General features: G+C 39.9%; 8 protein-coding genes across 18 annotated transcripts; 3 read left to right on the top strand and 5 right to left on the bottom strand.

The window, feature by feature from the left end:
* Positions 1 to 9,069: 9,069 nt before the first annotated feature.
* On the top strand, positions 9,070 to 17,297 carry myoz2b (myozenin 2b). Its single transcript, XM_065254800.2, has 6 exons — positions 9,070 to 9,219; positions 10,121 to 10,234; positions 11,000 to 11,166; positions 13,258 to 13,360; positions 15,138 to 15,321; positions 16,207 to 17,297. The coding sequence occupies exons 2-6, from the start codon at positions 10,150 to 10,152 to the stop codon at positions 16,430 to 16,432; spliced, it is 765 nt and encodes a 254-aa protein (XP_065110872.1). The 5' UTR covers positions 9,070 to 9,219; positions 10,121 to 10,149; the 3' UTR covers positions 16,433 to 17,297.
* Positions 17,298 to 18,995: 1,698 nt separating this feature from the next.
* On the top strand, positions 18,996 to 83,648 carry usp53b (ubiquitin specific peptidase 53b). Of its 4 annotated transcripts, none has more exons than XM_065254797.2 (18): positions 18,996 to 19,358; positions 21,783 to 22,480; positions 23,045 to 23,137; positions 25,396 to 25,530; positions 26,218 to 26,331; positions 34,984 to 35,066; positions 42,278 to 42,383; positions 45,884 to 46,030; positions 46,580 to 46,729; positions 58,009 to 58,177; positions 61,292 to 61,405; positions 61,543 to 61,641; positions 62,641 to 63,292; positions 63,369 to 63,433; positions 67,364 to 67,430; positions 68,064 to 68,872; positions 77,836 to 77,920; positions 78,063 to 78,370. In XM_065254797.2, exons 2-17 carry the CDS (start codon positions 22,304 to 22,306, stop codon positions 77,910 to 77,912), a joined length of 3,057 nt encoding a protein of 1,018 aa, XP_065110869.1. In that variant the 5' UTR covers positions 18,996 to 19,358; positions 21,783 to 22,303; the 3' UTR covers positions 77,913 to 77,920; positions 78,063 to 78,370. The 4 variants fall into 4 exon arrangements, with proteins under 4 accessions (XP_065110869.1, XP_065110868.1, XP_065110867.1 ...); XM_065254796.2 differs by lacking the exon at positions 78,063 to 78,370 and adding an exon at positions 83,121 to 83,648 and having other exon boundaries at positions 18,997 to 19,354; XM_065254795.2 differs by lacking the exon at positions 78,063 to 78,370 and adding an exon at positions 83,121 to 83,648 and having other exon boundaries at positions 18,997 to 19,358.
* A 71-nt stretch (positions 83,649 to 83,719) lies between these two features.
* On the bottom strand, positions 83,720 to 85,340 carry fabp2 (fatty acid binding protein 2, intestinal). The gene is made up of 4 exons (XM_065254799.1): positions 85,102 to 85,340; positions 84,717 to 84,889; positions 84,186 to 84,293; positions 83,720 to 84,058 (listed from the first exon to the last, which is right to left on the bottom strand). The coding sequence occupies exons 1-4, from the start codon at positions 85,166 to 85,168 to the stop codon at positions 84,008 to 84,010; spliced, it is 399 nt and encodes a 132-aa protein (XP_065110871.1). The 5' UTR covers positions 85,169 to 85,340; the 3' UTR covers positions 83,720 to 84,007.
* A 677-nt stretch (positions 85,341 to 86,017) lies between these two features.
* Positions 86,018 to 130,260, bottom strand: gucy1b1 (guanylate cyclase 1 soluble subunit beta 1). Of its 3 annotated transcripts, none has more exons than XM_073814416.1 (13): positions 130,110 to 130,260; positions 129,702 to 129,775; positions 128,753 to 128,853; positions 124,896 to 125,014; positions 120,943 to 121,140; positions 118,442 to 118,672; positions 118,197 to 118,313; positions 117,867 to 118,000; positions 116,927 to 117,124; positions 114,139 to 114,376; positions 98,607 to 98,747; positions 90,502 to 90,659; positions 86,018 to 90,266 (listed from the first exon to the last, which is right to left on the bottom strand). In XM_073814416.1, the coding sequence occupies exons 1-13, from the start codon at positions 130,110 to 130,112 to the stop codon at positions 90,149 to 90,151; spliced, it is 1,830 nt and encodes a 609-aa protein (XP_073670517.1). In that variant the 5' UTR covers positions 130,113 to 130,260; the 3' UTR covers positions 86,018 to 90,148. The 3 variants fall into 3 exon arrangements, with proteins under 3 accessions (XP_073670517.1, XP_065110865.1, XP_073670518.1); XM_065254793.1 differs by having other exon boundaries at positions 90,502 to 90,656; XM_073814417.1 differs by lacking the exon at positions 120,943 to 121,140.
* Positions 130,261 to 130,841: 581 nt separating this feature from the next.
* gucy1a1 (guanylate cyclase 1 soluble subunit alpha 1) lies at positions 130,842 to 137,887 on the bottom strand. The gene is made up of 8 exons (XM_065254792.2): positions 137,372 to 137,887; positions 137,186 to 137,244; positions 136,770 to 136,858; positions 135,988 to 136,682; positions 134,243 to 134,728; positions 133,173 to 133,316; positions 132,399 to 132,553; positions 130,842 to 131,803 (listed from the first exon to the last, which is right to left on the bottom strand). Exons 1-8 carry the CDS (start codon positions 137,597 to 137,599, stop codon positions 131,626 to 131,628), a joined length of 2,034 nt encoding a protein of 677 aa, XP_065110864.1. The 5' UTR covers positions 137,600 to 137,887; the 3' UTR covers positions 130,842 to 131,625.
* A 28,314-nt stretch (positions 137,888 to 166,201) lies between these two features.
* map9 (microtubule-associated protein 9) lies at positions 166,202 to 179,129 on the top strand. Of its 5 annotated transcripts, none has more exons than XM_065254791.2 (13): positions 166,202 to 166,449; positions 166,580 to 166,688; positions 168,017 to 168,622; positions 169,932 to 170,104; positions 170,233 to 170,329; positions 170,985 to 171,040; positions 171,174 to 171,247; positions 173,380 to 173,506; positions 173,645 to 173,734; positions 173,813 to 173,974; positions 175,672 to 175,817; positions 176,029 to 176,164; positions 176,426 to 179,129. In XM_065254791.2, exons 1-13 carry the CDS (start codon positions 166,372 to 166,374, stop codon positions 176,543 to 176,545), a joined length of 1,974 nt encoding a protein of 657 aa, XP_065110863.1. In that variant the 5' UTR covers positions 166,202 to 166,371; the 3' UTR covers positions 176,546 to 179,129. The 5 variants fall into 5 exon arrangements, with proteins under 5 accessions (XP_065110863.1, XP_065110861.1, XP_065110860.1 ...); XM_065254789.2 differs by having other exon boundaries at positions 175,669 to 175,817; XM_065254788.2 differs by having other exon boundaries at positions 168,017 to 168,628.
* A 1,099-nt stretch (positions 179,130 to 180,228) lies between these two features.
* npy2r (neuropeptide Y receptor Y2) lies at positions 180,229 to 182,714 on the bottom strand. The gene is made up of 2 exons (XM_065253968.1): positions 182,548 to 182,714; positions 180,229 to 181,423 (listed from the first exon to the last, which is right to left on the bottom strand). The coding sequence occupies exon 2, from the start codon at positions 181,390 to 181,392 to the stop codon at positions 180,265 to 180,267; it is 1,128 nt and encodes a 375-aa protein (XP_065110040.1). The 5' UTR covers positions 181,393 to 181,423; positions 182,548 to 182,714; the 3' UTR covers positions 180,229 to 180,264.
* An 8,972-nt stretch (positions 182,715 to 191,686) lies between these two features.
* lrata (lecithin retinol acyltransferase a) lies at positions 191,687 to 232,757 on the bottom strand. 2 transcript variants are annotated; one of them, XR_010527746.2, is made up of 3 exons: positions 232,221 to 232,757; positions 231,451 to 231,743; positions 191,687 to 191,698 (listed from the first exon to the last, which is right to left on the bottom strand). XR_010527746.2 is itself a non-coding variant. In XM_065254786.2 (2 exons), exons 1-2 carry the CDS (start codon positions 232,737 to 232,739, stop codon positions 231,591 to 231,593), a joined length of 672 nt encoding a protein of 223 aa, XP_065110858.1. In that variant the 5' UTR covers positions 232,740 to 232,757; the 3' UTR covers positions 230,941 to 231,590. The 2 variants fall into 2 exon arrangements, 1 of the variants encoding a protein (XP_065110858.1); XM_065254786.2 differs by lacking the exon at positions 191,687 to 191,698 and having other exon boundaries at positions 230,941 to 231,743.
* Between the last annotated feature and the right edge of the window lie 2,535 nt (positions 232,758 to 235,292).

The following is a 235,292-nucleotide window of genomic DNA, read 5'->3' as shown; positions in this document are numbered from 1 at the left end:
ACGAATTGGGAATCCCTACCAAAACGCCACTGCAGCTGAACCCTTCCAGTGTCTGTAAAAGCCCTCCGCCCTCCACGTAAGGGGCGGAACCTAAGGCGAAATGCAGAAGGCCGGTCACTACCTGTTCCTTAACCCACGATAGTGAAGCAGCGAACTGGGGAAGCGTCTAAACTGAGCGGAGCTAGAACACTGCGGAAGCCATCCCCTAAGAAGGTTGAATGGATGACATAAAATATGAAACAACCGATAGGTTGCTCATAAAAAGTCTCTGAACAAAACATAGTATGCAGAGAGATGCAGAGCAGGCTCTGCTAAGGAAAACGTGGAGGATTAGTACCCCACGGAGTATACACACAAATGAACCCCACGTAGGGGACAAATGTGGACGCCTAGCCTACACAGGTTTACAGAGAATACATCAGTGATAGGTTGACAGCGGATGCTCCGCAACACCAGCTATCAGGGCGGTGGAGGAGAGGCAAAAACAGTTTTTTAGACGTTTTTGCCCCGATGGCCTTCCATATTGGTGCAGATGTGCAGCACCAAAATAGAGGCTCCAAGCCGACACACGAGCCGACCCTCGGCATTCTTAACTAGTTAGTAGAAAGAACCCGAGTGGAAACCGGTTCGACACGAACACTATAGAATCTTGTGAACGTATTAGGTGTCGCCCAGCCTGCAGCTCTACAAATATCTGTTAGCGAGGATCCGCGAGCCAGTGCCCAAGATGATGCCACACTGCGTGTAGAGTGAGCACGTAAATTAAATGGACAAGGCACATTCTGCTTTTGATATGCAAGGGCTATAGTATCCACAATCCAATGGGACATCCTCTGCTTGGTGACAGCTTTTCCTTTCTGCTGACCACCGTAACAAACAAAGAGCTGATCTGAGGTCCTAAAACTTTGCGTCCTGTCTATATACACACGTAGTGCACGAACAGGGCATAACAAAGCCATGGCTGGGTCTGCCTCCTCCAAAGGCAGCGCTTGGAGGTTCACCACTTGATCTCTGAAAGGAGTGGTGGGAACTTTGGGCACAAAGCCGGGCCGGGGTCTCAGTGTTACGCTGGATGCAGCCGGCCCGAACTGAAGGCACGATTCGTCGACCGAAAATGCATGAATATCCCCTATCCTCTTAACAGAAGCCAAAGCAAGGAGAGTTAATGTTTTCATAGTAAGAAATTTAACACTCACACTATGCAGAGGCTCAAATGGGGCTTCCTGGAGTGATTTCAGCACCAAGGACAGGTCCCAAGGAGGAATAGAGGGAGGACGCGAAGGATTCAGTCTTCGAGCGCCTCTGAGAAATCTAATGACCAGGTCGTGCTGACCCACTGTTCTACCGTTTACGGGTGAATGGTGAGCTGATATCGCAGCGATATCGACTTTAATAGTGGATGGTGACAGCCTATTCTCCAAACGGCGCTGGAGATATAAAAGCACAACACTAATCGGGCATTCTCGGGGGTTTTCACTTTGGGAAGAACACCAGTCGACAAACAGGTTCCATTTAAGCGCGTAAGCCTGTCTCGTAGACGGCGCTCGCGCTGCAGCAATAGTGTTAGATACCTCTTGCGGTAAATCACTCAAATCCTCCGTGCCCCGTCCAGAGACCACACATGGAGGTTCCACAGGTCGGGGCGCGGGTGCCATAATGTGCCCTCTTGTTGAGAAAGAAGGTCCTTCCTCAGGGGAATCTTCCAAGGAGGGGCTGTCGCGAGGAGAGAGAGTTCTGGAAACCAACTCCTGGTTGTCCAATACGGTGCCACCAACAGCACGCTCTCCTCGTCCTCCCGGATTTTGCATAGGGTTTGCGCAATGAGGCTCACCGGAGGGAACGCGTATTTGCGCATGTTTCGCGGCCAGCTGTGTGCCAATGCATCCACGCCGAGCGAGTCGTCGGCTAGTGAATAGAACAGGCGACAATGGGTCGTCTCTGGGGAAGCAAACAGATCTATCTGCGCTTTGCCGAAACGTCTCCAAATCTGCTGAACCGCAATGGGGTGGAGTCGCCATTCGCCGGGACGCGCAGCCCGAGAGAGCGCATCCGCCTCTACATTTAGCGTGCCCGGGATGTAAATGGCACGAAGAGACCTCAAATTCTTCTGACTCCAAGTGAGGAGATGACGGGCGAGATGCGACAGGTGACGCGAGCGTAAACCGCCTTGACGATTGATGTACGCCACGGTCGCAGTGTTGTCTGTGCGAACTAATACATCTTTGCCCTGTAACTCGTTGCTGAAACGGACGAGCGCAAGATATACAGCCCACATTTCTCGGCAATTTATGTGCCAATGCAGCTGGGGTGCCGTCCAGACCCCCGAAGCCGCAAGCCCATCGTACGTGGCCCCCCACCCCGTGTCCGAAGCATCTGTGCATACTATTGCATGCCTGGAGACCTGTCTCAGAGGCACACCGGCTCGGAGAAACGCACGGTCTGACCACGGAGTGAAAGTGCGATGACACGCAGGTGTAATGATAACACGGTGAATGCCGCGCAGCCACGCTCTCCTCGGGACTCGATCGTGAAGCCAATGCTGAAGCGGTCGCATATGGAGCAGTCCGAGCGGAGTTACAGCTGCGGCTGCTGCCATATGCCCCAAAAGCTTCTGAAATTGTTTCAGCGGGACCGCGCTCTTGCTCTTGAATGTATTCAGGCAAGTCAGAATCGACTGTACACGCGCTTCTGTTAGACGAGCTGTCAAATCGATCGAGTCCAGTTCCATACCGAGAAAAGAGATTCTCTGCACGGGGCAAAGCTTGCTCTTTTCCCAGTTGACCCGAAGACCCAAACGAGCGAGGTGTTTCAGAGTTAAATCTCTGTGATCGCACAGCGTCTGACGTGTTTGAGCTATTATGAGCCAATCGTCTAAATACGCGAGAATGCGCACACCTTTCTCTCTCAGGGGTTTTAAAGCCCCCTCCACTACTTTGGTGAATACACGGGGAGACAGAGAGAGCCCGAATGGGAGGACTTTGTACTGGTATGCTCGCCCCTCGAACGCAAAGCGGAGAAACGGCCTGTGCCGGGGGAGAATCGATACGTGGAAGTACGCGTCCTTCAGGTCGATGGATGCGAACCAATCGTTTGGACGAATGCATGGAAATATGCGCTTGGGCGTCAGCATCTTGAACGGCATTCTGTGAAGTGCACGGTTCAGCGAACGCAGGTCCAGGATCGGTCGCAAGCCGCCGCTTTTCTTGGGTACAATAAAGTAAGGGCTGTAAAACCCCGACCTCATCTCGGCTGGAGGGACCGGCTCGATCGCGTCCTTCGCCAGTAGGACAGCGATCTCCGCACGGAGGACGTGCGCATCGGCAGCTCTCACCGCAGTGAAACGAACGCCGGAGAATTTGGGGGGACGCCGGGCAAATTGGATCGCGTAGCCGAGACGAATCGTGCGTAAAAGCCAACGCGACGGGCTGGGAAGCTGTTCCCACGCCCCCAGACACCGTGCGAGAGGGACTAAAGGCACGATCGGTGTACCCGCGGCGGGCGCAACGGAGGTGATCGCCGGTGTGTGCGTATTGGCCGCACCGACAACAGTGTTGTGCATGATAACACTCACCTGAGTCCGCTGCTGGGTGGGTGAGTAAGGGAGGCTCTGCTGAAGACACCTCACGCCACTCGATGCACCCTCTGGCGAAGGGGGAGGAAGACGATGGGTTATGAGCCCGTGATTGTCTTCTTTCCCCTGAGAAGTCAGAGAGCGCGATGGGGTTATGAGCCCGTGCGTTGCTCTCGTACTCCTCTGATGAGTCGGAGAACGAGGGGGGGTTATGAGCCCGCTCGTGTCTCCGGCGCTCATCTGAAGACCTAGAGATGGAAGTGGAATTCGCTCTTTTTGTGGAATTGTGGGTGCCGACTGAAAAGTCGGCGGAACAGAAAATTGAAACAAAGGATTCCCCAACCGGCCCTCCTCCGGTGGGGGGAGTGGTGCTTTCACCATCTCCCGAAGAGCGATCCCCTCCATCTCTAGGTCGCCCGTCTCAGGGCCGCTTCGATTTTCTTTTTCCACCCTTTGAAGCGGGCTGAGCGGGCGGGGCGGGCTGCTGACGACCGGTTCCTCGCTTCTTAGAAGAGCCCCGGGGAGGAACGGAGGCGGCCGCCGCAGGACGCCCTCGGCGAGGAGCAGGCTGAGGTGCCGACGTGGACGGGGCAGGCGCAGGACGCTTCCGACGTGGCATGATCTGAGCGATGGCCTCAGTCTGCTTCTTGGCCGCGGAGAATTGCTGGGCAAACTCCTCGACCGTCTCGCCGAACAGGCCGGTCTGGGAAACCGGAGCATTCAGGAGCCGGGTCTTATCAGCATCCTTCATGTCCGCCAGACACAGCCAGAGATGGCGTTCCTGGACTACCAGGGTAGACATCGCACGCCCGACGGCGCGTGCGGTGACCTTGGTCGCACGGAGCGCCAGATCCGTAGCCGCACGCAGTTCAGAGAACTCCGCCGAGTCGTGACCTCCCGCGTGCAGGTCCCTCAGAGCCTTAGCCTGGTGGACCTGCAGCAATGCCATGGCATGCAGGGCAGAGGCTGCCTCCCCACAAGCCTTGTAAGCAGCACCGGACAGCGCCGAAGACTGCTTACAGGCCCGTGAGGGGAGAGTAGGCTGGTCCCGCCAGGAGGAAGCGACACCGGCCGGACACAACTGCATCGCGACCGGCCGCTCCACTGACGGGATACCAGTGTACCCCTTGGCATCTCCACCCTCGAGAGAGGTGAGGGGTGAAGGCTGAAACGGTCGGTTCCGGGCGGAAAACGGGGTTTTCCACGACCGCGTCAGCTCTTCATGCACCTCGGGGAAGAAAGGCACCGGGGGCGAGGACTGAGAAGCCCTGGCACCCCCGAAGAACCAATCATCGAGGCGGGACGGTTCAGGTGGGGGAGGTTTAGTCCACTCCAAGCCGACCGCCTCCGCCGCCCGGGCGAGCATGGCTGCCATCTCGGGGTCGAACGCAGAAGCCGCAACCTGGCCCGAAGGCGGGAGCGGATCCGGATCGACGTCCGAGGCTGACAACCCCCCTTCCGATGTTACGGTGGACATCGCGTCGGGTGGAGGCTCGACAGAGCGCGAGGACACCGTAGAACACGGGCCGCTCGTCTCCATCGGGACCTCCGCTGGCAACGGATCAGGGCGCTGGGAGCTGCTGGACGAACCAGCAGACCGACCCAGCACCGTTATACGGAGATCATCCTTCGCAAGTCTGGTAGCTGCGCTCTTAGCAGCACCAGACTTGGAAGGCGGGCGCCGTTCCCGGAGAAACGACACCCGTCTCCGCAAATCCGCCATAGTCATGCCCTCACAGATGGAGCATGAACTATCACGCAACGCTGCCTCTGCGTGCTGGAGCCCCAGACACGAAAGACAACGCTGGTGGCCATCCCGGGGGGCGATGAACACACCGCATCCAGAAACCGAACACGGACGGAAATCCATCTTTAAAAAGACGACCCCGACCGTGACACGAATGAGTGGCTGTCTTTAAAAAGACACAAAGCTCAAACGTGCTGCTCTTTTAGGGAAATCACTCTTTTGTGCGAGCTGGTGAAACACACAGGGAGAGGCAACGCACTCACTCGAACTCAAGTCCTAAATTAAAGAGACAGAGAGAGAGAGAGAAAGGGTGGAGAAAAAACACTGCGAGCCTCCGCTGAGGTGTCTTTGCCCAACCAACTTCAGCAAGCTGAGATCTTATTTTCTTCCCTTCCAGAACAGGATCTACGAAGATCAGATAGAAAGCTTCTCGAGAGCAGATGTCTGCCGGCTTCGAAGCAATAAAAGCTAATTTGGTATTGTGCACCTGCGGCTTATATACGCACCTGGCGGGGCGGCGCCGGCATTATGCAAATACCTGCATGCCAAGTTCATTGGCGTTTTTATAGTTTCTCGAAGTAGATAGGTCACCCGCGGAGCGGTTCCCAATTCGTCGGTCACGACGTGACGTCGTAGTGACCGACTGAAAGGGAACTGTTGTTTTTTCACCATTACTTTTCTTTTTTATTAAGTTAACAAATGGATTAAAATTTATGTTAAAATGTAAATTATGCAAAACCACCCCTAGTTGTTGTGGATGAAGTGATTTATTAAAAAATCCCACCTTTTTTTTTTGCTTTCTCAAAAGAGTAAAATTTTAAAGAAATTAAACAGGCAAACTACTTAACAGAATAATTTAATTGTTGGATAATATAATATAATATAATATAATATAATATAATATAATATAATATAATATAATATAATATAAATATGCATCATGTTTTCATGATGTGAAAACTTTAATACAGTGTATAGGACTTACAAATATACAGACAGTTTACTTTAGGTACTTTAATAACTTTTTTTTAGCAAATTTTTTATTTGCTGTTTGACTTCAAATACAAAACTTTTTTAACTTGACTATTTTGCTATTTTGCTAGTTAGCGATGCTATTGTGCATATGCATTCAAAGTGTCTAAACAGAGTCAGCAGTGCTCAAGTTTGATCTGTCCTGAAATGACGTTGATACACAAAACAAAGCCAAGTTTATTTTAACAATGCATTACAATAATCTCAAAATACCTGCATCATTGTGCTCCACTGTCTTTGCATGCCGGTTTGGATAGGCAGGAAACAAAGAACGAGATAATCGCTTTCAGCGTAAATTTTAGTCAGTCAGCTGCAGAGTTTTGAATATTGTTCATATAGGCTAGGCTTCTTCGACTTCATGCGGCACTGCAAGAACCAACAGGTGGATGACATCAAAGTACTGAAAGAGCGTTTTAAGAAATTATACAAAGGAGTCTGCTTATCAATCGTTCTCACAGTACTTTAATGTCATCCACCTTAGGTTCTTGCGGCGCAACATAAAGTCAAACTCACTTTAAAACTATTGCTGTCAGTAATGATTGGTGGACTAGCGCACATGGATTTAGCGGTTATGGAGGCCCCCCTCCAAGTCTGAGGCCTACTCTGCCTATAGGTCACATGTCTGCTGTAAGTCTGCTGTAAACGACATATTCTTTTTGTTTTCACTCTGTGGTCATGCATCTCTGAGCAAATTTTTAAGTGTGCATTTAACATTTATAAAGACGTAACTCTTTTCCCGCCATCTGCAAGAGAAAACATCTGCATGAAAAAATGTGTTCCTGATGAGTTTTTATGGTTATCTGTAATACCACGATTATCCACTAGATAAATATCCACTAATTAAGCAATTTTTTTTTTATTAATTTTACACACGATTTGATAATCGTTCTGAATCTGATCTCTAACAAAAATTCTTCTCAAAAATGCAATTATTTCAGCTCTTTGCTGAAAAAACACAGATAGGATAACACGTTTTTCCCCCTGTTTTGTTTGTTTGTTTATTGTTTGCCTAAAAGCATAAATATATTTGTATGTTTTATATATATTTAGAAGGCATTTTGTGAAACTTTTGTGAAAATCACAATAAATGTTGAGGGGCAACTTTAAAAAAAAAAAGCTGGAGGAAAATGAGTTAAAGTACTTCTGGTTAATTTTGTGTAATACTGATAATTATTATTATTATTTTTAATGTGCTGTAATGTGTTTATGGGATATGAAGGAAAGCTACAAAATATGATTTTTTTTGCAGTTGATAATTTATAGTGAATTTTAAAAGGACACAGGTTGAAGGCATGAAGGGCACTCTAAAACAATTTGTTGTTTGCTCACAGACCAACACATTTGCTAAATTATATAATTAAATATAATGTTTTTGAATGATTTGTATTTTTTTATTTGTAATGATTAAAGACCTAACATTAACCTTTTCTATCTGTTTAATTTGAATAGAAAACAGCATATATTAACCAAAATTGCACAATGTTTATGTTCTTTTGTTGATGTACAAATTCTTTTTCATTTCTCTGTAGAGCTCAAATGATAGTTTTGTTCCTAGTCACTAATTCTACACTCTCAGAAATAAAGGTACAAAACTGTACCTTTTCTGTCACTGGGGCTCTACCCTAAGTTTCTGTTTGGTACATTTACAGGAATACAAAACAGAATACAATTTTGGGTAGATTGCTGTACCTTAAGGACCTACATTGTTAGAAAGAAGTAAAAATATGTACCCTTGCTGTAAGTGGATAACTGAAATGAAATCCTTAGGTGCAACCCTGTACTTTTTGAAAGGGTACAGCCCCAGCGACAGTTTTGTACCTTTATTTCTGATAGTGTATAAAAAGATCTCTGCTGTGTAAAAACACTTATATGATCCCTTATGATTATGAACACTATCATTAAATTTCATTGAGAAGAACCATCCAGAGAGTTCCTACTGTAATACTGTTTGTACAGTAACACTTAATCAAAACTAGTTTAATCAAATGTATTGTGCGAGCCTAATATTGACCAGTAATGAGAAGCTACAACTTATAAATACAAGTTAAAATAGTTTGATAAATAAATCAACAATTATATGTTGATATGTCTTATTGATCACATATTTTTTACAGTGCCAAAGAACACAGTTTTTTAATCACACAGAGTTCCATTATAGAGTACATGAATTCTTCATCAACACTGATTGTAAATCGGTAATGATAATGAATGTAATAATGTCCATAGCAGTGAAGTGCAATCCAACATCAGCTGTACATAATAATAAGTTGTGTAATCAAGCCTGCATTTCCTCTTGTGGAGGAGTGTGTTGGGGTGTGGTGTAGGAGATGTTTGGGGGTTAGCTTGCTGGCAGAAAGAAAGAAAGAGATAAAAATATTTGGAATCTAATTATTGAGACACAAAATTAGCTTGAAATAATTTATTAACCATTAAGGCAAACATCATTGGTTGTCCTAATGGAACTTTAAATGTATAAACTTGTACAGCAAATCCCATGTGATAATGTCACACACTGAGAAATTATTGTTTATTTTTTTGAAGATCACATCACATTTACTCTACACACCCACTCAAACACAGAAACTCTTACGCACTTTATCTTGCTCACTTTATTCTCATGCATGTATAACCCCACCACCGACACCACTACGTTGTTCCATACCATCATATAGCATTGTGAGAGGTTTGAGTGCTGAACACAGCTAAAATTAGCCTATTGATGTAAGCTAGCGTTCCACTAAACCCTCACACACCCCCACCCCAGAACAAGTCAAGAGCAGAGTGGGAGACAAAGACAAATCAGGCCGGATCAAACTTCCTTTTAGAAGATACAGGTAGAATAAAAAAAAAACACACAGAGCTCGAACAGGTAAGTGCAAAGCATTCCTTAAAAGACTTTAATTTGTGTGGACATGATGGAGACATGATAGTGTTAGAAGTTTGTAGACAGTTCTGTTACTGACTTATTAAATTGGATTTTTGGTGAATGTTTTTTTTGTGTGTGTATTTGTGTATTGTGGGGTTGAATACTGGTTGAAAATGTATACCTTGAATGTACTGTAAGTTGTTAGGATAAAAGCGTTAAGCCAAATGTATTAATGTAGTCTATTGTAAATGTGATGGGAAAAAATCTTCAAAAGTCAGAAACATCTCAAATGTTGATGATGCACATTTGACAGATGATTTAAAAAAAAATTTTTTATTGAACTCTGTATATGGTCATTATAGTTAATATTGTAAAATACCAAAATAACCATTGAAACCAGCCCTCTTCATAAATCAAATCAAGCTTTAGTCCATGCTACAAAAAGATAATTCAACAATGCATCTATTTAAAGTCTTTCATGTGGGCACTGGCCATGGGTTTTGTAGTTTGTTTTGTGCCAAGATCAGACTCACTAACACATTGTACACCCTGCACACAATGTTCAGTCTCATCCTCACCCAATTATTTATTTAACTTCTTGACATATGACATCTTGTCTGTATAAAGACTTGGCTTATGTAAGTATCACCTTAATGATTTAAGACCTCCAAAAATCCCTAATGGTTAAAACCTTTGCTAAAAATATTCTATTACGTAATTGTTAATCTATGCTAGTAATTATATTTAATTGTAATATTTTGTTTTAATATATTATTTTTAATATAATATTTAATAAATAATGCCAGTATAGGATCTTAGTCACTAGACATCATAAAATCTAAAGATGTCAAGATTGAAATCAACCGGAAACTGCTACTATATATTTGTCCTCCATGTATTGCAGCACAGCTTGGGATTTTCATCAAAGCCACCATGTCACAATTCAGCACTCTTTCACCACGTGAGAGGAAAATGCAGGCTGCCGCCCTTTGCCATGAGGTTCATGGCGATTCCAACGGTATAACCTTCACCTGCAAACCATTAGCCCTCCATCAAACCTGCTCTCAGATCAGCACTGAATGACTTTAAGGCAAAGAGCAAAGCTGGCAATCAGGCAGAGAAAAGACAACCTTTAGAGTGTGGTTCAGGGCCACAGCTTCATACCAGTCATAAATAAGCTTGTGTGAATGCTCTTCTGCCTGTAGCGGCAGATCACTCCGTCATTGTCACAGGCTATTTCTGCAGAGGCTAAAGTTGGGAGGACAGGGTAGGACAGCTGTGCTGCCTGAAGCTGAAAAAAGCACAGAATAAAGAAGAGCCTCTTTAAATAACACATTATTTTGTAACAACACAGTGCTTTTGCAAAACATCCGACTAACGTTAATTGAAATAAATAGATGATTGAACCATTGAAGAGCAGTTTAAGTAACATGAAATGATTTAAAGAGTATTTGAAGACACACACAACAACATTATACTTGGAATCATTTGGAAATTACATGATTTTTTTATTGTAGCTTAGCTGAATAGCAGCTGCATTCCAAAAGCAATGAACCCTAGTCTTAAGTAAAATATCAGAATCATAATTTCATTTGATTATTTATGTTGAGCATATGCTATTCCGATATACAAGAATGTCCATAATTTTTTTTTTTAAACCATAAAACAGCATTTTTTGTAACGTAAGTTTTAATGATCATGCCTTACGTACAATATGTTATAATATACTATTACTATTTTTTATTATGTTTAAATAACAACAAATGATGTGATATTAATGCAGGTGTTACTATGGATCTGGGAAAGAAACTTTCCACTCCTAAAGACATTATGCTAGAGGAACTGTCTCTCCTGTCAAACAGAGGATCACGCCTTTTTAAGATGCGACAACGGAGATCGGAGAAATACACGTTTGAAAGTATTCAGAATGAAGCCAATACTACTTTTAATGTAAGTACCTTTTTAACACATAATCGTGTTATCAAGAGAGTGAGGACATGGCTGGTTGGTTTCTAGTGGAATATCTGCTTTTGTTCGATATTTATTATGTCACAGATAAGGAGATGCAAATTAATCCAATACTAAAATAGCAATAATTATCTTGTGTAATTAAAGGGATTAGAACCTGTATAAATTCCTTACTCTGTTAAACGGAAAAGAAGATATTTTGATATACAGTAGCCACAGTTGGCGGTACCCATTGACCTCCATAGTAGGAAAAAGTAATACTATGGAAGTGAGTGGGTACCGGCTACTGTGTGCTTACCATCATTTATCAAAATCTTTTATTAATCTTCTTTTGTTTTTGACAGAATAAAGAAACTCATATAGGTTTTGAACAGCATGAGGGTGAGTAAAGGACAATAGAATTGTTTTTATTTTTGTGTAAACGATCCCTAGCCCAGATATATGATTTGGTGTCAGATTCATATAAAGTTCTTGGTTAATCTAAAGTGTTCTTATGTTTACTATGTCATGCAATTCTGTTTCACTTATTTGAACTGTTGCATGCATTTATAAGTTGGAGAAGCAAGCATGTGCTCAATTGAATGAATGGCAGCCACACATGGAAGATAGCAAATGCCACGTGCCCAGTGTCCTTCCAAATGTTCCACCGTTAGGGTCAACACTATGCTTCCCAGACAGGCTACTTCATTTATCGCTGTTCAAGTGCATATGTGTGTGTGTGTGTGTGTGTATGTATGTGTGCACATGCTTTTTGTACCACTATTTGCCAAACGGCATTTATTTAAATCAAACCATTTGACACATGTTGTAGTCTTGATCATACAGTACTACCACACATGCTACCACCAAATACTATCAAACAAAAATGCCTTTTTTCTATTAGGCATATGATTAACTGCAGAACATTTCATTTCCTTGTTGTTATATTTTAAGAAGATAAGGGGTCACACCAAAATATTAATTGGGTAACTCTTTAAATGGGACAGTTCTCTCATTCTGCATAGTCTTCTGTTTTTTTATAGCACATTAAAGATGCATTTAGTAAATACCTCTAATAAATAATACTTTTGAAAACATATTATTATTGATTGAGACAGTGCCCAAGACTTTTTACAAAGCATAAACAATTAAGCACATATAAACAAAACAAGCAAACACTGGGGTCATAGTGACCTCTGTAGGAGAAGAATATGACAGTGCAGTCACAAGTGTAATGAAGCAGCTGGTCTCTAAACAAACTTCATACATCCGAGGGAGATACAGTTGCAATTTAAAGTTTACATACACCTTGCAGAATGATGAAAATTAAGGGTTGTTTTTACACTGTCAGAAATAAAGATACAAAACTGTACCTTTTGTTTACAGAAAGTTCACAACATAGAATAATAAACCCAGTTTAAAAGAATCCATACACCTGATTCTTAATACGATGTATTACCTGGACAATCATTGACAGTTTCTTTGTTTTGTGATAGTTGTTTAAACATTTCTTGCTTGCCCTTAGCCATTAAACTGTTCACTGCTCAGAAAAATCAGCAGAAAGGTCCTGCAGAATTTTTCCTTTAAGCATCTTTTACGTATTTGAACCCTGTTTGCCAGTGACTGTATGATGTTGCGATTTATCTTTTTTACATTGAGGACTCATACGTATTACAAACATTCAGTGATGGTCAGGGAGTCAATACCATTTAAAAGTCAGGTGTATGTAAACTTTTGGACAGGGTGACCTGTGTAAAGTGTCATTTATTTAAATATCACATTTTAATAATGTTATCCAGAAGCTATAATGTTTCCCAGAAGACAAAATAATAACAATTTACACCAATTATCATTTTCAGAGGCTACAGCAACTGTCAATATACCAAGTCCCAAATGGAACATTATAAAAAGTAGTCTAATAATTTATTATTTTAAATAGATAACAACAACAACAACAACAACAACAACAACAACAACAACAACAACAACAGTGACAATATTAATTCAGCAGCATGCTCAATAACATATGCATAAAGACCCATATCCACTTTTTAAGCACACTTTTTTAAGATAACACTGTCATATGTATTGCAGAATGAAAATCAGGCCAATGCTGAAAATAAAGGCGTTGATTCAAAAACACCACCAAACACACCAGATTCCCGAAACCCAGCAAATCCTGAGGACATTGCACCTGGTAGGTCAAAATCATCTGTCTTTGCAATGCACAGTGTAGTATAATGCAAAGTTTGATACTGTGGTACCAAGACTTGTGTAAGACATGACTACAAATAAACATAGTTTGAGTTGATATCCACAAAGTGTAATAAACTTGTAACAACTAACAAGCTTGTAAGATAGTAGTTACTGCACTTCCACAACCTTGTATCTTTTGTGAGAGAGAACATGGAGATAGTGACAGCAGCCCCCTACCTTCTGCTTTCTATTTCCAGCTGAATGAATCACACTAAGTGGCTTTAAAAGGGTTACAGTATGCCCAGCTTTTTATACATTTTAATACTAAATGTAACTATATTTTAGGGCTCTATCTTACACCCGGCGCAATGCAGCGCAATGCGCGACGCAAGTGTCTTTCGCTAGTTTCCACCCTAATTTTCACGTTTAGCGCCGCGTTGTTTAAATAGCAAATGCATTTGCGCCCCCTTTTGCGCCCATGGGCGTTCTGGTCTGAAAATGAGGTGTGTTCAGGCGCATTGTTGGCGCGTTGCTATTTTGAGGCAACTAAAATAGACTACGCCATTGACCAACAAAAACCTGGTCTAAAGTCTAAAGTCAATGGCGCAATGTGTTTTATGTTATTTAAAGAGCGCATTAGTAAAATGCGCCTATAAACGGGAGGACAACGCGGGTTTGCTTATCACAAAGTAGGCTACATGAATGCGCAGCAGCACAAAAATGCTTTTAAATATGAAATATTAAAGGATTGAATGTAAAAGATTATTATTGAGTCTCTTGGACATATTTATAAATGAGGACTGATTATGAGACGTTAAGGCGCAAAGAGCTGCTTCACCAGCCTGGTAAGTAAATAAATGCTTTGCTTTGAACAAATGCGTCTGTTTTTAAATGTTTTTTTTAATGCTACCTCACGGATTTATTGTATATAATGTACCTGTGGATATGGTGAGATGAGAAACATTTGTAAGTAATGCTTAAAAAACTCTTTGCTAAAAAAAACGCTGTCCAAAGTGCTGAAACGTGAGGAGAGCCGTTTGTAATTTCTTTATCTCCTGTTTGTTACAAATAAAGTATTTTTAGAGTACAAACCTTTTCTTACATACTTGTAAATTATGTTTTGATGATATTGGATAGCCATACATTTAAAGCAATTACAAGCCTGCTTTTTACTTCCATGACTAAAAGAAAACGGGTTTTAAAGGTTTTAATAAAAAATAACAATTTCAATACAAGTGAAAAACAACACAATTATTTAACATTAATCTTAAACTGGGGATCGTCTTCCTCCGCTTAGTTTTTCAGTTTACAAAGTCCGTCATTTAAATAGGGATTAGACATAGCGCCAGCGCAACTTGCTTTTAAAGGGGATGAGAGCTGTGACTCTCATTGGTTTACTGCACGTTACGCCCAAAATACTCCCATTACAAAAGGACCTACCCTTTTCGACCATGCGCTCGGCGCAAAAACAATTTTTCCCGTCGTTAAATTAGCAAAAGTGGATTCGGACACGCCCATTTAGACGTTGCGCTGTGCGCTTTAGACAATGCGCTTAGATCGTTAAAATAGAGCCCTTAGTTTCTATTGCAATACTACATCAGTTCTGTATAGGCTATATCCAGTTTATTTTCGCTCCATTAATCTCGATTCAGGTCAATGTCATTTAATTTCTGTAGCATATACAACATAAAAAATTCTTCAAAGAAAGCTGTGCTGTATCCTGAACTTCTGATCAATAGAACATGCAGTCTAAATAGCAAAAACTGTCACTTTCCCAGGATATGGAGGGCCCTTGACAAACATTCCTCCAGAGAGGTTCAATGCTACAGCCATGCCTAAATCCTACCACTCCCCCTGGGAAGAGGCTATCATCAATGACCCCACACTGGCGGACACACTCAATCCTCACATGCCTGTGCCTGAGCCTAAAGCAGAGTCCCCTGACTACAAAAGCTTTAACAGGTATTGCAATAGTTTTGTGTGTACTAATGCTATCACACAACATGCATGAATACTGTTTCTGACATGAAAAGTTAATTGTGAAATAGATTTTTATTTTAATACAAATGTTTAAAAGATTATGTTGGTTTATTTAAGAAATGCATAGTAGAGAATGGTTCAGTAAAATGTATTAACACTACACAGCACCATCCTGAGGTAAGAAACAGTAAGTGCAATCGCAATACAGTATGTTTTCCTGCTATAACACAAATAAAATCTACTGGATTGATTTAAATGCTGAAATTCTTAGAGGCAGTTTCGCAGACAGAGCTTTAGCCTAGTCCTAGACTAACTTAAATTTTTGTGTTGTCTTGATCGAAAACAACTTGCTATGTCATGCCTTAAAATATATCAGTGCAAGTGTTGTGTCTCCAGTAGTGTGACACCAGTAATGTTTATTTATAAATTATGTTTTTAAAAATGACTTAAATATTCCAATTTAACTAAGGCCTAGTCCTGGTTTAAGCTAATGCCTGTCTGGAAAACTGCCCCTTAATGTTATAATAATTTACATAAAGTATGTACAAGGATGTTTCTTAAGTTCTTACAAAATAACAAATAAAAATTACATTTCATTTATTATAAAAACAATCGGCCCGTTTAATGTATACAAGTATGACGCAACTGTAAAAAGTTGAATCAACTTAAAAAAATACTTCAATTGGTAACACCTAAAAAATTTAGTTTTTTCAACTTACATTTTTGACTTAAAACTAATTTTTACTTAAAAAGTTGATCCAACTTTTCACTTTTTGCAGTCTATGAAAGTCGGATATTCATTGAAACGGATATTCATACAGTACAATACAAAAAAGGCATTAAAACCAATAACTTGTTTCTTCGCAGGGTGGCTACACCATTTGGTGGTTTTGATAAAGCCCCACGAGGGATCACTTTTAAACTCCCAGTGGTGGACTTAAATGTCCCGAAATATCCAGAGCTCCAAGATCCTGCAGCTAAGCGGCCGACATTCAACAGGACCGCCCAGGGGTGGATCTCTGAAGGCCTGCCTGTTATTTTACCCACTGTCTCTCTAGAGCCTTTTGAGATCCCAGAGTCTGAAGACCTGTAACACAGATGGAGCCCCTTACCGTCCCCCAAACCAAACTGCCTGATTGCAGCATAGGTTGTTGGTAGATGTTATCAATAGCCCCATATCTAATTTTTTTCTGTGTTAAGGTAACTTTGATATTGCTGGTCTTGAAAGAGCATTTTCCACATATCATTTAAGAGTGGATGTCTCAGTGGATCAGAACTAAAGGATTACACATGTAATACACAAAACATCAATGTATGAGGAAGCATTATCAGATTTCATTTTGAGTTGGGATAGCATAGTTTTATCTGAAAAAAATATCACTGCATACTATAGAATAATACACTTGATTTGCACCAAAGGAAAGAAATCTATACGCAATGTATTTTTGTGTCAGATAGATATTTCTGAGCCCTATGTTTAAAACAATTAGCATATAGAAAAATATAAGAAGGTAAATATGGTAATTTTTGAGTTCATTTGCTGATAGGTGGTTTTGGTACAGACAGCGATTTTTATGCATGGTCATACTGTGAAATATAATCACTTCAGCTAAACAAAATCACCCCTAAGGTTATATTGAGATTAAAATTTTTACTTTGTAGTAAATTCATAAATATTTAAAGTATAAAAGTAAAATGCAGCACATTTAAGAAAAAAAAGTTTGGTTTCAGTAAAAATCTATAACAATATTTATCAGGGACTAGGCAGTGAACAATGAAAGCAGCCATGTAAATATAATTATCCTGAAAAACTATTATGTATTTCTGTTTTTCTTTTTCTTTATGAAATGTATTTCTGTTTCGGCTAATGTTTATTCATGTTGTTACAAATTTTACTTGTATTGTTGTTTCAAAAAGTGATGTACATGTACCAATAAAAACCAAATTATTTAAAAAAATTATTTCAAAAAAATGTATTTACATTGTAAGAAATAAAACAATGATTATAAATAACATTTAGGATAATTTAATATATCTCTTATAAATATAACCAAGAACACACTATATAATATTAATAATAGTAATAATAATAACAACAACAACAATAATAACACTTATTATTATTATTATTAAATATGTTTACATTTTATGTAAATGCCAAATACCTATATCCATTAAGCGGAAAGAAATAAAATGCCTGTATGATACTACATAACTATGCAAAGTGTTTTTACCACAGTCTCTAGAAAGAATCTGTCTCAGTTACACTTTGAGACGAAGCACACAGACATATCCTCTGACACTGTCTCTATTTACAGAAGTCATAAGTAGCCTTGAATTTGACACTCTCTGACTTACACTTCCAGGCAGCCAGCAAACGCTTCCTTTGGTTTCTTCATTTGGGCTCTTTATTATAAGGTGCATTCTATTAGCTATTTTACTGTTAAAAACTTACTATGCAGATAATCAAAGACCCAAAAGTATTAAAATGAAAATAACACCTATGTAAATTTTAAACAAACATACTAGTAGAATGTTAAGTTCTTAATCTGTTGGGGTTTCCAGATGTGATGATATTACTTAAATTAAACTAATAAAAACCTGTTACCCTATTGAAATTGAAAACCCTACTGTAAATTCCAGTTAATTTAGTTATCTGGTTTATATCATAGCTGAGCACTGTAACTGAGCATTGTTTGATACACTTCAATTTAAAGGTGATAAAACATTCTTCTCAGTGACATAACTGTTCACATATCTGACATTAAGGCAGTTCATGCCTGCAGCATTGTTTCACCTCATTATTCACACAACAATGACCCACAAATGCTAATTATAGCCAACAAGATATAGATCAGCCAGATACATACAGCATAAGGTGAGGCAGTACATTAAATGTTAGTGCATTAAATGTTAGTGTGTTGTGCTGTTTTTCAAAACCCAGATAAAGATGGCAAACATCATCTGTCCACATCTATTACTCTTACACAGTCATAGGACAAAAAATTAATAACATTAAGATGTTGGGTATGGTCACTCTTTTGTTACTCACAATAGAGCATTATAAAATCTTGACTTGCAAAATAAGCTTTTTAACTATTCAAGCTTACATCTTATGCATGCATTCGTAAATCACATCCTGTAGGCTATATATGACTGTTCAGTTGTAGGCTACAACATCTCAGATTTGTTTATGTTCACATTAAAAATGTATATAATTGAATAAAATTCTAGGATTTATAATTTAATCTATGAACTCTCTTACATATTTTATCATCTTTAAATATATGTGTTGGCAGGTAACCCATCATTGTCCCAGTTTCGAGTAGAAATGGTGGTTCACTGTTGCATAAGTTTTTGTTGAAATCTGACGTGACATCATTCACCACGTCATGTTTGTAGTCCTTGCAAATAGTAGCTAAACTACAGTATCCTCCGGGTTTCTGTACCACCAACACTATTAAAAATCTTACAGCATCATCAATATAATAATAATATAAGAACAAACTGTGAAAAACACATCTGTTTATTGTTTATTATCTTTTATTAAATGTTTCTTATACAGCAAAGCAGCGCTGTAATACTGTACAAAATCCTAAATGTCAAATGGATTGTTCTGTAGCAGAGTCTCGTGAGGATGTGTCTGAATCCACGCCCTCCAAACACGCGCTGCTTATTCCTGCGGAATGGCAGTAAATAGTGTAGCGGTATACGAGGGGCGGAGCCTGAGCCTCTAACTCCACATCCATCACAATAATCTCTAGCTCAGGATCTGAAAGGCTAAACCAACATGTCGATGAGTGTGGAGCAGGAAGGCATTAACACGGACACAGTACTGCGGTATTATTGTTTTTAGGCCCGTAGGAGACTCTTTGATGGATTTACCGCGCTTTACTGAGCAGTGAAGGATCCCGACAGCAAGTAACTTATGCCAGACGTGCAGAATGATCATCAGCTTCTTGTGTGTATGGATAATCACGCTTATAAAAGCATCAGGATTTGATCAACAACGCGTGTAGGTAAGCTATGCTTGTTTTATAATGGCTCTACCTCAAGACCTAGTGATCTGACTAACCGGACAGCATATTTCAACATGATCATAGGCGCGTTGTAATGTCCAAAAATGCGGCATTGAGCAGGTCACCGGATGCGCATGCGTAGTAACAGGTGTAAAGGCATGCTGAGCGCATTTCTGTTTTTGTTTATCATCTCATTTTAACAAAATACATTGCAATATCACAGTGACTCCTATGTCACACCTTGCTCATGGAAGAAAACCCAACTATTTACATAAATGTAGGCTAAGTACACAGTGAAAGAATGATATCACACTCTGTGTTTCAGTGTGCGTTCACAAAGACTAAAAAAAACGACTTTTCATTGTGTCAGAAGAATCTTTATTTTTCGAAATCTATAATAATATTTTAACTACTGGAAAACCCTTATTAGATGTTTTATTTTGATTTTGTTTTCTAATATTAGCAGTAGCAAAATGTGTAATTGTAGTATGCAGTAGCAGCAATTGATGATAACTATAAACTAGTCAATTAGTTTCTTGTACTGTAATGTTTACAGCACTGATAGGATAAATGTGTGTCCCAACAATACATGTTCTTCAGAAAACACTTTTTTTCTTAGAAAATTATTTTCTTTTACAAGCTTTATGGCATGCTGTTACACGTTCTGCATTCCCAGCGATAAGGGGTAGGAAATCAGCATCATTGCTGCAGCTGCCTACAGCCCATCATCTTCATGCAGTAGCCATGGCAATGGTCCAGCATTTACAGTAATATACTGCGACACTGCGGCAACAAGTTCCATGTTTTTTCTTCACCCTGGACACAAAGGGGTCTAAATGGAGGTTTGCCGCTTAACACAGATTTCTGTGTACAATCCTCATCAGTGACACAGCTTAACCTCCTACATAAAGCTTGCTGCAATACATGCTGTCTCTGATAACTCAAGTTTAAAGATATTCTCACCACAACACTGACAGGACATATATATAAATATGTATGTTCAATTGATGAATAACTAATTATATAGCCTAATACTCATAACGCAATACAGAAGGAATGTCAAGTTGTACATATTTTATAAGTTTAGGCAAATGTGCATCACTATTGTTTAAAAATCAAGTAGCCTGTCTATTTATGTACAAATAACTTTGGCTGGGTTTTCACAAGTACTGTAGGGTCACATATAGGCTATATGAATTTTATAAAGATGCAAGATAAGTGCAAAATTTGCGCACTGATTATTAATAAAATCTATTCAACTAGACTCGAAACTAGTTGAATGGTGCAGAAATGGCATAAAGTAATGTCACAAGAGTAAATATAAAATCAAAAAGGATGATGTAAGCATAATTTTTACAACCAGCTGTCTTATCCCAGGTAACCCGTCCATTTGAGAGAAAGACAGAAAGTCCATAGAAAAGTCCATTATTACAGAAGAGAGGGAAATAATGTCTAGAGCATTGCCATTGCAAGACCATTAGATCTGATCATTGTGATTATGTGTCTTAACAATAAAATAGGTAAAAGCACCACTTATAAGACTGTGTAACATTGTGCCTGGTGTAAATGTAATAGGCAAATAGAAGTAACTGGACACTACTATTGCTGTCTGCAAGAATAAAATGTTTTTGTTTCTATATGTTTTTGTTCTGATGGTTCTGCAGGCAAAAGCTAGATATGGTGATCTGAGCTATAAACTTTCTGGATCATACCTATTGTTTTCTGCCAGTGAGGAAATATATGCCAGGGCGGCAATAAAAAAACACACTCCTTGCTGAGCTGAATTCTCTTCATGTACAGGTTCCTGGGCTGTCAAGCTGTTGTAAAAAAGCGGAAAGCTGTTTCATATCTACAGACTTGTTTGGCCTACACAAATTGCAGTAGCTCAGCAACTGGCCCTTTTCTTGTTTTCTGCTTTTGGAATAGTTTGTGGGAAGCTTAAAGGCAGAAGTATGCTCCACTTTTTATGGTCCGCGTATGTGAATGTGAAATAATTTTCAGTTTATTTTTATTTTTTTTACAGCAAAAGAGGCATAAGATGTTAGTTGGCCTCAAATCTACTAGTTCAAAAATCTACAATCTACAATAGGACTCATTCAGATTATTAGTATTTGGTTAGTTGAAGCAGTAAAAGTCCAAGCAGGTTCAACTACTATAAATCTAAAGAAATTATAAGGTATACTCTCAGGTAACCATGTGACTGTGTTAAGGTATGTAGTTTTGAAAGAACAAACATTTCCTCCTGGCCTGTAATTGTTATAATATAATCTGTTAACCTATTAAAAAATGCTCTTTATTTCTAATAGGAGGTCTTGTTATACCTAATTTATATCAAATGGCTATTGTAATCTGAAGTATCATTTAACAACATATTTTTTTTTTCAAATCTTTAACCCAATCATTCTTTCTCTCTCTTCTCTATAGGTCTTCCTTTGTTAGCCATTGTTTTACCTCAGTGCCTATCCTGCAGAGTCCTTATGGATAACCCCCTTCAGTGACTTTCCTGGAAAGGCTAAGGAGAGTAATGGATTTATTCTTCTATCTGCATCCCTATTCTTATTGCCGGTGTGCCTGGATGCAGATGAATCCACACAAACAGAGGAGGCAGAGTGTGATTATCGTCATAGTAACAGCTGGACCAATAAAGCAATGTGCTGCAACTTGTGGCTAGATGTCAAATGCTCACGTTAAATTAAAGGCCACTGCGTTGAACGATTGACTCATATCCCAATGGTGTGCCGTCAAATTCTGCCTACTGAACAATTTCCAGTGCAATATAACAGTTTCTCTCAGTTTGTATTGCCACTAGAGCACTCTGGGGTTGTCTGCGATGTCAGATACCGGGACTGCTTGGCACTAATGTTGCCCAAGACAGATACATCAACCTCAGGTTGCTTGAGTAATTGACTCCGGCTGTCTGCTGGAGAGGGTCAGGCTCCAATCTTATGGCATGGGTCAAACTGTTTAAAAAGCCTGGCGGCAGCATGGCTGGTTCTGGTGCCTATAGCGGGACTGGGCTAAGCAAGTCCTACCAGCCAGGCAGCATGATCTCTCTCGCCCTGACCAAAGGTCTTCTTAATGAGCCAGGTCAGAACAGCTGTTTTCTAAACAGTGCTGTGCAGGTAAGTGAAGTATTAAGAATACATGCAGGTGGATGTTTTATTCAAAACTTAAATATTCTATCCATGTGTCCGAAAAGACCTACTTCGCTAAAGTATGTGAAAATCAGTACAGTATGTTAAAATAAATGGGAGGCCCTCAGTATGCAAAAAGTATGCTAGAAATATCTAGTAGGTCTTCTTATGCAGAGATTTAGTTGTCTGGGGCATTTTCCTGTCCCATAAGGCCACAAGAGCTGAGAAGTCAACAAAATAGTTTTTAATAAAATAAAAATACTGGAAACCAGGCAGCTGTTTGTACACCTGCAAGAACTTTATTCCTGGTGGTCTATGTTTAAGTAAGTTAATTTAACGGCTTTTGTTAGTACATCATAGGCCAAGGAATTTGAATGTAAAGAAATACTGGTGATGTAATTTCAGAATGCACCAAGTAATTGTGGAGAATGCTAGAAATAATAATTAATTAATAATTAATTATAAAATCGGTAGTAGTATGCAGAACACAGCAGGATGGAACATGGTGTATTATGAAAGGCAGATTACAAATTAAAGACTAGTTTCTTTCAGGTTCTTTGGCAGCTTGACATCTTCAGGAGGAGCCTACGACAGCTCTCTGGCCATTTCTGCCTGGGTGATGCCTGTATTTTCTGTGCTTTAAAGGTGAATACATAAAGGCTATGTCACAACCTAGTGTAAATTGCTTCTTAGACAACATTGTTTGGCATCATTAAAAGGATAGTTCGGCCAAAAATGATATTAAACCCATGATTTACAAACCCTCAAGTCGTCCGAGATGCATATGTCAATCATTTTACAGACGAACACTTGTCAGTTATTTTAGAAAATGTCCTAAATTTTCTGTTTATAAAATGCAAGTATATGGGGTCCACCTCCTTTAAGTCCAAAAAACATGCATCCATCCTTCACAAAAGTAATCCAACCAGCTCCATGGGGTAAACAAAGGCCTTCTAAGGGTAATCCGTGTGGTTTTGACGTAGAAATATCCATATTTAAAACTTTATAAATTAAAATAACTAGCTTCCAGTAATGGCAACATCTTAGCTGCCTCCGCATTCAGGAGAGAGTATCTGCATATACTGTACACACTTTTTTAGTGACGTATGACAAATGAGGAGGGCGGAGATGGTGGCGTTACTGGATATTAAAGAAAAAAGCTTGTGAAGACCTTTTCCATTTATGCATTTGGCTGACACTTCCAAAGCAACTTACAGTGCCATTCAGTCTGTGTGTTCTCATGAGAGACCTGTAGTTATTATAAGATTATAATTTTTAATAATTAATTCAGTAAATAAAAGTATAGGCTGAAAATTGGTATAATTAAGATTAATCTTATTACATATTTCAAGATTACTGACTCTTATTATTTTACATTAAAGCCCCAATATGTAAGATTTTTGTAATAAAATATCCAAATATTCTCCCATAATTTTTAATCTTCTATTAATCTCCCACTGGCTATATTTGATATTTGCTACACTCACCTCCGGTAAAGCAGGCGACAATATAATTGTAACATATCATTTAAACGACTAATAACCACAATAAAACAAGAAGAAAACCGCTTCCCAAGGAAGGGTGGAGGATGACAAGTCGCTGCGAAACTTGCCATTGTTGCCTATCAATGAAGTAATATCCACGCTATCCTCAGTTCTCCGCTTGTAGAAACTATGGGAACAAGTGGAATAAAGTGGAAGTGGATGTTATACAATGGCTTAAAATAATGTAATCAAACGTACAGCAAATAAAAAATGTATCCGTTACTGTGTGACTAAATTCATAGCGCGTCTGTACCATCTTAATATAATGGCTGAATATTATAAAATAAACATTTAAAACCTTTGTTAAATAAAAGTGTGTAATGTGCAAGAAAACAGCATTATAAATTGTTTTGTATTAAAGGGGATATACAGTTTTATTACATTTTTTAATTTATGCAATTACTTAAAAAAGTGGATGCAAAAATGATGCACTATATTGTTAAGTAAATCCAGTGTATTATTTTTTAATGTGTATAAGGCAGCTTGTCCAGGCAGGAGACCCAGTGTCCTAAACCTTTAAAGGAGCATTTCACCAGTGGAAACATTAATTAAATTTATTACAAATGTGTCTTATTTGTAGTCGAAATGTAACATACATTTTGAATTTGGTGTCTATTTGACCGAGAAAAGGGGCGTTTGTAGTCTCACCCCCTCAACAAAGATATTGCACTTCCTTCTTTCAATGATGCAAAATGATGATTTGACCATTCAGAAACATGACTGGGGTTCTAATTATACAAAGCTTAATGGAAATGGGTGAAGTGTCCCTTTAAATGAAGTGTGTTTAACCAAGTTTGGGAGCATGATCATGTACTGTAATCCAACCAATTAGTATGAGATGTGGTCCATATAAATAGCCATCTCTAACCTCTGTCCCATGACAGTTTTGCAGCATCCCTATGCCACTTCATCGGCTGGTACCTATACCAGTCAAGGAGGGGGTGTACTCTGGGTTTGAGCCAAATTCCTAGCCGGGGCCCTTCCCTGAACGGCATGCCAAATATGCTTTCATTATCATATTTGATTACATGTTAGTGCAAAGTTGTGAACTCCAGGTTTGTATTACATGTCTGATTGGGGTGGAGCTGTTCTCTGCAGAACATAGGGTCTCCAGTAGCAGGAATGAAAACCACTGATATAAGAGGGACGCACAAAATGTGCAGTGTTTGAACTGAGAACCACTGCAGTAGACTGAGTCAGCTTACCAATGTTGGTTTTGAGACACAGCCAAACTCACTAAAATCTGAGCACTAAACATGACACATTTATTACGGTGTTTTGACTTTTTTTCTTTTTACTAGTTTTAAATTATGAGTTTGGGAGTGTGAGGCTTATGAAAGTTTTTGTTTCTTTCTGCAGAGCATTTTCTCTCAGTTCCAACAGAGTCGAGAACGAGCTCTGCCATCAGACACCCTGCGGCATGCTCTGGCAGAGACCTTTAAAGATGAGCAGCGCTTCCAGCTGGGCCTCATGGATGATGCTGCAGAGTGTTTTGTATGTTTAAAGTCATATGCATTTGGAAAGGTTAAAGTGGTTTATACATCATCACTATGGCAAAACAACACACTGAAAATGTATCAAGGTCATTGCTGACAATGACATTTACTTGTTGTGACCATTAGTCATGTGGTCGGTCAGTGATCTGTTTAGATTCATGAGCTCTGCCAAAACAATCCCATGGCAATTTGTATGTATTTTATGAGGTGGCTAATTTTCTAATAGTGGTTCATTTTATACAATTAATTTTGTACTAATTAATACGAATTAGCCAACTCGTAAAACACACTGCGTAGGAATTTCTGTGAGATCAGGTTGACTCTGTTTTAAAGTAAAAACTGCACAACATACTAAGTAACTAAGTAACACCTTTTCTGGCCTTTAATGGTTTTCCTGTCTACTTGCATGACTAGCAAATAAAAATTAAAAAAAAGTAAAAGCAATCAAACGTAATCTGAAATCTAAGTGATAATGCAATTCTGCTGTTTTACCCTGAATAATTATAGCAGTATTTTCATATTCACTTTCATCTACAAGATGAACTTCTTTTGTTGCTAATAATAATGATTATGATAAAAATAACTGTAACAACTGTCAGGTTTCTGCTAAGAATAACTACTAAGATGGCTGTCACATACAAAATCATTGATCATTGTTGTTTTTTCGGTACGTTTTGGGAAACAGGAGAACATTCTAGAAAGGATACACCTGCACCTTGTTTCTGACTCAGCCACAGAAATGTGTACTTCCAAATCTTGCATCACCCACCAGAAGTTTGCCATGACTCTCTATGAACAGGTACTTTGTCTCATGTATTTTTTTCAATGGTTTCTTTCATTGTTAATTAAACTTAGCTAGAGTTGTCACACATTTATTTATCTTCAAAGATTTGCCCAGATTTACTAGGGCAAATTAGCCTGAGAGCGCGATGGCAGAGGAAATTTCTGCAAGTGATTTTCTGACAAAGCTCACATTAAATGACACAGATGGAAAAATCTAATTTCCATAATGACCAATGCAATTTACCAATTACTGTAGGGTTTAAGACGTGCTTTTTATGCATTACACAATGACGCCACACCAGTAAGTTGATGAGCGCACATCTTAGGAAATCGTTTTGTGTAATTCATTATTCTCCTATAAATTTAGCACCTGAAAGAGAAACTCCTACAAATGCATACAGTGGTGTAAAAAATCTTTGCCCCCCTCCAGATTTCTTATGTTTTCGCATATTTGTTACACTTTAATGTTAATTTGTCAGATCACTAAACAACAGTGAACACAACATACAGTTTTTAAATGGTTTTCATTATTAAGGGAAAACAAAATTCAAAACTACATGTCCCTGTGTGAAAAAGTGTTTGCCCCCAAACCTATCAACTGGTTGGTCCACCCTTATAAGCAACAACTATAAACAAGCATTTGTGAAAACTTGCAATGAGTGTGTTACAATGCTGTGGGAGAAATTTGGATTCAGGACAGCACTTTGACTTGGCCACTCCAAAGTCTTCATTGTGTATTTCTTTAGCCATTCAGAGGTGGACTTGCTGGTGTGTTTTGGATCATCGCTTAAGCTTGAAATCATGTAAGGATATTCTCACCAAGATTACTCACATCGGTTTCTCCCAGACCACCTTAAAGTCGCCATGAAACGGAAGTAGGAAGTAGGGATTGCCCTTTTTCCCCCGTGGTGACGTATATCAGAATGAAACGGGTTCTGGAATGAAATAAGGCAGGGCTGGATTTGAATTTGTCCATCGAGATCTGATTGGATCGTTTGAAGTTGGGTCGTGTTGCTAATTGCTAATCGCTGCGATCTTCTCCCGGACCCCGCCCACCTGCCATACCATAAGACCGGAAGTGAAGAGAGATCGTTTTGAGGAGGGGAGGAGATTTGCATTTTTGATGAAAGATTAAGAGCACACACAAATTTAGTTTTTCATTTCTATTTTATTGCGACCTTAAATGTCACTTATAAACTGGATATGAAATGCTAATTTTTACATCTGGTCTTGTTTGATATCATTTGAAATGTCTCCAGGGGTGCAAACTTGTCACCTTTCTGCGAAATTCGCCGTTTTTGATCCAAAATAGGTCATTCTTGTGATTCGTCTAGATCCGATGAGTTTTTGAAAATGAAGGGTGAGGGGGGTCTGCGACAGGGTAGCAGTAAATGAAATTATGAAAATCATGTCCAGCTATTGTGGTAACGATGTCAAATTACTATCCAGTTTGGCGGGTTATGTTTTACAATTTATAGTCACCTCATTTGCTGCCGAAGTTTAAGCAGTCTGCAGATTGAGCGCACACACTTAACTCATAGTATTTTCTCATTTGAGGTTACGCGCCCTGTGCGCGTGGTCATAAAAGCTTAACATTTGTACACGCACCGCAGTTTTAAATTAAGTGATTTTAAGCTGTTGAAACGCAAACAACAGTGCTATATGCGCTATTATACTTGTTTCTGTTTGAGAGGAGCGTGCAAGCCGCGTATCCGCTTCTTATTAAGCTTGTGAGTATTTTTGCCGCTGTATTAGCCTTAAATACACATATGCCTAAAAATTCCCGGCTTTTGCAAGTGTCCTCATAAACACGACAATTTAGGGCTTAAGAGAAAGTAAACAGTTAAAAGAGAAAACGCATGTGTTAACAGTATATTAGATATGGACTTCAGTCTTAAAGTGGAAGTTACCTAATTTTACTCCTGTCTGTCACTCATGTTAATCAAATAGCATTGAGAGAAATCTCTCACTGCTCTTAACTAAATCACTTTTCTACCTTTAATAACACTTGTACGTCGAATTGTACACAAGTTTGATTCGAGTTGTTTGTTCAGGGTTCATATTCATTCTGTATTAGAGGTATGACTGAACAGAACAGAACATGAATTATTTGTTGTGTACTACTAAATAATAATAAAAATACAAATGTCTGTAACAGTTTAAAAAAAAGGTTGTATTTGTTCACATAAGTATATGCATTATGAACAAAAAATGAACATTATATTGTATATAAGCAATTATTCTTGTTAATGTCATTACAGTAATTGACGTTTGTACTTGATGTTGCATTAACTCATGCTAACAGTTTCAAATTTGATTTAAACTAAAATGCTAAAATCAAATTAAAATGCTAAAATGAATAAGATTTACAATAAATAAATAAATTACAAATTATAATATATGTATGTATGAATGCTTGTGTCTTTGTCACCTTTTTCACACCTGATGAGTTTGCAGCCCTGGTCTCAGTGCAAGTGGTACAATGGTCTCACTCCGATAACAACAGAACTCAATGAACCCCATGATGTTGTGTCTTGGGCAAAGCATCATGTATTTTCATTTACATGAGTAATTTGTAGCCAGATCTCCTACACTGTTACAGTGTATTCTCCTTTTGCCAGGTATGCTATGCTTTTTTAAGATTACATCTGTCTATTGATTTAGGCTTTGTATTTGATTTGGATTGTTAATTGTAAATCTACGACCAGGATTAAGTAGGCGTATCATCTGCCTTTTCATTTGATATGTTTGGTCTGATGAACCACTTACTTTTAATCGATAGGGTTAAGTTTGGTGTATTGTCTGCCTTTTCATTTTCCCATGGTCTGGCAAACCACTTAATTTTAACTACAGGGTTAAATCTTGGTGTATCGACTTCCCTTTATATGATGTGATGTGACATGTAGACAATTTTTTTTTGTTTGGGTCTGTAATGCCTTAAAAGCTTCCTAAAAACCTCTCTCAGATAGCTCTATTAGGGTGGGGGATTTTAAACAAGTGGTTTTGCACCTATTTGGCTCCCCCTACTGGCTTAACTTGCAATCTCATTACTGATTGGCTGACTTTGCTGCCACTCCAAAAATTTAGCCAATTATTTTAAAGTGGAGGGGCAGTTAGATGCCTGTGATGTCATAAGCATCAGTTTTTCAGATTGGGTCGTTTTCTGGCTGACATTTCTAAAAGAGAAATTTCTATGAGACTGAGATGTTTAGCATGTCTAGAACTTTTTGTATGTTTGTGAATGCGGGTAGACTACCATTATTCAACAAAGACAAGGTAAAAATGGTTTTTCATTCTCTGTCCCCTATAATGATTCATTGTGCCGCCCACCACGGTCCTGCGACGTTAGACCAGAAATGTTTTGTCTGCAAGTGTTATTTTTTTACAAAATAGAGTAACGCGAGTAACAAACAGCAATTGTAATTGTGTTACTTAATTAAAAAAAACCTTGTTACATGTTCGTTACTGCTAAAAGTAGTGAAATTATAGTACTGTCACTGTTTTTCACACAGCGCCATGTACTTTTGAATTTTGTTTTCCTTTAACCAAATTTACCCCAAATAGCTGGAAGAAATCTGAAAAAAAGACAAACCAAAGCTTGGGTCTTAGGAGGTTAATAAAAAGAACCTTTTGATAATCTGAAACGGTGAGGTTTGACAAATTTGCAATAACATAAAAAGTCTGGAGGGGGCCAACACTTTTCACACCACTGTATGCATTAAGGTTGCAAAACCACTGTGTCCATGTCTTTTCAGACACTGCGTGTCTTTAGTAAATTCTGACAGTAGTGTTTTAACGGCAAAAGAGGTGTTCCATTTCAAGGTAGCGCAACGCTTTGTCGCCGTAGGGACGCATTGGGAACGTCTTTGTGTGATTGTTGAAGCAAGATGTGTAATCTAGAACTAGAAAGTATAAAAGGACATCTGAAAAGCACAGGCCGTTTCTCAGTATGCATTCTTGTCTGTACTTGTGTGGACTTGTGAAAGATCATCAGTCGTGGCCCAAGTACTGTTCCAAATCCAAGTTCACATCAAGCCAAGTTCACATAACATCCCTGGATGTGTTCTTGATCTGCCACTTTTATCAAGGAGGTGACTTGTTTGGACTTATGACTAAGTTTTCCAGAATGAATTTCGTGTCATCAGCAATGGAGCTTAAAACCTCCACAATAATTAAAATATTACTCTTTCATAAAATGTAGTTTTAAGAGCTGTTTAGGCAAGAATATAGAAGCAGGCTTCTCTCTCTCTGTGTGTGTGTGTGTCTGTCTGTCTGTTTGTTTTTTCAATAAAGCAGGGAATAATAGCTTAAAAATTAGTCAGTCATTTAGAGTTTGTGTTCCTCCTTGTCCATGTTTCATTATGGGCAAGGATACACATTTTGTGTTGTTTGTTAGGAGAATATCACGCATAGTCAGCTCTTGAGGGATCTGACTGTAAGCACTGTGAGAGGCTGTCGCTTTGTGTGCTTCCCTCCCAGCTGGCTGTTTTTGATAAATCTGCACCTCGCGGCTCTGGTCCCGCTGCTGCTGACGCAGTGCAGGGCTTACAGTCGTGGGGTTTACAGTTGTATGTTAAGGAGTGGATTGAGACAGGTTTCACCTCATCTCTTTCCGCAATGTCCAGCACTCTCTCTTGCTTTAGAAGCCTGAGGATCTGGATGATATGAGTGTTATTGTTGTAGAAGATAATTCTCAAGCATCTTCCCTCACATACAATGATTTACTAAAGGCAGTAACTCAGGCTGAAGCCCAACTTAAAATCACAGATTAAAACACTGCCTCAGCGTTGAACTTGCCTTTTTTCCCAGACCTCTCCAGATAGCCATCCAGTTCATGGAAGCATGCCTATACTGCCCGCTTATATTCCCCTCGCTCACTTATGTATTCCAACATTGTGGAGTTTATCATGGGTATGGGGTGATACCTCAGATGAAACAAATGCTGACCAGACCCCCTTCTGCATCGTCCCTTAAGGCCCCGATGCCGTTCACAAAGCCGTGCAGGGTTACTTTGACTTTGAAGGGCAACATATTCATCAGCAGGTCAGGCTGGCGCTTACCTTTACAGTTTTGCAAGCGTTACAGGCTGACCTGTAACGGGATCTTGATGAGAGGGAAGGGTTAATCTTGATAAAATCAAAGAGTTATGTAAGACCATGTATGTCTCTCTTATAACCACCAAAGAAATGGCAAGGGCATTAGGCCATTCTATGGCTGCCCTGCTCAACACTGAGAGGCATCTGTGGCTGAATTTATCTGACATTAAGGCTACTGATATGGCTATTAGAAGCCCTGCTTTCTCCCCTGCCGAAACCCCAGCCCTCCACATCATAGAGAGCCTGGCAGATAGAGAGTCTTACTTCCCGGGCTTTCTTACAAAAGCAATGGGGAACGGGATGGCACTTTCAACCAAAACCAGATAAACAAAGGCAGATCTAAGGACTGTCCTTAATGCAGAAAGGGCTTTAGCCAAGAAAAATACCTGAGGGTCTTTGTCAAGCCCCCCTGGGGGGCTCCCGGCTTATATCGCATTATACGGTACCCATATCCTTCATTGCTCTCAGGAGGCCGCCTTGTCATCACTGCCACCAACAAGAAATAAAAACTTTCTTCTGCAATAGGGCCACCTCACAAGAGAGAGTCCGGTCTTTACAGACAATATTTCTTAGTTTCAAAAAAGACGTAGGGTTGAGTCCAATTTTAGATCTGAGACTTTTGAACCAGAATGTCAGGAAGTTCAAGATACTTACAATAAAACAGGTCATATCACAAATTAGACCGGAGGACTGGTTTGTAAAGATACAGTAGATTTGAAGGACACATATTTCCATACACCCACTGGTTCCTGCGGTTTGCTTTCAGAGGCAAAGCATAGTGATATCGCGTTCTTCCATTCTGCCTAGCTCTTTCACATCACACTTTTAAGGCTAGGCCAGTTTTACACTGTCAAACAATTTCAAAAATTGTTAGGTCTGATGGCCTTCTTAACATGAGACTGTTACAGTGGTCGCACAAAACCAAAGGGTTTTTGTCCCAGGGTCCTGTCTTGGGGGCTCAGTGTTGTTGGACCACACTAATGACAGATGCATCCCTGACAGGTTAGCAAGAGATTATGAAAGGCTGTATGGCCAAAGGTGTACAGAAAAGTCTTCATTAGCAATGTCAAATAAATTATCTAGAAATGGCATTTTCTCCCAGACCTAAAGAACCAGCATGTGTGCTTGTCCACACAGATAACACATTTGGGGATGGCTTATATAAATCATCAGGGGGGTCTGCTTTTATGTCGCTATACAAATTATAATGCCAGATAATGGGTCCATGGCAAACTGCTTTCTCTCAGGGCAGTTTATCTGCCTGGGCATTTAAATCAGGGGGTAAACATCCTGTCAAGACAGGGGCTGAGGCCCAGGGAATGGAGGTTTACCAATTTGCTACAATTCAGTTCAATACATTGTCTGCTCTGTTTTTTCTCACACATACTGTACAGCCCCATTGGGTTTGGACGGTCTGGTACAGATGTGGCCAAGCCAATGTCTATACCAGGGGTCTTCAATTAAAATAGTTGAGGTCCAGAAATTAACCCTCCTCCAAGCCAAGGTCCGGACAATTATGTACTGCACGTAAAAACATAAATTGACGGCTTTCACCAGACTAAATAAATTAGTGTAAATATTTGCTTTTATTGAACAAAATGTAATGTTATCATGTATTCTGAATAATCTCTCTTAATTCATATGGATTTTCTCTCTTAATTTGTACTGTTCCTTTAAATCTATAAAAATGTAAATAAGCTCAAATGAAATAAATGAGGTTAAACTGAGTTTAACTTAAAGATGGAAGCATAATCTTCCTAGTTAAAAAAAAAATCACATTACATTTATGTTAACTTGCATACATTAATCTGACTGAGAACTTTAGTGGGAGAAATTGCTTTGTCCTTTCCAGCTAACATTTTAAATATTATTTTCCTCACTTCATGTCTTTCTTTTCCATCTTAAAATGTTTCACGCAGCATCCATGCACTATTTCCCCATCTGTAACGGGCTTGTTATGCTTTCCTAAAATCCACTGTATTTTCAGTGAACACTCATAGGCTCGTTTTTGGGTGGAAGTGAGTGAGGACCCGTGTGGGTCGCTCATACTGGGCTTTTAGTTCATTTATTTTTCGCACCCTTCCCTCGTACTGCTGAGGGTAAGTTTCTTCAAAGTGTCAATGTTTAGTTTCGTATTGGCGTTTAATGTTACCACTTTTGACAACCGCAACAGACTCCGAGCAAATGAGAAAGAATAAATGCGTATTTTTCCACCCACCTCGAAAAAGAAGTTTTCAGCACCAACTTTCCTAATTTATGAGAATGCCATTGTTTTTCACTCTCTGCTCTCTTCACTGCACATCTGTCTGTGATTGTTTATGTCGGCGCGCAGCACTCAAACCTGGGTCGGTGTAGGACCCAAATAGCGCTACTGAGCTGCCTTTAAGTGCCTGATATAAAAAGGATTTTATAATAACGTTAAAAAGTATTTGCTTTTTTTTATTTCATTGCGTCAAAAGGATTTGCGGTCCGGATCGACGCATCTTGCGGTCCGGATTCGGGGTCCGCCATTTGGTGAACCCTGGTCTATACCTTTCCCCTGATTGTTTTGCTCCAAGGGGTTCTGAGTAGAGTGGTCTTTAGAGGTCTATCAGCAATCTTGGCTTACCATTACCCTTTAGAGATGGTTGTACTATGGGAAAGAACCCACTAATCATTCGCTTCCTTTGTGGCACTAAGAGGCTGAGGCCTTCATATCATTCCAGGGTCCCAGCTTGGGACTTGGCTGTTGTTTTGAAAGGGCTATCTTTGGCATCCTTTGAACCTATTACAATTTCTTTCTCTGAAAACAGTGTTCCTCTTAAGAGAGTAGGAGATATTCAAGCTCTTTCTGTTTCTCCCACGTGCCTAGAGTCTGGCTTTTCGGTACCCTATGTAGGGTTATGTCCCTAAAGGCTAATGTGCCTACGCCTTTTATCTTTTAAGCTGTTTGTGTTCTTCCTTTTAGTACAGTGGACTAGGAAAAGCTCAATTTGATTTGTCCAGTGTGAGCACTGGACGCTTATGTTCAAAGGACTGTTCAGTGGAGGAAAACTGAGCAGTTGTTTACTTTCTTTTTGTTAGCCAAAGAAAGGTGGCCCAGTGATCAAAACAACCTTGAGCAAAAAGATAGTTGCAGCTCTTTTTTATGATGTCTCTGGATTGCCATCTTCTAAGGCCGTCAGGGCGAATTTAACTAGGGGTATAGAGGTCTCTATGGGTTAAATGTCTGGGGTCTCAGTAGAGAATGTTGGTGATGTGGCAGGTTTGTCCTCTCCGCTTACATTTGTAAAAATTTTATGAATTAGATTTGGCATCTATTCCAGGTTCAAGGGTTCTCACGTCTAGTGCTGCTCTTTGAGACACACAGACAGGAATTTTGTTTATAGGAAGCTATGGTGTTGTGGGTATTCCATTCCCAAAGCTTCACTATGATGACACAGTGCTTTATATATTAATCTTTGTCTCTTATGTTTATTTTGACAAAGTTTTATGTTACTTATCAAAGACATTTATTACAATAAATGACCTATCACAATGTTTGGTATGTTTCTGCTTATATATTTCTCACAGTAATTTCTTTTCCTGCTTAGTTTGTTTGTCGTAGTTGTGGGGCATCATCAGACCCTCACCCCTTCACTGAGCTTGTGCACTATGTGTCCTCCACAGCCCTCTGGTGAGTGAAATCATCTAGTAATGTATATCCTGCAGATAAAGTTTATTTTAGTTTATTTATGAAATAATATGTTTATTTTTATATGGATAATGTCATATTGACCCATTTAACATAAAATGCATTCTTAGACCAATCTGAAAGCTAAAAAAGCTGCATTGAAAGTACTTTAAAGTAAATATGTAACCATGTTATGGAAGGGAATAAATCAGCCCAATTTTTTGCCTATGAGGGGTCATGTGATGAGGCATTGTGAAGACCATAAAAATGCACAGGTGTCCTACATAATCAGGTTCTAACTATCATAAGAAAGACTCTGAGACATGTCTGAAGACTGGTAATGAGAAGCAGCAGCTACTAGGTTACACAGGGACATTAAATCTGAATGTTATTCCCACCATGCCATACTAAAAAAATGCCTGCCTAAGAGAGATCATGAGCTGGATGGCCATCTATGGCCACACTGTTGCCTGTAAAAATACGTCCATCGTAATACTGCAACGGCATTTGCACAAATAATTAAGCCACAGATGCTGCTTAGTGGCAAACATATCAGTCATAAAACGGACTGTCTGCTTGGTGGCATGGAGAGCAAGATCTATATGGCCTGATGATGTTCATGCCTTCAAAATGGAAAAATGACATGGTGTTGCATGCACACTTTGAAACTCCACCTGTTGGACTCTGGTTGCTGCAGATAAGTTACAGTAGTTGTGAGCAGAGTTTCCTTATTGTGAAACACTTACAATGAGCACAGTCAACCCCATTGAGAGCTCAACTAGAATTCTATGCTCGCAAACAAGTAAGATTTTACATGTTCTCTCTTAGGAAGCGTGGACGCAGTGGCATACAGTACATATTTTTTATTCCTTGCTTGCCAAACAGTATGACAAACGTTTTTCACAAACAGACCTGTGGTTCCCTTTCAGTCGGTCACTACGACGTCACGTCGAGACCGACGAATTGGGAACTCGCTTAGAGAGACCAATCTGCTCCGAATACTACTAAAACGCCAATGAACTTGGCATTGAGGTATTTGCATAATGCTGGTGCCGCCCCGCCAGGTGCGTATATAAGCCCCAGCTGCAGAATACAAAATTAGCTTTTTATCGCTACGAAAGCGGCGGTATCTGCAACTGAGAAGCTACTCTACTCTGTTGGGATCGATTGCTGAAGTTGATTGGACTGGCAGTACCACAGCGGACGCTCGCAGTATTCCACGGCTCTGCATCTTTTTTGTTTTCAGTTTAGTGTGTGCGTTGCCTCTCCCTGTGCGCATCATCAACTGAGCATCTGAGTGAATTTCCCTAAAAGAGTAATACGGAGAGCTTTGTGCCTTGTTAAAGGCAGCCACTCTCTCGTATATTTGGAGATCAGCGTCCTTTCAGGATTGCTTTTCGTCCTTGCGATCTTGGGTGCGGAAAGTACATTGGTCCGAAGGACGGTCACAAGCGTTGTCTCTCATGTTTGGGCATCGAGCATGCGGAGGCAGCGTTTGCTGAGGGTAAGTGTTCTCACTGCGAGAGCATGTCCCTTGTGGATTTGCGGAGATGGTTGTCTTTGCTCCAGGAAAAGCGCAACCCTCTTCCTGCGAGTGTCGAGCGTTGCAACGGTGCGGCTGTGAGCCTCTCAAAGGATGACCTCCGCATCACTGTGCTGAACCGGCCGGGAGATTCGTCCTCCGGCTCTCAGCCTCCTCGTCCACAGCCAGCAGAGGTTCCAATGGAGACTGCAGCGTTGTGTTCTACGATGTCTGTAGAATCTGTTATGCCTCCCTCCGGGTCCACAGCCTCCGCAACATCCGAGGGTGGGCCCCCTCCCTCTGAAGTGGATCCCGAGGTCCTTCCTCCCTCTGGTCGGGTTGCGATGCCGGAGTGCGATCCGGAGATGGTGGCCGTGTTATCTCGAGCGGCGGAGACCGTAGGGTTAGAGTGGGTTAACCCCCCTCAGCCCGAACCGTCTCGTCTGGATGATTGGTTCTTCAGAGCTGCCCAGGCTTCACAGCCCTCTCCTCCAGTGCCTTTCTTCCCCGAGGTGCACAAGGAGCTGACGAGAACTTGGAAGTCGCCGTTTTCAACCAGATTGCGGCCGTTTCAGCCCTCTCACCTCCCTCACCAGCGGAGCCGCTAAGGGTTACACGGGGATCCCTCCGGTGGAGCGAGGAGTCGCGATGCAGCTGTGTCCGGCCACCGCTGCCTCTTGGAAGGACCGCCCAACCCTCCCCTCCCGTGCTTGCAGACAGTCGTCCGGTTTAACGGGCGCTGCCCACCAGGCATGCAGAGAGGCGGCTTCAGCCCTGCACGCAATGGCGTTGCTGCAGGTTCATCAAGCGAAGGCCTTTAGGGATCTTCACGAGGGAGGACACGATTCGCCTGTCCTCTCGGGGGTCCAGGCTGCCACTGATCTGGCATTCCGCGCAACGAAGGTGACAGCGCAGGCGATTGGTCGTGCCATGTCCACGCTGGTGGTCCAAGAACGCCACCTATGGCTGTGTCTAGCGGATATGTCGGATGCGGATAAGAACAAGTTCTTAGATGCTCCAGTGTCCCAGACCGGTCTCTTCGGCGAGTCGGTAGAGTCCTTCGCCCAGCAGTTCTCCGCCGCCCAGAAGCAGACGGAAGCGATCGCCCAGATCATGCCCCGGCGCAAGCAACCTGCATCTCGCCCCCCAGCGCCGGCCGGCCCGTCTGCTCCTCGCCGTGGGCGCCCTGCAGCGGCTGCCTCCACCCCCCCAGGACGTCATCCAGGCCACGGAGGGGGAACAGCCGTCGACAGCCCGCCCCGCCTGCACCACCCGCTTCCCGTGGCAAACGGAGGTTGAAGCAACCCTGAGATGGACGACCTGGATTTGGATGGGATCACTCTTCGGGAGACGGTAAACGCACCGCTCCCTCCCCCGGAGGAGGGCCGGGTGGAGAATCTTTGGTTTCGTTTTGTTTCTGTTCCGCCGGCTTTTCAGCCAGCACCCACAAAACCGCAAAAAGAGTGCATTCCTATTCCTTCTCCAGGTCTCCAGAGGATAGAGAGAGACGTGAGCGGGCATTCACATGCTCATCCTCCCTCTCTTCTATCGCCAGTGGGTGTTTCTCGGAGTCTGCGCTCTCCGCTGAGGAGACCAGACGACCCTCACCGGAGTCTGCTCTCTCCACTCAGGAGACCAGACGACCATCACCCTCAGCGGGCTCAGGTCAGTGTCACACACACACACTGTAGATGTTTGCGCTCTCACAGCACACGCACCGGCAGTCTCACCTGTTCCGCTTCGCTGCCCCACCGCTGGAACACCGGTAGTGCCGTTAATTCCTCTTGTGCGGTCTCTGGGTGCTTGGCTTCAGCTTCCCAGCCCTTCTCGTTGGGTTTTACGCACGGTCCGCCTCGGTTATGAAATACAATTCAACTGGAACACACCCAAATTCGCGGGCGTTCGTTTCACCACGGTGAAAGCATCCGTTGCACATGTACTGCGTGCAGAAGTCGATGTCCTGCTGGCGAAGGACCAGATCGAGCCGGGATGAGGTCAGGGTTTTACAGCCCGTATTTCATTGTACCGAAGAAAGAAATATTTCAATCGATTCGCCCCCAAGATTGGTTGGCAGCAATAGACCTGAAAGACGCGTACTTTCATGTGTCCATTCTCACTCGTCACAGGCCGTTTCTCCGCTTTGCGTTCGAGGGGCGGGCATATCAGTACAAAGTTTTACCTTTCGGACTGTCTCTCTCTCCCTGTGTGTTCACAAAAGTAATGGAGGCGGCGTTAAAGCCCCTGAGAGAGAGCGGCGTTCGCATTCTAGCTTACATCGACGATTGGCTTATAATAACGAATTCTCGGCAGACGCTTTGCGAGCACAGAGATTTAACGCTTCGGCATCTCCCCCGTTTGGGTCTTCGAGTCAACTGGGAGAAGAGCGAACTCTGCCCCATGCAGAGGATCTCTTTTCTTGGTATGGAACTGGACTCCATCGATTTATCGGCGCGTTTAACAGAAGCGCGCGTCCAGTCAATTCTGACTTGCCTCGGTTCATGTCGAGGGAAGAATGCGGTCTCGCTGAAACAATTCAAAAGCTCATGGGGCATATGGCAGCAGCCGCGGCTGTGACACCGCTCGGGCTGCTCCATATGAGACCGTTTCAGCGTTGGCTTCATGATCGAGTCCCGAGGAGAGCGTGGCGCACCGGCATCCACCGTGTAACAATTACACCTGCGTGTCGCCTAACATTCCCCCCGTGGTCAGACCCCGCGTTTCTCAGGGCCGGTGTGCCCATGAGACAGGTCTCTCGGCATGCTGTTGTCCACACGGATGTGTCCGACACGGGCTGGGGTGCCACGTAAGACGGGCTTGCAGCTTCATGGGTGTGGACAGCACCCTAGCTGCACTGGCACATCAATTGCCACGAGTTGTGGGATGTATATCTGGGACTTTTACGCTTCGCTATGGAGCTGCAAGAGAAGGATGTACTAGTTCTCACCGACAACACTGCGACTGTTTCGTATATAACAACCGTCAAGACGGTTTGTGCTCTCGTCACCTGTCGCATCTTGCTCGTCATCTCCTCGTTTGGAGTCAGAAGCATCTGAGGTCCCTTCATGCCATTTACATCCCGGGATCGCTCAATACAGCGGCAGACGCGATTTCCCGAGCTGTGCGCCCCGGCAAATGGCGACTCCACCCCCAGACGGTTCAGCTGATTTGGAAGAAGTTAGGTCGTGTGCAGATAGATCTGTTTGCGTCGCTGGACCATACCACTGTCGCCTATTCTATTCACTAACCGAGGGCAGCTTCGGCGTGGATGCGTTGGCACACAGCTGGCCGCGGGGGATGTGCAAATACGCATTCCCTCCAGTGAGCTTAATTGCACAGACGCTGTGCAAGGTCAGGCAGAACGAGGACACGCCTTACTGGACGACCAGGAATTGGTTTACAGAACTGATGCTCCTCTCGACAGCCCCTCCCTGGCGGATTCCCCTGAGGAAGGACCTTCTTTCTCAAGGAGGGGGCACGTTATGGCACCCGCGCCCCGACCTGTGGGATCTCCATGTGTGGTCGCTGAGCACGGTAGGGTGAGGTGATTTATCGCAAGCGGTCTCTAATACCATCTCTGCAGCGCGAGCGCCGCCCACTAGACGGGCTTATGCGCTTAAATGGAACCTGTTCGTCACCTGGTGCTCTTCGCAACGCAAGGACCCCCGAGAATGCCCCATTAATATCATGCTTTCATATCTTCAAAACCGTTTGGAGCCTAGGCTGTCACCCTCCACCATTAAAGTTGATATCGCTGCTATATCTGCTCATCACTCGCTTATCAACGGCAGATGGGTCGCAAGCATGACTTAGTTATTAGGTTTTTAAGAGGCGCTCGAAGGCTGAACCCTTCGCGCCCTCCCTCTATTCCTCCTTGGGACCTGTCCATGGTGCTGAAAGCCCTGCAGGGACCCCCGTTCGAGCCTTTGCAGTCTGCGAGTCTTAAGTTTTTGTCAATGAAAGCTCTGACCCTGCTAGCATTGGCCTCCGTGAAGAGAGTAGGGGACCTACATGCATTCTCTGTTGACGATTCGTGCCTTCAGTTTGGTCCTGCTGTCTCGAGCGTAACACTTAGACCTAGGCCAGGCTACGTCCCCAAAGTTCCCACCACTCCTTTCAGACATCAGGGGGTGAGCTTGCAAGCGCTGCCCCCGGAGGAGGCAGACCCAACCATGGCTTTGTTGTGCCCCGTACGCGCACAGCGACTTTACGTGGATTGCACGCAAAGCCTCAGGACCTCAGACCAACTCTTTGTCTGTTATGGTGGTCAGCAGAAAGGGAAAGCTGTCACTAAGCAGAGGATGTCTCATTGGATAGTTGATACTATCGCCCTGGCTTATAATCTGCAGGGTATTCCTTGCCCACTTAATTTGAGAGCACACTCCACTAGGAGTGTTGCCTCATCTTGGGCTCTCGCTCATGGTTCCTCACTAACAGACATCTGCAGAGCTGCTGGTTGGGCGACACCTAATACGTTCATTAGATTTTACAGTGTTTGTATCGAGCCTGTCTCCTCTCGTGTTCTTTCCTCATCAGGAGGAGCACGGAGAGCAGACTCGCAAGTCGGCTTGCAGCCTCCGACTGATGCTTCACAATAGTGTCAGTATGGAAGGCCATCAGAACAAAAATGCGTAATGGTTTGAATTGTTCTTCCTCCGCTGCCTTGGCAGCCTATGTTGCGGAGCATTGGCTGTCAGCCTCTCACTAGCTGTATCCTCACGAACCTATGTGTCTGGCTTGGGCTCCACATTGCGTCCCTTAAGCGGGGTTCCCTTGTGAGTATTTTCCGTGGGGTTAATCTTACCAGCCCACGTTTCCCTCAGCAGAGCACTGCTTTGCTTACACAGCCACGGCTGTCCCTTATCAACTAAGTTTGTCTTTCGCCCACCATTAGCACTTAAGAGGGGCGGTGGCTTTCGAAGCGTTCCTATCCCGCTCAGATAGAGCGCTTCCCAGTCGCTGGCACTACTGTGGGGTTAAAGGAACATCTAGGGCCCGGCCTTCTGCCTTATCCTATTTCTCCATCTCCTTAAGTGGAATCAGAGGGCTTTTTGCAGACACTGGAAGACGTGACGTCGTAGTGACCGACTGAAAGGGAATGTCTCGGTTACGTATGTAACCCTCGTTCCCTGAAGGAGGGAACGGAGACGTCACGTCCCGTCGCCACAGGTGCTGCTCCCTGCTGTTTACGGCCGGTCACTTTCTTCCGGCTTTCTCAGCGAAAAAGAAGCTAATTTCGTATTCTGCAGCTGCGGCTTATATACGCACCAGGCGGGGCAGCGCCAGCATTATGCAAATACCTCAATGCCAAATTCATTGCCGTTTTAGTAGTATTCAAAGCAGATTGGTCTCTCTAAGCGAGTTCCCAATTCGTCGGTCACGACGTGACGTCTCCGTTCCCTCCTTCATGAAACGAGGGTTATATCCTTAATCGAGACGTTTTCTCAAGACAAAGAAGCTGGTGATGCCGGTGCCATTTTATGGTCTTCATGATGTGCCCTGTCACGTGATCTGTTGTCGACCAATAATTTGGCATGACTTCACACATGCTTCAGACACCGACTTTCCCAAGAAGCATAAACACCAAGATGCAGTGCTGACTTCCCTTGGAAACAACATTGTTTGAATTAAGGAATTAAAGTTTAAGTTAATACACATTAATGGCTTCCCTATGTGTGTTTTGCTTTTTTGTCAGTCAACAAGTCGAGCGTGTCCTGGAGAAGACAGACAGACTACGCTCAGATATGTTTGGTGAACTGCTGCAGGCAGCCAACACTATTGGGGATCTCCGTAACTGCCCTGTAGGTGGATCACATAATTTTCCAATCAGCAAATAAGGGGTGGGGAAACATAATATAAGAGCAAATTAAAATTACAAGCATATGAAAATAGAAAAGATCAAATTACAAACAAAGTAAGGTCTAACACTTATTTAGTTACAGAAATACAATCAAATGAATGATACCACTGTCTTTATGCTATAAATTAAAAATAATTAATGTTTCTAAAGCTACAGATGTGATTTTGCTTTTGTCTTCTGTTGTAATTAACCTAATGACACAAACGTAATCACATTTTTTGAGGGTACTGTCACTTTAAGACCGGATAAGCACGGATCCATATACTAACACACATCTAATTTCTTCAATAACTGACTTTTTTATGAGAATACTTGCAGAGACTCTGGTATTTCGAGATAATTTTGTGCGTAAGCATTATGTCAGAGGGATGCTGCGGTTGCGTGCTTTAAAGGTATTGCGGAGGATTTTCTTTTCCGGGTGGATCATCAAGATTATTGGTCCTCCTGTTATCAATTGCATTTTTTAAAAAGTGGAAAAGGCAGTTCTTTTCTAAAATTAGAGAAAATCCTCCGCTACACCTTTAAGCGCGTGGGTTTCACAGGAAGTGGGTTTTTCTAGCTACACGACAAAATTGAGAAAAGTTCCGACTTTCAGGAGCAACTACCAGTGGGAGTAAAGCAGCGAAGTTCACGTCGTCCGCTTCTCGTCAGTTACTGAGAGACAACCAGAATTAGGAATGCCTCCTAACCACCTTATTAAAAGAGATGGGCGAAACACAGTAACAGATAGTGTGCACACATCATACGAGTGGTAGTCCGGCTAGTCCCAGCTGTCCTATTTCATGACTTTCTTTCTTTAAAATCCATTGAAAGTTAGCTTACTTTTTAAAAGGGCTTGACAGCGCTGGCAGGAACCTCTTCCTGTCATAAAGGTCACTCTGTGCCCCCTCTTACACCGTATCCTAACTAGACACGATGCTTGTCGCATCGCATCTGGTTAGGACAAAAACATTTTATTGCATGTAATTGCACAGTGGCTCATGTAAGCACATCATCATGGCTACTCTTCACCTCATCACTTGAGAGCTTGGCTATTGTGCAGTGGAGCTTGACTCTTGTGCAGTGTAGGGGGATTCATTATCCTTCTCAATTTAGGTGGATGGAATACAGTGGGACTAGATATGCAATATTTTATGTGGACACAAACCTATTTCTTTGTGAGGAATTGATTCCAGGAGTGAAAACACCTTTGTCAAGCCAGCCTCCATTATTCTAGCTGCAAAATGTACACAGTTGCACTCACTGTAAACTACTGTAGATGCATAGAAATATACCTTAAAAAAAGCCAATGTAATTGTTTTCTTTTTTCTTTATTTATTCTTCATGCCATTCCAGAATCAATGGAATTAACGTCAGTTAATCCATACACAGGTTGGGGGAGAAGCAATTTGGTGTTTCCAATTCACCTAACCTGCATGTTTTTGGGCTGTGGGAGGTAACCGGAGTAAACCCACGCCGAAACAGGGAGAACATGCAAACTCTGCACAGAACCTAGCTGAGGGTCGAACCGGGGACCTTCTTGCTGTGAGCTCACAGTGCTACCCACTGTGTGTCCCCCAAAATTGCATGGGCAATTGCTGGAAAATTACAGCTGTGGTGACATCCATGATAAATAAGGCTTCATAGAGTTATTTGATAAATTGTTGCCCAATCATGACCTGGCCATTGAGGCTATGATCACAGCGTAGCCTGACATGCACCTCACCAAAATTTTAACAGTGTGTCAATCCTACGTGGACTGCAAGCGCTGTGATTAGTCCACTAAAATCCCTCCCGTCAGGTAAAAAAGAAAGAGGGAGTGATTCGATCCAAGAACTACAGTAGGTCCAGTGGTTCTGGGAATCATACTATATCAAAGAAACAGACAAAACAGTATAAACAACCATGGACATGGTTTGCAACCTTACAAACAATAACCAACTAGAAACAACAAAAAGTTTTTCACTAGGAAATTGGAGATTCTATTTGCTTATTGTTCTAAAGTTTAGGTTATCCCCTAAAACAGCGGATCTCAATTCTGGTCCCAGATATGCAGCAGACATGGTCATTGCACATTATACTCCTGTTTATATAACAGAGCTAGTACACACATTAACAGTAGCTAACACAGTAAATCTCGTAAGAAAGCTAGAGTAGCATTGCTTCTTGCAAAGAGCTGCCAATTATCCCTGCATCTGAACATGCAAACAAAGATAACAAAGATAATGACAAACCAAACCAACCCATTTAGGCAAGCATACTTAGATTACTTGCATAACAGCTTGAACCCTTTAAAATTTTGTAGATCCCTCCACCTTTCAAATCCCGGTCCGATATTGATCCTAGGTTTATTATGGGCACGGTCACTTTCTATCTTTCTTTCCTTCTTTTCCTTGGTTGTTTTCTTTTCCTTGGTTTTTCTCCTAGCTCTGGTTGTATACAGAGGAATCGGAAGTTTGAATGGTCTCTCTGCCATAATGCTGCATTCAATCCAACACACCTACAGTATGAACTTCAGGCGGATACATGTGATATTGCAACGCACGCAGGGGGAGGGGGATCTGTGGCGTGTGCAAGAACTGTGATTGACAGGCAGGTTTTACACAGCCCTGTGCTGATTGAACCAGATGAACCGGGAGCGGTGGATTTTTGCCAAACAAATAACAGGCTCTAGGTGGAGGTAGAAACGTAGGTTTTTTCTTAAACAGTCTAATTTTTGTTGTTCTGTCGAGCTGTTGAGCATAGTGTCGGTTTCGGTAAATATGATGGGTTAGAATGTTATGACTCTTACACATACACATCAAAGCACATACCTTATATCACCAAAAGGCTTTTCACACTGCGCTAAACCCTTAACCCCTTAACCCAAATTTGAATGGAAAATCCGCAAGGAACTGGTAGGAAAGCAATTTTTTTGTAGGCGAGTTTCTGCCCAATTTTGATTGCAATTTTGCTTCATTCACTCAAAATTTTTTTGATATATTTGCTGTAAATAATGAAAGAAATATCTTTAATGGATCATGATCTTTGCATAATATACTAATGATTTTTGGCGTACCAAAAAATCACTGATGCAAAATTTAGAGACAAACGGTTATTAAAAATGTCAGTGCTATTTTAATTCAGTCAGTTTGACATCATTTTATCCAATCATGACGGTTGACAATGCAAATATGCTAATAAAAACGTTAACCCAGGGTTTAGAAATGCACAGGGTGAAAACTCAGCTTATAAATACCCAGGGTTAAGTATGAACAGCGTGAAACATGAAACAGATAACCCAGGATTCTGTTAACCTGGGGTCTAGAATAACCCGGGGTTCACTTTTTCCAGTGTGAAATTGTGTCTTCTTTCTCTGAGATATCTCGACACTATTGTTCTCTGCTGTTGATTTACTGAATTATTTTAATGTTGCACATTTATTTTTGAATTTAATTTAGTTTGTGTTCTTGCGTTTTGCAGAGTAACTGTGGGCAGAGTATAAAAATCCGTCGTGTGTTGATGAACTGTCCAGAGATCGTTACTATTGGCTTTGTATGGGACGCTGAACAGTCTGACCTCACTGAAGACGTCATTCGCTCTCTGGGCCCAAACCTCAATCTCTCGGGGGTGAGCTTTGAATGTTTTTTTTCTCTAAGTAGTTAATATTATTCAATATTAATTTTGATTATATTCCATGCAAGAAGATCATTATAGTGTATTACTGCAATAAATTATACTGTAGGTCTGTTCAAAAAGGTAAAATGCCTTATAGTCTTCTGTCTGCAGTACAATGGCTAAATTACATTTAAAAAGAATTATAGAAATTAAGTATTATTGTCATTTTTTTTCAGTTTCTAGCATGACATATGTTTTTCATGCCTTCTATTATTCTTTGAACCATTATTAATTCCTGGCCATATGAGTACTGCAGGCCAAAATTACATAATGTCTAGGTCAGTATATTAGAAGAGCGCTATTACTTAATTGTGTATATCAGTTTAAGACATCACGACATAAATTTTGTATTGTGATTTTGAGAATAAACAATTACATATTGGACAATGTCTATTGTTGCCTACATTGTCTTTTATAATGCACAATGCTTTAAAATGTCTTCTATTTTCCTCATCCTACATGTTTTTTGTTAGTTTGAGTTTTCTCTCTCTCTCTCCTCAGCTGTTCTATAAAGTAACTGATGAAAATGCAAAAAAAAGAGATCTCAACCTGGTGGGAATGATCTGTTACTCTAGTCGACATTACCTAGCATTTGCTTATCACAGCAAGTCTTCCAAATGGATCTTTTTTGATGATGCAACCGTCAAAGAGGTATTTAACATTCTTTATGCAAGAAATTTCTTTTGAAGTAGGATTTTTTAAAATGTATGATGGATTGTAATGTAATGTTTTTGTGATATGATGCAATTTTTAATTTAGATTTAAAAGACATTTGTCAATTAAGTTGGATTTGGACTCTTAGCAAAGGTGGTATATACACTCTTAAAAAATGCTGGGTTCCTTTTAACCAATCTTTAGGTCAAAAAAGGATAAGTCCAGCTGTTGGTTAAATTAAACATGAAAATGTTTATATTTGACCCAGCATAGGTTAAATTACAACCCTATGGGTTGTTTTTTCCCCTTTTTTGACCTAAATTCTGAGTTAGAAATATCCCAGCATTTTTTTGAGTGTTTTTTATTCTGAAGTGTGGGAAGTGGTTTTCATTCTAAACACTTTTCATTTTCATTCATTTGAAAACTACAAGACGTTAGGTGGGTGACTAAACTGTATCTCAGACATTGACAGCAAGATTATTCCAGAGTTTAAAGGGATACTTCACCGATTTAGCATTCAGCTTTGTATCTGTAGAAACCCGGCAGTATTACTGAATGACCATGTTTCCCTCCATCATTTCCCCCTGAGAGGAGAGATATCTGCATTTTGGTTCTGCAAAAAAGTCCTCCGATGATGCAAAAATGGACTAGGTGCACAAGATGGCGTCTATTAACTTCGGGATTTGAGTGTACGCATCAGTACTTCCGGTCTAAGTGTTTACGCACTGCAAATGACAGCATCTAGCTTACCTTGTTGAGTTCTAACTTGCTTTCAAACGGAAAAACGGAGCATTACATTGTTTTCTTCTCATTCGTCACGTTATAATAACACAGAGATAAGTTTTCACTCCTGTAAATACTGCGGTATGGGCTCAGTGTTAAATCAAGATCCGTAGGGACAGCTTCAACCCTACGAAAATCCCTCGTATGTGCGTGTGACTTCGTAGTGACTGCTAAGGGGTTTAGGAGATCTATAAAAGAAGCTATACCGGTTCCCTTACACTGGACTTGACTATTATACTTTATAATACTTTATAATTTATGTATTTCTTATATTTCCATGTAAATACATTAGGACTGTTTCTAATTGTAAACGTTTCTTGTAATGAACTTCCAATGAAAGTATTTCTAAAATGTTTTCATGTAAATACTTTAGAATGAATGTTTCTATTTGCAATAGTTTTTGTAAATACTTTATAATTAATGTTCTATAATTTTGTTAGACATTTACTTACCAGAATTGATTAATTAAACAGTATTTTGTTGACATCTTTTACATTATTAAAAAGGTAATTATTTTCAAACAACTGTGTACACTTATATAAACCCTTTAAACCCCATTCTCCACAACTTATGAGATGGACAGTTACACGTTACCACTAAGGAAAGTTTAGGATTGCTGTTGCTTTATACACCTGACTCACAGCATGATAGCATTAAGAGAGCCACACATAGGAGCACATTAAAAGTAATATATTTATTTTAATACTTAACTGTATCATTATTACAATATAAAGAATCAATGTTATATGTACAGTGGATTTTAAATAGGAAATAATGTAGTGCATATTATTCAAATTAAATCCCATAAGTGATGCGAACCCTCTTCAAACATTAATTCATGTAAAAATAAAAATAATCTCCCTTATAGTTTTAGCCATGTAGATGCATTGTATGGGAATACCCTCCTCTGTAAAAACACCAAAAATCACACCACTACATCCCTATAAGAAGTAGCTGGCATCCTGGCTCTTTCTGTGAGTCTGCTTTAATTTCAGCATTGCACTCTGTATTTTCAAGTAGCTACAGTCATTAAATTGGGACATTTAATTTCCAGCAGTCCGAAGGGTGGGCTCTCAGCTGGGTCAAACACAACATAGTGGTTGCGGAGTGCTCTTTCAGCCACACAGAACAGTCTGCCACTGAAATGTCAACTGGTGAGGAGTCGTCAAAGACAATCTACACATTAAAACAAAATATACAGTATGTTATTTCACATACAGAATCAGGGCACAAATTCAATACAACACAGAAAATGACAAAGCTGAGAGCAGGCTGGTCAGGTAAGTTATGAAAATAGGCTTAACCATGTCAGGTTATCAAATGCATAACACTATACACAATACTGTAATCTAAGGACATCCCAATAGATCACCTGTCTCAATTTACTCACTTTCATATAGAGTTTTATAAAAACAGTGAAAGTTTAAAGCATAAGATAGGTACAGGGTACAAAATCAGTACTTAAATATTACTTGCCAATGAACCTTTAAGATAACTGACCGTTCACGGTTTATAATTAACATACAGTAAAAAAACACAAGCCGTCAAAACCAGTTTCTGTGGTTTCCATGAAAGCTTGGTGTATGTTAAGATCCTATTCTTCATTTTGCAACACAGGCATATCAAAAACACAAATAATAAACCTGATTGAGGCTTTGAGCTGATAAACACTTCTAATTTTTTACTCCCACTCCAGGCCAGGGTCGTGAGGGTTCTCCCCCTTTAGCATTGTAGCCCTGACGCTCCCTCCCTGATGAATCTTTGGTTTGAAACTGTGAGGTTTGGACATCATTAATGTTATTAATACAGTTAACTGTACATCGTTAAAACCATCAAATAACCTGTCAAGTTTTCAAAGTCAGTAGTCATTTACTAACTGTTAGAGCGAGCTAGCCAGTCAGTCAGCTAATGTTATAACTTACCTTCATAGTTGTCGATGTAACTTGATATATACACCTTGAACAACTTTTTCCTTTTGCTCATCGGAGCTGAGCATGCTGGTGTACTAGCCGATGGACATCGGTGATTGTTACTTTGATAGATCTTGCAGACATTGTGTTTATAACAGCGCCATGATTCATATCTTCCTCTATTCATATCGCGAAACCGGAAGCTTACACGCGTACACTCAAGAAAGCGGAAATAGAAAAACGTCATCCCGTGCAACTAGTCCATCGTCATATTACATCATCGGAGGACTTTTTTGCAGAACCAAAATGCAGATATCTCTCCTCTCAGGGGGAAATGAGGGAGGGAAACATGGTCATTCAGTAATACTGCCGGGTTTCTACAGATACAAAGCTGAATGCTAAATCGGTGAAGTATCCCTTTAAGTGTCATATCTTTAAGTGTTTATTTAAGTGCCGAAATTGAGAAAACTGTGTGCCTAAAAATTAAGTGATGTGTACTGATAACTTTGAGTAAAAATCGGCTTGTTTTCAAATGTCACAAACATGTAACCAATCACATCAACACAGTTGAACATGTGGCCAGTAGTACGAGTCATAGATATTATGTGTGGATGTTGCCGAAAACAAATGAAGAGTTTGGTTCCAAACCGAGATAACTCAGTTTTTAACACTTTTGTCAAAACATGTTTATTTTTATTTTATCATGTTTTTATTGTGTTTTATTGTGCTACTTAACTGTATTTTTTAGTTATGAAGGCTTAAACCAAAACAAACCAACTGCAGTTTAATTGATATTAATTGGAATGCATGGCTGTTGGCTTAAGCCTATTTTTTTCATCCATAGTTCCGTTTGTGTTGCATTACATTTCCCTTTCTTCCTCCCTATGTCAGGAAATGGGGTAACACAAAACACGAACCCAGATGCGGACGTAACAACAAAAGGAATTTATTAAATACACGGGGAAAAACAGGAAAAAACAAAACCCACGAGGGGGCAAAACAAGACACGGGAAACACAGCACTAAACTGACACTAAACGTAACAAACTAACAATAAACTCTTCAAAACATAAACAGATCAAGACTAGATATAATACAAAAACTCACAGGAACCGACAGGGCATGAGACAAGATGTGTGACAAGACAAACGTGCAACGAACATCAAACACAAGGACAATAAATAGGGACAAAGTAAATTACATACACCTGGAAAATAAGGAGTCTGGGTGGACCTCGGGTGAGTTCTGGATCGGTCATGGCCGAAAGCGGCAAAACCTGGCTGGGGTGGCGGTGACTGCCCACACGGCTGGGGTAGCGCTGGCTGCGCACACGGCTGGGGTGGTGCTGGCTGCGCACACGGCTGGGGTGGTGCTGGCTGCGCACACTGCTGGGGCTGCGCTGGCGTCTGCGTCGACGCCTCTGGGCGCTGCGGCATCTGCGTCGACGCCTTTTGGCGCTGCGGCGTCAGCGTCGACGCCTCTGGGCGCTGCGGCGTCTGCGTCGACGCCTCTGGGCGCTGCGGCGGCTGCGTCGACGCCTCTGGGAGCTGCGGCCGCTGCGTCGACGCCTCTGGGCGCTGCGGCGGCTGCGTCGACGCCTCTGGGCGCTGCGGCGGCTGCGTCGACGCCTCTGGCTGGTCAATCGGTCCCCTCCCCTTCTTCCTCCTCCGAGACCGTGGGGCAGAGAGAGGATGAGGTGAAACCAGCTCAGAATCGCCGAGAGTCAATCTTCCCATGACCAGACCCTCCGGAGCACCCCGAAGAGGAGCGGGATGAGAAACCTCGGTAGGAGCTTTGAACTCACGGTTCATGATAAGCTCCACTGAGTCCGGGAAGTTCATTGGTCCGACGAGCCATTGCTCGGACTCAGTAAGAGGCTCATCCAAGCAGTTGAAAAAGATGAATTTAAGTTCAGTCTCATTAAATCCGGTGCCCTTCGCTGCTTTCAAAAAGTCCATAGCGAAATCCTTAACTGGATCTTCCTTCTGGCGCATGCCCAACAAGACATGACGGCACGCCATGATACTGTCCATCGTCCGCTGGGTTCTGTTTTGGCACGTTCGTTCTGTCAGGAAATGGGGTAGCACAAAACACGAACCCAGATGCGGACGTAACAACAAAAGGAATTTATTAAATACACGGGGAAAAACAGGAAAAAACAAAACCCACGAGGGGGCAAAACAAGACACGGGAAACACAGCACTAAACTGACACTAAACGTAACAAACTAACAATAAACTCTTCAAAACATAAACAGATCAAGACTAGATATAATACAAAAACTCACAGGAACCGACAGGGCATGAGACAAGATGTGTGACAAGACGAACGTGCAACGAACAGCAAACACAAGGACAATAAATAGGGACAAAGTAAATTACATACACCTGGAAAATAATCACGCGTAAGGGATCGGGGAAAAAGTGACGAGACCCGGGAAATGCGTGGTCAGAATAAACCAATACTACAACCACACATTTCCCACATAGAATATATGTACTGTCAGAACCCTGCCATACTAAACTAGATCTAAATACCAACAGGATCCGGCAGGATTCTGACACCCTATATGGTATCACCATTGGAAGCTGTGACTTGACGTGAACTAACCTAGCACCTCCTTCCTGTACTTCTGGGTGACAGCTCTTTTCTTTGGCAAACAGTCCAAAGTCCCAACTAGATTCATTGATCGCATATTAAGAATGATATGATTTGACGTGAGGTACAGATGAGCGATTTGAATCCGATCAGATGTTCCATTTTCCTCAGCATCCTGGATAGCGCGGCTCATGGTTCTTAGCTATGAAACACACCACGGGAGTGCGCTTTGGAAGGAAAAGCTGTAAAATATATACCCCGAAATATATTGATATTGAATTATTGTCCAGCCCTATATGAAACATAAATACGCAATAGACAAAAAACATTTAACACAAAGGGGGGAGATAGAGAGAGACAAAGTGAGAGCAATGAAAGTTACATCAGCTGAGCATCATCTTCATAAACCAAGATTGATCTTATGATAAAGGGGCATGCTTAAATGACTTAAATATTCTATTGTATATAGAATTACAGATACTTGCTTGTGTGTGGTGCAAAGCATGGTCCGAGTGTATTTAAAAGTCTTAGGATTTTTGAAAGTAGAGGTTGGTTTGCTGATCTTGGAGAATCTCAAGACAGTCCAGTTTGCAGCCTTTCCATTTTGGAAGAGCAGACATTTGTTCAAGTTTGTCTGTGTGCTAATCAAGAGTTCAAGTCTCTGTAGGAAGTTGACCTGAGGTGTTCAGATATGAGTTGATAGTTGCTGTTTCCTGAAAATCAATTATTGCCATGCAAACAAAGGAGAGGCCTGGGGCACTGTCAGATGCGTCACCCCTCCACCAAAGGGAGGGCGCTGAAGAGCCCATTGTATGCGCAGCAGGGAAGAGAGGAAGATGGAGAAGGGAAGAAAACATGTCCAAGGTGTAACCCTTTTTGAAAACTCCTGAAGGCCCATAAACTGTAAAAAAAAAGATGGATGACGCCCGTTCGCTCTCTTCCATTGGTGAAAAGTGAAGCCGCCTGTGTCCTGATACGGCGTTGACATCTTGGGTCTTGAGTCTGCACAGTAGCAATTTCAGGACCAGTCATGCGCAGTAGTGAGCAGAAAGTAAAGCCGCGAAATCAAGGCCCCGCCCTCGCTCTCGCAGAATGCGCATATCACAGCTGTCAATCATGACATGACACCACAGGTTTTATACCATTAAATAACTAAATAACTAAAAACAAAACTTATTTTCAAAACAAACACTTGAATTTACATCAGCGTAATAAAAACTACAGTAAATGACAGAAACCAGCTTCGGAAAAAAGATAATTGAAGTGTAATTGTTTAGTTGGTCTCAAGTCCCATTGAATAACATGGGGAGGCGGGGTTTAAGACCTATACTGGGACCAGTCACTGGGGGGCGATCGCAATGTTTTGACTTCAATTTTCAGGGCTTGTGCGGCAAGCTTGGTCACGCCTTATGAGTTTACACTGACCAATGGTCTTATTGTGTAGGTTAGGGTCTCCTTGGTGTGGGTCCTTGATGATGTGTTGGTCACACCTCTTGTATGTTTAATGAGCACATTGTGTTCGTGTAACATTTTAATCCAAGTTATAGAAAGTAGACTTAGTATGTAATTGCTTTATAATGCACATCATCAAAGAGGAAATTAAAAAAGAATCACATACTTAACTTGATGGGGGGTTAAACTAGTCCTAGACTAAAATAAATGTAAGAGCTGTCCAAATTGAAAACATCTTGCACTGATATATCTTAACATACATCAGTGCCCTTTGTTTTGCCTGACAATGCACAAAAGGAATGTTTTTAGTAAGGCATGTTTGTTAAAACTAGTTAAATTTCCTTATTAAACTAAGGCCTAGTACTGGCTTAAACTTATCCCTGTCCAGGATACCACCCCAATAGGTTTGAGGTAAATGTATGATTCATATGAGACAATTTGTGGCAAATTCAGAAATATGAGAGGAGACAGCTTGGACACAGACTCACACCAGAACGGGTATGTGTGGGAAACACTACTGCTAACCTTTTGTTAAGTCATGATGAACACGATCAGCCGTCTTCTCTGTCAGTAAAATCTGTGACTGTTGAAGTTTACGCGAAAAAGAAAGTACATGAAGTAACGCAGAGTTAAAATACTTCTCACTGTTATGTGAGAGAGGCCCGCTGCACGCAACATGAGAGGGAAGGGGGCGAGCACTGTTGAGGCGCTGCACACAACAAGAGAGGGAGGAGGGAGGCGCGCTGAGCGCTTGCTTCAATTAATTAAGACGTTTTAAAACGTAAAATTAAAATGTAAATGGGAATCATGAAAAATCTATTTGTGGCGGCCAGTGTTGATTCTGTGGCGGCCCGCCACAGATAAATCAATGTATGGGAAACACTGCTAGACAGCCTGAAGCCAGGGGTGTTCTGTTTACTTTAAAAGGGAAATTTAGTTATGATATTGTAATGCAACATTAAATCTGATCCAACAGTCATGGCCTTAGCCAGATGTTACAAACGTATGTCAGCGGGGCGGGCTGGTGCATGTTTGCACTACATTGTGATTTTGCAAGCATATCAGGCCGTTTTACTGAGTGAAATAGCCGAGGGAGAACCATTAGACCGGAAGCTGCTGTCTGTTATAAATCATTTCCAAGAGGCTAAGAAAAGAGCTGCTTCTTTTAAAAGATTCTTTCCTCTATGTAGTTTCTCCCAGGGGACGGCTGTTGGAGGGCAGCCCTCATCTGCACCCATTATAACATATAGGTAACATAGGGTTGACTGATTTATCGGCCAGGCGGATAATTTGTTAGATTTTTGGCATATTTAAAAAAATCAACATTGGTCGATTTTACTGCAAATTAGGCATATTAATAGACAGAAGCATCTGCGGGCACCTAAGCATTGTTGTACAACTCGTGACGCCGTTCTATGCTGCAAGCAGATCTCTTCCTGATGCTGCGTGTGACACTTGCCTTGTTCACAAACAAATTTAGTAAACGATGGCGGGATCGCGCAAATTAAAAGCAGCTAGGACAAAAAGCCCAGTTGTGCTTGTGATTCTGGTAGCCCCATTTTGGCCGACCTTGGGAGATTCCGCTCAGGAGGGATCTTCTAGCCCAGGCTGGGGGTGCAATATTTTACCCCCAACCAGAAATGTGGACATTTTGGGTTTAAGACCAGGGTCTCCCTAGTAAGGTTGTGCATACCATTTTGATCTCTCAAGTTTTATCCACCAGGACACTTCATACATTAAAATGGAGGGTTTTCATTCTTTGGTGTAGTGATGCCCAGTTGCTTCAGTTCTGAAGTTTTTAGGTCTTGCACCCTCTACTTTAAATGTTTACATTGCAGAAATTTCAGCCTTTCATGTACTACTATCTGCACCCTCTGGTTTTACATTTCCTGTATGGCGCTTTAAGGATGAGGCCTTCATCTAAGTCCAGAGTCCCGTCCTGGGACTTGGCAGTAGTTTTAAAAGGGCTTTTATTAGCTTTTATCGAAGGTATCCCTTTCAAACCTTTACAGTCAGCTTTGGACAAACATGTTTTCCCTAAGCTGAGGAGGGTAGGTGATTTACAGGCGTTTTCTATGTCCCTATCTTGTTTGAAGTTTGCTCCTGGGAATATCCAGGGAAAATGTGGGTGCCAGCTAAAAAGCTGAACAAAAAGAAAATGGAACCAAAGATTCTCCACCCAGCCCTCCTCCTGGGGACAGAGTTGTGCGGTCACCATCTCCCTGAAAGCAGTTTTTGCCATCTCCAGGTCATCCATTTAAGGGCCGCTTACCCTTGCGTTTTCTGGACTGGACGGGGCGTCCTGCTTGCAATTGATTCTACGACGCCTCTTTGATAGAGGTTGCTGCTGGGACGGCGCAGAAACTGGGACGGCTGCCGGTGGATGTCCTTGGCGAAAAGAAGACTAAGACCCTGCTGTCGACGAAGGCGATTTTGCCTAGCTTCTCCTGCTTTAAAACCGGCTTTACCGATAAGTACGCATTAGAATGTCAGGTAATTTTTTTGCACAACCCTAACTCTTTCACCGCCAGCGTTTTTAAAAAAAGTTGCCAGCCAGCGCCAGCGTTTTTCATGATTTTCACCAAAGTTTAATGTCTTCCAAAAAATTTTCTTCTTCAAATATATAAACATACAATATACCAAATGAAAGAACAGACCCTCTGCTTTCAAACAAACAAAAAAAAAAAACTTTCATCCTACCTTCAGTAGTTCTTTTGTAATCAGCTTTTGAATATGGGTAGGTTTTTGCAAAAACACCACATTTTGAGCAAAAAGCTGAGATAATTCAATTTTTGTGACGGACTTTTCATAGAGATCCCATTCAGAGCGATCTTTAAAACAGACACGGACATGCAGCCGCTTACCATAGGGCAATACTTCCGGGTTTAAAAAGTTGCGGAAAGTTGCCACCTAGTGGATAATAGCGGTATTGCGGAAAGACGGAAAAACTCGTCATTGGCGGGGAAGCGTTTTCTCTTGATTGTCGAGATATCTCGTCAATGGCGGGGAAAGAGCTAACAGACAGGTGGTAGCTGCAGGTCGACGCCGAGGCAGGATGTGATTTACCTGTATTGCCTCAGTCTGCGTCTGGGCAGCGTAAAATGCTGGGCAAGGCTCTTGACCTCATCGCTGAAGAACCCTTACGAAAATTAACCATGGTTTTACTACAGTTAAAACTAAAAAAACATGGTAACTGTAGTTAAACCATGGTAACCACAAAAAATATTGTTAATGGTTAGTGTACTAAAAATATTAATCCATACACCCAAAAAAACCATGGTTACTACAATTTTACCACAATAAAACCATGGTTAATTTTCGTATGGGAACCCACTCTAGGATGTGAGAGCCTTTAAGAAGTGAGTTTTATCTGCATCCTTCATATCTGCCAGGCACAGTCAGAGATGGCGTTCCTGGACCACTAGCATGGACATTGCACGCCCGACAGTCTGTGCGGTGACCTTGGTTGCACGGAGCGCCAGGTCAGTGGCCAAACGCAGTTCTTGAAGGGCTGCCGGATTGTGACCATTCTTGTGCAGGTCTTTCAGAGCCTTAGCCTGATGAACCTGCAGCAAGCCATTGCATGCAGGGCTGAGGCCGCCTCCCCACAGGCTTGATAGGCACTGTAGAGTGGATAAGTGCTTACAAGCCCGTGAGGGCAGGGGCGGCTTATCCATCCAGGAGGCAGCGGTGGCTGGACACATTTGAAATTTGGATAATGAAGCACACAGGAGTAGAAAGCACCACACACTCTGGAAATAAAAGAGGCAAGCGGAATCCACTGCAGCGCGATAACGCCAACTATTCATACAGACGCTCTCTCTCAAAACATCTGCTTCTGTCTTCAGCAGTTGACTACAAAGCGAAAAGCTAATGATGCAATTCCTGCTGGAATTTATACCCACCTGGTGAGGTGGTGTAAGCAGTTGCAAATACTGCATGCAAACATTCATTGGCTCTTTTACATACAATCAAAGCTGATTGGTCTCTCTAAAGGACTTTCCTAATTTGTCGGTCACAATGTGACATCATATCGACTGAAAGGGAACATATGTTATGGTACAGTTGAAGTCAAATTTAATTGCTGGTCATACATATGTTGTTTATTTTTGATTGTGGTATGCATTATTAGTAATGATGCAAAGTCGGCAACACCAAAGCTCCAAAAATATCAAAAATGTTTATTAATTAAAAACAGTGCTAGGCATCAGGTAACGTTTCGAGCACGCAGGCTCTTCATCAGACGATGCATTATTAGAAATATATTTATTCCCTATTTAAGTAGATAGGACTTTGGTCTTGCAGAACTGAAATAACTGCCTTGAGGCGTTGCAAACAAAGCCGCCAAATGTCATGACTTCCCTAAAGGGCTTTGACTATGGTTAGGCGGTCTTTTATCTCACCTATAAATATCTACAATCAGGCCAATCTCAACAGACTTCTCTGCAGGTGCATCATTAATGTGTTTAAGGTGTTTTTCAATTAGATATTTTTAAACTCTTGTTTTACTGACATTTTTGTTTCCAATATTTAGATTGGCTCCAAGTGGAAAGATGTGGCATCTAAATGTATCCGGGGACACTTCCAGCCGCTTCTCTTGTTCTATGCCAATCCAGATGGTACTGCAGTGTCTAATGAGGATGCCCCTAGACAGACCACCATGTGGTCCCGATATAACGTTTCTCTAAATGGGAGAGGGACAGGTAAGACTGCTTTATAAAACAGTAACTTTGTTTTAAATTATTTAAAGACCACCTTTCAACAGGAGGTGAAAGTTGTGTAAATTATGCGCATGATATTCAATTTGTGTCTCAGATTTTGAGCACAATTCCCATTTGTATGGTGCGCATTCTAGGTGGATGAGTTGATTTCTGCATGGTTTTCTGAACTCTGCAGTGGACAGGGATTATCACTCTCTCTCTCTCTCTCTCTCTCTCTCTCTCTCTCTCTCTCTCTCTCTCTCTCTCTCTCTCTTCTAATCCTTTCATTCTGGCCTCTGCATTGCTCTGTTATCTCCCATCCCCTCCGAGAACGTCCCTGCAATCTCTCGTCCACTCACTTTTCTCTTACTGATGTTCTTAATGGATGTTATGCCTAGGCTGTCATACTCACAAACCCCTATTGGAATGGGTAAACATTCTTATTTATCCTTAAATATCTGTAAGTAGTTTTTCATTTATCCTTTCTTTATACTACCAGTTATTTTCATTTTATTTTATGTTATATAAATATATAAAGTGTAACAGACAGCCACATATGTGAATGTTTCTGTTGCTTTGCCATTACCTCATACATTTGTATGCACAGTGGGATGCAGCACAGGACCGTTTTTGAATTGGCAACTAATGCAGCTGTACAGTAAAGTTTCATTTGAACTGTTAAAAAATATGTCCATAACTTTCATGCTCTGCTGGGCTTATGAGTATCTTTTGTATACTGTGAAACGTTCTAATGTGTTATTTGGATTTGTTCCTCTTGTGCTTTTGGAAGGATGTTTATTGTGGGATTTGTGCTAGCTTGCTCTTCTAGTCTCTGCTGAGCCATGTGCTTTAGACTGAGCTGGCAACATTTCTGCTGAGCAGAACACCAATGCGGTGTCTGTAGTGATAGAGCACTCACAGTGCCAGAAGTTTATCAAACTTTTCACTGCCTGCAAATGCCAGCCTTCAGTGCAGCATAGCCTTTTAAAGTAGCCTTTGGAAAAAGCATTTGGCTGCAGTGCATTAGAGACTTTGATTTAAATTGTAATAAAATAAGTGTATTTATTATTTTTGCCGGTTTAAAATAATTTTATTTCAGTGGTTAGTGTTATAAGTTTGAATCTCAGTCTGGATCATTTTTTTTTCTTCATTTTCCTCCATTTCCTTCAGTGTCCACATACCAATAAAACATAAAGAACAAAAAAAATGGCAGGAAAATCATTAAGAAATAGTTAATCATTTAAAAATTGCTTTGGCATTGGTTTGTTCTCAAGGTTAGTAATTTTTTATTTTCTTGCTGATCATTGTTGAGATCATTTTGGGTACAGCTAGTGGTAGATTCGTTTTGCTCTTCATCTACAGGGTTTGCAGTAATCCATGAGCTTGTTTTGCCCTCTGCAAACATCTGGAGCGGCTTATAGAGTGTCCTATATAAGTATGTTATGAGCAAGTGTGTCCTTTCTCTCTCCCAACAGAAGTCTGCGGGCACTGCAGAGATGCAATGTACTGTAGTTTAGGGGGTCATTTCTACCCAAAGCTGTTTGTTTAGTTTCATATTGCAGTGGCTTTTATGATTACTTAACACAATGTCCCCTGGACGCAATACTAAATTTATTTGCAATGGTCAGCAATACACCAGAACAGCAGGGCTGTCAGGTTGGATAGCACAGCATAGCTTAAGATAGGATAGGAAAGCATAGTACTGTATACTTTAAGATAGGATATAGTCTACTCAGGACATAATTAGAAAATAAACTGCTTTGCAAATTATTACATCATTCCACATTGTCTGAAACTGGTACACATCCCAAAAGACAGGAGGACTTTAAACAATTCAAGTTTTTATTGTTGTTTACATGTCTGTGTGGTGTTTTTAATATGTTTTAAGGTAAAACATTTGCAAATGTATCATTCAACACGAATGCTGAGTATTTTCTCCACAAACTTGCAGTTTTTCCAAAGAAATCGACCCTGTTTCTGTAACCTATCACGTCAACACAGAATAAGTCATTAAAGAATGGTATTATGTATAACGAAACAATATTGACAAAGAGATCTTGAATACATTGTTAACTTACTAATATTGCTGGCAAAATTGCTTAAATTTACCCCCATTGAAATTTGAAAACAAAAATCATAAATATGCTTACTTTAAAATATAATGATATAATTTTTTGATCCCCGTAAACACAATGTAATTTTTGTACTATAAAATTGTATACTATGGTTCAGCTTACACTTGTTCTATACTTGTTTCTTCAATATTAAAAGCAACTTAGATATTGAAAAACTAAACAAACAAACACAGTTGAACAATGTGACTAGGTAGTTCGAGCCATAGATATGTATAAATGCTGCATAGACTCAGAACAGAAAATGCTCCAAATACGCAACTGATGTATGTATTGTAAAACCGCTACATGCCTGGAACTGCCAAATGGGGCATATGTATATATATCTATGGTCCGAACTAGTGCAATTTAGTGGAGGCGGGGACTACTATGCGGGAATGCATATTCATGGTTCTGCATATACTTAATGAGGCAAGGGTGTAGATTCAAACTTGAAGAAATTATCAGAGAAAGAAATATTATACATGCTATTTTGGTGCCAAAGATGTTTGAAGTACTAAAATTACCGACCACAGGGGAACATTGAATGTTGTGTCTTTTATTCTGTAAAGCACAAAAGACGTTTGGCAGAATATTCATGCTGTGATCACTTTCTAAAGCACAGCAGCCTTTGGTTTGCATATGTATCATCTCCTTATTTTTTATGAGAAAGGGGCTGAAGCAACATGGGAATATGTGAAAGATGACAAAATCTTTTAATGTCATTTTTGGAAAATATCTAGTTTTACTCAGCATATAGAGATTTAATGCTTATGCTTAGATAACGCATTTCCTGTCAGAACTCTTAACAATAAAATGAATGGGAGTACACACTGCATTTAGAAAACTGTAAAGATTGAATGAACTTTAGATTGCTTTTAATATAAGTGTCAGTATCATAATTAATTTTGAAGTTTTGCAATGCCTTTTGTCCGTAAAGTATTTATCTGAAAAAAGCAACTTTGAGTTAAGTTGTAACTGTGATTTCTCTCTCTTTTTGGGACAGACACTCAGCTGTCAGGCTCAAGGAAACTAGACAGTGTGAGAGATGTGAGTGCCGGTTCTCAACGAACAAATCAGGGACCCCACAAAACAACAATGCAGTCTTCAACCAATCGGTGTAAGTCATTGTCATCGATGCATGCCTACACATTTTATGCTTCTATTTAATGAGGCACTACAAAGTTTGAAAAGAATTGCATTAGAAAGTACTTTCCAGTAGTGATCACACCAATGTCCTTCTTTTGAATATCCCAGTTAAAGTGCTTCCAGAAAGTCCCAGGGAATTTTCTCACAGAGGACAGAGGAGAGAGAGTGAAAGAAGCTACAGAAGGTCAGATTCCCTCCAACACAAAGGTACATTTATTCAAATACATATTTCAGTATAAACATTTGGGAACCTGGATCAAAAAATAATTCTCCGTCTAAAGCTAATGCCCATGTTTATGTATGCTAATTAGGGTAAATATACAGTACAGGTTCGTTTTCATGGGGGGCACACGTCATAAAGTGAGAAACAGACTGAACAACTAAAACCCATAAAGAAAAAGTTTCTTTTTACATTATTGACTTATACATTAAGCTACGTTTAGCATTTTTTCTAATGGCTTTATAAAATGAAAACACGTGAAATTTAACGCATTGTGCATGCTTGTAGGCTTGCCTATACATAGTATAAATTATTAATAAAATTTATACTTAATTTGGTTTTCTAATATTACCGTTGTAATGTGTTAAGCTACGTGCAGGCACAGTGGGAAAACATCTAGTTTAACAAATAGCTACTCAACTAACAAGCAAAACTGCCAGAGATTCCCTCAAATGAAGCAATTTGGCCATCAAATTTTGTGCATGAATCGTGGACTGAACTAGCTGGGGGCATTTTCCTCTTACAGACGTAGCTTCTAAGGGCAAGTTACATACAGGAAAAAAGTCTAGAGTACTGGCCAATCTCCAGAATATCAGCAAACCATATGTGCTCTTACACTGCAGCAAGCATATAAGCATATATATCAAAATACTTACTGCAGCATTTATATAATTTTGTGTTAATGCAATAAAACAGTACATATACATTATATTATATTCTCCTTGTGGTTTAAAAGAGTTGTATAAGCTAGGCTAGATACCACAAGATTTAATTAAATTGTGTGCATAATATACTGTACAATGAAATAAGTTTGGTTTAGTGCATCTGGAATGGGTACCCAAAATAGATTTTAAAATATTGTAATATTTTATAATAATAATAAAAAATGCATTTCATTGTTGACATAGGGGTCCTGACATGATATGTCTGTACAGGAATTATTTTATAGCCTTTTTGTAAATGTAGAATTGTTTTGTTTTTATAAGATATAATCTATCCTCGATCATCATCTCCGCCTGAGAATGGCCCGAGATCTCATTCTGACCAGAGGCAGAGAACTCTCCCCTCACGAGCCTCTCGGTCTGAGCACTCTGCAACACATCCTCGTGGATCACCCCAGGAGTCTCGCTCAAACCACGGAATGGCAACCAGCAGCAGCCGTCACAACGACTCATCTCTCGGCCATCGCGGGTCCATGAATGTCCCTGAGCAAGGCAAATCAAAGTCCTCGTGGAGACCAGTCCGAGAAGTCCTTAATGTAGACAGCGTGCTGAGTGAACTAGAACGACGTCAGCAGCAGCAGCAGCGTGGAAGTCCTCGATGCGGACGTCGCTTTGGTCAAGAGAGAGGATTGATGAAGGAGAAACAGAAAGGTTTGATGACTATCTATGAAGATGACTCACGGCTAGAGACGGAAAGTCAAAGCTCCCAGGAGTCTCAGCGACAGATGATGGTGGCGGGGCCAAAAGGCGGAGCTAATGTAGCACAGCAGAGCGATAACTGGATGATCCAGAGGACAGAGTCAGGGTACGAGAGCAGCGATAGGTTAAGCAGTGGCTCCACTAATCCTGACTCACCAGGTGTGGAGAACTTCACAGGCAAAGAGCTTAGAACCAATCAAGATGCACAGCACCTCAGGTAAGGGTAATGTTTCACGTTAAAATAATATGCAGATATTCGGTATGACTTAAATAGGTCATGTCGGTTTTCTCAGGGATCAAGGCCATAATAATCAAGGAGACTCAAAAAAGGAGGCAGTGCGTTCTCCACTGTACCACAGTGAGTATAACATATAGAAACACCCTTTACCCCTAGCATGCTGTGAAATCTTTCCTCGTCATTGAATATTTATCTCTATGTCAATTAATAGAAAACATTTGCTTAAAAAAGTGTTCCTGATTAAATTTTATGTTAATCTGCAATACCGGAGTATCCACTAGACTGCACTTATGAAAAAACTGAAGCTAAAATGTTAATTACTAATTTTAAACTCTGTGTATGTTTTGATAATCGTTCTGAGTCTGATCTCTAACAAAATTCCTAGAAAAAAAATGCAATTATTTCAGCTTTTGCAAACAAAAGCGAACCGTCTCCGCATTGGATAAGAACACGCTATCTTATAAATAGTATTGAGACACTGATTGTTTTGATGTACTACAGTGAATTGCCACGTCACAGCCCGTGACGTTTACATGATATGGAGTTAAACACGGAAGACAAAAAATTACAAAAAAGCTAATGTTAAAATTAACAGATACTAACATTGTCTTCTATGATGTGCAACACAACTAACTTTGTTAATATCTATAAAAAAAGTGTTGGTTAGTGTTTCATGACGCTTTAAAGAAAATATATCGCCTGGTAGTGAACTTTGAGCTTTATAATTTTGCAGGTATTATTTATGCTATTACAGCAACATTACGCACTAACTAAAGTTTGAAAAATGGGATCGTGACCTTTAAATCCTTGTTCCTGTGTGACACAGCTCAAATACTACAATACAATATAAATACACACAGAACAAAGTGCCAGATCAGGAGTGTCAAAATAATTTAATTTATCAACTCTTTTATTACACTGCATAATTAAATACGACTGGTTTTGGTAGTAACTCAATCATACCTAGCTTTGAAAGTAGAAGCCCATGAGATAAAAGTTTTTTTTCAAAGTTTTTAAGAGTACAAAGATTATTCAAAAAGTAAATGTGGTAACAAAAATGCAGACATGTAGCATGCGCTCAGATTTCTTTGTGATCCCTTTATTCTTTAGGAAATAAAATTGAGATTAATTTTCATGTTCTGAAAAAAAACCTAATTATTTTATTGCTATTATAAATTTGAAAGCGGCCATGGTCTGGGACAATTAAAATGTGTGGGATTGATTCCCGGAGAATGCTTTGGCTTGATAAAATGTGTATTTTAAATGCAATGTAATTGATTAAAGTGCCTGCCAAATGCAGAATTGTAAAGCATAATTTCCTATTTTTCAAATTATATTCTCAACATTAAATTATTTATATTGTTATAGGTTGCATATTATAAAAGATTTTGGCTCTTTTATGCTCTTTATTTCTTTACTTTCCTGTTTTTCATACAAAAACAGATAAAAAAACTTTCATGCTTTAAGATGGAAATATCAGTTAGTGTACAGTGGCTTGTACACACAGGGGTGCCGTAGGTTCATCTTCATGCAAAACTATACTAGATAATTCCCAGCGAAAAGAGTGCAGCAAAGCTATTAGTCATCTGAGGAAGTTCCAAAAAGGCTTACAGTACTCATCTACAGGTTTTTTATGTATCCTTTGTGTGATTTAATTCAACCATAATTCTCACTAATTCTACAGCACATGGTAGCCCAGGAATCCCTCAGTTTTTCTCTCTACTTCACCTAAGCTATAAAAAGGAAGTGGCTTGAATTTTGAACACTTTACAAAAATTATGTATTTAAGCAATATCGCTCGAGTAGGAGTGTTACATTGCTCTATATCATCACGGCTGTGATTAGGCCAGAGGCACGAGGCCGCAGGCAATCACAGCCGTGATGATATAGAGCTGTATCACACGACTCCGAGAGCTTGTAGCTAATGAAATTTAGATGAAAATTAGCTTGTAGCTAATTATGGTATGGCCGAGTACCATGCACTGTCCCTGTCAAATAAACAAATAAATAAATAAATAAATAGATATTGCTTTTAAACAACAGTTCGACGGCACAGGTTCAAAAAAAGAAAACTAGAAAACAACAACAGAGTTATTTTAAAAGCCTCTTTGTTTGGGAACTACTTTTTTCATGAATTTGAAGGCCAGAATGACAGACAACACTTTCGGCTGATTTGAATGTCATAATAACTCCATAGATGGAATAGCCGTCTCTTAGTATTACCGTTTCTTGGTCACAAAGTGTAGTTTTAAGATTAGTTCAGTCGAGAATATTTATGTATAATATTAAATTCTGCAGTTGATTAGTAAAGATAGCGCCTATTTGAACATTTGCTTAGAAAGATTTGGTACGTGAGAACCAGACGCATCAGCGGACATCAGTGTTTGCCCACCCCGCACATCATTGCCATATCTGGGCTACATCTCTGAATGAGATTTCCTGGCTCTGATGTAGGCCTATCTGTGTTCAAAAATGAGATTAAACCCATTGTATTTGGTGTCATGAAACTATTACTTGTTTACTTTGTTTTGGCACAAGGTAAAAGTTAATAAAACTATATTTAAACAGTGTACAGCATAAATGGGTACACCCCCTTTGAAAATTAAGATTTTTCTCCATTTGTTAGTAAATATGAGACCAATTTGCTTTCTTTTTTATAAAACAGTTTTATTAAACATTTATGTTTCTTAACATAATAGTAAAAGTCACTTACCATCTTAAGGATATGAAAAATAACACATTTAAATCAAATGAGGTGATGCAAAAATAATAAATTTATAAAACTGGTGTGTAAAAATACAGCAAATTGGTCTCATATTTACTAACAAATGTAGAAAAATCTTAATTTTCAAAGGGGGTGTACTCATTTATGCTGTGCACTGTATACTATTTATTTTCCATTTAATCTTAATGCGGTACAAGCACTCTCTTTATTACTGGACTTTGTTCTTGTCAGTACTACATATAACAGTATTTTTACACAAAACAGTTTTTTTTATAAGTCAGAAATATGTTTCTGTTTCGTTGTATCTCACAACGTGTTTTAATAATCACGTCACACAAAAAAAAAATTATTAAGTGTCCCAATGTTAAAGCTGCAGTGCTTACCTGGAGTTTCAAACAGTGTGTTTGCATTCTTTTAACGGGAGGAGAGACGCGTAAACAGATCTTCAACAGGATAATCACTTCCGATTGGGATTCACGAGCTAGTAAAATTTTTAGACACGGAGAGTGTTTAAAAACAGCGTGTGTGTCCGTGCTCTGTTAGCAGCTTTTCCAGTCTGAGATGACAAATGGCTCCTAAAGAAGCCCCAATCACTAATACTAAGTAGGTGGCAGCTGAATGATACAAGCGGTGAAGCGGTTAATTTTATGTTATCAGTAGAATATCGCATGCCTGACAGGGATCTCTTAGCCAATCAGATTCGAGAAACAGAAAGAACTGTTGTATAATATAAAAGAACATGGGAATGGAGCAGTAGGTTACATACAATGTACAGTACTGTTGTAGTGTAGTTGCACTACGGTTGCGTTGCATTCGGAAAATCAAACCTGTGATATATCTGTATTTCAAATCTGCATTTAGCATTCACAAACCATCTTGATTTTCCCAGAAGGCCTGAAATTTAAAGCTCTGACTTGTAAATAAAAACCAGTAAGAAAGCACACTGTTGAAAAGAGAGAAAATAACAAGAGGCTAAAATCCAAAAAACATTATCAGTTGTGAAATGTATTCCATAGGCTTACTAAAGCCTAAATTTTACACTTAGCAGGGCATGTCATGTCCTGTGACTTTATCCCCACATAGAGCTCAGCAGGTTGGCAGGAAAGAGATGAATAGTCTTGTCTATTTATAAATAATTGAGTAGGATGTGTCCTAGTGAGTGTGTCTGTGCCCGCTGTGATCAGCAGAGAGGGATTCTGGCAGCTCTGTTTCTTTGACATTACACACCTAAGACACTGTTTAGGCTTTACTGTCAGTTTTGTTATCATATCAATCCCAGAAAATACTTTTTTCTATATATTTCAATATTTTTTTGTCTCTTTTAGGCAAACATTTGGTTAAAATTCAGGGACAGAACTCAGAACATCTCATAAAAGGCAGCCCAAGTTCAAGGTATTTCTTGACTTTATCTTTACCTAGCAAATATGCTAAATGTACAAGTTATTATTTGAAAAGCATTAATTGGTTTTATATTCCAGATTCGGTTGTTTTAATCCATTGTGGGGTCAGTTATAGACAGATGTATTCCTGGTTGGAAATTTTAGAGCAGCTTACATCGCTTACATAGCATGCCACAAATGTACAGTACTTTAAAGTGTTAGTTCACCCAAAAATGAACATTCTGTCATTCTTTACTCACTTTCATGTTGTTCTTAACGTGTATAAGTTTTTTATACTGTTAAACACAAAAGAAGATATTTTAATAAGCGATGGTAAGCACACAGTTGATGGTACTGTACCCATTAACTTCCATAGTAGGAATAACAAATACAATGGAGGTCGACTATCCCAAATACCATGATGAACTATCCCTTTATGCTCTGTTGACATACTTTTGTGCCATGCTTTTGATTGACATTAAAAATAATTTTGACACACTGTAAAGTATACTTTAGATTGTTTAAACAGAAAACTGGAGAAATGATATACAGTGTAGGAAAACAGCAAACATCTACCAATATACAGTATACTTTATAACAAAATAAGTCAAAATCTACAGTAAATAAGAACATCACTGTTTTACAGAAGGAAGGTTAGATGTTCGTCCTGTGGCTGCAGGAAAGGTGGCACTGCAGAGAAGGACCCATCAATGACTGAACCTCAAGCAGAGCAACAGGAAGTTACCATGCGATGGCATCATAACCCAGAAAGCCCCCTACTGCACCGCTTGGGCAAGATCAGTAGTCCTGAATGCAACAGTTCTGATGAACTCACAAACCCTCTTTCAGAGCCAGAAGACAGCGCTTATCGTTCCAGCACTAGTGAGGTGGCTCCACTTGAATCACCAAGCCTGAATCGCTCCAGTTACCTGCAGCCAAGGGAAGAGTCAGCCATACGTTCATCGATACCAACTCACTCAAAACACGCACAACGACCGATTGAGATTAAGACTCCACCCTTTCGTCCCAGAACGTTACAGGAGATGTCACAGACCGGTTCAAGGACATCCGGTCGTAGCGTTGCTGCATCTCACTCCAGCTCGCTACACAGAAGAGTGGAAGTCAATTGCACGTGCCCAAGCTCATCCGACGTGAGTTCAAAATCAGGTTCTGACCAGGAGAGAGGAGAGCAGGTGTCCAGTGAACCTGATGAAAGATCTTGTGGTTGGGAAAAGCCTTCTCCCTCAGTCTCCCCAGGATCTGGAGTAGCACTGACCACTTATTTCTCTGTGGATAATTGTATGACAGACACATACAGACTGAAGTATCACCACCAGAGGCCGCTGGTTCTTTCTTTGCCTGAGCTGAGAGTACCTGCTAGAGATGGAAGAGACTTGGTGCATTTAAATCGCACAGAGAGCCATTCTGAGCGTGCCAAAAATAAGCCTGACTCTGGTATGTTAAAGCTTAATAGATCTGTTAATTTATTCTTGGTTGTTTGTGACCCTGCCTGTGCAGATCAGGGCTTTGAACCAGAATTTTTTCCCAATTGGTTCGTTCCGAACAGAAACAGTATTTTAACGTTTCCGGTTTTCGGTTCAACCCTAAAATTGACGTTCCTGAACCGGTTAGAACAAAAAAATAAAGTTCCCGAACCGGTTAATAACGTTCCATAACAGCGGTTATTTATTTGTATATATATAGTGGTTATATATTATAGCAGAATAAAAAACGTGTGTTAATAGGTTCTCATTATGAATTAAGCAGGTATGAAGATAATTTCAAAATTTTTACAACGCAATGTAAACTTTTTATTAAACATAACAAGAGCATTCATCTTGTAAACGGATTTGAAATGATGATGTGCTGAGTGATGACTGTCGCGTCACATAGAGTCATCTGCTTAACTCAGCAGTAAGTTTTATTTAATCTCAAATATCAAATGGTTCGTGCTCTCTATCATCAAAAACAATCACAGCAAACAGCACGTGCAGGGTTAATGTACTTGTCAATGCCGCTCACAAACGCGCGAGGCTATGTATGTGTGCTTGTCAATGACGGTTACTGGTCACAAACACGCTCAAGCGTGGAGTATGTGTGCTTGTCAATCACGGGCAATAAATAAGTAGGCTGATCATTAGGACATTAAACTTATATTATTAGTCTACATAATTTTACTTAACTCTCTATCTTGTCATCAAACATTAAAAAAAGGCTATGTAAGCGGCATAACTGTAATTCTGACATGCCTACATTTGTTGAGTGCACTTAAACACGCGCGCACACACAGACGGAGGACGAATTCCAAATGGCGCTTCGGGAAGAAGATGCAGCTTAAACAGTCACTCCACATAAAGTGAAAATTACGTTGTTTTTCAGTGCTTTATTCACCAAATGTATTATACACAGTAGTGACACAGTAGCGCAACTCTCTCTCAAGTTTATACATCAAGAGTTCTGATCTTTAAAGGGCGGAGTTGGACCGGACACATTCAACCGCATGTTCGTACAGAAAATTGCTCACTTTAGCATCTTTTGCGGTTAAATTGTTTAAAATCACTTAAGTGTTAACATTTGCAAGCCTTTGAAACACTTGCAAATGATCAACTTTCACCCTATTTAAATTTGCGTATTAATCAGCGAATCGCATACGAGCCGAACCGTGGGTCATGATCTATATGGATCACGTATCAACTGTGATCCGTTACACCACTAATTAGTAAAAAACAAACATCTTGAGATACTTGGTAGCCTCCAATATTTACCTCTTATGATTGAGCATTAAAGCTTGAGTAGGCTTCTTGCTGGTGGCAAGCTTCTCATTTCTCCGATGAGTCAACGAAGCCCGGAAGTGAACTTCATCGAGTATTGCACATAAATCTTGTCAAAGGATGAAAAAATAACGGTATTAACCGTTTACCATTATTTTAAATAAACGTTTCTGTTCCGGAACATATATTTTTTGAAAGTTTCTGGTTTCGTTTCTGTTCCTTGCAAAACATCAAAAGTTTCTGGTTTTCGTTTTCGTTCCGTGAACCAGTTCAAAGCCTTGGTGCAGATCCAGCTAAAGTCATGTTTTGTGATTTACTGTTTTCTATATAAAATCATTCATATTATATAGACAAATATAAAGAACAAGTATAACCCTGATATATTGACTGAGTAACGCCAATGTCGAAATCAATGACTTATATCAAATTTTCATGCTCCTAATCCCATAATTATATTATGAGACTTTAGGGAGGATTTCACAAGCAGGGTCACATTTAGGCTTATGTATTTTATACAATTAAGGTCTGCTAAGCAACTGGGACAGATTTGCTCAATTTATAGTTTGTGTTGACATTATAATGATAACTATATTGGCATCCACACCACCGGACAATAACAATAACTTTGCTAATTTGCTCTCGATGCGAGCATGCATACACACATATAAACACTTACATATACATGTATACTATTGGATGTTTAACAAATACCTATAAAATATGTGTGCATACTAATGTGAAATTTATACCAATACATCTTAAGTTAGTAATGCATACATATACATTTGGGAATAACTTGCATATACATGTAAACTTGATATATGCCTACACAAATAAACACTTGCATATAAACTTGATGCATGCACATATAAAAACTCGCACATAAATATAAACTCTGTCCATGCATAAACACCCATTAAACACTCGCATATACAAATAAACTTGATGCACGCATGCACATATAAACTCTCACACTTAAATATAAACTTGATGCACGCATACACATAAAAACACTTGCGCATACGTATAAACTCTGTCCGTGCATAAACACCCATTAAACACCTGCATATACATATAAACTTTCAGTTTAAAAGGAAGTTGTTTCAGTATAAACTGAAGGCATTTCAGTATAACAGAAGGCTTTTTAGTATTAAAGGTGACATAGAATGATTGAACGGGGTATTTATCCTTATTCTGTGATGTGACATGTAGACAAAAATTTTTTTGTTTGGGTCTGTAATGCCTTAGAAGCTTCCTAAAAACCTCTCTCAGATAGCTCTATTAGGGTGGGGGATTTTAAACAAGTGGTTTTGCACCTATTTGGCTCCCCCTACTGGCTTAACTTGCAATCTCATTACTGATTGGCTGACTTTGCTGCCACTCAAAAAAAGTAGCCAATTATTTTAAAGTGGAGGGGCAGTGAGATGCCTGTGATGTCATAAGCATCAGTTTTTCAGATTGGGCCGTTTTCTGGCTGACATTTCTAAAAGAGGAATTTCTATGAGACTGAGATGTTTAGCATGTCTAGAACTTTTCGTATGTTCATGAATGCTGGTAGACTACCATTATTCAACAAATACAAGGTAAAAATGGTTTTTCATTCTCTGTCCCCTTTAAGGAAGTCTCAATCAAGGGAATGAGCTAAGGTGACCACAGCTTCCATGGAGCAAGCGGTGCATCGCACTTGCAGTAAATAACAAAACACGTGAACTTTTATCCGAAAGCAGCACTGATTTAAATATTTGAAAATAAAGTCCATTACCCGACCTGCACTCGCAAATTGTGCTGTTATTAGAAACCTTTAAGTGTTTCCAGACAGAGCATGGATTTTTTAAAAAAGCAGCTGCCAGCGTATATGGAATCGAGTCAAAACGTTCTTGGCTTTTAGACCCGAAGTCTGCCTGTGCCATTCTAGCCTGGAATGTTAATATTATTCCACCCGTTCCATCAAATATTACCGGCTCACTTGCTGCATACCTGCCATGGAGTAAGGCCGTATAAAATAAATCCCTGAAATAAATCTGCATCATACTTGCATTCTTATTGCACATAAGGGCTGTGGCTTTTTTAATAACAAAGATGATACTTTAAACAAACTAAGTAAACCTATTTATTTATTGGCAAATGCAGAACAACGAGGAGCAACCAGATCAAAAGGTAGGCTACCCTCCTTTCTCCCTCATGATTACGAGCGAGTTGGCCAGATAGGTGGTATGGATTTTTTATATAGGCATACTCCATGGCAGAGTCCTGCACGCCGACGGGCGGGTACCCACGGGTATCCAGCGGGTAAGCCAATAAAATTTAATCTAATTGTCACGCTGGAGACAGGGAGCAGACTGAAGGTAGGTTAAACAGAGCTTAGCTGGATGAGTCTCTCTTGCAGATGACAGTGGACGGGTTCTTGGATGGAGCAGGCGAATGATGTGGAAATTCAGACGGCAAGCAGCGGATCTCCACAGGTAAGTCGAAGGTGAGTCCATTACTGACGAGACCAGATGATGAGTAAATGGGAGTGTGAGGGTTTTAAAGGGACATGGTGATGAGGCACAGGTGACGAAGATTAATACTCAGGGGAGAGTAGATGAGTGGGAGGAGTGAATAATGAAGTGGATGGTGATGGGATCCTGACAGTACCCCCTCCTCCTGAGGCGGCTGTTGACGACTATGAAGAAGGGTGAATATGGCGGTGAGGTCTACCTGGAAGTCTGGGAGCAGGGCGATCTGGATGGTTTGTATGGAACTGAGTGAGGAGAGTGGGGGTCCAAGATGTCCTGACAGGGTACCCAAAATGTTTCTAAGGGCCATAGTCTTCCCAGTCAATTAGGTACTCTAAACAAGGTCCTCGCTGCCGTGAGTCCATAATGTTACGGACTCGGTAGACGGGAATGGGAAGAGGAGGCACAACCTCAGTGTCAGAATCTGTGGGAACAGGAGTGACAGGATCAGTGAAGGGTTTTAAGAGTGAAACATGAAATGATGGTGAGATTCTGTACTGTGGAGATAAGTTAAGCCTGTAGGTGACTTTGTTCAACTGGTTCTGCACGGTTAAGGGACCAATGTAATGAGGATTCAGCTTACGGCAGGGTTGGCGGAGGCGGATGTCCCGAGTGGAAAGCCAAACCTTTTGGCCAGGTTAGTACTGGGGTGGATCAGAGCAATGACGGTTAGCTTGGTCTTCGTGCCTCCGTGGCCTTCATGCCTCAGCACCACCTGTTGGAGATGTATGTAAGCCTAATCCCAAACCCCCTTGCTCTGATGAAACCAGTCGTCGACAGCTGGAACAGAGGTACAGTTTACACCCCTTGGAGAACTGGTCTACGACAACAAACGTTGTGGTATGGGAAGAGGTACAAGTTTTCCCATGGGTAGTCTTCTAGGGGTATTGGTTATGCTGACTGAGGAGTAAGAGGGTACGCCTGCTACCTGGATGTCTAGAGCCTGGAGTGTGCAGAGTCCAGGTGTTTAATACGTAGGTGTTCGGGTACAAAGATGAGATTCTTGGGACTCCTGGCGGAGCGGGATGAAGAAGGTTTTCCTGGGTGATCTGCTCGTCCGAGATCCCAAATGATCGGGCTGATGAACATGGCTGGAAGGAGAATAGGTTTAGGTAGGAGGTCTTCTGAAGATGAATTATGGAAACCAGAGAGGGTATCAGCTTTTAGGTTCTTGCTTCCTGGTCAGTAGGTTACAGTGAAATTGAAGCAAGTGTAGAAAAGTTCCCAACAGGCCTGGTGCAGGTTTAATCTCTTAACCTCACAAAAAGGTATTCCAGATTGCGATGGCCGGTAATAACTTCAAATGGATGATTGGCTCCCTCCAGCCAATGCCTCCACTTCTCTTGTGCAAGCTTGATGGCGAAAAGTTCCAGATTACCTATATCATAGTTCCGCTCTGCCGGGGACAACTTTTTGGAAAAGGCGGCACATGGATGAAGTCTGGGAGGGTTTCCCTGCCGCTGGGAAAGTACCGATCCGGCATCAGTGGAGGAGGCTTCGACTTCAACGATGAAAGGGAGATTTGGATTAGGATGGATTAGAACTGGTGCGGACTGGAAGGCTTCTTTGAGGTGATCAAAGGCTTCGATGTCTTCAAAGGTCAATGACAGAGATTTAGGTCGATCCTATAAGAATGAGGTTAGCGGCGCACTAATAAAACTGTAATTATTGATGAACCTTCGATAGAAATTGGCAAATCCAAGGAATCACTGGAGATCCTTTACAGAAGTGGGTAGTGGCCAGTTACGAATGGTTTCCACCTTCCTCTGGTCCGTCTTTACTCCATGTTGTTTAATTATGTAGCCAAGAAAGTGTACCTTGGGGGTGTGAACTTGCACTTTTCAAACTTCAAGTATAGATGGTGTTTTCTCAGCTTTTCCAGGACAAGGGGGATGTGACGTTGATGTTCTGAGAGAGAAGTGAAGTAAAGAAAATGTCGTCTATATAAACTATCACAAACATGTTGAGGTATTCCCAAAAGACTTAATTCATGTACCCCTGGAAGACGGGCGGTTAGTTGGAGAGTCCAAAGGGCATGACCCGGTGTTCATAATGACCCAAGGTTTTACAAACACAGTCTTCCACTTGTCACCTCGATGAATGCGGATCAAGTTGTAGGCACTGCACAGGTCAAGCTTTGAGAAGATACAAGCCCCAACGCAACTGTTCCAGAGCGACCAGGAACAGAGAAAGGGGGTAACTAAACTTCACAGTTTGGGAGTTAAGGTGTCTATAATCGATGCATGGCCTCAACCCTCCGTCCTTCTTGGCCACGAAGAAGAAGCTGGAAGCAGCAGGGGAAGTAAAAGGTCGAATTAACTGTTGCTGAAGGGCCTCCTCCACATACTCCTCCATGGCCTTCTGTTTCAGGATGGACAGGGGGTAAACACAACCCTTAGGTAGGGTGGCTCCAGGTAGCAGGTCGATGGCGCAGTCTCATGGCCGGTGTGGTGGTAGTTATGTAGCCAACTGTTTGCTAAACACATCCTGGAATGCCTTCTATTCAACAAATATTTGGTAGTGGTAGTGGATCCAATGGGGAGTTTTGGAAAATGAAGGACAGAGAGATAGAGACTTCTGAATGGGAAGTAAACAGGACTGGAAACAGCTAATAACAACTAATAACCTCACCGGTTCGCCAGTTGATGGTTGGTTGATTTTGAGCCATCCAAGGGTGTCCCAGGATGAGGTCTGCAGTGGATTCCTCCAGCACCATGAATGAGACGTCCTCAACGTGCAAAAATCCAATACGGAGGGTTAATGTGGGGGTGAAGTAGCGAATTCGACCCCAGCAGTTTTAACTGGATGGTTTGAACTCTGATGTATTGGTGGTAACTTTGTTTGTGGGTATTTAATATTTGTAGAAGTTGCGTGGAGATGAAGTTCCCAGCTGATACGGTGTCGATGAGGGCTTTCGCTGAAATACAAACACGGGAGGTATATAGATGCACTGTAGTACGATTTAAAAATTCTACATGAGAGAGAATCTGAACAGAACTTCCGGCATGAAGGTTGAATTGAGCAATCTGCGATAATATGTTTGTCACCCCCACAGTACAAGCAGAGTTTCAGTCGAATACGACGATGACGTTCTGAGGAGGATATGTGAGTAGAATCAACTTGCATAGGTTCAGGTGCTAGAGGAACCATAGAGGTGGTCGATGGCGGAGGAAGAGCAGCGGTGGTGACATCATCACAGGCGGATAGACGTTGAGAGACACAAATGGTTTTCTGGATGAGGTTTTCAAGACCCATGGTGTCATCATAGACTACTATGAGTTGACAGACATTAGGGTTGAGACCATGACGAAAGGCTGTGATCAGGGAGGTCTTATTCCAGCCACTAGATGCTGCCAGAGTACGGAAGTGTAGTGCATAGTTACTCACAGAGAGTTTCCTTGACGTAGATTGAAGAGTTGGTTGTGAATGGAGAGATCTGCTACAGTTTGGCCGAAGACTTCCTTGAAGTGCTGAATGAAACTAGACAGAGATTTTAATACCGGGGAATCCGAGTTCCTGCAGGGGCATGGGCCTAGCAGTGGCAGCTGACAAAGCCACAGGATTTTGCAGAAGTAGTAGTTGGCAAGCAGAGTGAAGGATTTCTTCGGTCATGGTGGGTGGATTTATCTGTGATGAGGGTAAGAATAAGTGGTGAACCACCTGTACTGTGAATGGACCTCAAGCCAGACTTTGCCCAGGCTCAGTGGGGGTTTGCATTTCTTTGGTCTGATCATCTGTTACGCTGGAGACAGGGAGCAGACTGAAGGTAGGTTTAACAACTTATTAGTTGAAACACTGAAGCAGGTGGATATCAGGTGAGTATATTGTTATAGAGTTTCTGGTTAACACTTAGCTGGACGAATAACAGAGAGTAATCATGCTGATGACGGTTGAAGGGTTCTTGGACGGAGGTGGTAGATGATATGGGAATTCAGACGGCAAGCAGCGGATCTCAGCAGGTAAGTAGAAGGTGAGTAGTACCGGTGAGTCTGTGTGTCCATTACTGACGAGACCAGACGATGAGTGAATGGGAGTGTGAGGTTTTTAAAGGGGCATGGTGATGAGGCACAAGTGACGAAGATTAATACTCAGGGGAGAGTGAACGAGTGGGAGGAGTGAATGATGATGTGGATGGTGATGGGATCCTGACAGCTGTGGGTGGAATAATATTAACATGGCATTTGCAGTGCAGGTTAGGGTAGAATGGCACATGCGGACTTTGGGTATAAAAGCCAAGACTGTGTTGACTTTCTGATTCTGTACATGGCAGCTGCTTTTTTAAATGGTCCTGTCCTTGTTTGTGTTAATGATCTGTCTGGAAACAGATAAGGTTTCTAATAACAGCACAATATGCGAGTGTGGGTTGGGTCCTGGTCTTTATTTTCAAATAGTTAAAGTAGTGCTGCTTACGTATAAAAGTTCAGGTGTATTGTTATTTACTTCAAGTTACGTTACATCAAATATTAGCTGTGCACAGCTTGCTCCATGGTTGCTGTGGTCACTTAAGCTCCTCCCCTCCATTGAGACTTTTATACTGAAATGCCTTCCGTTTATATTGAAATGCCTTTTGTTTATACTAAAAACAACTTCCTTTTAAACTGAAAGTTTATATATATGTGCGAGTGTTTAATGGGTGTTTATGCAAGGAGAGAGTTAATATGTATGTGCAAGTGTTTAATATGTGTATGTGTGCTTCAAGTTTATATATATATGTTTGAGTGTTTAATAGGTGTTTATGCATGGACAGAGTTTATATGTATGTATGCAAGTGTTTAAATGTGTATGCGTGCTTCAAATTTATATGTATATGCAAGTGTTTATATGTGTATGTGTGCAGTTTACATGTATATGCATGTATATGCAAGTTATTCACAAATGTATATGTATGCATTACTAACTTGTTAGATGTATTGTTATAAATTTCCCAGTAGTATACCAACATATTTTTATAGGTATTTTCTTAAACATCCAATAGTATACATGTATATGCGAGTGTTTATAAGTATTTGTGTATGCATGCTTTTATATATGTATTCATAAGTGAAGTATGATTTACTAGCCGCATGGCCCGTCATAGTGGCAGATAATATACTGTAAGTTGTGCATAAAAAGTATATACTGAGTAAATAAGCTAAACTTACCTTTACAGGCAATAGCAACAATAAGCCTGCTGCTAAATGGCACCCTGTCGCTTCAAAGGGACTGGATGAACATGGATATTTGTGAAGGTTATGGTAAGTTATCTGGTTTATACTTAATATCTAAATAGTCTAAATATAAACATACAAACAAAAAACAACAAAAAAATGAACTGTGATACGTGATGATTTACTATCTAACTGTATAGTAAGTTATACATAAAACCTTTATCTACAGTACTACGCAAAAGTCAGACCATGGGTGGAGTAGTTGCACAGGGGGCTGTGATGGACCCCGTGATGAATGAGCCCTTTCATCTTTGCACAAGCCAGCGACCCTTAAAAAATAATTGGGATAACTGATGAAATGTCAAACTATGCTTCTTGTACAATATAGAGTAGTTCTTTATCTGTTTTAAGTTTATAGCAGTCTCTTAGATGATAAAACATGTTGAGGAGAGACATTTACAACATTGATGAACATTTCATAGTTCATAAAAAGGTGCTTTGACCTTTAGCCTAGTAATAAAAGATTAAATAAAAGGTGTTGCCTGTCGTATTATCTACTTTTAGTAGCTCAGTTAGAACACACATACACACCAGCTCTCCGGGTATCAACATGTGGTTTTTATTTATCTCTCCCAACTATGCCCCCTAGTGCCCCAACAGTACAGGAAGTTCACAGTGCATTAAACATTATGCAGTTTCACCACATAGATTATTCCACATCTCCCTTTTTAACAAAGAAGAAAACAATCATTGCATTGACATCTTACTGTTAGCAACATATACTCGGGGTACGATTCAACAATGAATTGAAAACAGTATCTTGTACATATATATAACATTTCCTGCAAACAAAATATTTCAGGTTACCAACACTGTAAACACATGTAACACATAAATCTACAGTTATCTTTGTAGTAAATGTAACCATTCTGAAAAACTGTGAACACTGTATAAAACTCTATAAACCCAGAATAACTATAAATTTAGCCTTTTAGGTTTTATGACTGGCCTCCCAGATCTGGTTTTCATTACTGATCCTTTTGAACAAACAGGAGATGTGTTAGGTGTAAGCGCTGTTTGTGGCACAGCATTGTTCTCAGTCACCTGTGAATCAATCAGGGTGTCACAATCACCCTTCTTTACATCCATAGGAATGAGGAGATGACGGTTTCTACGAATTGTTGCATGGGGAACATCCACTTGGTAAGACCGTGGTGTATGATGTTTTTCCACCACAGTTCCAGACACCTTTTGGTCTGTGACCCACACCTGCTCACCTGGCGAGAGGTTGCTTAGATCATGTACACGATGGCGTTTATTGAAATGTCTCATGTCTGTACATCTTTTTTCTCTCTCTCTACCACTAATAGTGACACTATCAGGCGTCTCAGGGTCCAGCAACTTTGGAAGGATTGGCACTGTAGTGCGAAGACGGCGTCCCATGAGCATCTGAGCTGGGCTGTACCCATTCTGAAGAGGAGTTGATCTGTATGACAACAATGCAAGATAAGGATCTTGTGCTTTTTTAAGGAGGTTCTTTACCGTCTGTACAGCACGCTCCGCCTCTCCATTGCTGCGCGGATGCTTTGGACTGCTGGTGACGTGTTTGAATCCATAGCTTGTTGCAAAATCAGAAAAGGTACTGGATGAGAACTGTGGACCATTATCGCTAATTAAGGTTTCTGGGATGCCGTGGCGTGCGAAGATAGATTTCAGGTGTGTGGTGATGTCTGCAGAGCTGGTAAGTGAAAGATTTGCCACCTCAACATACCGTGAATAATAGTCCACAACTAAAAGATATGTTTTCCCTTTCAGGACAAACAGATCCGTTCCTAACTTTTGCCAGGGCCTCTCAGGTAGGTTTGTTGGAATCAATGGCTCGGTATGGTTGATGCGCTCTTTGATACAAGCATGACATTTCAGAACTAGCTCATTTAATTGCTGACTCAGTCCTGGCCACCACACACTTTGACGCGCACGTTCCCTGCATTTAGCTACACCTTGGTGCCCTTCATGCAACCTAGCGAGGACATCGTTTCTCATTACAGAAGGAATAACAAGTCTGGTACCTTTCAAAAGAAGGCCGTCGTGTACTGACAGGTAAGCTCGTTCAGACCAATAGAGTTTTTCAGGTCCTGTACACCGACTACTCTCAGGCCACCCATCTTGACACATTCTCATAACATTTGAGCACACGCTGTCGGTTTTAAGGTGTTCTCTTAGGTTGTCTAGGAATGACTGACTGGCGGGTAAGTGTTCTACGATGTTGTCCACGTAGATGTTTGTGCTTTCCATAAGCTCCTCATTAGTGTTGTCTTTGCTAGCAGGCAGCGGAGCGCGTGACAACACATCTGCAGTCCAGAGGCTCTTTCCTGGAACATGAGAGATTTTGTATGAGTAACGCATCAGTCTCATGCGAAAACGTTGGATACGGGGAGGTAAAATGTCCAGTTCTTGGGCCCCTAAGAGACTCAACAGGGGTTTATGATCTGTTTCCATCTCAAAATATTGTCCAATCAAAAAGTCACGAAATCTCTCACATGCCCAGGTCAGCCCCAGGGCTTCTTTTTCTACCTGTGCATATCTTTGCTCAACAGGAGTAAGGGACCGTGATGCATAGGCGACGGGTCTCCAATCATTGTTTTCCTGTTGCAGCAGGACAGCACCCAATCCGTACGATGATGCGTCCGCGGAAACTTTGATTGGCTTGTTTGCATCATACAAGGCCAGCACTGGTGTAGATGTCAAGTTTTCTTTTAGCTCTCTGAAAGCTGTGGCCTGAGCTTCCCCCCAGACCCAACAGTTTCTTTTCGACAGGAGATCCCTGAGAGGTTTGTCTTTTTCCGCTAGGTGTGGGATGAATTTTCCCAGCTGATTTACCATACCTAAGAAACTCCTTAGCTCGGTGACAGTAGTTGGCTCTGGCATTTCTTGGACCGCTGCTGTCTTAGCTGGGTCGGGCTGTACCCCAAAGTCCGAAATAATGTGTCCGAGAAACTTGACTTTCTTTTGTGACAGGGAACATTTGTCTACATTGAGGGTAATACCAGCCTGTTCCATCTTCTGAAGCACAGCATGAAGGCGCGTGTCGTGCTCTTCCTGAGAGCGCCCCCACACTAGTATGTCATCCATATGGCAGACCACCCCATCTAGGCCCTCAGTGACTTCGGTAACCATGCGATTTTGGAAGTGTTCCGGCGCTGATGCGATACCGAAGGGTAGACGGTTGAAGAAGTACCGTCCAAACGGGGTGATGAAGGTCGTTAGCTTAGCCGACTCTTCAGCTAGAGGGATTTGCCAAAACCCCATATTAGCATCAAGCTTGCTAAAAAGTCTAGCTCCTGCCAGTAGTCCGAGGGTCTGTTCCACGGATGGTAGAATGAATTTTTCCCTTTGCACTGATTCATTGAGCTTTGTTAAATCAACACAGATTCTCGGGTCTCCAGACTTTTTCGGCACAACAACAATGCCTGCACACCACTGTGTGGGTTCTTCCACCCTACTTATAACCCCCATCTTCTCCATGCGTTGCAGTTCATTTTTAACTTTCGGCATGAGCGGTAGAGGAATGCGTCGTGGTGTTTTAAGGGAGAATGGTACTGCTCCCGGGCTCAGTTTAATGGTGTATGGCCGCTGTAACATGCCAAGGCCACTGCACAGTTTTGGATAATTATTGTGCAGCGTATCCATACTTAGGCCATCAACACGCGTAACAAGACCCAGCTTGGTTATAGCTGGCCTTCCTAGTAGTGGCGAGTGTAAGCTCTTAACAACATACACTTCCTCTAATGTATGCTTTTCACCTTTCTGAAGGCGTATGTTGGATACCCCAACGACGCTGAGAGGTGCACATCCAGGTCCCAGCAGAGGTTTTGTCACTTTCAGAAGAGCTGGTTTCTTGCCATCTTTAAATATTCTGTGAAAAATATGGTCAGGCATAACAGTGACATCGGCACCTGTGTCAATTTTGAACTGTATTTCACAGTCTTTAATTATTATATCCACTAGCCAGGGATCCCCCTCAGCCATCACAGTGCCTAAAAATATGTCATCGTCTTTCTCTTGAATCTCATTTACCTTTCTGGATGAAGCACACACTTTTTGATAATGCCCCTTTTTCCCACAGGCGTGACAAAACACTGAATTTGCAGGGCAGTGTGTTTTTGGATGAGATGGGCTTTTCCCACACTTGTGACATCTTGACTGAGACTGTTTATATTTCTCATTTGCGCCGTGGTAACTCTTTACTTTCTGCCTGCTTTGAAATGTCTTGTTTTTGTTTATGACTCTATCTACAGAGCCCGATGCTTTGCTAGTAACACATTCACCACGCAGGTTACTTTGCTGCTGCTTCACAGCTTCGCTCTGTCTTGCCATATCAATCGCTTTTTCCAGCGTTAGATCCTTATCTAACTGCATCCGTTCAGACAGACGTATATCATTTAAACCAACGACTAACCTGTCTCTGATGAGCTCGTCGTGTAATGGCCCATATTTGCAGTGCTCAGCCAAAGAGTAAAGTGCAGTCACGAAAGTGTCAACAGGTTCATTTTCACCCTGTTTCCGCATGTTAAAACGTGCTCTTTCGTAGATCACATTTTTCTTGACGACGAAAAACGCGTGAAAACCCTCCTTCACAGCGTCGTAACTCTGCATGTTTTCGGCCGTCAAGTTAAGCCCTTTTAAGATGTCGTCCGCTTCATCGCCCATGCAGTACATTAGTGTGTTTATCTGGTTGTCTTGCGAAGAAGTGTGAAGATTACTGGCCTGACGGAAACGTTCGAATCGTCGAATCCATCTTTCCCATTCCTGGGGTTTGGAGAAGTTAAATGGCTCCGGTGGCTGGATGCTAAACGTAGCACACGGGCCCGGCGCGGGCGGCTCTCTGCCCCCGGCAGCTGCATCACCTGGAGCGCGTCGTTCTCTTGCCGCTTGATCCATGCTTGCGACCTGACGACACTAATAAACTTCACCTGCCCGAAGCAAACTTCTTCCGCAAACTACCTAGAAGATCCCACTTCTGACACCATGTCGTATTATCTACTTTTAGTAGCTCAGTTAGAACACACATACACACCAGCTCTCCGGGTATCAACATGTGGTTTTTATTTATCTCTCCCAACTATGCCCCCTAGTGCCCCAACAGTACAGGAAGTTCACAGTGCATTAAACATTATGCAGTTTCACCACATAGATTATTCCACATTGCCAAATGTCTGACTGGTACTATTAATTAAAATGCACAAGGAATAGCCTACATACAGTATAACAAGTCTTTTTTTATTAGGTCCTGATAAACCAGTGAGAAGTAATCCAGAGGAACTGCCAAAGAAGTTGACTAAATAGAGATTGTTTTTCAAATGTGATTACAATGTAATTGTGGAGACAGTGCCGGCAATGTAAGGCAGACTTGTCCATTTGTACCCTCTACCTGTAAATTGTGACGCTCGAGACTCTTAAAAGAGCCATCCACTGGAGGGCAGTATGCACTTTGGCTTGAAACAGTATGTGCTTGTAATCATGAATGACCATTTTATGCTTAATATTGAATTTATTAAATATCTTTTACTAAATTATGACAGGTAATATTTAAAAAAAGTTCTAGTCTTAAAGACTAAGTCCTAAAGACAAGCATAGTAATTGTGTCTATGGCTTTAATTTCACTGCAAATGGACCTTTGTAAATACTCCCTAGAGGTTGTTTGTGGAGTGCCTTCCTGCAATTTTTCATGCTAAATATTGACATGATGATTCAAAATAAATAAGAGTGTAAAATGATACCCACTATATATTTTTGGAGATGTCTATGCATTTATTTTTATTCTTTGTTTAATAAACTTCAAATGTTTCAGCATTGATGTGATTTATTTATGAGAGTGATGCGCTGTCATGATGCATTTCTTTTTATTATTTATTTAATCCAGAATATGAGCATGAACTCAACATGCAGCATATAACTGAAAACAGAGTTCACAAAAGGACGTAAAAATGGTTTTGAATATCAAAACTTAGTGCAAACGAGACATGATTTTCATGCACACACCTTTTTTTATCTTACTTTGTAAACATTAAACATTAGGCTGCCAGTTCCAGCAAAATACTCATAGTTAACACTAAACAGTTTTGAATCGTCCAACTACAGTTGATTTTGTGTTGTGTATACGCTCATGACGTTTTAAGCCCTTTTGAAAATCCTCTTGGCATCAACACCTTCATAGTTATATGTCTGTGGAAGAATAAAACAATTTGGCATCAGTAGATCTAATATTGTTTTCCTTGTACTCTTTTGCACTCTGTGCTAGTATAGCTAGTATGTTAACATAATGTTTATACAGTAGGTAGCAAGATTTTACCTGTACAAGTTCATCACCAATAATCTTCCTGGTTGTTGTTAGCACATTTCCGTTGTCTTTGCGAGTAAAGGTTCCCTTCAGCATGTCACCATCTATGACCCAGGATCCCTTAGATCAAAATGTCAGAGATCAAGTTCATTTTGAATTAAGCAGCAGTAATGAGAGCAAACACTAGTTGGTCAGTTAGTGACTGTTTGCTTAGGAGGTTTGTGTAGTGTTTGCTTATGGTGGGACAAGAGGGTGTTGTAAGTTACAACAAGTGTGAACTTTCAATGGCTCCCTCCAATATGAATAGTACAATTATAGATTTCACTAAAAATACCAAAATATCCTTATTATTTATGGATGCAAAGATTATGTATGATGTACAATAAATAAACTTTTAATTTCTCAGTTTAGACAAGTTTAGACAAAACAAAATAGATTACAATATAGTGGTAATGTTATTCTCATGCATAACTACAAATGTTCTCGATATTCTCTCTGTGAGAAGAGAATAAAAATGCCTGATTTTTTATCAAATATGCTTACAGTGAGCTCAGTGCCATCTGCCAGAGAATATTCAAAGGGGACGCCAAGGGTGAAGTCTATTTCCACTGTGCGAAAAGTGCTAACTTCCTTCACATGGAACTTATCACCGGTTTGCTCCAGGGTGATCTTCAGGTTGTCATGAGCAGCCAGTTTCCTCTTTACCATGTTAATGCCTGTTGACACATGCACACCTTATAAAAATGTCTTTCTCTTGTATGGTTATATTTGTCATATATAAAAACTGACCACTATACATTACATTAAACAGTATTACAGTATATACCTGCGTACAAGCAAAAATCATGCACAACTGCAGGTATCTGCTGAATTTGACTTTGCTCTATTTGATAATATTTAAATTATTATTCTCCCGAATGGCTCTTACCCATCTGTTCCATAAACTTCTCATAGTTCTCACTGCGGTCCACTTTCCAGGTACCGTTGTAGGCCATGATGATGTATTTGCTGTGATCCTGAAGATGGTCCAACTTTACCCCTCGCCAGCCTTTTTATACAGACAAAAGACGTTCTTATCTGATGTTATCTATACGCTGATGTGGCCGAGTAAAGCTCACAGAGTATAAATCTCACCCTCCCTCCAGGCTATCCATCACACCTCCCAGCATGCATCGCTGTTTCAGTTATTCTGAAACGAGTAGAGGCTTCAAGTCATTCCAGTGGAACAAGCACTCGCTTGTGTTGGGTTGTCAAATATATTTACGTCACTGGTGGCTCTGTTGTTTCGCACACAAAGTCCTGCTTTTGTTAGAACTGTTTGCTGTTTAACTGTGCAGGGTGTGCCTATATGAAATGGTTTATGTGGAAAGGACTGCTGTGACACTATAAACAAAGTAAATATTTAATTAGTGATTTAGAAATATAAGAGATATATATATATAATTTAATCTTTTAAATGTTGTATACATACTGTAAGTTTTAGAAAACTCTTCTGATTGATTACAGTTGAATTACTTTGCAAATCTGCTTTAAATTCTGTCTCAGATATTACTAATGATCAAGCGCTGTGAGAACAGCTGGGATATGCTGTGTAGTACTGAAAAAGTGCCCTTGATAAGTCCTGTCAAAGGTCAAATGCAATGCATTGAAGAAGCTCTATTTTTAAGCACTGGAGGCACTGGTAGAAGGGATATCAATGTCTGTGTATCATGACTTCATTTGTAGCCTTGAATCTAAAATATTGATAATCTCTGATAATGGTGCATTTCATCATAGCCTCAACCTTAATCTCTTAACGGCTCAATAAAATAAGACCTTTGATCAAAGATAAGAAAAAAATCAAAGAAGTGAAAATCGTTTTATTGTATGTTAAATGGTTTATAAATGCACTTTCACATGATGATTTAACAAATTATAATGTTGACCAACAGAGGCCTTAAGTGAACATCTTATTGATTCGTAGTAGAGAAACAATTTAACAGAATCTGTTAGCATGATTTATTGTTGACAAAGTCAATGATGTTTATGTAATTAACATTGTAAACTGGTGACATGATTTGTACTTGACTTGAAACTTGATTTACTGGCATACATTGCACTGAAGCACCTGCAGTTGTAGGTTTGTATGCAATGTATTTGTCACACCTGACAATAGTTTCCCAGACATCCCTTGAACAAAATGTTAATTAATGTTAGTCTTTAAATCCAGTTATGTTTACAGGCTTAGGTAAAGGTGGGGTTTAGTGGTTGGATTAGGACATACAGGTGCATCTTGAAAAAAGTCCAAGATGCACCTGAATGTTTGAAAAAGATCATTTACTTCATTAATTCAAGTACTTTAGGTCTTTTTTTCTTTTAATTGTGATGATTTTGGCTCACATTTAACAAAAACCGACCAAACAAATATCAACAAATAAGAATATTTTATAAGACCAATAAAAAGTAATCTCCACATTTCGGCGTGGCATGGAGGCGATGTGGTACTGCTGAGTTACTATGGAAGCCCAGGTTTCTATCAGTGGCCTTTAGCTCATTTGAATTTTTTGGTATTGTTTCTCATTTCCCTCTTGATAATACCCCATAGATTCTCTATGGGGTTCAGGTTTGGTGAGTTTGCTGGCCAGTCAAGCACACCAAAACTATGGTCATTAAACCAACTTTTGGTGTTTTTGGTAGTGTGGGTAGGTGACAATCCTGCTGGAAAATGAAATCAGCATCTATAAAAAGCTGGTTAGCAGAAGGTAGCAAGTGCTCAAATTTTCTTGGTAAATGGGTACAGTGACTTTCAGTTTCAAAAAACACCATGGACCAATACCAGCAGATGACATTGCACCCCAAATCATCACAGACTGTGGAAACTTAAGACTGGACTTCAAGCAACTTGGCCTATGAGCTTCTCAGCCCTTCCTCGAGACTCTAGGACATTGGTTTCCAAATGAAATACAAAACTTGCTCTCATCTGAAAAGAGGACTTTGGACTACTGGGCAGCAGTCCAGTTCTTTTTCTCCTTAGCCCTAAGACGCCTCTGACAACTGTTGCCAAATTCCTTGACACGTGTGGTTCCTCGAAGTTCCTCGTGAAGTTCACCCAAATTCTTGAATCAATTTTGATTGACAAGCCTCTCAAGGCTGCAGTTCTCTCAGTTGGTTGTGCATCTTTTTCTTCCACACTTTTTTCCTACTCAACATTTTGTTAACATACTTGGATACAGCACTCTGCTTTTTTTTGGCAATGAATGTTTGTGGCTGATTTTACTTGTGAAGGGGGTCAATAAATGTCTTCTGGACAACTGTCAGATCAGCAGTCTTCCCCATGATTGTTTAACCTAGTGAATCAAACCGAGGAGGCTTAGGAAACCTAGATGAAGGTGTTTAGCTGATTGTCCTGTTAACATATTCTAATTTGTTGAATTAGTGAATTGGTGGGTTTTTGTTAAATGTGAGCCAATATCATCACAATTAAAAAAAAGAAGTACTTCAGTCTGTGTGCATTGAATTTATTTATTACACGAGTTCCACAATTTCAGCTGAATTACTGAAATAAATGGAACTTTTCCACAATATTCTAATTTATAGAGATGGACCTGTATATCACTAGCCTGATATTAAAACAATGGACGTCTCTGAGATGTCCTCATTAATGTAGAGAACAAACGTGTGTATTGTGAGTCTGTGTACAGTAGACACTAAATGCTTGCAGGGCATTGCGACAAATTTATTGTTCTTATTGTAATTAATGAAGATACCAGCATGTATGTAAATAACTGCTGACCTTAGTTAACATTTTCTAGTAAATGGGTAGGACAGTGAGGGGATTGTGCCAGCATGTCCAGAAGGTAATGTTTAACTACACAAAAGACACAAGTAAATGATAATTTGTCAGATGATTGTTGAAAGTCTAATTGAAAACAGTGATGTCATAATGTTTCACGTTAGGCTTAGCTTGGTGTGTGAAACTTTGTTGTTCAGAATGATTTATTGGAGCCACAAGAAAATGTAAGAATTAGCAAACTGAACCATGACTGTTTTAGTTTAGATGTAACTGTAACTTTATCTAGATAGACTAATGAGAAGAGCTCTGTAGAGAATACAATAGTTTAAAATACTAATAAAAAATAGCAGCAAGACAACATTATTGAGCAGGTACAATGCTTATTTTCAGTACAACAAAACACAGCACAATTTTCTTGGGGTGTAAATAAAACCTTAATGTTATCGGCAGAGTTCCTATAAATAGATTTCTCTGAAATTCAATGAATACTCCCAGACCAATTAATTACAGCCACTTTTTAAAAATCAAATACTCACTTATTTAGAAACATTTAGAATATATTGACTCAATTGCTTATAGTAATATAGAATAACATTATTGTAAGAATATACACGTGTGTGTACTGTTAAATAAAATAACTTGCTATGTACAAGTATGACAAATTCTCTAGTTTTTACACTCTAAGAGTGTACACTCTGAAAAAAAAATGGTGCTAAATAGCACTAAAAGCTCGTAATCATATCATAAATCAACCATTTTTAGTGCTATACAGCACCTATAAAGCAACTATCAAAAACCATACAGGGGTGATATAGCAACACTATAGCACCAGATATGGTTCTACAGTAGGGTTCAAAAGGTTTCTACACAGGTGCTACACAGGTACTACATAAGTGCCATACTTAAAATTGTTCCCCTATGATTACGAGCCAATGAACCACTTTTAGTGCTATTTGTTTTTAGAGTGTAAGTATAACTGCAATGCATTTTTATGTATAGCTTACACATTTTCCTTAGAAACATAAAAAATAAGGTTGGAAAATTGTACAGTCTAAAATTGTAGGGTTATTTTTTAATCCAGACGTTGGGTTAAATTAAAATTAACCCAGAAAATTATTAGGTCAAAATTTGACCCAACAATGGGTTAAAACAACCCAGCATAGGTTAAATTACAACCAATGGGCTCGTCTCTTTTTGACCCAACGTTGGGTTGAAAATAACCCAACATTTTCAGAGTGTAGATGGTCTTGTGAATTCAATAATACTTCAACTTTAAAGTCGCCATGAAATTTAAAAGAAAAACTGTAATTTGTTTTGGAATATTGTGGTATTTTCACAAATTATTTATCTGTGACCATTATTTTTTAAAAATTCATATGCCCTATAATCTTTAATCAAAAACTCAAATCTCCTCCCCTCCTCAAAACAATCTCTCTCTTTACTTCAGGTCATATGATATGACAGGTGGACAGTGGAAAAGGCGGAAAAGATTGCAGGAATTAGCAATTAACAACACGACCCAACTACAAACGATCCAATCAGTTCTCGATGGACTGCCTTATTTGATTTCAGAAGCAGCTTCACTCAGATATACGTCACCATGGGGAAAATAAGACAATGGTCACTTCTGTTTCATGGCGACTTTAAAAAGCTTGAATAAATGCATAACAATATTATAATACACAGTATAATACAGTAACAAAGTGTGTTGTGTCTCTACTGAATGTCAGAATTATGTGCACAGTAAAACTGTATCCTTGAAAAGTGGTGGTGCTCATAATATTAAATATAATTAAAATGAAAATGACTTTTTCCCTCAGTGACACAATAATAAAATGTTTCCTGAATTTGCCAGTGACCTGAATAATGTCAAATGCTCTATGTTCTGTCTTAATTCAATAGTTGGTAATAGTTTGTAGTTTCAAAATAGATCTAATGGATGGACATTTCTATACCTCAATGTAAAATGCATACAGTCTGTATTACTTTTCCTTTGTTTCATTATCTGTGAATTAGATATAATTGGCACTTCAACTGCAGGGGTCACTGAAGAACATTCTTAACTGTGTCTTTTCATTTGACCCCTTGGTTGGAAATAATAAAATGATCTTAAATAAAAAACATATTCACAGATTTTAGAATCAACATATGAATCTGCGAAATGAATGTAAATGGCACTGTTGTGGCACCACTTTAAGACTCTTCAAGTCTTACGTGAAAGAAACCACACTTTCATTGGCTCTTTCTTTCCCTTCATGGTCACAGGTCCTCTGTACTCCAAATGAAACTGAGTATCTGCATTTTCCACTGACTGCAAACACCTGTGACATAAACAACAGAATAACAACATTCAATTTATATATATTTTTTAAATGAATAATAAATGAATAATAACTGTAAAATTAACTGTTCATAATCTTATACTGAAATAACCATTTGATAACCTCGCTTCGATAACAGTAACAAAATAGTAATTCTATATTGCATATTTCATAAGCAAAAATACATATAATGCATTTTAAGGTTACGTTATTCAGATTTAACTGACTCTCTTACCTGTATGTGTACTCCGACACATTTATCTTTCCTTTCTCTCCTGTGGTCTCTGTACGACTTGTGAGGTTGACCGTATTTCCAAATAAGCAGTAGCGGGGCATTCTTTGACCTATAACCCCTGTGACCACCTCTCCTGTATGGATTCCAATGGTGATCTGCTTAAAAAATGGCATACATAATTTAAACAAAATGACACATACATTATAGACAATTGTCATAGTTACAGTTGCTGCTCCTTCCACCAACCACATGAGGGCACCGTTGCCAGAGTTCCGACATTCAGGTACTCTATCACCTGTTGCTTACAGTACTTGCTGTCTGTAATCTCTTCTAAATTTAAATCAGGGGATTATATTGGCTTAATTGTGATGAACTAAACACAGAATATTTCAGTATGGAGAGAAAAGAAACATGACTTTCCATTCTCTTTCTCACAGGAAGTGCACTTTATTAACTATATATACGGTAATGTCCAGAATCCCACTCCCAGTCGGACAGACCTGGGGCCACCCCCAATTCTACCCTTGTGTCAAGCACCTCTTAAAGTGTCCATGCACACCATGTTGGTTTTGCAGGCATTCTTATGGATGAAAGTGGGGGATTTACCCCAAAGCAAGATAAATAGGTAGATACCAAATCTAAAGGCTAATTGTCCCTTTGTTAGCATCATTCTGAACGGGCTCCGTTTTTGATTTCCATGTCCTGATAAAGTGACATATGGTCTGGTTGGCAACTATAGCTGTTCTGGAGGCCTCCTGGCCTCTTCAGTTGCACAGTTATACTGTTGTCAACAGGTTTTAAAGTGCCCGTATGATAGATTTTTTTTAATTATCTTTAATCCAGTGTGTAATGTAGGTGTTAAGTGAATGTAAACAGTCTGCAAAGTTGTAAAGCTGAAAGTGCACAGTAAATAAAGTTATTGTCTCCCCAAAAAAAAGAGTCGTCTGAGCTTAAATGATTCGTTCAAAGTTCAAATCCCGTTTCCGTAAAGTTTCTACGTCACGACTTGCAATGCCCACCTATGCTCTACTACGTAGTCTACAAAAAAAACATGAACTGTGTGGGTAACATCATGTCGAGAAGACGCTGTGCTCATGAATTCGGTTAATTCTGTAAAGAATCAGCAGTTAAAATTCCTCTTTGGTAGAATACCATGAAAGATGAGTCAGTGCCTAGTTTATTTGGTCAGATTGTTCCTTTTGAACCACAACCTGTAAGTATGATTAATAATCACAGCTTAATGTAGTTTTGTATGTTGTGTTGTTAGGGTGGCCATTCGTGCCAGTTCCGCCGGACACGTCCCGAACATGTTTTCGGGTGGTTCTCCGGAAGTCCAGTTGGTCGACTGCATACGTCATCAAGGTTAAATATTTCGGGTTCAATTTCAGAAAAGCAACCGTTACATTTCAAGGTAAGAATGAAATTACAATGATTGTATGTCTTAAAAGAAAAATCTTAATTTTCTAATGTATTTTAACTGAAATGTGACAACATCGATGACGTATTCAGTCGAGCAACACAACTTCCAGAGAACGCACCTAAAAACATTTTCGGGACGTGTCCGGCGGAACTGGCAAGAATGGCCACCCTATGTGTTGTGTACACTCAAGCTAACCGGCTAACTCAGCCTCAAGATGAGCGGAAAAACTTAAAAGTTTTGATAATCTGCTTTCGGACAGCTGCTGTCTACAAATGTTTTAATATAGAATGTCCAGCATTCTTATTACTTGGAGTCTTGATAAAGGATGGAGCAATATGTCGTATTACAAACTGCAATGCTTTATCAGTACTCTGTGTCCGTTCGGCTAACACATATAAGATTATTGTTTGGGTGTTTAGTAGCAATTTGTGGGCCCGGTTAGTCAATGCAAGCGTAGAACAGCTTTTTCTTTTTAAAGCTTTATTTATAGAACAGAGTGGAGCAGTATCATTATTATAATAGTATGCACCATACACTGTAGTCCCTGCTCACTAAACACAGAGTAACGTGCAACTGTGACCAATCAGAGCAGAGTTGCGTCACACAAAGGAGGGGTTTGGCAAGATGAATCTTCATGCGACTTTTTTGAGAATCATTGGGAAATAAGGTAAAATTAAATACATGTAAACCTGTTGTTGGGGACTCCCAAAAGCAAATATAAACATTTTAAATAGCATAATAAGTGCACTTTAAGAGACTAAGAAGTCAGCAGCATTTTGGCAGTTCATACACACATCCTTCAGTCAATAGGCCTGTGGCTACCTCCAGCCAGTCCCAGGGAAGTACAAAAGGCCAGTGTAGCCTTCTGTGCCCCACCTTGCAGAGAGTGGGAATTACAGCATCACACTTAATTCCAACTGCTTGCCATGATAGATCTGAAGAATGTACTTTCCATATCAAAATGTTGCTTGAACAAAGGAAATTACACATGTTTGCTTTTTGGGGCAACGCATAACAGTATCAGGTTCTTCCTTTTGGCCTTGCCTTGTTACCCTGCTCCCTCAGAATGTGCAGGGATGCATAGCTCTGGTTCCCTTGTCTTTTTGGGGGTCATGTAAAATACAAATCTGATTCAGGCATGTATATATCTTATATGTGGCCAGGCAACCCTTGCCCATATTTGCAGTATCAGGCTAGATCACGGCATACCAGTCAACCAGACAATTTCAGAAGCTGCTTGGTCTCATGGGAGCAGCCGCTGTTAGATTACCTTTGGATCTTCTCCAAATGAGACCATTTCATGGTGACTCAGGGGTTTTATCCTCTGTGCAACCTTCTGCGAATCTTAAGTGCTATCCCCAGATGTCTTTGAACCCTTTGTACCCTCTGTGGAGGCAACTCTGGTTTCTTACCATGGGACCCACGCTTGGGGAAACTGCTGTTGCAAGAGAATAATGGCAGTAAAGACTCTCTTACAGGCTCTTGGTGAAGGCAGTTTACATTTCAGATGTCAAGACAGGGGTTGAAAGGCTCTCTCAAAAGTCATTCTAGAAGTTTTTGTCTAGCTGACAATCAATTGTTTGTCAAAGCTTAAATCAATGTTTCACATCTCTGTTATATCGTTTCTAGGTTATGTTATCAGTAACTTCAGCCTTGTGGCCACTCTACTTTTTTACTTTGTCTGGCCCCTAACAGCTACCTAGGTTTTTCAGAAGCTTGTCACTTTGTCATGGAGGTGGAAGCATCTGACTATGCCAGAGTGGTTTTTTATTTGTGCCATGGCTTTCCTTCTAAACTAGCTCTTTGTGCTCTCATCTCTAAAAAACTTTCTCCTGCCAAGCACAAATATGATTTGGGGAACTGTTGGTAGTGGTGGTAGTGCTATACTGTGAATCTAATCAAAGAGAATAATCAAACCTAGTTGCATTCTCCTGCTCATGTACAATGTGTCAATGTACAGAGGGCAGCATCTTTGTTCCACATCCCTTATATCAATATTAATAGGTCATCCAGAGGGCACACTTTCACTCAAGTCTGGATAATCAGGAAGAGAATCAGACTATTGCTTGGAAGAAACACGTTTTGGTGGCCTTGTGAAGGGCTACATCAAAGTTCAAGACGAAAGCATCCAACCAACTACCAGTGCCTTGCCCCCTGTGGTAGATATTGATTTTCTACTCACTGACCCCCCTCTGTCTTAAGGCAGCAACACAGTGCTCGTAGTTACCTGCCATTTCTCCAAGCTACCTTTAGCCATGGACACAGCCAAAATGCCCTTCCACCAAGTTCCAGTTTTACTGCCTACCTAAAGACACAGGTAAGGAAATCCTTCTTTGAACTATATAATATCTATGTTAGCATCATGTTTGGTTACTATCCACAGGCTAACAAACAGGTAGAGCACCTCAGCTAAGAGATTGAAAGGTTTCTACTGTCAGAACCAAACAGACTAGTGTCATTACATACCTTGGGCAAAGTATGCACAGAATTCTTTGAAGAAACCATTCACTGGTATGACCCCTTATGCTGCCCTAATCTTTGCTGAAATGCTGGGCAAGGCTGACCAATGACCGAATTATTTTCCTCCACCTGCCTTCTGTATAAATCTACTGGAGTCTTGACAAAGGGGTCCACAAAGTTCTGTTTGGTCGAGTGGGAAAACTACAGCCCAGAGGAGTGGTCCAAAGTGGCTGACAAAAACATCTTAGGCCCAGTCCTTACCCATACTGCCTAGCAGGAAAACCTATGTCACAGCCCTCTTGAGGTTTTTTCCTTTAGTCCCTGATGCTTTAGTGCTTCTTGTTGGTGTGCCCCTTTAATTCTAATGTGCTTGATGAAGTGCTTATTCTGTTCACGTAAACAGTAAAAACCTTCTTAACTGGAAACTTTAATGGTAGCGTAGGGGGGTGGACACTCACATTTTCCCTCCTGTATAGCACGCAGCTGGGGGGAGGGAAGTCATCTGCTGTTGTTTTTTTCTTTCTTTGGGTGACAACTGAGATTTTGGGTATGCATTTTTTGTAACATCCTTTCGATGTAATGTTGTATTTGCTAATTTGCTTATTACTATTTGCTACTTATTACTTTGATTATTAAGGTTTTCTCTAATTAATGATGAAAAGGTCGAATTAAAATGCCAAAGTTTGGTTTGTGACTCTGGAAAATGGTAAATTCTTATTGTATTATCTCATGATTATTTTCTTATTTAAAAGGGAAAAGACCTTTAAATAGGAAACAGAAATCATCGAATGCACAGAATATTGACATTGAGTGCCAAAGCAGAATAGCATTAAATGTTCAAGTCAATGTGGGTTTATTTTTAAGCACTAAAAGAAATTATGATCCATCTCCCTTTGCCAGACTGTTTATGTGTGAGTCTCACTTTCTTTGTCTAAATGTGCCCATGCCATCTGCCTAATACAGCAGATTCTCTCATGTAGCGTTCAAGAGGCATATCTTTAACAGTCACACTTATAATAACAAACTTGTGTCGTGAGGTTAAACAAAAGCTCCTGTTGAGACTCTTCTTTACAGCAGACTTGTCTAACGTGTTTCTGAAGCTATTTGTAATACACCAGTAAAACACATACCCAGAGAAAAGTTATAAAACATGACGTCTTATCTGTCAGGTACTAAAATGGTGAACATTGTGAACATCATTCTTCTCAAATGCTGTATAAACCTTTAAAAATTATGTTTCTCTAACAAGTACCCAGACAAGGTCACATATTCAGACTAATCTGAGTTACCTGAATTTAATTTCTTGCAAACAGAATGTAAATGTAGCTGTTGTACAAAAGCAATATAACTCAGTCATGCTGTTTTGCTAATATTTAGATACAACAACACCCTTTCATATGTGACACTGCTTAAATAGCCTACATTACATATAGTTGAAGTGGTAGTAAAGTCACTGTTAGAGATAAGATATTGATATTATATGATACCTCTAGCTGGGGTAGATAATATGTTCTACAGTGACAAGACAAGAAAAGAAAGTGAAATGCACAAAAAAACTTTTAACTAGGTCTCACAAAACAAGTGTTGATATACACAACCATAATAAATATATGAAGTGTTTGGTTCCAAAACATGATAACTACCATTTAAAAAAAAAAATTATTAGTAAAAATTGTATCAGGTCAATACTAAAAAGTTAATTCTTAATTTTAAGCAAAATCCAATATACGCCGTGTTATTCTGTAAACTTGTCTCCCATTTTTCCCAACACGCGATAAACACCACTCCTCATACTCTGCGTAAATCCGCTCAACAAATTACAGCGCATCATTTTACGCACTGTACACAACAATGGTGGCGCGTTGAATACACACAGAATCCTAGTTTTCCTCATCTACTTTTTATTTTGTAATCAACAAACAAACAAAAACAAAATAGTCATTTTGCTGGCATTGATAAACCTGTGGTGGTTTTCTGTGACGGGGAAGAAACGTAAGCCATTAAAATGTAATAATTTACACGAGAGTCACTCTGACAAAGAAAAAGTGCCGGCTGTTGCTTGTTCTCCCAACAGCATCAAGCTTCTGTCATGCTAACACATTGACCCAAGTAGATCTTATGAAAAACGTTCCATTATTTTACTCAAAGTCAACGAAAATCGAGCAGGACCAAAACATTTTACAGCTGAACGCTGTCAAAAACGTTCAGCGACGACATCCCAAGTATAACAGCATCAATGACAGTGTTATTAATATGACAAAGTAAGTGTTTTGATTAATGACCTTAATGTTTTTTATCAGTGTATACCACTAGTCAAATAAATGAATATAACATGGCAAAGATGAATGCACATTTATACATTGATTCAATAGATATATAGCATTTTGAAAAAAAAATCACTTGCCATGGATTTATTGCATTTTGTGGAATAAATAATCAGTTTTATAATAAATCTTTGAATATCAAATGATGGAATTGAATTTTGTATGTTTTTATAACCTAAAGATGCTATGTGAAAGTTTCTAACAGAAAATAGTGGTTTTCATCTTGTCAATTTCTTGGTATAGAAAACAAGTGTTTATCGAAATTAGTCAAAATGGATTTAGTGCTTTTTGGACCCAACTCTTCATTTATCATAGGTGTGATTGGCGAAGGACAAAAAAGCAGGAAAATATACGGCACACCTACCATGATGTGGCTACATACATATGCACGCATACACGCACATACACATATAGATAAAATGAAATACAGTTGAAATATAATTTGGCCTCGAAATTGATCGATCTGAATGGCGAATCGTCAATCTGCGTGGGCAAGTGCCACCCTGACCATTATATAGCCTTGCCACTGCATCAGACTGAACAAAATCATTTTGTGCATTTAAAGGTAAATATATCAATGTGGTGCATTTTGAGAGTAAAAATAAGTGACTACATCTATGAGGATTTTTATGTTCTTGTAAACAAATTTGTGCCCTTTTAGTAAAATCTTTGGTTGCATATTGTAATAATAATAGGGCACACAAACCATATACACAACTTGATAAATGAGATTCGCCATTGGTCAAAACATGTTTAATGTTTATAGAATAATTAGTGGGGGCATTTAATACAGATTAATTATTGATTACAACATTTTAACGCTGAATTTAAAGTGGATACTGTAACATTTAAGTTACTTAATTCAAATGATGTGGTGACTTTCTGGAAAGGCAATCAAGTGCATTTGTCTTTTGTATAGTTCTTTTGGCAAAGCATCCAACAGTAAAGAGCTTCGCATTTCACAAACCAGATCCACAAATGTTTGTGTTTGTCATTATATTATTCTGTAATCGCAAGCGTTACTGCCAGATTCACCAACCATTAAGAGAAGCAAACGTACGTGTGTGTTCGCCAGGATGACGTTTGATTTGATTTGCGTATATGCATGCGTTAACGTATGTGATTACAGAATAATATAATGCAAGCAAACTTTTTGACAAAAAACGCAACTTTATATTGATATCGCGAGACAGCATTTCACCTCGATGAGAAATCTGATATTTACATTACTGGCATAGCCTGATTTGAAACGGACAGTTTTGTCAAAGCAGCAAACACCTGGCAGGTTCTCTTAAATTCTTACTAAAATGCTGTTTGTCTCTGCCTAATCCTTCTATCCATGCCCAGCACCACTGATTTAAGTAATTTATCAATTAGGTCGTCTGCTTCATATACTTACTCTTCATCCTGCTGACAAAGTTAACTTATTATGACTTCTCCGCGGCCGCGCGGCATCTGCAGCTGGATCTCAGCCACACCTCAAAGACCCCTCCCTATTCTACTTCTTATTGGCTGGTTTGTTAGTTTGGTTGAGAGTGAAATATGTGTTCCTCTCATATTATTTGTAGGCGAACACATGATTTTTTTTATTCGCAGCCACTACCACACCACACGCCGGAGATCCGACTGCAAGCTTAGTGAGCTCTGCTTTGAATGAAGTTCCATCGTGACAAATAAATAAGACTACTTGCGGAGTGATATACGGTCATTTATAACGGTGCCTTATACACACACACACGCACTCAAAAAATGGATTTGCATGATTCACGAAAGCCTCATTTTCAGGTCGGAAAAGCCGGAATTCCGGATTTATCCGGAAGAATCACACCCCTGATTTATTCATCATGGGAAGTTCAGTGTTGTTCACAAAAATAAAAAGAAACTGGACTCTGAGTGCTCACCTGTACTGGGTCCTCGTCCACTTTAACCTGCCCAGCAATCTCCATCATGTCCAGGGCCAGATGACAGATAGATTTTGCATGATGGGTGCAGGGTTCCGGGAGACCACTCACCGTCATGTATTTATCACCAACAGTCTCCACCTTTTAGTGCAAAAACAGACATTTAAAGTGAGTTTTAATTAGTGACCACAAGAAAACTGTCTGTGCTATCATGAACCTCAAAGGCATCATTTACAAAGGACTTTCAGTGGAAATGGCTTGGATGTTGTTGAGATATTGACTAATGGATATTCAAGACAACCAATCCATATACCAAAGCCATCAGGGATCTCAAACTCAAATTGGCTTGGGGCCACTTCTGAGATTGACATCTCATAGAAGAGCAGCAAAGCTATTTTAACATTCAAAAAAATTACAATATTTTTGTAAATGTACTGTTTCTATTATAATTTAAAATACAGTATAATAATACTTAAAAATATGTGGAAAAATGTAACAAGTGACCCTAACATTTGAATGGTATTATTCAATGTTACAATGTTACATAAGCAATGTTACATAATATATTACTGTGTAATTGCATAGCAAGCTACATAATGATGAGTGACATACATTTATCTTTTGCATGTTACTCCTCACCTTTCCTTTGTTTCCTAACCTTGGCACCTGATGGCTTAAAGGAATAGTCTACTCATTTTCAATATTAAAATATGTTATTACCTTAACTAAGAACTGTTGAATCATCCCTCTATCATCTGTGTGTGTGCACATAAGCGCTGGAGCGCGCTGCGACGCTACGATAGCATTTAGCTTAGCCCTATTCATTCAATGCTGCCATTTAGAGATAAAGTTAGAAGTGACCAAACACATCAACGTTTTTCCTATTTAAGACGAGTAGTTATACGAGCAAGTTTGGTGGTACAAAATAAAACGTAGCGCTTTTCTAAGCGGATTTAAAAGAGGAACTATATTTTATGGCGTAATAGCACTTTTGGGAGTACTTTGACTCGCCTGAAAAGTCCGCTCCCCTTCTCACTCTCATAATGGGAGAGGGAGGGTGTTACTGCGCCAAGTCGAAGTACTCCCAAAAGTGCTATTACGCCATAAAATATAGTTACTCTTTTAAATCCGCTTAGAAAAGCGCTATGTTTTATTTTGTACCACCAAACTTGCTCGTATAACTACTCGTCTTAAATAGGAAAAACGTTGATGTGTTTGGTCACTTCTAACTTTATCTCTAAATGGTACCATTGAATGAATGGGGCTAAGCTAAATGCTATCGTAGCATTGCAGCGCGCTCCAGCGCTTACGTGCACACACACAGATGATAGAGGGATGATTCAACAGTTCTTAGTTAAGGTAATAACATATTTTAATATTGAAAATGAGTAGACTATTCCTTTAAGCATCCTTTTCTCACCCATTGTTCAACACTGTATTTTAAACAGTGACATAAACACAAACAAATAACTTAAAACAAATACAATGATCCTGTACTACTGACTAAAGGAAATTTTTAACCTAGCAAGCGAAATTAATAAACTGAGCTTTAAGGTCTACTGCAGATGATTACAACCATTGACAGCAGAAAACTAAAAAGTAGTAGCGACCTATAACCTGTAAGGTGTCGCCAGTGGAAGCTATAACTTGATGCAAACTACCGCCCCCCCCCACTTGTAATTCTGAGTGACAGCTCTTTTAAGGACAAACACTTCAATGTCCTAACCAGATAAATTGATTGCATGGTAACAATGATAATGATTGACTTGAGGTGCAGATGAGTGATTAAAATCTGATAATGCATCCTGTTTTCCACGCCGTCATGGAGAACTTGGGTAATGATGCAACGGAAAAATGCCACAAGAGCGCAACCTCTCAAGCGCTTTGGAAAGAAGCCTAAACCATTTCAAATGATCTAAACCATAACCATTTCAAATGATCTTGAAATCTTGGCTGGACAATAAAAGCAGGCCTTTGTTTACTGTGATGTAAATGTCAAGTAAAATAAAAATATCAGGATACAATTACTCCATTTCATCTTAGAGAATCCAGGATACTTTTGATTTATTTAAGACAACACAAATGTAGCTAGTCCCTATTTTTCTTGTTCACCATCCCCATACCCACTCTGAGAAACTTTAAAACACCGCTTTAGAAAGAGACCAGTCCGCCGTGAGACCTTTGGACCACATAGACATTGTTGACTTTAAGTAAATATTGCTTTTTTTGGTGAGCCAGACTTGAAACGCTACCCACCCGTTTTGTTTAGTTAGCTAAGCTACGTGAAGTGCATTCTTGTCTGTATGCCTAGGGTATAAATCAAGAACATCTTTTCATGCCCTTTTGTAAAAGGGCATTGTACATGATGTATAGTTTGGGAAAAAACTTGTTATTAGGTAAAAAAAATGTTTAAGACCATTTAAAACCATGGATATTAATATTTGGTTTAAATGAAGGTTGTCCAACCAGCCTGCAAAAAATAACAGCTGAAAGTATGATAAATTCACAATATTCCAGTCTTACCATATAGCTGATATTGTGTTATCTTATAACTTGCCCGTCTTTACACTTTTAAAAATAAAGGTAATAATGAAAATAATAATGGTGTTTATTTCATGGTGCCTTTCAGAACACCCAAGGTCACCTTACAAACAATATACAGGTCACTGGATAGGACAGAACACACAACAGAGAAAGAGCATATGCATGTAAAATGCATTTGAGTCTCAATAAAACATTTCATAAAAAGCCTGAATAAAAAAGATATGTCTTAAGACGCTTTTTAAAAGTCAACAAGCACTCACTATTGCAAACATCAAGGGGAAGAGAGTTCCATAGGCAGGGGGAAGCATAACTAAAAGATCTGGCACCCATGGTAGTAAGTCAAATCTGAGGTACCACAAGAGAAATTGAAGATGAAGATCTAAGTGCATGTGAAGGAGTGTAAACATAAGAAGTTGAGTAAGATATTGTGGTGCAAGATTATGAAGTGCCTTATAAGTGAGTAGTAAGATTTTAAATTCTACTCTAAATTTTACTGGAAGCCAGTGTAATTGCAGAAGAACTGCAGAAATGTGAGCAGTATAAGGTGTTCTAGAGAGAACACAAGCTGCAGAATTCTGAACCATCTGAAGTTTATGCAGCAATTTGGAAGGAATACCTGAAAGAAAAAGTCTATACATGAAGTGACTAGTGCATGAATGAAAACTGCAGTATTATTATTTGAAAGAAAGGGACAAAGACAGTTAATATTATGCAGATGGAAGTATGCAATACGGGTGATATTATAATTTGTGCTTTAAAGGATAGTGTGTATCCATGATGACACCCAAACTTTTAACCTGAGAGGAAGGAAAGATTGCGGTATTGTCAATGGTGAGAGAGAACCAGTAAAGTTTAGACACAACAGATCTAGTGCCAATCAGTAGAGCTTCAGTTTTGTTGCCATTTACCTTCAAGAAGTTGCCAGTCTTTAATGAACACCATATTTCCTTAAAATATAACCAAGAGGGAGCATAACTATAATGAAAAGAAGCGGGCCAAAAACAGAGCCCTGGGGTACTCTAGTGGTGACTGTCAATATTCTTGAACTAAAACTTGAAACTTGAACTGAATACGCTGACTGCGTCCAGATAAATATGATCTAAACCAAGACAGATCAGTGCCAGTAATACCAATGAAAGCTAACCTGTCAAGAAACATCTTATGCGAGACAGTATCGGAGGCAGCGCTCAAGTCAAGAAGGACAAGTATAGTTAAAAGCTGCCAACAGTAGATCACTGATTATTCTGACAAGAGCAGTCTCTGTGCTGTGGTGGGGACAAAAACCAGAGTGGAATTGTTCATACAAGTTATTATTGGAGAGATGTTCATGAATTTGAGTTGCAATACACTTTTCCACTACCTTAGAGATAAATGGTACATTTGAAATTGGACGGAAATTGTCAAAATTTAATGGATCACCTCCTGGTTTCTTAAGTATGGGTGTAATAATAGCAGATGTAAGAGATGTTGATACAAGACGTGAACTAAGTGAAGCTTAAACAGTTTCTGTAATAAACAGCAAAGGAGCTGGTAAACAATCTTTCACTAAAGGAGTTGGAAGAGGGTCTAACTGACAAGTCAAAAATTTAGATTTACCTATCAGACCCATTATCTCTGAAGCAGTAATGGGAAGGTGTGTAAGTTATAAACTGACAGGAGTCATTATGAAGAGTACCAGTAAGTAATTGCTGATGTACATTTTCAACCTTAGATGCAAAAAAATCAAAAAGCAATCACATAAGTCAGTGGAATACAAAGCAGATGGCAAATAATCAGGTGGTTTCAGAATATTGTTTACCAAAAAAAAGAGACCTAGAATTCCCATTGCTAACTCCAATTATGTTGAAGTAGTAATCAGATTTAGCTTTTGTCAGTGCTAGGGATGTCCTGATCCCACTTTTTCATTTCCGATACGATTCCAATACCAGAATTCCGTATATCAGCCGATACCTATATCTGCCAGATACGATTGTAATTACATGTGTATAGTGCTTTCAGCTAAACCTAGTATCATTTTAAATGTTAAAATCAATAATTTAAAATGAACTTTTTATGCACATTCCGGGTGCAGAATTGATGCGCCTAAGGCATAACACACATTTAAAGTTCATGCGTTTCTGGGCACAGAATTGATGCCCTTGAAGCATCCTCTCATAGGAATCCTTGCACCGCAATAGAAAGTTCATAACTGTTAAAACACAAAGAGAATGTGCTCAGCACAAAGCGAATTGCATCCATCCAACAGCTTACTGAGACTTTATCAAATCAGATCTTTTAAATAGCCAGTTATCTTGTGTGTGCGTGCGTGAATGACGCGTTTCATCCGTCCGCTTCACCAGTGGATTAACCCAGTTTGGGAGTAAGATACAGTGTTTCTGTGAACTAAAATATCTTTAAATGTGTGTTTGTTCCTTCACATGAAGCTATGGAGTGTATTAAAAGACTTTGAATACAGTGCATAAAACGTTTATAGTGCTTTTATAATACGTTGTCTTTTTAATAGCTTGTCAGTATCAACCACGGCTAACGCACATATCGGAATGAGATCGGTCATGTTTTCTGTCATCGATCCGATGTCCAATCCAGCCAAAAAGCCCGGATCGGTCCCCATAACGATACAGCATATCGGATCGGGACATCCCTAGTTAGTGCATTTTTATAATTTTGAAAATGTTCAACATACATTTCTTTATGAACAGTAAGGCCAGTCCTGATGCACAGCCTCCCTAACCTACAGCCTTTAGTTTTAAGTTCATGCAGTTCAGGTGTGAACCAGTGAGCTTAATGTACAATTGAAACAGTTTGAGTTTTCACTGGTGCGAACACAATGCCATAAGTCTGAGTGTTATTTCTCTACGAGCTCCCCTAGTGTCTGGAAGTAAATGCTTTCAAACACACTGTCGTAAAAACGAACTGTTGTATTTCCCCCTTGACAAATATTATCCTTCTCTATCTATCTATCTATCTATCTATCTATCTATCTATCTATCTATCTATCTATCTATCTATCTATCTATCTATCTATCTATCTATCTATCTATATGGCGACCATGGCGACCATACGTGCCATTCTTCCTGGACGCGCCCTGGCCAGGATTTCGGTGCATCTTCCTGAAGTCGTATTTGTTGACCGCATACACCATTCAGTTAAAAACATGCGATCGTAGTTTTATTCTTACCTTAAAATGTAACTGTTGCTTTTTTGTAAAAATAATAATAATCCTCTATGACAGTGTTCTTCACTCCCAATCCTGGAGAGCCGGTGCCCTGCAGAGTTTAGCTCCAACCTCAATCAAACACACCTACCTGTGATTTTCTAGGCTGCGTCCGAAACCGCATACTGTATAGTAGGTACTGAATAAGATGAAGTACCTACTTACTTGGCGTTAAAACAGTAGGTACTGTACAGTATGAATCCTGGTAGTATGAATGAGATTCGGACGTACTACATCCGCCATGTTGCTACATCACGTGACATACGTCGTCATCACGTCATGTCATTTCAGCGCGAAAACAGCCGCGTGCCTCTTCTTCTTCGTTGGATAACTCCTCGTCCGGGGCATCATGGGATAGTGAAGCGTCCATCGTATGCACACTGCAAAATCTAACCGGAAGTAGTAGGTCATCCGGGTACTTTTCCCATACTGTTTTTCGAATACTATGTATTCGGACATACTACTCGCCTCGCCTACTGCTTTTCGCGTACTATATATTATGTAGTAGGAGGTTTCGGACGCAGCACACGTGTTCATGAAGACATTGATTAGCTTGCAGGTGTGTTTGATTAAGGTTGGTGCTAAACTCTGCAGGGCACCGGCTCTCCAGGGTTGGAAGTGAAGAACACTGCTCTATGACGTATGCGGTCGACAAATATGACTTCCGGAAGACGCACCCGAAATCCTGGCCAGGACGTGTCCGCAGGCCCGGATTAAGAGGACTTTGGGCCCTGGGGCTATAGCAAACACCAAAGGCCCCCCTTCATCTGATTGCCAAGCCAGTCTTCTACAGCAATAGCCTACATATTTTTTATTGTTATTAATCAATGTATTTAATTAGTGTTTTTCTTTAACTTTATTTATTATTATTTTTGCACACTAAAGAGTTCAGGCTATTTAACACAGTAACCCTCAACTGCACAGATTTTGGGAACATTTTATTGATAAAACATTTGTACCCTATGTAGTGCATTTACTCCAGATATGAACTCAAAAACATAAAGGTTGCCAAAAATCAGCAAAAACATTACTCCTACTTCAGTCATACTTCCTCAATAAGTACTTAACCATGAATAATTTAGGGATGAAACATCACCCTCATGTTGATAGCATGAGGGTTATTAATAGCGTCTCGGTTACGTATGTAACCCTCGTTCCCTGAAGGAAGGGAACGGAGACGTCACGTCGTGACCGACGAATTGGGAACCGCTCCGCGGGTGACCTATCTACTTCGAGAAACTATAAAAACGCCAATGAACTTGGCATGCAGGTATTTGCATAATGCCGGCGCCGCCCCGCCAGGTGCGTATATAAGCCGCAGGTGCACAATACCAAATTAGCTATATTATTGCTGAGAAGCCGAGCAACAGTGCCCGGCCTGAAAAACAGCAATGGAACAGCAAACTGTGGCGACGGGACGTGACGTCTCCGTTCCCTTCCTTCAGGGAACGAGGGTTACATACGTAACCGAGACGTTCCCTTTCAGTCGGTCACTACGACGTCACGTCGTGACCGACGAATTGGGAATCCCTACCAAAACGCCACTGCAGCTGAACCCTTCCAGTGTCTGTAAAAGCCCTCCGCCCTCCACATAGGGGGCGGAACCTAAGGCGAAATGCAGAAGGCCGGTCACTACCTGTTCCTTAACCCACGATAGTGAAGCAGCGAACTGGGGAAGCGTCTAAACTGAGCGGAGCTAGAACACTGCGGAAGCCATCCCCTAAGAAGGTTGAATGGATGACATAAAAATATGAAACAACCGATAGGTTGCTCATAAAAAGTCTCTGAACAAAACATAGTATGCAGAGAGATGCAGAGCAGGCTCTGCTAAGGAAAACGTGGAGGATTAGTACCCCACGGAGTATACACACAAATGAACCCCACGTAGGGGACAAATGTGGACGCCTAGCCTACACAGGTTTACAGAGAATACATCAGTGATAGGTTGACAGCGGATGCTCCGCAACACCAGCTATCAGGGCGGTGGAGGAGAGGCAAAAACAGTTTTTTTGACGTTTTTTCCCCATTGGCCTTCCATATTGGTGCAGATGTGCAGCACCAAAATAGAGGCTCCAAGCCGACACACGAGCCGACCCTCGGCATTCTTAACTAGTTAGTAGAAAGAACCCGAGTGGAAACCGGTTCGACACGAACACTATAGAATCTTGTGAACGTATTAGGTGTCGCCCAGCCTGCAGCTCTACAAATATCTGTTAGCGAGGAACCGCGAGCCAGTGCCCAAGATGATGCCACACTGCGTGTAGAGTGGGCACGTAAATTAAACGGACAAGGCACATTCTGCTTTTGATATGCAAGGGCTATAGTATCCACAATCCAATGGGACATCCTCTGCTTGGTGACAGCTTTTCCTTTCTGCTGACCACCGTAACAAACAAAGAGCTGATCTGAGGTCCTAAAGCTTTGCGTCCTGTCTATATACACACGTAGTGCACGAACAGGGCATAACAAAGGCGTGGCTGGGTCTGCCTCCTCCAAAGGCAGCGCTTGGAGGTTCACCACTTGATCTCTGAAAGGAGTGGTGGGAACTTTGGGCACAAAGCCGGGCCGGGGTCTCAGTGTTACGCTGGATGCAGCCGGCCCGAACTGAAGGCACGATTCGTCGACCGAAAATGCATGAATATCCCCTATCCTCTTAACAGAAGCCAAAGCAAGGAGAGTTAATGTTTTCATTGTAAGAAATTTAACACTCACACTATGCAGAGGCTCAAATGGGGCTTCCTGGAGTGATTTCAGCACCAAGGACAGGTCCCACGGAGGAATAGAGGGAGGACGCGAAGGATTCAGTCTTCGAGCGCCTCTGAGAAATCTAATGACCAGGTCGTGCTGACCCACTGTTCTACCGTTTACGGGTGAATGGTGAGCTGATATCGCAGCGATATCGACCTTAATAGTGGATGGTGACAGCCTATTCTCCAAACGACGCTGGAGATATAAAAGCACAACACTAATCGGGCATTCTCGGGGGTTTTCACTTTGGGAAGAACACCAGTCGACAAACAGGTTCCATTTAAGCGCGTAAGCCTGTCTCGTAGACGGCGCTCGCGCTGCAGCAATAGTGTTAGATACCTCTTGCGGTAAATCACTCAAATCCTCCGTGCCCCGTCCAGAGACCACACATGGAGGTTCCACAGGTCGGGGCGCGGGTGCCATAATGTGCCCTCTTGTTGAGAAAGAAGGTCCTTCCTCAGGGGAATCTTCCACGGAGGGGCTGTCGCGAGGAGAGAGAGTTCTGGAAACCAACTCCTGGTTGTCCAATACGGTGCCACCAACAGCACGCTCTCCTCGTCCTCCCGGATTTTGCATAGGGTTTGCGCAATGAGGCTCACCGGAGGGAACGCGTATTTGCGCATGTTTCGCGGCCAGCTGTGTGCCAATGCATCCACGCCGAGCGAGTCGTCGGCTAGTGAATAGAACAGGCGACAATGGGTCGTCTCTGGGGAAGCAAACAGATCTATCTGCGCTTTGCCGAAACGTCTCCAAATCTGCTGAACCGCAATGGGGTGGAGTCGCCATTCGCCGGGACGCGCAGCCCGAGAGAGCGCATCCGCCTCTACATTGAGCGCGCCCGGGATGTAAATGGCACGAAGAGACCTCAAATTCTTCTGACTCCAAGTGAGGAGATGACGGGCGAGATGCGACAGGTGACGCGAGCGTAAACCGCCTTGACGATTGATGTACGCCACGGTCGCAGTGTTGTCTGTGCGAACTAATACATCTTTGCCCTGTAACTCGTTGCTGAAACGGACGAGCGCAAGATATACAGCCCACATTTCTCGGCAATTTATGTGCCAATGCAGCTGGGGTGCCGTCCAGACCCCCGAAGCCGCAAGCCCATCGTACGTGGCCCCCCACCCCGTGTCCGAAGCATCTGTGCATACTATTGCATGCCTGGAGACCTGTCTCAGAGGCACACCGGCTCGGAGAAACGCACGGTCTGACCACGGAGTGAAAGTGCGACGACACGCAGGTGTAATGATAACACGGTGAATGCCGCGCAGCCACGCTCTCCTCGGGACTCGATCGTGAAGCCAATGCTGAAGCGGTCGCATATGAAGCAGTCCGAGCGGAGTTACAGCTGCGGCTGCTGCCATATGCCCCAGGAGCTTCTGAAATTGTTTCAGCGGGACCGCGCTCTTGCTCTTGAATGTATTCAGGCAAGTCAGAATCGACTGTACACGCGCTTCTGTTAGACGAGCTGTCAAATCGATCGAGTCCAGTTCCATCCCGAGAAAAGAGATTCTCTGCACGGGGCAAAGCTTGCTCTTTTCCCAGTTGACCCGAAGACCCAAACGAGCGAGGTGTTTTAGAGTTAAATCTCTGTGATCGCACAGCGTCTGACGTGTTTGAGCTATTATGAGCCAATCGTCTAAATACGCGAGAATGCGCACACCTTTCTCTCTCAGGGGTTTTAAATCCCCCTCCACTACTTTGGTGAATACACGGGGAGACAGAGAGAGCCCGAATGGGAGGACTTTGTACTGGTATGCTCGCCCCTCGAACGCAAAGCGGAGAAACGGCCTGTGCCGGGGGAGAATCGATACGTGGAAGTACGCGTCCTTCAGGTCGATGGATGCGAACCAATCGTTTGGACAAATGCATGGAAATATGCGCTTGGGCGTCAGCATCTTGAACGGCATTCTGTGAAGTGCACGGTTCAGCGAACGCAAGTCCAGGATCGGTCGCAAGCCGCCGCTTTTCTTGGGTACAATAAAGTAAGGGCTGTAAAACCCCGACCTCATCTCGGCTGGAGGGACCGGCTCGATCGCGTCTTTCGCCAATAAGACAGCGATCTCCGCACGGAGGACGTGCGCATCGGCAGCTCTCACCGTAGTGAAACGAACGCCGGAGAATTTGGGGGGACGCCGGGCAAATTGGATCGCATAGCCGAGACGAATCGTGCGTAAAAGCCAACGCGACGGGCTGGGAAGCTGTTCCCACGCCCCCAGACACCGTGCGAGAGGGACTAAAGGCACGATCGGTGTACCCGCGGCGGGCGCAACGGAGGTGATCGCCGGTGTGTGCTTATTGGCCGCACCGACAGCAGTGTTGTGCATGATAACACTCACCTGAGTCCGCTGCTGGGTGGGTGAGTAAGGGAGGCTCTGCTGAAGACACCTCACGCCACTCGATGCACCCTCTGGCGAAGGGGGAGGAAGATGATGGGTTATGAGCCCATGATTGTCTTCTCTCCCCTGAGAAGACAGAGAGCGCGGAGGGGTTATGAGCCCGTGCGTTGCTCTCGTACTCCTCTGATGAGTCGGAGAACGAGGGGGGGTTATGAGCCCGCTCGTGTCTCCGGCGCTCATCTGAAGACCTAGAGATGGAAGTGGAATTTGCTCTTTTTGTGGAATTGTGGGTGCCGACTGAAAAGTCGGCGGAACAGAAAAATGAAACAAAAGATTCCCCAACCGGCCCTCCTCCGGTGGGGGGAGTGGTGCCTTCACCATCTCCCGAAGAGCGATCCCCTCCATCTCTAGGTCGCCCGTCTCAGGGCCGCTTCGAATTTCTTTTTCCACCCTTTGCAGCGGGCTGAGCGGGCGGGGCGGGCTGCTGACGACCGGTTCCTCGCTTCTTAGAAGAGCCCCGGGGAGGAACGGAGGCGGCCGCCGCAGGACGCCCTCGGCGAGGAGCAGGCTGAGGTGCCGACGTGGACGGGGCAGGCGCAGGACGCTTCCGACGTGGCATGATCTGAGCGATGGCCTCAGTCTGCTTCTTGGCCGCAGAGAATTGCTGGGCAAACTCCTCGACCGTCTCGCCGAACAGGCCGGCCTGGGAAACCGGAGCATTCAGGAGCCGGGTTTTGTCAGCATCCTTCATGTCCGCCAGGCACAGCCAGAGATGGCGTTCCTGGACCACCAGGGTGGACATCGCACGACCGACGGCACGTGCGGTGACCTTGGTCGCACGAAGCGCCAGGTCAGTAGCCGCACGGAGCTCAGAGAACTCCGCCGAATCGTGACCCCCCGCGTGCAGGTCCCTCAGAGCCTTAGCCTGGTGAACCTGCAGCAATGCCATGGCATGCAGGGCTGAAGCTGCCTCCCCACAGGCTTTGTAAGCAGCGCCGGTTAGAGCGGACGAATGCTTACAGGCCCGTGAGGGGAGAGTAGGCTGGTCCCGCCAGGAGGAAGCGACACCGGCCGGACACAACTGCATCGCGACCGGCCGCTCCACTGACGGGATACCAGTGTACCCCCTGGCATCTCCACCCTCGAGGGAGGTGAGAGGTGAAGGCTGAAACGGCCGGTTCCGGGAGGAAAACGGGGTTTTCCACGACCGCGTCAGCTCTTCATGGACCTTGGGGAAGAAAGGCACCGGGGGCGAGGGCTGGGAAGCCCTGGCACCCCCGAAGTACCAATCGTCGAGGCGGGACGGTTCGGGTGGGGGAGGTTCAGTCCACTCCAAGCCGACCGCCGCCGCCGCCCGAGCGAGCATGGCTGCCATCTCGGGGTCGAACGCAGGGCCCGCAACCCTTCCCGAAGGAGGGAGTGGGTCTGGATCGGCGTCCGAGATTGACAGCCCCCCCTCCGATGCTACGGTGGACAAAGTCTCCGGTGGAGGCTCGACAGAGCGCGAGGACACCGTAGAACACGGGCCACTCGTCTCCATCGGGACCTCCGCTGGCAACGGATCAGGGCGCTGGGAGCCACTGGACGAACCAGCAGACCGACCCAGCACCGTTATACGGAGATCATCCTTCGCAAGCCTAGCAACTGCGCTCTTAGCAGTACCAGGCTTGGAAGGCGGGGGCCGTTCCCGGAGAAACGACACCCGTCTCCGCAAATCCGCCATAGTCATGCCCTCGCAGATGGAGCATGAACTATCACGCAACGCTGCCTCAGCGTGCTGGAGCCCCAGACACGAAACACAGCGCTCGTGGCCATCCCGGGGAGCGATGAACACACCGCATCCAGAAACGGAGCACGGGCGGAATGCCATCTTTAAAAAGACGCACCCAACCGTGACACGAATGAGTGGCTGTCTTTAAAAAGACACAAAGCTCAAACGTGCTGCTCTTTTAGGGAAATCACTCTTTTGTGCGAGCTGGTGAAACACACAGGGAGAGGCAAACGCACTCACTCGAACTCAAGTCCTAAATTAAAGAGACAGAGAGAGAGAGAAGGGTGGAGAAAACACTGCGAGCCTCCGCTGAGGTGTCTTTGCCCAACCAGCTTCAGCAAGCTGAGATTTTTCTTTTCCCTCTTTAGAGACAGGATCTACGAAGATCAGTTTAAACAGCTTCTCGAGAGCAGATGTCTGCCGGCTTCGAAGCAATAAAGCTAATTTGGTATTGTGCACCTGCGGCTTATATACGCACCTGGCGGGGCGGCGCCGGCATTATGCAAATACCTGCATGCCAAGTTCATTGGCGTTTTTATAGTTTCTCGAAGTAGATAGGTCACCCGCGGAGCGGTTCCCAATTCGTCGGTCACGACGTGACGTCGTAGTGACCGACTGAAAGGGAACCTATATTTACACTGCATTTACAATTACATAAATGCTATGATTGTTATTTTAGAAGAGTTTTTTGAAGAGCTGATATACAAAGTGATTTTGGCTACACTACCTCTCAAGCATTGCAGAGCTTTAGGCTACTGATGCTCTTCTCATCTTGTTGTGTTTATGAGCGCTTTTAATTTTAAATGCAAGTGATAGTTGGATTGTAGATCGCGTATGGCGAAGACAATTCAGCGCAAATTCAAAAATATGAGAGAATACACTGTTACACAGAACTACAGAACACGCGCGCATAACGCACCGCACCATAGGGAAGGAGAGAGCTCGCACACAGAGAACCGATGTGTGTGTGGGAAAACACTACTAACCTTTCGTTAAGTTATGATAAAGTCTGTCAGCCGTCTTCTCTGTCAGTAACATCTGTTGACGTTTACGTGAAAATACAAGTACATTGAAAAATGACATGAAAACACCGCCAACTTTTAATTCTTTCACTCAGTGTCATGTGAGAGATGCACTGTCGAGGTGCCGCACACAGCATAGACAGAGAGAGCGCGTGCGCACGAGAGAGGCGCCGCTGAGCCCTAGCAATAGTGAATGAAGCCATTTTAAATATTAAAATAAAAATGTAAATGGTAATCATGAAAAATCTATTCATGGCGCCTAGTGTTGATTCTGTGGCGGCACGCCACAAATAATGTATGGGAAACACTGCGATTATCATCCAAATAGTGCTTAACTCATTAACTTCAGCTGCTTGCTTACCCTTTTCGACATATAAAACACGCGGATCGGGGACGAGGCAGGGGGGTGAAGCTTGTTTTTCCTTTTTTTGTGAACCACTATCACTTTTTTCATCATTTTTGAACTCCAGCGGAGACGGGTCTGTCTGCAAGAGAGGGGCGTAACTATTGCTCCAGCGAGCGTTTTATAGCGCTACAATGTTCATGATGCATAACGAAAAGAGGCGTTTCCCAACGTCATGGCGCAAATTGTGGAGTTAATTTGATTAGGCGGTGAATTATATCATTCAAGTCACATTTTCCAATAACGTCTTGTTATTTTATTATACACAAATCAACCACCTATGTTTTGACAATCTCATTTCCTCCAGCCAATCACGAGCCCCCAAATCCCGTGGGCCCTGGGGCTTCAGCCCCACCTAGCCCTTATGTTAATCCGGCCCTGCGTGTCCGGGAAGAATGGCACGTATGGTCACCCTAATATATATATTAGGTCTGAAGCTCTTTTTTCTTTTTTTGGAATCTTCCGTCAAGGATTTTCTCTGCTGCTTCCTCTGCCATTTGCAACAATCGCTAGCTGTGTTTCATTCGCCTGCCACTGTGTTGTTTGCCGTAAAGTGATCCTGCTTTTCATGATATCTGAGACTTTGCTAAGGCTGAAGGACGGCGGGTTGGATACAGCGAACTTGCAAGTGGGGTATTCTTCCTACAGGCGGAAGGAGTGGGGAGAGAGTCTTCATTCATCCTGCAAGTCATTTAACCATATACCGACTTACGAAGATGATTTATTAACATAAAAATGCTGCCTTGTGTCCCTTTAAAGGTGGGGTTCATGATCTCTGAAAGCCAATGTTGACATTTTAAATCACCTTAACAAACACACCCCTACCCCAATAGAATCTGGACCTTCATTTGATAGACCCACCCCACACATACGCAACCCAGGCAACGATGGTGGTTCGTAGACACGCCCCTTACTGCTGATTGGCTACAAGTGTGGTTTGGTAGTTGGCCCGACTCCCTTTTCCAAAGTGTTTTTCAAAAATCATGGAACCCGCCTTTAAATGTGAATGTAGGTTAATGATGTCTATTGGGCAATCTATTGGTTCAGGGATTTGCCCTGCTCAGTCATGGTGATGTAATAATGAAAAAGAGGAAAACTAACTGCAAGAGGAAAATGAACTATCCTAAAATTCTCTGCTGGTAATGGCAGTGTGTGCTTGGTTCTCTCCATTCAGAAGAAGCTTATAATAATGGTGTTTAATTTGAGTGGCCTGGTTCGTTTTTATGGGAACATTTTTGAAAAAGTCATTCATCTTTGCATGATTAAGTCCCATCCATAAACAGAACATGTTGAAATATTTATGTTGATAGATTTACATTTTGGTTTGTCAGAAGAAATACTATTGTCCACATACTGTATGTACTGTATAGTGACAGATCCGCTCTGATGCTGTGATCATAGACACCAGAAGCACAACGCACATACAAAAATGACTCTGAACCTAAAAGACAAATATAAGCACATATGACATCCAGATTGTTTCCCCTCACCTTGTAGACATAAGGGTTCTTCCGAGAATCTGTGAGAATGTCAAATCTGGTGTAGATGTCGTTGAGCAGGTTGACAATTTTTATGGCTCCCTCTGCAGATGCATGTTTGCTGCAGAACGCATTGAACCCCACAATGCCGCTAAAAAGAATCGTCACGTTGTCATATCGCTTAGCCGGTACTGGCCGTTTGTGCCGCAGCTCATTGGCTACAGAGGGAGGCAGAACTGAATACAGCAACCTGAAACAAAAAGGTATTTATTATTTTTATTCGTATTCTTCGCTGAAACAAATATATTTTTTGTATGTCCAATATAAAAGATGGGCTTGTTTTGAGTCATATTGTCTCATTCAAAGCAATTCAGTTGTTTATCTCATTCAGAATGAATCCTTTTGTGATGTTCTCTTAAAGTGACCATGGAATAACACTACATACAGTATATTACCCCTGAAGGTTAAGTGCTAATTACCCAGAGAGCTGTTTGTGTACTGGCCCTGGCCCCCTACATTTAGACAGTTATCCGTTTTATCTAAGGCATCTGAAAGGCTCTTGGTAATGGTGAAAACACATTTTATCATTTTCAGACTTCCATCATTCCAGTTTTACAGGTGCATAAAATAAATAAAATGATCAAAACTTTGAGAACAAATCTCTTCATTTTGTCTTCTGGCCCAGTAATGCTAAACCGCAGCAGCACGTCTCTCTTACATATAGTGCACTGCCATGGTAACTGCCTTAAGTATTATTGTCTGGTAAAGCTCCTAAATTATAGATAAATATGTCTGGGTTTGCTGCATCTGAGACATTCATGGGAAACATTTTAATGATTTGGTCTGCTTGGGGTCTCCCAAGAATACACAACATGCTACTTATAACTATGTGTTTATGCTATTTTTCAGACAACATAAATAATAGAGATTATCCAGACCAAGCAGATCCTGTATGTTGGGAAGAGTAAATAATTTAACAGTATGATTCACAGTAAAAATAACTACCATAACAAACAAACACACTTTCTATGAGGCAAAAACTATTTGTGCAGAAGTCATTTGCGCATTAAAAACTGTCCTGAAATGATGTCAATAAACCTTAAAGAAAAATGCCACAGTTGCATTTCAGTGTCCTAAATTGACCATTTGCGCAGGTTTCCATTTGGGGTGCCTGCTAGTGAAGATAAGACGACACTATTCAGCAACTTCAGAAGATGGGCCCATTTGTACATTTTATCAACAAGTCACATACATCCAAATAATAAAACAAATGGAAAAAACAGAGAAGGTGTATTTAAAATGAAAAGCAGAAGCTGCCCTTAGAAGGACCTCAATTTTTTCCTGTCAAAGCCTAACCATAAGTCAGCTACTCAAAGTTGTTTTCTGTAAAGGTTATTTCTTTACTGTTTTTCTTCTATATATAATGTTTTAGTAATACAAAAACACTTGCACTGCTCTATTTTTTAACAGCTATGTCCGAATTCTGCAGAATTGCATATACTTGAACATAAGCTGTTGTGCAGCTCTAGCCTATGTTTACTATCTTAGTGGATATTAGGGGATGAAGGGCCTAGGCTGTTCAAGGTTCTCCACCAAATTTAATAAACTCACTGAAGCAGACTCCCCACAGAGAAAAACACTGCCTCACATTTCCAGCAGAAAAGAGACAGCCATCTTAAGAAACTGTACTGTACTTGGGGAAATACAGTTTCATGCTTTTATTTACCAAGAGTTAGGTTAATCATCAAGTTTTTCATGCCATGTCATGTCTTATGTCTTACTCATTGTACTGTATATGCCTTGAGAATTGTTTGGGTAATTTGCAAGGTAAGTTTGTATCATTGTACGATGAAAATAAGGTATTCATCAATCTGTTCATTCTATATACCACTTATTCATATAAGTTAAATCGAAGGGCAATAGAAATATTAAACTATATAAAACTCTTACATTATAAATTTTTTTGTTGCAATCATCCAACTACAAAAATAATGTGAATATTTTATGGTTCGTTGTTTAGTCAAACACTGAAAACCAAGGTTTTAAAACTCCACCATCCATTTTCATTCAATTCCATTTACAAAATATATTAAAATGCTAACTTAACAGTCCACAATGTCACCACTTGGCCTTCATCTAACACAGTGTTGTTCACTCAGACAAGCTATTCAACAGGCCAAACCATGACTTGACAGCATTTTCTTGATTATAACATGCAAAGAAACTTTACATATTCCCTTAAAGCGTCATGAAACCAGCTGTTTCAGCTCAAGTCTACCTTACAATAATTTTGAAAAATGCTACTTAAATGGTCGTGGATGCTATGAGAAGAACAGCGATGAGTGGGCGGGGCAACTGATATAAGCTTAGATTTACTAAGATTAGCAGTATTACAGAAATAATTAAACGGAATACAATATTTTACACATTTACTTCAGAACCATGTGCGATTATCCTGAGCCCCAGACACCCCTCCTCTGGCTGACGGAGCACATGCACGCCCTCACACAAAAGCAAAACGTCTCTGCATTGGATAAGAACACGCTATCTTATAAATAATAATGAGACACTGACGGTTATGTGGCACTTCAGTAATTTTCCGTGACGTTTACACGAAACTGAGTTTAAACCCGGAAGACAAAAATATCACAAAAAGCTAAAAATTAACTAGTTTTCTCCTAATGTTAAAATTAACAGATATTAACATTGTCTTCTATGATGTGCAACACAACTAACTTTGTGAATATCTAAAAAAAGTGTTGGTTAGTGTTTCATGACGCTTTAATGTTCTATGCCTGACCTGTCTGTCTTCTTCTTTTCATCCTCCAGGGCTCGGAGAGTGTGCTGCAGACGGTCCGTCAGGATCTCCAGCTCCTGGGTCAACTTGTACTCTTCACGAAACTGCTCCCCCAGGAGCACAAGGTCACGGGTGGCATCGTGAAGGGGAATGTCACTCAAGTACAGACCTCTCCTTGTCAGGTCATCCAGATTCATAACACTGTCATAAGCAAGCAAAACTGAATTAGGCAAACACAATCTGTAAACCCATCCGGAAATATTTACTGTGCATTTTGAAAGCATCTGTGTACATAACGAGATTGATTATGGAGATGACCTGACACACTATAGAGATAGAAGTCTCAGAAAAATTGGAACAACTTATTGAATATTAGCAGGTTTTAAATTGGGCCAGGCTGTCTGGGGCTGAGGCTTTGCTCCGCGCCAGTGTGCCCATTGGTGCTGGTGCATGTGCACTGACGCAAAGCGAATACCATATTTTCATTCATTTCTATGGAAGGTAGGCTTCACACTTGTGAGTGCGGGGCACCCACAACAAAAACTGAATTGTTTTTGTCAGCATGCTGCGCTTAATCTACCGATGTCTACGCAGCCTAGCGTGAAGTCGAACACAACACATCTCACCCAGAACCTCGAGAACGCACACTTGCGCAGGGTTATTAGACAATGCAGAAATGAGAGATAGAGAGAGATAAGAATAAAGGTCTTAGATATCAGGTGCCCAGGTCAGGAAAACTGTATAGAAGACTAAAAATGTGTAAAGGAACAAAAGTATGTATTTAGCCATGCAACTATTATCATTACACTTATCTTCGTAAGTCGCTTTGGATAAAAGCGTATGCTTAAAGCCTAAATGTAAATTTCTTATGGAGAACTTGAGCGCAGAAAAATCATTGATCAATGCAATCAATTCATAATATTGCACAGGGCTGCCTGTTTACCTTGGTGAGCACAGGAACAGGATGTTTTCAGTCTCTGGAAGGGAAATCATTTGGCCCTTCAGTCTAAGACAGCTGATCTCTGTGCCTGTGAGTTCATCTTCATTCTCTGCAGTCTCTACGTTCAAGAGGCCCTCCTACAGGAAGTCATAGAAAAATTGTGTCATAGTTTCCATGCAAGCAGTACAAGTAAAATCCTTGCTGTTGTTCTGCAAAGATGTCTTACTTCCTGAATGTGTACATGAAACAGATAATTAATGTCAGAAAACTTTAACCCCAACACAAAAGGTTGTAGTTAATGAGTGTCTGTAACGTGTTGTAGGTCAAACAGACCTTACTCCGCAACACAAACACAGTGTTGATGTGAGACAAGATGCCATGGAAACTGAAGTCTATATGCGGCCGCACCAGAGAGAACACTGAGGACAGGTTACAAATGCCAGGTTGCAGCTGAAAGATAACACACATAACTTGACACTTTTCTCCATCACACATTTAAACCTTATACTGTATACTTTCTAAGTCTCACATTTACTGTATGTTTTTAAACTGAAACAAATCATCTTGTGCAGACAAACCTGTGGCAGAACTCTGAAGATGGCATTGCCACACTGTGTGAGCATTAGGTCTTTGTCAAACATCAGATGGAAAGGAAAAGCCTTGCAGAAGGTATATGGACTGATCCGTGTCTCTTGAGTTCCATTCTCCTCAAAACCATCCAAGTCTTCATAAAAAGCCTCTTCCTCTGAGTCCTTCTCTTCAATCAAGAACTTAATATGATCACACTCTTCACTCTTCTGCTGAATGACCTGATGCACCCCAACACAAATACCATACTTAGTCTTTTTTGGGGACTGTATCCAAACATTAGACATGGTTCTTTACAATATAAAGGCAAAAGTGCACTCATAATGCAGTTAATGGAAGTCAGCGAAATATATATTCCGATATTTCACCTGAGATATGATTACCTAATTTATCAAGAGATGTGTTAGCTTCTCTTGTCTACCAACTGGATTACCATGCAAAATTCCAATAAGATACACACACACACACACACACACACACACACACACACACACACACACACACACACACACACACACACACACACACACACACACACACACACACACACATTTGTTCATATATGTGGTTTACAGGGACAATTCCAAAGACGCAATGCATTTTATACTGTACAAACTGTATATTCTATTCCCCTAACACTGGGGGCGACAGTGGCTCAGTGGTTTAAGTAGGTTGTCTACAAACCGGAAGGTTGGTGGTTCAATCCCCGGCTCCACCGGACCAAGTGTCGATGTCCTTGAGCAAGATACCTTACCCCAGCTGCTCCTGACGAGCTGGCTGGTGCCTTGCATGGCTGACACCCCCGTCGGTGTATGAATGTGTGAGTGAATGTGAGGCTAATTGTAAAGCGCTTTGGATGGCCATAGGTCTGTTAAAAGCGTTATATAAATGCAGTCCATATACCATTTACCATTCATGTCCCCGTAAACCACATATAACAACCCACACAATAGGCTTTATCTCCTTAACCTATTGATTACAATCTGATCTTGTGAAGTACACACACTCCCTAAAGTATATATTTGATACCAGCCGTACCAACTTTGTTGTTTTTGCAAAGTTTTAATGTCCATCCATTAAGATACAAAGAGAAAACACAAAAAATAAAACAATATTCAGAACTTATATTCAGTATTCTTTAGGCAGCATCAGTCAGTATTTAGTGAGACCTCTCTTGGCACTAAACACAGCTTGGGCTTTTTTGAGGAGACTGTAGTCCTAAAATCATTTGATTAGAATTAGAAATGAGTATTTAATTTAATTTAGGTTTAGGAGATCCTGCAGTTTCCTGGAATTGCTCGAGTGGAAGAGGAGTTTACCCTAAATACTTGACTTGACTAACTCAATTTATACTGTTTTTACTACATACAAATTTCCTGTACTGTATTTTCTAGTTGTATTCTAATAAAGAGACTGAGAAATAATAATATATGATTACTATACCCCTGCAAAAACAACTAATCTAATGGTGGCATGGTTGCCTTAGACTTTTGCACAGTACTGCATATGTATACAGTATATATCAATGCATCTTCATTTACAACACAAATGACAGTCTTAAACAATCTGCAAACTTAGATTAAGTGAATGTTATGCTTATTTTAAAAAAATGTCTTGGATTGCATATAGACTAAGCAATGGATGACATTACTGTTAGTTTTATTGTGTCTCGGTGTGTTTAAAAAAATGAATGTTTAGTATATTTATACTTGAGCCAAAAGCAAAAACATTTGAGATTTTATGTATACACTCTCTCTGCATTCATCCATCATTATTCTCTTCAGCAAAATCACGGAAAATGGTCCTAAAAATGTTTTTACTGCAGAAATCGTATCAGGCTGATCTGAATGCAGAAAAGCTGTTGTTTTTTCTCTCTAGCTTAAAGTTGAGCCCATTTCACTGACGTCAAGCCGCTGTCTCTTTGCCCTGCCATCACCATGACGACGATAGCTAGCATTTTTTTTTAACATGTCAGGTGTTACATTTGGAGGGTCTGTCGATTGGACTCCCTCATTTCACACTAAGCCCAGATGGAAAGAGAGAGATAGAAAGAGCAGTCTGCCGTCTGGGAAATGATTAGCTCTTATTGGTTAAGGGGGATTTATTTGGAAAATAAGGCAGAGACTACAGCGCATTGACAAAGGAAAGACCTTAGAGAGTCCATCTTAATGTTGTGCACTGATGGACTCCTCTTAGTGAGAAAAGACAACATCATCCTCAGCTCCAGTGGTGTTTAAATGATTTTAGTGTAGAGCTAATTATTGTTTGTTTGTCTTGACCGACTATATAAAGTATGAGTAGTCATGTCTTTTTATAAGGGTAAAAACTAGGCACAAAAATGCTGCTTTACTAGTCAATACTGGAGGTTTAAATGTATGCAAACACACATGCCAGATGCAACCTTTGTAACTGGTCTGCCAGACTAAAGACAATCAAAAGAACAAAGCAAAATCTATTTATAGTAGGACAAAAAGGCACAGCACAAGCCAACCTTCATCTCAATCTCGGTTCCATGAATCTGTTGTGCAACTGTCTTGATTATCCCTATGACGATGTCCTGGAGACCTTCTCTCTCAGAGTAATAGTGTAGAATAAGGTTGTTCCCTTTCTCTGCATCCGTACAGCGGAAGGAGGGCGCACGCATACCAGGGTAGATGGTGCCCAGATGGTCATGCAATGCATCCAGATTCTGAAGGAACAAACTGATCTTAAGGCGGTGATTCAAAAAGAAAAAGGGTAAAACACAGTATCTGATTTGTATTGTTGAGGAAGTCAGTCCTACGTGGTGAAATTAAAAACCTTTTAAAATTGTGGTTATAGCTACAATAATAATCTAGCTGACAGAATCAGTAATATAAATTTTTACTAAATGAAACTAATAACTAAAAAGCCTCATTATGTAGCTTTTTACTGAAAGGGGGTCCTATTATGTCTTGTAACAAGGTCTTCTTTTTGTTTTTGGACTGTACGTTTACATATGTTTTTTTTAAATGGTCTTGATAAATCATGCATTACATTATTGCTGCACCTCTCAGTCTGTCATGCTTTGTTACTTCCAGACTCCCCTCTCCTTCTGGAACGCCTTGTTTTCCTAAGCGCACAATTAGACAACTATGATTGCAAGTTCTGTCATTTACAATATAGTTCAACAATTTCAGTGTTTCCAGAAACCATTGCTCCAACAAACATTTGCAAGCTGCAACCCAAACTTGTGTAGCTGGAACTACAACTCTCAAGCTGTGGTTAGAACCATGTGTTACTATCAGATATATACTTACATAAATCTTGAGCAATGCTCTTGAGGAAAATAACCAAAGAAATATGAAATCAGGGTTTTACAGCCCCTACTTCATTGTACCAAAGAAAGACGGTGGATTACGATCTTGGAGCAGAGACGCATTTTCATATGCATCCGTACCCAAGATTGATCTGCAGCAATTGATCGTATTTCCATGTATCAATTCTCCTTCAACACAGACCATTTTTTGCTATTTGTGTTGGAGGGGCAAGCTTATCAGTACAAAGTCGAGCTGTCCCTGTCTCCCTGAGTCTTTGCAAAAGGTATGGAGGCGTCTCTTGTTCCCATGGGAGAACACCATGTGTGCATTCTCAACTATCTTGACGATTTGCTCATACTAGCACAGTCACAGATCAGTTGTGCAAACACAATGTATTTGGTGCTCAGGCACCTCCGCCGACACAAAGGAATGTGTTCAGTTAATGTTGAAATGCTTGAGTTCATTCAAACACAAAATGGCGGTCTCACTGAAACACCATTTAGGTTGCTTCAAATAAGACCGCTCCACGTACAACGGGGTTAGGACGGGTCCCCAGCTGCATTGGCACATCAATTGCCTCGAAATGCTGGTAGTACATCTTGCACTGAGCCACCTGATCAACCCAGTCTCACCCCATGGCGTCAATATTTGACGACACTTGACCATGCGTCAATATGTTGACGCGGAGGGTATACCTTTCGCGTCATTTTTTGACGAACTGGGGACTTCAATACTATTAAGTCCGTTGCATTCTCTTTCCTATTTTCTTACCATTTTCGCGTCGGTTTAGGGTTAGATTTACATAATGACATCCCTACCCAAACCTAACTCTAACCCCAACCCCAGGTGACAACTGTTTAATTTCGCGTACCTAACTCTAACCCCAACGCCAGGTGACAACTGTTTAATTTCGCGTACACTGTTTAATTTTGCGTAATCTAACCCTAAACCGATGCGAAAATGGTAAGAAAATAGGAAAGAGAATGCAACGGACGTAATAGTATTGAAGTCCCCAGTTCGTCAAAAAATGACGCGAAAGGTATACCCTCCGCGTCAACATATTGACGCATGGTCAAGTGTCGTCAAATATTGACGCCATGGGGTGAGACTGTGTTAACCTGATAGGCTGTTACGGCGCAAAAAGATGATAGTCTGTATCGACAATATGGCAACCATTGCATACATCAAACGACAAGGTGGTCTGCACTACATTACATGTTGCAAATTGCCCGCCATCTCCTCCTCCTGAATCAGAGGTCGCTTTGGACCATTCATGTTCTGAGAGAGGTCAATTGTGCGGCCAAGAAGCTCTCACAAGCAGCATTTCCAGGCGAATGGCAATTCTACCCCTAATCGGTCCAGCTGATTTGGAGGCATTTCGGAGCAACACAGGTTAAGTCTAGCCTGGCTAACCCCAGACTAGTCTCATAGAGAATGAGACGTGGTCTGGGAACCATATGCTCATTTTCTTGTATTTGAGGCGTGGTTTACGAATGCCCAGAGCCGTTTACTGGGCGCTATGAATGTCTATCAAATGCATCTGTACGTAGCTCATAGCCAATCGTTTCAATTATACCAGATGACGTATGTAGAGCGACATCAATTCAAACGTAAATGACTTTTATTGGTTCGTGTGCACACAGCTGAAAGCTATGCAACTAAACCGGTAGCTGTATATTGTATTGAAAAGCAACACAATTTTGTGGCAACCACAATACAGGCATAATGAAAATATGATATTAATAAATACCACTTACCATTTATAAGTTAATTGTTGGTCCTATTAAACTCCGTGGTTATCATGTCTTGCCATATCCAAACATCCTTCTTGGATATGAAATTGTTTAACGCCAAAAGTTGCTCTTTTTTAAATAAAAAGAGCTGCTGAGCTATACCACTGAGCTGCTGAGCTATACCACTCCGAAGCGAAAACCTATACCACTGAGCTATAACACTGAGCTGCTGAGTTATACCACTCCGAAGCGAAAACCTGATTATGCACTGCACCTGCTGGTTCCTTCATCAGGGAATGAATGAGTGTTACGTAAGTAACTAAAACATTACAGCATTATAGTCCCAATGTTATGAAGTATCTCCCTTTGGAGTGGACTTTGAGCTTTGTATCTTTGCAGATCTTTTTTCTATGCTCAAAGAGCAACATTACATACTAACAAAAAATAAAAACGTGAAATAGCATAATAGGACCCATTTTAAAACCGCTACGCTGCTATCATGCTACTCCCAACAGCAACTGTATTTTTTGTAAGTTACTCCCTTACATTGCTAGTTTCTGTCAAGCACTTAAGCACTGTCTAGATTAAGTAGGCCTACTGTCTAACCCTTGGTAGAATCTGACCATGGACATGACACTTCAATAGTATATTTTACAAAATAACCCCAAAAATAATATTCTCAAAATAAAAAACAATTTCTGTTGTCACTAAATGGTACACTATCAAAAAAAAAAAAATGGTCAAAAATAGTCTGTTACTGTTACTGGGGCAGTACCTTTTACAGAGATCCTAATATGTACCATTTAGGTACAGATATGTATACATTTGGTACTTATATATACACCTTTGTGCTAACACTGTATGTTCCTACAGGTATGTTCTTTTATGCAGTCTTTGGTACCACTATGTACCTCTGAGGTACAAATATGACCTCTTTAGCTGCAAATGTGTACTTTTTGAAAGGGTACTGCCCCAGTGACAGCTAGAGATGTCAGTAATGTTTGATCTTTTTTTTTCTGACGGTTCTCCTGATATCTTCAAGAATGTGTATGTGACCCTGTCTGTGAAATCCAGGCTAGAGTTTCATGATCTGATTATGGGATTAGGATCTTAAAAGTTTGATTTCACTTAATGATTAAACATTGATTTTAATATTTTCACAGAATGTTCTTTACATTATGTAGAATTATTTTACGTACATCACAACAGTAAATAATTACTTTAGACTGGGTCACATATTTGACAAGTTCTGAGCTACTGGTGATGATGTTAATGCTTATCAGCACTGAAGTTATCAGCACTGTCTTATTTCCACCGTTCAATCAAACCACAATCTTGTACAGAAAACAGAATACAGCAATAGATTATTTTTGCATTACTTTCCCAGCATTGCTGATGATGAATTTTAGGTGATATTAACAGTAGCCCCTTACTTGTAAAAATTCACGAACATTGGAGCCCAACACTCGGAGGATGGTGTCATAGCCTGATTCTTGACAGAACTCAAAGAACATTTTCCCAAACAGTTGCAAAATGTCTCCGGCATCTACTTCTGTTGAATCGAGATTTAAATCAACAGGAAGAAAGAAATAGTAAAACACCACTTTCATTTTTTATCTTTAAACAAAGTAATAACACAACATTTAAAGAGTGCCACAGGAATGACTTATTTTTGTAGGCGAACCCGGAAATTAGGGAGACACTGGTTCCCTCGCAAAAAGCCCATTCATATTCCCCAAAGACTTTTGGAATATCACATAAAATATGCTCTGTGTTTAACTAAAGTTAAAGACACTTACACATTTTGTCAACATGATCTCACGGAAAGTCGTTTTATAGTCATGAAAATGTTGATTAATTTGAGCACAAATGTCTTTTTCATGTCACTGGCACGAAATAGTTTTTCATGTCCGTGGTAAAACTTTTTTTTTCATGTCATTTTATGTATGGTTTTCTCATTTTTTTCCTATTTTTAAATCATTGTCGCTTGGGGTTAGATTTGGGGTTTGGGTTAGGATGCACTTGTATTCATTGGTTTCTACATGTATTTTCTTCTGCTTTTAAAACTATTCTTACCTGGAGTTAGGGTTAGAGTTGGGGTTAGGTAGGCTTAAAGAGGCCCTTCCACATAAAACCGTTTTTACTTGTATTTTTTGATATGTGTTAGGTCCATATGTGTTTGTGTTGTGTCGTGAATGTGAAAATTAACTTCCACCTCCTCTGTCAGCTCTAGCCACTGAAAAGAAATACGCGGAGAAATCAGGTCAGTTAGAAAAGCTTATCAGTGTGACGTGGAACTGATCTAGGTCATTACTATTCATGAGCTCTTCAACTTGAGACCGCGCCCACATATTACATGTATTTGAGTTAGTTTTCATAACAAGTTACAGCAAGGATGGCTAAATGTCAACCGTACCGTATTCGGGCCATTGTTTTTCGTCGAGACATCATTTCTATTAAACGATGAATCATAACAGTTGCTACATGTTTGAATGTTCAGAAGAACGCTGGATTTGAAGAGAGACTGCGATTAAAAAGCAATGCTCCTCCATCAATATTGGATCCGGAGAGAATGGCGCAGCTTATGTGAGTAAAACACTTAGTCTTATGTGTCACTGTGGCGGCTGGTGTTTTCTCTTCCGAGGGACGCGAATTCATGCTGCACATGCTTTGAAAGGGTTTATGATAAAAGACACGCGTGTTTGTTTGAGTAAAACACTTTAGTACTATATGTGTCACTGTGGCGGCCGGTGTTTTCTCTTCCGAGGGACGCGAATTCATGCTGAACACGCTTTGAAAGGGTTTATGATAAAAGACAAGCGTGTTTGTGTGAGTAAAACACTTTAGTACTATGTGTCACTGTGGCGGCCAGTGTTTTCTCTTCCGAGGGACGCGAATTCATGCTGCACACGCTTTGAAAGGGTTTATGATAAAAGACACGCGTGTTTGTTTGAGTAAAACACTTTAGTAAAATATGTGTCACTGTGGCGGCCGGTGTTTTCTCTTGCGAGGGACGCGAATTCATGCTGCACACACTTTGAAAGGGTTTATGATAAAAGACACGCGTGTTTGTGTGAGTAAACACTTTAGTACTATGTGTTATCAGTTGCGGCCAGGATTTCTCTTCAGAGGGACGCGATTCACGCGAATTCAAGATGCACACGCATCGAATGTAATAAAAGACACATGTGTGTGTTTGTGCGTTCGTTACACGCGCGTCGAAGGGTTTATGTAAAAGACGCTTGTGTGTGTGTGTTTGTGTGTGTTTTTTTGTGCGTAGGTTTACGATAAAAGACACGTGTGTGTGTGTGTGTGTGTGTGTGTGTGTGTGTGTGTGTGTGTGTGTTTGTGTGTGTGTGTGTGTTTTTGTGCGTGGGTTTACGATAAAAGACACGCGTGTGTGTGTCAAAAGGGTTTATGATAAAATATGCGTGTGTAAGAAAGACACTGTGTCTTAAGACACTTACTTAACATTAAACTGATTACACATGAGATTAAATTGAAAGTTAGTTTGAACGCAAAACTGTTATCCAATCATAGCAGTGGGCGTTTACTTCCAAGTCGTCAATGCAGCCCGCCCATTAAAACGGATCATTTCTCTAACCAGCCTCAAAATCAGGGTACAAAATGGCCTATTACTTATTGCTTTTGATGTTTTTGGATGTAAAAACCATGCACACGTCATGAGTAGACCTCAGACAACAGTATAAAGCAATAAAAACGACAGCGGAAGGGCACCTTTAAAAATGTAACAGAAAGTGATTCTAACCCCAACCCCAAGTTACAATATTAAGAAAATAGGAAAAAACAATGAGAAAACTAAACGAAAGTCGTGCAACAGACACAAAAAACTATTTATAGAAATTTGTGCGAGTTACACGAAAAAGACATTCATGCTCAAGGCATGAAAAAAGCTGAATTTTGTGATATGGACACGGATAAATTAATAAAATACTTCATGACTATTACACGACTTTCCATGAGATCAGTCTGCATTTTGTCCAACAAGTTAATCTTCACAGATGAATACAAATTGTATTAATTTTAAAGTGTAAATGCAGTTATGTTTGATTTCAAAATTCAAGTTGAGTTAATCTGTATAGACTAACTTGTTGTACAACAAAACGTGTAAAGTGTCATAAACTTTTTTTTTAATCACAGAGCTTATTTTTGTGATAATCCAAAATCTAGTGCTGAGTCCCAATTCGCCTACTTATACTACGACCTAAAAGTATGTACTGTTTTTGTGAGGAAAACGTACATACTTTTGAGTGTGTAGCAAAAGAGTATGCAAGTTCTGGGACGTACTTTGATGACGTCATGCAACGTGAACGAAAACGTGGTTGCCTAGATACGCACACCACGACTGTTAACAATATTTCATTCATTCTTATAACTTATGTCCAATATAATTTTATTTACTATTCCATTTTTTTCTTATTGTTTTTTTTCACAATACATTTTACAATGTGTTCTACCAAGTTGAGGAGTGAAGTAGAGCGTCATTAGACCCAAATGCAGGTCGTTTGGGAGGCTGGTTCTGACGTTCATGTCAATGTGTGTAACGAAAGCTACGTATTTTAAAGTCAAAATATTAAAAGTTTATAGTATAACTATTGTTTAACGCATTTTATACTTATGTATATAACTCAAAAATACCCAGATGAAAATGAACCATGCTTTTACTATAGTAAAAGTGTAGTAACCATGTTTCTTTCGTTGGACTAATAAAGTTAACATTTGTACAGCCACAGTATTACTACAAATAAGCAAGAGGGTCAGTGTGGTTAAGCTCCTCCCTCCCGCACGCAATGGGTTGTGGGCAATATTAGCCATTAGAGTATGGATTGATCTGCAATTCGAATTCTAACCGGAAATAGTAGACCATCCGGGTATCTTTGGGATACTCATTTACACATACTACGATTTGGGACGTACTAATTCTAGTTTCGAATACTATTTAGGACGGATAGTATGCGAATTGGGACTCAGCATATGGAAAAATGATTGGGCTTTTTTGTGAGGAACCCGGTATCCTGCTAACTTCTGGGTTAGCCTACAAAATCCCTGCGACACTCTTTTGTAAAGTACCTAGCCAAAAAGTCAGCATTTGGATTTAAATAATCAAATGCTTGAGAGTCTACAATAAGATAACTATTACAGTTTATGTCTGTGTGTGGGTATTTTTATATTACATGTAACATAAGTGGTTAATTTCAGTTTTCTATGTGTTTATACAGTGTTGTGAGCCCGCCCCTCCAAAAAAAACAAAAAAACAACTCATTCTTACTTAGAACCTTGCTTGCAGCAGCCACAAGGTCGTATGTTTTGGCATCTTCATATATAAATCTGACGAGAAACTGTCCTTCTACATCAAGCTGAGCTTCTTTCCTGAAAAAATATTAATTTTTTTAAGATCTACTAGAGGATCAAAAAGTTTCATAATGCCTTATCATATTAACTAATATTTATTTTACATTATCTGTACAAAATGAAAAAGAAAACATTTGTTTCACACATAATACTATTAGGAATCAAAATACTAATACACAAACAATCTTACCAAAAACAATACAGGAACAAGTCAACCCCAAAATGGCAAAACACATGTAAAATACTATCTATAAATACGCAAATGTCATCAATCACATCTGGTACAGTGAGAACATTGCTAACCTTGTGATAATACTGAACTTATAAAATAATGCAGCAATTACTTTGAGTATAACTACTATAACATTGGCAAAACATTGAGTGAGAGTAACAACTTGAGCTTAAACAGGCTCTAAAACTTGTTTACATTAAGCACAGTTGTGACATGAAAAGACTGCTCTTAAAAGTAATGTCAGAGAGATCAAGAAAGTTAAATAAAGCTGAACTCTTTGTGCTAAAGGAAAAAGTTGTACCCATGTGACCTTAACCCCCCTCCCAAGTTTTGCTGTGATGTCCCACGGTTTGAATTTGGGAAAAGAGCAACTGAGCAGTATAAACATCACTATCAGTGTAACTTACTGCAACTCTTTTTTTATTTCAGAATAAAATAAATACAATATGTCATGTACTGTTCTGTACTGTAGCCTACCCTTGGCTGATTAATTTTGAGAACACTTTCGCTTATACAATTATCAATCACATGCAGACACGCATTTATACAAAGATCTGCTTACACATATCTGATGTGAACACACACGTTTTGAAATAAAATAAAAGATTGTCTATGAAGATCACGTGGAACTCACTTAATGTCTTCCCATACGTCAGGTCCATAATTTCTCAGCACCAGAAGTTCAAGTGCGTGGTTGACAAATCCGTACTACATAACATAAACATATATGCAATCATCAGCCTTATGAACATGTAACGTTATTTTACATGCCATCAGTCAAATAAGTGATGTTAATGCGCAAATAAAAAAAATCAGCTGTGCGCCTCTGATAAATGTAACCTCAAAATAGTAAATTCAGTAATTTTATATCTATAAAATGAAATGACATATGAACTAACCATACCGTAATAATTACTATTTGTATTATAAGTATTTACCTAGGCGATGCCACCGTAAACTACAGAGCAAATATATACGGGAACACTAACCAGGGAACAAATATAAAGCATGTAAATAACGTAGTCATATTTTTGCTACATACCATGTTTCGACAGATCCACCAAATCCCTGTTTTCGATAGATTAAAATAATAAACACCAGAACACCAGCATGGATGGATGCACCGCACAGCTGTTACGAGTGGACCACCATTCCTTAGACAAGCTCGATGTTATTGACAGAGGATCTAGCCAACGAGAGCGCAGGAATGCAATGACTCATAAATATTAATTACGTAATCTGACATTCGTCCAGAGGAAGGATCTGATTGGCTGCAAGGCAGACGTTAGTTCAGCAACAAATCCTGATATGGTTGAAGGCGCGGTTACAAATATTTATTAGGCAATTTGCCGCTACAGGAAGGTTACCAAGCAACGTCGGCATGACCGTATTAGTATGCTCCGACGAAGCTATATAGCTAGTAAGATTAGGTAATTACATACTCACATCCTGTCAGTATATAATGTTTATATGTAAGCATAATTATAAGTATTCTTATTTATAAGTTATTAAAAAGCCCACATTTGTTTATAAATCACAAGTTTAAAAAAATCATATTAAATCAGGATAATTTTTCTTCTGATTTATGGAATTCATATTTTAATTCATATTCATATTCAATTTTTTCAAAACAATGAAAAAAGATCAAATAAACCCAAATATATATTGTAGACATTGACAAAGTATTTATATGTTGATTTTAACAACAACAACAACACATTTTGTTTGTTACACTTTCCAGTGGCCTGCTGTTGGATAGGTGAACATAATAATAAATATGAAAGCGTGCAGTGATGATGACTCTGGTGATTATGACTGGATATAATTTTATTCATTCACAGGCCTCTTGTTTACAATAAAAATATTACAATTAACTTTTTAAGAGTCTGCAGAATTTAGAGTACAGTAACCGTTATGTTACCTTTATGTGTCTTTGTTTTTGTGGTTTCTCTTTACCCTTTATGGAAAGACCACATTTCATTAAAAACATGGACATTTTAAAACCTTGAATAAAGCATGTTTATTACAGTCAATATTATCTATTACAATACAAAAAGTCACAATGATAAATGTTCACTTCAAGGATGATTGTGGTCAGTCTTCGCTGATGTAAAGCTATTAGCCTGTGTGCTTTTCTTCCACTACTACAATATCAATGAAATTACCCCTATATAAGTGCTCTATTTAGACTATTGAAATAGAACATATTGTCCGTACAGACTACAAATCACTTTCTTGACTAGAATTTAACAAAATCATCAATCAGTATGGATACAAACTTGAACATTCTCAGCTTTTTAGATTTTTGGTTTACAGTTAGGAAGTTACACATAATTCTTACAGAAATGAAAGATGTTAATTCATTTCAAATCTTACATTTACCAGATTTAATGCTACTGTCAACTACCTGTACTCATAAAACATTTAATGAGCATCATTTGATAGATGTTTTTGGAAACATTCAACACTTGGATTTAAATCTACCTCTGGCTCAACTAAAAGATACACAAAGTGTCAATCAGCATTAGCTCACTGTTTCCAGCATTTAGTCAGATTAATTATGCTTCATCCACTAGGCTGAGCTTCCTCTGTTGCACAGCCTCTGGAAACAGAACTTTTTTTTGATCACGAGCCTGGAGGAAGTAACAAACACCAGGAATGTCAGCTGGAAAGTTGGGTGGAAGATCCTCTCTAGTCCGGGGGATAAGGGTGAACTCTGGACAATCTTTTAACAATCTGGAATGCAAGAGATGTAAAAAATTGACCCTAAGCTAAAGCCCATGCAGATATACTGTAACTGCTAGTATTAAATCAGCAGGAATCTATGAAAACCCAGCTGCAGTCTTTTTTATTGTGATTAACTGTTTTATACCTACATAAAAAGTACACTCTTAAAACGAATGTGTTAAAAAAACACATCTTGTGTCTAGTTAAGGACAACACATCTAATTTCTGTGTTAAATAGCACGCAGTGTAAAAATTAATGATATATATCAAAAATTCCATATGATATGTCAGTCCTTCCCGTTCACTTAATACAGCGCATTTATTCATGTCGTTTTATGGATTGATTTCTCTCTTTTTTATTAAACCATTGTCACTTGAATTTGGGGTAAAGTTTTACCATGTTATTTGCTAATGTTAAATAATCCATCTACAGTAGTTGCATTGTACAATAATGAAATCATTGTCTATGCTGTATGTGTTGATAAAATCAAAACATTGTCATTTTAAGTATTATTATTATTTATAATAACCACCAAGTTAAATAAACATGCCAACATGTTTAGTCAACAGAATAAATGTCAAGGACATGCACATCAGTTTATACCTGTATGTGGTGGGACTGATGTTTATCATTCTGGGCAGGCTACAGGACTCAAACTTATTTGCTAACGTAACATTGTTGCCAAAAAGGCAGTAGCGGGGCATTTTAACACCAACCACACCAGCCAGAACTGAGCCTGAGTGAATCCCAATACGCATCTAGAAATAAAACCAAGAGTACAAAAAACTGTTTCAGTTAAACTTGCTTTTTCAATCGCATTTCAAGCCATATATAAAATTTCTATTTGTGTGTTTAATTCTTTGTCTACAAATAATAATTTTAAGCAGTTCTCAAACTAGCACAGTACAGTGTAATAATGCTTACACTAAACTAATTCATATATCGATTCATTTTTTTTTACAAAAATATTTAACCTCAAAGTACAAAAACAAAAATAAAAAAATAACTATAAAAATAATTAAAAACAAATAGCTATAAAGAAGAAAACAAGAATTATAATTCAAGAGAGACATGTTATGAAAACTTTGAAACGTGTTATATTTTGATTTTATCTATATATTTGAAATTGATAAATACTTTATATCTAATTATGTATCAATTTCAAAAAATTGGGATTGCAAGTTGTGTGTGAATTTTTTTAGTCATAAACACCATGTGTAAATAAGTATGTATTTTATTTAAATAAATTACCAGCAAACAACATATTTATGTTTCATATCTGTAATTTAGTAAATTTTTAATGATGAGAGAAACCTTATTAAAATAATGATGTACAGTAAGATGTAGTGTTGTATTTTTTGACATTCAAGCACTGACCTTGATGACCTCCCCCATGGGAGTCGTGACCTCATCAGACAGTTCCATCATCTTTAGAGACATTAGAGCAATCTGGACAGCGTGGGTCGGACTCTCCTTGTGCAACCCTCCAGCTACACAGTACGCGTCGCCGATGGTTTCCACCTTGAGTGCGCAAATGAGGATGTATGAAAGGTTACAGGAGCAGAGTGCTAAATATTTCATAACACACATATTCAAGGTTAATAGTGCTGAGCTGCCATAAACTCTCATGTGCCATTTTTGTTCATGTGTCAGCTAAAACCAAACAAAACTGTTGTGTAATGAAACAACAATTTAATTAGAATGAAATTAGAAGTTCACTTAATATACACAGAACATGAAATATTTAATAATCATTAATTAATTATGCTTATAAGCCTACTAATGCACACTAAAGTAGAATAACACACCATTTGATATAATTCTTGCCAACCCTAAAGTGAATGCCAAAGATTCAATGTTAAATGTAAGCTATTTTGAAACCAGCCATGACAAACTAAGTTTACGTTACAAACATTGTACATCTTGACAGTTTGAGAGACATTATTTCCTGTAATTGACAATCCTGTATGGAGATGTTTGAGGCACCCATCAAGAACCAGCTGAGAAATGTAAGGAGAAGACGAGGTGGATCTATTTTAGGATATAGCTGTCTGTAAAAATGTAAGCAAAGCCAGACACTAAACTAAACTTGGACTTGGTCTTTTACAAGAGATCCATCTCAGCTGCGTATGGGAAATTCTGCTTTATATAAATACAGATTACGTGTAACCTAACCTCCCAGCAGTTTATGAGTCTGCTTGTCTGAAATTATTATATTAATTATAATTTTGTTATATTTATATAACAAATATTTTGGGTGAATGATTATCCATGGAAAACACTTAGGGCCGAGATAAAGTTGAAGGAACAGATTTTCCAATCGGTCAGTAAACAAACAGATTTTCATCCACCATTTTTTGGCTAGTTTGGAGCTAAAATATTAAAAAAGAAGATAAAGTTTTTACTATTTCAAAACAGTAACATTATCTTTACCGTTTTTTACCTACCTTATACACATCCAGTTCTCCACAGTAATGATCAAATCTAGTGTAGAGCTCACTAAGCATGTTTACCACCTGCATGGGCGTGCATCGTGAGCAGATCGCAGTGAAGCCCACAATATCTGAGAAGAGCACTGTAACGTGATCAAACTTCTTCGCCTGCACAGGAAGACCCTGCCAGAGACGCTGAGCGACGTTCCCTGGAAATATTGTGAAGAGCAGCTCTACCGTCCGCCTTTTTTCCTCTTCCAGGGCCTGGTGTGCCTGTTCCAGGGCAGCTTTGGCTTTGCCTAGACGTTTCTTTAGACCATCCTGTGCCTTGGTCTGCTCCCCAACCAAAACGACATCTCGCAGTGCATTGTGGATGGGAATGTCAGAGAGGTAGAGCCCCCGGCCTGTCAACTCTTCTAGCTTATCCACACACGGAGAGCCGAGGAAAAGGAGTGCACTTATCTCTGACATAAAGATCATCTGCCCTTTCAGGTCCATATGCTAAAAGAAAAAGGTTGAGAGAATGAGGGCAACACTATGAGTTTTAGATTAAAAAAAATTGTATTTGCCTGTTAAAAATGTGGAATTTTGTTACTTATCCTATGAATCTGACATTTGCTTGTGTTTTTGTTTGTATTTGATTTGCAAATACCTACAGTATATTAACAGAATCTTGTATAAAAAACAAGCTTTTACAACACATGCATACTACTACATTTCATAATGTGTGAAGTCTTCCTAACCTATACCTACTACAAAAACTTACTTCTGAAATGCATTTGTGTGCAATGAAAATTTTCAATGTTTTATTGTAACTAAATGATCCTTACATATTTTGATAAAGAAAGAAATCTAAGGCGTAGAAAGAGTTGACATTTAGTGCACATACAGTATAGAAAATGAATGTGTCATTCTTACAATCCAGGGTTTTACCCTTTTCTCCTTTCCTCTATTTTCCAGCTGATTATCAAGCAACAGCTTATGCAGTCATTTATAAGAGAAATGTTGATACTTAATTATAGTGCAGTAAAGATCATCAGATTAACACAGTTTTTGTTTTGCTGAAATCTGACATTAGGGCATACGTAGAAGAATATATTTAATAAGGCATTACTACTTTTTAGATTCAACTCCTAATAATATCTCTTTATTATTAATGTACACATATCTTTTTTTAATCTGAATATGAGGTATCACAGTAGTTGCTGGGCTATTTCGTTCCCAGGGAAGATCTCATTAGAGGCTTCGAAGGGCAAACCTTAAACTCGTCTTGACATTTGGAGCCATGTTCATTTCATCATCCGTGTGTTGCAGTGCTTTATTGCGTTGGCCTTATTATACTGATCTACTGCTATCCAAGAAACTCTGCCTTAAGAAAAACCTCAAAACTCTCATAACAGCATGAGCATACCTGAGAGAAAAATCTTGTTAATTATTCTCCACTGACTGGTTGAGTCATGTTGAGCTTATTAATTGTCCAATCAACATAAACCCTAAGCCAATCTTTCATTAGCTTTTCTCTTTGATGGCAGTGTGATAACATGACCTGCATAAAGTTCACATTTCAAAACAAATCTAATCACAGCAGCACAGCATATGAATGCATTTAAAGCTGCAAATGTCTTTCTACACCCTGTGCCCTAGAAAAGCAATAAGCTTGATGTTTTGAAAATGTCCAGGTAAGCAGTTTCACACATAACAGTCTACACATTGTTAGCATCAGCTTTTAGATACAGAGAAAGAAAGAGAGAACAGTATACCTTTCCAGGTTGCTGTCTCACACGTAACATAAACTGGGTGTTAAGCATGGTTAAAATATCCTGGAAGCTGGCTCGTATTTCGGGTGAAACAATGATAAAGTGCTCATCGAAGACAGGTCTCCTCTGACCATCTCTGCAACGCCCGAGTCTCCTTCTCAACCCATCTCCAATCTGCATCATTCCCATTTCCTGATCCAGGAGTATGTGGAAGGGAAAGGTGGAGTAGAGTAGGGAGAGTGGGATGTCTCCAGATGAATGTGTCCTCATGGGGCTTGGTGTGAGGCTTCTGCCATCTCTGACCACCACGGAGTACAGCAAATGGGGCTGGTGATTTGCCTGTAAAGCACCACTGTCTTTAATCCCAACATCCATTCTGACTTCAACACGTGTGCTGTAGAGAAAACTTGCTGCCGCTTGGATAATACCCGGGAAGAAAAGTTCTGTGGTGGGAAGGGGATTGAAGTAATAGACAGTCAGGAGTTCTGGATCTTTGTCTAGGCAGAGGATGGAGGCTTGGTGGATGTAGCGCTGTACTTCAGTAGTGGGCGGAGTGCTCTGCTTCAAAAGAACATTGAAACTGTTGAGAAAATCATGGAGAGCTCCCCCCACTACTCTGAGAATATGACCATCTTCTTCATAACAGTCCCGAAACACCTCCGTACCTAAAGAAATCTTGAGTGTGTCCATGTGGATACCTAAAAATAAATTGTGAAAAGTACAATTAATTTACAATTAAGGCTGCAAAACCTATATAGATTTTTTTAGGCACATCCACTAATTACCTGTTTTAAGGGAGTAGTTTCTCATGACTTCTGATAATTGTTCAGATTTCTCCAGTGTCTGAGCTACATCAGTGCTGCATGCTACAGGGCTTTGGACACATAATGGAAGAAATATTTTAATATGTTGAATGAAAACCTTACAATGTTGAACATCAACAGTTTAACATAATAAAATAATAAATATAATTGAGCTAAATCTATATTTGAAACAAATTAAGAAACAATGATAAAATGCAAATATGTTTCATATATAACTGTAACGGATGACTGTGCTGATTCTTTTGAGTTGCATGCAAAAAAGTGCCCGAAAATATAAAATAGTGAAATAACTGCGTAAAACGGCTATTAAATAATTGTTAATAGCCTATCTTATTATATCCAACATAGGCTAGCCTAATAAAAAAATAATATCTTACCAATTCTCGTCGGACTGCTCCTTCGTTACTCTGACCATTGCATTTCGTAATTTCTCGAACTAAAAGAAAACATTGAACCTATTAATTACAAGGTTTAATTTGTGAGCAATTTGCATATGCATTTAAACCACAAAAATAACATTTTTACTGTTTCTGCAAAATATCTTGCATCAGACATTAATTTACCTCCGGGCACACCAGTTTTCGGATGCTCTCGCCCAGTGAATGCAGATTAACTTTGCTTCGGCTTGTTTTGCGTTTGGGTATGTTTGTGATGTTCCCCTGCACCGCTCTGGATATCGGCACAACAGTGACTGCATTGCTTTCTTCAAAGACGGGTTCCTCATTTCCCACGACCATGGAAAAGGGACATTCGCCCGCAATCTTAAGATCCTTCAGTTTAGCACAAAACATTATTTGCGTATTGTCCTCTCCAAACACGTATCAGAAATATCTACATTGTGGATATCCACTTCTATCCTTCATAATTATCCGCTTGCAGGTGAAGGCATTCGTGATATCAGTCCAGAATAAATAATTTACCCGCGCATACACGTCTTACCGAGACCTAAGCTATTTCAAACTTATCAGCACCTATTCCGCCAGCATGCAATATTCATAGTAAATTAAGAGAGCAAATGAGAAGCCAGGAATTATTAAGAGTGGCCAATCACAGGAGTGAGTGGAGCTTCCAGCTAACCAATAGATGCACTGGCAGACAGAGATGCATAATGCTGTCTGGAGATGCGTTATTTTCTTTTAGACAGAGAGCCTATGTCTTGGAAATGCGGTGTACTGTGCGCATCATCCAGAGGACGCTTGATAAATTGGTTGGATGAAATGACTGGACACCTGGTAAACAGAGTCTGCCCGTTCATATGTCAGATGATTTGACATGTTTTCGTAGACGTCTGGGAAATATTCAGATGGTACATACTGTATTTTATCCCTCTTACCATTGAATACTTATGCAGCATCCCGCCTTATTTCTTTCGAACTCCGATTGATGCTCATATGAAAACGCTCTCAACATTTTGCACATTCATCTGTCCCTTAACATCTCGTGAGCGAACCGTCTTTTGGACACCCAGATATAGGCTATCACACATTACTTTCCATGTGAGCTCATCATTAGCCTAAAGGCGCAAACAGACAGTTACATAAGAGTCTCAATGAATTGCAGGTTTCCTTTATTTTTAATCACAGTTATGTCCTGGTACCCAAATAGACAGTCAGAGATGGAAGGCTAATTGTGAACATCAAATTGAAATACACCGGGCTACACAAAATACGTGCTTTCATGATACTGGGTGTGACATCAGTGATTATTTGAGAAAAATAATATAAAAGAAATAAAACAAGCAAATTTGCTTGTAATAACTAAATGACAGTGTTTGGCTTTTGTTAAGGCTCAATGGCTGTTTAGTTGCTGATATGTATTATTTATTAAAGATGAAGGTATTGTTGTACTCCTTTTGAAGATTGCTTTGCCGTCCCGCAAACACATAGTGATGAGAATTTAGGTAGTGCAAAACAGATCAATAGCATTCAAAATTGAGATCACTTATAGTCAATTATTTTGTTCCGTGCTGAGCTCTGATCAAACAAAAAAATGATCAATGACTTGTTCCGAACATCATGTCACTGTATTGTGGGGTTTTGTGAAATTGTATATAAAAAGTTAGAAATTGGGTTGTTTTTTAAACTCTAAATATCACATACAATAGTTATCTCACAGGTTATTTCATGAAAACAGATCTGAACTCTATCCTACTCAGATGTTTCAAGATTCCACATTAATTTTATAACCCTCTACTTAAACTGTCTATGCCATTAAATGTATGTATATTTTTATTTTCATAAGTAATTTTAAGAGAAACACGTGAGTCTGAATTGATAAGTTAAAAAATAGTTAAAATATGTATCCTTTCAAAGGTACTAATATGTACCATTAGGTACAGATATTTATACAATTGGTACCAATATGTACCTTTAAAATACTAATATGTATCTTTGAGGTCCTAATAAGCTCTCTTTGGTACCAATATTTCAGATGTATTATCACTGAACTCTTAAGGTGCTTTTTGAAAGGGTATAGTGACAGGCTTCATATTTGACCATTATTTCTGACAATGTATTCTAATTTAAAATTGATCAACAAATTCAAATAGCATGCATATATTATGCAAGGAGAACTGATGCATACATGATAAACTGACTCAAAATGAAGAATGCCATGTTAGCAAATTATCAAAAGTTGTAGACCTTCAAACCATATCAGCCTATGTGGCTTAATCAGCTGCATGAGAGCTCAGTGATTAACAAACCAGAGGAACCATGTGGGCAGCTGCTGTGGAGTGCAGATCTTTACAGAATCATTCATCTGATTTACATTAATAGACAGGGTAGATATAATTTAATTTCAGTAGAGCGAAAACTAGTCATTCCAATAGATTTTATGGTTCATGTCTTAGAAGCAATCGTTAAGTCAACATAGCCTTATCCAAACTATCATCCAGTAAACAAGCAATTCCAGAAAATACAGGTTGTGGAATGATTGTCCAATTTATTGAACAGACTGTTGTTCTGTCCCACACACAGCACAATGTTTAAGACCTAATGCCAGTATGCTTCATCTGTCTGCGTTATGTTTTCTAGACTGTTTGATCACTAGTAAAATGTGAGCATGAGAGGTTTGATGCTTATCAGCAACTCTGTCATAAAACTGCCAACAAAGAACCCAAGAACTACATCTAACACAGAGAGTTTCCTAGTTTACTGGGTTCATCCTCATTTGCCTTCTGCTGTAGTTCTTGGTTCTTAGATGTCTGTCTGTGCCCACATACTTTAAAAACTTACAGCGCCAGCTATGCTAATCATCTCTGTCTTATCCCCTCCCCTTTCTGTCCATGCATTCACCAGAAAATGCTAAGTCTAATGCTAAAACAGCACCCTAATAACATCTATTGCTTTTAAAACTATTACAATTTGGCCTGAAATTCGTTTTTGTTTCCCGGCTATTAAATGTCTATTTATAAAAGCATTGGTGATGCTTTGCTTTCCGTCTGAATAGCAATTGGTTTTATTATGTGTCATTATATTTAATTTTATTAGAACCTTTCTTATTAATGAATTTTAGTGCAGCTGCCTGCATCTCATATGGAGATCTCGGGGTGTATTTAATAATGTGCTCATTACAAAGGGCATTGCCACACATACAAACAATTTACCACAATTTGTCACTAAATAAATTAAAAATACATCATCTCCTCGTCTGTTACAAGCGTGACTCATTTAATCTCGCCATCTGTTAATTAACTTATACGTCATGTTTAGTTTGAGTTTCTTGTGTTTCCCATTGGTGCCAGGCATGAATAATTCAAATTCCATGGGTGCTGGGAGACATATGCAAAACCAGAGTCACTGCTCAATCTGTGCCTAATTTAATAGAAAGATGGAATTGATTATGAAGTTTGCAAGGGTCTAATCCCTCAGGGAGGCAGCTGATTTGCTGTGCGGCTTCCGTAGCGATGCAGCATGTCCAAAAAAGTGTGACTCATTCCTCTGAGATGGCAGAAGGAACAAACCTAATGAAACCAGCACTGGGGCTGCGACATGATCAACAGACAAATAAGAGCATTATGTTTGAGCAGGTGCCCGTGTGCACTGTATGCTTTTTGTTTGTCAATGACACTTAAGGAATTGAACTGTCTAATGCTCCATATTTTAAAGAGGAATGTTTCAACAGTGCCTTGCACCTGTTTTTATCTTCTTAAACATAAATTACATGATACATGGGCAGTAGGACACATGCTAAATAGATGCTGGAAATTAGAGCCGATAAAACCATAGAAAACAGTATTAAACGTGAAGCTCCCTGAGTCCTGAATGATACCCCAAATTAATAAAGTTCATGTATTTTTTCATTCAAGATCACAGGATTTGTGACAGCATGAAACAAAATTAAACTGTATTTTGTATGCTTTTATTCGAGTGAGTAAATAATAAAAAACAGAAAACGCAACATGCTACACTCTTATAAAAGTAAAGGGGCTTTTTTACAGTGATATCATAGAAGAACCTTTTTAATTTTGTTCCACAAATAACCTTTCAGGTTCTTTAAAGAATCTTTTTTTTTCTTACATTTACATTATCTAAAGAACCTTTTTCACTACAAAGAACCTTTTGTGAAACAGAAAGATTCTTCAGATGTTAAAAGGTTTTTATGGAAGACACAGCCAGAAATGTCTCTTCTGCATCATTGTGAAGCACCTTAATTTTTAATATTGTAGTTTGACATTTTTGTGTCAATATTTCGCTGCCAAATTAGATTCTAACGTATAGAATCAATCTAAGGGCTTAAGTACATTAAAGAATTTTATTGACAGTGTGCAAAACTCCTATTTACAGACTTCCACTCAGGAGGTTAGCCTCTTCAATATCCGGGTAGAGAGAGCCCAAATCATTATGTAATATTGTCACGCATTTATGAACGCAGTAATGGTTTCAAGCAGCACTGGGAGTGTGTGTGTATATGTGTGTGACTAGAATGTCATAGCTCAATACCATAGCAACACACAATCCACAAGAAAAATGTTTAACCAATAAGGGACCAAAAATATTATTTTTCAGGCGAAAATATATTACTTATTTGTCTCTCTACCTATACGAATTTAATAAACACTGCCATGTGGAAAATATCATCTTTAAAAGCTCAAAGGTTAAATCACCTATCATACCTACGCATTCAAAATTTCACTCAAAGGATTTTTATTCGGTTTATGAGTTACTTTCCGCAATCATTTTTGCAGGGGGATGTCTTTAATTAGTGTTGTAGACTGGCCCCTAAAAGCTCAGTTCATTACAGCACCACTGTGATAAATCTTATCATTTTTAGCTGTATTGTTGGTGATAATTAAAGATTGCACACTGGGAGAAACTGACCCTTCTTTTTCCTAGTTGTGTTTTTTTTTTCAAAACCTAAAATAGTTTTTTCATTTATACCAAACAATCACCTCCAATCAACACAAAAAGCGCTAAATACAAAGAAAATGAATTAAGATGCTCAAATCTCTTATTCATAGATAACTTGAGGACACTTGGCAGTGACCAAGGCAGGAGATGGTCCTCTGGAGCATCCTCAAGTGAAAACACCACAAGCACATTTAAAAGCTTAAATTATTGAGAGAGTTGAGAAGGGGGACTGGAATGGCTCTTTCTGCTTTACTAGAGTCTTTAAGACCTTCTTAACAAAATCTTGTGGCAAAAAACAATCTGAGCATTCCTATCATTACATTTACATGTGGACATTCTTGAATTGAACATTATACATTGTGAGAAATAAAAAATGTCAAAATCTGAATTTTTGAAAAAATAACAACTTTGCACTTAAAGAGTTAAACGCTAGAGAACAGAACCAGGAGAACACATTACCGTCTACAGCTGTGAGAGTCGACTATATGCTGCTCCTGTATTTATGTAATTCAATGGATTCAGTGAAATGGAATGACTTCGGGAGCGTGATGAACTTGATTTGGCTCGTTATGTTATTTAGCCTATTCAGCCTCCCAGGTATGTTCTGTATGCTATGTGTATTGTGAAAATAACTGTTAATGTAATGTTACAGACACCTATTCAGCCTGCTGTTCTGTAAGCGTTTGTTTAGTTGAATAACTTGCCTTTCCAGATTAAATGTCTGTTCTTGGGCTTGGATTTTGTGACATAATTTTCTAAATAAATTTGACTTATAGTCCAGTGCGACTTATATATGTTTTTTTGTCTTCATGACGCATTTTTGACTGATGCAACTTATACTCCGGAGCGAATTTTAGTCTGGGAAATATGGTATGTATATTAGCCTATATTCAAAAAGATCCTTCAAAAAGTTACACAATGCAAATTTAAACTACATTTTTAATAAAAAATAAACTAAATTTTTTCATTTGTTTTTAAAAAGCTCCAAATATGGCCATTGCATATTCATTTGAATAATTTGAGGAGTTCAGATGCAAAACCCTCTAAGGTCATATAGCCTGTTTTTTGTAGATTAACATTTTTTATTAGGCTCTTATGCTTAGGTTCAGTTATTTTACTTTAATTAAAGGTCACTGAAATGCCTTATTTTCAACTTTTAACTGACACTTCAGTAATTTTTTTAACAAATCTGACTTTGTCTTTCGCTGCAAAACCCTTTACGTTTTTTGGCAAAACTTTTCGGGCAAGACATACTAAAAAGTTGCAAAATTACTAATAATTTTTTTACACATCTTTTTGTGTTATGTTGTGCTAAAAGTAACACAAAATGTGTTGTTTCAATAATAACACAGAAATGGGTGTATTCTGGGACAACCCATTTGTTTTTAACACATCCATTCTAACAGTTATAATTAATCTTAAAAAAAAACATAACTAACTTTTTAGAAGTCTGTTTTTTGCAACTAGCCACAGATTACCACACAATTCCCCCCTACAAATCAGCCACAGTTATTAAAATTGCAGCATCTAAGGATTTGTGAGTCTCAAAACATTTACAGTATGCTACACATCAGCTGCAAGCAAAGAATCTTTTCTACAGGATAACTTTGCTTTTGTTACTGTGCCATGGCATGTTTACACAAATAAAAGAGGGATTTATCACAGCTTCATTTCACCATGTTAAACACTCCACGTCATGTGTTTACAACAATGACCCATGACTGCCAGCCCCTGCACTTAAAAGGTAACCATGATAAACAATCTTAGATTTCCCACAGCGCTTAGCCCGTGACCAGACCTTTTAAGATGGGAGCATTGGCTCTCTGTTTACTTGGAGGAGAAGGGCAAAAGGAACCACATGGACAGTGCAACTACACATCCAAATAGCAACCTGAGATCTAAGGCTACACATCAGGAGAAAAAAACATGATGGTCTATATCTATATGTGGACACAGCTGTCTCTAGTAGCACAAATACAAGGAATGTTTGTCCAGTGAACTGTGAGGTACCATATGGTCATAAGGAGCAATAGGGGGGCAGAAAAACACTTAGGCCTAAACATATAAAAGTAATATGGGTTGTTTTAGTAAATAGATTCTGTAAATACTCAGAAGCAGAAAAAAGTTGCTGTTACATGAGGGATTGTTACATTACTCCAGAGGTCAGACTAATTTAAAGGTGCTGTTCATTGTAAAACTATATTTATCTAGGCATAGATGAATAATACAATCTCTCTAAATGGTAATCATGAGCCTCAAACGTGATTGTTTCCCCATTCTTATGTAAACCTTGTGCATGCAAAACATCGCTGGAAAACAGGCCAATCTCAACATAACACTGACCCCAACATTAAATGACACATTCAATTAAGTACAATGTTGTTATACTCAAAACAAAGTTGTTACCTGCTGAGTTAGCACTATACTGTATGTTAGTTAATGCTATGTTAGCATTTAGGCTGAATTGTTCTACTATTGACGTTACAGTTACGTTTTGCAGGTCCATACTGAAGAAAACACACTTACCACTCAGAAATGTCCATCAACAATCTCCAAACAATTGATTATTCCTCAAATTCCGTATCTTCGTCTGATACATACTCTAACATAAGTGCCCAGTTGCATGAAAGTCCTTAAGCTAAGAAATTCCTCAGATATAAGGGTAAGGGTAGGGGGCACAACCTAACGCTTTTTTGTTTTGTTCCGAAAATATTTGAGTTTGATTAATTATATTTTTACACAAGCAACACATACATCTCTGCTACAAATGAACATTTGAAGTTTGTTCTGTGGATATTGTTTCTATATCTGTCTATAATAGACAGGTATCCACACTGTATTCATTCATCCAGCGCTTTTCTAACATTAGTTAAATTATAAATGGATACAAATGTCTAAATATGTGAGAAAAAGCAGCACAATTATAACAAAAATGTGTTTTATATGTGACCCGGTCAGTAATAACGTCTCAGGTTACGCATGTAACCCTGGTTCCCTGAGAAGGGAACGAGACGCTGCGTCGCCATAGCAACGCTTTGGGGAATGCCTTGGCGTGACTAATCTGAAGCACGTGTAAAACATAAACAATGATGAGATAATTGTATACTGACCGTGATGCCGTGCGGACCAGGGGTATAAGAAGGCATCCCACACAAACACACTCGCTACAAGTGCCGAAGGAAGTGCCTGCAGGGAGTATGGCATGGAGACGCAGCATCTCGTTCCCTTCTCAGGGAACCAGGGTTACATACGTAACCTGAGACATTCCCTTTCGAGGAACTCGAGCTGCGTCGACATAGCAATGCTTTGGGGAACGAGATGCCTACGCTTCCATACTACCAAATGCCTGTAGCGTGTATAACTGAACACAGTCAAGGCAAAGAACCTGGGACCCTAAAGAGGGGTCTAGGTCTAAATTATAAATCTGACGAAGGTGAGCGGTAAAGACCAACCGGCCGCATCACATACGTCCTGGAGCGAAACGCCTGACCCTAAGGCCTAGTGGCAGCCATACCCCGAGTAGAGTGGGCACTCACAGCGACGGGTGAGGGTATACCCTGATGTTCATAAGCCAGTGAGATAGCATCCACTATCCATCTGCTCAAAGTCTGCCTTTTCTGGGTGAACCAAAGCACACAAATAACTGCTCGGACTCCTCCACTGAGCAGTCCTGTAAACATATGTATCCAGTGCTCACACAGGACACACCAAATTCAGTTTTTCCTGGTCCGCGCTCCTGAAGGGGGGAGGACAAAGGGCCTGCAGAACAATGGGCCTCTGCACATAGTTCAGCACCTTGGGAACATATCCTGGCTTTGGGTATAGAAAAGCCTTAGCCTTCCCTGGTGCAAACTCAGACCTGCAGGGGAAACTGACAGGGCCTGAAGGTCCCCCACTTGCTTTAGAGAGGTAATAGCAGAAGGAACACAGTCTTAAAGGCAAGAAACCTATCTGCCGAAGTCTCAAGTGGCTCGAACGGAGCCAACGAGAGCCCTTCCAGCACGACCGCTAGGTCCCAAGTAGGCACCCTAGTGCGGCTAACAGGTTGCAACCTGCGAGTGCCACAAAGAAAGCGAGCCACTTATGGGTGTCTACCCACTGATGAGCCTTCCACAAGAGTATGGTAGGCAGTAACTGCTGCCGTTAAACATTAATGGTGGAAGGAGTAAACTCATCAGAGAAACGCTCCTGCAGAAACCTCAGAACTATGTCGACAGGGCAGTAAACTGGGTCTGTCAGATGAGCTGAACACCAAGAGGTGAACATTTTCCACTTAAGGGAATAAAGTTTCCCCGTGGAAGGACAAACACAACCAGGGGGGAAGGCATACAGATGTAGCCTCGGCCATGTCTGTACCATGGAAAACCACAGTGGGCAAAGTGTGGTGTCCTGGGATGCAAACAGATCTACCTCTGCGCGTCCAAACCTTTTCCAGATGTGGTTCACCACATCTAGATGAAGTCTCTACTCCTATCGGAGATGTCTGTTGTCTCGAAGGGTCATCTGCCACATTCAGGTGGCGTGGTATGTAGACTGCCTTCAGAGAGTCCAGAAGTGTATGGTAGGCAGAAACTGCTGCCACCTATACCTTAATGGTGGAGTAATGATATGGTCTCCACAACCTCAGTTCGGAGCATGACATCCTTCCAAAAGACGTATGGTAGGCAGAAACTGCTGCCACCTAAGCCTTAAGAGTGGAAGGAAGTAAGCCAGCAGAGAATTGCTCCTGCAGAAACCTCAGTACCACATAAACAGGGCAGTTGACTGGGTCTGTCAGGTGAGCTGAACACCATGAGGTGATGTTTCTCCACTTAGTGCCTAAGCTCCTGGGGGAGCTCTGGAGTAATCATATGGTCTCCACAACCTCAGTTGGGAGCATGACATCCTTCCAAAGGAGTATGGTAGGCAGAGACTGCTGCCACCTAAACCTTAAGAGTGGAAGGAGTTAAGCCAGCAGAGAATTGCTCCTACAGAAACCTCATCACCACATAAACAGGGCAGTTAACTGGGTTTGTCAGGAGTAAAGTATGGTCTTCACAACCTCAGTTGGGAGACCTGAGCCTACGAGCCTGGCCCCCTCAGAGGCCAAACCGACAGGCCACATCTCTGGCAAGCTTCCTCCAGAACTTCTGTGGCAGAGTGATTGGGGAAAAAAGAAAGCCACATTGGGCAGTGTGTGCGGTCCTGAGACGCAAACAGATCCACCTCTGCGCGTCCAGATTCTTTCCACATGTGATTCACCACATCTGGCTGGAGACTCAACTCCCCAGCAATGGGTGTTGCCATAAAGGGCATCTGCCATATTCAAGTGGCCTGTGATCTAAACTGTCGTCAACGAGCACAGTTTGTCCAGAGACCACAATGCCATTATTCCAAAATCAATAATGTAGTGATTTTGTCCCTCTCGGCTTTCCATACTGTACTCCAACCTGTGGGGAGTGCGTCTGTAGACACAAAATCACTGTTTGACTAACAATGAATCAAACAATGACAAACAGCTCATGCAGGCTGTGACAGGCAGACACACATACATAGCCTACACATACAGGTGTAAAAACGTATGTATATATAATACCTCCATACTGTAAAAAGAGGAGGCTTCACGTGGAAACTGCACGTTTAGCCTTAAACAGTAGGCGGACTATGAAGATGATCTATCTCTCCGGAGATAGACAGCTGAAAATATATGGCTCTCACGCAGGGCGCCTTCCCGATCCGGCGAGTGAGAGAGAGGGACTTAACGTGCAGGCGGAGATACCGCCGCCTGCACAAAATCATATGGCGACTCCCACGAGTGCAACCGCCGCTAAGAAGCGGGATCGCAGCCGCGAACCCAAGCTTCCTAGAGAGCGAGAGACAGATGTCGCGGGTGTAGGCGGGGATACCACCGCCTGCATGCACGAGTGCAGTCACCGCTCTGCCTCGACAGAAGCGGGATCGGATCCGTGAGGGCGCAAGCCTGAGATATCCTTCTTTAAGCGCGAAGCTGGAGCGCAACACGTGCACGGGAATGCTCACAGTGCACACAGCCAGTTTCCTCAAAAGCCAACTGTGCGTGCTGCGCTCGAAGACACATAAAGATGTGTATCCTTGTCTGTGATATCGCGCTGACAGGGAGATACACATACTTGAACTTCTTAAACATACTTCAGATTTATGCAAACATACACGTAGTCACTTGCTGAGGCACTAAAAGCGAGTGTGTTTGTGTGGGATGCCTTCTTATACCCCTGGTCCGCACGGCATCACGGTCAGTATACAATTATCTCATCATTGTTTATGTTTTACACGTGCTTCAGATTAGTCCCGCCGAGGCGTTCCCCAAAGCGTTGCTATGGCGACGCAGCTCGAGTTCCTCGAAAGGGAACCATACTACAGTTTCAAAATCAAATTCTGAGATAATGAGCATCAAAGTCTGATTTTAGCCATTCATTTCATTATAATTTCAGTCTTTGACCTTATTCAATCAATATTAAAGATATGAACAAAAATAAATTTGACACACATTTATTTTTAGAAGACAGGCCGATTTATTTTGTTGGCAGCCAGCAAACATTCGTGTGTAGCCTATTTTAAACAACGGCGAGAATTACGCTAACGTTAGCATTTTTCATATCGTAAGTGAAGCAGTTATCTACAGGAGTCTACAGAAACGTGTAAGTGCATTTGATTTAAGACTTGTGAAGTTTTAGCGCAGTGTCGTTGCTTAGAAACGCTCTCTTGTTTATCTCACGTGCTGCAATTCGCGTTTCTCTCGTGTGTCCTTGCGTGCGTTAGTGTATTACAGTAAATACAGTAGTAGTTTCGACTATGAACTTGTTGTTGATTGTTATCGGGCGTGGCCTGCTGAGTTTCAGCCCACATTTGCACCATTTATCAAAGCAGTCAGTCCACCCCGGCAGCAGTCGCGTGCAGCCCTCGTCGTGTGAAGACCGAAGAGTGTAAAGACCTTCGACTCTACCTGCGCGACTCCACCGAGCAGGGACACGGACAGGGCACTTGAGTATTATACTTTTTGTACTAACCATTTATATTTATCTATTTAGCACTCTTTTCTTTCTCTCTTTACATTTCCTATTCTCATATTTTTACTATGTGTTTTCAAATCTCTACTCTCCTTACTACTCGTAAATCTGTTGTATCACGTCGCCGCGGGCAAAATATTAACAACCTCCGCACTTTCCCTCCTTCCACTATTGCCTCACTCACTTTTCCCATTGGCTTATGGTACTGCCAATCTGCTGTCAACAAAGCAGATTTCATTACTGCCATTGCTTCACATTCTGGCCTTTCTGTTTTAGCACTTACTGAGACATGGATTAAACCAGAGGACACTGCTACTCCGGCTGCCCTCTCCAACAACTACACTTTCTCACACAGTCCTCGCACAACAGGAAGGGGTGGAGAAACTGGTCTGCTCATTCCAAAGGACTCGAAATTCCAACAGCAGACCCCCTCATGTGACAGCACCTCCTTCGAGTCGCACGTTGTTACTATCATCCACCCTACTAAAATCCATTTTGAAGTTATTTATCGCCCCCCAGGTCAACTTGGACACTTCTTGGAGGAGTTGGATGTACTTCTGTCTTCATTCCCAGAGGATGGTACTCCTTTAGTGGTACTCTGTGACATCCACCTGGAGAAACCACAGGCAGCTGACTTCAACACCCTGACTGCGTCGTTTGACCTCAAGCGAGTCCCTACTTCACCAACACACAGGTCTGGTAACCTTTTAGATCTTATCTACACACGCTGCTGTTCCACTTACCACACCCAGGTCACCCCACTACACACATCTGATCACTTCCTCATTACTCTCGAGCTAGACCTAACTCCCAGTCACTCCATACGATCCCCCACTGGCCACGTTCCGGCGAACCTGCGCACGCTCTCTCCCCCCAGCTTATCCTCTGCGATCGCTTCCATGCTCCCCACTCCCAGCCAACTCTCTCTGTTAAGTACTGACAATGCCACTGACAGGGACGTGCACAGACATTTTGAGGGGCAGGGGCTCAAGTGAAATAAAGGGCACTTCTCGTAATTATGTATAAAAAAGTATATATATTAACGCAATTCTGACTTCCTTTTTAAAAAATTATTAAAAAAGTTAATACATTTTATCTTCCTCAAACTCACGCAATTGTTTAATTTTCAAAAGATGTCTACAAAATAATCAGTTGTTCACACAGACACCATGGTCTCCTTAGTAGTCTAGGTTTATAGAGCAGGAAAGGAAGCCATTACACAATGTGCATGTTTTGAAAACATTAAATTACACATTAATTACAAATTTGTTAAAATGCTAAAAACAAAGTTGTGACTGCTGAGTTAACGCTACATGCCAACAAATGCTTTATCATATGCTAGCGTTTAGCTGATTAGTTGTTACTCAAAATGTATTTTTGTCTGATAAGGGCTCAAAATATAAGGTCTGTTTACTAATGTGAGCTTCTGGCATGAGCCTCAGAGCAGAGCAATCAGAGCAGAGCTCAACATTATTATTCATGAACCTTTCAAATAGGGCAAAAATAGACCATTTCATTCAAATGACAAATTCTAGGGTTGTAAATTGACATGTAAAAACGTTTCTGGATAATTTTTGCACTTAATAAAGCAACATACCTTCTATGTAATTGTCAACAATTTAACATATTATGACAACACATCATATGGCACCTTTAATCTTAGGTTTCAAATTTATTAGGGTTACACATGTCAGAAACAACAAATATAGATTAGGCCTATTTTATTTGTATTTTATATTTTACTTTTTTGTGATGTCAGTGAAAATTCAGACTGGGCAAGTAAAATACTGAACCATCAGATTTCTTCCCAATCTACTCCAGCACTCCAGTATAACACATTATACTTATTTAACAGCCATTACAAAAAACGCAAACAAAAAAGCTTACTACTGTAGTTAGCAATTATATTATTGTTTGTGCTTTATTATTTTATGAGCAGTCTATTTAAACTACATATACTACACTGTTACAAGTTTGCAACTCTTCAGGTTAATATGGGATTGCCATGGAAAACAATGTCCCTGAATCGTTATGTGTAACAACGTGTCCCATATTTTGTGCATAAAACTGTTAATATAAGAATGCTTTCTTCCTCACACACTTACCGGTGTCAGGACTCTGCCTTGAAGTCTTGTTATATTTGTATTTTGTCATGGTGGCAGAGTTCTGGCAGTCCCTGGCCTTGTGTGGAGGTTCATGCCGTGTTTTTGTGTTTGGCATGCGCCTCCGGTGTCTTGTCATTTGTCCCCGCTCCCTCGTCCGCCTGCTTATTGTTAATTATTACTTATTCCCATCACCTGTTCCCTCCTCGTTATCTTGTTTAGGTTCTCTTATATAATGTTCTCTTGTCTTTGTTTCTGTGCAGGTTCATTTTGTATTGTTCATGTTCCAAGTTGTGTGTATTCCAGTCAGGTATCTAGTCAAGTGTTTTGTCAAGTCTTCGGTCTAGTCTAGTGTTTTTGTGTCTGTTATACATTACTGTTTGCCCCCACGTGGGCCTTTGTTTTGTCAAAATAAAGTGTTTTCTGTTTTCCCCGACATCGTCTGCTATTGGGTTCATCCATCCGCTATTCCTGACAGAATGAACCTGCCAACACTGAACCCAGCGACGGTGTCGGGGTCCGTCGCATCACCTCTAGTGGGGCTTCTACTACCTGTTGTGGTACGCCCCGTACCGGACTGGCTGACCAGGAGGGGTCGTGACCGGATATTTTCCGAGCTGTGGAGGGCCGCCGTTGACTCTGATCCGGATCTGGAAGAGCTGGCGGTCTCGTTCGGTCCGATCATCGGCTTGGCCGCGGTAATGTTTACATCTGCTCACAAGATGGCCGAGCCCGCGCAACCGGAGCCCGCGCATCCCGCGCATCCCGCGCAGCCGGAGCCCGCGCATCCCGCGCATCCCGCGCAGCCGGAGCCCGCGCATCCCGCGCAGCCGGAGCCCGCGCAGCCGGAGCCCGCGCATTCCGCGGAGCCCGCGCAGCCGGAGCCCGCGCATTCCGCGCATCCCGCGCAGCCGGAGCCCGCGCATTCCGCGCATCCCGCGCAGCCGGAGCCCGCGCATTCCGCGCATCCCGCGCAGCCGGAGCCCGCGCATTCCGCGCATCCCGCGCAGCCGGAGCCCGCGCATTCCGCGCATCCCGCGCAGCCGGAGCCCGCGCATCCCGCGCCGCCCGCGCAGTCCGCGCCGCCCACCGAGCCCGCTCATCAGCTGCAGCCAGTGCCCTTTGTGCATCAGCTGCAGCCACCATTACCCAAGCCCCCTTGGACTGTCTAGTTTGATTAATGTCATGGACTTTTGTGTGTCTGTATTTATCTTGTTTTTGCACCTTTTGTTATTTTTATAGTCTGATGTTCATTGTCTGGTCATGCTGTTTTCTGTCATGTTGTCTTGTCTTGTGTGTTCCCTTTTTGGACGCCAGGTGGCGTCCTTTGAGGGAGGGCTACTGTCAGGACTCTGCCTTGAAGTCTTGTTATATTTGTATTTTGTCATGGTGGCAGAGTTCTGGCAGTCCCTGGCCTTGTGTGGAGGTTCATGCCGTGTTTTTGTGTTTGGCATGCGCCTCCGGTGTCTTGTCATTTGTCCCCGCTCCCTCGTCCGCCTGCTTATTGTTAATTATTACTTATTCCCATCACCTGTTCCCTCCTCGTTATCTTGTTTAGGTTCTCTTATATAATGTTCTCTTGTCTTTGTTTCTGTGCAGGTTCATTTTGTATTGTTCATGTTCCAAGTTGTGTGTATTCCAGTCAGGTATCTAGTCAAGTGTTTTGTCAAGTCTTCGGTCTAGTCTAGTGTTTTTGTGTCTGTTATACATTACTGTTTGCCCCCACGTGGGCCTTTGTTTTGTCAAAATAAAGTGTTTTCTGTTTTCCCCGACATCGTCTGCTATTGGGTTCATCCATCCGCTATTCCTGACAACCGGTAGCTTTGGCGCTTGAAGCTCGAATGATGCAGCACGAGTGTAGACAGACCAATCATAAAGCGAAGTAAGTTAGAGAGGCGGGACTAAGGAAATGTAAAGCCAATCATATTAGCGATTTGAATTTTGGAGGCGGGACTCATCTGTTAACCGTTTGTGTGCCACAAATAGTGCTATTTTTCTAGTTTAAATCTCATTTAAATGATTTCTGAATAAATTCATGTTAAATTAAATAAGCAACAAGTAAAAAACACAAGAAACAGACAGACATCAGTTATATCAATAAAGATCATATTATTATTTTTTTTAAAAGCACCCCGAAAAAAAGGGCACTTTCTCTCCAGGAATAAAAAGGGCAGGTGCTCAAGCCCCCTTTGATGTCTATGTGTGCACGTGCCTGGCCACTGACACACTTTGTTCCATTCTTACATCCTGCTTAGACACATTATGCCCTCTGACATCTGGACCGGACCGGGTCACACCACCTGCTCCTTGGCTAACTGAGTTTCTCTGTGAGCATCGCTCTACACTCAGGGCTGCAGAGAGGAAGTGGCGCAGATCGAATGACCCTTCTGACCTCTTTCTCTATCAGTCTCTTCTTGCCTCCTTCTCCAAGGATGTCTCCTCTGCTAAGACCCTATACTACCTTTCAACTCACCTGACTCTCACACTCTCTTCAAAACCTTCTCTACCCTTCTTTGTCCCCCTGCCCCTCCACCTTCATCCAATCTAACGGCGGATGATTTTGCTTCCTTTTTTGTGAAGAAAACGAAAACTATTAGCAGTCAGTTCTCCGAGCCGATGTCACACGGTGACAATTTCATGGGGCGGAACTAAAAGTAAGGAAGATTGGTTCCGCCCGGACATGGTTCCTACCTGGACGGGTAAGCGGAAACACCGGAACTTCCGGTAAGCGTTGGGAGGCAAATCAAGCCGTATTAAGTACAGGTGTGAGCAGAAAACGCAGCGGATGGGGATTGGACGCCGAGAGGAAGGGAAGGCGTATAAAGAGAGCGTCAAAAACTCAAACAGAGTCGTAGCAGCTCGTTGTTGTCGTTGGTGGTGTGAGTCACGTCTGGTAGCGGCAGACGTTGATGTTTTCTGTATGAAGAAGAGGAGAAGGATATGAATTACTGGGCTGAGTATATTGTTCACTTTGGATGTTTATAAATGAGATGACCTACATGCATCATTGATGTGTCTGAGTGCCTGTTGAGGAACGACACACCGGAAGTGTTGTCGGGGGAAACTTCCAGCAGTGGATTACGTGCAGGGTGAAGAGGATTTCACCAGTTCTAAGGAGAAGGAAACAAGAACAGAGCATCATCCTTTAGTGTGAGTACATGGAACATTGTACCGAGTGTTATTGTGAAAAGTGCACTGTTCAACGTGTGTTGTGAGTCCTTCAGTAAACAGGTTAGCAGCCCTATCACAGAGCAGAGTGTTGGGTGAGCCGGGAAGCATAAATACAGGGAGAAGCAAGCAGCCGTGGCATCGACGTCCATTCTTCTGGCTTTCCACTGCTTACAACGCCCAACCAGTCCCAGGACGAGTTCTAGGAGAACGTGGCTTTGACCCTATTTTTTCACGTAGAGTGTGAGGAGTGCAGTGGGGGAGTGCAGTGGGTGAGTCCGTGCCTTTGCTGTGAGTGTGTACACGTGAACTATTGCAGTGTGATGCTGTTTGTGTCGTCAGTAGCCACCCTTACTGAATTAGTCGTGGGAAAGGAGAGGCTGTGGAGGCCGGCGAAATACCTTTTAATATATGCTGTTTCACGACTCTTGCATTAAAGACCCAAGTGTAACGTCCGTGTAGATCCTTTGGATTTGCCTTGGCTCTGTGGAGGTGGTGGTGAATACTACTGGTGAACCAGACTGTCTGTGAGTAGAAACCCAAAAGTGCTTTTGTGTGTACGGAGAATACTGTACTGCTGTAAATGAGTTGTGGATAAATCTTACCTGCTGTGGAGCCTCTTCAAAGGTGCGCCCCTGTCTAGCTCTCTGTGACTGCAAGTGGAAGAGAGGAGAGGGCAGCATTCGGCTCAACGTTACAGGGTTAACCTGTTAAGTAATCCTCTGTTTACAGCTATAAGCCTGCAGAAGGAGAGAATAAGAGTCCAGTTACCTGTGAAATACTTACCTTGTCCACCGCTACGAGTTACCTGGGTGAGAGAGAAAAAGTCCCAGTTACCTGTAAAGTAATCCTCTGTTTACAGCTACAAGCCTGCAGAAGGAGAGGGTACGAGTCCAGTTACCTGTGAAATACTTACCTTGTCCACCGCTACGAGTTACCTGGGTGAGAGAGAAAAAGTCCCAGATACCTGTAAAGTAATCTTCTGTTCACAGCCACACGCCTGCAGAAGGAGAGAGTAAGAGTCCAGTTACCTGTGGAATACCTACCTTGCCCACCGTTGCGATTGAGCCGAAGATCTGATAGCTCTACACACATTAAGCGTCAGGTAGTCACTTCACCGAACCCAACATTAATCGTACCTTTTCTTTTAAATCTGCCTCCAGGAGAAGAGGAGGGCGCCACGGGTTCAAGAGACAAGGCATAGGAGTCCTGTTCCCCTGTCTTCTCCTCCCCTTGCAGCAGTGCCCTGGGCCCCTGGCATTTGCCCCCCCCCCCTGTATGGTCCAGCTGGAGGATAGAGGACGATTATTTTAACTTCCCCTTTCCCCTTCCCAAAAATATTTTTAAGTAATTTAAATAAAGTTTATATTTTAATTATACTTACGCTCTGTGTGTCTGGTCATTGGGGTGGCTTTGGGACCTCCTCGAGGTGGAAACTAGGAAGGGGCGTGGCTTGTTACATCTGTGGTCCGCCCCGACCTGTGACACCACCGCTTCTTGCGCATGCTCAAACCTCTGAGACATGCTCCCTCCCCTCCTTCTCTCTCCTATCTGAAGCAGATGTTTCCAAGGTCTTGACCTCTAGCCATCCGACTACCTGCCCGCTAGATCCCATACCCACCCATCTCCTTCAGGCCATCTCTCCGTCAGTTATCCCTGCTCTCACTCACATAATCAATTCATCCCTCTCCACTGGCACCTTCCCCATAGCATTTAAAGAGGCTCGGAAAAGCAGTTACTCCATTGAGACTGCGCTGCTCTTAGTCACTGAAGCCCTAAGGCAGGCAAGGGCAGCCTCCAAATCAATTGTGCTGATCTTACTGGATCAATCTGCAGCTTTTGACACGGTCAATCACCACATCCTCCTCGCTACCCTCATGTCTATGGGTGTCTCTGACACAGCACTTTTATGGTTCAAGTCGTACCTCTCCGATAGGTCATTTTGTGTATCCTAGAGAGGAGACGTCTCCGAACGTCAACGTCTTGATACCGGGGTGCCTCAAGGCTCTGTGCTTGGACCCTGCTCTTTTCGATATACATGACATCCCTGGTCTCTGTCATTCGGAAACATGGCTTTTCCTACCACTGCTATGCAGACGACACTCAACTCCACTTGTCGTTCCACCCTGATGATCCCATGGTTTCTGCTCACATCTCGGCATGCCTGAGGGACATCTCAATCTGGATGAAGGATCACCATCTCCAGCTTAACCTTGCAAAGACAGAACTGCTTGTTATATCATCTGAACCCAAGATTCAACACAACCTTTCCATTCAGCTAGGTTCCTCGACCATCACGCCTTCCAGGACGGCCAAAAACCAGGGAGGGGTCATTGATGATCGACTTAGCTTCACAGAGCATGTTGCCAGCACCGCTCGCTCTTGTAGATTCATCCTCTACAATATTAGGAAAATTAGACCTTTCCTAGATGAGCATGCTACGCAGGTCCTGGTCCAAGCTCTTGTCCTGTCCAGGCTGGACTACTGCAATGCGCTACTGGCAGGACTTCCAGCTACAGATGATTCAGAACGCAGCGGCAAGAGTGTTCTTCAATGAGCCAAAGAGGGCGCACGTCACTCCACTTTGTCAAGTTACACTGGCTTCCTATAGCAGCCCGCATCAAATTTAAGGCTCTGCTCCTGGCCTTTAAAACCACCACTGGGTCAGCACCCCCTTACCTTCGCTTGCTTATAGAGCCTTATGTACCCTCTCGATCACTGCGCTCTGCCACCGAGCGACGGCTTGTGGTACCATCTCAAAAAGGGAAGAAAACACTAACGCGTACCTTCTCAGGAACTGTCCCACAACTGTGGAATGATCTGCCGGCCGTGACACGATCAGCTGACACTGTAGCTGTCTTTTAGACTCGGCTAAAAACCCATCTCTTCCACCATTACCTAACTTCCTAATTACAGATTTACTATCTTTCTTTAGTTACCCTTCTCTTTATCTCTTTCTCTATTTACCTTCCTCTTTATCTAAAAAAAAAAAAAAATAATTACTAACATACCCTTGGCTATGTATATTGTGTTGGACATGACTCTATAGCAGGTAGGTTGGTAAGTACCCACACAGCAGGAGACTCCTATGCGGATCCGCGTTCAAGTCGCCAAACCCGCGTGACTGTCAGATTCGTTTTGGAGCCGCGCAGAGGATCAGCTCCGCCTCCGGCAGCGCGGTAAATTCTACTGTCAAACAGCGGATCCTGAACGGACCCATGTCGGATCCTCGGACGCGCCTGAACGGTTAAACGATGCACACCTGTCAATCGAGATTTTCTTGCTGGGACACGGTTCAGCTGAACCCTCTTTTGAGTAAGTATTGATATAATTGTGCCAGTAAACATTGTTTTTTAATCATACTAATGATTGGAATGACGTTGATATTAGGAAAACTTTAGCATGTTCACTCGTGGAAAATGGCCCTAGCTGTGCATTATTAAGTTTACATGTTGGCAATTTTGGTGTAGTGTATTTGCCATCTTCTTTATAATGAAAATTAATCTTTGGCAATTTACTCATTGTTTGACTCGGTTCAGACTCACGGTCACACTGCAAGATGCCATGTGACCTAATCAGTGACTAAATGAATGCAGGTGTCAGTCAAAACGACTGTGTGGTTGGTAAAGACAATCTTCTCGTCTGTTATTTTGAGCGGCTGTTAACAGGGTGATTTAACCAGAGGTGTCTCACGAATTCCATTTACAGTTTTGGGTAACTAGTACTTTTAAAGTGATTTTTAAGGATACATTTACTCAAGTACATTTCTAGTGAAAAAACTGTACTTTTACTTCATTCGGTGGTGTTATTATGATAAGCATATGACTTTGGATGCTACATACCAATATCTGTCTGTTTGATTACAGGTGCTGTGTTCAACCTGGCAACAGATCGGGCAATAAGGAGACGTGTAATGGGAGAAATGATTAAATAAAAAAAAAAAACATTTTTGTTGAACAACTTGTCTTTCTCCAGTTATTCATTGTCAGATGTTTTAGCTGTGCATAGTGCAGTATTTCATTGAAGTTGTAGCCTAATAGATCAAGTATTTTATGTTTGCATTGACCTGGGCCTATAAAGCACTAAATTAGGTTTTGACCACAAAAATTGTATTTTTAAACAAAAACAGAATATGCTATAACTGTCCATAAATGTAAATGGCAATTTTATATTTCCATTGAGTAGTAATTATTTTGTACATTAAATTGATATATTTTAGTGAAACTTTTCTGTTATACCTATTTACAATATTGTTAGGTTAAAAATACAAGACAATGCAGATTTTAGGTTCTATATTGCTGCAGTGGCCAGGTCTAGTGATAGTTTTGGTTTTATCCTTTAGTTTAGTTTATCCTATTTTATCCTACAGTAAGAAGGGATTTTGAATTTGAAAGTGAGATGAACGGGTCCAAAACGGACCCGGTCCTGATAGCAATAAGCTTTGGAGCGGATTCGTAACGGAACCGCTCCGGAGTCAGTAGCTCCGGTCTGCATCCGTTGCGGATCCGTCCCGGAGCTTATTTCAGACTTTAAATGAGTCAGTTGCGGGTCCGCGGCGGATATATGAATGAATTTGCGCCACGGATGCGGAGCGTATGCAGCCCGAGGCCACGGCGGGTCCGCAATCCGCCTTCATTGCGGATCCGTCACTGCGCGCAAGTGGACGCCGACACGGGTCCGTTTCGCGGGTCCGTTCCGGAAGCCGCGATACCTCCGCGACTGATCCGCCACGGAGTCCTTTTGCTGTGTGGGTATGATCTGGTCATCTGGTTTTTTAGGAATCCACCTCGATTCCCCTCTATACCCTCTTGAGACTTGTCCGTGATACTGAAAGTAGGACTTTCACTTCAAGCATTGCATTCAGTCGAACTCAAGTTTCAATCCATGAAAACTTTGAACCTGGTTGAATTAGCTTTTATAAAGAGGGTAGGGGACCTGCATGCTCTCTTGGTCAACGACTCAAGCCTAGAGTCTGGCCCGCCGACTCCAGTGTAACCCCGGATTTCCACCGACTGCGGAGCGGCTGCAGATCAGCTCCGCTGCGTTACAGCTCCGCACTCCGCCATCCGCCAATACCCACCAGATCCGTATTTGTTGCAGAGCGGCTGCGTTCTGAAGTGACGAGGACCCATGAGGTCTCGCAAATTCACGTGATGATCGCGCGATACCTACTTCTGTCTCTGCCCATTATGCCATTGAATTATGACGTTTTTACAAACCAGCCTAGATCACAACACGAGATCTCGCGTAGACCGAGCAGTACATCAAATCCATCCAAAATTCAAAAAATAAGAAGGCTGCTAAAACATTTATTTATGCTCTATCTCTAATGTATTCATTTTAAACTCCCCCTGGCTCTGTTCTTGTCTATTATTTGTTGTTTCTGTATTAATGACTTTATTTGTGTGTGTTTGTAATGTTTGTATTGCAAATATTTAATAAAAAAAACACGAGTTCTCGCGTATTCATGATCACGCGATACAGTCATGGCTCCGCCCTGCGGAGCTGTCCGGCATCCGTCAAAAATAGAAGCTCTGCGTATTTGTGCCGAAGGGCTGCGGATGGCCGGAGCTGTGACGGATTCGGAGCGCAGTCAGTGGAAAAACACACATTGACTTGAATGGAAACCGATTGACTCCGCCGCCGTTCCACAGCGGATCCGCAGCCGTTCTGCAGTCGGTGGAAATCCGGGGTAACACTGAGACTCCGGCTATGTGGCCAAGGTTCCCACCATGCCTTCAAAGATGATGTGGTGAACATATAAGTGCTGCCCCCGGAGGAGGCAGACCCAACCTTTGCTTTGTTGTGTCCCATCCACACTCTGCAACTGTACGTGGATGGTATTTTAGTGCCAAAATTCCTGTATAGTTAAGGAATTTAGGTTTGGCATCCAAATCAACGACACCTAGGGGATCCCATGTGCGTAATGTCAGTGGAGTTGTATTGAGTTATATTGAAACAGCAGTGACCGGCCTTCTTAGGCACATTAGTTGCCTAGAGGGTTACATTCGTAACTGAGACACATTACTTATTTTGTAAAATTGAATACTCATAAAGTGTACTGCAAAGATTTTCCTAACATGACTGATCTTTTGCAATAAAAGCCCAAGTTTTCTTGAAATGTTACTTTTCTTTTATTACTTCTAATCATTTAATTTCAATTAAACAAAATTACACTCAAACGTAACAAAACAATTATAACATGTCATAGTTGTCTCCCACAACAGTTACCTCTATTGTCCTTGAGATTTTGTTAATAGTTTTTTTCAGTTGCTAAACATTAAACACAAACATTCAACAAAAATCTAATCTTGAAACTACATTGACAGAATCTCTGATTTTAATGGCAAAATCAAATAATTGCCTTAAAATCGTTTTAACTGTTTAAAATCAAACAATGCATTCAGATCATACACACAACCAGTCAATACACACCATTTATTAGACACTACATCAAAACAACAACAACACAGCATTCATGGTATCTGGTTACAGAAAATTACATGTTTGCAGTATAACAACACATTTCAACTAGATAGAAAAGTTTGTTGACAAACTTTATGTTGGCTTGACAAAGCGTAGCCTGTACGTTTAAAACGGTTTGACAGATGTTTAGTTTAGTAGGCTATCTGGCTGTTAGTATGTTTAAGTATATAGCTAGCCTGATTTATCATGAAGCTAGCATGATTAGCCTGAAGCAAGCATGAAGCTCACATGATTAGCATGAAGCTAGCATGATGCTTACATGAAATAGCATGAAGCTAGCATGATGCTAACATGAAATAGCATGAAGCTAGCATGATGCTAACATGAATTAGCATGAAGCTAGCATGATGCTAACATGAATTAGCATGAAGCTAGCATGATGCTAACATGAATTAGCATGAAGTTAGCATGATGCTAACATGAATTAACATGAAGCTAGCATGATGCTAACATGAATTAGCATGAAGCTAGCATGATGTTAACATGAATTAGCATGAAGCTAACATGATGTTAACATGAATTAGCATGAAGCTAGCATGATGTTAACATGAATTAGCATGAAGTTAGCATGATGTTAACATGAATTAGAATGAAGTTAGCATGAAGCTAGCATGATGCTAACATAAATTAGCATGAAGCTAGCATGATGCTAACATGAATTAGCATGAAGCTAGCATGATGCTAACATGAATTAGCATGAAGTTAGCATGATGCTAACATGAATTAGCATGAAGTTAGCATGAAGCTAGCATGATGCTAACATGAATTAGCATGAAGCTAGCATGATGTTAACATGAATTAGCATGAAGCTAGCATGATGCTAACATGAATTAGCATGAAGCTAGGATGATGCTAACATTAATTAGCATGAAGTTAGCATGATGCTAACATGAATTAGCATGAAGTTAGCATGAAGCTAGCATGATGCTAACATTAATTAGCATGAAGCTAGCATGATGCTAATATGAATTAGCATAAAGCTAGCACGATGCTAACATGAATTAGCATGAAGTTAGCATGATGTTAACATGAATTAACATGAAGTTAGCATGAAGCTAGCATGATGCTAACATTAATTAGCATGACGCTAGCATGATGCTAACATGAATTAGCATGAAGTTAGCATGAAGCTTGCGTGATGCTAACATGAATTAGCATGAAGCTAGCATGATGCTAACATGAATAAGCATGAAGCTAACATGATGCTAACATGAATTAGCATGAAGCTAGCATGATGCTAACATGAATTAGCATGAAGCTAGCATGATGCTAACATGAATTAGCATGAAGCTAGCATGATGCTAACATGAATTAGCATGAAGCTAGCATGATGCTAACATGAATTAGCATGAAGTTAGAATGATGCTAACATGAATTAGCATGAAGCTAGAATAATGCTAACATGAATTAGCATGAAGCTAGCATGATGCTAACATGAATTAGCATGAAGCTAGCATGATGCTAACATGAATTAGCATAAAGCTAGCATGATGCTAACATAAATTAGCATGCAGCTAGCGTGATACTAACATGAATTAGCATGAAGCTAGCATGATACTAACATGAATTAGCATGAAGCTAGCATGATGCTAACATGAATTAGCATGAAGCTAGCATGATGCTAACATGAATAAGCATGAAGTTAGCAAGATTTATTATGAAATTAGCATAAAGCTAGCATGAACCTAGCATGAAGCTAGTATGACTTAGCATGAAGCTAGCATAAGGCTAACATGACCAAAAGACCCAACCCCCATGCCTCTATGATGTTCGGATCCAGAGATATAAGGCTTTGTTTATTATGTTGCTAGGGTGCTCATATTTGGTTGCTAGGGGCGTGGCTTAATACCTCGATAAGAATCCTCAGAGACTGATTGGATGCCTGAGTAAAATGAGCCCACCCCCATGTCTCTGCGACACTGTGCTGCAAAGATATCCATCTGCGCAATTTATAATGGCAGTCTATGGAATAAGTTGCTAGGGTGCCCAAAAATGGTTGCTAGGGGCGTGGCTTAATAGCTATGGGACGATCTTGAGAGACTGATTGGATGCCTGAGTAAAATGAGCCCACCCCCATGTCTCTACGACACTCTAAAATGAAGATATTCCATCTGGGACACTTTTATTCCCTTATATGGGCATGTTTCCTGCCCCATTATAAGTCAATGGGGAAATTTGGGTGCCTCTTACACCCCAGGGGTACAGCTTACACCCCAATGTGATGTATGTTCTTACACAGCCTACCAGCCTCTTCAACTGTGATAACCCACAAGTTTCTACAAATTTCTCGTTCGCAGCTATGACCCGTCAAAGTTGGTCGTAATGTTAAGTCAATGGAAATTTTGGGGTGTTTGAGCGCCCCGTTTAGGAATTCGGTAGGTCCCATCAGTTAGAAAAGTCATAGCATAAATCTACGTACCAGTCTTAAAAGTTTTGTAAAGTTTTGTGGGTGTAGCTTGAAAGCTCTAGGAGGAGTTACAGTTCGAAAAAGTGTGGACCAGAAGAATAATAATAATAAGCTTAGATCGAAGAACAGTATGTTGGCTTTGTCAAGCCAACATAATAAAATCTTACACAAAAACTGCAGTAATCCCAAGTTAGTTAGTAAACATGTTGAATGCTGCAGGCAAGTTCCTTTACGTTTTGAAGTTATTCACTAATTTTCCAAAGAATTAATTTTTCTAGTGTGGCCTTTTTTGTGCTATTGTTGTGTTGAATTGTTGGAAAAATCTGTGGAAGGTTTAAAGTACAAATCCATTTTAAATGCAAATTGTCATTAAATAATCGAAAGCATATCAAGACATAACAGTGATGAAGCCAAAATTGACACTCTTCTTTGCAGTACTTTTGTAAAAATTTGGATTTTCCCCAAAGGAATAATATTCAGCTATAGTTGCCATGAAACGGAAGTAGCGATTGTCTTATTGTCCCTGTGGTGAACTGTATTAAATTAATTCTGAAATGAAACAGATAAGGCTGGACTTTTTGCCCAACGAGAACTGGCTGGATCATTTGAAGTTGGGTCATAGCTATTTGCCAACTGCTGCAATATTTTCCCCACTCACCTGTCATACTATATGACCGGAAGTAAAGAGATGATGATTTGCGTTTTGATTAAAGATTGACTTTTTAAAGGTGCCAAAATACATTGAAATAGTATGTTAAATTGTTCTTTGATATTTACATAGAAGGTATATAACTTTAGTAAGTGCAAAAATTATCCAGACACGTTTTTACATGTCCATTTACAATAGGATTTGTCCTAAAATACAGTTTTTTATTTTTTTACAGTTTTTTATTCCATTGCACCTTTGAAAAATAATGACATTTATACAGATAAGTCATTTGTAAAAATACCTTAATATTATATATAATACCACCTGTACTTTTACACTCTGAGCTGTTTTATTTTATATACAATTGGTAAAGACATCGTTAGAAAAAAAGTGTAAGGTTTAACCAAACGAGTGAATGATTTAAAAAAAGGGGTGGAGTACACTAGGAATTTAGTTCAGAGAACGGGGTTTAGTGTTTTAGGAATTCAGAAAAACTGTTAGCCTAGAAACGAGAAATACTTTCTGACGTCTCCCCCTAGTGGCAATATACTTTTAGACAAAAAACATATGTCATATCATGCATGCACTTGATAAATATTTCAAATATTTGTGTAAATACAAGTTTTATTCTGAATGCACGTACCTGCTAAAAAAACAATAGACACCATCACAGAAAATGTCTATGGTTTTATTGGGAATTTTATTGGTTCTAATGGAATATGGCCCGAAAACACACTACAGTGTAGTGGTTTTAATGGTAAAAGCTAATGGTTCCTAATGGTATTTTAATGGAAACCATTAGAATTTTCTTTAATTTTTTTTTTCAGAAGGGTATGTACCCCTATATTACTGTCTTCCTATCTCAAATATGACGCAATGTGATACAATAACATAGATTAACGCAAATCAGAAAAGCGTAGTATTACATTTAAATCAAACATTTAAAAAAACTTTTCAATAAAAATCTGTTATTTTTATTATTTGTGTGTGTAAATCTAGACTAGTGGATAGCTGTTAGAGGTGATACATGTATGGCCAAATCTCGCGCGATGTTGGGTTTGGGACTGTGGGGGCGTGGTTTGGGGTAGGATTAGCATAGATATGTATATAAAGGCTAGATGGCTCGTCCGCGCTGATGGCCAATTGAGTTGAACGTCCGCATTTTGGCGGCCATCTTAGGACAGGGCGCTCGCTCACTCGTAGCATTGAGTTTTAATGATGCAGGTACTTTTAAATGACCATAACTTGCTTAATTTTTTACCGATTTTCAAACGGATTGGTTTGTTATAAACGTCAAAGATGTACCTATGACACTGAATACGTATACTAAAAATAAATAAAAAATTCATGAAACATGTTAAAGCATCCAGAATTATAGCCACGTTAATAACGTTTGTAAAAAACCAAACCGTTTGTAAATCCGTCAAGAATTCAGCAAGTTACGAGCATTTTAGTTGGCGTATGTCACTCACCTTCCGTCCACAGCAGCAGGGAGCAGCACTATGGCAGCCATAGATATGTATAAAGGCTAGATGGCTTACCGCTGAGTCCCTAATGGCATCACCTGGCGGCCATCTTAGGACAGGACGCTCGCTCACTCGTAGCATTGAGTTTAATGGTGAAGGTACTTTTAAATGACCATAACTTGCTCAATTTTCTACCGATTTTCAAACGGTTTGGTTTTTTACAAACGTTATTAACGTGGCTATAATACTGGATGCTTTGACATGTTTCATGATTTTTTTATATATTTTTAGTATAGGTATGCAGTGTCATAGTTACATCTTTGACGTTTATAATAAACCAAACCGTTTGAAAATCGGTAAAAAATTAAGCAAGTTATGGTCATTTAAAAGTACCTGCATCATTAAAACTCAATGCTAGGAGTGAGCGAGCGCCCTGTCCTAAGATGGCCGCCAAAATGCAGACGTTCCACTCAATTGGCCAGCAGGGCGGGCGAGCCATCTAGCCTTTATACATATCTATGATGGCAGCTCTGACCTAAGATGGCCGCCAAGTGACGACACAGCTGACTCCGCCTTGAGCCATCTAGCCTTTATATACATATCTATGAGGATTAGGATGAAAACAGCATGGAAAACAGCGCCCTTCTGGTGAGATTTCACGAGATTTTAGCCGTAGCTGTATACCTTCTAGCCACAACCGACGAGGGATCCAGGAAGTTGACAAAATAGGCATCCGGTAGTTGCTTTGGTAACACGCGTAAACAAATGGCGTCGAACTGAGCAACTAAACCGAAGACAGTACACTAATTCACAAATTTGTTTGGAAGGCCCAGTAAGTTTGAATGCTTGGTGGCTGAATGTTATATTTAAAACATATTTTGTGCACTGCATAGTAACTGTGTGGTAGATATGATGGACGACGATCATTTTTCTACAACACTTGCTTACACGAAAAGTCCAAAAACATCCAGAAGAACAACTTTCCAGGTAGTATTATAAAGCATATGCAAAATGCTTCAACGTGAAGTCATTTAAGTTGCTTAGTGAGCCGTCTACCTTGATAGAATCAAAGTAAAGGAATCAATGACACATGTAACGTTATGTTGTCAAATTTCAGAATGAGCTGGAGGCAGCTGTGTCTGCTAGAACTAACAGACATAAACCCAGATATTCCTACTCTGATGACTTTGACGATGATGAAGACCATGATAAAGATGATGATGGCGGTGAGTTCAACAATGACAGTGTGGTCTACATCGGCCATTCCCAAACTGTGGTCCGCGGACCACTAGTGGTCCGTGAGGGTACTGCAGGTGGTCCGTGAAAAGGCAAAATAAGAATATGTATATTTTAATATACAAACTCGTTCATATTTTGGGCGAACGTGTACTGCTGCCTAATAAACGTAACTGTGAACTCATTCATTCTGGTGCCTGTGAACGGCACGCTCTCTCAGTTTAACGTCGTTCAATAGGGTGCCAGATTTGTATATTCTTCCAGGCGAAAACCCGACTAAAACACACTGTAAACAGGCCTTAATGTGTAGCGGAAAAAACACCCAATCTGGCAACACCGCCACCACTCGGTGTTCACCAGTCGCGCTGCATGCATCATCACAACAACAACAGACGCTGCTGAAATTCCTGCCGCGCAACTCAAATAGTTTAACATTAAATAACATCATATTTGTCCTAAATCGTTAACGATTAACATAGGCTGCTTACGCATATTCCGGATCTTGAAATAGACTTTGAATAAGCTCACGCTATTTAACGTGCACGTGTGGTGTGCAATACCTGCAAGTTGTCATACACGCAATGCCTTGCAGCGCTTCTCGCCCGGGGTGCGACCCCCACCCAGCTAGCCTTTCAAGGTATGTGTAAGCAATACAAAAATTAAAAGACAGTCAATGCTAATGTAAACCCTGGTTGGGTTTAAAGGATTTAAAGTTGGATATTAATATGAAATCTGACGCATTTAGCTTCAGTGTTAAAACTGATCAAATAATTGCTGTCTGTGGTGGTTCTATATGGGCTATAATGGCAATCATTTAAAAATAATAATATGGTAAAAAATAACTATAAATTAGTTCATTTTTGGAACTGTGACCTAGTTTAACATTTTCAAATATGAACTGAACTAGTTCATTTTAAAATTTGTGAACTAAACTAGTTCATGTAGAAAGTGAACTTTCCCAACACTAAGAATATGTATATAAATAATTATGATATAAGGTTAAGAAACCTGTTGTACTGATGTGATGACCAGTTATAGTTTTAGTGCTAGTAAGACTATTTAGATGTGCAGATTAATTCAGGACTTTGTGTAGACATATTTTATAATAATTATTATGAGGTGGTCCGCAAAAATTCTTGATTACAAATAGTGGTCCACACACACAAAAAGTTTGAAAACCCCTGGTCTACATATCTGTTCGTATATCCGAGTTTAAATTAATGAGTTTTCCAACAAGACAACCTAATCTCAGTTTAATCACATAATTTGCATTAAAGTAATTTACTTTGATCTTTATCGTAAAACATTCTCTCTGCAGACATTCTCAGCAACCTCCTTAAAACACAGAAAGAGAAAAAGGACAGATTTAGAGCTGGAAGGACAAAAGGCAAAATCAGTGATTTCATGCTTTTGGATGATGAAGACGAAAATGTCAAACCAAAAAAACTATCTTTCTTAAAAACCAAAGTGAAAAGTTCACCTGTCCACATTGAGCAGCAAGACTCAATGAAAAGTGCAGGTAACCATCATGGTTCTTTCCATTTCACTCCTCAAAATCCACAGAATTCTGTTACCACAGAGAAAAATCAGGAAGCAGGTTCCCCATTCTGCTCTCAATCAGACAATCTTCAACCACAGTCCACTTTACAGAAGGCCGATCGGTCAGAATCCGTAATGAGGATGAGGAACCAGACAGAATCTTCTATGGTGAGGAAAAGCCTGTCAGAATCACCTTTGCCATTCAGCTCTGAGTATAGCCAATGGAAATCTTCAGTCCCTCTTCCATCAGAGGGCTCTCTTTGTGACAGTCCAGTATCATTGGTGTCAGATAAACAGGACAACCAAAGGATTTCTTTTGGGAAAGATTGTGATCTTCCTATTCCTCACCCCCGGGAAAGAAGTGTCAAAACAAAACTTCCTTCAGGTCAGGGTAAGAACTTTGCATGTTTGCTGCTGTGTAAATTGTATAATATTTGGGGGGTGGTTTCCTGAACAGGGTTTAGCTTAAGCCAGGACTAGGCCTTAGTTAAATTAGGAAATATAAGGAGTTTTAACAAACATGCCTCACTAAAAATATTACTTTTGTGCATTGAGGCAAAGCAAAGTGCACTGATGTATTTTAAGATATGTCACTGCAAGTTGTTTTCAGTTTGGACAGCTCTTACATTTATTTAGTCTAGGACTATTCTAATCCCTGTCCAGGAAACCGCCCCTTTATGATCTTGTCACTGTCCTGTTATCGCTGTAGGTATTTTTTTGTATTTTGTGACAGGATTGTGAAAGCCCTGTGTCTGGTGACACCGCATGATGTCTGCAATGGATGCTGACTTTCAGTATTGTGTTGGATTTTGTCTTTTCTATCAGGAGGTTTTATTCTTGTATTTTTTATGGTTTCTGTGCATGTGGGCCTTGATGTGTTTTCTTGGTGCGAAATAATACTGAACATGACACATGGAGCACAAGAATCATAATTCCAACCTCATGGCAAACAGTGCCAGTGTAGAAGCGCTGGAAGTTCATGTCTTATAAGAGCATGATGTTTGGGTCCTGGCACTCTAGCATCAGTTCTTGTGCCAATGATATCATATAGCTTTGTAAAAACATTGAATAGCACCTGATTTTTTATATTTTATCTCCGGCAGGTTAATACAAAATGATGTGTTTATGAGAGAAAACTATTTGTACTTTGAGAGTATTTAGCAATCAGTATATCGTTTTTGAATGTAAACACATCTAAACCAGAAATGGTGGCACGCCGGCTTCATGTCAGGAAGTGAGATGATAATTGGTTCTCAGGAGTCTCATAACTAGTTGTCATATGCATTGATGACATTCACAGTCATGAGACAAGTGAGAACCAATGATCTGGATCTTGATTCTGTCCCCAATACCTGACATTAATTGCATTCTACTCCGTATACTCGGTATAAGATAATGTCACATTTACATTTAAGTATTTGCCAAATGCTTTTATCCAAAGCCACTTTGACATACACGGTTTGGGACAACCCAAAATGGCACCCCTGTGCTAGAAGAGGTCCTAATAAAAACACTTTCCTGTATTCTTTGTTGATGTGCTAAGAAAATCATATAACAGCATATTAGTTGGTCTCAGCTTTTCTTTGTTAATGAATAATGAAATTAGGCTTGGTTATTGTTTTTCAACCATTCAGAAAGATTTTTTTTGTAATAAGCTAACATATAATACAATAAAATTCCTTTTTCGAAAACAGGTTGTCCTGCTGAAGACATGTCACCCAGGCCTTTGCCCAGGCATAAGACGGTAAATGACCATGGTCCATTAGAGGAGAAAACACAAGCAGAAACCACTGATTGCAGTGTTAGAGCCACCTCCACTATGTCTATAGTGCTCTCCAACACCTCTACCACTAATGATAGTGTTCAGGTGTGAAACTATAAGAATGATTTATGTAGATTTGCATGTACATTACATTCATGTATTTCCAAGATTTGTCAAATCTCTGGGAATCAAGCCCATGATCTTGACATGATGTTTACTTTTGTTCACTTTAGGGGCCAGATGAAGGCAGGCTCATGTCACAAAAGTCCAAGACGTATTCCTCTTCAACATCAGAGAACATATCTGAGGCTCCAGCTATAGCAGGAAGTGGTAGTTGTGCGATTAAATATACTGTATTATGTGGCTTTCACACTAACAGTGTAGTTCACAATGGGGCACGTTTTGCATGAAAAATGTGAATGCTGTCATGCGAACCTGTGAGCGCACCAAGGGAAGTAACCTAAGCCTACTTGTACAGGATGGTCTAAAGTTTAGACCACCTTGTACTGTGGAACTGTGGCACAACTTGGGTGAAGGTGATAAAAGCATGCACTTGGGTATGCACTCATCCAGGAAGTAAACTAACCAGAGAAAGCATTTTAGCCAATGATGATGATCATTCATTTCCACAATGCACAATTACCATGACAACTCATGAATTGCGCATTGTGATGCACATTTGGGCAGTTGACGCTCGCTCTGCTGTCCATTATAACACCAAATAAAAAAAATAAAAAAACATTTCCTGGTGATGATGTAAGATGAACGCAAGTGTATCGGGGTTTCATAGAATCAAGTGAGTGTGAAACCAGACCATTGTCGTGGCGCTGGGACTAATTGTACACTGGTCCAGACAGCAAACGTGCCTAGTGTAAAAACCATCTTAATGAGTCTACAAATCTTGTATGGTGGTGATCTGTGAGTTTTTTTTTTTGTTATTAATAAGTTATAAATAATTTCATGCAATAAGTATTTTTGATTGTAGTTGCCTCAGAAGAGAGCAAAGAAGAAATACAGTCAACATCCTTTGAGGAAAAGCATGTAAGATTTATAATAGTTTATAATAATTGTCGTATTTTAGTCATAATGTCAATAAATATTGCAGTGCCCATCAAGTTATGTCAACCATTAAATGGTGATTTAATTCTTAAAGTTTTAATTTCTCTTTTATCAGGAGCGTTCCCATGGCAACTTTGGGAACCACACATTTACTTTACCTGCTCAAAAGATCAGCAAATCCTCAGGCAGGTTAGTAAATTTGTTTTAAATTTAATGTGCACAAGTTTTTTGTAAACACAAAGCTGTTTGTTCATTTTTTTGTGCATTTGTTCTGCTAAGGCTACTTGTTCGTTGTGAATCTGACACCTAACAACGCTGTTTGAATAAGACTGCACACTGCATTGTAGTTTTGTTCAACACAATCTAACATAACATTAAAAATAAAAAACAAGATTTTCCGCAACAAATTTCTAATAAAAAGCCATCAACATCTAATAATTTATGCGAGAGGTACTCAGGAGACAGAAAAATGCCGGTTGCTTGTTCTCCCGACAGCATCAATCTTCTGTCATGCTAACACATTGACCCCGGGGGGATTATTTTCCATTATTTTACGCGAAGCCAACGAAAATCGAGCAGAACAAAATTTTTTTACAGCTGATTGCTGTGAAAAAAAGTTCAGCGACGAATTCCCAAGTATAACCGCAGCAATGTTTTGTTTTGATTAATACCATTAATGTTTAATCAGTGTATACCACTAGTCAACTAAATGAATATAACATGGCAAAGATTAATGCACATTTATATATTGATTCAATAGATTTATAGCAGTTTGAAAAAAAAAACTTGCCATGGATTTATTGCATTTTGTGGAAAAAATGATCAGTTTTTATAATAAATCTTAAAAAATATCTAATTGTTATTATAACCTAAGATGCTATGTGAAAGTTTGTAACAGAAAATAGTGGTTTTCATCTTGTCACTTTCTTGGTATAGAAAACATGTTTTTACCGAAATTAGTCAAAATGTATTTATTGCGTTTTGGAACCAAACTCTTCAAATATTTGGCTTAAGAGGAAAGCACATTAATTCTTTCCCCACCATTGCCAAAATATATCATCAATTAAGAGGAAACGTTCGCCTGCCAATGACAATTGTTTACCCAATTTATAAGACACTAAAGCAGGAGTTTTCAAACTTTTTGCGACCAGGGACCCTGTAACAGGGGAAATTTTCCAACACACCTCGTTTTCCAACCAGAACGCTCATGGGCGCAAAATTGGGCGCAAATGCATTTGCTATTTAAACAACGTGGCGCCAAACGTGAAAATAACAGTTGCGCCAGGTTGAATGTTTTTAAATGTTTTTAAATAAGAAAAATTAAAGGATTAAAATGTAAAAGATTATTATTGAGTCTCCTAGACCTAAATGAGGACCGATTACGAGACGTTAGAAGGCGTAAGAGCTGCTTCACCTGTAGCCTGGTTAGTAATTACATGTTTTGCTGTAAACAAATCCAAATAATGCATATATTTTATATGTTTTTTTAAATGCTACCCCATGGATTTATTGTATATGATGACTTTGTACCTGTGGATATGGTGAGATAAAAACCTTAATGCTTTTCAAAACCCTCACGGCACTGTCCGAGTGCTGAAATGTATTGGCTCTCAACATTTTGTTATGTTGTAGTTTGTAAATTTTTTTATATCCTGTTTGTTACAAATAAAGTATTTTTAGAATACAAATCTTTTCTTGCATATTTGAAAATCATTTTTTTGAGATTTACACAGATCATCTAGGCTATCCTTCCATTTACAGCAATTAAAAGCCTGCTAATTTTCCTTCCATGACTGAAAGAAAATTACTTTTAAAAGGTTTTCATACAAAAAAATAACAATTTTAATAAAAATGAAAACAACACAATTTTTTAACATCAATCTTAAACTGGGGCACTTCTTCCTCCGCTTAGTTTTTCAATTTACAAATTCCATCATCTAAATAGGGAATCGGCATGGCGCCTGGCTTTTGAAGGGGATGAGAGATGAGACTCTCATTGGTTTATTGCACGTTACGCCCAAAACACACCCATTACTCATTGCAAAAATACAGTAGGAACAACCCTTTTAGACTGTGCATTTGCCGCAAAAACCATATTTCCCATCGTTAAATTAGCAAAAGTGGAGTTATTCTAGTCATGTGAGACCATAGTAAAACATCAGTTTGTTTTTGTCAGAATAATTTATTTTTACTCTTTTGAAATAATGGCCCAAACAAAAACATTTATCATCCGGAAAAATGTACTGAGTGTGCTGTTGCACTCAGTAAAAAATGTCTTTTGTACCTTTTGAACCCCCCAACCCTTTTTCATCTGATTTCAGGAAGTCCAAGAGCTCCTACACAGCAGAGTCTAAATACCTGGGAACATTGAAAATTCTGGATCAGAGGACACAGGAGGCCCAACAGATTCCAGAGGCAGCAGATTCCCTAAGAGCTGCTGTGTACCAAGTTCGTCAAATTATTACTTACTGTTATGTTTAGTGGACCATTTTCTATTATTCGTTTAATTTTTTTAAAAATCTGCAAAATCCCCCAAAACATGATATTTTGCTAAAATACTAATCATGCTTGTTTTTTTCTGCATAGGAATGGGTAAAAAAGAAAGAAGAAAAAATAAAAATTAAAATGATGGCAAAGAAACAGGAAGAAAAGTTAAAAGAAGATAAAAAGCAAGAGGTATACCTATAATTTCTTGTCTATGTTTAGTTCATTGCATTTTTTGCACCTTAGTTCTGTTATTCCTCAACGTTCTAGGACATGCTGGCAAAAATTGCAGATGCTAAAGCCTCTTATGAGGCCTGGAAAGAGAAAAAAGTGGATGTCATCCGAAAGAAAGAAAAAGAAAAACAGGAGGCAGTCAATCGACAACAAATGGAAATGGATAAAATACAAGAAAAAAAGGAAACAGCAAAACAGGTCCGTTTTTTTATTATTATAACTATTAGAAATATCACATTCATATATTATTTTAAGATGTATTACAAACCAAAAACACCTTTTTAAAGCATTGTGATATTCATGTCTGTTGTAATTAACATAATCGTTGACCATATTTAAAGCGATAGTTCACCCAAAAATTAAAATAATGTCATTAATGACTCATGTTGTTCCAAACTCGTAAGACCTCCGTTCATCTTCAGAACATAGTTTAAGATGTTTTATATTTAGTCCGAGAGCTTGTTGACCTTCATTGAAAATCTACGTACGGTATATGCTGTCCATATCCAGAAAGGTAATAAAAACATCATCAAAGTAGTGCATGTGACACCAGTGGGTCAGTTAGAATGTGTTGAAGCATCAAAAATACATTTTGGTCAAAAAAAAAAAAAAAATTACGACTTTATTCAGCATTCTCTTCTCTTCTGTTGTGAAGGGCATGCGCGAGACTAAAGTGATGCAGATAACGTACAACGTGTCTGACATGTTATCTGGTGCGGCCCAGCTGTTTTTTTTGTGGTGCGCCCGGGCTTCATTTACAGTCTGAGGGAGATGCTTAGTTTGGAAAAAAACCTTTGCAAATATGTCTGAGGATAACACGTCATCGCGCATGGGCTTCACAACAGACGCGGAAGAGAAGACAATGCTGAAAAAAGTCGTTATATTTGTGATGATTTGTTTTTTTATTAAGACGAATGATTACTGGTAAGTAAATTATTAAGTATGAATTTATTAGTAGATTAAAGGTTCTTGCGCTGGATTTAGCTTCTCTCCCATGACAGATTAAACTGCAATTCCATTACGACTGCCACTAGGGGGAGAACTCCCGACAGTTATATCTGTAATGTACAATATTAAAAAAAGAAAACATGTAGTGCAATTTTAGTCATTAGAAGAAGACTGGCTATATGTTGTGAATACTTGACATGTAACAATTAATGAAAGTAAAACAAACAAAATATGTTTAAGATTCTTAAATTTTTACACATAAACTCGTATATACACACTATAAGTAACAAAAACAACATACATACATATATATATATATATATATATATATATATATACATATATATATATATATATATATATATATATATATACATATATATATATATATATATATATATATATATATATATATATATATATATATATATATATATATATATATATTTATATAGTACATGTGTATATTATGGTAAAAGTAAAAAAATATATAAAATATAAGGTAAAAATAGGGGTAAAAGTTTGGCCCGCGTCATATTTACAATTTTAAAATCTGGCCCCTGAAGAAAAGTAGTTGAAGACCTCTGTCTTAGAATAAGCCATTTCTATCAACATGGACCACGAGTCCCCTTACATGAAAAGTCGCCATTTTGTGCTGCCATGTTTCTACAGTAGCCCTAAATGGACAAACTGCTCCACAGAGTGCGTTTCTAACTATATTAACCTTATTGTTTGACTGCCAACGAAATCTGCCAATTTTGTAGCTTTTCTATGTGTTTTTCAAAAGGGAGGTGTAAGTGGTGGACTGAGCCATTGGTTGCGAATCGCAACCTTTCAGCAAGATGCTGCTAAAACGTACACATTGCAAATTTAAGTGTGATTTCTGAAAGCACCACACATGGGTCCTTCACATGATGGAATGACAATGTAAATATTTCCAAAAGCAGGTTTTTGAGAAATGGAAACAGGAGCATGATGAAATCCTTAAAGAAAAGATAAGGAAAAAGAAACAGACTGAGAAAAGAGAGAAACTACAGCAAGGTCGAGTGAAAGATGAGAGGAATAGGGAGTGTACATCTGCTTTCGTGAAATGGTAAGTAGGACACTTATATCTTTAATATTAGAAAACAATATTTTTTGTTTAATTATTTTAAATAGCTGTAGGTCATGATCTAGTCATTTAAGCAAGCGATTTCATTAAGATGTTAATGTGTTCTCTTTGTGAAGCCTCAGGTTGCAGACTTACATTTTTACCTTTCCTGTTGTGAGTTGAAGAACATGATGTTATTTACTTTATACATTAGGAGTGAACAAAAGAAGTGTGTAATTCAAGCAAAGGTAAGAGAAGAACGCAAGCAGGAAACATTTCAAGAAGTTGAAGAACAATATGAAAAGGAGGAACGAGAGAAAATGGCGTTGGAAGTGTATGACAAATGGCTGGTATGTTACAAAAAGTATAATACAGTAAGCTCTTTCAATAGGTTATGAATAGACCTGCCTTTCCATGAACATGCTGTTATGCACCATACATTTGATTAATGTAAAGTAATATAACTATATCATATGTATCAGTTGGGACTGTGATAAACTAGGTATAAATTCAAATATCTTTTGTAAACATACTGTATTAAACAGTATCTTATTATTGTTTTCCACTGTGAATTGATCCTGATTTTATGTTGTCTTGGTCATTTATCACAGAGAAGAAAAGAGTTTCAACAAAAAAGAGAAAGAAAAGAAAAGAGGATACAAGCTATTCTTCATGATGACCCCCTTCCACCATGGAGTCCCCCTAATAAAACCATCCCATTTGGAAAATAAGCATAATTTTTTGGTAATTGGCCTTATGTGAAAATATAACATTTCTAAACATGCCTTTAAAATAAAATAAATTAGTGCTATTTGTGACCATAGACCAGTGTTTCTCAACTCTGGTCCTCAAGGACCCCCTTCCAGAATGTTTTAGATGTCTCCTTATTTAACACACCTGATTTAAATTATTAGCTTGTTAGGTAGACATTCTGGAAGGAGTCTGATGAGTTAGTTCAGGTGTTTTAAATAAGGAGACATCTAAAACATTCTGGAAGGGGGTCCTTGAGGACCAGGGTTGAGAAACACTGCCATAGACCACAAAAAAAGGCGTAAGTCGAACAAATATATTTGTAGAAAAAGCAAAAAATAATAGGCATGGATCAAAATTATCTATTTTTCTTTTATGACAAAAATGCCTACCGTAAATATATAAAAACTTTCTTTGTGAATCGATGCAGCAAAATCTCAAGTAAATTTGGCCAGAACAATTTGCTTCCCGTTTCTTGGAGATTTCCCATTCAAGTTTGGTTTATAAAAAATTTACAATTTCCTGCATTCAATCAACAAGGTCATCACAGCAGTTATCCAGTAGTGACCACTAAAACAAACGTTTTCATTAATCTGCATTGCTGAATATGGACTTCATTGGTTTCTGAACTTTAAATGCGATATCAACACATCGTAGGTTGATGCAAAACTTTAAATGTGATTTTCTTAATATTTAGATTTTTTGCACACTTCGGATTCCAGATTTTCAAATCGTATTCTAACAAAACATACATCTAGGGAATGCATATTTATTTAGCTTTTGAATGATGTATGAAAAAATTGGAAAAAAATCTTTATGACTGGTTTTGTGGTCCTGTGTCACATTTATAGATTGTTATATATTTATAGATTGTAAAGTGCCTTTATCTTAATTTATTTTTAAATAGATTTTTTTAATGATATTTAGTTAACTACAGTGTTTGCAATGTGTACATTTTAGGAGGATCTACTGTATTGACAAAAATGCAATATAATATAGGCTACATAAATATTTTTTCAGTGGTGTATAAAGACCTCACATAATGAACTGTTATGTTTTTAGTACCTTGATGAGCCATTTTTATCTACATACACAGCATGTCACCTTAAATGGAAGTGGCTATTTTGCACTGCCATGTTTCTGCGCTACGGAACGTTTTATCACTACAATCTCAGAAAAAGGTACAGTTGTACCTTTTGTCACTGGGACGGTACCTTTTAAAAGGTCCTAATATGTACCATTTAGATATGTACCATAGAGCGGCCAACAGGTAAAAAAGTGTACTTTTTGAAAAGGCACCACCCCAGTGACAAATATGTAATTTCATGTTCTGAGAGTTTGTATCAGACGACAACGTGTTTGTCCAGTGGCGGCTACCATATCTTTTTCATGCCTTTCCAAAAGAGGGTTGAGCTGTTAGTTAAAATTTGCAACCTCGCCACTAAAATCTATACTTTTTTTCTCTTTGAGTAAAAATTTGTAGTTGAACAACTTACAATTTACCAATTAAGTAATTTCTTAAGTTGATCCAACTTTTTACAATGTAGTTAATGTTAATAGTTGATGTTAATAATTTAGTTAAAGTTGATGCTAGAGACTTTTGTTTACTCGTTGACAAAATATTCAGTTTGGACCCTTTGTTGATGATTAGAAACTATGTTGCTTTATTTATATTCAGAAGAGCTATAGTGCTCTTAAAAATAGTACTGTTAGGTTGCAATAATTCATATGTTAACCTAGAAACAAACATTTGTGTTTCCAAGCAAATTCCCTATTATTTCTATCTAATTTGTGGTATGCTTAGAAAGTACAGTAGAATAATCTTCATTTATCCTCCTGGGGGGATTGCAGTATCGATGGAACACAAAACTCAACACTAGAGCAATGAAAACATAATAATAGGATCTGGCGTTAAGCTAATTCTCTGCCTGGCGCCTTACATTTAGTCTTTGCTGTGGAAAATTTGTCAAATGTGTCCATGAGATGACTTCAGTGTTTGTCATGCACATGCTGAGATGAAAAGCCATCTGCTTGAAAAAAAAATCTCTAATGCAGGAGATGTCTATAGATAAAAAGATCTTTAGGCAGAGATGGAAATTCATTAATGAGCTGTAGATAAAATACAAAGACATACAGGCCTGTAATTGACAGGATCAATACTCTGAGACCCTCTTCTATTTTTATGTTGTGCTCTTGTGCCCAACGAGTATTGAGTGGTCAGGCTTTTCCTGTTAGATGATTGATCTCTATGGGTTGGTGGCTGATCAGAGTAGGGAATTTGTAAACCAAATACATTTCTTTAATGTTTTTAATGTAAGGATTTTATTATGTATTATTGTTATTTGCCTTTTCTTGCCTTATTGTCATTTTCAAAACTTGATTTGGATCTTGATCGCTAATGTTTTAAGACTATTTAATTCCAATTCCATTATTTTAAATTACATTAAATTGGTCATTTGTAAATAATGAGGTTGTTGTTACTGTTTATAATCATCAGTTGATTCATACATTACCCTACAAAGAAGTTTATCTCTAACCTTTCCACCTTATCAAATGTTTTATGAATACAACACTTGTTTTTTCAATAAAAATGAAATTGCAAGATGCAATAATGTGTTTATAAAGACTTCTTGCTGCTCTGTTGTATTTATTCTTTGGTCATCTAATGAAATGGTTATCATTAGCAGTACCCGATATAAATTTGTCTCAAAAATCATTCAGAGGTAGGTGAAGAGAATGTTAAACATTTAGTTGAAACTTTACACTTTCCTATTGCCATGCCTTTTAAGGAAGCATTTTAACATTTCAGTAACACACAAGTTCTAAAAAGTAAAAGTAGTTTACATACTTATTTAAATGTTACCAAATAAATATTATACAGTCATATAGCACAAACTATAAAACATACAACATTTTAAACTATGAAGAACTGAGTATTACAAAGTAACTAGTCAAAAATTCAACACAGGTGTTATACTTGTTATACAGAATATACAGACAATAGGCGTACATGTAAACAGCAGAATCTGCAAAATGTTAATAAAAATAAAAGGATTTATACAGATGCTGTAATAAATAATAAATACGTTTAAAAGAATAACCCAGTTCATAAATGAAATACCCTTGTTTCTTAATAATGCGTGATGTTGCCTGAATGGTCAATGACTGTGATAGTTGTTTAAAGGCCATTTCACACTGGTTCAACAAAAAACAACTAAAACAAACCCCCACATTTAGCGTATGTTGGCATTTGTTGGATCATTGTGAATTGGCTTTATGAGTCCCTTGTTTGTCCTGAGCCATTAAACCGCAGATCAGATCCTGCACATTCTTTGCTTTTCAAACATCTTTTGCATGTTTCCAACTATATTTGTTTTCAGCTGTGGTTATGTGTTGTTAAGATTCATATTTTCACACTGAAGACTGATACATGAGACTTGTAAAGCTGCAAGCATTCACTGATGCTCAAGAGGTCAAACATGATACATTAAGAGCCAAATGAGTTTTGGACAACATCTGTGTCAATCTGTGAAATACTTTTCAGGACTAAATAAAACCAAACTGCCATTTTTTCTCTTTATAAATAACATAACATTGTAGATTTGCAAACTTGTAAACTGTACATTCTCACTTCCCTTAGATCTATTAAATCTTTATCCTTATGTTAATTATTTCTGAAGTTTCTAAAAGCAAATGGCCATTACAGTGTGTTTACCTGCGTAAAGGTAACACTGATTGAATTTTGCTTATCTCGTGCCCTAAATTTTTTCCTCACTGCATCACTGCTACAAACCCTTCTCATTCTGTTATTTAACCTGGCACACTTGAACACAGCCAAAAACGATCCTCTATAGTTCCTGTTCATCCAGCCATAGAGAATAGGGTTGGCAAAGGTGGAGCACATTGCAACAATATGAAAAGCTGTATAGAGCAATTTGAAGTCTCTCATTTCTAATACACTGCTATCAATATCCACAGCCAGCTGGAAGGCATGAAAGGGCAGCCAGCTGACAGTAAAGACCACAACCACAGCCACCAGCATTTTTGTTGTTTTCTGTCGCCGTTGATGTCGGTCGCTACGGCCACCGCCAGGGCTAATGTGATTTCGAAGCTTGTTCCAGATCCGAGTGTACGCAAATGAAATGATACATAATGGGAGGCCGTACTGCAGAAAAAACATTGCAATGCTGTAAATGGTTCCATTCGCGCTGCTTCCAGGCCACTTTTCGGCACAACCCTGAATCGACTGCTCAGGTGTTAGGTTAAAGGTTACATATTCACGAAAAATCGCTAGAGGGCTGGCAAGGATTGCGCTGGCAACCCATGTGACCACAATGACGACTACGCACATGTCCTTGGACATCTTGGTTTCCATGTGATGGACGATGCTACGATACCTGTCAAGCGCTATAACGTTGAGTGTGATGGTCGAAACATGCACAGCTAAGCCTTGTGCATATGGCAGCAGGTAGCACATTACCTGTCCAAATTTCCACTCTCCATACAGTGTATACATCAAAGTAAAAGGCAAACACAATGTGTTGACCAACAAGTCGGCCACAGCCAAGTTGGTGATGAAATAGTTAGTAACAGTGTGTAAGTTTTTAAAGTTGTACACCACATATATGACCAAGGAGTTCCCAGTCACACCAAAGACGATAATGGTGCTGTAAGCCAAAATCAATATCACTTGAACACCCACTAGTTTTGTGCTATCTTCCAAACGATCTAGTAAGTCATCCTCAACACGGTCAGTGGCTGGTGTACAGCAGTTTGTAGACTTGAAGTGGGAGCCCAGGGTTCTATCTTCAGATATGTTAATTTCCATAATTTGTATTTCTTGCTTTTAGTCACTTATTCTGAAAAAGAAAACAAACAATTACCTGAAAACCTATTAGAACTGTGCACATTAATTACATCAGAGGTGGGCAAACTAGGGCCCGTATGTACCAAATTTGGCACACTGGGCACTTTTATCCGGGCCGCGAAGCAGTTTATAATTACATTAAATAGTGTAGGATTTTGGTTCAGAATTACTCTTTTTATGCAATACCATCAACATTCAAAAGTTTTTACCTGCGCAGAAAAACTCGAATGAAATATGACATCACCAGAGTGGCAGCAAAATAGAAACCTTAACAGTGAATGTTGCGTGTTTAAAACAAAATTCCCACAGAAACCAGTATGTTTTTTTCTTAAGAAGTAATGTTAATATTTAAGACTAAAATCTGCCTGCGGCTATGTAATGGAATGATTTGCCCTTATGAAAATATAAATGGTTTAAACTTATATTTTATTTGTTGTAAACACAAATTTGCTATGGTCTCACCGTGGTATTTTATTTGTAGTAAACTGTGGTAAATCAAATTACATTTCGTCTTCTAAAGACATGGTTACTACACTAAATACTCCTTATGGTTATAACTGTAAAAATGGTATGCCAAATATATTACTCAGACTTTAATATGCTCCAAAACTGTATATAAAAATGTATATCCATTGATATGCACAGGAGTAGAGATTTTTTTTTCAGAATTTGAAAGTAAAAAGTAAAAGTAGGGTGAATATAAAAATATATAGTAGAGTAGTAACTACGTTTTAATTTGTAATAAATTAAGCTACATTTGTCATTCATAGTATGCGCCCTTCACTTTAATTTCAAAACCTGATGGGGCCCTTGAGTAAGACAAGTTTGCCCGCCTCTGAAATGGATGGAGAGATGGATGAATGATTAGATAATAGAGGCTAAAGTCTTATTTTAATGCATTGTGATCATGCGTTTGCACATAAAAACATAAATTTCCAACCAATATCTTACTTTTATTAAATTGTATTAACTTTTATTAAATAAATCATATGGAATGTCAATTCAATAAAAATACGTTGCTTTCAACTTATAAATTAAACATGCTGAATTAAATTCTATTCCTTTGAAAAAATCCTCTTAAAAAAGATACAATAATTTAACACGGTACAATCCTACCTTCAAATAGTTTTTATCCCAAAGACGCTCTTGACCCTTTGTCTTGCCAAAGAAGGAAACACACCAAGTCCTTGCCACCTTTATCGTGCATACCCATTAAAAAGTCACATTTGCCGTAAAAATGAATTACAAAAGGCTGCCTATGAAACCACCAAGGAAAAGCATTGCGTCTGCTGTGCCTTGGAGCAGAGTACTGCCTGTGAGCTTTCACATGCGCATATTCAACTGTGCGCGCTACGCTTGATTGACAGCGCGCGCTCATCATTCATCATTACACAAGTTTAGCATACAAGCATACTCCAAAATACTTGGTAAGACTTTTTGACTTATAATAATAACTTGTTTGCAAAGTACACATAGCTTTGATTTCTGAATTTAAATGTGTATTGAAAAAAAGGTTATTTCAAGAAAATATGGACATTGTATTTACAAAGCGTAAAAAAAATGTCAAAATACGCGCAGGGGTGTTGTTGCGTTGTTACCTACTTGTGTTACTTTTTCGTCGCTTAACAGGATGGGCCAATCAGAATTGCGATTACTATAAAATGCATGCAAATTACTTACGTGACTTATGACAATTATTTAAATAGTTTCAATAGCTGTTTGTTCAATCCTAAAGGTAATAAATATGAAACTCAGCTGACTTATTTTACATGGTATACACAACACCCAAATGAAGAGTTTATGACATTTCTAATGTTTAGAATGTACATCAAAGTAGGCTGATAATGTTTATTATTGTTCTCGATGTAAGTTCACAACATAATAATTAAATATGTTTCTGAGCTTTTTTTTATACAACCAGCTGTGTCCTGCAGATGGCATAGATATTTAAAAAGAAGGTTTCAGTGTCAGGTAATGTAATCATTAAGATAAATGGACAAAAGCCTGCCAAGCAAACATACTATGATTCACATAAGGTAGAAATTTATTAGTGCTCATGACGTAGAAAAACAACCTAACCATGTTATGTTGCCAGATATACTCAGTTAAATCAAAATAAACAGCATATATATGCCCTAAGCATTAGTGCTTTCCATTTCAAGTTTTGCTGCTGTAGGCCATGAGATTTTATCATGCTTTTTGTCATCAGTTGATTGTATGTATTGTATGTATGTTTATATGTATCATCACAGTATGATCTAGGCCAGGGTTTTCCAAATATTACCCCGGAGGGCCGGAGCACTGCAGAGTTTAGCTCCAACCCTGATCAAACACACCTGAGCAAGCTAATCAAGGTCTTCGTGATCACTAGCAAATCATAGGTGATTAAGTTTGATAGGGTTGGAGCTAAACTCTGTAGTGCTCTGGCCCTTCAGGGTAAGATTTGGGGAACCCTGATCTAGGTTATCTTTTTATGATGTTTTATAAACCAGCCTATTTTATAGATACAATTCAGGAACACATTGAAAATAAATTAACATTAATCATTCCCATCTTATTGGCTTTGTTAAGACAATACCATTAGTGATTTCTAGTATTTTTCAAATCGTATATATTATTATATAATAGTTTTCAAAATTGTGTGATAATTTTTCATTTAGTGTTTCAGCAAGTTCCTTTTAACAATGTTATCTCTATTTTTTTCCTTCATTATTGAGCAAATTGAAAAAACTTCGAATATGCTAATTATTTTTTTTACTGATCCTTTTTCAAATCTTTTGAAGGACCCGATAACATAGATACACCAAAATAACAACAGCTGGCTTTCATTTTGTACTTGTAGTTTACGGGTTTACTAATATAGTCACCTAGTCACTTTCAAACATTTAATTTTAAAACGCTTGTGTTTATAAAAAAATCTGCCAATTTGTGCCATTCATAACAATTACATTATGATTTGAATTTGTAATGTAATCATATTTACAGAATGACATCCATCAAAAAAATTGTAATGACACATAAGCTCACTTACATCTTAGTGGGATGGGTTTCTAATAGAATTGAGCTGGTTTCTTTAGTTCTCTAAAGACAGTGAAATTAATTGAAATGGATTTTCATTCATTTCCTGAGGAAAATGTCCAGTCAGACCAATTGACTATAGCAGCAGTAAATAGCAGCAGTGTAACAACACTACACTTAACACAAGGCAGAAATAACCAGCTCCCTGTGGTTAATCTTACAATCCATACTGTCCTCTGCTGCTAAACTGCTATAGTCTACATTGGATTTAGATCATATAGTACCTCATAGTAATGTTCAATAGAAAATGTAAAAATAAAAAAAAAATAATGAAAACTATGACATTGTCAGATTGTCTTTGGAACAAACTTTACTTGCACTGTGTCTGATAGCTCCTCTTCAGTTTCGCTACTTAAAAATGTTACCACTGAGTGCAAATGCAAGTGTTCAGTGTTCCACACTTAATTTTTTAGCTGAATAGCTGCATTATTCGCGTAACTGCAGTGCACTTTTTTTATTTGAATTTTCAGTGTAAACACTATGGGGCAGTTTCTCGGACAAGGATTGGACTGTAAGAGCTGTCGGGCGGCTTCTTTCCCGGCGGAAAAAAGCTGCCCCCTGGGGGTGAAGATGGTGCGGGCGGCGTGGGTGGCGCAGTGGGTAGCGTGGGATGTGGAGATCGCTGAGAGAGCTCGGACACTTTCGCCACCATTGCATGGACGGCCTTCTGCATATCCTCGATAAATTTGTCCTGATGATCCATGCAAGCCAGGGAGCGCTGAAGAAATTCCTCAAGCGTCGCGGTGGGTTGGTCTCCTGCTGCTTCCATGTTGGCCAGATTCTTCTGTAATGACACGAAATGCGCGGAAGCAAATGCAGGTGAAAAATGACAATGTTTATTAAAATATAAACAAAGAGAGAGAAATCAGAGTCAATGCTGAGGCAATAAATGTCCGGTGTTGGTGGCTGTTATAGACTGAGCTATGTTTTATGGTTGACCTGTAGGGGGCAACCATTTGCACTTTGACTTGGTTTAAATATGGCAAAGAAGATGTTAATGCTACATTTAATTCACCTGTGAGCCTGTGCCATGTATGTGTATTGTTGGTTGCTGGTTCTTCCTGAGTAAAATCCTTCAGCTTGAATACATCTGTCTACTTCAAGTTATTACTTTTTGGCGACGAGGATAAAAGCAAGGAAAAGGAAGTTTTGAAAAGGTGAAAAAGCTGGATCCGTACAAGTGGGAGCTTTGGAAAAGAAGATGGCCAACATGGTAGGAACAGTCACACCATTTGATAGTCAGTCGGAGTCTTGGGAAGAGTATATTGAAATTTTGCAATTTCTTCGAGGCAAATGAGATTACAGAAGCAGCCAAGCAAAAAGCTATACTGTTGAGTACTGTAGGAAATCAAACTTACAGTCTACTGAGAAATTTATTGAGTCCAGTTAAACCAGGAACAAAAACTTTTGGAGAATTAGTGGATTTACTTAAAGAACATTTCAATCCAAAACCCAGTGAGATTGTACAACGATTTAAATTCAATTCAAGATCAAGAGATGAGGGGGAAAGTGTTCTTGAGTATGTGGCAGCATTAAGGAAATTGGCTCATGATTGTAATTATGGAGAAAAATTAACAGAGATGCTGCGGGATAGACTGATATGTGGAATAAATGATGACCATATTCAACGTAGACTGCTGGCAGAATCCGAGTTAACGTTTGAGAAGGCGTTGAAAATAGCTCAAGCATTGGAAACAGCCAATAAAGATGTAAAGGATTTGCAAGCTCAACGTTCAGAAACATCGATTTTAATGAGAGTGCACAAGACATCAGTAAAACAAGAAAGTCAAGGTAGAGCATGTAACAGATGTGGGAATTTGCAACATTTGGCCAATGAGTGTAGATTTATTTCAGAGAAATGTCACAAATGTGGGAAACAAGGACATATAATGAAAGTATGTAGATCAAAAAGTTCCATCAGAGAAACAACCTTTCAAGGGGGAGAAAGGCGCATGCAATTTCCAGCCAGAAGAGAACGGAGATCGCATTATGTCAGTAGTAGAGATGAAAAAAGTGAATCTGATGAAGAAGGTATTTTTACAGTGTACAGTTTGAAAGAGACAGAGATTCCTAAGGTTGCTCCTCTGACTATCACATTGGCTGTAAATAATTCAAACATACCTTTTGAAGTGGATACAGGCTGTGGTGTGACTGTAATGAATGGATCAAATTTTTCCAAATTATGGGAAGAACATAAAAATCCAGAATTAAAGACCTGTTCTTTGAAGTTAAAAACTTACACTGGCCAAGCCTTACCAGTGTTGGGTTCTGCACAAGTGTTCGTTAAAACCAGGGAACAGTGAAGAAATTGCCAGTAGTAGTAGTGCCTGGATCAGGACCTAATTTATTGGGCAGAGGGTGGATCGAGGAACTGGGCATGAAATGGGAAGCCATACACAAGATTAAAGGGGTTGAAATGTAACCTTGCCTCACGTATTTAGCAACCATACAGAATTGTTCAAAGAGGAGTTGGGTCAATGGAAAGGTCCACCAGCTAAGATTTATGTGGACAAAAAAGCCACCCCCAGATTTTTCAAAGCCAGACCAGTTCTTTATGCAATGAAAGCGAAGGTAGAAGTTGAAATAGAACGCCTGTTAAAAGAAAACATCATAGAACCTGTTAAACATTCTGAATGGGCTGCACCTGTAGTGCCAGTTTTAATACAGCCTGATAATACAGTCAGGGATTAAAGTGAAAAAAATTCTTCTGACTGAAATTTTTTTCAGGCCAAGTCATATTCCTTTAACTTACACTTTATGTAGGCGAGACCAATAACATTTTAAGGGGAGATTTTTTTGCCATTAATTCCATATTAAAGTCTCCTGTAGTATATAGGTAGCTGTAGTTTACAGGGAATTTCAGATTAAGGCGAAACAGCTAAATAACTCACTATATAAAAAGAAAACATGAATATCACCACCTTTAATGAATCTTTTATTAATTAATTAATTGTAAATGTATTAATTTGAGCATTTACTAATATTTTTTTTAAATCAAAGTTGAAACTGTTAACATTAGTGAATGCACCATGAACTACCGTCAATTACTGTAATGACATAAACAAGAATGCTTATATACTCTATATTTTCATTGTTTGTTCATGTTATATAATGCATTTACTAATGTAAACAAATACAACTTTTTCATATAATATTATTCAGTACACAAACAAATATTCCAGGGTCTGTTCTGTTCACAAAACAGCTTACAGTCACAGCTCTTATACAGTAACGTTATGTATGAATATAAATCCTAAACGAGTAACTCGAGTCAAACTCGTGTACAATAAGCACAGGATGTCTGTAACCATAGTGAAAGATGTAAAATGAATGACTGTACATTTATCAACAAATTATTATGTTACAATAGAGGCAGCGCTGATGTGCTATTTTGTGCGCAATGTTTCTGCTGTTTACTTTCTCCTAAGACCTAAATGGCCGTGTTTATATGAGGATATTTGCAAAGACTGGATTTTTGACGCATATGTTTATTTAAGGCCAATAAAGCGGCAAAAATACTCACACAATGAGAAGCGAATGCGCGACTTTGCGTGCCCATCTGACACAGAAACAGCGGCCGCATTTTGCACTGTTGTTTGACTTTGAATGGCTTAAATCACTTGTTTTTAAACTGTGGTGCTTAAATATGTGTACAAATGTTAAGTTTTTGTGACCACACGCAAATGCAACTGCAAGAACCGACATGTGGTTGACATCAAAGTCCCGCGAGAGCATTTCGGAAGCAGTCTCCTCTTATGATTCCTCGAATCGCTCTCACAGGATTTGGATGTCATCTGCCTCCTGGTTCTTGTGGCGCCACATGAAGTTTACCCACGAGTTTAACAAACCCGTTGTATCAGCCACTGGTTAGATCAGCAGTCAAAAACGGGACGCGGGTGATCACGTACGGGGGAAATCATTTACCCCCAAAATACAGCACCCCTAGTCATACTGTGCAAAGACACGCAAGTTACCTGGCTTTTTGGTTTTCTTAGCCCACGAACTGAAAGCCTTGCCAATCTTCATCATTTCGCTAAGTCAATCTCCAGGTCTTTTACACCTTTATCGATCTCCAAAACATCGGAGCCTTCCTGCATTATAAGTTTGTCCATGCTAGCTGAAATAAAGTTTTACCTCAGCTTAACGTGATACAGCCAGAAAACCCGGAGTGGATCCGGTGCGTGGTGGTTACAGAACGCTTACAGTGGAGCGCTTACAGTGGAGAGAGGAACGTGATTTGGCTCCACTCCAGGCTTTGATCACATCCCACTTAAAAAGGTGAATACACGACTCGTCTTTATGAAAAGTGAATTTAATAATTTTTCAATTGACGGAAATCCGTCTAGCGACGGAAAACTTTAATCCATGTAATACAGTACGACTGTGTGGTGATTACAAGCTAACAGTAAATCGAGTTTCAAAATTGGAACAGTACCCCATCCCTCGATTAGATGATCTGTTTGCAACATTGTCAGGGGGCCAGAAGTTCACCAAACTAGATATGAGTCACGCTTACCATCAGATTGCATTAGATGCAGAGTACAAGAAATATGTCACAGTGAATACCCATAAAGGGCTGTTTACTTACCGTGTTTTACCCTTTGGAGTTTCTTCTAGTCCAGCTATCTTCCAAAGGACCATTGAGGGAATACTGCAAGGTCTTCCTTATGTGGCAGTCTTCCTGGATGACATTATGATGACTGGTCGCAGTGATGAGGAGCATCTTCAAACGTTGGCCAAGGTATTAGAAAGGTTACAGGAAGCAGGACTGCGTTTGAAACGAAGTAAATGTACTTTCATGGAAAAAGAGGTAATATTCTTGGGTCATAAAGTAGATGAAACTGGTCTACATCCAGTACCCGAAAAAGTGACTGCCATTCAAAATGCCCCCTCGCCAAAGACTGTGACTGAGTTAAAGGCTTATTTGGGACTGTTAAACTACTATAACAAATTTTTGCCCAATTTGTCTACTGTTTAGCACCAGTGCACAAGATGCTGCGAAAAGATGCAAAATGGCATTGGGGTGGAGAACAAGAAGCTGCCTTTGTGGAGTCTAAAAAAATGATCCAATCAGTACAAGTTCTGGTCCATTATGATTTTATCATGTGATGCTTCCCCTTATGGCTTAGGTGCAGTTCTTTCCCATAAGATGCCAGATGGTAATGAAAGACCTATTGGATTTATGTCACGAACATTAAATCAAGCTGAGCGGAATTATTCGCAGTTGGACAAGGAAGGATTGGCTTACAACGCTTCCATAAGTATTTGTATGGTTGAAAGTTCACCGTAGTTACAGATCACAAACCCTTGTTGTCTTTGTTTAACGAGTTAAAATCTGTTCCCCAAATGTCATCTCCTAGGATTCAGCGATGGGCTGTGACATTAAGAGCCTACGAATACAACATAATCTACAAACCTGGCAAGGATCGTGCAAATGCAGATGCTCCAAGTCGCTTACCCTTGCCAACAGAATCTGTCCCTGAAAAGGAGGAAAGAGTACTGATGCTGGAGAATGCAGACATAACGTTGATTACAGCAAAACAGGTGAGAAGTTGGACAAAGAAAGATCCGGTATTATCCAGAGTGAGAGAAATGGTGCAATGAGGATTCTTGCAAAAATTAATAGGAGCAGAGTTTGACCCATTCACAGCAAGAAAAGATGAACTAAGTGTACAGGATGGTTGTGTGCTTTGGGGGGCTCGCGTAATCATTCCCAGTGTGGGTAGATCAGAAGTACTGAACCAGTTGCATCAGTGTCATCCCGGAGTGTCTAGGATGAAAGCGTTAGCCCGAAGTTATGTGTGGTGGCCTAAGTTGGACCAGGATGTGGAAAGGTTAGTTAAAACCTGTCATATCTGTCAAGAACATAGAAACGTTCCCGCTGTAGCTCCACTGCATCCTTGGAATTGGCCAGAAAAACCATGGCAAAGATTGCATGTGGATTATGCAGGACCCTTCATGGTAAAAATGTTCTTGGTCTTGATTGATGCACATTCGAAATGGATGGATGTATATCCTGTGAACTCCGCTACATCTGCTGCAACCACTGAATGTTTGCGTACTAGCTTCAGCAACCATGGGCTACCTGAACTGATTGTATCAGATAATGCTACGTGTTTAGTGAGTGCTGAATTCAAAGAGTTCTTGAAAAAAAATGGAGTACGACATGTTACCTCTGCACCCTATCATGCTTCCAGCAATGGGTTAGTGGAACGGGCTGTACAAATTGTTAAAGGCATGTTAAAAAAATGTGTTGAAGGAACAATGGCAACTAAATTGGCTCGAGTGATATTCAGTTACAGGATAACTCCTCAGACCACCACAGGACTTTCTCCAGCTAAACTGTTGCATGGACGGAAATTGCGATGTTCTTTGGACTTCATACATCCTGATTTAAGGGGTAAGATTCAGGAACAGCAACAAAAGCAAAAAGTCCATCATGACAAAAAGGCGCATGAACGTTGCTTTGGTGTCGGAGATCCAGTACTTGTTCGTAATTTTACTTATGGACCAACATGGATTCCAGGACATATTGAGACTGTGACTGGACCACTTTCTTATAAAGTAATGCTGGGTGATGGGAGAGTGGTCAGAAGACATGTGGATCAAATTCATGCCCGACAGAAATTACTTGTGAACGTTTCAGAGGAAGTTATGGACTGTAAATATCCTGATTTGGATGTATCTGATAGCTCAGCTCCTGTAGTGGCTAAAGAGACTAATGAAACAGAGATTGAGGACATTTCTAGTGAGACGAATCCCCTTGAAGTAATTGAGGATTCTGCTCAATCGAGTGAGATAACCACTGAATCAATGACAAAATCCTTTAGCCCTGTTGTGAGACGGACACAGAGAACCAGGAAATTGCCTGGTCATTTAAAAGAGTATGAACTGAAGTAAAAAAAAAGATTTAAAATGTGTGTTAATTATATTGTAACATGATTGCTGTTTGAAGTTTATTGTATTGTGATTATGAAGAAATATTGTAAACTTGGGGGGAAGGAGATGTTATAGACTGAGCTATGTTTTATGGTTGACCTGTAGGGGGCAACCATTTGCACTTTGACTTGGTTTAAATATGGCAAATAAGATGTTAATGCTAGATTTAATTCACCTGTGAGCCTGTGCCATGTATGTGTATTGTTGGTTGCTGGTTCTTCCTGAGTAAAATCCTTCAGCTTGAATACATCTGTCTACTTCAAGTTATTACAGTGGCAATGGTGGCGAAGACTACGGTGGTTAGTTGGTGAAGATGTTTATTGAGTGCGGTGTGGTGGAGTGGTGAGCAGTGGTGAAAATCCAGACTGTACACGGGAACATCCACATGAAGACGACGACAATAAACAATCCAACTGGGGTACGTAATCCACACAGAACGACACGATGAACGACACGATAAACCACACAACACGGGAGCAGAACAAAGAGTGAGAACATAAATAAAAGACAGAATACAGTTTTGGGTAGATTAACGTACCTTTAGGACCTACATTGTTAGAAAGAAGTCAAAATGTACCCTAGCTGTCAGTGGGACAGCACCCTTTAAGAAGGTAATTGTATGGACCATTAGGTACAGATATGTAAACATTTAGTACCAATATGTACCTTTGTATACTAATATGTTTTTGAGGTACTAATAAGCTCTCTTTGGTCCCAGTATGTATCTCTGAGGTACTAAAATGAAATCCTTAGGTGCAAAGCTGTACTTTTTGAAAGGGTACAGCCCCAGTGACAGAAAAGGTACAGTTTTGTACCTTTATTTCTGACAGTGTAAGGTTCATTAGTTAACATTAGTTAACTGCATTAGTTAATATAAACTAATAATGAACTGCACTTATACAGCATTTATTAATCTTTGTTAATGTTAATTTCAAAAATTACTAATACTTTATTAAAATCTTGTTAACATTAGTTAATGCACTGTGAACTAACATGAACAAACAATTAAAAGCTTTATTTCTATTAACTAACATGAACAAAGATCAATAAATACTGTAACAAATGTATTGCTCATGGTTTGTTCATGTTAGGTAATACATTAACTAATGAACCTTATTGTAAAGTGTTACCATTATTTTCTGAAAATTTTACAGTAATTAACCAGTATTATCTGCGAAAATTGCTTCAATGTTCTGTCAGCGCAAGTAAACTCTTAAAAATAAACCTTTCAGTCAAAGGTTCTTAAAGTCGCCATGAAAATAAAATGAAAAACTGTAATTTGTTTTGGAATATTGTGGTATTTTTACAATTAAATTATCTGTGAGCTTCATTATTTAACTCTTTCACCGCCAGCGTTTTTAAAAAAAGTTGCCAGCCAGCGCCAGCGTTTTTTATGATTTTCACCAAAGTTTAATGCCTTCCAGAAAATGTTCTTCTATAAATATATAAACATACAATATACCAAATGAAAGAACAGACCCTCTGCTTTCAAAAAAAAAAAAAAAACGTTTCTTCCTACCTTCAGTGGTTCTTTTGTAATCAGCTTTTGAATATGGGTAGGTTTCTGCAAAATCACCACATTTTGAGCAAAAAGCAGAGATAATTCCATTTTTGTGACGGACTTTTCATAGAGATCCCATTCAGAGCGATCTTTAAAACAGACACGGTCGGACATGCAGCCGCTTGCCATAGGGCAATACTTCCGGGTTTAAAAAGTTGCGGAAGGGCGCCACCTGGTGGATAATAGCGGTATTGCGGAAAGGAAAATCTCGACATTGGCGGGGAAGCGTTTTCTCTTAATTGACGAGATATCTCGTCAATGGCGGTGAAAGAGTTAAAGGGGTCAAATTGTCAGATGTTTTCCTTTGTTTTTAGAGTGTTAAATGATGTCTGTGCACACAAAAGATCTGTAAAGTTGCAAAAATTAGTGTTTCAAATCCAAAGAGAGATTCTTTTTCAACGTGAAGCCACCTAAAATGGCTCGTTTAACATGCCCATGCAGTTAGACGTCATACTGGTTTGAACATTTTCATAACACCGCCCTCATATATAGGCCTACGCATAGATAGAGGGTGTAACTTTCAATCACGCTGTAGTAGGCTATTGTTTTTTCCGCCATGTCAAGCAGACGCTGTGTTTCGTTGCAAAACTACTTTGGTTGGCATTCCAACAGAGTAAACATTAAGAAAACAGTGGTTAGGGTTTATTTACAACACAGTTTCAGAACAGTACAGCCCAAATGTTCGATTGTGTGCTGCACATTTTAAGGAGGATTACTTTCTAAACATCGCGGAGTACAACCGCTACATGTACACAAAGGCTTTGTCCAAAAAGTGGAGCAATTGTAATTTTGCAACTACACTGACATCCAGTAAGTAGCCGATGTTTTCATATTTAATAAATTTCCTCACTGACGATTCAAAGACGAGTTTGGCCCTGCTGAAAAAAACAGAATACCAGCAAGACCAGCATATGTTGTGTTTTGGTGCTGGTTTGCTAGTGAACACCAGCTAAACCAGCATCAGCACCAGCATTAGCACCAGCTAAACCAGCAACAAACCAGCATTAGCACCAGCATCCCATGCTGGTCATACCAGTATATGTTGTGTTTTGGTGCTGGTATGCTGTGACCACCAGCTAAACCAGCATAGACCAGCATAATTCCAATGCTGGTCCATGCTGGTTTGTTGCTGGTTTTTTCAGCAGGGGTTGCAGAGACGGGCCTGTGTTTTCATGCATTTCCTAATGATGATCCAAACGCGAGATTTGAGAAGTGCAGATTAGTGCTTGTTTGTTGTTTCTACGTTCACAAATGCAAACATGGTTTATGTTTTAGTATCCTTACCTTACCATCTGTTACGTTCTGCTCACATCGCGCTGGAAAGTTGATCGATTAGCTTAGCCATCCGTGTTTTCTGGGTCCGATTCAGGCTCATGTTGATAAGGTAGTAGTAAATACGATAGTATCTCGTGGCTTTCACTATTGTTTTGGGAGCTCATCTTCCAAAACTTGGCTAGGAGCATCATATTTCCGATTACGTTACTGAGGTATTCGGCCAATCACAACGCACTGGATAGCTGGCCAATCAGTTGACACCCGTTGACACCGCGCTTTCTCACAACGATGAGCTTTGTACCAAACGACTTGTCACAGATGGGCGGGACTAGAGGTGCTAAAAAAATGTATGGTATGTGGAAAATAATGATTTTTTTAACCATAAACCACACTAACACATTGTATTACACCAAATACACAAAGTAATGTGCTTTTTAGCCCTATAATATGACCCCTTTAAAAAAAATCATGTGCCCTTATAATCTTTAATCAAAAACGCAAATCTCCTCCCCTCCTCAAAACGATCTCTCTTTACTTCCAGTCATATGGTATGGCAGGTGGGCGGGGTGCTGGAGCAATTAGCAACACGACCCAACTTCAAACGATTCAGTCAGATCTCTATGAACAAATTCAAATCCAACCTGGCATTATTTCATTTCAGAACGCTTAATCACTCGGATATACTTCACCACTGGCAAAATAAGCAATCGGCACTTCTGTTTCATGGCAACTTTAAAATAATCATTTCTTTATACCTTTTCATAGTCTGTAGAACTTTTTTACTTTATATAGAATCATTGTGTAACAGAAAGGTTCTGTGGGTGTTCAAGTCTCTTAATAAAACTATACAGCCTGACAAAGAACCTTTTAGGCATCTTTATTTTATCTGTCTTTATAATGCTCATTCTAGGGTTACAGTTCTGCTGTGGGCAATGGCAGATGTCCTGAGATCTTAAAGCACTTTAACATTTTAAGCCTTTTGGTGCACATTCATAAAATTTAAGACCAGCTTTTCCAGCATATTTCATAGATGTCATTTTGAAGACTTACGAAGTGTTAGCATTTTGTTTGCAAATCCAGGCAAATGTTTAAAATCACAAAAAGCACAAAGGTTAAAATCTCAGGTCACTGAACCATCCTGTGTTGAGTTCTGACAACCTTTGTGCCTTTGCCTGACCTAGATTATGTAGTAACATGATCAAATGCAAAATAAGAGTGGATTTTTTTCTGTGGCTGTATACAGAATATGTCAAACCTATGCCCTGATTTTAGAAGTCCAAGCTAATAGTTACACTCTAAAATATAGCTGTAGACAGCGATACGGGGCCAAGCAACAATGGTCCTGCAACACGCAACGAAGCTGAAAGGACATGCAATTGAAGAATGCAATGTAGCAGATATGTATGGGAACTATCAGCACACAGGACTCAGAGATGAGAATGAACATAATGAAAAAATTTTTTTTTTGAAGTATAATATTTATGTGCATGTTGAAAGAAGGACCGATTAGTCCAATGCTGACCTAAAAAAACAATTGAACCACTAAAGCATCATACATGTTACACATGAGACTTAAACCAAAAGAGCACAAACGAAATAATACCTCTTAAAATAATAAAGTAAAATACAAATAATGAATTGAAGCTTTTGACTCTAAAGTAAGAGACTTCAATTGCTGCCCTAGCCAGGATTTGAACCCATGATCTCCAGGTGTCATGCCTGTCACTCATCTGGTTGAGCTACAGGGGAGACATACAAACAGACAGCTGCTTAAGTTAGATTGCTGAAGTGACAATGTGTATGTTCAAGTTTGGAGAGATTTTTCTCAAGAAGAGAATATTTTTTAAAACCCCTGTAGGTAGTCAAACCTGTTCGAACATTTGACTCTACATGACACAAATTTGTCAACCATTTTGATTGCCGCCGTATGGTGGATTTGAACCCGCAACCTCTGGATTTCATGCCCATCACGCATTTGGTTGAGCTACTGGGAAGGCATAGATTACCCCATCAAATATTCTCCATAGAAGTTTAGTTGATTAAATGGTTTAAAAGTTATTCCTGTTGACAAATGTATTACTTTTGAACAAAGATAAATATCAAAATTATGTTTGGTCATTTCTATGTGGCTCGGTCCAAAGATAATCTGAGCCAAATTGTGTAACAATTCAACAAACACTGCAAAAGTAATAGCAAAAAAACTGAATACTGTACTTTTCAAAATGGCCGCTACTGCATATTTGAACTGGTGATGATGCTTGGCCACCAAATTACTGCAAGCCGTGCAGAACATGGAAAACAGACTGGTTGAGAATAATAGGTGAGAATAAACTCAAAACAAATATTAATAGAAAAACATAACACATGCATCAGACGGGATTCGAACCCTCAACCTCTGAGTTTTGATGCATGCGTTTAATAGACTGCGCTACACAGGCAGTGTAGCCAGCCAAGGTTTTCAGAGCTGCAAACATTCAAATGGCACAATCAAGGAAGGTGCAGACATGACATTGCAGAGCAGAAATAACAAAATTACAATTTATATGAGAATCAGATAGTTTAAGTGAGAACAGTTAAAGTTAAAGTCAAGAAAAACATGTTGTATAGGAATGCACAACATGTTATAATACAGTCATAATAATTTTAATGAGACAATGTCACAGGGACAGTCAACTTTGGACAGGTATTTCTCGGGAATGGCAGAGAATATCAAAAATGTGTTTGGTCATTTCTGTGCGGATTGCTCCAAAGTTTATGTGAGCAGAGCCTGGCATAAAAAAGACTTAATTTGCAAAAGTAGTAGCGAAAAAACTACTTCACATATGCTATGAAATAAGACATGAACAGAATGTTGAAAACTGACAAATGAGATATCGTTGCAATCGACATAAACCAGTGAATAAAAATTCACAAAGAAAATGAATATCAGACAAAGTTTTCAGAAGTTATGGGCTGTTTTATATAGTTTATGAACCCTAGGTGGCGCTGTCTTCAGATTTCCCAGGTACCTTTAGGACATCATACCGATGCTCCCTACCGATTTTTGTGCCGATACATTATATCGAATAATAGTTATCACAATATATGACAAAATTCAAAATGGTGGACAGGCGGTTTGGTAATTTCTGGCATAATATATATCGACAGATTTGTCATGAGCCAAGGAATCCATAGACACCAAAAGCATAATTTTCTATCAAACATTTCAAAAGTTATGGGCAAAAATAGCCATTTTTCATATCTCATGACCCATAGGTGGCGCTGTCCTCAAATTTGACATGGTACCCCAGTTCATGGTCCTTATGAAGGGTACCAAGTTTTATTTCAATTGATCAAAGAATGACCGAGATAATGACTCAGAACGAATTTTGGGTCGACATCGATAAATGTACGCATTTATAACTTTTGAACAAAGATAAAAATCAAAATTCTGTTCGGTCATTTCTATGCACCTCGGTCCAAAGATTATCTGTGCCAAATTGCGTAACAATGCAATGAACGCTGCAAAAGTAGTAGCGAAAAAACAAAATACTGTACTTTTCAAAATGGCCGCTACTGTAATGGGTGGAGTCTTAATGTAAGGTGTTCATTGTAATGAGCGTGAGGAGAGCAATCAGATGTACTAAGTAGAATTTTTGTTGATCAAATTATTCTAGAGTTATAACCATTTGAATATTGAATTTTTGAAGTGTTGGTGGCGCTATAGAGTTAATGCTAGAGACCCCATATTTGGTCACATAACTATTTAGGACCACCACTACAAGTGTGGCAAATTTTTTTCATTTTCCTATGTACGGTTCATAGGGCTGCCATAGACTCCCATTGGGGAAGAAGAAATATAATAATAATAATAATAATAATAATAAATATAGCTGCAAGCAGCAACACGGGGTCAAGCACCTTCGGCGCAATGAACACAGCACAGCAAGCACACAAAGCACGGCAAGCTCACAAAGCAGAGCAATTACACAAATCACAGCAGGCACACAAAGCACAGCAAGCTCACAAAGCACAGCAAGCACACAAAGCACAGCAGGCACATAAAGCACAGCAAGCACACAAAGCACAGCAATTACACAAATCACAGCGGGCACACAATGCACAGCAAGCTCACAAAGCGCAGCAAGCAAACAAAGCACAGCAAGCACACAAAGTACAGCAAGCTCACAATGCACACCAAGCACACAAAGCACAGCAATTACACAAAGCACAGCAGGCACACAAAGCACAGCAAGCTCACAAAGCACAGCCAGCACATAAAGCACAGCAAGCTCCCAAAGCACAGCAAGCACGCAAAGCACAGCAAGCACACAAAGCACAGCAAGCACACAAAGCATAGCAAGCTCAAAAAGCACAGCAAGCACACAAAGCACATTAATTACACAAATCACAGCAGGCACACAAAGCACAGCAAGCTCACAAAGCACAGCAAGCACACAAAGCACAGCAAGCACACAAAGCACAGCAAGTACACAAAGCATAGCAAGCTCACAAAGCACAGCAAGCACACAAAGCACAGCAAGCTCACAAAGCACAGCAAGCTCACAAAGCACAGCAAGCACACAAAGCACAGCAAGCTCACAAAGCACAGCAAGCTCACAAAGCACAGCAAGCTCACAAAGCTCAGCAAGCTCACAAAGCACAGCAAGCACACAAAGCACAGTAAGCACACAAAGCACAGCAAGCACACAAAGCATAGCAACAAAAAAAGCACTGCAAGCACACAAAGCACAGCAAGCACAGCAAACTCACAAAGCACAGCAAGCTCACAAAGCACAACCAGCACACAAAGCACAGCAAACTCCCAAAGCACAGCAAGCACACAAAGCACAGAAAGCACAGCAAGAACCCCCACAATGCAGAGCAACAACAGCAAACATGGAAAAATAGAACACATTTGAACTACAGACAGGTTGAGAAGAACTGATGAGGAAGAACAAAATACCTGACTCAGGTGGGTTTCGAACCCAGGAACTCAGAATCTCAATACATATGATTAACTTGATGCGCCACTCAGATGACACAGCTCATGAGGCAGCAGAAAAGAGATTAGAAAGCTACAAGGATTAACATATGTCAAATTAGTTTATAAACCCTAGGTGGCGCTGTACTCTGACTTCTCAGGTACCTTCAGGATATCATGTCAAAGCTCCTTATCAATTTTTGCGCAGATATGTCCAATAGTTCAAAAAATATAACAATTTATGTCAAATTTCAAAATGGCGGACAGGCGGTTCAGTCAAACCTGGCATAATTCACATCAACAGATGCGGCATGAGGTAAGCAATCCATAGACATCAAGATCATAATTTTCTGACAAACAGTTCAGAAGTTATGGGCAAAAATAGCCTATTTTATTATCTCATGACCCATAGGTGGCGCTGTCACCAAATTTGGCATGGACCCCAAGATCATGGTCCACATGAAGTGTACCAAATTTCATTTCAATTGATCAAAGAATGACTGAGCTACAGCTTCAGAACCATTTTTGCGTCAACCTCGTTAAGTTTGCGCATTTATTACTTTTGAACAAAGATAAATATCAAAATTCTGTTCGGTCATTTCTATGCGGCTCACTCCAAAGATCATCTGTGCCAAATTTCATAAGAATTGAACCACATTTGAAGGAGGAGTAGCGAAAAAACGAAATACTGTACATTTCAAAATGGCCGCTACTGTAATGGGTGGAGTCTTACTGTAAAGTATCAAATTCAATAAGCGGGATGAGAGCAATCACGTGTACTAAGCAGAATTTTCATAGATCAAATGGTTCACCAATTATAACAGTTTGAACATTGAATTTTTGGACTACTGGTGGCGCTATAGAGTTACTGCTAAAGACCCCATTTTTGGTCACATGACTATTTATGACCACCTCTACATCTGTGCCAAATTTCATCATTTTCCTATGTACGGTTCATAGGGCTGCCATAGACTCCCATTGGGGAAAAATAATAATAATAATAAATATAGCTGCAAGCAGCAACACGGGGTCAAGCACCTTCGGCGCAATGCACACACAGCACAGCAAGCAAACAAAGCACAGCAAGCTCACAATGCACAGCAAGCACACAAAGCACAGCAATTACACAAATCACAGCAGGCACACAAAGCACAGCAGGCTCACAAAGCACAGCAAGCTCACAAAGCACAGCAAGCACACAAAGCACAGCAAGCACAACAAGCACACAAAGCACAGCAAGCACACAAAGCATAGCAAGCTCACAAAGCACAGCAAGCACACAAAGCACAGCAAGCACACAAGGCACAGCAAGCACACCAAAGCACAGCAAGCTCAAAATTAAGAGCAAGCACACAAAGCACAGCAAGCACACAAAGCACAGCAAGCACACAAAGCACAGCAATTACACAAATCACAGCAGGCACACAAAGCACAGCAAGCTCACAAAGCACAGCAAGCTCACAAAGCACAGCAAGCTCACAAAGCACAGCAAGCTCACAAAGCACAGCAAGCTCACAAAGAACAGCAAGAACCACCACAATGCAGAGCAACAACAGCAAACATGGAAAAATAGAACACATGTGAACTACAGACAGGTTGAGAAGAATTGATGAGGAAGAACAAAACGTCATGACTCAGGTGGGATTCGAACCCAGGAACTCAGATTCTCAATGCATGTGGTTAATTAGATGCGCCACTCAGTTGACACAGTTCATTGGGCAGCAGAAAAGAGATAACAGTATAATATCAATAAGAATTGTTATAGTTTATAACCCCTAGGTGGCGCTGTGCTCTGACTTTCCACGTACCTTTAGGACATCATGTCGAAGCTCCTTACCAATTTTTGCGCAGATATGTCCAATAGTTCAAAAAATATAACAAATTATGTGAAATTTCAAAATGGCGGACAGGCGGTTCGGTCAAACCCGGCATAATACACATCGACAGATGCGGCATGAGGTAAGCAATCCATAGACATCAAGATCATAATTTTCTGACAAACAGTTCAGAAGTTATGGGCAAAAATAGCCTATTTTATTATCTCATGACCCATAGGTGGCGCTGTCACCAAATTTGGCATGGACCCCAAGTTCATGGTCCACATGTAGTGTACCAAATTTCATTTCAATTGATCAAAGAATGACTGAGCTACAGCTTCAGAACCATTTTTGCGTCAACCTCGTTAAGTTTGCGCATTTATTACTTTTAAACAAAGATAAATATCAAAATTCTGTTCAGTCATTTCTATGCGGCTTACTCCAAAGATCATCTGTGCCAAATCTCATAAGAATTGAATCACATTTGAAGGAGGAGTAGCGAAAAAATGAAATACTGTACATTTCAAAATGGACACTACTGTAATGGGTGGAGTTTTACTGTAATGTATTAAAAACAACAAGCATGAGGAGAGCAATCACGTGTACTAAGTAGAATTTTCATAGATCAAGCGGATCAGAAGTTATAACCATTTGAACATTGAATTTTTGCACTGCTGGTGGCGCTATAGAGTTAGTACTAGAGACCCCATTTTTGGTCACATGACAATTTATAACCACCACTACAACTGTGCCAAATTTCATCATTTTCCTACATACGGTTCATAGGGCTGCCATAGACTCCCATTGGGGAAGAAGAAAAATTTACTAACAGAAACAATGACCAATATAGCTGCAAGCAGCGATACGGGGTCAAGCACCTTCGGCGCAATGAGCACCCAAAGCACAGCAAAAACGGCACGACGCAGCATATGCGCAAAGCGCAGAAAGCGCGCAATACAGAGCCCGAACCCGAAGCAAAGCAAATGCAGAGCAGAACCACTGCAGTGCGGAGCAACAACAGTAAAGATGGCAAAAATATAATATCAGACAAAGTATTCAGAAGTTATAAGCAGTTCCATAAGAACTGTTATAGTTTATAACCCCTAGGTGGCGCTGTACTCTGACTTCCCAGGTACCTTCAGGACATCATGTCGAAGCTCCTTATTAATTTTTGCGCGGATATGTCCAATATTTCCAAAAATATAACAAATTATGTGAAATTTCAAAATGGCGGACAGGCGGTTCGGTCAAACCCGGCATAATACACATCGACAGATGCGGCATGAGGTAAGCAATCCATAGACATCAAGATCATAATTTTCTGACAAACAGTTCAGAAGTTATGGGCAAAAATAGCCTATTTTATTATCTCATGACCCATAGGTGGCGCTGTCACCAAATTTGGCATGGACCCCAAGTTCATGGTCCACATGAAGTCTACCAAATTTCATTTCAATTGATCAAAGAATGACTGAGCTACAGCTTCAGAACCATTTTTGCGTCAACCTCGTTAAGTTTGCGCATTTATTACTTTTGAACAAAGATAAATATCAAAATTCTGTTCAGTCATTTCTATGCGGCTTACTCCAAAGATCATCTGTGCCAAATCTCATAAGAATTGAACAACATTTGAAGGAGGAGTAGCGAAAAAATGGAATACTGTACATTTCAAAATGGCCGCTACTGTAATGGGTGGAGTTTTACTGTAAGGTATTAAAATCAACAAGCATGAGGAGAGCAATCACGTGTACTAAGTAGAATTTTCATAGATCAAGCGGATCAGAAGTTATAACCCTTTGAACATTGAATTTTTGAACTGCTGGTGGCGCTATAGAGTTAGTACTAGAGACCCCATTTTTGGTCACATGACTTTTTAAGACCACCACTACAACTGTGCCAAATTTCATCATTTTCCTATGTACGGTTCATAGGGCTGCCATAGACGCCTATGGCTAAGAAGAAGAAGAAGAAGCAGAATAATAATAATAATAAATATAGCTGCAAGCAGCGATTCGGGGCCAAGCACCTTTAGCGCAATGAGCACCCAAAGCACAGCAAGCAACATAGAAGGTATCAATCACCCAATGCTCACTGACCACCCAAGGTGCATCAAGAACACAAAGCGCAGCAAGTACCCAAAGCGTTGCAATGACAGAGCAGAACCACCGCAGTGCAGAGCAGCAACAGAAAACATGGCAAAAATAGAACATATGTGAACTACAGACAGGTCAAGAAGAATAGGTGGGAAAGAACAAAACTTTAATAGAAGAAATTAACACCTGCCTCAGGTGGGATTCGAACCCATGAACTCAGGATCTCTATGCATACGACTTAGTGGATGCGCCACTCAGCAGACACAGCTCAAGGGGCAGCAGGAAAGAGATTACAGAAATGCAAGCATTGACATATGCCAATCACCAAAGATGTAGAAATGACACCGCAGAGCAGAAATCACAGAAATACAATGTATATGAGAATCAAAAAGCTCAAGTGAGATTGAAGACAAGAAGAACATTCCGTAGAGTAACGCTATAAAATGTAATATAAAGTAATTAACTATGACAAATAGACAACATCACAGGGACGATCAACTTTACAGAGGTTTTTCTCAAAAAAATTCCTAGGTGCAAGAAAAATCTGTTCAGTCATTTCTGTGCGGATTGCTCCAAACATTATACGAGCAGAACCTGGCATAAAATAAACAAAATTTGTAAAAGGAGTAGCGAAAAAATCATTTACCATATGCCTTACAATAACACATGAACAGAATGATGGAAAATGAGAAACGAGGTATCGTTGCAATCGGCATAAACCAGTGAATACAATTTCACAAAGAAAATTAATATCCGACAAAGTATTCAGAAGTTATGAGCAGTTCTATAAGAACTGTTATAGTTTATAACCCCTAGGTGGCGCTGTATTCTGACTTCCCAGATACAATCAGGACATCATGCCAAAGCTTCCTATCGATTTTTGCGCCAATATATCCAATACTTCAAAAGTTATAACAATTTATGACAAATTTCAAAATGGCGGACAGGCGGTTCGGTCAAACCTGGCATAATACACATCGACAGATGCGGCATGAGGTAAGGAATCCGTAGACACCAAGATCATAATTTTCTGACAAACGATTCAGAAGTTATGCGCAAAAATAGCCTTTTTTACTATCTCATGACCCATAGGTGGCGCTGTCACCAAATTTGGCATGGACCCCCATTTCATGGTCGACATGAAGCGTACCAAATTTCATCTCGATTGATCAAAAAATGACCGAGATACAGCTTCAGAACCAATTTTGCGTCAATCTCGTTAAGTTCACGCATTAATTACTTTTAAATAAAGAAAAATATCAAAATTCTGTTCAGTCATTTCTATGCGGCTCACTCCAAAGATCACATGTGCCAAATCTCATAAGAATTGAACCAAATTTGAAGGAGGAGTAGCGAAAAAACGAAATACGGTACATTTCAAAATGGCCGCTACTGTAATGGGTGGAGTCTTACTGTAAGGTATTAAAAACAATAAGCATGAGGAGAGCAATCACGTGTACTAAGTAGAATTTTCATAGAGCAAATGGATCATGAGTTATAACCATTTGAACATTGAATTTTTGAGATGATGGTGGCGCTATAGAGTTACTGCTAGAGACCCCATTTTTGGCCAAATGACTATTTATGACCACCACTACAACTGTGCCAAATTTCATCATTTTCCTACATACGGTTCATAGGGCTGCCATAGACACCAATGGCTAAGAAGAAGAAAAAAGTACAATTCCAATAGGTGTCTCAGCACCTTCGGTGCTTGACCCCTAATAATATTAATAATACTAACAATTACAATAGGTGTCTCAGCACCTTCGGTGCTTGACCCCTAATAATACTAACAATTACAATAGGTGTCTCAGCACCTTCGGTGCTTGACCCCTAAATATAGCTGTAGACAGCGATACGGGGCCAAGCAACAATGGTCCTGCAACACGCAACGAAGCTGAAAGGACATGCAATTGAAGAATGCAATGTAGCAGATATGTATGGGAACTATCAGCACACAGGACTCAGAGATGAGAATGAACATAATGAAAAAATTTTTTTTTTGAAGTATAATATTTATGTGCATGTTGAAAGAAGGACCGATTAGTCCAATGCTGACCTAAAAAACAATTGAACCACTAAAGCATCATACATGTTACACATGAGACTTAAACCAAAAGAGCACAAACGAAATAATACCTCTTAAAATAATAAAGTAAAATACAAATAATGAATTGAAGCTTTTGACTCTAAAGTAAGAGACTTCAATTGCAGCCCTAGCCAGGATTTGAACCCATGATCTCCAGGTGTCATGCCTGTCACTCATCTGGTTGAGCTACAGGGGAGACATACATACAGACAGCTGCTTAAGTTAGATTGCTGAAGTGACAATGTGTATGTTCAAGTTTGGAGAGATTTTTCTCAAGAAGAGAATATTTTTTAAAACCCCTGTAGGTAGTCAAACCTGTTCGAACATTTGACTCTACATGACACAAATTTGTCAACCATTTTGATTGCCGCCGTATGGTGGATTTGAACCCGCAACCTCTGGATTTCATGCCCATCACGCATTTGGTTGAGCTACTGGGAAGGCATAGATTTCCCCATCAAATATTCTCCATAGAAGTTTAGTTGATTAAATGGTTTAAAAGTTATTCCTGTTGACAAATGTATTACTTTTGAACAAAGATAAATATCAAAATTATGTTTGGTCATTTCTATGTGGCTCGGTCCAAAGATAATCTGAGCCAAATTGTGTAACAATTCAACAAACACTGCAAAAGTAGTAGCAAAAAAACTGAATACTGTACTTTTCAAAATGGCCGCTACTGCATATTTGAACTGGTGATGATGCTTGGCCACCAAATTACTGCAAGCCGTGCAGAACATGGAAAACAGACTGGTTGAGAATAATAGGTGAGAATAAACTCAAAACAAATATTAATAGAAAAACATAACACATGCATCAGACGGGATTCGAACCCTCAACCTCTGAGTTTTGATGCATGCGTTTAATAGACTGCGCTACACAGGCAGTGTAGCCAGCCAAGGTTTTCAGAGCTGCAAACATTCAAATGGCACAATCAAGGAAGGTGCAGACATGACATTGCAGAGCAGAAATAACAAAATTACAATTTATATGAGAATCAGATAGTTTAAGTGAGAACAGTTAAAGTTAAAGTCAAGAAAAACATGTTGTATAGGAATGCACAACATGTTATAATACAGTCATAATAATTTTAATGAGACAATGTCACAGGGACAGTCAACTTTGGACAGGTATTTCTCGGGAATGGCAGAGAATATCAAAAATGTGTTTGGTCATTTCTGTGCGGATTGCTCCAAAGTTTATGTGAGCAGAGCCTGGCATAAAAAAGACTTAATTTGCAAAAGTAGTAGCGAAAAAACTACTTCACATATGCTATGAAATAAGACATGAACAGAATGTTGAAAACTGACAAATGAGATATCGTTGCAATCGACATAAACCAGTGAATAAAAATTCACAAAGAAAATGAATATCAGACAAAGTTTTCAGAAGTTATGGGCTGTTTTATATAGTTTATGAACCCTAGGTGGCGCTGTCTTCAGATTTCCCAGGTACCTTTAGGACATCATACCAATGCTTCCTACCGATTTTTGTGCCGATACATTATATAGAATAATAGTTATCCCAATTTAAAACAAAATTCAAAATAGTGTACAGGCGGTTTGGTAATTTCTGGCATAATATATATCGACAGATTTGTCATGAGCCAAGGAATCCATAGACACCAAGATCATAATTTTCTATCAAACATTTCAATAGTTATGGGCAAAAATAGCCATTTTTCATATCTCATGACCCATAGGTGGCGCTGTCCTCAAATTTGGCATGGTACCCCAGTTCATGGTCCTTATGAAGGGTACCAAGTTTCATTTCAATTGATCAAAGAATGACCGAGATAATGACTCAGAACGAATTTTGGGTCGACATCGATAAATGTACGCATTTATAACTTTTGAACAAAGATAAAAATCAAAATTCTGTCCGGTCATTTCTCTGCGGCTCCGTCCAAAGAAAATTTGAGCCAAATTGTGTAACAATTCAAGAAACACTGCAAAAGTAGTAGCAAAAAAACTGAATACTGTACTTTTCAAAATGGCTGCTACTGCATTTTTGAAATGGTGGTGGCGATTGGCAACCAAATTATGACAAGCAGTGCAGAACATGGAAAACAGACTGGTTAAGAATAATAGGTGAGAATTAACTCCAAACAAAATCTTATTAGTAAAACATAACACATGCATCAGGTGGGATTCGAACCCTCAACCTCTGAGTTTTGATGCATGCGTTTAGTAGACTGCGCTACACAGGCAGTGTAGCTAGCCAAGGTTTTCAGAGCTGCAAACATTCAAATGGCACAATCAAGGAAGATGCAGACATGACATTGCAGAGCAGAAATAACAAAATTACAATTTATATGATAATCAGATAGTTTAAGTGAGAACAGTTAAAGTTTAAGTCAAGAAAAACATGTTGTATAGGAATGTACAACATGTTATAATACAGTCATAATAATTTAATATGACAAAGAGACAATGTCACAGGGACAGTCAACTTTGGAGAGGTATTTCTCGGGAATGGCAGAGAATATAAAAAATGTGTTTGGTCATTTCTATGCGGATTGCTCTAAAGTTTATTTGAGCAGAGCCCGGCATAAAATAGACTTAATTTGCAAAAGTAGTAGCGAAAAAACTACTTCACATATGCTATGTAATAAAATATTAACAGAATGTTGGAAACTGACAAATGAGATATCGTTGCAATCGACAGAAACCAGTGAATAAAAATTCACAAAGAAAATGAATATCGGACAAAGTTTTTAGAAGTTATAGGCTGTTTTATATAGTTTATAAACCCTAGGTGGCGCTGTTTTCAGATTTCCCAGGTACCTTCAGGACATCATACCGATGCTCCCTACCGATTTTTGTGCCGATACATTATATCGAATAATAGTTATCACAATATATGACAAAATTCAAAATGGTGGACAGGCGGTTTGGTAATTTCTGGCATAATATATATCGACAGATTTGTCATGAGCCAAGGAATCCATAGACACCAAGAGCATAATTTTCTATCAAACATTTCAAAAGTTATGGGCAAAAATAGCCATTTTTCATATCTCATGACCCATAGGTGGCGCTGTCCTCAAATTTGACATGGTACCCCAGTTCATGGTCCTTATGAAGGGTACCAAGTTTTATTTCAATTGATCAAAGAATGACCGAGATAATGACTCAGAACGAATTTTGGGTCGACATCGATAAATGTACGCATTTATAACTTTTGAACAAAGATAAAAATCAAAATTCTGTTCGGTCATTTCTATGCACCTCGGTCCAAAGATTATCTGTGCCAAATTGCTTAACAATGCAATGAACGCTGCAAAAGTAGTAGCGAAAAAACAAAATACTGTACTTTTCAAAATGGCCGCTACTGTAATGGGTGGAGTCTTAATGTAAGGTGTTCATTGTAATGAGCGTGAGGAGAGCAATCAGATGTACTAAGTAGAATTTTTGTTGATCAAATTATGCTAGAGTTATAACCATTTGAATATTGAATTTTTGAAGTGTTGGTGGCGCTATAGAGTTAATGCTAGAGACCCCATATTTGGTCACATAACTATTTAGGACCACCACTACAAGTGTGGCAATTTTTTTTCATTTTCCTATGTACGGTTCATAGGGCTGCCATAGACTCCCATTGGGGAAGAAGAAATATAATAATAATAATAATAATAATAATAATAAATATAGCTGCAAGCAGCAATTGCGGGGTCAAGCACCTTCAGCGCAATGAGCACCCAAAGCACAGCAAAAACCACACGACGCAGCAAATGCGCAAAGCGCAGAAAGCGCGCAATACAGAGCCCGAACCCGAAGCAAAGCAAATGCAGAGCAGAACCACTGCAGTGCGGAGCAACAACAGTAAAGATGGCAAAAATATAACACGTGTGGAAAACCAGACAGGTCGAGAAGAACGTGTTAAAGGGAACACAAAAGGAAATCTCAATAAGTGAAAGTAAGAGCTGGGATTCGAACCCATGACCTCAGGTTCCCAAAGCAACGCACTAACCGCATGCGCCACTGAGTAAACAATTAAACCACTGAGTTGGTGTGTCCAAGCTATAGAATAGAGATTTAGAGCTGTAAACATTGATATCCAGCAATTACCAAACGTGCAGAAATGACAACAGAGAGCACAAATTACTGAAATACAATGTATTGTATGAAAATCACAAAACTTAAGTGAGAAAAAAAGTTAAGACAAAAATCACTGCACATGGGATTCGAACCCATGAACTCGGGTTCCCAAAGCACAGCAGTTACCGCATGCGCCACTGAGTAAACGATTAAACCACTGAGTTGGTGTGTCCAAGCTATAGAATAGAGATTTAGAGCTGTAAACATTGATATCCAGCAATTACCAAACGTGCAGAAATGACAACAGAGAGCACAAATAACTGAAATACAATGTATAGTATGAAAATCACAAAACTTAAGTGAGAAAAAAGTTAAGACAAAATATCACAGCCCATGGGATTCAAACCCATGACCTCAGAATCTCATTGCGTGTGGTTAACCCGATGCGCAACTCAGTTAACACAGCTCAAAGGGCAGCAAAAAACAGCTTAGGTGCTGCAAGGATTGACATATGCCAATCAAGACAGATGCAGAACTGACAGTGCAGAGCAGAACTAACAGAAATACAATGTATATGATAATCAAAAAGCTCAAGTGAGATTGAAGACAAGAAGATCATTCTGTATAGTAATGCTATACAATGTAATATACAGTCACAATAATTTACTATGACAAATAGACAACGTCACAGGCACGGTCAACTTTGGAGTGGTATTTCTAAGAAAAAGAAAACAGAATATCAAAAATCTGTTCAGTCATTTCTGTGCGGATTGCTCCAAACATTATACGAGCAGTACCTGGCATAAAATAAACAAAATTTGTAAAAAGAGTAGCGAAAAAATCATCTACCATATGCTTTACAATAACACATGAACAGAATGTTGGAAAATGACAAACGAGGTATCGTTGCAATCGGCATAAACCAGTGAATACAATTTCACAAAGAAATTAATATCAGACAAAGTATTCAGAAGTTATAAGCAGATCCATAAGAACTGTTATAGTTTATAACCCCTAGGTGGCGCTATACTCTGACTTCCAAGGTACCTTCAAGACATCATGCTGAATCTCCCTACTGATTTTTGCACGGATATGTCCAATAGTTCAAAAGATATAACAATTTATGACAAATTTCGAAATGTCGGACAGATGTGTGTGGTCAAACCCGGCATAATACACATCGACAGATGCGGCATGAGGTAAGCAATCCATAGACATCAAGATCATAATTTTCTGACAAACAGTTTAGAAGTTATGGGCAAAAATAGCCTATTTTATTATCTCATGACCCATAGGTGGCGCTGTCACCAAATTTGGCATGGACCCCAAGTTCATGGTCCACATGAAGTGTACCAAATTTCATTTCAATTGATCAAAGAATGACCGAGCTACAGCTTCAGAACCATTTTTGCGTCAACCTCGTTAAGTTTGCGCATTTATTACTTTTGAACAAAGATAAATATCAAAATTCTGTTCAGTCATTTCTATGCGGCTTACTCCAAAGATCATCTGTGCCAAATCTCATAAGAATTGAACAACATTTGAAGGAGGAGTAGGGAAAAAATGGAATACTGTACATTTCAAAATGGCCGCTACTGTAATGGGTGGAGTTTTACTGTAAGGTATTAAAAGCAACAAGCATGAGGAGAGAAATCACGTGTACTAAGTAGAATTTTCATAGATCAAGCGGATCAGAAGTTATAACCCTTTGAACATTGAATTTTTGCACTGCTGGTGGCGCTATAGAGTTAGTACTAGAGACCCCATTTTTGGTCACATGACTTTTTAAGACCACCACTACAACTGTGCCAAATTTCATCATTTTCCTATGTACGGTTCATAGGGCTGCCATAGACACCTATGGCTAAGAAGAAGAAGAAGCAGAATAATAATAATAATAAATATAGCTGCAAGCAGCAACGCGGGGTCAAGCAGCTTCAGCGCAATGAGCACCCAAAGCACAGCAAAAACCACACGACGCAGAAAATGCGCAAAGCGCAGAAAGCGCGCAATACAGAGCCCAAACCCGAAGCAAAGCAAATGCAGAGCAGAACCACTGCAGTGCGGAGCAACAACAGTAAAGATGGCAAAAATATAACACGTGTGGAAAACCAGACAGGTCGAGAAGAACGTGTTAAAGGGAACACAAAAGGAAATCTCAATAAGTGAAAGTAAGAGCTGGGATTCGAACCCATGACCTCAGGTTCCCAAAGCAACGCACTAACCGCATGCGCCACTGAGTAAACGATTAAACCACTGAGTTGGTGTGTCCAAGCTATAGAATAGAGATTTAGAGCTGTAAACATTGATATCCAGCAATTACCAAACGTGCAGAAATAACAACAGAGAGCACAAATAACTGAAATACAATGTATTGTATGAAAATCACAAAACTTAAGTGAGAAAAAAGTTAAGACAAAATATCACTGCACATGGGGTTTGAACCCATGACCTCAGAATCTCATGGCATGTGGTTAACCAGATGCGCAACTCAGCTAACACAGCTCAAAGGGCAGCAAAAAACAGCTTAGGTGCTTCAAGGATTGACGTGTGCCAATCAACACAGATGCAGAACTGACAGTGCAGAGCAGAACTATCAGAAATACAATGTATATGGGAATCAAAAAGCTCAAATGAGATTGAAGACAAGAACATCATTCTGTATAGTAATGCTATACAATGTAATATACAGTCACATTAATTTACTATGACAAATAGACAACGTCACAGGCACGGTCAACTTTGGAGTGGTATTTCTAAGAAAGAGAACAGAATATCAAAAATCTGTTCGGTCATTTCTGTGCGGATTGCTCCAAACATTATACGAGCAGTACCTGGCATAAAATAAACAACATTTGTAAAAGGAGTAGCGAAAAAATAATCTACCATATGCTTTACAATAACACATGAACAGAATGTTGGAAAATGACAAACGAGGCATCGTTGCAATCGGCATAAACCAGTGAATACAATTTCACAAAGAAATTAATATCAGACAAAGTATTCAGAAGTTACAAGCAGTTCCATGAGAACTGTTATAGTTTATAACCCCTAGGTGGCGCTGTATTTGACTTCCCAGGTACCTTCAGGACATCATGTCGAAGCTCCTTACTAATTTTTGCGCGGATATGTCCAATAGTTCAAAAAATATAACAAATTATGTGAAATTTCAAAATGGCGGACAGGCGGTTCGGTCAAACCCGGCATAATACACATCGACAGATGCGGCATGAGGTAAGCAATCCATAGACATCAAGATCATAATTTTCTGACAAACAGTTCAGAAGTTATGGGCAAAAATAGCCTATTTTATTATCTCATGACCCATAGGTGGCGCTGTCACCAAATTTGGCATGGACCCCAAGTTCATGGTCCACATTTAGTGTACCAAATTTCATTTCAATTGATCAAAGAATGACTGAGCTACAGCTTCAGAACCATTTTTGCGTCAACCTTGTTAAGTTTGCGCATTTATTACTTTTGAACAAAGATAAATATCAAAATTCTGTTCAGTCATTTCTATGCGGCTTACTCCAAAGATCATCTGTGCCAAATCTCATAAGAATTGAACAACATTTGAAGGAGGAGTAGCGAAAAAATGGAATACTGTACATTTCAAAATGGCCGCTACTGTAATGGGTGGAGTTTTACTGTAAGGTATTAAAATCAACAAGCATGAGGAGAGCAATCACGTGTACTAAGTAGAATTTTCATAGATCAAGCGGATCAGAAGTTATAACCCTTTGAACATTGAATTTTTGAACTGCTGGTGGCGCTATAGAGTTAGTACTAGAGACCCCATTTTTGGTCACATGACTTTTTAAGACCACCACTACAACTGTGCCAAATTTCATCATTTTCCTATGTACGGTTCATAGGGCTGCCATAGACGCCTATGGCTAAGAAGAAGAAGAAGAAGCAGAATAATAATAATAATAATACTAACAATTACAATAGGTGTCTCAGCACCTTCGGTGCTTGACCCCTAAATATAGCTGCAAGCAGCGATTCGGGGCCAAGCACCTTTAGCGCAATGAGCACCCAAAGCACAGCAAGCAACATAGAAGGTATCAATAACCCAATGCTCACTGACCACCCAAGGTGCATCAAGAACACAAAGCGCAGCAAGTACCCAAAGCGTTGCAATGACAGAGCAGAACCACCGCAGTGCCGAGCAGCAACAGGAAACATGGCAAAAATAGAACATATGTGAACTACAGACAGGTCAAGAAGAACAGGTGGGAAAGAACAAAACTTTAATAGAAGAAACTAACACCTGCCTCAGGCTGGATTCAAACCCATGAACTCAGGATCTCTATGCATACGACTTAGACAGATGTGCCACTCAGTAGACACAGCTCAAGGAACAGCAGAAAAGAGCTTACATGCCATACAAAGAATTCAGAAGTTATAAGCAGTTCTATAAGAACTGTTATAGTTTATAACCCCTAGGTGGCGCTATTCTCTGATTTCCTCAGGACATCATGTCGAAGCTCCCTACCGATTTTTGCGCCGATATATCCGATACTTCAAAAGTTATAGCAATTTATCACAAATTTCAAAATGGCGGACAGACGGTTCGGTCAATCCCGGCATAATACACATCGACAGATGCGGCATGAGCCAAGGAATCCGTAGACACCAATATCATAATTTTCTGACAAACGATTCAGAAGTTATGCGCAAAAAGAGCCTTTTTTCCTTTCTCATTACCCATAGGTGGCGCTGTCACCAAATTTGGCATGGACCCCCATTTCATGGTCGACATGAAGCTTACCAAATTTCATCTCGATTGATCAAAGAATGACCGAGATACAGCTTCAGAACCAATTTTGCGTCAATCTCGTTAAGTTCACGCATTAATTACTCTTGAATAAAGACAAATATCAAAATTCTGTTCAGTCATTTCTATGCGGCTCACTCCAAAGATCACATGTGCCAAATCTCATAAGAATTGAACCAAATTTGAAGGAGGAGTAGCGAAAAAACGAAATACTGTACATTTCAAAATGGCCGATACTGTAATGGGAGGAGTCTTACTGTAAAGTATCAAATTCAATAAGCGGGATGAGAGCAATCACATGCACTAAGTAGAATTCTCATAGATCTAATGGATCATGAGTTATAACCATTTGAATATTGAATTTTTGAGATAATGGTGGCGCTATAGAGTTACTGCTAGAGACCCCATTTTTGGCCACATGACTATTTATGACCACCACTACAACTATGCCAAATTTCATCATTTTCCTACATACGCTTCATAGGGCTGCCATAGACTCCCATTGGGGAAGAAGAAAAATTTACTAACAGAAACAATGACCAATATAGCTGCAAGCAGCAATTGCGGGGTCAAGCACTTTCATCGCAATGAGCACCCAAAGCACAGCAAAAACCACACGAAGCAGCAAATGTGCAAAGCGCAGAAAGCGCGCAATACAGAGGCCGAACCCGAAGCAAAGCAAATGCAGAGCAGAACCACTGCAGTGCGGAGCAACAACAGTAAAGATGGCAAAAATATAACACGTGTGGAAAACCAGACAGTTCGAGAAGAACGTGTTAAAGTGAACACAAAAGGAAATCTCAATAAGTGAAAGTAAGAGCTGGGATTCGAACCCATGACCTCAGGTTCCCAAAGCACAGCAGTTACCGCATGCGCCACTGAGTAAACAATTAAACCACTGAATTGGTGTTTCCAAGCTATAGAATAGAGATTTAGAGCTGTAAACATTGATATCCAGCAATTACCAAAAGTGCAGAAATAACAACAGAGAGCACAAATAACTGAAATACAATGTATAGTATGAGATTCACAAAACTTAAGTGAGAAAAAAGTTAAGACAAAATATCACTGCACATGGGATTCGAACCCATGACCTCCGAATCTCATGGCATGTGGTTAACCAGATGCACAACTCAGCTAACACAGCTCAAAGGGCAGCAAAAAAACAGCTTAGGTGCTGCAAGGATTGACATGTGCCAATCAACACAGATGCAGAACTGACAGTGCAGAGCAGAACTAACAGAAATACAATGTATATGAGAATCAAAAAGCTCAAGTGAGATTGAAGACAAGAAGATCATTCTGTATAGTAATGCTATACAATGTAATATACAGTCACATTAATTTACTATGACAAATAGACAATGTCACAGGCACGGTCAACTTTGGAGTGGTATTTCTAAGAAAGAGAACAGAATATCAAAAATCTGTTCGGTCATTTCTGTGTGGATTGCTCCAAACATTATACGAGCAGTACCTGGCATAAAATAAACAAAATTTGTAAAAGGAGTAGCGAAAAAATCATCTACCATATGCTTTACAATAACACATGAACAGAATGTTGGAAAATGACAAACGAGGTATCGTTGCAATCGGCATAAACCAGTGAATACAATTTCACAAAGAAATTAATATCAGACAAAGTATTCAGAAGTTATAAGCAGTTCCATAAGAACTGTTATAGTTTATAACCCCTAGGTGGCGCTGTACTCTGACTTCCCAGGTACCTTCAGGACATCATGTCGAAGCTCCTTACTAATTTTTGCGCGGATATGTCCAATAGTTCAAAAAATATAACAAATTATGTGAAATTTCAAAATGGCGGACAGGCGGTTCGGTCAAACCCGGCATAATACACATCGACAGATGCGGCATGAGGTAAGCAATCCATAGACATCAAGATCATAATTTTCTGACAAACAGTTCAGAAGTTATGGGCAAAAATAGCCTATTTTCATATCTCATGACCCATAGGTGGCGCTGTCACCAAATTTGGCATGAACTCCAAGTTCATGGTCCACATGAAGTGTACCAAATTTCATTTCAATTGATCAAAGAATGGCCGAGCTACAGCTTCAGAACCATTTTTGCGTCAACCTCGTTAAGTTTGCGCATTTATTACTTTTGAACAAAGATAAATATCAAAATTCTGTTCAGTCATTTCTGTGCGGCTCACTCCAAAGTTCACCTGTGCCAAATTTCATAACAATTGAACCAAATTTGAAGGAGGAGTAGCGAATAAACGGAATACTGTACATTTCAAAATGGCCGCTACTGTAATGGGTGGAGTTTTACTGTAAGGTATTAAAAACAACAAGCATGAGGAGAGCAATCACGTGTACTAAGTAGAATTTTCATAGATCAAGCGGATCAGCAGTTATAACCATTTGAACATTGAATTTTTGCACTGCTGGTGGCGCTATAGAGTTAGGACTAGAGACCCCATTTTTGGTCACATGACTTTTTAAGACCTCCACTACAACTGTGCCAAATTTCATCATTTTCCTACGTACGGTTCATAGGGCTGCCATAGACTCCCATTGGGGAAGATGAAGAATAATAATACTGACAGTTCCAATAGGTGCCTCAGCACCTTCGGTGCTTGGCCCCTAATAATAATACTAACAATTACAATAGGTGTCTCAGCACCTTCGGTGCTTGACCCCTAATAATACTAACAATTCCAATAGGTGTCTCAGCACCTTCGGTGCTTGACCCCTAAATATAGCTGCAAGCAGCGATTCGGGGCCAAGCACCTTATGCGCAATGAGCACCCAAAGCACAGCAAGCAACATAGAAGGTATCAATCACCCAATGCTCACTGACCACCCAAGGTGCATCAAGAACACAAAGCGCAGCAAGTACCCAAAGCGTTGCAATGACAGAGCAGAACCACCGCAGTGCAGAGCAGCAACAGAAAACATGGCAAAAATAGAACATATGTGAACTACAGACAGGTCAAGAAGAATAGGTGGGAAAGAACAAAACTTAAATAGAAGAAATTAACACCTGCCTCAGGTGGGATTCGAACCCATGAACTCAGGATCTCTATGCATACGACTTAGTGGATGCGCCACTCAGCAGACACAGCTCAAGGGGCAGCAGGAAAGAGATTACAGAAATGCAAGCATTGACATATGCCAATCAACCAAAAATGTAGAAATGACACCGCAGAGCAGAAATCACAGAAATACAATGTATATGAGAATCAAACAGCTCAACTGAGATTGAAGACAAGAAGAACATTCCGTAGAGTAACGCTATAAAATGTAATATAAAGTAATTAACTATGACAAATAGACAACATCACAGGGACGATCAACTTTACAGAGGTTTTTCTCAAAAAAATTCCTAGGTGCAAGAAAAATCTGTTCAGTCATTTCTGTGCGGATTGCTCCAAACATTATACGAGCAGAACCTGGCATAAAATAAACAAAATTTGTAAAAGGAGTAGCGAAAAAATCATTTACCATATGCCTTACAATAACACATGAACAGAATGATGGAAAATGACAAACGAGGTATCGTTGCAATCGGCATAAACCAGTGAATACAATTTCACAAAGAAAATTAATATCCGACAAAGTATTCAGAAGTTATGAGCAGTTCTATAAGAACTGTTATAGTTTATAACCCCTAGGTGGCGCTGTATTCTGACTTCCCAGATACAATCAGGACATCATGCCAAAGCTTCCTACCGATTTTTGCGCCAATATATCCAATACTTCAAAAGTTATAACAATTTATGACAAATTTCAAAATGGCGGACAGGCGGTTCGGTCAAACCCGGCATAATACACATCGACAGATGCGGCATGAGGTAAGGAATCCGTAGACACCAATATCATAATTTTCTGACAAACGATTCAGAAGTTATGCGCAAAAATAGCCTTTTTTACTATCTCATGACCCATAGGTGGCGCTGTCACCAAATTTGGCATGGACCCCCAGTTCATGGTCGACATGAAGCGTACCAAATTTCATCTCGATTGATCAAAGAATGACCGAGATACAGCTTCAGAACCAATTTTGCGTCAATCTCGTTAAGTTCACGCATTAATTACTTTTAAATAAAGAAAAATATCAAAATTCTGTTCAGTCATTTCTATGCGGCTCACTCCAAAGATCACATGTGCCAAATCTCATAAGAATTGAACCAAATTTGAAGGAGGAGTAGCGAAAAAACGAAATACTGTACATTTCAAAATGGCCGCTACTGTAATGGGTGGAGTCTTACTGTAAGGTATTAAAAACAATAAGCATGAGGAGAGCAATCACGTGTACTATGTAGAATTTTCATAGAGCAAATGGATCATGAGTTATAACCATTTGAACATTGAATTTTTGAGATGATGGTGGCGCTATAGAGTTACTGCTAGAGACCCCATTTTTGGCCACATGACTATTTATGACCACCACTACAACTGTGCCAAATTTCATCATTTTCCTATGTACGGTTCATAGGGCTGCCATAGACACCAATGGCTAAGAAGAAGAAAAAAGTACAATTCCAATAGGTGTCTCAGCACCTTCGGTGCTTGACCCCTAAATATAGCTGCAAGCAGCAATTGCGGGGTCAAGCACCTTCAGCGCAATGAGCACCCAAAGCACAGCAAAAACCACACGACGCAGCAAATGCGCAAAGCGCAGAAAGCGCGCAATACAGAGCCCGAACCCGAAGCAAAGCAAATGCAGAGCAGAACCACTGCAGTGCGGAGCAACAACAGTAAAGATGGCAAAAATATAACACGTGTGGAAAACCAGACAGGTCGAGAAGAACGTGTTAAAGGGAACACAAAAGGAAATCTCAATAAGTGAAAGTAAGAGCTGGGATTCGAAACCATGACCTCAGGTTCCCAAAGCAACGCACTAACCGCATGCGCCACTGAGTAAACGATTAAACCACTGAGTTGGTGTGTCCAAGCTATAGAATAGAGATTTAGAGCTGTAAACATTGATATCCAGCAATTACCAAACGTGCAGAAATAACAACAGAGAGCACAAATAACTGAAATACAATGTATTGTATGAAAATCACAAAACTTAAGTGAGAAAAAAGTTAAGACAAAATATCACTGCACATGGGGTTTGAACCCATGACCTCAGAATCTCATGGCATGTGGTTAACCAGATGCGCAACTCAGCTAACACAGCTCAAAGGGCAGCAAAAAACAGCTTAGGTGCTTCAAGGATTGACGTGTGCCAATCAACACAGATGCAGAACTGACAGTGCAGAGCAGAACTATCAGAAATACAATGTATATGGGAATCAAAAAGCTCAAATGAGATTGAAGACAAGAACATCATTCTGTATAGTAATGCTATACAATGTAATATACAGTCACATTAATTTACTATGACAAATAGACAACGTCACAGGCACGGTCAACTTTGGAGTGGTATTTCTAAGAAAGAGAACAGAATATCAAAAATCTGTTCGGTCATTTCTGTGCGGATTGCTCCAAACATTATACGAGCAGTACCTGGCATAAAATAAACAACATTTGTAAAAGGAGTAGCGAAAAAATAATCTACCATATGCTTTACAATAACACATGAACAGAATGTTGGAAAATGACAAACGAGGCATCGTTGCAATCGGCATAAACCAGTGAATACAATTTCACAAAGAAATTAATATCAGACAAAGTATTCAGAAGTTATAAGCAGTTCCATGAGAACTGTTATAGTTTATAACCCCTAGGTGGCGCTGTACTCTGACTTCCCAGGTACCTTCAGGACATCATGTCGAAGCTCCTTACTAATTTTTGCGCGGATATGTCCAATAGTTCAAAAAATATAACAAATTATGTGAAATTTCAAAATGGCGGACAGGCAGTTCGGTCAAACCCGGCATAATACACATCGACAGATGCGGCATGAGGTAAGCAATCCATAGACATCAAGATCATAATTTTCTGACAAACAGTTCAGAAGTTATGGGCAAAAATAGCCTATTTTATTATCTCATGACCCATAGGTGGCGCTGTCACCAAATTTGGCATGGACCCCAAGTTCATGGTCCACATGAAGTGTACCAAATTTCATTTCAATTGATCAAAGAATGACTGAGCTACAGCTTCAGAACCATTTTTGCGTCAACCTCGTTAAGTTTGCGCATTTATTACTTTTGAACAAAGATAAATATCAAAATTCTGTTCAGTCATTTCTATGCGGCTTACTCCAAAGATCATCTGTGCCAAATCTCATAAGAATTGAACAACATTTGAAGGAGGAGTAGCGAAAAAATGGAATACTGTACATTTCAAAATGGCCGCTACTGTAATGGGTGGAGTTTTACTGTAAGGTATTAAAATCAACAAGCATGAGGAGAGCAATCACGTGTACTAAGTAGAATTTTCATAGATCAAGCGGATCAGAAGTTATAACCCTTTGAACATTGAATTTTTGAACTGCTGGTGGCGCTATAGAGTTAGTACTAGAGACCCCATTTTTGGTCACATGACTTTTTAAGACCACCACTACAACTGTGCCAAATTTCATCATTTTCCTATGTACGGTTCATAGGGCTGCCATAGACGCCTATGGCTAAGAAGAAGAAGAAGAAGCAGAATAATAATAATAATAATAATAATACTAACAATTACAATAGGTGTCTCAGCACCTTCGGTGCTTGACCCCTAATAATAATAAGAAAACCATCAATTGCAATAGTGGCCTACCGCCCTGCGGGCTTGGCCCCTAAAAATGCTGGGTTGTTTTTAACCCAGCTGGTGGGTTATTGTTAATCAACCAACAATGTGTTCTGTCTAATAGTTACCCAGCCCTGGTTTAAAAACAACCCAGCATTTTTAGAGTGTATTGCAAGAACTACAACTGACCCAAAAGTTTATGAATATCTGCGCACAAAAGAAGATATTTTGATAAAGGATGATAAGCACACAGTTAATGGCACCCATTGAATTCCATCGTATTTGTTTTTCCTACTATGGAAGTCAATTGTTACAATCAGATGTGCTTATCAAAATATCTTTTTTGTGTTCATCAGATAAAAGAAATTCATACAGGTTTAGAACAACACAAGGTTGAGAAAATTATGACCGAATTTTCATTTTTTGCCTTATGCCAGCTCTTATTTTTTAGGACAAATTTTACCAGGATTTTCGTCAAGATGCCATTCAGATGGATAACAGTTTGTAGGATGTCATAGCGGATATAAAATAACAAAGACCACAATTATAACTGACAGGAAAGACATTGTCCTGATGAAGAGTGTCATCCTTTTAAATGTTTTTGAGTGTCGCAAGGTTATCTTTTTCATTTGATAACTTTCCACTAGATGGTACTGTTGCAAAAATTACTTTTTTTAATTAATCTGTGCGCTTCAGAATGCGGACTGAAAAGCAGTATTTTACTGCACTCTAATCTGGTATTAGGTTCTGGCTTTTGAAGTGGTTAATATAGCTACACTCTAAAAAATTTAGTTTTCAACCCAGCGTTGTGTCAAAAAATGAACGAACCCAGATAATGGGCTAAATTAACCAAGAAAATGTTTATATGGTTTAAAACAACCCGGCATTTTGAGTTGAAACAACATAGCATATGTTAAATTACAACCCAACGGACTGAACTCGTCCATTTTTGATGCTGGGTCAAATAAAGTAGTAAAACTGAAGTTCATCATGTTAAGTAGAATTTCATTCTTTTCTTATTTTCCTGGCCAATCATAAAGTGCATTTTATCATAATTCCTCCCAGACTGCTGTTAGCATTGCATTGTGACCGAATCTTTCCAACATTGTAAGAAGCATCATAATTCTGTCCGACATCAGAGGTATCCAGACCAATCACAACATATATTCAAATTTATATCAATTAATCATAAAATGGCTGTTACGGCTGCTGTTGTGCTGTTTTTTTTGTTTTATTTGTGTCTCTCCTCTTTTCTCTCCGTCTTGCTTTTACTTTCACAGAGTCTTGCCATTGGTTGGCCTTCTGTCTGTTACCGGTGTTCCTCTGACGTCATCTCCAATCACATCCATCCTTCTTCTATAAAAGAGTGCGGCAGACCACCGGCGCAAGCTCCTGAACGCGCTCTGATATTGTGCGGCTGATTCTTTACTTGTATGTCTGTTGCGTTGCTGTCCACAGTGCGTTGTTCCCCCCACTCGAGTTTTCTTTATTGTTTTATGTCTGTGGTTGGGAAGTGGACAGGTAAGAATGTCGCGCGATATACATCGTGCACACGCAGTCTGTTTTCCACTGTATTAGGCACACTAGGTAAGGGGCGAGCACCACCCACTGTATTTTTGTGTTAGAGAGCGTAGATTAGTCAGGGCGTCCTGGACGCTGAAGAACCTCTCTTTGTTTTCATTGTGTAGTCAGCGTAGAAGGGCTAATCAAAGTCAGACGGGGTTTTTGTTTGTTATTTTCATTCCTTTGGCCGCCGCCCATGTCCCTTCTCATCCCTCTCTCTTTCATGTGGGTTTTTGTATATGCTAATGACAAGTACACTGTATATATTTTTCTCACTTTTGCATATAACAGTTCACTGTAAATACTGTAAATAAACATACAGCTTTATTTGCACTGCATCAATACTGTTTGCTTGGTTTCTTCTTAATGCTCCACACCTTTCATAAATGATATAATGTTTCCGACCCCCTTTCCCCTTGACTTTCATCTGGGGTCGTAACATTACGTGGGGGCTCGTCCGGGATCATAAACTCATTTTCCCGAGTCATATTTTTTTTTTCATAAAAAGGTGTTGGTAGCATTGAGCTTGTTAAGCCAGGACGTTGTGACGTTGGTTACTATAAGGTTGATACGGTTTGTTGGTATGTGCGTGTGATTACTGTAAAGGAAAACATGGCCTCGTTTGATTTACAAACATTTATTAATAATCCAGGAATAGAGCAAATTAAGAAGTGCAGGAAGGATGATTTGATTGCCATTGCTAATTATTTTCAAATCCCCATTTCAAAGCAGTCTCTTAAAAGGGATATTAAAAGCATTGTTGTGAGTCAACTTTTAGAATTAAAAATTTTGGCAACACCGGGTGCGGATGGCGGCGCAGGAGTCGGCCCTGGTAGCACTGCCGACACGCAGCCTCTCCATTCGGTGGGGGAATCGAACGAGGTGCAGGCGGCGGCTGTGACTGAGGCGGAGGCCGAGGCCAAGGCTGCTTTGCCGCCCTTTGATCCGTTCTCCCCTGCTTCCACTGGGTCCGTAGACGGGGCGCGACTGAGAGTCCGTCTGGCCCGATTGCAACTAGAAGCGCAGGAGAAGGCACAGGCGCGTCAAGCTGAGATGGAGCTGCGTCTAGAAGTACGCAGATTGGAAATTGAGGCTGACACAAAGGTTAAGTTACGGAAGCTTGAATTGGAGGCGACGAAGGTTGCCGCTAGTCCGGTTGCGCAAACTGCTGATATACAGGATATATTCTGATACTCCTTCACTGCCGCGGAATCCCCCCTCTGTTGCATTTGACGTGAGTAAATGTATAACTCTGGTACCCCCGTTTAGGGAGACTGAAGTTGACTCATATTTTAATGCTTTTGAGCGCATAGCGTCTTCTCTTAACTGGCCGAAAGATGTGTGGTCTCTTTTACTCCAATGCAAATTAGTAGGAAAGGCTCAGGAAATTTGTTCTGCTCTTTCGTTAGAAGAGAGTTTAATTTATGAGACTGTCAAATCTGCGATCCTCCGTGCATACGAGTTAGTCCCTGAAGCTTATCGTCAGAGGTTTAGAAACTATAAACGAAATGGCAATCAAACATTCGTCGAGTTTGCACGAGAGAAAAGTATCTTGTTTGACAAGTGGTGTGTAGCTTGTAAAGCTGCGGATTATGGTTCATTGAGGGAGTTAGTATTACTGGAGGAATTTAAGTGCTGCGTACCCGAACGTGTCGTAGTTTATTTAAATGAACAGAAGGTTTCCTCCTTGTCCCAGGCGGCTGTAATGGCAGATGAATTTGTGCTTACGCACAAAAGTGTTTTTTCATCTGTGCGCCAGGAGAAAACTCCTGTCTCGTCTTCACAGACGCAACCCGTTCGTTCAAAAACTAGTGTTCAGCAGCCGAGAACCGACCGCGAATGTTTCTATTGTCACAAACAGGGACATATTATTGCAGACTGTTTAGCCCTTAAACGAAAGCAGCAACAGCCAAAGAGTGTTGGACTTGTGAAGTCTATTCCTGACTTCCCGGTACCTGATAGGGATGCTTGTGATGGTAGTTTTAAACCATTCCTTATGAGGGGTTTGATTTCTTTAACGGGAAGATCAGAAGATCAGAAAGAAGTTCAGATTTTAAGAGATACAGGTGCTGCTCAATCATTTGTTGTTTCTGACATTTTGCCTTTGTCGGATCTGTCCTACTGTGGTTCTAGTGTACTGGTGCAAGGAATTGAAATGGGTATCGTTAAGGTTCCGCTGCATCAGGTGCACTTAGAGTGTGACATTGTTACAGGCTTTGTTAAGGTTGGTGCGCGTTCTTCTCTGCCCGTTAAAGGAGTTACGTTTATTTTAGGCAATGACTTAGCGGGAGGGAAAGTGTTACCTATGATGGAAGTGTTGGATGTTCCAAATATGTCTTCTAGCTCTGATGAAATGTGTAAGTCTTTTCCTGAGGTGTTTTCAGCGTGCGCCGTCACGCGTGCACAGTCGCGTAAGACGGGCGATGAGGTTGAGCTGTCTGACACTTTAGTAGCTCCCTTGTTTGTGGAGGAGGTGTCGCCTCCTCAGTGTGTTTCTGTCATGCCCCCGGATAAACCTTTAAACTCTGCTTATGTTGGTTCAAAGATCGGCTGTTCTGACTCTCTGAAACTCTCTATCACCCGAGAGCAAATAGTTACAGAGCAACGGAACGACCCGAGTTTAAGTAAATGTCTCGCATCTGCTGTTGACTCAATGGCTATGAAAGAGATAAATAGTACTTATTTCATGGAGGATGGTTTGCTTATGCGCAAGTGGTGTCCGGATGTATCTGACTCGGAGTATAATGCTGTGTTCCAAATTGTTGTGCCCACCGTTTATCGCCAACAGGTGTTATTTCTTGCTCATGACCATCAGTTGTCCGGTCATTTAGGTATAACAAAAACGTACAATCGTATACTTAAACATTTCTTTTGGCCGGGTTTAAAGAAAAGTGTCGTAGAGTACTGTAAAACCTGTCATACATGTCAGCTTACCGTAAAACCAAACCAGGTTTTTCCGCCGGCTCCTCTGGTACCTATCCCTGTGATCGGTGAGCCGTTTGAACATGTAATCGTCGATTGTGTTGGCCCCTTACCCAAAACTAAGTCCGGTAACCAGTTCCTTCTCACTATCATGTGCACCGCTACCCGATTTCCCGAAGCCATTCCCCTCCGTAGAATTACTGCTCCGGTTGTCATTAAAGCTCTTGTAAAATTTTTCTCTACTTTTGGTCTCCCTAAAATTGTCCAAACCGACCAGGGAACAAATTTCTTGCCTAAACTATTTACTCAAGTTCTAAAGTCTCTTGCCATTTCCCACAGATATTCCAGCGCTTATCACCCCGAGAGCCAGGGTGCGCTGGAAAGGTTTCATCAAACCTTAAAACCCATGCTTCGCTAATATTGCATGGACGTAGGAAAAGACTGGGATGATGGCGTACCGTTGGTTTTGTTTGCTGTGCGTGAGACAATTCAGGAATCTCTCGGCTTTAGTCCTGCCGAGCTTGTATTCGGCCATACTGTAAGAGGTCCCTTAAAAGTCTTAAAAGAGAAAATGTTAAACACTGAATCAAGCCCTAAGAGCAATGTATTGGATTTTGTATGTCGCTTTCGAGAGCGCCTGCATAAAGCTTGCTCTCTTGCTAAAGAGTCCCTTGCAGTCGCGCAGACGAGCATGAAAAAAAACTTTGATAAAAAAGCTTGTGTTCGCAGCTTTCAGCCGGGTGATGAGGTGTTAGTTTTGTTGCCTCTACCTGGTTCCGCACTGTCTGCTCGTTTCTCTGGTCCCTACCCTGTTTTGAAAAAGGTTAGTGAAACAGACTATGTAGTTGGTACCCCCGACAGAAAACGCCAAACTCGCGATTGTCATGTCAATATGTTAAAGGCTTATCACAGAACTACCCCTGTCACATCTGCAGATCAACCTGCTGCGCCCGCGGTCTCTATTGCTGTACCATGTGATATCATTCCCTCCCCCTGCGGTAAGATTGTTGCTGAGGAGGATGGTGTGGTACTAAGAAATGTCTCACAACAGTGTGCAAGGTTGTCAAACTCTGAGATGTTGAAAAATCTGTTGTCACATTTAGCTCATTTATCTGCCCAGCAATGTCAGGATATAGTGTGTCTCATTCGTGAGTTTCCACAAATTTTTGGTGACATTCCCACTCAGACTACTGTTCTAAAACACGACATTAAAGTGACGTGCTCTTATCCTATCAAACAACACGCATACAGGGTAAATCCTGTGAAGAGAGCAGTCATGCGTGCTGAGACTGAATATCTTGTTACTAATGGGTTAGCTATGCATAGTAGCAGTCCGTGGAGCAGTCCGTGTTTGCTTGTGCCTAAACCAGATGGAACCTTCCGGTTCTGCACAGATTATCGAAAAGTCAATGCTGTTACTGTGCCAGACTGCTATCCGTTGCCTCGTATGGAGGACTGCATCGATAATCTCGGATCTGCACGTTTTGTTACTAAACTGGATTTGTTAAAGGGGTATTGGCAAGTTCCTCTCACCCCCTCTGCATCGGAAATTTCAGCCTTTGTCACCCCTGATCACTTTTTACAGTATTCTGTAATGGCCTTCGGCATGCGAAACGCCCCCGCTACGTTTCAGAGGCTAGTGAATATTGTATTGTCAGGCGTTCCTAATTGTAACGCTTATCTGGATGACCTTGTCGTATATTCCTCTGAATGGTCCGAGCATATTTCTCTATTGAGGACGGTATTTGAAAAACTTGCATCTGCCTCTTTGACGTTGAATTTAGCCAAATGTGAGTTTGGACAGGCTACCGTAACATACTTGGGAAAAGAGGTCGGCCAAGGTCAAGTTCGACCGATCCAAGCAAAAGTTGAGGCTGTTGCCAATTTTCCTGTGCCAGAGACACGTCGAGAGTTGCGACGGTTTCTAGGGATGGCGGGGTATTACCGTAGTTTTTGTAAAAATTTCTCAACTATTGTTTACCCCCTTACAAATCTTCTTAGTCCCTCCAAGCCATACGCCTGGTCTGATGAGTGTCAACATGCTTTTGGTAACGTTAAGGCTCTCTTGTGTAATGCGCCGGTTTTAGCGGCACCAGATTTGAATTTCCCCTTTAAATTGGAGGTTGACGCAAGTGCGGTGGGTGCAGGTGCTGTACTCTTACAGGAGGATGCCTCGGGTATTGATAATCCTCTCACCTTTCTGTCTCGTATGTACAATCAAAATCACTGTCTCATGCGTTGGGCTCTAATTGTACAAAATTACAACTTGGAGATCTTTCATAAAAAGGGTACTGATAATGTTGTGGCGGATGCCCTTTCTCGTATTTGATTATTGTTAGTTTTTTTTTGTTATTATGGTGTTTGTTTTTTAAGGGTGGGAGTGTTACGGCTGCTGTTGTGCTGTTTTTTTTTTGTTTTATTTGTGTCTCTCCTCTTTTCTCTCCGTCTTGCTTTTACTTTCACAGAGTCTTGCCATTGGTTGGCCTTCTGTCTGTTACCGGTGTTCCTCTGACGTCATCTCCAATCACATCCATCCTTCTTCTATAAAAGAGTGCGGCAGACCACCGGCGCGAGCTCCTGAACGCGCTCTGATATTGTGCGGCTGATTCTTTACTTGTATGTCTGTTGCGTTGCTGTCCACAGTGCGTTGTTCCCCCCACTCGAGTTTTCTTTATTGTTTTATGTCTGTGGTTGGGAAGTGGACAGGTAAGAATGTCGCGCGATATACATCGTGCACACGCAGTCTGTTATACTGTTATACCACAAACCTACATACTGTTCCTTTAAGGTTTATTATATTTTATTATAGGATGAGATTAAGTTTTTGTGCTGTAAAAAATAATCTTGTTTATTCTATCTGTAAGATACAATGCAGTGATCTGTAGCTTTTTAGATTGCAGATATATGGTGATGGTTACTACAAAATGCACATGCCACATAATTTAGAATTTTTCTTGGCTCTATCACTGACATGTTTTAAGAGTTTAATAGATTAGTATAATCTGTTTAGGTGTATGCAGTATTCTTAGAGCCACAATGATCTTTATTCTAAAAACAATCCCAAACAGATTAATGGACACGGAATATATGAGAATGCAAAGAGATGTGTGATGGTGCATGGAGGTCCATTGAGGACCTCCAGATTGGAGACCAGACAATGTGAATGTGTGGAGGAGAATATTGTATTGTGTGTTGGGTGATTGAATAATGGAAGCCAGCTGTGATTGTTAACATGTGCTGAGAAAGCCTGTAGACATGACAGTAGACAGAAATTGTGAAATTTAAAAAAAATAAGGAACATAGGAACATCATTTCAACACATACTGTCAAACTCAAGAAGATTATACTTAGTAAACATTCTAGAAATGTGTAAATTCAGTTCTGGAAACATCAGCTTTGAGGTCAACAACATCTGTGTTTTTTAAATGCTTTTTTTTCAGAATTCCTACACAGCAGAGATAGGCTTAAATGATCCTGGATCATCATGTAAAACAAAAACAGCTCTAAGTATTGCAATGAAAACTCGGTCCTAAAGCTCGTCCATGTGTTTTTGTTCTAATTTTTTCAGCCTCGATAGGTTGTTTACATAAAAGTCCTAAACTCCCTCCTCTCCTTAATGGTGTCATGAGATTTTGTTAAAATGTAACATAAGTTTTTGTGACCCCAGAGTGCGTATGTGAAGTTTTGGCTCAAAATACCCTACAGATAATTTATTATAGCATGTTAAAGTTATCACTTTTAACCCATTATGGGTAAATATTGTACGAAAACAAAAATCTGAATGACTTATTTGTCACATGCATGAGAGATGGTTTATCAAAATAAAGTTACTGGGTTGTTCTTTTTCACATTTTCTAGGTTGATAGAAGCACTGGGGACCCAATTTTAGCACTTGGAAACAGTCAGATTTGACATCTTTAAGACTCCATGTCAATAAAAGGATACTACTAGTTTATTATTTTATACTCAACAAAGCCAAAATAATAGCACATCAATATTGTTTGGCAGGCAACTTTTTGTAAAAAAAATTACAGTAAGATAAAATGAAGTTAAACTGTAAGGTAAATAACTTGTAGAGTCAGTTTGATTTTTACTTAAACATTTAAGGCACCAAAATTTATTACAGTGTACCTGACAGATTTGGAAGCAGACTGAATAATCATAACAGACATTACAGATAATTCTGTTGTCTTGGCCTCAAATAAAAAAATCTGTCAGTTATTGGTCACCCTGCCATAAGGCAAAAATAAGTACATTGGGAAACAAAACATCAAAATTTTGGTCCATAGCCAGGAAACTCCCCAAACCTTCATCCTATTAAGAACTTGTGGTCAATCCTCAAGAGGTGGGTGGACAAACAAAATCCACAAAACTCCAAGGACTGATTTTGCAAGAATGGGTTGCTATCAGTCAGGATGTGGTTCAGAAGTTGATTGACAGCATGCCAGAATGAATTGCAGAGGTCTTGAAAAAGTACATTATGCTTTCCATAACTTAATGCAATTGTCAATAAAAGCCTTTGAAGACCATTACAATGGATATATTACAAAAATATATTATAAAAACACTGCAGACTTTGTGACAATTAATATTTGTGTTATCTCAAACCTTTTATCATGCTGTACTATATCAGTAGATGCTATATATCATAACATATGGCTTTAAATCAAATAGGTTTTAAGATCATGAAGGTATTAAAATTCAGTTAACTAATCCTATACCTTTGAAGGATAGTGTAGTTTCTTTGGTAAACACTGATAGGACGTATGGGAAAAGATGTGAGAAGTAGCCCTTGCGTTCACTACGCCTGTAAAGATGCTGTTGGTTATCACCTCTGTGTCATCTTCACACTCATCATATACGGTCAATGTGGTAAAGAATAGATCAAGCATTTTAAGTGGATCATGGTTGGAGGCATGATCAAAAAGCAAAAAAGCATGTTATGATTAACCTCCTGAGACCCAAGCTTTGATTTGTCTTTTTCAGATTTCTTTCAGCTTTGGGGTTAAGGAAGAACCAATAAATATAATAACCAAATATTTTTTTCAAACATGAAGCAGTGTAATTGTCCACGTTTGTGTACAACAGGTTCCAGTCAGATACACAGAATGAAGTATTAAGGTGTAAACAACAAAAAATGTGATGTCCACGTATGTGGACACACCAGGGATTAGATTAAAATATATTTAATTAATTAATAATCTTTCACAAATAATGTTTGATGATGTATACAGTACTGTACACCTGAAATTGAGCTGAAATGGACGTGTACAGTTCTCTAACTAAATACATTAGCAGGGAAAGTGTAGCAAGTCCAAATTTCAATATCACCAGGTCTTTCAGTGAACTCAAAAGCACACAAGGAATACATTTTATAAATCACACTTATATCCTTACTCTTTACATTTATTCAAAGTAATTCTTCACATTTATAATAATCTTTTATACATCTTTTTATATAGCAGATTTTATTTATGTTCGTGATTATTTCACACATCTGATAGTTGTTATTATTTGTTGGGATGTTGTTTGTTTTTTTAGGAATCACAAAAAATCTGACCTGACCCTACTGGACTGTTTAATCTAATTCAGATTACAAGCCCTGAGCAAATTCCACAAGTTCAGACACAGGTCATGCCTGAATAATAAATTAAATAAAAAATAACAGCATACACTTTAGATATAATTTTTTTATTTCAACATTTGTAAAAACTATATTCTTACAGTTAACAATATTAATTTAGCATTTCAATATACAAAATTCACAAAAACACAGTCAGAACTTAAAAAAATATTGGTACAAATAAACGTTGTGTCTTAATGTCCATAGTACATAAAGTATGTTACATCTGTGAAATGCTTACGTTAAATATATAAAGACTTTTGCTTAATAAAACCTGTTTAGTATATTGCTGTGCTACACAAATACTGGCATACCAATTTTAGGTATATGATTTACACAAAAAACACACTCTAAAACATGCTGGGTTATTTTCAACGCAGTCTTGGGTCAAATATAAACTTTAATATAGAAATATTCTGGATTGATTTAAATTAACGGCTGGGCTAGGCCCTTTTTGACCCAACGTTGGGTTAAAAACAACCCAGAATTATTTAGAGTGTATGGCATGCATGTTAAGGTTTATATTATAGTTCACAAAAAAAAACATGCTCTCTATTTAAATGATGGAACTTATAATTTAAATAAGTAGCAGAATGACTATGATGTTGCTTGAATACAATCAGACTTTGTTGCGGATTTGTCTGGAATATTAGGCATAGCCTATTCCACTGCTGCACTGATGTTGCTTTGTTGTGTAAATGGCCCATTTAAGGCCAGGCTTTGTTGTGTTATATAGTACATGTAGTGTATGAGACTATCAGCCTGCCATCCATAGAGTAAAGGGAATAAGGATTGTAGGTACTGTGGTCGAAGGTGCCAGACCAAAGCAGATAATGTACACCACTCCCAAAACAACAGTTAAAGCCACACTTCTCTGGTCTCTTATGATTGATTTCAGACAGCAGCAGAACTGCAAAAACAAAAGAGAAAGAATTGAGTCCAAATGTAACTGGTTTTCAACATTACTGTCAGTGGGTCTTCAATGCACTTTAAATTGGGCTATTTATTTTTGATGGAAAATAAATATTTTGAGGTCATTTTAATTGTTGTGTAGCCGAACAAGCTAAATTAACTCAATTTTCCATTCAATCCAGACCAAATTATTATTTTTTTTTGTTATTTACATGATGTAAATAACATTTTGTGAAAATATAACCTTGGTAACTTTAATACTGAAAGTCTATGTCCAAGATTTTAATCAATGTGAAATGAGAAATCAATGAGAAATCAATCTAAAAATGCTCCTGTACTTGAACTTTCATAAATAGATTATACAATTCTAGCCAATGGACAATATTACATCGTTTTACAATATTAAATATGTACACACACATAAAAAAACAGCTATTATAAGCGGTTGTATTTTCCTGTGATGACGTAAACTCACCCTGTCTGTCTGCTGGCTCACAGGTGTCCCGTACCTGCAGTACGTCACGAAATGTTCGCAATTATTCCACAATAAACTGTATTGGATGGAACCGATCTGTTTTTCGGCTCTCCTGGCCACGTCCTCGTTTGCCAGTGCTTGCCACTTTAACTGCATGTCCATATCATTGACCAGAATCTGAGCTCCGTACGCGAAATCCTCAACCGAATCAACACGTACACTCGCGCTTCTGTAAATGCATCCTAAAATGAGTCTTTTGTTGCTGACGACTGGTTTAATCAGTTGTTTGTTGCTGGTTAACACAGGCATGATGTCGGGCATCAGGTGCGCCACTCTGTTCTCGCCCAGATAGATACCGTAATGAGTGAAGAGCGTGCGCGGAACCTCCAGCAGATCTCCTCTTCTGAACACTGAACTTCTCACCGCACACTTCTCTTCCTCTTGCCATAGACTTTGAAAAAGTTTAAAGTTAGAGAAAAGCATGAACTTCTCAAATAGAAACGTCAGTGAGTCTAGCATTTTAGTGTTTTTATTGATTTCTAGATGAAAGTGAAGTCTTTTAAATTGATGGAGAATCTATATATAGCATGTGTTTGAGGAGTGAGGAGGTCCCCGGGAATCTGATTGGCTGAAAGTTACATTCCCACACACTTGCTTCCCTTTTTTTAGGTTTAATCAGAGTGCAAATCATTTTAACTCTAAATTTAAACAATATTGAAAACAAGTTAAATTCACTTAATTTGATAAATTAAACTGTACCTAGTCAGAAATGTAAATTAATAGTAAGTTGGCTTTTAAAGCTAATTTGATTATATTCAGTACTTTACTTAAGTCTACTTTACTCCTTAAACTCTGATTACTGTTGTGTTGTTTAACATAAAAAAATTGTTTTTTAGAGGTGGGACTAAAATGTCCTTACAAAAACTACACCAGCCATACTAACGTATTTAAAATTATATTATTGTTCTATACTTTGAGTCTCTGGATAGTTTAACACAAGAAATGCACTTTAAATAAATTTACATTACATTTACATTATAGTGCTTACATCTTGTAATAATGGAGATAGACAGCAGATCCAAATGCAATGGAGATGACAAGACACACTTGGGAAGACAATAAGTCAAGGACCAATGGAACAAAAGAACTACAAATGACTGCAGACATTGCAGACAAAGACATCACTTCAAAATAAGAGACATGGACTTGGGAAACACAAGACAGGACTGTTACAGAGCTTTACATCAACCACAGATCTCTATGGTAAGCATTGATGTCATCATTTGCAGAAAAAATACATACCAACTTTGCATCTCAGACATTTTTGGCAATTAAAGATTATGCCCCCAATTTAGTTGTTTTAAAATGTGAACCATTTTGCATATTGTATCCCGTGTCCTACTTAAATTTGACTAAAACTTTGGTTCCATGTGATTTATAGACCATTTTGCAAGATGTAAACAACACAGAAGCACTTCCTGTTTCAGTTTTTTTTAAACACTGAACAAAATATTTATTAATATTATAACAAAATACAACAAACAAAAAATTTAGAACTGAATCATGTACTGAAATGTAAACTTAAAAACTTAAAAACAACAGGAATTCCTTTTGGACCAGTGTTGTTTACATCTTGCAAAATGGTCTATAGTTGTAAGAAGTGCACTGGAATTACTATAAATTCAGAAAGGAATGCTGAAGTTGTGCAGTGCAATCTCCTTTAGGTGTTAGTCTGCAAATTTAGTAGCTTAACATGTTGGATTAAATGAAGAAATTTAAATATCTGGCTCCACATGATATTTCATCTCAGTCACTAAGGAGAAAAATTAAAGCACATCTAGTCTCTCAAACTTTTGTTTTTTTTTACAAAGATAGTCCTAAATAATGACTTTACCTTTTTTTGGTCTATTCATCCTAAAAATGCACAAACATAAAAATTTTATAAAGTGTTATTTTTCTATTTTCTCATTTTCTTTATTCTTGCTGTGCCTTTGTTTTTGTTTTGTAAAGCCATTTGTTTTCTCCAAACTCCTTGGCAACTGTGATTAGCAGGCAGTCTGAGGTCACAAGATCAAATGTGAAACTTTGGTCACAACAGAACCACACTCAGAGTGGCGGCCACTGAACTTACAATGGCCTTGCTACAAGCTCCCCTTATAAATTCACTGTGATCTCATATTAGACTTGCCAGATAAGAGCACTCATGAGAAAATAAATATTGTACAACACAAAGGAATGACTTTCTTAAAGTTATCCTTATAGGGACTTCCACAAATCAAACTTACAGAAGAAATAACATAAACCTAAACCCCAATCAAAACTAAACACATCCCTACATTACATACATTTTTGTAGCTCCAGATATCCCTGTCTTCCTGAAATGCGTTGATTTTGTAGAAAACGCATGGATTTGAAAAGCGCTGAGTTCCTGATTGGCCAGCTAATCTGTATGTTGTGATTGGCCTGAATAACTCTGATGTCAGCCAGAAATGTAATGCTCCTTACCATGTTTGAAAGATTCGGTCACAATGTAATGCTAACAGTGGCCGGTTGCATAAACATAGCCGTGACGTTAAGACTGCGTCTTAAGAATGATTCTGACTAACTAGCAATTAGTTAGTCAATTAGGGATAATCAGTCTTATTATGTGGATTTGAATTAGACCAATCTATCTTTCTATGTAACAAAACAGTTATGATCAGTCTTGAAGAAAAAAATTAAAAATTAAAATTAAAGTTTTATGCAATCGGCCACAGGAGTTAACTTACAGGCTGTGAGTCCAAGCAGGAGGAATTATGATAATGTCGGTCTTGTCTATGTCAACAGGCCCAGGAAGTAAACTGTTACCTACAATCTGTGTATTTGTTGTACTGTAGTCCAAGAAAAGAGATTTATATTGGAAACCATAACTCGCGTCATTGTTTTCTTTGGGGTATGTACCTTTTGCATATTATTAACATGTACTAATACACTTACACACCAAAAGAAATTTAAAAAGCATGAATCGGACGATAGTTTATTTTAATGCTTTAATGCATTAGGAGTGAAGCTGGCACCAAAAACCAATTGTAC

The sequence above is a fragment of the Paramisgurnus dabryanus genome, chromosome 4, assembly GCF_030506205.2.
Source record: "Paramisgurnus dabryanus chromosome 4, PD_genome_1.1, whole genome shotgun sequence".
Classification (NCBI taxonomy): Eukaryota; Metazoa; Chordata; class Actinopteri; order Cypriniformes; family Cobitidae; genus Paramisgurnus; species Paramisgurnus dabryanus.
Note: the sequence above shows the minus strand (reverse complement) of the source record. Positions and strands in the feature narration are given on the sequence as shown.

Coding starts and splice junctions, on each gene's coding strand:
- myoz2b (XM_065254800.2), top strand. CDS start 10,150: ATGTCACAATTCAGCACTCTTTCACCACGTGAGAGGAAAATGCAGGCT. Junction 11,167..13,257: donor AAGCCAATACTACTTTTAAT/GTAAGTACCTTT, acceptor TATGTATTGCAG/AATGAAAATCAGGCCAATGC. Junction 15,322..16,206: donor GACTACAAAAGCTTTAACAG/GTATTGCAATAG, acceptor GTTTCTTCGCAG/GGTGGCTACACCATTTGGTG.
- usp53b (XM_065254796.2), top strand. CDS start 22,304: ATGGCATGGGTCAAACTGTTTAAAAAGCCTGGCGGCAGCATGGCTGGT. Junction 35,067..42,277: donor GTGTCCTCCACAGCCCTCTG/GTGAGTGAAATC, acceptor CTTTTTTGTCAG/TCAACAAGTCGAGCGTGTCC. Junction 63,434..67,363: donor GCGTTCTCCACTGTACCACA/GTGAGTATAACA, acceptor TGTCTCTTTTAG/GCAAACATTTGGTTAAAATT.
- fabp2 (XM_065254799.1), bottom strand. CDS start 85,168: ATGGCCTACAACGGTACCTGGAAAGTGGACCGCAGTGAGAACTATGAG. Junction 84,890..85,101: donor GAAGTTTATGGAACAGATGG/GTAAGAGCCATT, acceptor ATGTGTCAACAG/GCATTAACATGGTAAAGAGG. Junction 84,059..84,185: donor TTGGTGATGAACTTGTACAG/GTAAAATCTTGC, acceptor ATTCTTCCACAG/ACATATAACTATGAAGGTGT.
- gucy1b1 (XM_073814416.1), bottom strand. Junction 98,748..114,138: donor AGAACCCTTATGTCTACAAG/GTGAGGGGAAAC, acceptor TTGCACTAAAAG/GTGGAGACTGTTGGTGATAA. Junction 90,660..98,606: donor TGGACGAGGACCCAGTACAG/GTGAGCACTCAG, acceptor CCATTTTTTAAG/CAGATCACCATTGGAATCCA.
- gucy1a1 (XM_065254792.2), bottom strand. CDS start 137,599: ATGTTTTGTGCTAAACTGAAGGATCTTAAGATTGCGGGCGAATGTCCC. Junction 137,245..137,371: donor GAAAACTGGTGTGCCCGGAG/GTAAATTAATGT, acceptor GTTTTCTTTTAG/TTCGAGAAATTACGAAATGC. Junction 133,317..134,242: donor GAGAACTGGATGTGTATAAG/GTAGGTAAAAAA, acceptor TGCGCACTCAAG/GTGGAAACCATCGGCGACGC.
- map9 (XM_065254787.2), top strand. CDS start 166,372: ATGATGGACGACGATCATTTTTCTACAACACTTGCTTACACGAAAAGT. Junction 173,975..175,668: donor AAAAGGAAACAGCAAAACAG/GTCCGTTTTTTT, acceptor TATTTCCAAAAG/CAGGTTTTTGAGAAATGGAA. Junction 176,165..176,425: donor AAGTGTATGACAAATGGCTG/GTATGTTACAAA, acceptor CATTTATCACAG/AGAAGAAAAGAGTTTCAACA.
- npy2r (XM_065253968.1), bottom strand. CDS start 181,392: ATGGAAATTAACATATCTGAAGATAGAACCCTGGGCTCCCACTTCAAG.
- lrata (XM_065254786.2), bottom strand. CDS start 232,739: ATGCTAGACTCACTGACGTTTCTATTTGAGAAGTTCATGCTTTTCTCT. Junction 231,744..232,220: donor TGAGCCAGCAGACAGACAGG/GTGAGTTTACGT, acceptor TTGTTTTTGCAG/TTCTGCTGCTGTCTGAAATC.